The 288358-nt window shown below is 46.2% G+C and overlaps 1 protein-coding gene and 1 pseudogene across 6 annotated transcripts; both read left to right on the top strand.

Annotated features, from left to right (window-relative positions):
• The first annotated feature begins 70919 nt into the window (after window positions 1-70919).
• Window positions 70920-79819, top strand: LOC112880008 (long chain acyl-CoA synthetase 8). Of its 6 annotated transcripts, none has more exons than XM_025944454.1 (13): window positions 70921-71084; window positions 72333-72919; window positions 73009-73089; window positions 73589-73855; window positions 75799-75930; window positions 76098-76271; window positions 76665-76894; window positions 77484-77601; window positions 77955-78086; window positions 78211-78345; window positions 78420-78626; window positions 79446-79623; window positions 79679-79819. In XM_025944454.1, exons 2-13 carry the CDS (start codon window positions 72380-72382, stop codon window positions 79696-79698), a joined length of 2214 nt encoding a protein of 737 aa, XP_025800239.1. In that variant the 5' UTR covers window positions 70921-71084; window positions 72333-72379; the 3' UTR covers window positions 79699-79819. The 6 variants fall into 6 exon arrangements, 5 of the variants coding, with proteins under 5 accessions (XP_025800238.1, XP_025800239.1, XP_025800237.1 ...); XM_025944456.1 differs by lacking the exon at window positions 79679-79819 and adding an exon at window positions 79049-79253 and having other exon boundaries at window positions 70926-71084; window positions 79446-79587; XR_003226227.1 differs by lacking the exon at window positions 79679-79819 and adding an exon at window positions 79049-79303 and having other exon boundaries at window positions 70927-71084; window positions 79446-79577.
• Window positions 79820-88787: 8968 nt separating this feature from the next.
• Window positions 88788-89549, top strand: LOC112880913 (annotated as a pseudogene).
• Window positions 89550-288358: the final 198809 nt, after the last annotated feature.

Raw genomic sequence — 288358 nt, forward strand, 5'->3', positions numbered from 1 at the left:
TCAGCCAAAGAAAAGCAATCTATTAAAAGCCTTTTGCAGAAAACCCCCCTCAGAACTCTCTTTTTCTTGCACATCTCTCCCTCCTTCTCTGTTTTCTCTTACAGGTGGGACCCCCGGTTTTCTTCTTCCTTTCCCCCTCCCTTCCTCTACTCACGGCCACAGGCCAAGCGCCAGAACGGCGGCGCCGAGGTTCTTCGGCTCTCCACTTTGGAGCTCACTTGCTTGACATCACCAGGCAGTCCTCTACCCCCCTCTTTCCTCCTCGCAGAACGGCCCACTGGCACAGGACCAGGCCGCCCACAGCCGCCGCGGCTCGGCCACAATGGCGCTCCTGTTCCGGCGACCCTCGGGTCTCCCAGCCATCGGGAACAGCACTGGTAGCATCCACGTCGCCTCCACAACGTGCCAGAGCAAGCAGCAAGGCCTCGCAGCGGCCGGAACCACGATCCCCTCGATGGCGCTATGGCACGGCAGCGTGCGGCAGCGCAACCGCGTTTCTGCCTAAGCGCTAACACGCCAGCCTAATCTACCAGCCCCGAAGCATCACATGCTCACCAATCGCAGGGAACACCGCACACTTAGGGATAGAATCGCTCCTACAGCAGTGCTCACCGGAGGGGGGTCGGCAGCGGCGCACAGACTCAGGCCGCGAGATGAAATTCGGCAAAAGGAGTTACTGGTTTAGCTGGAGGAGCGGGTGAGAGGTTTGGGAAAGGAGTCCACACGGTCCCAAGCAGTGGAATTTGAAGGGGAGGGACGGATGGCGGTGAGAGCTCGCCGGATTTGTGTGGCGGCCATGCGGGGGGGGGGGGGGTCTGTCGACGTGGAGAAGCGAGGGACGGACAGCGGGGGCAAGGCAGCACCAGGAGGAAGGGCCAGGCGACGCGTGGAGAGGACGAGAAGGAGGTGGACGGCGGCGGCCAGGGGCAGTGCACTGCGCCGGCGGCAGGGGAACCAGGCGAGCAGAGGCGCAGGGCAGAGGAGTAGGGGCTCAGGGAGGAAGAAGGTGGAAGAATGGAGCCGAGGACCATTTTGCAAATCCAAAGAAATATAGGGACTTTACTGTAAGGAGCTTATAACTTTTAAACCAGTGCTCAAATGGAGATGGTCCAAAAAGAAAAAGTGCATAGTTTTTCAAACTCTACAACTTCTCTTTAAGGCTCATTGGCAATTGAGCAACAGATTTGAAGATACTATAAACTTAGTAATATTTTCAAACTTTATGTAAGTCCTATAGATAAAACTACTTTTACCCATATGTCCAAGGGTAATTTCTCATATTTTTGCAATTTAACCACAAGTTACCATGTTTTGCATAACAACCCTCATGCTTTTGAACTTTTCCCTCCATATCCACCCATTTAGCACAAAAGGACTTCTAGTTAAAAGTAATTTATATAAATAACACTTTTTCCTTAACATTGCACATATTAAACACACCTTTGCCATACTTTGCACATAAAAACATACCAAAACTCTAGGGTGTGACCATGCTATTTACCTGAGTGTCACAGCCTTCCCCCCTAAAAAGAATCTCGTCCCGAGATTCCGGAATAGAAAGGAATGGAATAATCAAGCTTGAAGGTTAGCTTGGAAGAAATCGGGGAAGTTATGCTGAAGATAGGATTCGGTTTCCCATGTTGCTTCTTCCTCCGTATGATGGTTCCACTAAATTTTGTACATTCTGACGGTTTCTCTTCTGGTGCTTCTCTCTTTAGTGTCTAGTATCCTGATCGGACGTTCTGTATAGGTCAGGTCTGGTTCGATTTCAATAGTTTGGGATTCGATGATTTCGGTAGGGATCTTCACACACTTCCTGAGTTGGGATACATGGAAGATATTATGAATGGCCGCCAGTTGAGGAGGAAGTTGGAGACGGTAAGCTACGGGTCCACAGATCTCAAGGATTTCAAAAGGTCCGATGTATCGAGGAGCAAGTTTCCCTTTTACACCGAATCTTTGAACACCTCGGGTAGGAGATACTCGAAGATATACGAAGTCTCCGACTTGAAATTGTAATGGTCTTCTTCGTATCTCAGCGTAGCTTTTCTGTCGAGATTGGGCTGCTTTGAGATTATTCTGGATAATCCTTACCTTATCCTCTGCTTCAATGACTAGATCGGGTCCAAAGATTTTACGTTCGCCGGTTTGCGACCAACTCAAAGGAGTTCGGCATCGGCGACCGTACAAGGCTTCAAATGGGGCCATCTTAATGCTGGTCTGATAGCTATTGTTATAAGAGAATTCTGCCAGTGACAAACATTTGTCCCAATTCTTGCCGTATTGAAGGACACAAGCTCTAAGCATGTCTTCCAGAATCTGATTGACTCGTTCAGTTTGTCCATCCGTTTGAGGATGATATGCAGAGCTTCGAATTAACTTAGTTCCAAGAGCATCTTGTAGCTGCTCCTAGAACCGAGCGACAAATTGTGCTCCACGATCAGAAATGATCGTCTTAGGTATCCCATGAAGACGAACAATTTGATCTAAATAAATCTCGGCATACCTCTTGGTATTATATGTAGTATGCACGGGAAGGAAATGTGCAGTCTTGGTTAATCGATCAACGATTACCCAAATAGAATTATGCCTCAGAGATGTGTTGGGCAGACCGACAATAAAATCCATACTGATATCCTCCCACTTCCATAAGGGAATGGGTAGAGGTTGAAGGATACCAGCAGTTTTCAGATGACTGGCTTTGACTCTTTGACAGATATCACATTCCGACACATATTTGGCAATCTCTCGTTTCATACGAGTCCACCAAAAGTTTTGTTTCAGATCCTGATACATCTTCGTACTGCCAGGATGCATAGAGAATTTGGACAGGTGAGCCTCGTCCATTATTTGCTTGCGGAGCTTATGGTCCTTGGGTACAACAATGCGTCCGTTGAACCATAAAACTCCTTCGGAATCTACTCGGAAGCATTTATACTTCCCTTCTCCTTGCGTTATCTTCTATTTAATGATCTTGATCCCTTTATTACACTGTTGCGCTAGAACAATACTATCTCTAAGTGTGGCTTCAACCGAAAGATGGTTCAAGTCACCTTGAGAAATGATTTCTAGGTTGAGCTTTCTCATCTCCCAGCAAAGAGTTTTGTTGAAAGGTTCAACAGATAGACAAGAACAATGTGCCTTGCGACTAAGTGCATCCGCAACGACTTTGGCCTTACCCGGATGATAATGCACTTCCAAGTCATAATCCTTGATAAGTTCTAGCCAGCGCCTTTGCCTCATATTCAAATCTGCTTGTGTAAAGATATATTTGAGGCTTTTATGATCAGTGTAGATATGACACTTCGTGCCCATTAAATGGTGTCTCCAAATCTTTAGGGTATGAATAACAGCTGCAAGTTCTAAATCATGGGTAGGGTAGTTTTGTTCATGAACCCTAAGTGCTCGTGATGCATACGCAATTACTCGGTTGTTTTGCATAAGCACACAACCAAGTCCAGTCCCCGATGCATCACAGTAGATGTCAAAAGGTTTTGATACATCTGGTTGAGCTAAGACTGGAGCAGTCGTAAGACGATCTCTAAGAGTGTGAAATGCAGTTTCACATTTTTTATCCCAAGAGAATTTGACCCTTTTCTTTAGTAGCTCGGTCATAGGTTTGGCTATTCTGGAAAAGTCAGGAATGAAACAACGATAATAGCCAGCTAGACCGAGAAAACTACGAATCTGATGGACTGACGTTGGAGGTTGCAATCCATCACTTCTTGTACCTTACTGGGATCAACGGATATTCCATCACCGGAAATGGTATGGCCCAGAAATTTTACTGTATCTAACCAAAATTCACACTTGGAGAATTTGGCGTACAGGTGGTGGTCTCTTAATCGTTGAAGGATGACATGAAGATGTTGAGCATGATCTTTTGGGTTTTTGGAGTAGATCAAGATGTCATCAATGAAGACCACAACAAACTTGTCGAGTTCTTGCATGAAGACAGAATTCATGAGGTACATGAAATAGGCTGGAGCATTAGTGAGACCAAACGACATGACAAGATACTCGTATAAGCCATATCGAGTAGAAAAGGCTGTTTTTGGAATATCACTGGGCAGAATCTTAATTTGGTGATAGCTAGAACAAAGATCTATTTTAGAGAATACCTTGGCTCCGGCTAACTGATCGAAGAGAATATCAATGCGGGGTAGGGGATACTTATTTTTGATAGTTACCGCATTGAGAGGACGGTAATCAACACATAACCTTAAACTGTTGTCCTTCTTTTTCACAAATAAGACTGGACAACCCCATGGTGATGCACTTGGACGGATGAAACCCTTATCTAGGAGGTCTTGGAGTTGGATTTTTAACTCAGCCAACTCATTAGGAGGCATACGATAAGATTTCTTAGAAATAGGGGCTGTACCGGGTTGGAGTTCTATGATAAACTCGATATCTCTATCTGGAGGCATTCCAGGCAAATCATCTGGAAAGACATCGGGATACTCACAAACGATAGGGATATCTTTTAACTCAACCCTAGTGGTAGCATAAGTACAAGGGTTAAAGTGTTGCTGTTGTGGGAGATAGAGAATGGTTGACTCATACTCAGATGAATCTATTCCCACAATTCTAGAAGGAATATCTAAGGACACATGATGCTGGGTCATCCAGTTCATACCCAAAAGGACATCCATTCCCTCTAGGTCTAATACTAGCAGATCTGTTTTGATTAGATGACTACCCAGCTGAATTGGTACCATTCTACAGATTTGATTAGACAAAATCTTACCACCAGGAGTTACGATCCTATAGGCTTCATTTATAGAATAGATATCCAAGGACACTTTAGCCCCACAATCCATACTAATAAAACTATGGGTGGCACTAGTATCAAAAAGAACAATAACGGGATGATAGTTGATAAAAAATGTACCCGTCATTATCGGTGCCCCTTCAGGGAGTTCGGAGAGTGTGGTGAGGTTCACCCTTCCTTGGCGGACCTGGACCACCTGTTTCTTACCCTTGCCCTTCTTGTTTGGATTAGATGTTTGCCCTTGGAAAGATTTCCTAGGTTGAGGGCAATCCTTAATGAAGTGGGACTGGCTTCCGCAGTTAAAACAACGATAATTGTTGTTTCCTTGCATAGCTGGCGGAAAGCTCGGCCACAGTCCTTGTTGCTGTTGTTGCTGAAATTGAGGTGTCGGTGGTCTGTTGAATTGTGCTTGCTGGGGAGGTCGGGCTACCCATCTGCCAGGTAAATTGCCTTGAGGCAGAGCTCGAGGGGCGTTACTCGGAACCAACTGATACCTTGGCGACTGTGAGGTTGCAGGCCCTGTAGGTGCTTTCCGTTTCTTTTCTGCTCTGTGGGCGGCGATACAATCTTCTTGAGTGATGGCCATATTGACCAACTCATGAAAATTGTCGGCCTTTACCAAATTCAGCCATTCCTTAAGTTTGGTGTTTAGGCCTCGGCGAAAGCGATCACATTTGCGGGCATCAGTGTCCGCATGAGATCCCGCATACTGGCACAAGTGATTAAAGACTTGGGCGTACTGTATAACAGTGCGGGTACCTTGGGTCAAATTCAAAAATTCATTGAGCTTTCGCTCAATGAGTCCTGCTGGGATATGATGCGCTCGAAACGCAGTCGGAAATTCATCCCAGGTGATGACATGATCGGCAGCTTGCATGGCATGAAACTGATCCCACCATAAACGGGCGGGTCCTCTGAGTTGCTGAGCTACGAAGAGCACCTTATTCTCATCTGAACAGGGGGCTGATAATAAGGCGAACTTGGACTCGATGGTGCGAAGCCAGGCGTCAGCGTCGAGAGGCTCATCCGCCTTATGAAACAGTGGAGGTTGCGTACTGAGGAAGTCTTGATAACTGGCCGATGGGGGTTCTTCTCGACCTCGGGGTTGCTGGTGAAAGTGGCCCATTTGAGCTTGCACAAGTTGATTAAGAAGCACAGTTTGCCGGGCCATAACCTCGGCCAGATTTGGAGGTGGCGGTGGCGGTTGTTGAGAACTACCAGGCTGACCTGCCCGGAATCCTTCCGGGGTTCCGCGAGTAGCTCCAACCATCTGAAATAAAGGAGATATCCATTACCAACTATAGTCTTACTCCAATTTCAGATGATATACAGTTACCGGATGGAAATGCAAATGGTGAGACCTTTTACCTTGCTTGAGAAAGTGCAAGATAAATAGAATGAGATAATCAATTCGGATAACAATAAGGACTGAAAATCAGATGGAAGCCTAAGGTACTTTAAGATACCCAACTTAAGAATACCATCGGAACTCTATCAACCCATTCTAGAACCCAAACTACATACCATTCATCCTTAACAGCATTTAACATAAGTTACATTCTTTTGTTTCACAACAGATTATGCAAGCACGTACTACTCGTCCTCACAACCAAAACAACAGCCGAATAGCTTCGGACTTACGTAGTTAGTTTCGGTGGCATAACACATACGGCACTCCCTAATAACTAGTTGATAAATCCTATCTGTCTTAACCTAGAAATCGTGGTTAGCGTACCTGCAGAAAAACACACACACACACATACATACATATATATATATATATACCAAACAGTACTGTTCACTATAGAAACAGCATCTGTACAATTACCACCGTACAGACAACGTTAGCATACGTTATCGAAACAACGTATTCACGGGGGTACCGCAAAATGCGGGGGTATGAACAGCGATCGCCATACCCTGCGCCGAACCATCTACTCCCAATATATTCAACCTAAGTTGATATATTGGCAGCATCTCAAGTAGGCCACTACTTGAGATTCAGCGTTCGGTTCGCATCACCGACAGGAAGGCCAAGCTCCCTCAGTTGGCTGAGGATCCTTACCTTCTTACCTCCGTTCGTAGATGTCATTACAGGAAGTAAAATTGGATTGTGCAGGAATTTAAGTTTTGACGGAAAGTAGTGCTGCAAGTCAGATTTATATATATACTCTAATTGCCACCTGATATTCCCCATATACATCCCTAGGGCTTTACGAACTAAACACAACCTTAACGAATCTAACGCACGTTTGTAAATTCATTTGTTGGCCAGATTCTATTCTGAAAACACTTTTTAAGAGTTACTGTAATTGTAATGGTAAACCTACAGCTCTGATACCAGCTGTGGCAGAACCGCCTGAATTACACCGGCTCAAATACGCAAGTCCTCTTTCAAGGGCTTCAACGTACTTCAAACGGTGTAACCCATTGGTCTGTCGGGTCCCCGCCCGATGCAACCACGGTTCAACAGGATCGAAGCAGGCTTTCCCTCGCACGAAGGCGAGTTTACAATTATAGCACAAGTCATCACATTTAATTTACACACATGTAAACATTATTACAAACCATGTTCAACTGCAGTAAAATTTATACAAACGATGTTTAAACTTGACAAGCTGGACGGCTTGTCCATGTTCACAGTGGAAAGGAAATAAACACGCGACTATTCTCGTCGCAGAGGTGGACACCATGCTCAGTCCAAGGCCTGGTGTCACTCCGGAGGGTCGCTACCAGCCGGGGACGGATCCCATTCCACGGACCAGCCAAAAGGAACCGAAGTTGGCCATGCAGGGTTGTCCGTGAGGTTCTCAAATGTTATACCTGCAAATGGTACTAGCAAGAATGAGTATTCTAATACTCAGCAAGGCTTACCCGGGGTGGGGTATACTTTAGCCCGTAACTAGACAATTGACGGCATTGTAAAGGCTCTGGGTTATTTTTAGCCGAAAAGCAACTAAGAGTATAACCTATTTTCAAGTTTTAGCTTTCAGATTCTAGCTTGATTAGCCACTCTAGGTAAGCACCTATACTAAACAAGCAAGATAGATATTGTCATCCATCAAAATTATTCCATCAGCAATTACACTTTTTACTCAATGTGGCAGAAGGGATAAGCAATCTCAATCTTCGTGAGAGGCGGATGATTCTGAATCGAATTTTTAACCTTGCAAGATAAACCTAACACACACGCTTGGAACATCCAACGATAGTTCCGAAGCAACCGTTTGCCTTTCATTCCTGGTCGTGGACAGGCCACCACAAGCGACTGCAGGACCGTACGCACACCCAATGTGTACAGGACATACGTCTGTAGCGCGACTACAAAACCCGTATTCCTGTCTGCCTTGCAGAACGTACTCCCACACGTCGGTGCGTGTGAACATAAACAAAGATCGAGTGGTTGGAGGTATGTCCACTTGCCGGGCCGATTGGTTACTAGGCTTACCGCTTACCATATTTCGCGGCATGTGGCTAGTACTTTCAAACGCTTAGCCACCACTACCACACATTTCAACCTTAAAGCTTTTATTAAAACAGACAGGGTAAACTTCCAGGTCATGATACAGCACATGACCCTGTCTGTCATCCTTATAGTGGTTGCAGAATTGTAAACAAGCAACTCCTGTATCGCGCGGGTGACAAGAAATCACCCGACTTCTACCGGCCCTATTAGCAGAACATCTATGCGATAAGGACTCGGTTCAATACATTGGATTCCTAGTATTCATGCATCTAGGGTTTCATTACAACTCCTAGACGTAATGCATAAGTACATATAAGTAGTCATAGATTACAGTGTATATAAAGTAGTGGGATATGTCCGGGGCTTGCCTTCTTAAGTAGGGTTGGGAACAGGAGTGTCAGAGGCTGCCGAACTTTGGTTCGGGGCTTCAGTTAGTTCCTCGATGGTTTGCGTTGGGTCTTCAGAAAATCCTTGGTCTTGTCTTAAGACCAACTCATAATCTCCGTCGTCAAGGGTTGTTGATTCTATATGATATGCAACAATATAAATGAGATGATGTTTATATTTAAGATCTTATGTTACAACAAAGTTGCAAGTCAATCAAGGCAACACACAAAAGTTCATGAAACCTAGGGGTTTAGACTTGAATTACTATTCATAGACAAGTCATGGGCATAACACTGAATTTATTGTCCACAGGAGCTCTAATATTTGCATTTGAATTTCAGTTTCAAGTTTAAATGCACACTTTAGGCAAAAAGTATCATAAAATTTTGGAACTCTAATTGTATACTAATCATCAACATATTAGAGTATGGTAAAAAGATCTTAACCAATTAGGTTTAAAGAGTATGCTTAACTAACCTTAAAACATTTTTTTAAATTTGAAATGTCCATAGTTGAAAGAACTTATATTATCAAACAAAGTTAAGTGTAAAACCTTAACATAAGATCACATGAGACTTCAAGCAATTACATCCTGAAAATCATGAGTAACAAGGTTAAGGTGTATGAGTTACACACAAAAATACCCTTTAACTTTAGACTTGAAAAAGACATAAAAACTTTTAGTTTCACACTAAACTTTACTAACCAAAGTTGTGCAGTTGGAAATCTAGTTTCTAACGAAACTAGTTTTGCAATTTTTGCATTTTTCTACAATTTATACGGAATTAAACATGTTTCAGCCAAAGAAAAGCAATCTATTAAAAGCCTTTTGCAGAAAACCCCCCCTCGGAACTCTCTTTTTCTTGCACATCTCTCCCTCCTTCTCTATTTTCTCTTACAGGTGGGACCCCCAGTTTTCTTCTTCCTTTCCCCCTCCCTTCCTCTGCTCACGGCCACAGGCCGAGCGCCAGAACAGCGGCGCCGTAGGCTTGGCCGGCGGCGAGGTTCTTCGGCTCTTCACTTTGGAGCTCACTTGCTTGACATCACCAGGCAGTCCTCTACCCCCCTCTTTCCTCCTCGCAGAACGGCCCACTGGCGCAGGACCAGGCCGCCCACAGCCGTCGCGGCTCGGCCACGATGGCGCTCCTGTTCCGGCGACCCTCGGGTCTCCCAGCCATCGCGAACAGCACTAGTAGCATCCACGTCGCCTCCACAACGTGCCAGAGCAAGCGGCAAGGCCTCGCAGCGGCCGGAACCACGATCCCCACGATGGCGCTACGGCACGGCGGCATGCAGCGGCGCAACCGCGTTTCTGCCTAAGCGCTAACACGCCAGCCTAATCTACCAGCCCCGAAGCATCACATGCTCACCAATCGCAGGGAACACCGCACACTTAGGGATAGAATCGCTCCTACAGCAGTGCTCACCGGAGGGGGGTCGGCAGCGGCGCACAGACTCAGGCCGCGAGATGAAATTCGGCAAAAGGAGTTACTGGTTTAGCTAGAGGAGCGGGTGAGAGGTTTGGGAAAGGAGTCCACACGGTCCCGAGCAGTGGAATTTGAAGGGGAGGGATGGATGGCGGTGAGAGCTCGCCAGATTTGCGTGGCGGCTGTGCTGGGGGGGGGGGGTCTGTCGATGTGGAGAAGCGAGGGACGGACAGCGGGGGCAAGGCAGCACCAGGAGGAAGGGCCAGGCGATGCGTGGAGAGGACGAGCAGGAGGTGGACGGCAGCGGCCAGGGGCAGTGCACTGCGCCGGCGGCAAGGGAACCAGGTGAGCAGAGGCGCAGGGCAGAGGAGTAGGGGCTCAGGGAGGAAGAAGGGGGAAGAATGGAGCCGAGGACCGTTTTGCAAATCCAAAGAAATATAGGGACTTTACTGTAAGGAGCTTATAACTTTTAAACCAGTGCTCAAATGGAGATGGTCCAAAAAGAAAAAGTGCATAGTTTTTCAAACTCTACAACTTCTCTTTAAGGCTCATCTGCAATTGAGCAACAGATTTGAAGATACTATAAACTTAGTAATATTTTCAAACTTTATGTAAGTCCTATAGATAAAACTACTTTTACCCATATGTCCAAGGGTAATTTCTCATATTTTTGCAATTTAACCACAAGTTACCATGTTTTGCATAACAACCCTCATGCTTTTGAACTTTTCCCTCCATATCCACCCATTTAGCACAAAAGGACTTCTAGTTAAAAGTAATTTATATAAATAACACTTTTTCCTTAACATTGCACATATTAAACACACCTTTGCCATACTTTGCACATAAAAACATACCAAAACTCTAGGGTGTGACCATGCTATTTACCTGAGTGTCACATATAAATCCTTGGGTTGCATTGTGGTTAGTTTTGCTAGGTGCTGCGCTCTCACCTATGTTGGTCCTTTTTAATTAAATTTGATTAATGGATCTATGCAACTTAATTCTGAGAGTGGCCCTCTGTGCTGTGTGCTTGAGCGGCTCACATCTCGTTAAAAGATGTTTTTGTTAGAAACATGGTTTAGGGGGCTAGCATGGTGCTTAGTGCTTGGTGGGCCACTCTCCATAAGGACCGGTTCATAGAGCGACAACCTGGGACAACTGCGCAACCACAAGACTGGAATGGGATGGTCTTGACTTACTAATTAGGTCGTGTTGGTTCGGGAGTAACTTACCTGCGTGGACCAGAGGGGTGGTAGGCTTCAATGGTCCCTGCTCCTCCGGCTTGGTCTGTGCTGTGTGCTTGTACCCCCGGAGGTGGGCCCCATCGTCGCTGATCCAGAATCCTTAGCAGTTACACCTTACCAACGTGATCCTTTGTAACGGTCTCGTAGTGTGCTTGCTAGCCATCACACCTAAGGAAGTGTGATGAACAACTAGTGTAGCTCACGACTTGTGGGTAAAGTTGTGTAACCTCTCAAGAGTGTAAAACTGATATATCAGCTGTGCTCACAGTCATGAGCAGCCCAGATCCTCCTTTTGATTAGTAGGGTTATCTACCTTTGATTAGAGAGATTCCCCGGGTGGTTTTGGTTTGGATGTTTTTTTTTAGTAGTTCTTAGTTAATACTGATTAATTTATTATGAAATGTGGGTTTATGGTAATTCATCCACTTGTAGTAATTAGCTTAAATAAAACTTTGCCAAGACTAAAAGCTACTGCAGTCGAGTCAGCCAACCTAGAGCCTCATAGTTTGTGTTATACTTGTTGAGTACGAGTTTGTACTCACACTTGCCTTTCTACTTTTCTGTTCTCTTGGATACCTTCGACTGCTGCTCAGTGCCCGGCAATGTGGAGGACTACGTCAGCGGCTTCGACGACTTCTAGGCGTTTGTCTCCCAGTCGACGTCCCTGTGGCGCCCTACCTTTCATGTACTTCATTTTACGCTTCCGCAACTCTTGAACCGATTCTTGATTCAGTTGTAATAAAATAAATCATTTACGGTTTATGTTATTGTCATTCGTGATATGTGTTGTGATATCTTGATGATTCTGTTGTATATATGCATGACTTGATTCTGGCGCATATATGATTGCTCGATTTATGTTCTTTATAAATCGGGTGTGACAGGATTGGTATCAGAGCCATATCGACTGTAGGACGAAGCCTAGATAGAATTGGACGAGTTTAGGACTTCTTTTCTCTTGCCTTGCTTCCGCAAACCTCCTAAAATCATTTTTCTGCTTCTATTCCTTGAGTCTTAAGCCCTTGATTTGCTATCTCTCGTATCTTTTCTGAGAAACAGCTTGAGTTTTCCGTAGACGTTGGCCTGAGTCGTCTAATCTTGTAATCTATAAGTTTAGGCTATCCCTATGAAACTACGCTAGAACGAGTGTGTTGGTCGAGTAGTGTGAAAAACTCGACTAAGTTGTGAATATTGAATGTTTGTTATTGTGCAAATGTTTGATTTGGATTTTTGGATTGATTGCCTAGTCTAGTAGTTAAACTTGTTCATGCAAATCGATCCTAACACCACTTGAACTAAATAATAAAATTGAGTTAGATCGTTGGGGGTAAAACCTATATTCCTTTTCTCTCTATCATATCCTTCCGAAGTTTCATTTCCGCAGCTGCACAATATCTCGTTCTCCTAAAAAATTTCATTTGTTGCAATCAGATGGTGAACACCAGGCGCACCGGTCCCGGTTCTGACCAGCAGGAGCAGAACAACCAGGGTACTGGTCAGCCGTTGCCGATGCCGCCACCACTGACCCTGGAGCAGTTCTTCCAGCTCTAGATGCAGATGATGGCGACCCTGAACAACACCGTTCAGGCTCTGCAGCAGATCCACGCTCAGCCACCGCCTCCTCTGCCGCCTCAGCCCCGTGACAGGCGTGCGGACTTTCTGCGAGGTCATCCTCCGACTTTCTCTCACGCCACGGACCCACTCCAGGCAGACGACTGGCTTCGTTCAGTGGAGCGCCAGTTGGTTGTTGCTCAGTGAGACGACCGTGAGCGAGTCCTTTACGCAGCAGGGCAGCTGCGAGGCTCTGCTCTTGACTGGTGGGAGTCCTACCTAGCTCAGGACCGCGACTCTCTCACCTGGGTCCAGTTCCGTGAGCGCTTCAGGAGCCACCATATTCCTGAGGGGATTATGAAGATGAAGCAGAAGATGTTCCGTGCCCTTAAGCAGGTAAATTAAATGGAATTCCCTGCAACTTCTTTTGAGCTTCGATCTATCCTTGATCTTTTTCGTAAGCCTGACACATTGAGCGATTTCTATCCTTGTTATCTGTGTTCGTTATTTCAGGGATCTATGACGGTGACGGAGTACCGTGACCGTTTCCTTCAGCTGGCCCGTTATGCCCCTGCTGACGTCGCCCATGATAGCGACAAGTAGGAGTATTTCAAGGAGGGACTGGATGATCACATCCAGTATGCGCTACTAAACCACCGCTTCGACAGTTTCAACCATCTGGGAGGGCATTCCTACTAGCACATTAAAGAGGTGCATGTTAGTGTCTTCACTGGGAGGGCAGTTGAGGTCTCATATCTTCTGTCCCAGAGTCAGTGTGGCCATAAGGGGGGTAGAGTTCAGTGCAAATCTAATGGTGCTAGACACCAAGGGTATTGATGTGATCTTAGGGATGGAGACTCTTGCTAAGTGGGGAGTCCGGATAGATTGTGCTCAGAGGACTGTTCTTCTATCAGCACCGGATGGTCAGGAGGTCACTGTCGGTGCTACAGAGCCTTCGGGATTTCTTCATCAGATGGAGGCCAGACCCACGGATGGTATTCGCGTGGTGTCTGAATTCCCGGATGTCTTTCCGGATGATTTGCCAGGTATGCCGCCTGATCGCGACATTGAGTTTTCTATTGATCTCTTACCTGGCACAGCTCCTATTGCTAAGAGACCCTATCGTATGGCACCCGTTGAACATGAGGAAGTTAAGAAGACTGTCGATGAGTTGCTAGCCAAGGGCTATATCCGTCGTAGTTTCTCTCCTTGGGCTTTTTCTGTATTGCTTGTAGAGAAGAAGGATGGCGTGAAGAGAATGTGCGTCGATTATCGGGATCTGAATGTAGTCACCATTAAGAACAAGCATCCATTGCCCCGTATTGAGGATCTCTTTGATCAGCTTCAGGGTGCTTGTGTATTCTCGAAGACTGATCTACGTTCGGGTTATCACCAGCTGAAGATTCGTTCCGAGGATATCCCGAAGACGGCATTCACCTGCAAGTATGGGCTATACGAGTATACGGTCATGTCTTTTGGCTTGACCAATGCTCCGGCTTTCTTCATGCATCTGATGAACAAGGTTTTCATGGATTATCTGGACACCTTTGTGGTGATATTCATTGATGATATCCTGATATATTCCAAGTCAGAAGCAGAGCATGAGAAGCATCTGAGGCTTGTGTTGCAGAGGCTCAGAGAGCACAAGCTGTATGCCAAGCTCAGCAAGTGCGAATTCTGGATTGACGAGGTTCCATTCCTCGGTCATGTGATCTCCAAGGGAGGTATTGCTGTGGATCCCAGGAAGGTGAAGGATGTGCTTAACTGGGTGGTACCGCAGACAGTGAAGGAAGTCCGCTCTTTTCTGGGCTTAGCAGGATATTATCGAAGGTTTATCGAGAATTTCTCCAAGATTGCGAAGCCTTTGACTTCCTTGCTAGAGAAGGGTGTGGATTTCTCTTGGACTGATGAGCGTCAGAAGGCCTTCGAGGAGCTGAAGAAGAGGTTAACTACGGCGCCAGTCCTTACTCTGCCAGACCAGAGCAAGAGGTTCACAGTGTATTGTGATGCTTCGAGGGATGGTCTTGGTTGCGTCTTGATGCAGGAGGGCAGAGTGATAGCTTATGCCTCGCGGCAGTTGCACCGGCACGAGCTGAATTATCCCACACATGATCTGGAGTTAGCCGCGGTTGTGCATGCTCTGAAGATATGGAGGCATTATTTGTTCGGGCAACTGTGTGATATTTATACCGATCACAAGAGCCTCAAGTATATTTTCACCCAGAGTGAGCTGAATATGCCGGCAGTGAAGATGGCTAGAGTTGGTCAAAGATTATGACCTGGAGATTCACTATCATCCGGGCAAGGCTAATGTTGTAGCAGATGCTCTGAGCAGGAAGAGCTATGTTAACATGGCCGCGGCTTTTCAGATGCCTCAGGAGTTATGCGAGGAGTTTGAGCAGTTGAGTCTGGGTTTCTTGCATCACACCTTGAGTGCATCATTCGAGGTAGAACCCACCCTAGAGGCGGAGATTAGGCAGCATCAGAAGGATGATAAGAAGCTGCAGGAGATTCGTGAGTTGCTCAAGATTGGCAAAGCCCCTCATTTCCGAGAAGATGATCGGGGTACCTTATGGTACAAAGGCCGGATATGTGTGCCGGATGTAGCAGATCTCAGGAAGCTGATCTTGAGTGAGGCTCATGATACAGCATATTCTATTCATCCGGGCAGTACGAAGATGTATTACGACCTGAAGGAACGATTCTGGTGGTATGGAATGAAGCGTTCCGTTGCGGAGTACGTGGCTATCTGTGACACTTGTCAGCGTGTCAAGGCAGAGCATCAAAGACCAGCAGGTCTATTGCAGCCGTTGAAGATTCCAGAGTGGAAATGGGAGGAGATCACTATGGACTTCATCGTTGGCCTGCCTCGTACTCAGAAAGGATACAACTCCATATGGGTAGTGGTGGATCGGTTGACAAAGGTTGCCCACTTCATTCCGGTGAACACTACTTACTCCGGCGCTAGACTCACAGAGTTGTACATTTCCAGGATTGTCTGTCTGCATGGTGTTCCGAAGAAGATCATATCTGACCGAGGATCTCAGTTCACTTCATGGTTCTGGGAGCAGTTGCATGACTCGTTGGATACGAAGCTGCGCTTCAGTACTGCTTATCATCCTCAGACAGATGGGCAGACAGAGAGGACCAACCAAGTGTTGGAGGATATGCTTCGAGCCTGCGCTATTCAGTATGGTACCAGCTGGGATAAATGCCTACCGTATGCAAAGTTTTCATACAACAATAGCTATCAGGCCAGTCTGAAGAAGTCTCCTTTCGAGGCCCTGTATGGTCGGAAGTGCAGGACTCCGCTGTATTGGGATCAGATTGGCGAGAGGCAGGTATTTGGTCCGGATATCGTTGAAGAGGCAGAGCAGCTGGTACAGCAGGTGCGCGAGAACCTGAGGGTCGCACAGACTCGTCAGAAGAGCTACGCGGATGTTCGTCGTCGAGATCTGACCTTTGCGGTAGGTGATCATGTGTACCTGAAGGTCTCGCCGATGAGAGGAATCCACAGGTTTAACGTGAGAGGGAAGCTAGCCCCTCGATACATTGGCCCGTTCAAGGTGTTGGAACGGAAAGGTGAGGTGCCATATCGTTTGGAGTTGCCTCTCAGTCTCTCAGGAGTGCACGATGTGTTCCACATGTCTCAGCTGAAGAAGTGCTTGAGGGTGCCAGAAGAGCAAGCACTGTTAGAAGGGTTGGATGTACAGGAAGATCTGACTTACACCGAGCATCCGGTGAAGAATCTGGAGACATCCAAGAGAGTTACAGGAACAAGAAAATCAAGATGTGCCGTGTTCAGTGGAGTCACCACACGGAGGACGAGGCTACCTGGGAGCGAGAAGATGAGCTACGGAAGACGTATCCTGAACTTTTTGCTAGCTAGCCTATCAGAATCTCGGGACGAGATTCCTGTAAGGGCGGTAGGTTTGTAACACCCTAATGTAATTTTCCCTAATTTTAATGAATTTATTTTGGCTCAAATGAAATTTCCAAGGTTTTCTTTCATTCTGTGGCATTTAAAGTAATTTAAAACGTAAGAAAGTAAAATTTATTATAGGATCAACTTGTTTGTGCATTCATGATGGAGCATTATTTTATTCGTGTTGAGTGTATAGGGTTTGAATTCGAATTTATTTGAATTCAAATAGAGTTGTTTGAATAGTTTGAAGGTAGAAAAGAAAAGGAAAAGAAGGAAAGGAAAGAAAATAGAAAGGGCCGCCCAAAACCCCTTGGCCCAGCCTCGCTCTCGCCTTCCCTTCCCTTTCTCCCGCATGGGCCACGCCGGCCCACTCACCTCTCCCCTCTCTCCCCTTTCCCCCGCGTGGGCCGCGCCCGGCCCAGCCTCCCCCTGCCCCCCCTCAGCCCGAGCGCCCGCTCTCTCCCTCTCTGACCCGATGGCCCCACCGGTCAGGCTCTTCTTCCCCCTCGCGCCCCTCCTCTGTTTTTCCCCCTCGCCGGTCCGGCTGCCCTGCCGCTGACCGTGGGCCGCTCCGCCGCACCCCTGGGCTCCTTTCCCCCACGCTCGGAAGGCCCCACTGGCCAGCACCCGAGCCCCTTCTCCTTCTAGAAGCTCGCCCGCGCTTGGATTAGGCCGAGCCGTAACAAATCGCGGGAGGCGCGGCATCCGTTGCCGGGCGATCCGCACGCCGAGGCTGCCAACCCCCCCTCTCTTCTTAGCCGCAGCTGTTCCTCGCGCTCTCTCTCAGCCGCCTCTGCAAACCAGCCGCCCGAGCCCCCCCTACACTGCGCCTTTCCGCCGCTCTGTTTTTGGTAAGCCGTAAGCCGCTCCGGGCAATTGGTCGCCGCCGGTAGGCCGCAGGCCAAGCTGACCCCCTTTGCACCTTCACAGGACCCGCACGTGTCGTCTTGGAGGACTAGCAGGCCGAGAGGAGCACTACAGCGGGCTGTCCGTGAGCACCCCGTGCGTGCCGCCGCCTGATCTTGACGCCGGCATCCCCCGCACGGCCGCACGGCCCAATTTGTACTCTGGTGAGCACTGCCCTAACCTCCTCTTGCTCTTAAGATAGAAACCGAGGCTTGCAAGCCAGCCCCGTGAGCGGAACACCGTCCCCGGTGAACTTCGCCCGCACGGATCCGCCTCCTCCGCCGGCCGCCTTCTACTGTGCCCTATACCCCGTGCAAAGACCCTCAGTAGGTTCCTGGGGTCGCGCTGGTGCGGAACCGTGCAGAGCTCGGCCCAAACTTGAGCCAGAACCGTATCCGCGCCGTTCGCCGGCGACCCTGTGCCGCACCCCGCTGTGGGGAGCCTCGACCCGACCCCGATCCGCCGCCCTGGATGTCCTGTAGGGTTCACAGTACCGCGAGCTTCCTCCAGAGCTTGACCTCATCCCGGATGGAGGCCGGATGGCCAAGATCGGCCAACGCCGGCGAAGCGCCGCCACGGGAGCTGAGCTCCAGCGACCTCCCTCGCCGCTCCAAGCGCAGTTGACCGAGCCGTGGAATCCAAGCCTCCCGATCGCGATCCAGCAGTTCTAAATAAAACGTACCGGTTCGGCCTTGCCTTTTTGCTAAAGAACCCCTGCGCTTTTCAAGAATCAACCCGCGGTCCTCTTTAGTTCAAAAGTATTTACGTTTTAATCCTGTTTCTTCTGTTCGGCCCCTGGAGTTATTCAAAATTGAACCCGCCGTCCAGCCCTAAGGTTTTAGCGTGTTAGACCTTATGTCTAGCCTTTAATTACGTTTAAGCCCTGGTTTTTTGCGTAGAACCCCCTGGAAGTTCTGTTTTCTCACAGAAAGGTCCCTGGACCCTGTTTTAGCCCTAGATTTCGCGTCTTAGCTCCGTTTTAGGTGTTCTTTATGTCCACGCGATCGTTGTAATGCGTAGAATGGTTCTAGCATAGTTTTGTGTGCTGTTTCCATGTAATGTTGTATTGTTTCTTATAGTTTGTCCTCGTTTGCATGTATGTGTATGTGCTGGACCATGTTGTGGCGTTGCGATCATGAGTAGACGCGGAGCCTTTGGACGAGTACCAGGAGCCGCCATCTTCTGAGCAGTTTGAGCAGCAGCAGGAGAGTTTCGAGGAAGGCAAGTATAACATGAACCTCCTATCACTTTTAAATACATTTTCATACTGCATTTTAATTATGTATGCCTATAAGGATTTCCTAGCCACCTTTATCCTTATATATAAATCCTTGGGTTGCATTGTGGTTAGTTTTGCTAGGTGCTGCACTCTCACCTATGTTGGTCCTTTTTAATTAAATTTGATTAATGGATCTATGCAACTTAATTCTGAGAGTGGCCCTCTGTGCTGTGTGCTTGAGCGGCTCACGTCTCGTTAAAAGATGTTTTTGTTAGAAACATGGTTTAGGGGGCTAGCATGGTGCTTAGTGCTTGGTTGGCCACTCTCCATAAGGACCGGTTCATAGAGCGACAACCTGGGACAACCGCGCAACCACAAGACTGGAATGAGACGGTCTTGACTTACTAATTAGGTCGTGTTGGTTCCGGAGTAACTTACCTGCGTGGGCCAGAGGGGTGGTAGGCTTCAATGGTCCCTGCTCCTCCGGCTTGGTCTGTGCTGTGTGCTTGTACCCCCGGAGGTGGGCCCCATCGTCGCTGATCCAGAATCCTTAGCGGTTACACCTTACCAACGTGATCCTTTGTAACGGTCTCGTAGTGTGCTTGCTAGCCATCACACCTAAGGAAGTGTGATGAACAACTAGCGTAGCTCACAACTTGTGGGTAAAGTTGTGCAACCTCTCGAGAGTGTAAAACTGATATATCAGCTGTGCTCACAGTCATGAGCGGCCCAGATCCTCCTTTTGATTAGTAGGGTTATCTACCTTTGATTAGGGAGATTCCCCGGGTGGTTTTGGTTTGGATGTTTTTTTTCAGTAGTTCTTAGTTAATACTGATTAATTTATTATGAAATTTGGGTTTATGGTAATTCATCCACTTGTAGTAATTAGCTTAAATAAAACTTTGCCAAGAATAAAAGCTACTGCAGTTGAGCCTTATAGTTTGTGTTATACTTGTTGAGTACGTGTTTGTACTCACACTTGCCTTTCTACTTTTCTGTTCTCTTGGATACCTTCGACTGCTGCTCAGTGCCTGGCAATGTGGAGGACTACGTCAGCGGCTTCGACGACTTCTAGGCGTTTGTCTCCCAATCGACGTCCCTGTGGCGCCCTACCTTTCATGTACTTCATTTTACGCTTCCGCAACTCTTGAACCGATTCTTGATTCGGTTGTAATAAAATAAATCATTTACGGTTTATGTTATTGTCATTCGTGGTATGTGTTGTGATATCTTGATGATTCTGTTGTATATATGCGTGACTTGATCCTGGTGCATATATGATTGCTCGATTTATGTTTTTTATAAATCGGGTGTGACATGCACGGCGGAGCAAGCGGACGATGGTGCTGGGGATTCGGGCGGCTGCAGTGCGGCGGTAGGGCACAAGGAGGGTTTAAGGGAAGGGTTACAGGGGCCAAATAAGGAAGAGGCTGGTGGTTTGGGCGTGCGTGCCCCGGTAGAGATTGCGGCCGTGATCCGCGCGGGAGAAGCGGATCGTGCAACCGCTCGGTGCGATCCTGGCTCGGGGAAGGAAACTTCTGGAAGGAGGGTGCGCACGGGAGACTGGCCGATGGGCTCGTGCTCGGTTGCGGGGTGGAGCGGGGCCACGTGCAGCGACGGCACGGCGGGGCGGAACAGAGGGAGCCGGCGTGGGAAAGAAGAAGGAAAAGAAGGAGATGGTCACCGACAGGTGGGGTCGAGCTGGGGGAATGACTGAGAAGGAAGGAATGATAGAGAAAAGAACGGGAATGATTGAGAAAAGAAGGAATGACTAAGAAAAGAAGGAATGACTGAGAAAAGAACGGGAATGACTGAGAAAAGAAGGAATGACTGACCTACTTTCCTGTTTCCTTCCTTTTCTTTTCCCGCACCAACTCAAATCTATTTGAATTCAACTCAAATTTGAATTCAACTCCTATGCACTCAACCAAATAAAACTTATGCACCAGCATGAATGCACAAACATGTTGAACCTAAAATAAATTTTAATTACTTGTGATATAAAATTAGTTTAAATGCAAGATAACTCAAGAAAAACCTTAGAAACTTTCTTTAAGCCAAAATAAATTCGTTAGAATTTTAGGAAATATACATTAGGGTGTTACAACCACCCCTCCTCTACCTCACGCTGCAGCTCGCCGCCGCCTCTCACCATTGCCGGCCACCACCCATCTCCGTGGACAGCCCTCCGTAGACCGTCTCCGCACGAGGTGAGGGCTAAAATCGGACCCCCTCGGCCTCCTCTCCGTTTTCCCCTCCTCCCCGGGCGTCGCCATGCACCAGGGGGGCCGGCGCCCATGGCCTGGCTGCCCCCCTCCTACCGTTCCCCTCCCTCCTCCTGTTCTGTCTCGAGGAAGAAGAAAGGCAGACTTGTGCATAACCCCCTCCACTTTTCCTTCTTATGCAGTCCGCAGCCCTCCACCTCCCTCTCTCAAATATTTAATCAGAGCTCCTTCTATCTCTTTATTTCATTACAAATAGCTCCTCATTCTTTTAAACTACTCCCTAAATGACCTTTAACTCATCAGTTCATGCGACATTTTGTTCCAAATCGATTTCAAACTCTACCACGCATCATCTCCAAATATTTTCTCCAAGTCTCAGGATCCACATCCGACAAATATAATAGTATTCTCTATTTTTTAATCGAAGCTCCCTATTTCCCTCTTTTTTTAAGCTCGTCGGCGTACTTTATTTTTATTGTGTGATTGTTTGTGTGTCATAGCCGATGGTGTGACCGAGGAGGAGCAGTACCGCGAGCCGGGGCCCGAAGACCCGTACCTCGAGGAGGAGCTTTCGGAAGGCTTTGAGGACGGCAAGTCCAATCCCATCCTTTGATGCATATTTATCCCTGTTTTATAAACACAACCTATTGGACTGTTTAATAAAATGCATTATTTTATTGCAAGACATGGTTGGACAGCCACCCCTTGATTGCTATGACTATTCCTTGATGACCTAGGTTAATGTCTATGTAGGATTTGCTCTGTTGGATGTTAACTACTGCTAGAGATGCTTAGAACCTTTTATTCCCTTTATTATATTTTAATCATGACCACAACGCGCTTTATCGAAAATAAAGGTGTGAGTGTTTTAAAAGACAAAACAGGATTTTGGGAAAATAAAAGAAAGATATAACCTGATGAGATGGACAGTGTTTCCTGTGTGAAATGCCACTGGTGAGCTTGTACCTTTGTGGTTGAGCATGGTTGGGAGATGTCCGTCTTGTCAATGTAAGGATGAACTGAGGTATCATCTTGCCTAACCCACTTATCGTACAACCACTCGACCGTTGTGTGGGCAACGGCTTAGTATAAACCCCACTAGTTGTTCTGCTAGCCAAAAGGAGAGCTGGTGAGCAACGGGAGATCATGGAGAAGGAATACGATCTGTGTGAGTTATGTCCCGGTTATGACTTTGTTGATAGGTCATTAACCCCATGGTTGCTTCCGTGTTGGCTTGTTAGATTCAGCTAAGGTGGGTAATGGCTTTGTTAGGATCCGCAGCAACACTAACGTGTTTGTAGTGCGGTACCCTACTTGTGGGTAAAGTGTACAACCTCTGCAGAGTGTAAAATCTATTCGAATAGCCGTGTCCACGGTATTGGACGAGTTACGGCATGGTCACTTCAATAGACATTTTGGGATGGTTGGTTTTGTGGCGTGAGTTTTTTTGAAAGTGTCCGGCAGTTGTGCCGTGAGCTACTGTGGATGTGGAGTCCGGTAGCATTAAAAAATCCTTTGTGTAGGATCAACCCCACTTATTATTCGATTACTACAGAAATATTTTGAGAAAACTCTTTTATTAAATGAACACTTACATGTGTACAACCTTGCTTTATCGCAACGAGCCCTAGCCTTATCCTTGATATATCCTGTGCATGATCTTTATTATCCCCCTTCGTGGGTGTGGTTTGACTTGTTGAGTACGTATGTACTCACTCTTGCCTAGTTTTTACAGAGGAGGATCCGAACGTCGTTCCTGAAGACGTCGAGTAGGTCACCGTTCTGCACCCAACCTTGCCTGCAGTTCAGGGTCTCTACAGGAAGCTTACCATGGTGCAAGGAGAGCCTGATTCCCCCCGCCTTTTGATCAACTCCCTGGAGTGCCTCGGTGTTACTGAGCGCCCAAGGTACTACAGCAGAGAGTACGAACACCTCTGCACTCTTCGCTGTAGGGTGGTTCTTTCCATTGCCAGAAGCACCCGCTACCCCGACATCGAGCCGTGGCGAGTGACTGCCACAGGATTTCAACGTCGGGATGCCTATCCCTTGGCCATCAGAAAGGCTCTTCGCTACCTGTGCCGGATCTTCGAGGAACACCTCATTCCCACACCGATGATGCTTTTTCCCCCGGCCATCAGGACACAAGTCTGGCAGGCCCGCATGAGGAACTTGGAACGGCCTTCTGAAGACCATTGGCTACTTTTGGTCCGATGCCTTGAACTATTTTCTCTTTGGTCATGGACCGATGACTTCAACCCTTCCGGACGTGATGATGATCACTGGTCTGGACATCTCATCAACCTGCTCCTCAGCCTACAGACTATCTGAAGTTCCCTTCAAGTTATCTTCCAAAGCAGAGTGCACAAACTGGGGTGCATATCTGAATCAACACCTAAAAACCAAAGGCCCTGTGACAGAGAAGGAACACATAGCTTTCCTGAATCTTTGGTTAGAGCACTTCCTATTCTATGGTCCTTCCCTCGCTCCAACAAAGAATTATCTACCTCTAGCGTATGAGCTGGCCAAAGTTCACACTGTTGGCCTTGGTAAATTATTCCTTGGAGAAATCTACAGATACCTTCATATGATGTCTTTGAGCCTTCTTTCTCAGAAGAAATTTAGGACTGGTGGTCCCTGGTGGTTCATCCAATTGTAGACTCACCTTTACTTTCAGGACTTCATCCCAAATTTTCCTTCTTTGGCCAATAACTCTTTCCCGGACCAAAGTGGGAGGCAGATCAGATGCACCAGCTTCGGCCAGGCTTTGTACAGCCTCCCTGGTGGCAAGTTGAATCCCTCAGATGCTTCACAATGGTTTAGGATTTTCTATAGGGGTCTGAACAACCCAATCTTCCTTCCCTACACTGAATCTGAAATTTTTGAGAACCCGACCACCTTCAGATTGGCTGATTTTGCCGATGATGTCGACACCCGGCGCCTGTATTCTGTCATGATTTGCCCTTGCCTCCTCCCAGTCGGCATGAGTACTTCCAACTGGATCATCAAACCAGGATATGAGTTCTATCAGCCTGTTGTAGCAGCCCGGCAGTTTGGCCTTGGGCAAGTTCCTCCTCACTTCCTCCTTCATCATTTAACAACCAACAGAATCGATCTGCCTGACGCTGTCACCACCCAAAGATGCTACAGCCTATTTTTAGACCTTCTCATCCCAATCCCTGTTGACCTAGCGTTCACCTCTTCGGCCATCGACTTCGAGAACTGGTGGTCGATGTGGAAGACCCATGTCTTCCGGAAAGCCTTGGGGCCGATGTTGCAGCAGATTCATGCTGAGTATGAAGTCCCTAAGAAAGAGGTATTACTGTCAGCCCATCATTTTCCTTCTGACTTCGCTCAATTCCTTTTCTGATTCCATTGCTATTTTTGCAGCAGGAGGATGGTCCGGAGCCCAAGAACGATGACGGATCTAACTTCTAGTTTTCGCCAGTTTCCCCTGTGGTTCTTTTTGGCAAAAAACGCACCTCCCCCTTCAAAAGGCATCATGCAGATCCAGCCTAGCACCACGAAGTTGACCCCCAAGCGGAAATGGTCTTCTGACACTGTTGCCCCCAGAGCCCACACTAAGGTGAGGAAGATGATCGCCAGAAAAATTCGGAAGGAAGTTGGGCCATCTTCCACCAATCAAGAAGCTCTGATCACCGGCCAGGTTTGGATCGCCCCTCTCATAGCTGATCCTCTGAATATGTACACTTTAACTTGATTGCTCTTCCCTTTCTTGCAGTCTGACATTGCAGACATTTCTAGTGGGGAGGAACCAGCATGCCAAAAGGATCCAGCTCCAGAAGCTCCAGAAGATTCTCTAGCACCAGTCAGCGCCTGGGTTACCCTTCAGGATCCCGTCCCAAAAGCTCTGGAAGGCCCTGCAACGCCGGTTGATGCTTCGGTCACCCTTCAAGGTCTGCAGGAGCCGGTCGACGCCATGTCGGACGTTGGTCCCACTCTGGAGGGGCCGACTGTCACCTCGTCGACTGTTAGTCTTCTTCCGAAGGGGGCGTGCCTGCAAGAGCAGACCGCTGCTTCATCGGCTGTCACTCCTCCTTCTAAAAGGGTAAGTCCCCAAGAGCCAATCATCGCTTCACCAGCTGTCATCGCTCCTCCTCCAGAAAGGGCACGTCTTCAGGAGCCGATCATTACTTCATCGGCTGTCGTTACTCCTCCTCCATAACAGGTATGTTTTATCACCAGATTGTTTACATATTTTCCCTGTGCCGCCCTACTCACATGCCTTCATTCAGGGGCCTAAACCTCTCGGAGTTGCTTGCATTTGATCCTGCATCTATCGGCTCAGCCATACTAGAAGTCGACGATCCTCAACCAGATTCGACCAGTGTCGCTAGTCAACTTCTCCGGGTGAAGGGCCTTCTATCAGCTCCGATCGACGCCTATGTCCAGGATTCCAGTGCAGTGAGGCAGATTCTTGAGGAGATCATATCTCAACTTCCTACAGTCCTTCAAATCAAGCTCTGGCCAACCGGGCACCTCCCTTTCTTTCGGGCAAGAGTAGAACAGGCTCGTCATAGAATTGAGACCCGTCGCTCTCAAGCCCCCTTGAAGGCCAACATTGCCGAGAGGTGCCGGTCACTTAACAAGAAGAAGGCGGCTCTGGATGCCAAGGCTGATACATCTGTGCATTCTCAACGGCTTCATCTTCTAGAGAAGGAATTAGAAGACCTCAAGGCTAGGGTCCGGGCAACCGAGCAGCGCATCCAAGAAGAGAAAGATCTTATTGCCAGCTCCAAACGGGAAGCAGAAGCCCTGGCCGCTCAACTGAAGGTAGATCTTGCAGAGCTGAGCGCTTTGAGTAGGCAGGTGGTGCCAGGAGTGGATAAGGACGACGAAGTAGTGATTGCTGAAGTTGATCGTGTCCGTCTTGAGGCCATTGCTGCCATTGACGAGTTCCTTCAGTAGGCTTACTTCTAATAGATAAACTTGCATGTATTTATTTTAAGACTCTAAAGTCGATGGTCACACATTAGCTATTCGATCGACTCAATGTGTTAGGTACAAAGTACTCCTCTTTCTCTGTTATATATGTGGGCTGACTGCACGCATCGGCCTTCTTTCCTTGTATCTGTCCTGGCACATATTGCCAGCTCTGTCTGTACGAGCCATCGGGTTCTATCGGCTCATATCCTTCCGCACAGTGTCGGCTTTCTCTTGTTCGGGCCCATTGATCATATCGGTTTACAGCCTGATGTGTAGCATCGGCTTTACTGCTCACCATCCCATATGCTCGGGAAGTACTTCTTGAGATGTTGACCGTTGACCGCCACTGGGAACTTGATGCCATCTAACTCTTCAAGCATATATGCATTCCTAGATAGGACTTGGTCAACCCTATAAGGCTCATGCTAGTTTGGAGACCACTTGCCATACGCTGCATCTTTAGTCCCCAATGGTAGCACCACTTCCCAAACTAGATCTCCAACTCGGAATTCCTTCGGCTTGACTTTCTTGTTGTACGTGCGGGCTACTTTGCCCTTATTTTCTTTGATCTTTTCAAGCAACCAAAGCCTGAGCTCCGTGAGGTCCTCAACATTATCATTCATCAGAGTAGCATACTCTTCAGCTGTTAAGTCATTCTGGAATTCTACGCGCCTCGAGCCGGCCGTAATTTCCCACGGTAAAACAGCCTCCTGTCCATACACTAGGTGATAAGGAGAAGTTTTAGTTGCTCCATGGCAAGAGATACGGTATGCCCACCACAATGCCTCTAATAAGACCTCGTGCCAATGCTTAGGATATTCATCAATCTTTCTCTTGATCAACTTGATAAGGCTCTGATTGGATGCTTCAGCTTGTTTGTTTGCTTGGGCATAATATGGAGATGACCTGATCCGCTTGATGCCCATGTCAGTGGCGAATTTCTTGAATTCCTCTGAAATAAAGACCGAACCTCCATCTGTTGTAATGGACTGAGGGATCCCGAACCTATGAATGACATGCTCCTTGACAAAATTAATAACATCTTTGGATGCTACCGACTTCATGGGAACCGCCTCCACCCACTTGGTAAAGTATTCTATGATGGCCAAAATAAACTGGTGGCCTTTGCTGGATGAATTAATTTTGCTGATCATGTCCATGCCCCAGCCTCTGAACGGCCACGGTTTGACAATAGGGTTCATTACTGACGCTGGTACCATCTGAATCATCCCGAACCTCTGACATGCTTGACATCCTTTATAATATTTGAAGAAATCTTCAAGCATGGTAGGCCAGTAATACCCTGATCGCCTAATTAGCCACTTCATCTTGTGAGCCGATTGGTGAGTCCCACAGGTGCCTTCATGGACTTCGTGTAAGAGCCGATTGGATTCAACCAGCCCTAGGCATTTGAGCAGCAGACCTTCCAAAGTCCTGTAGAACATGTCATCCCCTATCAGGACATATCTCATAGCCTTGTAGCGTATCCTCTTGGGTGCCCCCCGAGCCGAATCCTTCAAATAATTGAAGATATCGGCTCTCCAATCTCCTTGGTCCAGTAGGTGTACCTGAAGATCGGTTCTGTCCACTACAGCCTTGTATCCCGAAGCCATCTGTGCCAAATCATTGGCCTCCGAATTCCAAGTCCTAGGTATCCAATAGAAATTTATGTACCTAAATTGGGCCATCAGCTCTTGACATTGCACCCATAACAGGAAGAGTAACTCGCTCTCACACCTATATTCTTCTGTGAGCTCAGAAATCACCTATTTTGAATCCCCGAAAATTCCCACTACTTCAGCTCCGGCCTCAAGAAGCAGCTCCATACCTTTACGCACGCTTCATATTCTGCGAGGTTATTGGTGCAAGCGGTAGGCAATCTGATTGAAAAAGAATACGTTGCCCCCCGAGACGATACAAGCAAGATACCTATGCCACATCCATCTCCGCAAACCGACCTGTCAAAGTACATGGCCCATGCACGTATGGAAATTGCTGCTCTGTCAGTATTGACCCTTTCTGCAATAAGATCCGCCAACGCTTGCCCTTTGACCGCTTTTGCGGGTTGGTACCGGATATCGAATTCTGACAACGCAAACATCCATTTTCCAAGTCGGCCTTTCAATACAGGAGCCGATAGCATGTTTTTATGACATCCAATTTGCAGATGACAATTATCTCGGCTGATAGCTGGATATGACGAACCTTTGTGCATGCAAAGAATAAACAAAGGCATAACTTTTCAATATCAGGATACCTTGTCTCCGCATCTAGCATCCTTCTGCTGAGGTAGAACACAACCCTCTCTTGTATCACTACTGAAGCGATGGAGGTGTCACCTACTGATAGGTACACGTAGAATGGCCTATCTTGTTGGGGAGGAACAAGCACAGGTGGTTTTGACAGATACTCCTTGATCTCTTCAAATGCCCGTTGCTGCTCTGCCCCCCAGCGAAACTCTTCATTGGCTTTAATTTTTACCAACTCCATAAAAGGCTCAATCCGCCCGGAGAGATTGGAAATAAACCTTCTAACAAAGTTGATCTTACCAATTAGCTGCTGGAGCTCCCTTTTCGTAGTAGGTGGCACCATGGTACGCACAGCTTCTTGACTTTTTAGGCCGATCTCGATTCCTCTTTCATGAACCAAGAAACCTAGAAAATGACCAGCCGAAATGCCAAAAGCGCACTTCTTCGGATTCATTCTAACCCCGAACCTTCTAGTTCATTCCAGAACTTGTCATAAGTCCTCCAAGTGCCCTTCAACCGGCGCAGACTTCACCACGACATCATCAATATAAATCTCCACCAGCTTGCCGATCAAGTCGTGGAAAATGTAGTTCATGGCCCGCTGATACGTAGCGCAAGCATTTTTCAACCCAAAAGTCATAATCACATATTCGAACAGCCCACTGCCCCAGGTACTCTGAATGCAGTCTTGTTTACATCCTCGGGAGCCATAAAGATCTATTTATAACCAGCGTCGCCATCCATAAAGCTCAAGATCTTATGACCGGCGGCCGCATTAATCGACGTCTCTGCAAAAGGCATCGGATATTCATCCTTTGGAGTAGCCCTATTGAGGTACAACACTTGAAATCCACGCAGACTCGCCATCGGCCGTCCTTCTTCTGCACAGGTACAACACTTGAAATCCACTAGGCATACCTACAAGGCCTGATAAATCCTGCTTCTAGCATTTTCTCCACTTCCTTTTTAACTTCAACCAGGACCTCAGCCTTCATCTGTCGCGCTCGCTGCTGTAACGGCCGAAATCCATTCTTGAGAGGGAGCCGATGCTCGACTATACTCCTATCCAACCCAGGCATTTCCTTGTAATCACAGGCGAAGCAATCTACGTATTCTTTTAGCAAAGCTATCATCGGATCTCGTAAACATGGGCGTAACTTTTTGCTGACAAATGTTGGTCGTGGCTTATCCCCAGGACCAATATCTACTTCTTCAAGCTCATCAGCCAATGTAAACCCATATCCTAGTTTCCCATCATCTGCTAAATCAACACTGCAGATGGACAAGGAAGATAATAAAAAGAATTTTGGCCAATCATCGAGATCGGCCGCTTTACGTCCTTCATTGCTCTCTGAAATTTTACAACAAGAGTAAAGCCGGCTGTCAAAGAGGGCCTTCCTGTAACTACTATGATTATGTACAACACTTGACATCAAAGGTTTGCACTTTATTTTTTGGGGCTGATCGCGGGGATCAACCTCATCAAGTGCGTCAGAGCAGCTCATTCTTCGTCACTCATCTACTCTGTAATGCCAGTGGATAAGACCAGCCTCACCCCATTTTTTGTAGCTTCAATGCGGTCGCAGCCTTCCAAACTGATCCCTGAGATCGGCTCTCGATCCTCCGCGTCCCAGATGCTCATAGCAGCATGTGAGATCTCGATCGAGTCATCTGCATGAACCACCTCTACCTCATCTCCATCCCACTAGATTAGACATTGATGCATTGTGGAAGGGATGCAGCAGTTGGTATGGATTCAATCCCTGCCAAGTAGGATGTTGTATGTGCTCTTGCTGTTAACGATGAAGAAAGAGGTCAGGACAGTCTTGTTTCCGACGGTCAGATCCACACTAAGGACACCTTGAGCTTCTGATGTCTACCCGTTGAAATTACTTAGCATGACGTTAGTCTTGATCAGATCTCCAGCGGACCGCCCCAAGCGGTGCAGCACTGAGTACGGCATTATGTTAACTGCCGCTCCTGTGTCAACCAACATCTTATTGATGGGCTGGCTCTTTATGCAACCCTTGAGATATAAAGCCTTCAAATGCTTGTAGTTCTTTGCTTGTGGCTTCTCAAATATTACCGGTCGCGGCCCCAAGTCAAGCTGGGCTACCGATAACTCTTCATGGCCTTGAGCGTGGAATTCCGCAGGAAGCACAAACACCATATGCATATCAGCCGATGTCTTCACATCGGCTCTTGTTGATTTTGGCCGCCACTCCTTCCTAGGAGGGCAAAACTCCCTTTTCTGCGCGTAGTGGACTTTGTCCGCCAAATCCGGGCGTGCCTTTCTCAGTGACTCAAGATATCTAGCCTCAGCTGTGGCAGAACCAACCTGAATTACACCGACTCAAGTGTGCTGATCCTTTCTCAGAAGGCAGTAAGTACTCAACCACACTTCAAATGGTGTAACCCCGTGGTCTATCGGGTAAAGTCCCGATAAAACCACCTAACTCAGGATCAAAACAAGGTACCTCGCGCGAGAGCGAGTCCAGAGATACAAATGCCACCCATTTTACATCACAGACATAATATTACATGGTATACAACCATAGTATAACAACCTAACTAGTTCGAATTTATACAAGATTTTTCCCAAGCTATGGTATCTGCAGCAGAAAACAAACGCAACACTACGAGCGTCGTACAATGGATGTTTGAGCTAACCCAAGCTCAACATCACTCGGAGGGACCTGTGTTGGCCAGGGACGGATCCCACTCCACGGACCAACCATCGGAAAGAGCATAGGGCCATGGCATGGGCAGAGTAGAGTCCTCAGGGGGATTACCTGGAACAAAAGTCACAATGCAAGGCTGAGTATGCTAATACTCAGCAAGGCTTACCCGTTTCATGGTATACTCAGCCATGTAACTAGACTATGAAGGCTTTTAATGGTTCTGGGTATAGTTTTCAGCTGAAAAGCAACAAGGATCAACTTTTAGCTTTCAGATTTTAGTTGATTATCCATTCTAGGTAAGCAACTATAATTATTCAAGCATGATAGAATCCTTTAAACAAATATCATCTTTGACCATCATAAGGTTGCTCTTATTACTCTATGTGGCAAAAGGATCAAGCAGTCTCAATCTCCGCGAGAAACGGACGATTCCGAATCGAATTTTACAACCTTGCAAGAGTAAACCTAACTCACATGCTTGGAACATCTAATGATTGTTCCGAAGCAACTGTTTGCCTTTCATTCCGACTCGTGGATCAGGGCCACCACAAGCGACTGTAGGAAACGTATGTCTGTAGCACGACTACATGACCATACTCCTGTCCGCCTGTGCGAAACATACTCCTACAGTGTGCGTGACTGTAGGACGTACTCTCATCCGCTGCAGAACATATTCCCGCATGTCGGTGCGTGTGCGAAAAACCAAATTACGAGTGGTGGGAGGTATGTCCACTCCTCGGGCCGATTGGTTACTAGGCTTACCGCTTACCATATTTTACGGCATGTGGCTAGTACTTTCAAACGCTTAACCACCGCTACCACACACTGCGACCTTAGCAACTTTTATCAACACAGACGGGGTTTTTACCAAGGTCATGAATCATGGTCACAACCCCGTCCATCATCCTTATAGTGGTTGCAGGAATATAAATATTGCAACTCCTATAAAGCTCGCGAGTGACCGAAAATCACTCGACTTCTACCGGTCCTATTAGCTTAGCAACTAGTCGGACTCAGGTGCTAGTATTCAATACATAGGTTCGTAGGAATATGCAACAAAGGTTTCAATACAATTCCTAAAAACTTAAATGCACAAGTAGATATACATAGATATATAAATTGCAGTGTAGTAAAAATAGCGGCTTATGTCCGGGGCTTGCCTTCGTTGGTGGGGCTGGGGTCAGAGATGTCAGTACTAAAATTTTCCGAACCGGAGTTCGGGGCTTCAGTTATCTTTCCGATGGTATTCCCGGGGTCTTCAGAATTATCCCCTTCTGGTTCCGGGATCAGTTGGTAGTCTCCGTCAGCGAGAGTTGTCGAGTCTATATGATATGCAAATTTTACAGTTACGGAAACGCATATGTTTTCATTTCATTTCACGATAAAGTTGCAATCCAATAATTTAATAGTCAAAGCATCACAAAGCAAGGATTTCAATTCTAAGGTTTCTAATCTACTTCTTGTAAATTAAACTTATGGTAATAAGTTTGATTTTTTTTTATTTTGAAATCCACAAAGGCTATGGCCTTGAATTTTTGTGGGTAAGTTTACTTCTAACAGATGAGCTTATTATAAATTTTTCATAGATTTCTGAAAATAGAAACTAAAGCATTTGAATTAAGTTCAATTTTAAGTTTAAATTCAAACCTTAGGTACAACAGTGCCATAAATTCTTGAAAGATTTACTAGGAACTACTCAATTATAGAACATCCTATGGTAAAAAGATCTAAGCATGAAAACCTTAGTAATATGCTTGAATAAATTTAAACCATTCCAAGCTTGATTTGCATAAGTTTAAATTAGTTTAAGCTAGGGTTCAGTACTGTAAGTGAAATTTGCACACAAGCTCACTCATACCCTAAACAGGCTACACACCAAAAATCACAAGCAATAGAGCTAGCATGCAAAATTTACACATAAGATACCCTTTTTGCTAAACTTTAAAATGGTTCAAAAAGCATTTGGTTTCACCTTAAACTCTAGTAACAAAAGTTGTAGAATTTACTGCAAGGATTCAAACAAAACTAGTTTGACATTATTCTGCATTTCCTACAAATTTCTAAATATCACTGATTTTGAATTGAGGGGAGGGACTGGAATCTTGCAGCCAGGCCCTCAGAAAGAATTGAATCAAAGCAATTGGATCCTTGGCTTGTCGAGGAAGAGGAGCCGAGGTGCGCCGGCCAAATTCCAGCGACGGTGGTCGCCGGCGGCGAGGGGGAACCGGCCAGGAAGGTTCAGGGAACTAGGGCGAACCTTGCTGGAGTGATGTGCAAGTCGGAGTTGACCGAAGGGGGTAGAACGGCAGCGACCCGAAGCGGCGGCGGTAGAGCTTGATCATGGCGGCAGTGTTCCCGTGTGGTGGCTCACCGGCGGTGGATCGGAGGTAGGGGAAATGCTTCAGGGGGTCAAGGCGGTCCTCCCAAGTTACTTGTCGGGAGCTAAAATAGCCGGAAGAGCAAGTCCCCACGGTGACCTGTGACAACAGCGAGGGGAGGAGCTCGTCGGCGAGGTAGATGCGGTGCTTAAGGGCGGCGATGAAGGGGCTGGTGAGCTTCACGGGATCACAGCGAAGCTACAGGAGGTGACGGGGTGGCTTGAGAAGGGGCAGAGCAAGCTGACGACGGTGCGGTGGTCGGCGGCAGAAGGTGAGCGCGGCGGTGATCCAGTGGAGAAGAAGTCGAGAAAAGCAAACGACGGCCGTGCGAGTGGATATAAGTAGTCGAAGGGGAGCTCCTGGTCATGCTGTGGGATTAAGAAGAGGCACGGCAAGCGATAACTGCTGCTGGCGATCGACGGCGTGGCATGGCGGCCGGGCGGAGCTCGAGCAGAGACCGGGCAGTGTGGCGCGCGCGGAAGAAGACTAGAGGGGAGGAGCTAGAGCGACGGCCGGCCTGGAGGTGACGCATGGGAGCTACCAGAGCAGGAGGTGGCACCGGTAGGACTGCAGTGACGGTGAGCGGCGGCGGTCTGCGGCGACAGAGAGGGGGCTGCTCGGGCGGACGGCAGAGCGACGCGGAGTGTTCGGGGAAAGCCACCAGAGAGGGGCTAAGGCGGCGGCGAGCTCGGGGGTGACGCGTGGAGCGGCGCTGGAGGAGTAGTTGGCCTCGGGCGGCGTGGCAACGACAGCCAGCGGTGGCACTGTCGCGCGGCAGAGGAGGGGGACAGAGGAAGAAGAAGAAGGGGGGTGTCAGGGACTGTTGTGGGATTTCAAAAACTCTAGGGACCTCACTGTAAAGCTAGATTTTCTCACTGTTTTATACTTTAAATGAGAAAATGGTCAAAATAAAAGTTGTAGAACTTTTCAAACCCTACAACTTCTATTTAGGATTCAATTTCAAAAGCTCAAGGGATGGAGTTTTATTTTAAAACTTTAGACTCAATTCAAACTTTATAAAGTTTTTGTCCTTAGTTAGGTAAGTTCCATACACTTTTGGACTCAATTGTAAGTTTAGGTAATGTAATGATGACTAACATTGTTACACTTTGAACCCTAGTCAAAATTAGAAGTTACATGTGTAATTCAAATATTTTGCATAAAAGGACTCCTACTTTTGAAAAATTACACATAGGTCCTTATTCACTCACATTCACTCAATTTCACTCAATCCAATACACACATCACACATTCCTTCCTAGTGTTTTAGAATTTTGACACCTAGGGTGTCACATCAGCTTCCTCCAGGCTACGCAACCGCTGAACCCTGTGTTTCTGAGAATGGTTAAGTCCATCAGGGCACCAACGCAGACGGTGATACTTATCATCTTCTTCTTCGAAGTCCACCCTCCTTTGTGGTGGTTGAATCTGCTCTTGCTGAGATGGCACAGGTCCCAAACGCCAAAAAACCGAGACCCCCTCTGCATCTTGCTTCCGGGGTCCGCACTCCGGGCAGTCCTTGGTAGTAGGCAATCGACTCATGCCAGAATCCCAACAATACCTGAAGAACGGGCAATGCCAATGATCACGCGCGTCTTCCTGTTTCTTCAAACGCCTTCCAGTATGGCGCTCATACTCTTCTTCCTCTAACTCACGCCGGAGATGCTGCTGGTACTGGCACTCGTACTTCTTGAGGAGATCAGAAAAAGTTGGCCGTTGATTCCTGACATGCCTCACTTGTTCTTCTGTGATATATCCCTTTTCTCCTTTTTGGGGCCAATCGCAAGGATCAGCCTCTTCATTCTTGGTTTGACGGCGTGGTGCAAACCCTGCCATGTTAATGCCGAGTGCGAAATCTAATTGCCGCCTCGCAGACCGGTCATAACCTTCCACCATGTTCACACTTGGGAAGGGCTGGGTATCGACCTTCATGGCGGTTTGGCCCAAGATCAATCGGCCTTGCTTGATAGCTGATTGGATCTACCGACGGAGTTCCTTGGAGTTGCTTGTGTTGTGAGTGAAAGAGTGATGCCACTTGCAATATGATCTTCCCTACAGCTCCTGTGCTGTAGGAGGCTTGCAACCTTCAGGTAACTTCAACTATTTTTCTTTCAATAACAGATCGAATATTTGTTCAACTTTGCTCACGTCGAAGTCAAAACCTTTCGCAGGCCCTTTCTGTTTTACCCACTTACAGGACATGGGGTTTGCCCCCCGAGTCCATTCTGAAACTGCCACTTCCAGATCATCCCCAGAGTCTTCAGCTTCTTCTGTGTCGATCAATGTCACTTGACGCTTGAACTTATCTTGGTATAGCTCTGGGTGGCGCTGCTCATACATTGTTAACTTTTGCACCAAATGCACCAAAGAGTTAAACTCCAATTGGAAATCCAGATCCCTGATCGGCTTTAGTAATCCCAAGGATGCCAACTCGACCGCCTCCTTCTCCAAAATTCGGGTCGAGTAACATCGGTTCTTCACCTCTTGAAGCGTTGGATATATTCCGCCACGGTTTCCCCACACTTCTGTCGCACTTGCGCCAAGTCGGCAATTCCTGCTTCCGCAGCTTCCGAGTGATACTGAATATGAAATTGCTCCTCCAGCTGCTTCCAGGTGCGGATCGAATCAAGGCCCAATGATGTATACCATCCAAAGGCTGGCCCTGTGAGAGATTGCGAGAAAAACCACACACACAAGGGATCCGACACCGAGATCATCCCTAATTGCGCTAAGTATCGGCTCACGTGCTCAATAGAGCTAGATCCTTCTGCTCCACTGAATTCGGTGAACTCAGGAAGCCGATACTTAGGCGGTAGGGGAATTAAATCATAGTCACTAGGATATGGCTTACTATAGCCGATCGCCCTCCTTTTTGGTAGAATGCCAAATTGATCTCTTAGGATGGCACTAATCTGATCTACCATCTGTGCTCCTGGGGCCGAGTGCGCACTATCGTGACTCGGCCCGGTGGCATAGGCCATGCTTGTTTGTCTGCATCCGCTCCGGAAACTCCTCCAGCTGCCCTCTGTACTGAGTGTACAGGATTATTGCTATCCTGTATATAAGCAACATATATCCATCCGGAATCTCCTTGGGTGGCTTGCTGAAGAATTGGTGATCTACAGGATCACCTCCCACCTTGTAAACAACATAGACCGGAGAGCCGTGTGATTCTGAAGCCGCGAGCGCATAAGGCAGTGGTGGCCTAGCCTGGAATGGCAATTCTCCCTTATAACACCCCAAGGTAGGTCCCGTTGGAGAGTATTGATGCTTCATGATTTCCTGGACCACACGCAGTGCAACATGCTCGAAAGCACTAACCAAGCTCTCGGAGTGTCGGTGCAGCGAGCGAGCCACCACGTAGTTTACTTCCTGACGTAGAGCTCTGGTACGATCCTCTAACGGGGTGGACAGATCCACACCATCAAGGGCGCCTTCGGGTGAAAATCCCTTCCACCTAACGCCATGGTGGCGGGTCTTCTCGAAAGAGCCGATGAGATTGGCTTCAAAGAGAGCCTTAATCTTGTCGTATTTCTACTTGTGTTCAGCAGGCAACTCCTCGTAGGTGATCGGTTCATCCCTCATCATCCCGTCAACAGAAGTCGATTGAGTTGAAGAAGATGATTAAGTTGATGATGATGATGAAGATTGTCCCACCGGGCGAGCCAGAATGTGTTGTCGGTCAAACCCACCGGCGAGTAGCGACAGGCAACATGGGGAGCCGGGAGGCTCCCGGGACTGCTGGTGGGCCCCGGTCCCTCAATCAACGGCCCAAGATCTGGCACACGTCCTGGCTTCTGGGTTGCTAGGCATGCCACCTGACCTTGTACCTGATCAGAAAGGTGTTATATGTTAGTTTCCTGCATGCACAGACATGTATAAACATTAGTCCGAGCCGTGATCGGCTCATCGGATGATTCCCGGTATCGGCTGTAAAGAGCCGATTGTGTTCAGTACCGGATCGGATCTATAAATAAAGCAAATATGTCCAATGGTAACATAAATCTTGCTCTATAAACATTAAGCTAATCCAATCTGTGATGATTAAAGCTTTCACTGCATAATCGGAACATCGTACACGTAATTGAGCCTAACAGATACGGAAGGTAATGAAACAACAACCTAAACAGAGGCCTAAAAACCAACCAAAAGCTGATTCCCGGAACAATCCCTTTTAAAATTGTTATAAAGCACTAAACACACTACCGGAACATTCAACCTGTTTGAAGGGCCTAATCAAGCAGATATTAAACTAAATCTTCGATTAACAAAGATTAACCATAACAGATTGGATCTACTAAATAAGGATAGAGCAAAGCGCTGCTCCTATACCCGAGATCGGGTACAAGGACAACTGGATGTTTACGGGTAACAAGCAATGCACGATTAAAACACGGAAGAGCCGATGCTACTCTATAAATGTTAAGATAACTAGTATTACTCGCCAACAATAACACTTCAGAACGAGAAACACGAAAGGTAAATAAGCAAGGACAATGCCGCCCCGATCACGTGGGGCGTGATCGGGGCCGCACGGCACTTACCCGAGAAACCCTAGAATAGGGGTGGCGATGCGCCGAGAGTTGTTGGTGAATGATTGATTCGATTCCCTTATTCATAATCCAGAGTACATATTTATAGTCCGTAGACTTGCCTTCCCTAACCAATCCTTACTAAAGATGACACAAATCTTGGCTATCTCTATCTAAACTATTTAAACACACATGCCTATCTAGATACACGGCCAACCTTGGCCTCAAACACCTACATAAGGTTCGATTCGTAAGCCCACTATGACTATCCTTCAAGCCCATCTTGCTCCTCGGCCCACCTTTCTGGCCTGCCTGAATTATGGCGATAACAAGTAGTAAATGAATACCTAGATATTTTTCCTGAAGAACTCCCGGGAATGCCGCCAGATAGGGATATAGAGTTTGTCATTGACCTTGTCCCTGGAACCGAGACCCTATAGGATGGCAGCCTCTAAATTGGCAGAACTAAAGAAACAGCTGGAAGAGTTACAACAAAGTGGTTTCATTAGACCGAGCTCATCACCATGGGGAGCTCCAGTCTTGTTCGTCAAGAAGAAGGACGGAAGCATGAGGATGTGCGTGGATTACCGTGCACTAAATGAAGTCACCATCAAAAACAAATACCCTCTTCCTAGAATTGATGACCTCTTTGATCAGCTGAAGGGAGCCAAGTACTTCTCCAAGATAGACTTAAGGTCAGGATATAATCAGCTCAAGATTAAGGAAAGTGACATTCCAAAGACGGCCTTCGTCACCCGCTATGGGCAATATGAGTTTACGGTGATGTCCTTTGGACTCACCAATGCACCTGCTTATTTCATGAACCTCATGAATAAGGTGTTGATGAAAGAGTTAGATAAGTTTGTCGTAGTTTTTATTGACGACATACTTATTTACTCTAAGAGTGTTGAAGAACATGAGCAGCACCTATGAGTGGTTTTGGAAAAGTTGAGAACGCACAAGCTCTACGCCAAGTTCAGCAAGTGTGAATTTTGGCTTGAGAAAGTAGCATTCCTTGGTCATATCTTGACCGCAGAAGGAGTAGCAGTGGACCCCAAAAAAGTCGAAGCAGTTTCCAATTGGCAGCAACCAACCAATGTCAATGAAATTAGGAGCTTTCTCGGTTTAGCCGGATATTACCGGAGATTTATTGAAGGATTCTCCAAGATAGCCCGACCCATGACAGAACTACTCAAGAAAGAGAAGAAGTTCACCTGGACTGAGTCATGTGAGAGAAGCTTCCAGGAGTTAAAGAGAAGACTGACAACCGCCCCGGTATTAACCTTGCCAGATATTCAACGAGACTTTGTCATTTATTGTGATGCATCCCGTTAAGGATTAGGATGTGTCCTTATCCAAGATGGGAAAGTAGTGGCATATGCTTCCCGACAACTCAAGCCTCATGAGCAGAATTACCCAACCCATGATTTGGAGTTTGCAGCCATAGTGCATGCCCTCAAGATTTGGAGATACTATCTGATTGGGAATAAGTGTGAGATCTACACAGACCATAAGAGCTTGAAGTACATCTTCACCCAGCCAGATTTGAACTTAAGGCAAAGAAGGTGGTTAGAACTCGTTAAGGATTTTAATGTGGAAATTCATTACCACCCTGGTAAAGCAAACGTGGTAGCAGATGCCTTAAGCTGAAAATCTTATGGACCTAAGGATGCCCACCTACAAGAAGAAATGGCACGATTAAATGTGCACATCGCCCCCCATGGTTCAAGTCGCAAGTTGAGTGTTCAACCCACTCTGGAGGATAAGATCAGAAAGGCCCAAGGTTCAGACAAGGACATGATGAAAATCCACATGCATACTGGAGAAAATAAGGCACCGGATTTTAGAATGGATGACAAAGGAACCTTATGGTACAAAGATAGAATTTGCGTACCCAGGAAGGAGACTTCCGGCAGACTATTATGGATGAGGCCCACAACTCGGCATATTCCATCCACCCAGGATCCACCAAGATGTATGTGGATATAAGACAAAAGTATTGGTAGAGTGGTATGAAAGCAGACATTGCATGGTTCGTCGCCCATTCTGATACTTGTCAAAGAATCAAGGCCGAACATCAGAAGCTAGCAGGATTACTGCAACCTTTACCCATCCCGGTTTGGAAATGGGATGAGGTAGGAATGGATTTTGTAGTGGGTTTACCCAAGACACCGAAAGGATATGACTCCATATGGGTGATAGTGGACCGGCTCACAAAAGTTGCTCACTTCCTACCCCTACGGACCAATTATGGTGGAGATAAGCTAGCCCGGCTCTATGTGGACAACATATGAAGCTGCATGGTGTGCCTAGCAGAATTGTTTCGGATAGAGGAACCCAATTCACCTCTAGGTTTTGGAAAAGCTTGCATAAGGCCATGGGCACAAAGTTGGATTTCAATTCGGCTTATCACCCGCAGACCGATGGTCAAATAGAAAGGGTGAATCAAATTGTAGAAGATATGCTAAGAGCGTGTGTCCTTACTTATGGCAAGGATTGGGAACAAAGTTTACCCTATGCTAAGTTTTCGTACAACAATGGTTATCAAGCAAGCTTGGGCATGTCACCATTTGAAGCTCTCTATGGGAGAAAGTGCAGAACCCCCCCCTGATGTGATCAGAAGTTGGAGAGCGTGCCCTAGTTGGACCCGCACTCATAAAGGAAGCGGAAGAAAGAGTGGTCAAAATTAGAGAAAAACTGAAGGCCGCCCAATCTCGACAGAAGAGTTACTCAGACAAGAAGAGACGAGAAATAAGCTTCAATCCAAGAGACTTTGTCTATCTCAAGGTTTCACCTATTTGAGGGACTCGAAGATTTCAGGTGCATGGAAACTAGCCCCTCAGTACATTGGACCGTACCGAGTACAGACGAAATTTGGAGCCGTAGCATACTGTCTGGAGCTACCAGAAGAAATGGCTAACATACACCTAGTATTCCATGTATCCCAACTGAGAAGATGTCTGAGGGTACCTGAGAACGAGCGTGTGCTGGAAGAAGAAATAGATTTACAGATAGATCTTCGGTACCAGAAAGTACCTGTCAAGATTTTGGACACTGTCACAAAAAGGACAAGAAACTCCGAAGTACGGATTTGCAGAGTTCAGTGGAGCAGACACGAAGTGGTAGAAGCTACATGGGAACATGAAGATGCCCTGAAGAAAGAGTTTCCCCATCTATTTAGGAGCCAGCCGAATCTCGAGGAAGAGATTCATTTTAAGTGGGGTAGGTTTGTAATGCCCGTGTTTTTATCTTATTTAAATTGCATTACCAATCACTCGCTTAAAAATCTTTTAAACCTTTTCCACCGCTCCAGCTCCCGAAGCCCACACCCCGATTTTCCGCCGTCCCAACATCGCGCAGTCCTCTTTTTTCGTGGAGCCGCCCATCCCTTTTCCTTTCCCACCGCCCCCCCCCGTCCCGTCGCATCACCATCGTGTCACGGTCGGCCGCGTGCGCCTGCCCGGCCGCGATCGTCGGTGCCGCGCGCGTGTCCCCTCTTTTCTTTTCTCATATTTTGTTCAAATCCATTTTATTTCTCTCTTCTAACTCTTTTTTTCCAAACTCTTTTTTTTCATTTCGTTTTCCTTTTTTTCCCTTCCTTCCTTTTCTTTCCCTTCTCCTTTCTCTTTTTCTCCCGGTGCTGGCTTCCTCTTTCTTTTTCTCCCCTGTGCTGCCTCGCCTTGCTACTTGCGCTAGCGTTGCTGCTCCCTGCTCCAGCGCTTAGCACTGCATCTCTCCTTCACGCAGGCACGCACGTGCTGCCTGCTGCCTGCTCGAGCTGTAGCCCGCTCCTAGTGCGCACGCGCGGGCCAGTGCACGACTCGCCGCTGCCCCCGTTGCTGGCTGTGCACGCGCGCTCGCATCACGCCGCCCACGTCCCGCCACGGCCGCTGCTGCTCGCTGTGCCGCTGCGTGCTTGCTGCCCGTGCATGCCAAGCCAGCGTGCGACCCACTGATGCGCCGGCCCGTCTCCATCCCGTCCCCTCGCCCTCGCAGCTTGCACCTTGTCCCCGAGCATCCCGGCCGCCATTAATGGCGAGATTCCTGTACTGCCCGTGACCCTCCCTTGCTGGCCATCTCCCCTCTTCCTCTCGGCCTATAAATCAACCCCCGAGCCGCCCCTCACTCCGCCCACGCCGCCCCAGCACCTCCGCTCCTCTACCTCGCGCTGCAGCTCGCCGCCGCCGCTCACCATTGCCGGCCACCACCCATCTCCGTGGATAGCCCTCCGTAGACCGTCTCCGCACGAGGTGAGGGCTGGAATCGGACCCCCTTGGCCTCCTCTCCATTTTCCCCTCCTCCCTGGGTGTCGCCATGCACCAGGGGGCCGGCGCCCATGGCCTGGCCGCCGCCCCCCCCCCCATCCTACCATTCCCCTCCCCACTCCTGTTCTGTCTCGAGGAAGAAGAAAGGCAGACTTGTGCATAACCCCCTCCACTTTTCCTTCTTATGCAGTCCGCAGCCCTCCACCTCCCTCTCTCAAATATTTAATCAGAGCTCCTTCTATCTCTTTATTTCATTACAAATAGGTCCTCATCCTTTTAAACTACTCCCTAAATGACCTTTAACTCATCAGTTCATGCGACATTTTGTTCCGAATCGATTCCAAACTCCACCACCCATTATCTCCAAATATTTTCTCCAAGTCTCAGGATCCACATCCGACAAATATAATAGTCTTCTCTATTTTTTAATTGAAGCTCCCTATTTCCCTCTTTTTTTAAGCTTGTCAGCGTACTTTATTTTTATTGTGTGATTGTTTGTATGTCGTAGCCGACGGTGTGTCCGAGGAGGAGCAGTACCGCGAGCCGGGGCCCGAAGACCCGTACCTCAAGGAGGAGCTTCCGGAAGGCTTTGAGGATGGCAAGTCCAATCCCATCCTTTGATGCATATTTATCCCTGTTTTATAAACACAACCTATTGGACTGTTTAATAAAATGCATTATTTTATTGCAAGACATGGTTGGACAGCCACCCCTTGATTGCTATGACTATTCCTTGATGACCTAGGTTAATGTCTATGTAGGATTTGCTCTGTTGGATGTTAACTACTGCTAGAGATGCTTAGAACCTTTTATTCCCTTTATTATATTTTAATCATGACCACAACGCGCTTTATCGAAAATAAAGGTGTGAGTGTTTTAAAAGACAAAACAGGATTTTGGGAAAATAAAAGAAAGATATAACCTGATGAGATGGACAGTGTTTCCTGTGTGAAATGCCACTGGTGAGCTTGTACCTTTGTGGTTGAGCATGGTTGGGAGATGTCCGTCTTGTCAATGTAAGGATGAACTGAGGTATCATCTTGCCTAACCCACTTATCGTACAACCACTCGACCGTTGTGTGGGCAACGGCTTAGTATAAACCCCACTAGTTGTTCTGCTAGCCAAAAGGAGAGCTGGTGAGCAACGGGAGATCATGGAGAAGGAATACGATCTGTGTGAGTTATGTCCCGGTAATGACTTTGTTGATAGGTCATTAACCCCATGGTTGCTTCCGTGTTGGCTAGTTAGATTCAGCTAAGGTGGGTAATGGCTTTGTTAGGATCCGCAGCGACACTAAGTTGTTCGTAGTGCGGTACCCTACTTTGGGTAAAGTGTACAACCTCTGCAGAGTGTAAAATCTATTCGAATAGCCGTGTACATGGTATTGGACGAGTTACAGCATGGTCACTTTAATAGACATTTTGGGATGGTTGGTTTTGTGGCCTAAGTTGTTTTGAAAGTGTCCGGCAGTTGTGCGTGTGTCAGACCCAGGGCCACGGGGCTATGTACATAACATAGTTTAAAGAGCTTTAAGGGATTAAGTTCGTCTTATCTCTTATTTATCTCGTTTATTTCTTATTTATCCCGTTTAAGTAGGAGATAGAGCTAACCGATATAGAAGGAATCTACTCGAGATATGTTCTGGTACGATTCCTTAGCTGGTGTTGGTTAGTATCCTTGTAACCCTGGCCTCTCGGATATATAAGGGAGGACAGGGACCCCTCTCAAAACACGATCTCCAGATCATTCTACACCTAAGGCAATACAAACCACCATACAGGACGTAGGGTATTACGCACCTAATGGCCCGAACCTGTCTAAGCTTTGTGTTCCTTGCACCTTCGAGTTCCTGATCTCGGCGTCTCCTCACCCAAAACTTACCACCTTGGGCATATCCCTCGGTGGGCAGCCGGTTAAACACCGACATCTGGCGCGCTAGGTAGGGGAGCGCATCGAAGATCCACCAGCGAGCTCGATGGCATCTTTCCGATTCCCCAGGGCAGTTCCCTCTCAGGGCACGACATTTGTTTTTGCCTCGTGGGTCTGCATCGCAGATGGTGTGGGCGATTTTCGGCGATTCCTCGTCGATATGAAGCAAAAGACTCCCACAATGGATCCTCGCAACGACCTCGACAAGTTCGTTGATGATCTCGATGACCTGTCGATCCATGCATCCGCTGCAAAGATCAAGATGGGGTCACCCCCCGGCTCGACTTCATCAAGCGCTGCGGCAACTTCCCTTGGGTTGGAATCATCCCAATCCAAGGACCCGCGTAACCGATCCCAACTCGATTTATGTAACCTGGCCACTAATCTTCAGGAGGCCAGCGTCTCTGGGTCCCTTTTCGCGCTAGAGAAGGACCTGGACTCTCTGCTCCAGGTCGGATGGCCTGAAGCCACCGCATGCCGGGGGGCTTCGGGTTGTTTTGGCGCCAGTGATCTGATGATCACCTCCATGCCGGAGGGGCGCATTGTACATTGGAGGGACATGGAGCTCTCCAATCTACTCGAGGCTGAGGGTCGACTTGTGGCTCACCTCAAGGCTTCCCCATCATCGACTTCGAAGCGATCTCTGAAGATGAGGCCACAGCCAACGCCGGTGACAAGAATGACGCCGATCGTGAGGCACGGAGGGCCAGGAATAGAGCTCGCACAATTCGGCGGAGGAGGGTCAACGAGCGCAGGTGATCTATGCATCGCGAGCTTGATCCTGAATTCCTCGCCGTAAGTGAACGAGGTTTTAGGACCCCGGTGGTCAACATTGCCAGGGTTACGGCAATTCTCAAGCGCAGCGATGATCCGAACGTGCGTCAAGCACTTCTTTACGTGCAGAGGGCCTGGATCCAGTTGGATCAACAAAACCCAGTGTCCACCATCAGGGAGGAGCGCGTGGGTGAGAGTTGGAGCCAAGCTCACAGCCGAACGGCTGGCGGGCGCCTTCGACCTCAGCCCAGCCACAATAACGACAACGCTCGCGGGAGCTAGGCCCCTGGCGGGAGGTAGCAGCCACCTCTAGGGGGCAACCCGCGACAGGCCAATCATCGGCCTCCCCCAGAAGACCTACGCCAGCACATCAACGAAGGCCGCGATGCGCGGTCTGTAATCGACTCCAGGCGTAAGGTACGTGAAGAAGTCGAGACTGAAGGAACTGATTGCAATGATCGCTTCCCAGCTTTCTCTGCATGATTCAGCAGCTATAAGTACCCTGAGGGCTTTAAGCCGATCGGCATCACCAAGTACGACGGCAAGTAGGCTCCTCAGCAGTGGCTACGTTGCTACTCCACGGCCATCGAGGTCGCAGGGGGTTCTAACATCACCAAGGTCATCTATTTTCCAATGGCCTTGGACCCTGCGCCGCTCACATGGCTGGAGAGCCTCAGCAGCAACTCCATCGACTCCTGGGAGCGCCTCAAGAAGGTCTTCATCGACAACTTCCAGGGAGCGATCGCTCACGCAGGTACTCATCACGATCTTGCTACCAGCGGGAATCAAAGGCTACCAGCGGGAATTGATGCCAGGAGCGCAGAGGCGGCACGCGTCATGCGCAGAAGCAAGGGTTTTGTTCTAGTCGACAGCAAGCTCTATCGACGCGGCGCTCGGTCAGGCGTCCTCATGAAGTGCGTCACAAAGGAAGATGGATACGACATACTGCGGGAGATCCACGAGGGTGTCTGTGGTAACCACGCAGCTTCAAGAACGCTGGTGGGGAGAGCATAAAGGGCCGGTTTTTGGTAGCCCACCGCGGTATCCGATGCGGAGGATCTCGTGCGCAGGTGCCAAAATTGTCAATTCTTCGGCAAGCAGTCTCATGTTCCAGCCCACAGCCTCATCACCATACCGCCATCCTGGCCCTTTGCTTGCTGGAGCCTTGATATGATTGGGCCCTTCACAACGGCGCCAGGCAGTTTCACCCATGTGTTGGTGGCTATCGACAAGTTTACCAAGTGGATCGAGTACAAGCCGATAGCCAAGCTCACACCAGATCGGGTTATTGATTTCATCTCTGATATCTTGCACAGTTTCGGCTTCCCGAATACCATCATCACGGACTTGGGATCAAATTTCACGGCCAACCAGTTCTGCATCGAGGTTAAATATGTTTCTGTTGCACAGCCAAGGGCCAATGGATAAGTCGAAAGGGCGAACAGTATGATAATCGATGGCCTCAAGAAGAGACTCTATGATAAAAATAGCAAGAAGGGAGGCAAATGGATACACGAGCTGCCACATGTTGTCTAGGGGCTTCGGACTCAGTCGTCCAAAGCCACAGGACAAACACCTTTCTTTCTCGTGTACGGATCTGAAGCTATATTGCCGGCCGACATCATGTGGAGATCCCTAAGGGTTGAAATGTACAACGAAGGCGAGGCGGACGAGGTGAGGCACTTAGAGCTTGATTCTGTCGAAGAGGCCCATTGCACCGCTCTTATTCAATCAGCCCGGTACCTGCAGGGGATTCGGCGATATCACAATCGCAACATGAAGGAACGGTCATTCAGCATTGGCGACTTGGTCCTACGTCGCATCCAAGACGAGTCCGGCCTACACAAGCTCAACTCAAGGTGGGAAGGTCCGTTCGTCGTCAAGCAGGTTACAAGACCAGGGTCATATCGACTACAATATCCCGAGGGTCAAGATGTTCTGAACTCTTGGAACATCCAGAACCTGCGCAAGTTTTAACCATGAGAAGATGTCCGAAGATGTTCTGAACTCTTAGGTGGTCACTTTTTGTCGAATCAATTCGGAGGCCGTGCGCCACAAAATTCGGGTTGAAAATTTCTTTATGAACCTACGGAGGCCACGGCCACGGGCAGTATTTATATGAATCGACTTCTTGTCATGGATTTTATGGAGGCTACGGCCACGTTTAAATCTTATCGACTTCATATTTCGACGGAGGCCTCGGCTCCGTTCCTACCTTCCACGAATCGACTTCCGCTGCGACCTTGGATGGTCGCTCGCTACTGCATTTATTCCAACAAAGTCGATCCATTCGATTGGTTTATACCCAGTTTGTTGGATGGGCTCGCGTGAAGAGCTACCTCGACTACATCCCAAGTCGTTGCACTCAGGATAGTTTCATTTTTTGCCTTAAACATGGCAGACCCGCGGTGATGCCCGCGTTTGCTCCCAACGGGTTCGATTCGCTTATCGGGTTCCTACGTAACTCGTTGAGCGCGCCCATATGAGGAGCGACCTTGACTACATCCAAAGTCGATGCACTCGGGGTAGTTTCATTTTTCTGCCTTAAGCACGGCAATCTCACAACGACGCTCGCGTTCTTTTCTAGCAGTCTACACCCGCTCCTTCGGGTTGTGGTTAACTTGTTATATGAGTTCCTACTTGGAGCTATGGCTGCCTTCAGGGTCGCTGCACCCAAGGTAGTGTCTACTACTTAGCCTTTTAAGCCTGGATACCAATTCAGCCAAGGCACACAAAAAGTAGAGACGTCAAATACAATATATATACAGGGGAATGAGTATTTGTTTCTTACACCCTAATCCTGCAGTACACTTTGCACTATTTGTTCTGTTACAGGTTGGGCTTCTCGGAGGTACTCGTCGAATTGTTCCTCGGTACAGTCCGCTGCCATTCCCTGAGCAAATATCTCTAGCTGTGCGTCTGGCAAGAAGGACTTCACAAACGCGAGGGTGTTGCTGACGCAAGCGACCGGAGCTTCTGAGAGGAATTTGAGCACCTTTTTCGGGGCTTCGCAAAGTCGCTCTAGCAAGGGCCGCTGGCTTGCGTCGCCATCTTCTGGTGGACCCACCATGTCCATCAGCTCCCGGGCGGCCCTCCCGAGGTCCTCCAGCTCCTTCTGTCGCTGCTCATCCTTTTCGCCCAGCATCTTGACTTGCTGAAGGCAGTCGGCGAACTGTCATTCAGTATCGCCAATCACCTTCTGCAGCCTCTCGACGTCATCTGTACGGCGATAGAGCAGGTTCTTCACATCAGTAAGCAGCTCTTCTTTACACATTAAGATTTTCCTAAGTTCTGTGGTGAAAAGTTTTTCAGAATCCAGGATAACTTGATGAATGCAAGTACTCGAGGGAAGCAATGGCTTACCCTGGTGCGCTTTCTTTTGCTCTTTGAGCTGCTCCTGGTGTGTGTTCCTCTGCTCCTTGAGCGCCCTCTTCTGTTCCTCGAGTTGCTGTTGGAGCTCAGAGTTGGCTCTCTCGAGGTTCTGCATGTCGTTCTTCAGGAGCCATGTCTCTCGAGTCCTTTCTTGCTTCAGCTTGTCGAGCTCCCTCTACAGATACAAGTTCTTCGTCTTCTCATCGTCGACGCGCTTTTCCAGAGCAGCGAGTTCTTGGTGACCACTCACAACTGCCCGCAGTTTTTCTTATTTCTTCTGCGAGTGAGTGATCACATCCTGCACAAACGAGAAGATCGAGTCAAAACCATTCGACAAAGCATACAAGCAGACAAGTTCTCGGGACTTACCATGGCAAAGTCATACAGTTCCTTGTAAGCTTTCCTGAAGCCCCTTATGTTCTCGGCTGTCAGCATTGGGTCATCCACCAGGTCGGTGTTGATGACGTTCTTGTATCCGGGCCCGGCCTTCAGTATTTCACCAGGACCCTTTGATGTCCCAGCGGTCCCTTCTGGTGGTGTTCGCTGGGCTTCTTCAGGTGGTGTCTGCTGGGCACCTGCAAGTACAAATGTTTTTCAATATATTGCGCTTGGGTCTCGGCAGCTAGCCGTGGGCGGTCAGATGCTTACCTGTGCCATCTGTACGAGCGGCGTCAGGGGCCTTGACTTGTTCCTCGCCACCAGCTCCGGCTTCGCCTTGTTGGAGCTCGGGAGGCGGCAAGTCGGGCAGCGTCGTGTCTGCCTCGGGGGCTGGCTCCGCGGACGTCGACCCTTCGGGGGCTGATGGCTCGAGGGCTGGAGCAGCTGTGACTGGCCCCGCGCTTGTTGACTCTTCTCGGGTTGATGACCCGGGGGCTGGGGTAGTCATGGCTGGCTTCAGTTGGAGCTTCACGGCGCTTGCAGCCCTGGTGAAGTCAAGTCTGTTATCACACAAGTCGAAAAAGAGCAGAATCTTTGTCGTACAACCAGATGCAAACTTACAGTGTGGATTTCTTTTTGACGGCTCTCTTCACCCGCAAGGCCTGGCGTGGGGTTTCTGTCGCTGGTGGTGAGGTTTCACCAGCCGGTGACGTGGTCCCCGCCACGGCGGTGGGGACGACAGTGGCGGCGGATGGAGCCGCTCCCACTTCTTTGGGCTCGGTCCTGGGTGAGGAGGTGGAAGGACTACAAATGGATACTGTCAGCATGCAACCATGTTGATGTTCATCAATACAACAAAGCAGCAAACCAGTACCCGAAAGATTCGATTTCCTATGCCTTTCGCTTGTGCACCACCCGATGACCCTACGGCACCAAGGGCAGAGCTTCGGTCAACTCTACGGCTAGCCCGGAGGAGTTGTCCCTTCTCGCCTCCCCTTCGGTTTCCATCTCCACCAGGGGGCTCTCGTCCTCCGTGGACTCGCTGCTGCGATGAGCTGCAACTACTCGAGCCCTTTTTGCTTCGACAGCGGCGCTGGGGAGAAGGTGGTCTGGCCGAGGGATGTCGGGCTGTGGCGGGTAGCTGCGATACAACTCTGTGTGTCCCTGCAGAAGATCCTCGGTTAGTAACAGCACAACAGAGGCTGTTCCCAACAAAAAGTAGTTGAATACTCACCGGTTTGGGCGGATTTCGCGCGGAAAACAACTCAGGCACGTAAGGCACGGCGTCCACGTCCAGTAACACCCGCTTGACTCGGAGGAGCGCGGCGCCGTCTGATAATTCCTCTGCACACATGCGAGATGAATCTTCAGCGCCTGTGTACTCGTATCCAAGTTTGTGGCGTTGTTGAATCGGCTGGATGCGGCGTTTGAAAAAATGAGAACATGATGGATGTGTCGGTCACCCCCGTCATCTTATGTGCCTCTATGATGTCTAACAGTTCCTCGACTTGATCCATGTCTCCCCTGGAAAGTTCAAGATTCCACTCTGGTCTTACTACAGGAGGATTGTTTGATTTCGCTGGGAGTTGGGGAGCATGGTTTTCGATATAGAACCAGTGATTTTTCCACCCGGAAAGATTGGAGGGGAATTTGTATGTCAGATACTTGTCGCCGGCCTGCTGACGCAGTTGGATGCCGGCGCCCCCTGCGACGGAAAGATGTTTCAAGGTGGGTTGCGGTTTGACGCGGAAGAGGAAGCGGAAAAGATCCCAGTGGGGTTGGATTCCGAGGAAAGCTTCGCAGAAATAGATAAAAATCATAATGTGGCAGATGCAGTTCGGATTGAGGTGATGGAGTTCAAGCCCATAATAATACAGAAGGCCGCGGAAGAAAGAACAAGAGGGGAGGGCCAATCCCCGTTCGGCAAAATGGTAAAATGTGACGATTTCGTCAACATTTTCCATAGGGAAAGGTTCACGGAAAGAGGGGCGCCAATTGACAAGATTCTTGTCTTGCAGCAACCCCTCGGAAACTAGCCTATTCAGATCATTGAGGGAACACTTACTGTATATCCAATCCCCGGTTGACGGCTCCACCTCCTTCTTTTTCCCTTCGATTTCTGATCTCTTGGGCGCCATCTCCGGATTCACTTGCCACGAGTTGCTCGGGGGCTGTGGGGAGAGGGGCGGGGAGATTTGGGTAGGAGGATTTCGCTGGGAGGATGGCGGCGAGCGTACGGCTCTGATTGGGGATTTTTCTGGATTTGGGCAGATTGCAGATTGGAAGCATAGTCCTTTTTCATTGTTGCAGCGGGGTTAAATAACCAGCGATTGGGGAAAAATTTACTGTTCCGAAGTTGAAGAGTCATTTTTGTGAATATTCCGAAGATGAGGGGTCATTTGGTGGATTTTCTGGATTAAATATTTGATTAATCATTTTTTTCAGGGTTAATTGGCCTGAAAAAAGGGGTTTTTCGAATTTATGATCTAGCCTCCATCATTTGTATCATCATATTGCTAATTTACCATGTAGACATCTTTAACCTGCATGCCACGGTTTTTGGATCCTTATCTCCAAATATGGAGGATTTGGATTCAAGGCTCGGGGGCTGCGGGATATGTGGCATCGACTACTTATTTTTCAAATTTATTTGAAAAGTAAGGAGGATTAACAGACTAATGCGACCCTCAGCCTGATTCTCCGATTCAACCTAAGTCTCAGGGGCTACTCCATATGGAGTGCGATTTTTCAATCGCACACCATATCAGAAATAAAATTCGGGGCATGAGCACCTCATAGCTTCGATGCAGCCAAGTAAGTATTCGGAGAAGGGCTTCAAGATGGAGCTTAAGAAGAAGCCGAAGGCTACTTCGAAAGTACTCGATAAGCTTGCAGTACTCAGCTACAAAGAGCTCGGGGGCTTGTCAGACCCGGGGCCACGGGGCTATGTACATAACGTAGTTTAAAGAGGTTTAAGGGATTAAGTTCATCTTATCTCTTTTATCTCTTATTTATCCCGTTTAAGTAGGAGATAGAGCTAACCGATATAGAAGGAATCTACTCGAGATATGTTCTGGTATGATTCCTTAGCTGGTGTTAGTTAGTATCCTTGTAACCCTGACCTCTCGGATATATAAGGGAGGACAGAGACCCCTCTCAAAACACGATCTCCAGATCATTCTACGCCTAAGGCAATACAAACCACCATACAGGACGTAGGGTATTACGCACCTAGCGGCCCGAACCTATCTAAGCTTTGTGTTCCTGGCACCTTCGAGTTCCTGATCTCGGCGTCTCCTCACCCAAAACTTACCACCTTGGGCATATCCCTCGGTGGGCAGCCGGTTAAACACCGACACCGTGAGCTACTGTGGATGTGGAGTCCGGTAGCATTAAAACTTGGATCCTTTGTGTAGGATCAACCCCACTTATTATTCGATTACTACAGAAATATTTTGAGAAAACTCTTTTATTAAATGAACCCTTGCATGTGTAAAAAACCTTGCTTTATCGCAAACGAACCCTAGCCTTATCCTTGATATATCCTGTGCATGATCTTTCTAATCCCCCTCCGTGGGTGTGGTTGGACTTGTTAAGTATGTATGTACTCACTCGTACCTACTTTTTATAGAGGAGGACCCGAACTTCGTTCCTGAAGACGTCGAGTAGGTCGCCGCCCTGCACCCAACCTTGCCTGTGGTTTAGGGTCTCCACAGGAAGCTTACTATGGCGCAAGACTCTGATGTTATCTTAGATTTCGTTGGCACTTTAGTTTAGCTTTTAGTCCTTATGTTGTCCCTCTTGATAGTTGCACTTCAGTGCCCGCTACCTCGACGGTTTGTACAGTAATGAACCATCTGATGTAATAAATGTGTTATTAGCCTCCTGGGACTGATATTTGTATCACATTTAGTCACCTCTGATGAGGGGACGCTTCACAGGTTTACCGTCAGGTTTATCTTACCCTTGTTAGATTTTTCATCCTAGAATCCATAGAAAAGCCAAAAAATTTTATCTTCTTCTGAGACCATGTTTAGCCGTTTGCATAATTCTGTTTCAGATTCCATAGTGTTGAGTTTGTGTCCTAGTTCGTGTGTTTGTTGCTGGATTAGTTCGTGTTTTAGTTCGGTTGTGTTTCATCCTAGTTTGTATCTTTGTTGCTGGTTTAGTTCGTGTTCTAGTTCGGTTGTGTTTCCCATGTCCGCTGCCATCATTTCCACATTTGTTTTCCCCACCCGATTCGCATCCCATTCCGATTCAACCTCCAGCAAAACCTAATTTAGAGTGTCCTCCCAAAAACAGGCATAACTTTTCGCTCAGAACTCCAATTGAGGTGAATTTTTTTCTGAAAAGCTCTCGACAAATTGAACATACAATTTCCCAGCTATGCTAGGTGCGGCGATCTCAAAAAAATAAAAAAAATTAGGAAGGCGCTTGATTCTAGCTCCGAAGTTCCAACACCAGTTTTTCCAAACGCTCAAGAATTTCTACCGATCACATCTTTCATCAGTTTGAGCTGATCCTTGGTGCTGTTCCTATTCTCGTGCCCCTAGTTGAGAAAAAAAATATCAAAAAACAAAAGAAAAAAAACAAAAATTTGATTCCTACTAGTGCTACACGACAAAACAGGAGGCTTTTACCTGTTGTTTCTCATACTGCTACTGGATACTTGTTGATCTTGTTATTGTTGTTCATCATATTTATCCTTGTGCCTTTCTTGTTGACACTACTGTTCTAAGGACATCAGTAGACCAGCAATTAAGAACTAGTAGCTTTGGACATTTATTCAACATTACTATCTATTATTGAATTGTGTTCCACTCACATATTTGGCCTTCCTATAGCTCCACATACAACTTCTGGACAGCAGGTTTTTGACCCTTGCAATCGCAGAGCACGCCTCCCAGGTATCCTTTGCCTTGCTGGTAAGACTCTTGGAAGAGCTTGGTAAGGTGTTTTCCTATTGCGGTGTTGATTGAGAGGCACCACTGTCCCTGCGTAGTAGATTATTAGGGATAACCTTCACTATTTGTTTCTGTTCTTGTGTCTACAATGCTAGGTGGCGATGGAAGTGGCACCCCCAAAGTCTTCCATGAGTGTGTGAGCCAAGATCAACTACGTGAGGCCATCGAGCAGGGGCAGCAGGTGATGACATACACTATCACCCAGACAATCACCGCTGCCATCAAGGACCTCAGGCTCCATGAATCCATTGAGCGCTTGAATAAACGGATATCCACTCTAACCGACAGGGTGGTTGCGTTGGAAACTCATCCCCCACCCAATGAAGATGAGGATGTGGTCTATGATGTCCATGGTAACACAGATGAAGCAGCCACCAGAGACACGCGACTTCGACGTCGTCTGCGCACCAACACCATAGGTATGGGTGGTAATCGTAACCGTGCTCCCGATGACCCTTATGCTAAGATTAAATTCAGTATACCTTCATTTTCTGGACATTATGATGCTGAGGGATATCTTGATTGGGAGATTACTGTCGAGAAGAAATTTAGTGCCCATCTTGTACCTGAACAACATAGAGTTCGACAAGCCACTAGTGAATTTAAGGATTTTGCTATCATTTGGTGGACTGGTTTAACTTCAGCGGGGCTTGCACCAACTACATGGGCAGAACTTAAGGTTGCTATGTGCGATAGATTTATTCCCCCTTCTTATCATAAATATCTGCGTAAGAGCTTGATGCGCTTACAACAGGGAGATAAGTCTGTACAGGACTATTATGGTGAGCTTCAAAAGGTTTTGATGCGTTGCGGCATAGTAGAGGGAACTGAGGATTCTATTTGTGGTTTTTACTCGGGTTTGCGGCGCAATATTCAGGACATAGTGGATTATAAGGAGTTTAACACCATCAACCAGTTGTTTCAGTTGGCTATATTTGTAGAAAAGGAGTTGCAAGGATGTGCTTTGCAGGGCACGAGCAAGGTTGGCACCACATACGCTCTGCGTTCGACGCCATCATCCGGGCTGACCAGACCCTCCTCCTTTCGAGCGCCTCCTCCAACGAGCAAGCGACCAGCAGATGCCGAAGTTGCTGCACCGCCTAAACCTTGGGATTCAGGTAAAAAGTCTTTCCAGGTTCCAGCAGGTGCATCCTCTGTGGCTTCTACAGGACACACGATCGGAATTTAGTGCTATTGTTGCCTTGGTTTTGGCCATGTGCTGAAGGATTGCCCAAATTAGCGGGCATACATGGCTGCAATAAATTGGTGAGATCAGATTTGGTCAAGAAGCTAGGCTTGACCACACGCCCCCACCCCCATCCATACCATCTTATGTGGTTTAATGATGTTGGAAAAGCTAAGGTAATACATACTTGCATAGTTTCATTTTCCATTGGTTCCTATGCTAGTTCTGTTGATTGTGATGTGGTACCTATGGAAGCTTGTTCAATTTTATTGGGTCATCTACACACCATGGTCGAAGTAATACATACACTTTTATGCATAAAGGAAAGAAAATTACTTTGTTACTTTTGACCCCTGCTGAAATTGTACAAGCTGATAAAGAACAAGCTGCTAGTTTGAATGATAGTAATTCTGAAAATCAGCAAGTTGCTAAGTCTCTGATCAACAAGCTGATAAATTGAAGGGTGGTGTCATGCTTGCCAGAAAATATGACCTTGCTGAAATTTCTGATGATGATGTATGCTATGCTTTGGTGTGCACGCAGACCATGTTTTCACTTGATAATATTGCGAGCTCGATACCTCCTGTTGCCACTAACCTTTTGCAGGAGTATGAGGACATTTTTCCATCTGAGATACCACCGGGACTACAACCTATTAGAGGGATTGAGCATCAAATTGATTTGATTTCGGGTGCAACTTTGCCAAACCGCGCTGCTTATAGAACCAACCCCGAGGAGACTAAGGAAATTCGGCGACAAGTCCAAGACCTTTTGGACCATGGGTATGTACGTGAAAGCCTTAGTCCTTGTGTTGTTCCAGTTCTTTTGGTTCCTAAGAAAGATGGTACTTGGCGTATGTGTGTTGATTGTAGAGCTATCAATAATATTACTATTCGGTATCGTCATCCTATTCCTAGGCTAGACGACATGTTTGATGAGTTGTGTGGCTCTATCATTTTCATAAAAATTGACTTGCGTAGTGGCTACCACCAAAATTAGAGTGAAACTTGGAGATGAATGGAAAACAGCTTTTAAAACCAAATTCAGGTTGTATGAGTGGTTAGTAATGCCTTTCAATTTAACTAATGCACCTAGTACTTTCATGCGATTAATGAACGAGGTTTTGAGAGCTTTTATTGGTCGATTTGTGGTGGTTTACTTTGATGGTATCTTGATTTATAGCAAGTCTTTGGATGAACATATGGATCACTTACGTGTTGTTTTTAATGCTTTACGAGATGCACGCTTATTTGCTAACCTTGAGAAGTGCATCTTTTGCACGAATCGAGTCTATTTTCTTGGATATGTTGTAACTCCACAGGGAATTGAGGTGGATGAGACAAAAATTGAAGCCATAAAGAGCTGGACGACTCCCCAATCCATCACACAGGTGAGGAGTTTTCTTGGTCTTGCAGGTTTCTATCGCCGCTTTGTCAAAGATTTCAGCACCATCACTGCGCCGCTGCATGAGTTGACGAAGAAGGGTGTGGTGTTTCGTTGGAGACAAACACAAGAGGAGTCCTTTGCCACTTTGAAAGACAAGCTTACGCACGCGCCACTGCTGCAACTTCCAAATTTTGGTAAGACTTTTGAGCTTGAATGTGATGCTAGTGGAACTGGCATTGGTGGTGTTTTGATGTAAGGTGGTAAGCCTGTTGCATACTTTAGCGAAAAAATGCATGGTCCTGTTCTAAATTACTGTACGTATGATAAGGAATTGTATGCTCTTGTACGTTCTTTAGAGACATGGCGTCATTATTTGTGGCCTAAGGAATTTGTTATACATTCTGATCATGAATTACTTAACTACCTTCGTTCTCAAAACAATCTAAACCGTAGATATGCTAAATGGGTTGAATTTATTGAGTTTGTCTAGACGATATATTTTGTTGTCCCAACTTGATTGTCAGACTTTTAGACTTGAATCAATTAAAGAACAATATGCGCTTGACCCTGAGTTTAAAGATGTCTTGCTGAATTGTAATGAGGGACGTACATGGAGCAAGTTCGTGGTCAATGATGGATTTGTGTTAAGAGCTAACCGCTTGTGCATTTCAGTTGGTTCCGTTCGTCTTTTGTTGGTGCAGGAAGCGCAAGGAGGAAGATTGATGCGGCATTTTGGTGCTAAGAAGACGGAAGATGTTTTGGACTCACATTTCTTTTGGCCAAAGATGAGGAGAGACGTTGAGCAGTTCGTTAGTCGCTGCACTACATGTCAAAAAGCTAAGTCTCGGTTGAATCCATATAGTTTGTACATACCTCTTCCTATACCTTCAATTCTATGGGCGGATATTTCTATGGATTTTGTGTTGGGTTTGCCTCGGACTAAGAGGGGGAGGGATAGCATTTTCGTTGTGGTAGATCGATTTTCTAAGATGGCACAATTTATACCATGTCATAAAAATGATGATGTTGTCCATATTGCTGACCTCTTTTTCAAAGAGATTGTACGTTTCATTGGTATGCCTTCTACTATTATTTCAGATCGTGATTCAAAATTCTTGAGTTATTTTTGGCGAACTTTATGGAACAAGTTGGGTACCAAATTATTATTTTCAACCACTTATCACCCACAAACGCATGGACAAACGGAGGTGGTGAATTGCACCTTAGGCACCATGTTGAGGGCTGTTTTGAAGAAGAATTTGAAAATGTGGGAAGAATGTTTGCCTCGTGTGGAGTTTGCATACAATCAGACAATACATTCTACAACCAAGGTAAGTCCTTTTCAGGTAGTGTATGGTTTCAACCCCCGTGCTCTTATTGATATTTTGCCTTTGCCTACTAGTGAAAGGATTTATAGTGATGCAAAAGAACATGCTGATTTTATTTTGCAAATCCATGAAACAACTAAGCACAACATTGAAAAGATGAATGAAAAGTATAGAATTGCTAGTAGTAAAGGTAGGAACGAAGTTAAGCTTGAATCGGGTGATTTAGTTTGGTTGCATCTGAGAAAGGATAGATTTCCAGATTTGAGAAAGTCTAAGTTGATGTCTAGAGCTGATGCTTCTTTTAAAATAATTGAGAAGATTAATGATAATGCATATAAACTTGAGTTGCCTCCTGAGTTTGGGGTTAGTCCTAGCTTTAATATTTTAGATCTGAAGCCTCATTTGGGAGAAGAAGATACGCTTGAGTTGAGGACGACTTCGATTCAAGAGGAGGAGGATGATGAGGACATCACTCATTTGGATGCACACAACACTCCTCCGCTGAACATTCAAGGTCCAATCACTAGAGCTCGTGCACGACAATTGAATTTAGACGTGAGGTCGTTCCTAAGCACTTCAACTTATGATTTTAAGAATATATTGCTACCTAATAATTATATTGTGATTAGGAACCAAGGAGAGAACTAGGAGATGCATGTAGAAGGGCTTGGAGGCATGGAGGTACAGCAAGGGAGTGCAAGCCAAGTTGGAGACCCAATCCAAGTCGACTTCGAATCCACCTCGGAGCTTAGAAACAGTCTGCCTTAAATTGGACGCCCAAGCCACGTACAGAGTCGGATTTGGACGTTCTATATATGGTTGGAACCAGAATTTCATAAGGCTTCCAATAGCACTGGATCCACCTCAAAATTTCTTCTGAGTTGATGGGAATCATCGAAACAAGTAGACGTCCAGAATCTATCAAGGTGCAGCGTCACCATCTTTTGGGCTGCTAGACCGTGTATCGTGTTGGAGCCCGTTAGGGTTGCGTCCAGGGGACTTGCACGCCCCTAACTCTATTTTATTCAGTATCCATCACCACTTTAGGGTTTGGATTTTTCTTAGATTCAATCTGTCATCAAACAGTGTCGCCGTTCATCGGTTTGTGAGACCCCAACTTGTGAGTTTAATCATTCATCAGCAAATTGGTTGCATTCTTCCTTGTTCTTGCTTGTGTTCTTCGATTCACAGGCAAGGATTAGCCTTCTTGGCGAGATCAACCAAGCACCGCCGGTCGATAACCAGAGGAGACATTGTGTTGCGATTGCGGGATTTGGAACATGTTGTTCGGAAGCCGGATCGAATTGTGTAGCGACTCCACTAAATCGAGAGCTATCAGAACCTTTCGTAAAGATTGGAAACCCTAGTCTACATCACAAATACACTCATCTATCCTTATTTTGCCTAATAGACTAAATCAGCCCAGAGAAGTGGGGGTCACAGGATTAGTCGGTCGTCCCATGCTCTACTCCTTATTTTGCCTGACAGACTAAATCGGTCAAGAAAAGTGGGGGTGACCAAATTAGTCGGTGAGAGTATCAAGTCTTGCAAACCTCTCTGGATTGACAGTAAAGTTCAGTCATGCCATGAAGAGGGCATCGATTATATTTAGTCGGCGCCGAAGAACAAAGAAGAATGGTGTCTCTGCAATGATAGATCAATTCAGTAGTCCAAAAGAAGCTTGCACCGATTTACTCGGTGGATCAAGTAGGGCCCAGAGACAGCAACGCATCGCCTACCAACGGCTAGCTGAGGTGGAGGCCACCGATTATTCGGTGGTACCCCTACTGTGTGCGCCAATTTAGTCAGTAGTACGCAGAATATTGCAACGGCTATCCAACGGCTAGTTTCTTTGGTTGGGGCTATATATACACCATGTCCCGGCCATTTGAAGTGTGCTAGAGCTTGAAAAGTTGTAGACTTGTGTTCCACACATATTCAAGTGCTCTATCCACCAAAGTGCTTATGGGAAGATTAAGACAATTAGCAAAAGTCTTAGGGCTTGATTAGTTCTAGTTTAGTCCTCTTAGCGTATTGCTTTGGGTGTTAGCCTAGAGTTAGATGAAGTTTGCATATCTCATTGCTATCGATGCTTGCACGCACCAAGAGTTGTAATTCCGGGGCTTGTAAGTCTTGTGAGACCCTCCAACCAAGTTTGTGGAGAGGTCGCCGCTGCTTGTGAGAGGGAGGAGAGGTCCTCAGCGATTTGTCAAAGCTCCACCCCTAGTGAAGACGGCGGGGAGCATCCGGGAGCGGCAAGGGGGAGACCCACTTGCGTGTGGGGAAGGCCCGTCGGCTATCCACGGAGTTACTCGACCGGGATTTTGGCCCTTGCGCGGTCATTCCCTCGGGAGATTAGTGGAAAGTGAGAGTTTTCCGATACCTCGGTAAAAAGTCGTCGTGCCGGGAGTTTGTATTCTCTACCACATTTACATTCCGCACTACTTCTTGCACTTACAATGATCTTTCTTAAAATTAGCTTGTATAGTTTATAGGATTGAAACCTAGGGTGCAAAACTTTTATACGGTAGATAGCAACACATAGAAAAATCTAGTGTATATCTAGATAGATCTTGAAATAGATTTTTATATATGCTTGGAGCCTTAGTTTTTAAAACACCTAATTCAACCCCAGATGTCACGGTCCTTTCAGACAGAGAACAGAGCCCATCATTTGAACCAGCCACGGAGCATCCACACACTCGCACCTGTTAGCACTGACTGCATCATCAAGACCTCATACAGCTTGTTCATCACCGGCTACCGGCTCGTGGGGCGTCCAGTAGCAGCTGTTGTCACGGTGAAAATCCTGGAGACATAAGCATGTTCTTCGACAAGTCAGTTTTGTTGGGCACATTGTGTGGTAATAACCATTACTAGCAACTAGCTTTTCCCCATTGATCATATAACTAACGATCATTCTTTTTGCTCCTCCATTTTTTTATGCTAGCTGCTCGGATTTTCGGAACGAGGCAGCTCCAATCCATTGCTGTAAAGTTATATGAGTAGATGAGAAGGACGTTGATGAGCAAAAAGCATTTTGCTATTCAAGGTCAAAACTCGGATCCAAAATAATCAACAAAAATGCATGTTAATCGAAGGAATAACCGCACGAGCCTCAAGCTGCTTCAGTTAATTATTAGCGGCAGGCTAAGAATGAAGATCTAGCTAGACACATCGTAGAAGTCAAATAACCATCACATGATCAAACTTGCTAGTTTCAAATGCTCCTTTTGCCAAGCCAAAATTCAACCAAAAGAAGTAATTGCATTCTCGGTTGATTCAATGACGGAGCCAGCAATTCAATGGAGCCTGGGCAAAGCTCAGGATATTTATTTTACCACTCCGGCAGAAAAGAATTGTGATCAAAAATTGAATTGCCAGCCTCACGAAGCGACGGCACCGAAGCCTGGGCATGTGCCCAGGGTCGCCGGGCCCTGGGTTGATTCATGATCCCAGCGATACAAGGGGAAGCCTAAGAGCATTGACCAACACTCCCTGTTAAATTCAGAATATACATGCACACAATTCACTCGGCTCTATGAATACACACTCGTAAACCCTATCCTTATAAGTACCTTCGAGAGACTAATTCGATCCATCCATAGATTAACAAAGTCATCATAGATGTTTTACTATCGATGGTCACGTAATCTACCACTGAAATAATACCACCAGTTAAATCTTGTAATAAATTCTGAAAAATACGAGCACTCATGTCGAGTTAAGTACTCGAACCTGGGTGAGCAGGTTCCACCATATGGAATCTTACCAGTTGTACGCTATCTAATGACAATATCTAATCTTTACATTATGAAATCCCTATTTATAAAAAAGACTTTGAAATTAGGCACCCGCACTATAAAAAATCTACATCGGCACCGGCAGATATAGAAGGGATTTTAGGGACGGGCAAAAACGCATTTTTAGGGGCGGGTGTGATACCCGCTCCTGGTTTTCGCAACTAAAAATGATGTTTCCAGGTGGGTGAGGGGGTGACCCGCCCCTAGAAATGTGTTCCCAACCCACCAAAAAATTCACCAATTTGAATTTCAAATTTTTAATTATGTTTCTCGCTATTTTTTAAAATTTGAATTCCTACCAATTTTGATCTATCAAGCTAGTTCGCGATCGAGACATGGAATATATTTGATAAATATAAATACTTACGCATACAAAATTAAATTATATGAAAATAAAATATCATTATAAAGCATCATTAGAGTACATCATTATAATGCACATTGAATATATATTTTCCTCTATTCCCTACGAACGCTACTGGAGGCGGCATGGTGCTCTTGATTCTCTCACTCATGAAAGCCAATGTATTTAGGGTCCGTTGCTAATTCTTGTGCATTCTAAAATATTTTCCCCTTGCGTTGACCACTTCATGCATAATGAAATTGTACAAATCGGCGGCTACATTTAGAAGTTGTTTCTCATGGAGTCGGTCCTTGTGCATTTGTGGCAGAACCAATCTGAATTACACCGGCTCAAGTACGCAAGTCCTCTCTCAAGGGCTCCAATTGTACTTCAAACGGTGTAACCCCTTGGCCTGTCGGGTTACGTCCCGATAAACCACCGAAAGCAGGATCAAACAAGGTACCTCGCACGAAGGCGAGTCCAGAGATACAATCGACAACATATTTTACATCATAGATATTTATATTACAAGAGTTTTCAAAAGTAGCATAAGTTCTAAACTGATAGAAATTATTACAAACCAGTTTTAAAGTTTCAAGTTCACGCCAGCGGAATTAAAATTACGATAACTATACACGTCGCCAATACGGACATCACGCTAAGCCCTGACATGACATCACTCGGTATGATCAGTGTTGGCCGGGGACGGGTCCCATTCGACGGGCCAACCATCAGGAAGAGCATAGGGCCATGGCATGGCAAGAGTAGGGTCTTCAAAGATATTACCTGAAATAAAGTCATATTGCAAGGCTGAGTATTCTAATACTCAGCAAGGCTTACCCGAAATTAGGTATACTTAGCCCATAACTAGACCATGAAGGCTTATAATGGTTCTGGGTTTGATTTCAGCTGAAAATTAATAAAGAGTAGATCCTTAATTCCAAATTTTAGCTTTCAGGTTCTAGTTGATTATTCATTCTAAGTAAGCAACTATAGCTACTCAAACATGGTAGATCTTTCTCATCAAACATCATCTTTCATCATCATTAAGTTGTTCTTATTACTCTATGTGGCAGAAGTATCAAGCAGTCTCAGTCTCCGCGAGAAACGGGCGATTCTGAATCGAATTTCAACCCTTGCAAGGTAAACCTAACTCACACGCTTGGAATACCGACAAGTCATTCCAAAGCAATCGTTTGCCTTTCATTCCGGGTCGTGGAACAATGCCACCACAAGCGACTGCAGGACCATACGCACATCCAATGTGCAGGACATATGTCTACAGCGTGACTGTATGATCGTACTCCCGTCTGCTCTGCAGAACGTACTTCCACACGTCGGTGCATGTAAACATAAAATAAAAGTCGAGTGGTGGGGGACGAGTCCACTTCCCGGGCCGATTGGTTACTAGGCTTACCGCTTACCATATTTTACGGCATGTGGCTAGTACTTTCAAACGCTTAACTGCCACTACCACACACTGCGACCTTAACCAAATTCATCAATATAGACGGGGTAATCTTCCAATTCATGATACCGCACATGACCCCGTCCATCATCCTTATAGTGATTGCAGAATAGTAAACATTCAACTCCTATATCGCGCGAGTGACAGAAAATCACCCGACTTCTACCGGTCCTACTAGCAGAGCATCTATGCGATAATGACTCAGGCACAATACATAGGTTCTTAGGATTCATGCATTTAGAGTTTCATTTCAACTCCTACACTTAATGCAAGATATAATATATAAGTATAAGATTGCATAATGTAGTAATTTGAAATACTGGGTTATGCACCGGGGCTTGCCTTCACTGGAGAGGCTGGGGTCAGGGACGTTAATAAATTCTTCCGAACTCGGGTTTGGAGCTTCAGTTAAATCTCCGACGACGTTCCCGGTGTCTTCCGAGATTTCTACTTCGGGTTCCGGGAGAATCTGATAATCTCCGTCGGCGAGAAGCGTTGAGTCTACATATGATGTAAACGATGCAGTTTAGAAGATGCATAGACTTTTATTCTATTTCACAATAAAGTTGCAATCCAACAAAAACATAGTTCACTCATCAAAAATATCATTTACTTTTCTACTGGGCAGTCATTTATCGAGTATAAACTAAATTACCTAGTTACATTAAGTAACATAGTTGTTTACCCTAAATATTTAAACTAACTGCATTAGATAGCATGTTTGGTTATCTTAAACAATTACACTAATTACATTTAACAACTTTATTTATTTGACTAGCTAATTATCTCTAATAACCCTAGGTTAGTATTTAATTATGGACTTACTGAACCCTAAGTTAAGAATATAGCATTATCATACCAAGTTTTATTTATTCTGGTTGTTCTACACCTGATCATTGGTTGAAAATTTGTGGACATGTTACACTACTCAAGAGCAACACCTCAAAATATTTTCATAATTTTTCATGAACTAGAGCTATAGTTCATGAATTTCCTTTGAATCTAAGCTTAAATTCATTACTGAAGTTACACTAGGATTCTGACTCTCAAACTTTTATCTTGGATTATTCATGCTGAAACAAAGATAAAGTAAACTTTTCGGCTATAAAAATGAAGAGATGCATCTGGAATTAAATTATGAAACTTGTATCAACATCAAGCAAAGTTATTTAAACAGCATAGCTAGAGGGCTATTCAGAGCTTCCAAATTTTACACAGTTCTACTTATGGCACATGCATCTTATGTTTCAAATTTGAGCTTCAGCACTGCTATGGATTCAAACCCAACTGGTTTGATATTTTTCTGAATTTTCTACAATTTTCTACACATTTTTGAAGTTCACAGCTTTTGAAATGGATTGAGTGCGGTCTGTTGGTGCTACTGGGCAGAAGAGGGAAGGAAGAAGAGCAGACGTGGGCACGGGACACGGCGGCGGCGAGGTGGCAGCCGAGCGGCGCCCGGGTTGGCGTGGGGTGCGCGGGAAAGGCCAGCAGGGGAGGGAAGCAGGACCGAGGAAGGGGGAGACCGACGCATGGAGTTTGCCTGAGCAGGAGGTGGCGCCGGGGAGGAGCTGGAGCGGCGGTGAGCGGCGCTGACAACCGGCGGCAGGGAAGCAGAGCAGGGGAGCAGAGGGGCGCCAGAGGAAGAAGAAGAGGGGAGGGGGTTCGAGGGACTCGTTTGCGAAAATAGAAAAATCCAGAGACCTCACTGTAAACTAAAATTTCCCACTGATCCAAAAGCCTAATGAGAAAATGACCAAAATAGAAGTTGTAGAATTTTTCAAACCCTACAACATTGCTTTAAGGTTCAAGTTCAAAAACCTAAATTACAATGCTTTATTTTACAACTTTACACTCAAATCAAACTTAATAAAGTTTTATCCTTATTAAGGTAAATTTCTTATAATTTTGGACCTAATTGCAAGTTTTCCTGTAATGTCATGATTACTTGCATTCTTACACTTTAGCCCTTAGTAACTTTGAGAGTTACTTTTGTAATTCAACTACTTGCATAAAAGGACTTGTACTTTTGTAAAATTACATAAATACCCTTATTTTCATAACTTTACTCAAATTTCACACCATTCAAAACATACAAAACATTCTTCCTATTGGTTTGCTATATTTAACACCTAGGGTGTCACAACATTTTTGGGTGAATCTGCAATTATTGAATCCACGGAAAAACTAAGCAAGTGTTAGTTAGAGTCAAAAATAATATACACAAACGCATCTATCCCTAATAAAGAGTAGCCCCTTACACGTTCAGGATCAATAGTATATCTCCCTTGCACCCTTATATGCTTGCACATGTAGTACAGACAATCCATGGAAGTTTGAGTGCATAGTCATTTCATCTGTTCTGTCGGCGGGATGAGCTCCTCCTTTGGCAACGTAGAACTAATAAGCCCTGTTTTAATAATAAAGAAATGGGAAGTTAGTTTATATATATATATGTGTGTGTGTGTGTATACTTCTGTGGAGAAATTAGCATGATGTATATATAGAAGATAAGAAATTAACTCACAATTTTAGGATGGTTGTGAATTCTTTATATCTACTCTTTGGCCAGTCCAAGGAGTCCAGTACGAGTACTCTTCCACGTTTTGGTTGTAGTTGGAAAGCAATGCAGTGATTCCTGCAAAAATATTATATACGATTTTTAGGCACGGATCAGAACAAGTGTTTATTATATTAAATGATTGAAATTAGACTTACTGGATGTGGTATGGCGCAAATATGCAATCCATATCTTGCCATCATCGCATCATAAGCGATATGTAGGCCGCGGTCCTCTTCATTGTCTCTTTGTGAAATTCATTTCGTTGCTTTTGTTTTTCCTTGTGCGTTTTAAATGGCTTTAGGAAGTCATCATCGTTCTTGATCCATCTTGGCCGGACGTGCAAGGACTCGCAAATCACTACTGGAGCAAGATATCATATCTTTTTCTTTAAAATAATGGTATCTCTTGTTTGCAACCTGTAAAATATAATATATGACAATTAAATATTTATGCATATATAAGTACTTAGGCCATAATATACTAGATATTAGCATCAATGAGGTACTTACATGCACTAGAGTCTAACCATTTCAATGCCTAGTTCTTTGAGGCACAACATTTAAATTACAATTATTTTGAATAAGAAATGCTGGAAATACGCTCTTTCATATACTCACATTCACATGCATATCTTCAGCTCTTGTATCAATAAGTAGCAACTCACTTTCACATTCACTAATAAAAATAACTTGAGTAATTTGAAACTAAAATTGAATACACATACATATTAACTAATGAAATTAATCCACAAATTAACTAATTCAATAATTTCAGATATAGATATTAACTAAACCACAAATTAACTAATTTGAAACTAAATCCATAAATTAACTAATTTGAAACTAATTAAACTAATGTAATTCATCAGAGAAATAATAGCAAAAATATAAAAATTGAAAAAAATGAAATCCACTACCTTCGAGAGGAGGCGCTGGCGGGGAGCCTCGGGCGTGGGGAGGGGGAGGGCCGGGGTGGGCCGCGCGCGGAGGAGGAGGCCGGCGGCGAGGCGGGTTGGTGGTGTTGAAGGTCAGGGTCCGCCAGCAGGGAGAGAGGGAGGCATCGCATGGACGAGGTGGAGGTGCGGCTGTGGGGAGGGCCGCCGGGGTGGGCGGAACTCGGCAGGAGGAGGAGGCGACGCGGGAAGGTCGGGGCGGGCGGATCCGGCGAGGGCACGCCAGATCCGGGGAGGAGGCCGGCCCGAGCGGAGGAGATGGCGCGCGGGGTCGAGGCCGCCGCGGGGAGCTCCGCGTGGCCGGAATTCCACGCGGGGAGTGGCGCAGGGAGGAGGCTGGCGCAGGAAGGGGTGGCGCGCGTGAGCTTGCCGCAGGTGGAGGAGCGGTGGCGGAGAGGAGCCCACGGAAAAATCCGGCAGGCTAACGGCGTCCAAATCCAAATGCCGAAATTTTGCCAAGTTCCGCCTCCTCCCTCTATTATATAGGCGGCCATTTGTAGCGGCAGGTGACGCCTCCACCCACCCCTACAAATGATTTTTCTTTTTATTTCCAAAAGGCATTCAATTAAAAAAATAGCAAAATACATAATTTTTTTTGAAAGTTGTACCATAGGTCTATTCTGACCTGTAGAACTTAAAAAAGTATCAAAATCATATTTCAGTGTATATAATGGTTAAGAGTGTGGAACCATAATGTATAGCTCACCTACACTACTATCTCGTACAACTCAAGACTCACTTTGTGTTTTCCACACTCTTAATCACTATATTCGCTGAAAAATACCATTTGTAGGGGCAGGCACCCCTCACCCGCGCAGTGGCGGGTGAGGGGTGACCCACCCCTACAAATGGCATTTTCAGGGGCGGGTCGGTTGCTACGATAGCTCCGTTTCATTTGTAGCCACGGGTTACATTTTTTACCCGTCCTTGAAAAAGAAAATGAAGCTATAATCATTTTTTAGTAGTGATAGTCAATGATGCTCAAGCACAATTAGAGGAAACCAAACAAGATGTCCAAGCAGACGAGGCACCTATTGGATTTGCTAAGCAAACTATGAACACGGACGAATTTAGGGCTCAGACATTGGGGACAGCTGGTGCCTACTTTAATAAAACCATTATAGATTGATAAGGTCGTGAGTGGCTCTTTTAAGAAAACCTTCGTCCCTACCTTCAATGATCTCAATCCATCGCCCTGCCTATGACGTGTTTGATCCGTGTTCATACATTTGCCACAATATATTTTGCCAACCTTCTAAGAGATGATGACTAATAATTCTTTTATCACATCTCATGTGAAGTTTGATAATAGTATAAAGTTTATGACACGTGGTACCTGAAGTTCGAAAAGCATAGCAAGTAGTTGTGATAGACACTGTAGCACCCTAGCTTGTGACGTTGCGTAAGGAGCGTGGACTGTGGGCAGAAGCAAATTAAGAATGCTCAGCCAAGCTTAGGAGCACGAAGATCTCCGTGCCCACGCCGGCGTGTCGCTGCACACGGCCCAGAGCTCCTGTTTCACCGGTCATGGCGTCGCCGCCGCCGAGGTAGGTCGGGGTCGGAAGGGCCGCCATTGCCTACTACCGTGTGGGCTGTGGTCGTACGTGTCTGGTGGAAGTAGGGATGGCAACGGGCAGCACCGATGATATTCTTTATACATTGGTTATTAGATCAAAACAGCTCAATTTCGTCGGTCACATTTATTTTCATCGGTCCACGGCAAGCCGACGAAAACAACTAAATTAGTTCATCGGCTTACCAAAACCGATGAAATTACACTTATTTTCGTCGGTCTAGTTAGGACCGGCGAAACTATAGTAATATTTTCGTCGGCGTAGTTAGGGCCAATGAAACTAAAGTAATATTTTCATCGGCTTAACCTAAGCCGACGAAAATAAGTCTAATTTCGTCGGCCTCACTCGAGCCGACGAAAATACAGTTGCCCTAAATGTTCACCCAGCTCACGTTCTCTTTCTTTCGCTGCCGCCCGAGTGTTCCCCGCCCCGCGCACCGCCGTCGCCCCGCTACCGGCTCCGCGCGCCGCCGGACCCGGGCCCCTACGCCGCCGCCCCCGCGCGCTGCAGCCGGTGCCCCGCGTGCCCCGCTTTGTGGAAAAATCCAAGATGGACACCTTGTTTGGCTCGACTGGCTCGTCAAATGGTAGGTGTTTATTATTTCAATTTGATGTATTTGCTTGCAATATCACAATTTCTTCTTTGGCAGGAGGCACAAAGTGGGGTGGCCCCAAGCTATATTGATACATACATTCGAGGTCACCACGGCGCAGATCCTACACAGCTAGAGTTGCTTTGCAGTGAGAATGCCACACAGACTCTGGTTAGTAAAACTGTTTGATTTCAATTAAGCGATGATTCGAATATTGTCTTAATATTGCTTGCTTGAATGGTAGGTGAGATATGGTGATGAAATGGTGGCACGTCATGGGGAGGAGTACGATTGGAGGAGGAGTGATGTGGATGTTGGTGCCTTATACTCAAACGGGGAGGGAAGAAGCATGGCAAGTTCAGCATGTTGAATGGCGTTATTGATACAAGTGGTGCTTTGAGTGAGGCAAGGTCTTCTTAGTCCTCTCGGAGTTCTCGGGGTTATGAAAGGGAAAGTCGACTGCAAGAGGAGATAAGGCAGTATAGAAAGGCGATGCAGAGGCAAGAGGAGCGGGCAAGGCAACAACACGAGTACATGCAAGGTTTTTTCGCTCAGCAACGACAGCTTCAAGTACTATGCAAGTTTGATATTTTTCAAGTCGTTGTGCACTTTTCATTGCTATAAGATACTTGATCTATTATCGGTTTTTAGGAAATGTTAGCGGCTACCCTTGGATCACAATTTAATTTGCCACCTCTTCCTTCGCCTCCTCCACCACCGTCGACTTTTATACCATACATACATCTACCATCTCCACAAGTGGTAATTCTTGCGTGTAACTAGCAATGCTCAAATCTTCTTAAATATATGTGCTATATACATTTAACTTTGTCTATAATCAGGGTCCGACGAGTAGTCATCCTCGAAGAGTTTTTGGCAGCCCGTCCACGTCACCATCGACAACGTATAACATTTGTGGAGGTGATGGTGGCAGCGGACATAATATTACCCCTTATTGATTTGCGCTTTTGCGTTTGGTTAACATATATATATATATCATTTAGACTATGGATTTCATGATTGCACTTATTGGATGTATTTCATGATTGTGTGATGATGTATTTCATGATTGTGCTTATGGATGGCTATTTTTATGTTAATTAACTGCTATTTGTAATTCTGGAAAACTATTATGCAGCAGCTGTTTTTTTAGCAGGCGCCCAGTATTTTCGTCGGCTAGGGGGCCGACGAAACTAACTACTATTTTCGTCGGTCTTTGAGACCGACGAAACAAACTGTATCTTTTTCGTCGGCTACGCTGGCCAACAAAAATATGGTGTGTATTTTCGTTGGCTTCGTTGGCCGATGAAAAGAGATGTATTTTTGTCAGTTGCCGATAAAAATGCGTTCATTTTCGTCGATTTTATTCCGTCAGCCTATTTTCGTGGGCCGACTGACGAATATATATATTTTCGACGGCTTTCTGGCTATTTTTGACGGTTTCTGGCCGATGAAATTAAGCTATTTTCTTGTAGTGGTTTCACCCTTGCTACGATAGAAACTCGTCAATACTCAATACGTGCATATTTTTCTCATTATCAGCTCTGCTTCAATTTAAACAACTAAGAGATAATATATTTATCTAAGTAACGAGTTATGGTTTGCATAAATATAGAATGAACAATAAGTTTATAATTTATTGTATAAAGATGCTAAGGGGAATAAAATTACATTTAACAAATTTAGTACTTCAAATGTTAATAGTATTAACAAGTTTGTTGTTATAAGTTCACGATAAAATCGTGGTATTGAAATCAAATTTGTTACAGGTTTATAATAATAAAATGATGATATTAATATTAAATTGACGTTCACAATAAAATAAAATGGTAGCATATACTAGATTGTATTGGATTTACAGGTTTAGATAATATAGGAACACGTACCTATAAAGTCAACAGGTAGAACTTTTTACTCTTAGCGATGCTACGGATCTAAAAGTTGAACCAAACCTATGGAGTAAAAATCCTTAGGTTTCGGGCACTGTTGCCATCCCTATGCGGAAGTTAACGGGCATTCGCCTAGATGCCGACGCGTCCGCCGCGTGGGGTGGTGGCCTCGGGCCCACGCACGCGCTCCTAGGCGTTTCGTACAGTTTCCTTCGAGAAGCCGGCACGGCAACCACCCGACGTGGCCCCATCCCGCGACGGGAAAAGGGTAGGAATCGCACTCGCGCTCGCACCACCACCACCACCATCACCATTCGACGCAAAGCCCAGGTTCTCCCTCTCCCCCACCCTCACGGCGTCGCCGGGCGTAGATCCGGCCACCGGCGCGATCCCCGCTGCAGCGCAGGTGCGGCTCCTTCCTTCCCCTAACTCGCCTCTGGTAGTCAGTCCCTGCGCTCGCTAGTCGCCTCGGCAACTGTTCTCAGATCCGAGCAGGACGTCCGCGCGGCGGGCGGAGCAGTGGGAGATCCTTCCGCCGTCCCTGCCCAGGCTGGCGTGTTCCGCTCCCGGTAAGGAAGCCCTACTTTTTGCTTAGTCCGAGGATTGCTCGTCCCGTTCCTTGGAACCAATCTAATTCTTCACCGTGTGTCGGAGGACCGCAAATCCAAATCTCCTTTTAGTTTTTGTCCCCAGCATGCTCAAATCCAAATCTCTCTACTGTTACGGGATGAGATGCTCCAATCTATCCGGTTTGATTTGTTTTTGTTTCTGTTTTGTTCTTTTTTTTTGTCGCGGTGTCCATGCGCGTAATGGACCATCTAGTGCCGCCCACCCTCACACGCTCCTCTGAAGTGTCCATGTTCTGACGTCCTGTATGGTTGAAATGATTCTAGTTAGATTCTTTTCCATTTAGACGGCCATGTGGCTGGAGTTCTCTTGCCATCCTCCAATTAATGTTAGGCAAACAGATGTTGGAAACTACATCCATTGATTCAAAGAGTCGCTAGTTTACTACTAACCTACTAACTACTACTACTTTTCAGAACTGTGCCGTGTTCTGACTCCCTGCTCGTCATATCCTGGTCAACTTTGTTGCTTCTACTTAAAGCAAGCTGCCATTTTTCGAAAATTATTCCCCCCTGCCCTGTCCTTCATGTACATCTGCTACTCATTGAACTGGTCACCTTGCACGTTTCAACCACCCACTCTGCAAATGCACGCAATCAGAAAACAAAACCTACAAGCAAGCATAGGAGAAGGACCTAAAAGGAACCATCAGACTTTCCAGAAGATAATGTTATCTAAATATTCAGGAAAAACTATTCTCATCAAGAAATGCTATTGAACCAGACAAGAGTCATATCACTTTCGAAGATTCTTTGCTTGGACAGAGTGCTATTTTTGAATCTGTGATGTGCTTACACGGAACAGATTGATCCCGCCCAAACATTTGTTAATCTTGGTAGCTAGAAGAACTCCTTTTTCCTTTCCAATATGAAGCCTAGTGGTACGCACAAGGTTACAATAATGGCCCCCCATCACGGGTCATCACCCATGTTGCGCTCATGTTCTTCTGTATTTTCTAGTGCATCAAAGCTGTTACTTGTTTATAACATGTTACTAACCTCATCATCCTGTGGTTACTTTTATGCAGTGAAATTAGTCAAGTTACTGTCAATGCTCCAGATATAGCAGAAAACCATGGGGGAAGTTACTGAAAATAATTCAGACATGTCTGTTCTACAAAGAATTGCTACAAGTGGTGTGCCCCTGTTGAAAGATTATGGTCTGAATGGAGTTATTTGTGCTGTGCTTCTGGCTATAGTTATTCCTTTATTGCTTACCTCAATGTTTGGCAAAAAGACAAAGAAAAGGGCGGTGCAAGCTGATGTGGGTGGAGAGGCGGGACTTGCCATGCGAAACAGTAGATTTTCATCCTTAGTTCAAGTTCCATGGGAGGGTGCCACCACAATGGCAGCTCTATTTGAGATGGCCAGCAAAAAGTACTACCGACGGAGGTGTCTTGGCACAAGAAAGCTAATTAATAGGGAATTCGTGGAGTCTGCTGATGGTAGGAAGTTTGAGAAATTGCATCTTGGTGAATATCAATGGGATACCTATGCAGAAGCTTTTAATCGTGCATGTAATTTTGCTTCTGGACTTATCAAGATGGGCCACAAACTAGATAGTCATGCCGCAATCTTTTCTGATACAAGAGCTGAGTGGATCATTGCTGCTCAGGTAATCACATCACACATGCTATTATATAAGGACATTTATAAAAAGTTGTAAAAGTTCTCTGACTATAGTGTTATCTTTTTTCTTTTCAGGGATGCTTCCGACAAAATTTGACGGTTGTAACAATATATGCTTCCCTTGGTGAGGATGCATTGGTGCATTCACTAAATGAGGTACAGTGTTTATGGAGCACTGTTATAGTTCTTTTCTCATCTTCCTTTCACTTTCTCCAGTCGAGAACTATCCAATTACTTATATTTATGCTATTTATTTAACCTGACAGCTTTAGAAAAACCTGTATGCCCATAGCTTCCTTTGCATTCACTAAATGAGGTACAGTGTATATGGAGCACTGTTATAGCTTTTTTGTCATCTTCCCTTGCACTTTCTCCAGTAGAGAACTATCAAATTACTTATATTTATGCTATTTATTTAACCTGACAGCTTTAGAAAAACCTGTATGCCCATAGCTACCTTTGCTCCTAGCATAGTGGTCCATTTGCTAAATTATCTTTGTTAGCTGTCGATAAGTTCTTGATGTATATGGAAGTGTTTACCAATACCTGCATAAATGGAAGAACTACATTATTTTGTGTCGAAGTGTTGAAGTCCAGGAATTTTATGAGCAGCTATTGTTTTGGTCCCACATCTTACTCTTTTGTTGAATTTCAGACGCAGGTTTCAACTCTGATATGTGATTCGAAGCAACTTAAGAAGCTACCTGCAATCAGCTCTAAATTGCAAAGTCTTAGACATATTATCTATATTGAGGATGAACCTGTCGAGGCCGAGACACTGAATCAAATGAATCTTTGGACAACATTGTCTTTCACTGAAGTAGAGGAGCTGGGCAAAACATCACACATTGATGCTAGGTTACCTTCAAGCTCTGATACTGCAGTTATCATGTATACAAGTGGAAGTACTGGTCTTCCCAAGGTAGGCTGCTGACCAAAGATACTGCAATTTCTTGCGCATTCATAATCTTGTAATTTGCATGAATATAAAGAACAGAAAAGGCGACTGGTGCTGAATCAAGAATTAGATCCAAACTAAAGTATGAGCCATTCATTGAGAATTGCCCTGTTTGATCAACATCTGAAACCAACATTTAGAGTAATGATTAGTGATATCCTCCAAATTCACCTGGCCACCTATTTCGTTCACCGAGGAGAAAATAGAAGAAATTCTGTTCTTCATACATTCTTATTTCATATGCTTTATCTTACCTTGCAGAAATAGCATTTTCATATATCACATATCGTTGTAGATCATTAAGGATGATTAGTTTTGTTACTGCCATCTAATATGCAGTTAATCAGTTGAAACTTCTACTTGTTGATTGTACTATCCACATCATTTGATTGCTTGAAGGATGAAATTTGTTCTCTTTTGTGCATCTTAACAGATGATAACAGTTATAATCCTGGTCTTAATATTTGCATGGCTATACACTAGTGTCCTTGATACTGAATCCACAGCAGGAGGACCAATTTGGCCCCCCCATTTTTGGGTGTGTAGCATTGATGATAATGACTGAGCACTATAAAACTTGTATAATGTACAAAGCTTTCACTTTGACTAAGGATGGATATCGAGCAAGCTCGGCTTGGCTTCGCTCGAGCTGGCTCGTTAAGATAACGAGCTAGCTCAGCTCGGCTCATTATCTTCGTGAGCTACAAACCAGGCTCGGCTCGGCTCGTTTGCGGGCTCGAGCTGACTCGTTTAGCTCTTGAAAACGTAACAACAGCCATGGCCGCCGGGAGCAGGGGCTTAGGGCTGTAGATGGCGTCGGCGGAGCGGAGCGTAGGGGCCAGGGCTAATAGAAGAAGGTTGGTGTGCATGTTAAAGCACCACTTTTCTATTTAAGTCTTTGTGTCATGTTATAGCATATTCACTAGAATATGCTTGTATCGGTGTCTTAAGGTGTCTTTAAGAGTCTAGTAAGGGGTATTAAGGGTCTAGTAGCGTATTCCCTAGAATATGCTGTTTAGAGTCTATATATGTATCAAGACTGCCCTTTGGGCCTCTTTGAGAGAGTTAATGAAAATTCATTTGGGCCAACAAGGGCGGTGCGTGGTGGGGAGCGCAGCACTGGTCAGTCGGCTGGCCGGGGAGAGCTCAGGTGTGGGAAGGGAGGGCGGGAAGATCAGCAGGCGAGGCGACCATGTGGTGCCGACGAGGGGCAGGCAGCCATGCAGCCCATGCGGCGCCAGCGGGAGGCAAGCACCGGCGGTCGGGCGGCCTGTGCGACGCCGGTGGGGGGCAGGTACCCGGGCTCCTTGGCGGCGCCAGCGAGGGGTGGGGGACCGGGCACAGCACGGCCAGCGGCTGGGTGAGCTGGCATCCGCACAGGCTGTGCGGCATGGGTGGCCTGGTGGCCTGGCAGCCGGGTGGCTCATGCAGCCGGCGAGTGCTAGGGGAGTCTGGGAGGGAGGGGAGAGTGGGAGACCAGGAGGGAGCAAGGGTTTTTGGCACATTTTATATGTCGGTCGAATTGGGCTGAGACATAATGGGCCTAATCTTATTTGGGCTAAGATATGGAGCTGTGGCCTCAGCTCGTTTTGGCTCCGCTCGGTAACATTTTCTAACGAGCCGAGCCGAGCCACCAATGAGCCGAGTTGAGCGAGCTAATGAGCTACAAGTTTTTCGTCCAGCGTTAACTTTGACATAGTTCTTTAGATATATGTACTATGTAGCTATCAGACTCGATGCAAGTGGATTAGTAAAATCTAAAAGATTACTTTTCTTGAGTTTGCTGTGCCACATCAACTAGCTAGTTAATAAGGGGCTTAGTTTCTTCCTATGAGTTCATTGCAGATATCTTGATTGATGCAGTGCATTTTTCTTCCATAATTTAATTTGTACCTATGTGGACATAGGGTGTAATGATTACGCATGGCAACATGGTGGCCACAACTGCAGCAGTCATGACAATCGTCCCAAACCTTGGCATGGATGATGTTTATTTGGCTTACCTTCCATTGGCTCATGTCTTTGAGCTAGCAGCAGAGGTGATATATTTTGTAATTCATATACTTCCTCTTTCCCGAAAAGAATGCAACTCTGGCTATGTACCTGGACAGAGGTGCATAGCCAGAATTGCATTCTTTTTGGGATGGAGGGATTACATGCATTTTACAGGAGCTATCGCAATATTTGATGATATGATGTTGTCCAGACTGTCATGTTGGCTTCTGGTACTGCTATTGGATATGGTTCAGCTCTGACTATGACTGATACATCGAACAAGATTAAGAAGGGGACAAAAGGAGATGTTTCTGTACTGAAACCTACTCTTATGATCTCAGTTCCTGCAATTTTGGATCGTATCAGAGATGCAGTGTTTAAGAAGGTGATTTATTTTCTGAATTTTATACTTCCAGCAATTTTCGTTGATTAGCCTTCTGATTGTTTGGATATTTTATGTTTAGCAAGGTTTTGTTTTTTAGTACCTTCTTTTTGAGGCATGTCCTGTGAAATTTCTAATTTGTGGCTAGGACATGAGGTTACTATAAGGAGAGCGCCTTTGTTTTGTGGGTAGGGTTTCGAGGCCAGTTCTACAAGGTCACAAACCAAGCAGACCAACCATGCTTGTTTGAGTTGGATTTGCACAATGAGATCTAGTAGAATTTATATTAAAACCGCATAATTTGGTAGCCTTGAAATGGCATGAATCACTTGTGATCATGAGTAAGCCATCAGCTATAATCACTGTGAAAATTAACATTTAAATTTCTCTTTCCAGGTTGGTGAGAAGGGTGGCCTGACAAAAAAACTTTTTGATTTTGCATATAATCGAAATCTAGCAGCAATTGAGGGGAGTTGGTTTGGATCTTGGGCACCAGAGAGGATGATATGGGATAACCTTATTTTTAAACCAATTCGGGCAATGCTTGGAGGACGTGTAAGATTTGTTCTTTGTGGTGGTGCACCTCTATCAAGTGACACACAAAGATTTATGAATATATGTCTAGGGTAATTTCCTCTGCCCAGCTTGTCTCAAATTACAATTTTATTGTTCTCAGGGGATTGGCTGGACTGAATATTGTGGTTGTTACTCATGGGGCATTATACTATTGAGATTCTGTATTCCCATTAACCCTTGCAGCTTCTATTAGTCGACACTTGGGCAAATCTTAACCTTGGTTTTTGAGTGAGCTTGGTTTGTAGCAGCTTTAAATTAATTTCCATGCATCCAAGCTAGGGATTGTTGGATTGTGAATTTGCAATATAGTTTGCTATAAAAGCTTTTAATCAATGTTCTCACTGTGGGTACACAAATGACAATTTTTGTATTATATGCTCATATTTTGGTCCATATACTCGCAAGTCCTGACTATTCTTCTGTCATTGTCAGTTGGAATAGTTAATTAAAGTTCATTGTTAATTGTGCGAGTAATTCTGAATTACTTTGCCGATTCAAAGCTGACAAGATGAAAGATACTAGTTAACCAGTGGATTTTTCTAGATTAAATTAGCATATGTAGACCATGAACTTTCCTGATAAGACAAGGTTATTACTTTGTTTTTTTGTGCTTATGTGCTTTTTTTATTGTTGCTGCAGTGTCCCAGTAGGTCAAGGATATGGATTGACGGAAACTTGTGCTGGAGCAGCTTTCTCTGAATGGGATGACACAAGTGTGGGTCGTGTTGGTCCACCACTTCCTTGCTGCTATGTCAAGGTTAGTGTATACGGATTTGATGATTGTTGGATACTAGTTAACAAATTTAGTTGATATTCTTGTGTTGGATGATAATAAACGAAACCTGCACTAAAAAGAGTTGACTGAGAGATTCAAGCTTGTCGGGGAGGTGTCTAGGTAGGTACCTTTTTCTGGATCCACCTTATGAGCTGCAGAGCTTATAATTTTAATTTTTTTTACCAGTGGCATGTGCAAACTTTTCCCACTGAATAATTGCCCCAACCATTCATTTGGTGTTGATTACCTGAGTACACTGAACACTTTCATTTTTCCTGAAAGATTTTCTGTTCTTTTACCATCTGTAATTTGTTTTCTTGGTCAAACAAATGTAGCTTGTGTCATGGGAAGAAGGTGGTTATACGATTTCTGATTCTCCAATGCCAAGAGGAGAGGTCGTGGTTGGTGGGTACAGTATAACGAAAGGTTATTACAACAATGATGCAAAGACGAATGAAGTATACAAGGTAAGATTCTACCAAAGTCCAGAACATAGTGGTCATCGAGTGTTGAGGTCTTGTCCGGAAGATTGTAGTCATCGAGTGTTGATGACTTGAGGTCTTACCTGATTTCCTTTTGTGCGATCTACAGGTTGATGAGAAGGGCATGTGCTGGTTCTACACTGGTGATATTGGTCAGTTCCATCCTGATGGGTGCCTTGAGATTATTGACAGGAAAAAAGATATAGTAAAACTTCAGCATGGAGAATATGTGTCTCTTGGCAAGGTTTGTTTTGAAAAAAACTGCCTCCTAATGCGAATATTTTGTTGAAATGAGATTAACTGTGTTGCCCTCTGCAGGTTGAATCAGCTCTAACAACTAGCAATTATGTGGATAGCATCATGGTTTATGCCGATCCATTTCATAATTATTGTGTTGCCCTGGTTGTTCCGGCACACCAGGCTTTGGAGAAGTGGGCACAAGATTCAGGGATAAACTACAGAGATTTTGAAGAGCTTTGCCAAAATGATCAAGCAATTAAGGAGGTTCAGCAATCCTTATCAAAGGTTAGACATAACTGAGTGCATCTTATCTGACTAAAAATTCAACTGACAGAGCAGCATGATTGGAAAACCTCTGGTTTACTAAAACACAACCTTTCATTTCAAATGGTGCCGTAGGTTTTGGTTACTTCTTCCTAGTACTAGGAGCAACAATCTTGGAGTTTTGTTTTGTGCAGTAGGAGCATAACGTAACCACATATTAGTTGCAGGCAGCATGGGTATGCATTCAGTTTTATAGTTGATGGCTAGCCTTGAGCTGGCTCTCATGTTAGGTTTATGTTCCTGCTGCAACGTTGCATTAGAGCCTATTTGGTCCACTGCTAGTCATATTGTATTGTTGTATAACATATTAAAGAATAAACAGTCATCCACCTCGATAATTTTAGAAAAAGTCTCATGTAAGGTAATTTGCTCCAACTGTGCAGGCCGCAAAAGCAGCTAGGCTTGAGAAATTCGAGATACCAGCAAAGATCTTGTTGCTGCCCGAACCATGGACTCCAGAGTCTGGGCTCGTGACAGCAGCACTTAAACTGAAGAGGGAACAGATAAAGAGCAAATTCAAAGATGATTTGAACAAGCTCTATCACTGAAGCAGCGACAGAAGGCTGTTTGGACCTATGTTTTCTGAAGGTACTCGAAGCAGCCTGGAACAGTGGGACCTACTGACCTGAAATGAATAAGCGAGCTGTGTGTACCTCAGTTGCTAATACGTAGCTTGTTCTTGTGTGAGCACAGAATGCTCAATTTCATGTCTGTTCACGACCGTAGATCTAGTGTTTGTTTTTCCTTGTAATGCTAACTACATTGCAAATGCCTCTCCAGAGATTTAAACGATGTATAGTGTGTTTCGGGCTCTGTGCGACCAGCTGCCGCTGGATGGGCCTCTACTCTTCTCTCATGGGCCGGAGCCAGGAGGCTTGCTTGAAGAGGCTGTCACTCTCGGTCATCCTTGTCACCTTGTGCGAGGTCGACTTTGGTGGCCTGTTTGGGTTTGCAAGTAGAAAATCCTGGGCGCGACGTTGTCGCGCCATCTTGGAGGTGGCCAGCAAGGGAACAACCTCAAGGCAATTATTAGAAATCAACTTGTAAAAGTATGTATTTTCGCTAAAATTTGATATTGGGCGTTACTTCCCACTATTGTTACCTCATTCACTTATCTGAAAATGATCATATGAGGGGCAGAAATTGTAGCGAGAGCTAGTGGAGTAATTCAATATATCAGAAAGTTAAAAACACCTTTTCTGCAGAAATTCCTTATTTTTCCTTGCATAGGTAAACCTCTAACAGATCAGAATAATTAAATCGTATCTCTCTCTTCCTCTGTGAGATTTCATCGAAACAATGGCTCACCTTGTTAGGACAGTAAAAAGGCAATTGCCAGGGATGGATCTGTTTCCGTTGGAACCTAATCTGGAACGATAATATAGTGATTTAGACACATGAATGAGATTTCATCATTTGATTCAGACACATGAATGCGATTTCATCATTTGGGTACGTAAGGATGAAAATATTATGCAGTTTCATGCATTAGATTTGAGCGTCAACAGTTTATATACCTGTAGTGGTAAGAGTGTCTACCAGCAAGTTATCCTAATACAAAGGGAGCATTTCAATGTTTCAGAAGTAACTATTTGGTGGTGATAAAAATGGCGGTTGAGGCAAATAAGAGTGTGGAGATGAAAACATTGCTATCATCTAAAATGATGCATAGGCTTAGCATGGCACCTGCTAAGTAAGACTAATGAAAATTTTCATATAAAAATTTTGTTTTATATTCCAAGCACAGTAAAATACTATGCCAAGTTTAGGGACCCACTTGGCACGACCTTAGAAATTTCGCTCAACATTGTGTTGCAGATGAATTCTATTATATTCCTGTGGAGTTATACATGCATTTTTTTCTGAACTACATATTCGAAAGTTTCATGATTGCACTAATTATTATCATTAAGGGCACTCTTCATAGTTAATAGAAAAGTTACAACAATACAGTTTTCAGGCCAGGACATAACTTGAGATTGCTTGATTTAGTGATTCTCTTAAACATAAAAGCAGTTCTGTCCGACAAGCTCACGAGCTATGTTTTTTTTCTAAACATATGAACAGAAACTGAATTCTACTGATTTCTCTTCTTTTTGGTGCAGCTACAACATGGAAAGAGAAGGGAAACAAATATGATCAAATAAAGGGAAAATCACATTTGTTGTTTCTACCTTTATAGAATGAGCGCAGCAGCCAATGAAGTAGGCACCAAATTGTGTAATTAGACCAAAATGCATTGGCAATCTTGCAGTTTGTCGTCGCTTACCAGAGCCTCATAGAGCTTGCCCAGCTTTATTGCTTCCAATATCATCTCGTTGCTCCAGAGCAAATCCAGTTGAGGGCGAGCAGGGCCTGCTCGATTGTACGGGCCTTGCTGCTGCTGCCAAACGGCAGACTGCACGGGCCTTGCAGCTCTTGGCGAGGAGGCCGAGCGCCTCGACTATGCGGGCCATGGCTGTGAAGTTTATGAGCGAGGGCAACACGCCTGTGCGCACCTCAAGGCGGCAGCGCACATGGCTACGGCTGCGACCTGCGAAGATGTGGGTGGCGACGGTCGAGCCTGCGAGCCTGCGAGGCAGAGGGGACAAGTTCCTAGCGCACAGCACGGCTGCGCCCGCCTCATTCCGCATGGCGGAGGGGACAAGTTCCTAGCGCACAGGACGGCTGCGCCCCCCTCGTTCCGCATAAGCCCTCAGCCGCATAGCGTCCCGGTCCAATGATGCGCTGGTGAATGTTGGAAATTCCTTAATTCCAGCAAAGCGCCGGTGGATGGGCAAGCTGACGCTGGGAATGCAGCAAGTAAGGCGAGCGCCGCCGCGATGGGGGCCATTGCTTCTCCTAATTGAGCGAGGCGTGGTGAGAGGAATGATAGGAAAAACGCATAATAACAGGACAAACGGCGAGAACTCACGAAGGCTCGGGCAAATGCTAGCACCAAGGCGCTAAGTCAAGGAAGGCAGGGCGCATGAGGTGGGCGACGAGGCGGCTGCCACGGTATGGCGGGCGGTGAATGGCGCTGTAGGCGGAGGGAGGCGTGGGCAGCCCAGGGAGCGGAGGCCGGAGGCCGGTTTCCATGGTTCCAGCCGTTCGCTCAGGATTGGACGGATGAGATTTGGAGGCGACGTGGCGTAATAAAATGGCCGGTTCGAGCCCAGAATTCGTGTTTAGAAGATTGGCTTTGGGGCATATACAGTCGCTTCTGCGCGCAATTTTCTTATATGGGTTTGCAACGGTGGAGTTAAAACTTAGATGTGTTTTGGTTAAAGAAAGAAAGAAAAACTTAAGTGTGCATGAGAAACTTAAGTGTGCATGAGTTAGCGAGGCTGCTCGGTTAGGTTTTTGGTAGAGGCCATTACCAAACAGCGTCCCAATGCTTCAACTTCAACCCTGACGTCTACGGCCATCTCAAGTGCAAGCCACATATCCTGACGCAGTAGTACTTAAAAAGGGCGATGCACTTACTGGTAGCCTGAAATCACCACTTTTCTCCGTCGATAAACATCATACAATTTCAATCCAACCATCTACATTAAACGGTTAATATTTTCTCTCTCTTAGCCATGTTCATTTGATGGGAATATTATATCCAGCTTAATATGTGCTTGATCATACAACCCAGATTATAATATAAAATAAGTATACCTTGAGCAATTTATGAGATTATGATAATATGAGAATTAGATTATATAACATGAATTATAATTTGTAGTGTTTGTTGTACTGTGAGATTATAAAGTTAGATTATATAATTTAGAGTCTAAATAATACGAAACAAATAGGCCCTTAGATGCTGCGCTCCGTTCCTCCCTCCCCACACTAGCCTGGCTTCACTGCAATTTTCTTCCCAAATTAAGTGGCATCCCGTTGTCCCTCTGTCGTCGTCAGACAATCTAGCTTAATATAGCTAGTAGATAACCCATCCCTCTCTTCAATATCAAAACCCTACTCTTTTAATAACTAGATGTGCTCCAACATATTACCAAATATCAAATTATCCGTTCTTCAATTTGTCTCCCTAATATCAAATTGTTTGATCTGGGCTTTATCATACCACTATCAAATTGTCTGTGCTGAGACTTATCTTCTTTTTAATGTAATCAGCAGCTTTCTTACCCTATTCATTAAAGAAAAAGGTTTCAAAACAGTTTCTCGATCCTTTCCTCTGCGTCCTGCGCGTATCCATAGAAAATGAGAGGACAGAACGAAAACTGGTGGAAGGAACAAACCACGAGAAGTTGCCGACCACCTTCATATCAGGGATGTTTGGCTGCATCGGATCTTCGAATTTTAAATGTATCGAGCCTTGCTATTCCTCTATGGCAGATTCCGACAGCGAACTCAGGATCCGTGTCGGGTCGACTAACGCAAAGTCTAACAAGGAAACAAAAGTTATTATATCCTGATTACGCTGGAACTTGAAAGATGCATAGAGTCCACTGGACACCAATCGCAGGTACTAAAGGACAACACTAGCACACACCACGTGCCAAATTGAACATAAAAATCGCAGAAAGTTAGCAAGCTGGCCGTAGAAAAGTATCCGGGGAAAAAAGTGCCATTTGATTAAAGTCAAGTCGATGACCTAATCCGATCCATGAGGGGATGAAGCAGCCGTAGTCAGTGAGCCGTAATCTCTCTTTTGGCATGTCTTAACTAGTAACTACGGATTAGCATCTGTCAAGGTCTGACAGCGACGCCATCGTCGCCTGGAAGATCTGCGAGCCCAATGTAGTTACGTGGCAACCGCCACAACAGAGATGGTGTATAGACTTTTGGCTGCAGCAGCATGACTGTTGTTTTCGAAAGCCATTCGCTTTTTCAGGAACATTCAGCAATTTGCTTTTATTAGCCGCTAAGTCAATTTTTGTTACCTTTGAAAGGGCTATTTGGTTCCTGCAGCTTGACTATTACTGTTGACGTGGCAGAAGACTTCCAACAATTTTCTTTCGTTAGAGTATTTCCAAGAGTACCTTAAATCTATTCCCAAAACTCGTTTTTGGAACTAACAAACAAATTTCGGACTCCAACGGCTCTCAAAAATCAGCTCCCAATCTTTTGGCTCGCCCAAACCACCCGCACTCAGGAGCTAGAGTTCCGCACACCCTCTAGGCTCCCAATCGCCGATTTCGCTTCGCTGCCGCGCCTTCCATCTTCCTGCGCACCATTTCGTCTCACCACTTGCAGTTCTATTGGCTCCGGCTGCCTGCGTCGTGCCGGTGTCCCGACGTGTATGTGCACTACTCAGCGCCCCATCACCACCGGTTCAAAATGGCCATTACCGCCAGTTTTGGGGGACGTTGGATTTAACTCGACGGTGATGGAGGAGGCCATCATCGCCGGTTCTGACAAAAAAAAGAAAAAAATAGGCTCCACACGCCGTCGCTGCTGCTCCGTGATGCTCCACGGCGTCGTCACCATGCTCCGTGCCGTCGGCGCTCCACGCGCTGCTCCATGCATCGCTGCTGCGTGGGGCCACGCCATCGTGGCCCCACGCGCTCGCCCGCACGCTGCTCCACGCGTCGCCGTGGAGGGGAGGAGGTGAGAAGGTGAGAGGACAGCGGATTGGGGGGAGGGGAAGGCATGGGAACGAGCCTCGTAGGGGCGGCGGTGCTGCAGGGAAGGAAGAAGGGGTGGGGAGGGGGCGGCGCTGCAGGGAGAGCAGGGGAGGGGAGGGGGCGGTGCTGCAGGGAGGGAAGAATGGGACGGGAGGCTGCGCTACAGGGAGAGGAGGGGAAGGGAGGTGGCGGCGATGAGAGAGCGGAGAGGAGTCAGGGGAGTGGAGGAGCAAATGGGGGAGAGAAAAAGGAGATGTGAGAAATGAGAGGAAGAGGGAGAGAATAAAAAAATAAGAATATAATGATGTTAACATCACCGCCCCGGTAGTGATAGTGGGCATCATCGCTGGTTCATAATACGACCGGGTGGTGATGCTCTTCAAACCTATCACCGCCGGTTTATAATATGATCCGGCGGTGATGTCCAGTATCACGGCCGCTGTGGCAGAACCGCCTGAATTATTCCGGTTCAAGTGCGCAGACCATAGCTATACAGGCGATAGGATCTCAACGTACTTCAAACGGAACAACTCATTGGTCTGTCGGATCACCGCCCGATTCAACCACGGTTACACAGGATCGACATAGATTTAACTCGCACGAAGGCGAGTCCAGCCTTACAACAGCTCGCAAGTTTTACACCATAGGATAATTAAACATTATTACACAGAGGTTTTATTTCATCCTAGCTAATACAAATTTATACCAGCATTATTCGAAACTTCAAGTTTTAACTGACATTATTCAGAGGGGTAGCGGAAAAGATACAATAATGCGACTACTCGTCGCAAAGCAGGCACCATACTTAGCCCAAAGCATGGCGTTATTTCGATGGGTTATTGCCGGCTGGGGACGAATCCCATTCCACGCACCAGCCAGGCGGTAAAGCGCAGGGCCAAGGAGAACTAGCCACTGAGTCCTCGAATGGCATACCTGAAAACCACATTACTAGCAAGGCTGAGTATACTAATACTCAGCAAGGCTTACCCGACCTTTGGGTATACTTAGCCCATAACTAGACCATGATAGGTTGAATGGCTCTAGTTTTGTTTTGCTGAAAAGCAACAAAGAGTATGTCCTTACTTTCATATTTTAGCTTTTTGATTCTAGATTCTTTTAATCAATCTAGGTAAGCATCTATACTAGTCAAGCAAGGTAGATATTACGCATACATAAAATTATTCCATTAACTGTTATTGTTATTACTCTATGTGGCAGAAGTATCAAGTAGTGTCAATCTCCGCGAGAAACGGATGATTCTGAATCGAGTTTCATAACCTTGCAAGGAATCCTAACTCACACGCTCGGAAACTTTCCTTTTCAGGCAACCGTTCCCATCTTATTTCGGGACGTGGATCAGGGCCACCACAAGCGACTGTAGGACCATACGCACATTCACTGTGCGGGACGTACGCCTACAGCGCGATTGTATGGCCGTACTCCCGTTTGCTATGCAGAACGTACTCCCACACGTCGGTGCGTGTGTGACAAAACCAAAATTTGAGTGGTGGGATAAGTCCACTAGCCGGGCCAATCAGGTAATAGGCTTACCGCTACAATATTTACGGTATGTGGCTAGTACTTTTGAAATACTTGACCACCACTATCACACACTGTGACCTTATCAAACTTAAACCAACACAGACGGGTACCATTCCAAATCATGATACTGCACATAATCCCATCCGTGATCCTTATAGTGATTGCAAAATAGTAAACAATCAACTCCTATATCGCGCGAGTGACAGGAAATCACTCGACTTCTGCCGGTCCTATTAGCTGAGCATCTACTCGATAAGGACTCAAAAATATTACATAGGTTTCTAAGTTTCATGCATCTAGGGTTTCATTACAACTCCTAAAACTTAATGCACAATATAGTTATATAACATAATAAGTGCATAATTTGAAAAACTGGGTTATGCATCGGGGCTTGCCTTCTTGGGTGGGGCTGGGGTTAGGAATGTCAATCACTTCCGAACTTTGGTTCGGGGCTTCAGTAAGATCTTTGGAGACGTGCACTTGGTCTTCAGATATACTCCGCTCGGGTTCCGGGACCAACTCGTAGGTTCCGTCTTCAAGCGTCGTCGATTCTACATGACATGCAATGATTTAAATTAAGTGATTATTAAGTTAATAACTTTCCTTCACGATAAAGTTGCAATCCAATAACTCACATTCAAAGCATCACAAAGCAAAGATTTGAATTCCAAGAATTTCAACTTACTTATGGTACATTAAACCAATTAACTCTACTAGCATCATAATTAATCTCTATAGCTTCAAGCATAGGAGCACTGAGGTTAGGAATTTAACTACATATACCTAAAGTTAATACAAGACTGTTGTTAATTTTTCATATTTTTAAGTCTAACAGGATAATAGTATAAAAATGGACAAATTCAAACTTAAGATAAGAAGTTTTATTTTTATTTTGAAATCTACAGAGGTTCTGGCCTTGAATTTTGATAAATATGTTCATCTCTATCAGATGAGCTTGCCACAAATTTTTCATAAATTTTTGAAAGTAGAAGCTAATTTATTTGAATTTAAATTCAAATTTCAAGTTTAAATCAAATCCTAAGGCAAAACAGTGCTATAAAATCATTCAAAATTCCCTATAAATTACCTTAAATCAGAATAACACATGATAACAAGATTTAAGTGTGGAAGCATCAGTAGCATGCTTGAATAAATTTACTTGATTTCAAACTTACTTTGCACAAGTTTAAATTGGTTCAAGTTAGAGTACAGTACTGGTGGTGAAATTTGCACACAAGTTCACTCATATCACATACAAGTTGCATACCAAAAGTCTCATGAAATAAAGCTAGCATGCAAGAGATACATACAAGATCCCCTTTTGTTAAACTTTAAAATAACACTTAAAGCATTAAGTTTCAAATTAAACTTTAGTAAAAAAGTTGTAGAACTGGACTTCTAGAGTATAACCGAACTGGTTTTTACAACTTTTGGATTTTTTCATGAATTTCTACAAATTTTCAAAGATGGCTGGTTTGAATTGAGGGGGTACTGATACTTTGCAGAGAAGACCCTAGAAAGAAAAGAAAGTATGCAATTGGGTCCCTGGTCGGATTTGAACAGAGGGGCAGCACGACGGCGATCAAATTCCGGCGAGGAGGCTCACCGGCAGTGAGGGGAAAGTGGGGGAAAAGGTTCAGGAGCTCACGGCGGGCTCGGGGGTGGCCGGAACCGAGGAAGGATGGTGCGGAGATGGCGGTTCGATGGAGGACTGAGCCGGCGCGGCGAGGTCCCGAGGCGGCGGCGGCGTTCTGGCGGCCGGAGTGCAGGAAGGCGGCGAAGAAGTGGCTAGGAAGCTTTCTCGTGTAGATGTAGTGCTAGTGGTGAGCTCGGTGAGGGCCGAGAGGGGGTGAAATGTCGGGACGACGGTGAGGCCGAGCGGTTGCGGTGAACAGGACGGCCGGCGCGGCGTTCTAGTGGTGTGAGCGTGAGGGGATCGAAAAGAACTGGTCAGGGAGCTTTAATGGGGTGTAGTGGTGCCGGTGGAGCACGAAATCGTGGGTGTGGGGCGACGGAGGTGGCTGATGACGGCAAGCAGGACTGCAGCGGAGCGGTGGCGACGGTGATCGAGTGAAGAAGAACACGAGGAAGTGCAATGTGGCCGCGCGAGGAAGTAAAAGAAGTCAAGGGGAATTCCTGGACGCTCTGCGGAACCAAGAAGGGGCACAGGCGAGCTGGAGCAGCTGTGGGCGACCGGCGGCGCGATGTGGCGGCTGCGGGGGACGGCGGTGCGACGTGGCGGGGCGGGGAAAAGCCAGCAGGGTCGGGCGAGCGGCGGCCGGGTACGCTGGAGGGCCAGGTGGTGGGGTTAAAGCGCAAGGGGTAGTTGGCAGCGCGGGAGCTCGCCGGTGAAGGGCAGCGGGCGGTGGAGCAGGAGGCAGAGAGAAACAGAGAGGGAGGGGGGAGAGAGGAAGACGACGAGGACTTCTTCATAATTTTCCAAAAGGGCAAGGGGTGCACTGTAAAGTAAAGTTTTCTTTCAAACCATAGCCCAAATGAAAATATGCCCAAAAGCAAAAGTGTAGAGTTTAAAAAGAACTACAACTTTGCTTTAAGGGTTAGCTTCAAAAGAGTTAGGGTTTTGAAACTAATTTAAAATCCGACAAACTATCAAATTTCACATAAAACCTATTTAAAATTCACATTCCAATTGAAACCTTATGGTGATTCTACTTCTTACAGTGGTTTAAAAGTAGATTCTTGCCTTTACAAAACTAACCTTCATACAATTTGAAATTACCCAACCTTCAAACACATTTAGCAAAAGAACCCTAATTTTTCCATAATTACAAAATTACTCTTTAACTTGCATTTAGGTTTCTAAAAGTATTGATCAAAGCAACACACACTTCATTCTAACAAGCACAACATATACTAGAATTTAGCATGCCTATCTTCTAAGTACCTGAATGTCACAGCTGCATCCAAAGAGAACAAGCGGTGATGGGATCTTTGCAATAGGGGGTTCCGTAGTAGTGTTGTATCCCGCCGCGCTCCAATCGCAGCAAGTCAGCCATGGGGGATGGTGTCTAGGTGCTTCTTTCTCAGGGACGCGGTCGCGGACGCCCGGCACTAGTCCAAGGTGGCAGCAGCGGTGGCGCTCGAGCAGTTGCACCACGGCGGCCACCTCCTGCCTTGGGAGGATGCCAACGGCATGGTGCGCGTCTAGACCGTCGTTAGCAAGCATGAGCTCAAGGAGATGGTTGCGGCGGTCAGTGACAGGGCCGCCACGGTGACCGTGGTCGCGGCTGCGGCGGCGGTCACTGGCAGCACGCAGCTAGGGGCTCTTGCGCGGGCGCGGAGCAGAGACAGCAGTTGCTACTGTAGCACAGCATATGGCGGGCGGCTGAGGCGGCACGCCGGATGCAGGCGAGCGGGGAGTGGGAGTTCGGCCTGCAGAGCATCCCCGAGGAGGTCTACGGAGCGCTGGAATTTAATTTTTTCGAGCTCATTATTGGGAATTGTTGGAGAGGTGGTGTTTCATTATTGGGAATTGTTGGAGAGGTGGTGTTTTTTCGGCTCCTAATAGTTTTTGGCAAGTCCAAGTATTTTAGGACTATATTTTTTAGGCACTCTTGCATATGCTCTTACGGGGTCAGACAATGTCGGAGGCTCAAGAACAGAAGGGACGCTGGCGCATGGCCGTGACATGAGGGAGATCTACCATTGGCTTGTCCCAAGTACATGTGTTTGGCTTGGTGCAATTTGGAGTGGCAAGGTGGGGTTAAAGTGGAAATGGAAAAATATATTCATCATTTATTTGCTACAATGGACTTCAATTTGATTCTAAAGTATTCAACTCTTCGCTTCTAAATTGGCCATCTCTTTGCTTCAATGCACTCCTATATATTTGATTCTAAAGTATTCAACTATGTCATTATCAAAATATAATAAACAAAGTATACATGGTACTATCATACATATATACCACACATACATGCATGTTGGTAGCGAGGAACATATTGATTTCAATGTTTAGCAATCAGTAAACAAGTTTGATTTCTTAATAAATCACATAAGAATCATAATATATAACAAGTCATGCTAAACTTTATGGATACTCATGACAAAAAATTATGTAACTTGCTACTTTAAATAATTATTTGAGAAAAAATTATAACATATCTTCATTACTTCTAATTTAGCCGTAGTTGTTTGAGAAAAACATACGGCTATATTTAATTCTTTGGTACGGGAAATTGAGGTGTAGGCTTACACATGTTTATGCCATTGTAGCACTTGAGGTGTAGTTTAGGACCTAGGATCTATATTCCTAAGAAAATCCATAGAGATGGTATGAAATAAGAGATACAAGTGTACGACGTGAAAGAGCCTTTAGCCTAATGGTTAGAGAACCTAAGCATCCAGTAGGGTTAGGTTCAACTGCTCATGGGAGTGAATTAGAATGGATCTGGTTTAAATAAAACTTATATAAAAAATAGGTAGGGTTCTCCCCTACTGACTTTGGTAAAAAAAAAGGTACAACCAGCACTAGGTTTTCAACTTAATATGCCGGAAAAAACATTTCCTACCAACTGCAGCAGGTAAGTTGAAATTAAGAAGTCAAAATTCGGATTAATGATGTCAGGGAGAATGGGCTGTAAATTAAAGGAGATGACAAAGCTCAACAAGCTAAGATTTCAACTCCACAGGTACGGTCGAACACACGGAGGTGGAGATGCAAAGGGGAAAACTATAAATAGGGATGAAATGGCATATTGCATAAAGAATAGTTGGTAAACAGAAAAGCTTAGAATGTCTATGGGTATTTGTGTTAAGAAATGAACAAATGATAGACCATGGGAGAGAAATTTCTAATGCGTAGATGCACCTTTTAAGATGGCTAGCTCGTGCAGTACATATGACTAGTGAGTACTAAACTGTTATCAAATTTTATGGGGAGTAAAATGCACTGGGGTCCTTAGACTTGTTAGGGTGTGCCGAGTAGGTCCATCAACTCCAAAAATGCAGATTAAGCCCCATAATCTATTTAAGTGTGTCACTGGAGGTGCAAAACATCTCTGACCGGTGTTGACCACCTACGTGGACCACCACATCCGATCCAGCGTGGTTTTGGTGGTTGCGAGAGTAGGGCATATACGCAAATCACCCCTCCCCCAAACTAGAGACCCCTCCCTACTCTTTGCCCCCGCCCGTTCATCTTCGTCGCCGCCGAGGCGGAAGGGGGGCGATTAGGGCTCAGGTGATCGGCGAGGTATGGAGAGCGGCGACTACTGGAGTTCACGTTGGAGATCCTAAGGGAGCAGAGCTGGCCCAGTCGCGGCAATGGAAGGCCCTGGATGGCTCCTTGACTGCGTGGAAAAACCGAGCCTGCGCCCCAGTATGGTGAGTCGATTCAAGCCCCAATATTTGAGATTGGTTAGTTTCGCACCTTGATAGGAGTAAAGTAGAGTATGTTTTTGGTGGAAAGATGGGGTATTTGGAGGATTTCGTATGGATTGATAGGTTAAAGTAGCATTTTGGATTTGAAATGGATTTTGGGGGTCATGAATTTTGATTCATGGTTCTGTATTATAGGTTCTAGTTTGGAAGAGTTCATGGTTGAGGTTCACCATGGAAGGTTTTTTGTTGGAAGTGTGATGAGGACATCACTCATTTGGATGCACACAACACTTCTCCGCTGGACATTCAAGGTCCAATCACTAGAGCTCGTGCACGACAATTGAATTTAGAGGTGAGCTCGTTCCTAAGCACTTCAACTTATGATTTTGAGAATAGATTGCTACCTAATAATTATATTATAATTAGAAACCAAGGAGAGGACCAGGAGATGCATGGAGAAGGGCTTGGAGGCGTGGAGGTACAGCAAGGGATTGCAAGCAAAGTTGGAGATCCAATCCAAGTACACTTCGAGTCCACCTCGGAGTCCAGGAGCAGTCTGCCTTAAATTGGACGCCAAGGCCACATATGGAGTCGGATTTGGATGTTCTATATATGGTTGGAACCATAATTTCATAAGGCTTCCAATGGCACTGGTCCCACCTTAAAATTCCTTCTGAGTCGACAGAAATCATCGAAACAATTAGACATCTAGAATCTGTGGTGCTGCATCACCATCTTTTGGGCCACTGGCCCGTGTATCGTGTTGGAGCCCGTTAGGGTTGCATCCAGGGGACTTGCACACTCCTAACTCCTTTTTATTCAGTAGCTGTCACCACTTTAGGATTTAGATTTTGCTTAGATTCAATATGTCATCGAACAGTGTCGCTGTTCATCGGTTTGTGAGACCCGAACTTGTGAGTTTAATCATTCATCTGCAAATTGGTTGCATTCTTTCTTGTTCTTGCTTGTGTTCTTCGATTGACAGGCAAGGATTAGCCTTCTTGGCGAGGTTGACTGAGCACCGCCGGTCGATAAGTAGAGGAGATGTTGTGCGGCGATTGCGGGATTCGGAGCGTGTTGTTCAGAAGCCGGATCCAATTGTGTAGCGACTCCACCAAATCAAGAGCTATCGGAACCTTTCGGAAGATTGGGAACCCTAGTCTACATCAAGTGGTATCCAGAGATAGGTTTACCGTCAGGTTCATCTTACCCTTGTTAGATTTATTTTGCCTTCATCCTAGAGTCCACAGAAAAGCTAAAAAATTTTATCTCCTTCCTGGACCATGTTTAGCCGTTTGCATAATTCTGTTTCAGAGTCCGTATTGTTAAGTTTGTGTCCTAGTTCATGTCTTTGTTGCTGGTTTAGTTCGTGTTTTAGTTCATTTGTGTTTTCCTTTTCCGCTGCCATCGTTTCCACATTTATTTCCCCCACCTGATTCGCATCCGATTCCGATTCAACCACCAGCAAAACTTAATTCGGAGGGTCCTCCTTAAAATTGGTATAACTTTTCGCTCGGAACTCCGATTGAGGTGATTTTTTTTTCCCGGAAAGAATTTGAAAAATTGCACATACGATTCCTAGGCTATGCGGGGTGCGGTGATCTCAAAAAAAATTAAAAAAAATTAGGAAGGCACTTGATTCGAGCTCCGAAGTTCCAACACCAGTTTTTCCAAACACTCGCGAATTTCTACCGATCATATCTTTCATTGGTTTGAGCTAATCCTTGGTGCTGGTCCTATTATTGTACCCCTGGTTGAGAAAAAAATATCAAAAAAACAAAAGCAAAAAAACAAAAATTTGATTCCTACTAGTGCTAATAGACAAAACAGGAGGCTTTCACATGTTGTTTCTCATAGTGCTGCCGGATACTTGTTGATCTTGTCATTACTATTCATCATATTCATCCTTGTGCCTTTCTTGTTGACACTACTGTTTTAAAGGCACGAGTAGACTAGCAATTAAGGACTAGTAGCTTTGGACATTTATTCAGTATTACTATCTGTTATTGAATTGTGTTTCACTCACATATTTGGCCTTCCTATAGCTCCACATACAACTTCTGGACAGCAGGTTTTTGACCCTTGCAATCGCAGAGCACGCCTCCCAGGTAATCTTTGCCTTGCTGGTAAGACCCTTGTAAGAGCTTGGTAAGTTGTTTCCCTATTGCGGTGTTGATTGAGAGGCACCACTGTCCCTGTGTAGTAGATTATTAGGGATAACCTTCACTATTTGTTCCTATTCTTGTGTCTACAATGGCAGGTGATGATGGATGTGGCACCCCCAAAGACTTCCACGAGTGTGTGAGCCAAGATCAACTACGTGAGGCCATCGAGCAGGGGAAGCAGGAGATGACAAACACTATCACCCAGGCAATCACCGCCGCCATCAAGGACTTCAGGCTCCATGAATCCATTGAGCGCTTGGATAAACGGATATCCACTCTAACCGACAGGGTGGTTGCGTTGGAAACTCGTCCCCCACCCAATGAAGATGAGGACGTGGTCTATGATGTCCATGGTAACATAGATGAAGAAGCCACCAGAGACGCGCGACTTCGATGTCATCTACGCACCAACACCATAGGTATGGGAAGTAATCGTAACCGTGCTCCTGATGACCCTTATGCTAAGATTAAATTCAGTATACCTTCATTTTCTGGACATTATGATGCTGAGGGATATCTTGATTGGGAGATAACTGTCGAGCAAAAATTTAGTGCCCATCTTGTACCTGAACAACATAGAGTTCGACAAGCCACTAGTGAATTTAAGGATTTTGCTATCATTTGGTAGATTGGTTTAACTTCAGCGGGGCTTGCACCTACTACATGGGCAGAACTTATGGTTGCTATGCGCGATAGATTTGTTCCCCCTTCTTATCATAGAGATCTGTGTAAGAGTTTGATGCGCTTAGAACAGGGAGATAAGTCTGTACAGGACTATTATGGTGAGCTTCAAAAGGATTTGATGCGTTGCGGCATAGTAGAGGGAACTGAGGATTCTATTTGTCATTTTTACTCAGGTTTGCGGCGTGATATTCAGGACATAGTGGATTATAAGGAGTTTAACACCATCAACCAGTTGTTTCAGTTGGTTATGTTTGCAGAAAAGGAGTAGCAGGGACGTGCTTTGCAGGGCATGAGAAAGGTTGGCACCACATACACTCCGCGTTCGACGCCATCGTTCGGGCTGACCAGACCCTCCTCCTTTTGGGCGCCTCCTACAACGAGAAAGTGACCAGTAGATGCCGGAGTTGCTGCACCGCCTAAACCTTCGAATTCAGGTAAAAAGTCTTTCCTGGTTCCAGCAGGTGCATCCTCTGTAGCTTCTACAGTACGCGTGACCGGACTTCAGTGCCACCGTTGCCTTGGTTTTGGCCATGTGCGGAAGGATTGCCCAAGTCAGCGGGCATACATGGCTACAGACGATGGGTACATCAGCACCTTCGACATGGAAGATGACGCAACAGAAGATGCTACTGCGGAGGATGGCGATGTCCTTGGTAGCAAGGACACGGCAGCTTTTAGGAGCATCATCATGCACCGAGTACTCAGCACGCAGTTACAACAACCAGAGAAGCTTCAACACCATAATTTATTCCAGACTTTCTTCGTCATCAACAATCAACGAGCATGTGTCATCATTGATGGAGGTAGTTGCAATAATTTGGTGAGTTCAGATTTGGTCAAGAAGTTAGGCTTGACCACACGCCCCCACTCCCATCCATACCATCTTATGTGGTTTAATGATGTTGGAAAAGCTAAGGTAATACATACTTGCAGAGTTTCATTTTCCATTGGTTCCTATGCTAGTTCTGTTGATTGTGATGTGGTACCTATAGAACCTTGTTCAATTTTACTGGGTCATCCTTGTGGATTTGATAATGATGCTACACACCATGGTCAAATTAATACATACACTTTTATGCATAAAGGAAAGAAAATCACTTTGTTACCTTTGACCCTTGCTGAAATTGTACAAGCTAGTAAAGAACGAGCTGCTAGTTTGAATGATACTAATTCTAAAAATCAGCAAGTTGCTAAGTCTCTTTACCCACCTAAAAATAATAAAAAAATTAAATTGAAGGGTGGTGTCATGCTTGCCAGAAAATGTGACTTTGCTAAAATTTCTGATGATGATATTTGCTATGCTTTGGTGTGCACGCAGACCTTGTTTTCACTTGATAATATTGCTAGCTCGATACCTCCTGTTGCCACTAACCTTTTGCAGGAGTATGAGGACATTTTTCTATCTGAGATACCACCGGGACTACCACCTATGAGAGGGATTAAGCATCAAATTGATTTGATCCCGGGTGCAACTTTGCCAAACCGTGCTGCTTATAGAACCAACCCCGAGGAGACTAAGGAAATTCAGTGACAAGTCCAAGACCTTTTGGACCGCAGGTACGTACGTGAAAGCCTTAATGCTTGTGCCATTCCTGTTCTTTTGGTTCCTAAGAAAGATGGTACTTGGCGTATGTGTGTTGATTGTAGAGCTATCAATAACATTACTATTCGGTATCATCATCCTACTCCTAGGCTAGACGACATGCTTGATGAGTTGTGTGGTTCTATCATTTTCACAAAAGTTGACTTGCATAGTGGCTACCACCATATTCGAGTGAAGCTTGGAGATAAATGGAAAACAACTTTTAGAAACAAAATTCGGGTTGCATGAGTGGTTAGTAATGCCTTTTGGGTTAACTAATGCACCTAGTACTTTCATGCGATTAATGAATGAGGTTTTAAAGGCTTTTATTGGTCGATTTGTGGTGGTTTACTTTGATGATATCTTGATTTATAGCAAGTCTTTGGATGAACATATGGATCACTTACGTGCTGTTTTTAATGCTTTACGAGATGCACATTTATTTGCTAACCTTGAGAAGTGCATCTTTTGCACGGATCGAGTCTCTTTCCTTGGATATGTTGTAACTCCACAGGGAATTGAGGTGGATGAGACAAAAATGGAAGCCATAAAGAGCTAGCCGACTCCCCAATCCATCACACAGGTGAGGAGTTTTCTTGGTCTTGCAGGTTTCTATCGCTGCTTTGTCAAAGATTTCAGCACCATCGCTGCGCCGCTGCATGAGTTGATGAAGAAGGGTAGGGTGTTTTGTTGGGGACAAACACAAGAGGAGTCCTTTGCCACTTTGAAGGACAAGCTTACGCACGCGCCATTGCTGCAACTTCCAAATTTTGGTAAGACTTCTGAGCTTGAATGTGATGCTAGTGGAATTGGCATTGGTGGTTTTTTGATGCAAGATGGTAAGCCTGTTGCATACTTTAGCAAAAAATTGCATGGTCCTATTCTAAATTACTCTACGTATGATAAGGAATTGAGTCTTGGCGTCATTAATTGTGGCCTAAGGAATTTGTTATACATTCTGATCATGAATCGCTTAAGTACCTTCATTCTCAAAACAATCTGAACCATAGACATGCTAAATGGGTTGAATTTATTGAGTCTTTTCCTTACATCATCAGACATAAGAAAGGGAAGGATAATATAATTGCTGATGCTTTGTCTAGATGATATATTTTGTTGTCCCAACTTGATTGTCGGATTTTTAGACTTGAATCAATTAAAGAACAATATGCGCTTGATCCTGATTTTAAAGATGTCTTGCTGAATTGTAATGAGGGACGTACATGGAACAAGTTCATGATCAATGATGGGTTTGTGTTTAGAGCTAACCGCTTGTGCATTTCAGTTGGTTCCGTTTGTCTTTTGTTGGTGCAGGAAGCGCATGGAGGAAGATTGATGGGGCATTTTGGTGCTAAGAAGACGGAAGATGTTTTGGCCTCACATTTCTTTTGGCCAAAGATGAGGAGAGACGTTGAGCAGTTCGTTAGTCACTGCACTACATGTCAAAAAGCTAAGTCTCAGTTGAATCCACATAGTTTGTACATACCTCTTCCTGTTCCTTCTATTCCATAGGCGGATATTTCCATGGATTTTGTGTTGGGTTTTCCTCGGACTAAGAGGGGGAGGGATAGCATTTTTGTTGTGGTAGATCGATTTTCTAAGATGGCATATTTTATACCATATCATAAAAGTGATGACGCTGTCCATATTGCTGACCTCTTTTTCAAAAAGATTGTACGTTTGCATGGTATGCCTTCTACTATTGTTTCCGATCATGATGCAAAATTCTTGAGTCATTTTTGGCGAACTTTGTGGAACAAGTTGGGTACCAAATTATTATTTTCTACCACTTGTCACCCATAAACTGATGGACAAACGGAGGTGGTAAATCGCACCTTAGGCACCATATTGAGGGCTGTTTTGAAGAAGAATTTGAAACTGTGGGAAGAATGTTTGCCTCATGTGGAGTTTGCATACAATCGGGCAATACATTCTACAACCAAGGTAAGTCCTTTTTAGGTAGTGTATGGTTTCAACTCCTGTGCTCCTATTGATATTTTGCCTTTGCCTACTAATGAAAGGATTCATAGTGATGCAAAAGAACATGCTGATTTTATTTTGCAAATGCATGAAACAACTAAGCACAACATTGAAAAGATGAATGAAAAGTATAGAATTGCTGGTAGTAAAGGTAGAAAGGAAGTTAAGCTTGAACTGGGTGGTTTAGTTTGGTTGCATCTGAGAAAGGACAAATTTCCATATTTGAGAAAGTCTAAGTTGTGCCTAGAGCTGATGGTCCTTTTAAAATAATTGAGAAGATTAATGATAATGCATATAAACTTGAGTTGCCTCCCGAGTTCGGGGTTACTCCTACCTTTAATATTTTAGATCTGAAGCCTTACTTGGGAGAAGAAGATACGCTCGAGTCGAGGACGACTCCGATTCAAGTGGGGGAGGATGATGAGGACATCACTTATTTGGATGCACATAACACTTCTCCATTGGACATTTAAGATCCAATCACTAGAGCTCGTGCATGACAATTGAATTTAGAGGTGAGCTCATTCCTAAGCACTTCAACTTATGATTTTGAAAATAGATTGCTACCTAATGATTATATTATGATTAGAAACCAAGGAGAGGACCAGTAGATTCGTGGAGAAGGGCTTGGAGGAGTGAGGTACAGCAATGGAGTGCAAGCCAAGTTGGAGACCCAATCCAAGTCGACTTCGAGTCCACCTCGGAGTCCAGGAGCAGTCTGCCTTAAATCGGAAGCCCAGGCCACATACAGAGTAGGATTTGAATGTTCTATATATGGTTGGAACCAGAATTTCATAAGGCTTCCAATGGCCCCAGTCCTAGCTCAAAATTCATTCTGAGTCGATGGAAATCGTCAAAACAAGTGGACATCCAGAATCTGTCAGGGTGCTGCGTCACCATCTTTTGGGCTGCTGGCCCGTGTATCATGTTAGAGCCCATTAGGGTTGCGTCCACGGGACTTGCATGCCTCTAACTCCTTTTTATTCAGTAGCCATCACCACTTTAGGATTTGGTTTTGCTTAGATTCAATTTGTCATTGAATAGTGTCAGTTTAATCATTCATCTGCAAATTGGTTGCATTCTTCCTTGTTCTTGCTTGTGTTCTTCGATTCGCAGGCAAGAATTAGCCTTCTTGGTGAGGTCGACCGAGCACCACCGATCGATAACCAGAGGAGACGTTTTGCTGCGATTGTGGGATTCAGAACGTTTTGTTCAGAAGCCGGATCGAATTGTGTAGCGACTCCACCAAATTGAGAGCTATTAGAACCTTTCGGAAGATTGGGAACCCTAGTCTACATCAAAGTGCTCAGCTAAGGAGTTATGTAAATGGGAGGGTTTCTTGGTATGATTTCTATGATGCTGTCTCCGTTGTGGTTTGATGATTTCATTGAGAAGCTTGGGTATGACAACACTGAAAGGCTGAAGATATATTGGTTGATACCTGTTGTGGCTATTTCGGACTGCCGACTAGTAAATTTGTGCTTGCGCGTCTGGCTCGGATGGTGTGCAAGGAAGACATAAGGGTTTATATTGGTTCGGACAGAATGTCCCTACGTCCAGTTCGAGCTGCTCGTGTTCTTGCACTGGTTTGCAGTAGGGGTTACAAATGGTCGAGAGAGGGAACGGGCTCCTAAGTCTCTGGTGGCAAAGTGCTATGCGAGTGCGTCCGTGTTTGAGAGTTCAGTCCCCCCTACGGGGGTCCTCCCCTTCCCTTTTATAAGCCAAGGGGCAGGGGAGGGATACATGAGAGAGAGAGAGACATAAAGAGTGGAAAGAGGAAGGTCACCAGGATCCCGTTGCTCTCCTTCCCTTTACGTGGGCCCCATTGACCCAGTTGGTGACGATAGGGGTGTCGCTGTACCACTCCCTGGCATGACGTGCGATGTGCACCTTGGCAGACGAGTGGCACATGCCCCGGCATGTCTGGTGGGCGATGTGCGCCTTGACAAGATGGGCGGCGTGAGCCCACGACCTATTTTGCGGCTTGACCCCCGTCGCGGCAGGTGATGGGGGCTCGCCGTGATGGCCTGTCACCTCCGGAGGTCACGTCGAGGCATTCCCTCACCTATTCTTGTGTCAGAGGCTTGACCTTTGATGTGAGCTTTCCCTCCTGCGGGACCCTTATGGTCCTACATTCCTGAGATGGGTACGGCTGCGTCCGTACGCTCGGGATCGGGCGAGGTTGAGCTCATGCCCTCAAGGTGAGGTGAGGCGGATCCCTTTTCATAGGGGTCGGATGAGGCTGAGCCCACGCCCTCAGGGTCGTGCAAGGCGGCTCACGCCCTGCGTCTATGCCTGATGCTGGGCAGTTGATGCTCCTTTGGCCAGCGGGCCATCCGCGGCCTCGTGGCTACCCGGCCAGGCCGAGCTGCACAGTTTTGGAGGGCTAATCCATGACTAGCTCCCTAAAGACCGTGCGGGGGCTCCATTTTACCCGGGCACCATCTCCATGCCGCGCCAAATGCGTTCCCAGCCTTGCATCTGGGCTAACGTGGTTCAGGTGTGTTGTCTTTCTGCTAGGCTCATGTGGGTGAGTGCGAGCTCACCCACTGGGTGTAGCCCCCAAGCCTCTGGGTGAATCAGAGATTCGTGCAGAGGGTTCTGCTGGCATGCTCACCCCTACGTCCTGGTTGACGCGATCGATGAGAGATCTCCCTCCGCTTGACTCACGTGTGTGCATGTGAGCGCATCCAATGGGTGTAGCCCCTAAGCCTCTGGGCGAATCAGAGATTCGCGCAGAGGGTTAGCTAGCATGTCAAGAGAGTACTCTATGGTGATGCCTTGGTGCAAGCGCCCCTTTGGCGGATCTCGTTTCTGCTGACAGTTGCTGGCAGTAGCCTTTGCAGGCGTCGGATCGTCCGGTGCAGTTTCTCTCGCTGCACCCATCCTTGCTTGGTTCGGGGCACGTGCGATGCCCACTGCTTGCTCCTATCTTAGCCAGTGCCTGCCCGCCCCATCTTATCCCGTGCTGTCCCATCGGGCCTGCAGTCGTTGATGGGAATTGGGGCTGGTAAGCTTTTTTAATGCTGGTCGCTTGGTTTTGGCCCGTCCAGCCTCATGGTGACGCCTTGCCCCGGCGCGGCTATAAATAGCGGTGCTGGGCTTTTGGTTGTTTGACCAAGTCCAACCGGCAAAACCTCCAACAATGCATGGTAGAACTAGGCCTCCTAGAGCTCGGGTTCGGCTCGTTCGAGCTGGATTCCGGTCCTTCATCAGTTGCTGTTAGTGGATTGACTGCGAGGGGAGGAGCATGAAGAAGGAGAACTCGGGCATCCAGATCCTCGGCTTCGCCTTTGTGGGGGCGGTTGCCTTGGTTCAATTGCTGGTTCCTCGTGAGGGCGGAGGCGGATTCATTGCTCTTCGTGAAATCATTGGGAAGGTGGTGGCTCACCCGTGTCTCCCAACTTCCTTCCCGTAGGGAGGTGGATGCAAGCCTTGCCACACCTGCCTTGATTTCGCGTGAGCGCACTAGTTCCTCTTGGTGCCATACAGCCTCACCCAGCTTCCCTCTTTCTTATCCTCCCCACTACTGTTGTTGGGGTCGCCTCACGGTGGTAGAGGCGTACGTCGAGGTGGCACGAGACATACACATCGATGGCCACGTACCGCTCCTACTTCCGAGACAGCCTCGCTATTAGGGGATGGACTGCGACGCAGTCGTCCATTCCATCCCCAGCCCCTTCTGAAGCAGACCTCGGGCAACTCTCGGTTCTACCCTGCGTGGTAGCGCTTAAGTTGTTTGTACTTCTACATGACCCACGGCTAGCGACCCCTTCCATCCAAAATGTAGGTTATTTTGGCAAATCTAGGTTATGTCTTTTGTTATGTGCCTAGAGCGCACCATGTAATCATATCCCCTTGGTAATTGGGAATAAATGGAGGGTCTATATGGCACTTGATCCCAACGCCCCATGGCACCCCCGAGCCCGTAGAAGGGCTGGGCGCTATCCTAGCGGTCTCTCTGTACCGGAGGGACCCGAAAGGCGGAGAGGACTCTCTCTCTTTCGGCTCTCACCTTCACTTCGTATGCGACCACGTATTTGGTCTTCTTGCGAGTTTGACCCCCGAGCTCCCGCGTGTTAGTAGGAGTCCGGCTGGGAGGTCGGCTCGTCTTGCAGTCGCTTCCCTTCAAGCATCTCTTTCGATGAGGTGGAAGGGCTGAGATGTGCCACGTTTTTCCTCGTTAGTCGAAATGTGGCGTTCGTGAGCTGATAATGGGTTGATCCGAGTGGAGCCCCAGTTCCCGTTGGCGGGGATCCGACATGGGTCAGCTGGTGACCGACTCCAGATTCTCGATGACCGATCCGTATAGTTATGAAATCCGTTCGACCGGTCCCGATCGTTGCCTTTTTTCAAAGAAAAACCACGGATCATGCTCTAGTTAAGACTCAAATGCGGGTCAGGATGCCCAAGGCATGAACGGATACGGTTGTAGCTTTCACCCGAGAGTATTCAAGGGTATCAAATCCAAGGGAACATGTGTGCACTAACTTCTAACTTAGTCGGTCCAAGGACACACCAAGATAAGTGGTGAGGATGGAGAGGATTCCTGAGATAGCACTAGATATGAGTTGAAGGTTGATCTCTCGGGAAGAAATACTTGCTTCGAGCACCGGCTTACCCCTGAAATGGTCAGGAGACTCCGGCCAATGGCTCTACACTATATCCAAACTTGGAGGATTACAAAGGACCAACAGGGCTGTCACCACCTGCGGCCTACCTCTAACAAACCATGGGATATAAGGCAAACCAAGGTAACCTTTAGCCTAGACACCACGTCTACGCTACTGATTACTACCATAGTCTGACTACGTCTGAATTCCCGTAGCAAACTACGACACTCTGTACAAATATGAAGCGACGAACCCGCGAGTAAGAGAACTGATCTCACTCAAATATAAGTACTATGCAATATAGGAATCACAAATACTAACTTACTCATACCAGAGGAAGCCAGCATTTGTAGAGGTACATGGCCGGAGTATAATGCTAACAGACTCAGCACTCCTCTGAGCTACTTCCTCTCTCTCTCCCTCCCTCTCTCTCTCTCCCTATTGTAAGCACTAGCCTAGGCAGGGCTTCGCCATGGAGTGGAGCGCTACATCTTCAAGTGAAGGTGTTGAAGGTCTTGGTAGTGTGTGTGAATGAGGGGAGGGGAGGCCTCCTTTTATAGCCTCCAAGGGCGGTTCCCTCCATCTTTATATATGGAAACCTTAGCCATGGTCTTGAGGAAGCGTAGGGGTTACTCCACGTCAAACTACACATGGATGGGAGTCCATCTGGGTTCGGCTGACCCTGGGGTTCGGTCGACCCCAGGTGGAGCCTACTGTGGCAGAACTGCCCGAATTAATCTGGCTTAAGTGCACTAACCATCACCATAGTGACAATCCAGGCTAACACACACTTAAAATGGAGTAAAATGATAGCCTGTCGGGTAACATCCCGATGCAACCACGGGAATTTCGATCAAAACAATGCATACATACAACCCACATGAAGGTGAGCCCAGAGATTACAACAATCCACAAAGTTTACATCATAGAGTTCAACATGAATTATTATCACAAACCAAATTTGAATTCATGCATAAACAAGTACTTTCAGAGTTTAATAGTGCAGTGGAAAATAGATGATAGTTCTAACGACAATACAAGATATCATGATGAAGCCCGTACATGACATCATTCAATGTTATCATTGTTGGCCGGCGACGTATCCCATTCCACCGACCAATCAGCAGGAAGAGTACACGGCCAAGTCAAACTAGCAACTATGTCCTCAAAGGTCTCACCTGAAAACAAAGCCACAAGCAAGGCTGAGTATACTAATACTTAGCAACTTTCCCCTTTATTCCCATTTCATGGATCAGAGCCACCATCCTCGAGTATAGAGGTCCGCGAACCATGGAACGAAGCTGGGCCGTGGCTGCTCTTGCACCCACCATGTGCCCATGGGAACGATGTCAAGATGGTAGGAGGTATGCCCACGCACTGGTTCAATCAGGTATTTAAGCTTACCGATTACCATATTCTCAGCATGTGATTAGTATGTTCAAAAACATAACCACCGCTACCACAAATCGTGATCTTAGCATTTTCATTAAACAGATGGAGTCTCAATCATTAACAGGAATATCGTAACATAGCCCCATCCGTTGATCTTATGATTCCAACATAGGTAAAACAAGCAACTCCTATATCTCACGAGTGACAGGAAATCACTCGATTTTTACCGGAGTCCTATTAGCATGGCAATCTAGCGACCGACATAGACTAGTATTCATAGCACAGGTACTACGATCATGTAACTAGGGTTTCAATCAACTCCTACAAACTTAATGCACAATACCACATATAAATAAAAGTTGCATAAGTTTAAAAACATAGGGGTTAAGCTCCGGGGCTTGCTTTCCTGAGCAAAACTAGCCATGGGCGCTTCCAAACTTTGGTTCAGATCTTCAGCAACTTCAGTTAGATTAACTTGAGCTTCGCGCTGCTCACTCTCAGACTCTGGCACCAGCTCGTAGGTTCCATCGGTGAGAGTCGTCGATTCTATATGAATGCAGATGTATGAGTGGTTTTAATGGTACAAGATAAATAACTATTTCACTATAAAGTTGTCAATCAACAAAACTCAAGTTAAGTTGTAAAGCACTTAATTTTCTTTTCCTTAGTCAGTCATTTATCGAGTACTTATCTGGATTAACTAACTTTATTAAGTAAGTGAGTGGTTTGTCATTTCATCAACGACCATTTTTAAAAGCAAGCATGGATTAACAAAACTACTTGTAGAGACAGTTTCTGGGGTTGGGATTTTTATGCAGAGCATATTGCTTAAGTACAAACTCACTGTAAAATTTCCGGCCATTTTCATTGAGCAGATTAATCATGAAAAATACATTAAACAGCTAGTGCTAGGATCAAGATCGATTTATACAGAATAAACCATGCAAGAACTAGTGCTCAACATTTTAATGAGTACTCCTAAACTTATGGTGAGTCTACAGTAAATTTTTTATGTTTTATTATGCAAGATACATGGCATAGAAAATAAGTCAAGATACATTACATCAATCAAGATATGTTTCTACAGGTGTCAAATTTTTCCAACATAATAATCTACTCAAAAGTAGTCTCTGGTTAAAATTTCTTATTTTTCTAAGCACCAGAACTAGTTATTTTGATTTAATATAGTTTTTCTTAACTAAAAACATATGAGCAAGTTAGATAGAAGTAAAAGATTCCAAACTTTATCCATAGCTTTTATGCATCAAAGTTACTCTACTGTAAAAGTTTCAACCCTAAAATATCTGTAGAACAGTATGAACAATACTCTAGCAAAATAGCACATCAAACAAAATTCCACAAAAACTACTCGTTGAGACATGTTCTGGCTTTAAAATTTTTACACAAGTCTCAACAAGCAGAGACTAGCTTACAGTCCAAATTCATTCATAGTACTGTCCTATATCAAGAGATGCATTTATGGGGTATTTAAAACAAGATTAATCTTAGCCCAAGTTATATTTTGTAACTAGTCATCCATCTATCTAAAAGTAGTCGAATTCATCAAGAGGGTCACAACAAATTTTAGTTTGTATTTTTCTGATTCTTCTATGATTTTAAATTGATTTTACATGTGACAGCCTCTTGAAAGCAAAAAGTACTCGGGTTCTCGCATATAGGTCCCTAGATCTAGCAGAAAGGACCCTAAGAAGAACTTGGCGATTGCAATGTAGTCCCTGGGTGGGGCTGGGCTGTTCTCAGCCAAAATCCGGCGAGGGAACTTGTGGCAGAACCAACCTGAATTATACCGGCTCAAGTACGCGAGTCCACTCCAAAGGGCTCCGACGTACTTCAAACGGTATAATCCCTTGGCCTGTCGGGTAACGTCCCGATAAACCACCGATACACAGGATCAAATAAGGTTACCTCACACGAAGGTGAGTCCAGAGATACAATCACCATCACATTTTACATAACAGGGAATTACATTACAAGAGTTTATAGAAGTAGTATAAAGTTTCAAACTTAGAGAAAACAATACAACTGTTTAAGCTATGATTTTTAGCAGCGGAAAAACATACGCGATGATCTACAGCACGTCGATAAGATGGATGTCATGCTAAGCCTAAGCATGACGTCACTTAGCATCATCCATGTTGGCCGAGGACGGATCCCATTCCTCGGACCAACCTTCTGGGAGAGCACAGGGCCGAGGCAAGAGAAGAGTAGGGTCTTCCAGACATTATCTGCAAAACACATAACTAGCAAGACTGAGTATACTAATACTCAGCAAGACTTACCCGGAATTGGGTATACCTTAGCCCATAACTAGACTTATGAAAGCTTTTCAAGGCTGCTGGGTTTATTTTCAGCTGAAAAGCAATAACGAGTAGGTCCTTAATTTCAACTTTTAGCTTTCAGGTTCTAGGTGATTATCCATTCTAGGTAAGCACCTATAACTATTCAAACAGGGTAGAATCTTTAATCAAACATCATCTTGAATAATCACATAGTTGCTCTTGTTACTCTATGTGGTAAAGGGGATAAGCAGTCTCATTTCATCGTGAGAGGCGGACGATTCTGAATCGAGATTCAACCCTTGCAAGGTAAACCTAACACACACGCTTGGAACACCATAGGGCCGTTCCGAAGCAACCGTTTGCCTTTCATTCCGACTCGTGGATCAGGGCCACCACAAGCGACTGCAGGTCATATGCACTACAAAAGTGCAGGACGTACGTCTGTAGCGCGACTACAAAACCCGTACTCCTGGTTGCCCAGCAACACATATGCCTACACGTCGAACTAAGTAACCAAAAGAAGCAAATACATGTGGTGGGTGGTATGTCCACTCCTCGGGCCGATCGGTTACTAGGCTTACCGCTTACCATATTTCACGGCATGTGGCTAGTACTTTCAAACGCTTAACCACCGCTACCACACACTGCGACCTTAACAAATTCATCAACACAGACGGGGTATCATCTTGACCATGATACCTCATAAAACTCCCGTCCGGCATCCTTATAGTGATAACAGGAATGTAAACATTACAATTCCTAAATCGCGCGAGTGACAGGAAATCACTCGACTTCTACCGGTCCTATAAGCAGAGCAGCTAGTCGGACTCCAGTTCTAGTGTTCAATATATTGGTTCTTGGAATAATGCAACTAAGTTTTCAAACAACTCCTAAGAACGTAATGCATAAAGAGATATATATAAATAATATAGGTTGCAGTGTAGTAAAGTAGGGGTTATGTCCGGGGCTTGCCTTTACTGGTGGGGCTGAAGTCAGTAAAGTTAAGATCTTCTGAACTTTAGTTCAGGGCTTCAGATAATTCCGCGACGAAGTTCCCAGGGTCTTCAGAATAACTTCCTTCTGGTTCCGGGATTAGCTGGTAATCTCCGTCGGCGAGAGTGGTTGAGTCTATATGATATGCAAGATGGAGTTCAATGAATGCATACACTTTCATTTCAATTCACAATAAAGTTGCAATCCAAATAAAAGAACATTACATTTCGACAAATAACCTAACTACCCTGTACTGGGCAGTCATTTATCGGGTATCAACCAAACTAACTAGTTACGTTAAGCAACGGGGTGGGTTACCCTAAACATTTATACTAACTTCATTAGGTAGTATGTTTGGTTATCTAATTGGTTGGTGTATAGGTCTTGGCCTTACCCGATGAGGATGAATCAGGTTTAGCTGACTGATGTGCTTTGGTCGTGTCTAATAGAGGCGTGTCTACTGTACAATCTTATTGATCTAGGGTTGTGTACTTTGGTCTGGGTAGCCGATTGACAGGTGCACTGGTTTTCTAATTGATCGATGAAAACATCGATCACTTTAGTAGAGGGATGTTTCCTAAAGCGGCTGTGTCCTAGCTAATCTGTGTGAGCATCGGCGTACTTAACTGATCGCGTGTGTATCAGTATAGCGGATCCATGCTTTAGCAAAACTAGTCGATCAGTGATTTGACCTTCTAGCCGATTTAGTGTATCGGCACATTCGCCGATTTATACATCGGGTAGAATTAGTCGAGTGATGTATCGGCATAGCTAGTTGACTAAAGCAAGTAACTAGCCGATGGTGTATTGATAGACTAGTCGAACTATGTAACCGTACGGTCTGTGTCTCAGCGTATTCAGCCGATTGGTGAATTAGCTGTGTAGCCGGTTTTCATCCTTAACGTTCTCTTATATCTACTGGGGCATATCAGCCATGTAGCTGATTGCCCTATTATGCACTAACTGTGCCTTATTGAGATGCGCTTAAGTGTTAATCTAGATAAATAGGTGTGGTTGCATCGACTTGATCACGTCTGTACAACAATCAATTGTCATACAGCCGATGGGATTATCTAAGTTAGACCTATTTCAAGAATTAGGTGTAACAGAACACTAATATTAAACTAGGTTGGTGAGACCACAAGTGTAGACTTAGACTAAAAAGGATGTGGTTGAGGGTATGTAACCGGTAAGCATATGGCCGATCTCTCAGCCGATAAATCGGCTGATAACAGTGTGTGGATAAGGATAGGAAAACTAAGGATTGACCGGTCATATTTGACCGCTATGGGAAACAACTGGAATTAGCTTAGATCAGTGGATAACAGAACTCTAAGATTGTGTGTGTATCTCTGATACGTCGACTATGTGCAGCCGATACGTTATCAAAATCGGATGGCTAGTCGATCTGTGAACATCAGCATGTTAGCCGATCAGGGTATGTAACTATTTGATGGTGCATTGGTAAACTAGTCGATAGTGTGAACATCGACCGAGCTAATATATGCGCATGCGTTAGATTTGTGAATCGGTACAAGTAGCCGATTCCCTATGCTGTACTGGCTGTGCTTAGCTGACAACTACATTCTCTATTGGATATACCTATCCAACTATTGATGGGAGTGTTAATCAGAGTAATCAGTGTTTGAGTGGTTCAATGTTATCAGCAAATAACCGATTAACGCATAACCGGCATGGTTGTCTAGATCGGACCAGGTCGGTCAGGGCACTAGCATCGGATTGGACCGACAGGATGGTTAACATCAGCCGACGGGCTTTTGCCGGTAGAGAAGAAATCAAAAGGCTTATGGCCGATGGTCCTACAGACCTGTAGCCAAAAAGGTCTATGGCCGATAGGGTCGTGCCTATCAAAAATTAGCTGAACTAATAGCCGATTGCTAAGCCTGGTTACAAAGGTATATCAATTAAGTAGTCGATACACAAGGTATGACCAGGATCTTTATATAGAAAGGGCTCTATCAAGATTGCAATCAAAACCAGGGTAAAGGCATAAGCATCTATATAAATGAAGGTTAACCAAACATCACAAATATTAAGAACTACACAGCACATGAGCAAAAGTCTAAAGTGAGATTTTTCTATTAACACATACAAAATTATACACATACTGCATAAATCTACTCACAAGGATTCCATAACATCTTCATTTGACATTTTACGATTTTTATATCATTTCTTACGAATTTTATAAGTTAGTTGCTTTGCACACATGAAATAATAAAAGAGCATCGTAGAAGGGCCCTCAGTTTCTCACCGGCGGTAATGGCGAGTTCCATCTGCTGTAGCTCGTTACAGTTGCGTTTGGTTGCATAGAGGCTCCTTCGAGCTCGTCACGTCTGACCGCCGCCTTCGCTCCACAACGATCTCCGACGTCCTTCACGCGCGGTTCCATTGTTCTCCCCGTGCGGGTCCGCGCCGAGTCGTCGCGCCGCGACATCGCGAACCCTAAGCTCCGCTCCTGCGTCGCGCCTGTGCGCACCCAAACCGAGCCACCCAGTGCCTAACCGTGGCCGCGTCGCGCACTCCGCACGCTCGTCCGCGTGCTCTGCCCAGCCTCTGCTCAACCCGCCGTCCGCGCCACGCGCGCGTCGCCCGAACATCCGCGTATCACCTGTCCTCCAATTTCCCCCTCGGGTTGCAGCTCCCCGACGTGGAATACGGCCACCTGCACTACACCGCTCAGCCTAGCTTCTGTGCTCGTCTGGCGTCTGTACCCGTAGCGCCACCAGCCGCTCGGAACCGCTCACCCGAGCCCGCTCCCATGCGCGCGGCCACCCTGCGCACTCCACGTCAAGCCGAGATACCCGGCCCAACCGCTTGCGCACGCCTGCTCCCTTCTTGCCGTCCGCCCTCCTACGCTCTGCCTGCCCGTTGCTGGCCCGCACGCGTGCTGCCTAGGCCGTCCTGCTCCGTTGCCCTTGCGCCTGGGGACCGTCCAAGCCGAGCCCCGCCTGCGCGCGCCTGCACACGCACCGCTCGCGTCCGCCAGCACCTGCCGCGTCCCACGCTCGCCGAGCCGCCGCGCAGCCGCGCCGCGCTCGCTCCGCGTGGGGCCGCCTGCGCTGGCGCCCGCAGCTGCCTGGGCCGGCCTCCGCCTGAGCCGCGCCCGCCTGGGCCCCGCGCACTGCCGCACGCGCGCCGCCCTGGCTCGGCCGCTGCCGCCCGCGCTTGGGCCGCGCGCTCCCGCGCGCCCGCCTGCCCCGCGCGCGTTTCTGCGGCCGCCGCCAGCTCGCGCGCCTCCAGCTCCCGCCGCTAGCCGCGCGTCCCAGCGCCGGCCCGCGCGCTGAGCCGCCACCTGCCCGCGGCCCGCCTGCGCCGGCCGCCGCTTGCTGCCTGGCGCCTGCCGTAGCGCCTCCTGGTCTGCTGCTGGAATGGAGCAGAAGGGGAGAGGGAAAGGAGCAGGGAGGGAGAGGATAAGGCCAGGAGGGGCGGCAGGGAATTAAATCAGTGCTAGAGTTGGGTGACGCGTGGTAAATTGGCAGCAGGAGGTGGCAAGGACGGGAAAACAGCGGTGAACCGCAGTTCAGAAGAGCAGAGCAGCGCCAGAGGAGGAAGGCAAAGGGAATTTCCCGAGGACTTGTTTGTAATTTAAGAAAATTGTAGGGACCTCTTGGTAAAAACAAATTTAACCACTGTTCTAGGGCTCAAACATAAATGTGATCAAAATGAAAGTTGTACAACTTTTTAAGATCTACAACTTTATTTTAGGGTTTAATCTCCAAAACTCAAAATATGAGGTTTTATTTTAAGACTTGGACTAAATTTGAATTTTCTAACATCTTTGTCATTGTTAGTATAAATTATATATAACCTTGGGTCTATTCGCAAATTGTTAAGTAAGTCATGATTACTTACATTATTACCTTTTTACTTCTAGTAATTTTGGAAAGTTACTTTTGCAAAATTACCTATTTTGCATAAAAGGGCTTGTTCTTTTATAAAGTTTCATAAATACCCTTATTTCCGCAAATTTTTACACAATTTAACTCCTACATTTCTAATGCAACTGTTGGGTAAATATATTTTTTTTTACAAGACATAGAGTAAAATATATTTACCAAACTACCCTTTACTTAATTTGAGGTTACCTCTTATCAAATTACATTTTGCAAAAACAACCCTAGTTTTTCCATAATTACGAAAATACCCTTTTTACTTAAGATTTTCAAGAACTTCACACAAACACACAAAAGTTTTACACCAACAAGCATACACTTCATACTATCAAATATAAGTCTAGCATTACAAATACACGAACTATCACAGCCTTCCCCCCTAAAAAGAATCTCGTCCCGAGATTCGGACGAAAGACTCTTAAGGGAAGAGAAGCAAATCACCCATTAAATGCGACAAGAAAACAAACACACCAGAGAAGTAAAAGTCGTTGGAGTATGATGAGATAAGTGTAATGAGAGCATGGATAGATCGTATACGGATGAGTTTGACAAGAGAAGAGAGAAAAAGGCGATCAAGTTCTCATAGAGCTAAGATCACAACATAAGGACGATAAATGTCAGCGACATTCATCACAAAACTTTGTGGATAGCAAGTAAAGATAGCACAAGAGACTGATAAGTGATGTTTGAAACATTTCTGCTCAGAGTTTATTATCTGAATGATTTAGATGATGTTGATTGCAAAACATGCCTATTTATACTAATGCAATCAAGGGATAGATGATGTTTGAAACAATTCAAAGTGCAATGCTCGGTATATAACCATGAACGGGATGCATTGTTGTGATGCATGTTTGCAATGATGATGCAATACGAGGATGGAGGATTCCATGCACGATCAAGATGGTGCGTAAGACACAATGCAATTACCATGATGCTGACCGAATGATGCATACGCCATGATGCAAGGATGATGATACTTGCAATGTATGCATGTATGAAATGCATGAAATATGATGCATACCCTCATGAGTTGATGATGCATATGACTCACATCCTACAACCGTTCGCTCGTAACTAACACTTGGTTAGTCCTATATCCTTAGACAAAGATTAGAAGTTAGGACACTAGTAAGGTTGCATAAGAAGAGATTGCAGTGAGGTTACGTCACATAGACCTAGTCACCAGTGCGCTCCTAATGACTCAATCATGTGGCTGCAGCGCACATGAGGCCTTAGGTTCCGACACGGCATCATGGTTATGTGATTAAACACCACCACAAAAGAAGAATAGCAACCTTGTAGTGCCAACAACAACAAGGTAGACTTAGGAAATCGGAGACAACCCAAAGTTGCACCGGAGGCACACCCGTTAGTTAGTCTACGGATCTTTCGATGATGATGCAACACCATGCACTGTCTAGAGATGGCATTTATTATGATGCATGACTTTTGCCATGAATCTTCTTATTTTACCTAAAATTATCTGAGCAAAAATTGAAGGTACAACTTTCAGATGTTGTAACCAAAATAGCCAACAAGATACGGTACAACATCAGAAGAGGACAGATAAATCACTAGATAATGGATTGAAGGGTTCGATGATAGTTATCAAGATTTAACTATCAAAGGAGAAGTTCAATGGTTCTGCCGAAACAGATTTAAAGCAAAATCAAGGATTTGATTTAGCTGTCAAGCTAAGATTAATGATAGGGTTCAAACATAACCCAGTTCGCTTAATTCACAAAAGGCGTTTTCAACTCTAAGTTAGCCTATCAGATTACGTTGGCTTCTATCACACAGAGTCAAAAGAGACATTCAGTACAAGCACATATTTCAGTACATCAACGTAACAATCAAGGCAATCAGGTCAATCCAAAATATCATGATGCATGCACGTTCTACACGTCCTCACAAATAAAAATAACTGCCAAGTAATCTTGGTCTTACGTGGTTAGTTACGGTGGCACAATATATACGTCTCTCACTATTAACTAGTCGATAAACCCTATCCGTCCTAGTTTCGGAATCGTGGTTAGTGTACCTGCAGAAAACCACAATGCACATATATATATCCAATGAACCTTTCATGCCAGCATGTCATGAAAGCGTCCCCATTCATCACTGTTCACTATAGAAACAGCATCTGTACAATTACCGCCGTACAGACAACGTTAACATACGTTATCGAGATAACGTATTCACGGGGAATACCGCAAAATGCGGGGGTATGAACTGCGATCGCCATACCCTGCGCCGAACCATATACTCCCAATGTAGTCAACCGAGGTTGGTACATTGGCAGCATCTCAAGTAGGCCACTGCTTGAGAAACAGCGTTAGGTTCGCATCACCGACGGGAAGGCCAAGCTCCCTCAGTTGGCTGAGGATCCTTACCTTCTTACCTCCGTTCGTAGGTGTCGTTACAGAATGTAAGGTTGGGTTGTGCATAAATTTAAGTTTTGACAGAAAAGTAATGCTGGTAGTTAGGGTTATATATACATATACTATAGCCACCTCTATTTCCCTTATAAGCATTACCCTAGGGCTTTACGTACTAAGCATAATCCTTAACGGATTCAACGTAGTTTTATCAAATACTTTGTTGGTCACTCTTTTATACTGAAAGCATTTTTAAGGTAAAATGTATCTCCAGAGTAACCTTATAGCTCTGATACCAGCTGTGGCAGAACCAACCTGAATTATACTGGCTCAAGTACGCGAGTCCACTCCAAAGGGCTCCGACGTACTTCAAACGGTATAATCCCTTGGCCTGTCGGGTAACGTCCCGATAAACCACCGATACACAGGATCAAATAAGGTTACCTCACACGAAGGTGAGTCCAGAGATACAATCACCATCACATTTTACATAACAGGGAATTACATTACAAGAGTTTATAGAAGTAGTATAAAGTTTCAAACTTAGAGAAAACAATACAACTGTTTAAGCTATGATTTTTAGCAGCGGAAAAACATACGCGATGATCTACAGCACGTCGATAAGATGGATGTCATGCTAAGCCTAAGCATGAAGTCACTTAGCATCATCCATGTTGGCCGAGGACGGATCCCATTCCTCGGACCAACCTTCTGGGAGAGCACAGGGCCGAGGCAAGAGAAGAGTAGGGTCTTCCAGACATTATCTGCAAAACACATAACTAGCAAGACTGAGTATACTAATACTCAGCAAGACTTACCCGGAATTGGGTATACCTTAGCCCATAACTAGACTTATGAAAGCTTTTCAAGGCTGCTGGGTTTATTTTCAGCTGAAAAGCAATAACGAGTAGGTCCTTAATTTCAACTTTTAGCTTTCAGGTTCTAGGTGATTATCCATTCTAGGTAAGCACCTATAACTATTCAAACAGGGTAGAATCTTTAATCAAACATCATCTTGAATAATCACATAGTTGCTCTTGTTACTCTATGTGGTAAAGGGGATAAGCAGTCTCATTTCATCGTGAGAGGCGGACGATTCTGAATCGAGATTCAACCCTTGCAAGGTAAACCTAACACACACGCTTGGAACACCATAGGGCCGTTCCGAAGCAACCGTTTGCCTTTCATTCCGACTCGTGGATCAGGGCCACCACAAGCGACTGCAGGTCATATGCACTACAAAAGTGCAGGACGTACGTCTGTAGCGCGACTACAGAACCCGTACTCCTGGTTGCCCAGCAACACATATGCCTACACGTCGAACTAAGTAACCAAAAGAAGCAAATACATGTGGTGGGTGGTATGTCCACTCCTCGGGCCGATCGGTTACTAGGCTTACCGCTTACCATATTTCACGGCATGTGGCTAGTACTTTCAAACGCTTAACCACCGCTACCACACACTGCGACCTTAACAAATTCATCAACACAGACGGGGTATCATCTTGACCATGATACCTCATAAAACTCCCGTCCGGCATCCTTATAGTGATAACAGGAATGTAAACATTACAATTCCTAAATCGCGCGAGTGATAGGAAATCACTCGACTTCTACCGGTCCTATAAGCAGAGCAGCTAGTCGGACTCCAGTTCTAGTGTTCAATATATTGGTTCTTGGAATAATGCAACTAAGTTTTCAAACAACTCCTAAGAACGTAATGCATAAAGAGATATATATAAATAATATAGGTTGCAGTGTAGTAAAGTAGGGGTTATGTCCGGGGCTTGCCTTTACTGGTGGGGCTGAAGTCAGTAAAGTTAAGATCTTCTGAACTTTAGTTCAGGGCTTCAGATAATTCCGTGACGAAGTTCCCAGGGTCTTCAGAATAACTTCCTTCTGGTTCCGGGATTAGCTGGTAATCTCCGTCGGCGAGAGTGGTTGAGTCTATATGATATGCAAGATGGAGTTCAATGAATGCATACACTTTCATTTCAATTCACAATAAAGTTGCAATCCAAATAAAAGAACATTACATTTCGACAAATAACCTAACTACCCTGTACTGGGCAGTCATTTATCGGGTATCAACCAAACTAACTAGTTACGTTAAGCAACGGGGTGGGTTACCCTAAACATTTATACTAACTTCATTAGGTAGTATGTTTGGTTATCTAATTGGTTGGTGTATAGGTCTTGGCCTTACCCGATGAGGATGAATCAGGTTTAGCTGACTGATGTGCTTTGGTCGTGTCTAATAGAGGCGTGTCTACTGTACAATCTTATTGATCTAGGGTTGTGTACTTTGGTCTGGGTAGCCGATTGACAGGTGCACTGGTTTTCTAATTGATCGATGAAAACATCGATCACTTTAGTAGAGGGATGTTTCCTAAAGCGGCTGTGTCCTAGCTAATCTGTGTGAGCATCGGCGTACTTAACTGATCGCGTGTGTATCAGTATAGCGGATCCATGCTTTAGCAAAACTAGTCGATCAGTGATTTGACCTTCTAGCCGATTTAGTGTATCGGCACATTCGCCGATTTATACATCGGGTAGAATTAGTCGAGTGATGTATCGGCATAGCTAGTTGACTAAAGCAAGTAACTAGCCGATGGTGTATTGATAGACTAGTCGAACTATGAAACCGTACGGTCTGTGTCTCAGCGTATTCAGCCGATTGGTGAATTAGCTGTGTAGCCGGTTTTCATCCTTAACGTTCTCTTATATCTACTGGGGCATATCAGCCATGTAGCTGATTGCCCTATTATGCACTAACTGTGCCTTATTGAGATGCGCTTAAGTGTTAATCTAGATAAATAGGTGTGGTTGCATCGACTTGATCACGTCTGTACAACAATCAATTGTCATACAGCCGATGGGATTATCTAAGTTAGACCTATTTCAAGAATTAGGTGTAACAGAACACTAATATTAAACTAGGTTGGTGAGACCACAAGTGTAGACTTAGACTAAAAAGGATGTGGTTGAGGGTATGTAACCGGTAAGCATATGGCCGATCTCTCAGCCGATAAATCGGCTGATAACAGTGTGTGGATAAGGATAGGAAAACTAAGGATTGACCGGTCATATTTGACCGCTATGGGAAACAACTGGAATTAGCTTAGATCAGTGGATAACAGAACTCTAAGATTGTGTGTGTATCTCTGATACGTCGACTATGTGCAGCCGATACGTTATCAAAATCGGATGGCTAGTCGATCTGTGAACATCAGCATGTTAGCCGATCAGGGTATGTAACTATTTGATGGTGCATTGGTAAACTAGTCGATAGTGTGAACATCGACCGAGCTAATATATGCGCATGCGTTAGATTTGTGAATCGGTACAAGTAGCCGATTCCCTATGCTGTACTGGCTGTGCTTAGCTGACAACTACATTCTCTATTGGATATACCTATCCAACTATTGACGGGAGTGTTAATCAGAGTAATCAGTGTTTGAGTGGTTCAATGTTATCAGCAAATAACCGATTAACGCATAACCGGCATGGTTGTCTAGATCGGACCAGGTCGGTCAGGGCACTAGCATCGGATTGGACCGACAGGATGGTTAACATCAGCCGACGGGCTTTTGCCGGTAGAGAAGAAATCAAAAGGCTTATGGCCGATGGTCCTACAGACCTGTAGCCAAAAAGGTCTATGGCCGATAGGGTCGTGCCTATCAAAAATTAGCTGAACTAATAGCCGATTGCTAAGCCTGGTTACAAAGGTATATCAATTAAGTAGTCGATACACAAGGTATGACCAGGATCTTTATATAGAAAGGGCTCTATCAAGATTGCAATCAAAACCAGGGTAAAGGCATAAGCATCTATATAAATGAAGGTTAACCAAACATCACAAATATTAAGAACTACACAGCACATGAGCAAAAGTCTAAAGTGAGATTTTTCTATTAACACATACAAAATTATACACATACTGCATAAATCTACTCACAAGGATTCCATAACATCTTCATTTGACATTTTACGATTTTTATATCATTTCTTACGAATTTTATAAGTTAGTTGCTTTGCACACATGAAATAATAAAAGAGCTTCGTAGAAGGGCCCTCAGTTTCTCACCGGCGGTAATGGCGAGTTCCATCTGCTGTAGCTCGTTACAGTTGCGTTTGGTTGCATAGAGGCTCCTTCGAGCTCGTCACGTCTGACCGCCGCCTTCGCTCCACAACGATCTCCGACGTCCTTCACGCGCGGTTCCATTGTTCTCCCCTTGCGGGTCCGCGCCGAGTCGTCGCGCCGCGACATCGCGAACCCTAAGCTCCGCTCCTGCGTCGCGCCTGTGCGCACCCAAACCGAGCCACCCAGTGCCTAACCGTGGCCGCGTCGCGCACTCCGCACGCTCGTCCGCGTGCTCTGCCCAGCCTCTGCTCAACCCGCCGTCCGCGCCACGCGCGCGTCGCCCGAACATCCGCGTATCACCTGTCCTCCAATTTCCCCCTCGGGTTGCAGCTCCCCGACGTGGAATACGGCCACCTGCACTACACCGCTCAGCCTAGCTTCTGTGCTCGTCTGGCGTCTGTACCCGTAGCGCCACCAGCCGCTCGGAACCGCTCACCCGAGCCCGCTCCCATGCGCGCGGCCACCCTGCGCACTCCACGTCAAGCCGAGATACCCGGCCCAACCGCTTGCGCACGCCTGCTCCCTTCTTGCCGTCCGCCCTCCTACGCTCTGCCTGCCCGTTGCTGGCCCGCACGCGTGCTGCCTAGGCCGTCCTGCTCCGTTGCCCTTGCGCCTGGGGACCGTCCAAGCCGAGCCCCGCCTGCGCGCGCCTGCACACGCACCGCTCGCGTCCGCCAGCACCTGCCGCGTCCCACGCTCGCCGAGCCGCCGCGCAGCCACGCCGCGCTCGCTCCGCGTGGGGCCGCCTGCGCTGGCGCCCGCAGCTGCCTGGGCCGGCCTCCGCCTGAGCCGCGCCCGCCTGGGCCCCGCGCACTGCCGCACGCGCGCCGCCCTGGCTCGGCCGCTGCCGCCCGCGCTTGGGCCGCGCGCTCCCGCGCGTCCGCCTGCCCCGCGCGCGTTTCTGCGGCCGCCGCCAGCTCGCGCGCCTCCAGCTCCCGCCGCTAGCCGCGCGTCCCAGCGCCGGCCCGCGCGCTGAGCCGCCACCTGCCCGCGGCCCGCCTGCGCCGGCCGCCGCTTGCTGCCTGGCGCCTGCCGTAGCGCCTCCTGGTCTGCTGCTGGAATGGAGCAGAAGGGGAGAGGGAAAGGAGCAGGGAGGGAGAGGATAAGGCCAGGAGGGGCGGCAGGGAATTAAATCAGTGCTAGAGTTGGGCGACGCGTGGTAAATTGGCAGCAGGAGGTGGCAAGGACGGGAAAACAGCGGTGAACCGCAGTTCAGAAGAGCAGAGCAGCGCCAGAGGAGGAAGGCAAAGGGAATTTTCCGAGGACTTGTTTGTAATTTAAGAAAATTGTAGGGACCTCTTGGTAAAAACAAATTTAACCACTGTTCTAGGGCTCAAACATAAATGTGATCAAAATGAAAGTTGTACAACTTTTTAAGATCTACAACTTTATTTTAGGGTTTAATCTCCAAAACTCAAAATATGAGGTTTTATTTTAAGACTTGGACTAAATTTGAATTTTCTAACATCTTTGTCATTGTTAGTATAAATTATATATAACCTTGGGTCTATTCGCAAATTGCTAAGTAAGTCATGATTACTTACATTATTACCTTTTTACTTCTAGTAATTTTGGAAAGTTACTTTTGTAAATTACCTATTTTGCATAAAAGGGCTTGTTCTTTTATAAAGTTTCATAAATACCCTTATTTCCGCAAATTTTTACACAATTTAACTCCTACATTTCTAATGCAACTGTTGGGTAAATATATTTTTTTTTACAAGACATAGAGTAAAATATATTTACCAAACTACCCTTTACTTAATTTGAGGTTACCTCTTATCAAATTACATTTTGCAAAAACAACCCTAGTTTTTCCATAATTACGAAAATACCCTTTTTACTTAAGATTTTCAAGAACTTCACACAAACACACAAAAGTTTTACACCAACAAGCATACACTTCATACTATCAAATATAAGTCTAGCATTACAAATACACAAACTATCACAGAACTAGTCGGCGGCGAGGGCAAAGGTGTGGGGGAGCATGAGGAGGTCGAGGGAAACTTGTAGGTGAGCTCGGTTGGGGCTGGGGTGGTCGGAGTTGGACTGCCGGCGGTGAGCAGGAGCTCCACCGAGGTGCGGGCGATGGGCGGCGGTGGTTCAGCGTGGGAGGACGGCGTGGGGAAGCCGGGCAGAACTAGCAGGTCGAGGGCGACCTGTTTAGAGCCTCGGTTTGGGCGGAGGAGGAGCAGAAAGTGGGGCTCGACGGCGAGGTCGAGTGGTGGTGCTAGTGGCGGGGTGGTGGTGGTACTCGGGAGCGTGTGAGCAGGGGCTCGGTGCAGCCCTTTTATAGGCGCGCAGGGAAGGGGAGGTGGAGCTGGGTGTGACACAACGAAGGGAGGTGCAGCCAGGATAAGGTTGCGGCAAGGGCGTGGCGTCGTCGGTGTATCGTGGCTTAGCTGTCGGGAATCGGCGGCCACGTGGCGCGTGCGAGTTGGTAGGGGCGGGATATGGGGCACGGCAAATCACCGGCAGTAGGCCCAGTCAATGGCTGGTTGGGGGTCACGCCTTGGCGCGGCTTGCCGGTGCAGGGATGCCCTGCTGCGTGGCGGTGCTTCTCTGCCGGCCGGAGCAGAGTAGGGGAGGGGAGACAAGAGAGAGGGAGGAAGAGAAGTGCTGGGATTCAAATTAAATTTTCCTAAAATTTCAAATAGAAATTTGAAAAACTTTGAACATGAAAGTTGTAGGGAATTTAAAAACCTACAACTTTTGTTTTAGCCAAAAGTTCATTTGAGCTACAGTTTAAAAGTTATTTTAATTTCAAGACTACTAGGATTTGAATTACTAGTCATTTCTTGTGTTAAATTTTGAATTTGCAAATGGTGTTTGAAGTACACTTTGTAAGGTATTAAAATATGAGTGTGTTTTTATGCTACATTTTTCTTGAAAAGTGGAGCATGAAAGGTTATAAATTCAAAAGGAACAAATCTTACATACACACATACATACACATTCATACACATGCATATGCACAGACATAATTAGATGCATTGTTTCAATGATTCTGGGTTATTATGCATGATGCTATGTTTCAATTTTCTTGCTTAGGGCTTTAAACACCTAGGGTGTTACAGCCTTCCCCCCTTAAAAAGAATCTCGTCCTGAGATTCGGATAAGTACGCCTAGTGTGGAAGTGTGTGTACCTTTGGGTGAGTTTAGAAAACCGCGGAAATTTTTATTTAGATAGCTTTTCGTTTCCCATGTGGCTTCCTCTTCGGTGTGATGGCTCCATTGGATATTATACATTTTAACCACTTCGCTTCTATTGACGCTTTCCTTTTGATCAAGAACTTTGATAGGATAATCAACATAAGAGAGGTCTGGTTCTACCAATATTTCCTTTTGTTCAACAATTTTTGTTGGAACTTGAGTACACTTCTTGAGTTGTGAGACATGAAAGATATCATAGATGGCTGCAAGCTGTGGGGGTAGTCATACTCTATAGGCCATGGGTCCGCAAATTTTGGTGATTTCATAAGGACCAACATATCGGGGGGCTAACTTTCCTCTCACTCCAAACCTTTGCACACCCTTGGTTGGTGAAACCCAAAGGTAGACATGATCACCAACTTCAAATTGTAAAGGCTTTCTCCTTTTATAAAAATAGCTCTTTTGCCTGGACTGTGCAACTCTTAGATTCTCCTGTATTACTCTTACTTTTTTCTTTGCCTCGATTACCAAGTCTGGTCCAAGTATTTTACATTCTCCGGTTTGGGACCAACTCAAAGCAGTTCGACACCTTCGACCATACAAGGCCTCAAACGGTGCCATTTTCAAACTGGTTTGATAGCTATTGTTGTATGAAAACTCTGCTAGAGGTAAGCATGTGTTCCAACTTTTGTCATAATAGATGACACAGGCTCTAAGCATGCCTTCGAGTATCTGATTTACTCTCTTGGTTTGCCCATCCGTTTGGGGATGGTAAGCTGAACTTCAAATCAGTTTGGTGCCAAGAGAAGCTTGTAAGTGTTCCCAAAAACGTGCTACGAATTGAGCACCACAATCTGAAATAATCGTCTTGGGTACTCCATGTAAGTAAATGATGCGATCGAGGTAGATCTCGGCATATTTCTTGGCGGTGAAGGTAGTGTGTACCGGAATAAAAGGTGCCATTTTCGTGAGTCTATCCATGATAACCCATATGGAATCATGCTTTTGGGAGGTGTTGGGCAATCCAACAATGAAATCCATACTTATGTCTTCCCATTTCCATGATGGTATAGGCAAGGGTTGAAGTGTACTGGCTACTTTCAAGTGGCAAGCTTTAACCCTCTAACATGTGTCACATTCCGAGACATACTTGGTGATTTCCCTTTCATCTAGTCCACCAAAAGTTTTGCTTAAGATCTTGATACATTTTGCTACTACCCGGGTGAATAGAGAACTTGGAAAGATGGGCGTTGTCAAGAATTTGTTTTCGGTGCTCATGATTCTTTGGAACCACTATGCGAGATTCAAACCATAGAACTCCATTCTTGTGTTGGCGGAAACATTTATATTTCTCCTCTCCTTGAGAGAGTTTTTGCTTGATGATTTTAACACCTTCATCATGTAATTTTGCCATGATGATTTGATCATGAAGGGTTGGTTCAACAGAGATATGATTTAAAGTGCCTTGGGGAATCATTTCCAATTGAGTTTCCTCATCTCAAGACATAACATTCTGTTATAGAATTCTGCTAACAAGCAATTGCAATGAGCCTTGTGGCTTAGTGCATCTGCGACTACATTGGCCTTTCCTGGGTGATAGTGCACCTCAAGATCATAATCTTTGATCAATTCAACCATCTTCTTTGTCTCATATTCAGATCAGCTTGGGTGAAGATATATTTGAGACTTTTATTGTTGGTGTAGATATTGCAATGAGTGCCCATAAGATAGTGTCTCCATATCTTTAGAGCATGAATGACAGCTGCTAGCTCGAGAACATGTGTTGGATAATTATGTTCATGAGGTCGAAGAGCACGTGAAGCGTAGGCAATGACTTGATTGTCTTGCATAAGCACACAGCTAAGACCAGTGCCGGATGCGTCACAATAAACATCGAATGGCTTGGTGTTATCGGGTTGAGCTAAGACTGGGGCTGTAGTCAAGTGTTCACGAAGAGTGTGGAAAGCTTTTTCATATTTCTCGCTCCACACAAACTTCACTCCTTTCTTAAATAGTTCAGTCATAGGCTTAGCAATTCTGGAAAAGTCCGGAATAAAGTGGCGATAATAACCAGCTAAACCAAGAAAATAGCGAATCTGATGGAAGGAGGTGGGAGGTTTCCAATCCATCACCTCTTGTGCTTTGCTCGGATCAACAGCTATGCCTTCGCTGGAAATAGTGTGGCCCAAATATTTTACACTATCCAGCCAGAATTCACACTTGGAAAACTTAGCATAGAGCTAATGGTCTCTAAGATGTTGGAGAACAATGTGCAGGTGCTTAGCATGATCTTCCTCATTCTTGGAATAAATAAGGATGTCATCAATAAAAACCACAATGAACTTGTCAAGTTCAGGCAAGAATACCGAATTCATGAGATATATGAAGTAGGCGGGAGAATTCGTGAGCCCGAAAGACATGACTAGGAACTCGAAGAGTCCGTATCGTGTGGAAAAGGCAGTCTTAGAGATATCACATGGACAAATCTTGACTTGATGATAGCCAGAGCGAAGATCAATTTTTGAGAAGACTCTAGCTCCCACTAATTGATCAAAGAGAACATCAATGCGGGGAAGTGGATATTTATTTTTGATTGTCACCGCATTGAGAGGTCGGTAGTCCACACACAACCGCAAACTATCATGCTTCTTCTTCCCAAATAGAGTTGGGCAACCCCAAGGTGATGCACTAGGATGAATGAAACCTTTATCTAAAAGTTCCTGCAGTTGTAGTTTCAATTCGGCCAACTCTTTGGGTGGTGTTCTATAGGATCTTTTTGAGATAGGTGCACTACCTGGCTGCAGTTCAATAATGAACTCAATGTCCCTATCTGGTGGCATTCCTGGCAAGTCATCTCGAAAAACATTGGCATACTCGCACACCACTGGAATATCTTCTGGTTTGACTCCTTCCATCGTGAAAGCATAGGAATTTATGCATTCCTGGGAAGGTAGGTAAAGAGTAGTGGCTCCGTGACTAGGTGAGTTTATTTCCACGGCTCAGGAAGAAATATCTAATGTAACTCCATGCAGAGCCATCCAGTTCATCCTCAAAATAATGTCCATGCCTTCAAGTGCCAAAAGGATAAGGTCGGTTTGGATAGTTTTACTACCCAACTTGATCGGTATGTGCCTTATGAATTGGTTGGTAGCAATTTTACCACCCGGTGTTGATATCATGTATGACCCTTTTGTGTGATAAAAATCCAAGCCCACTATTGCACAAAATTTTTCACTAATAATAACTATGGGATGCACCAAAATCAAATAATATAATTGCGGGCTTGTTGTGGATAGAGAATGTACCCGACATCACTGGTGCCACCTTTTGGAAGATCAGCAAGTGTAGTTAAATTGATCCTTCCCTGCTGAACTTGAACAGTCTGTCTTTTTCCCTTGTTCTTATTGTTCTGATTAGAACCTTGCCTCTGATTTGGCTGCCTAGGCTGGAGGCATTCTCTTGCAAAGCGGCTCGAACTCCCATAATTAAAGCAACAGTTTGTGTTGCTCGGACAACCAGGCTGTTTCTTACCTAAGGATGTCCTTACTGGCATACCTACTAAGCTTTTCTTGGGTGTGGTGAATCTGGCATGGTCCATCTTTTCCTAGACAGGCAAGCGAGTTCTTGCTCTTATGACTGTGTTGGCATTAGTAGTACTGCTGGTTTGCCTTCTACCACGTGAAATGAATTCCGTGCATATAATTTCCCATCCACTTAAGTCTACGTCGCAGGTGTCAGGCTTGAGAGGCTGACACTTTACTTGGGGATCCTTAAGTTCCATTGGAAATCATGCTAGTGGCATTAGGGAGTCCGAGTAAACATCCCTTGTCTCCTTTATTTCCTCATTGAGGTCTTGATAGCCCGCAACTTGAGGTTGGTGGATATTGCGGCCACCCCGTTGATGGTGTTGCTGCTATAGGAATTGATGAAACACTTGCTGCCCTTGAACAAGCTGTCGGAGCAACTCGGTCTGGATAGCCATTAATTCAGCCATGTTGGGCGGTGGTGATGGCTGCTGTAGTTGCCTGCTACTAGTAGCACCAAAACCGCTCGGGGTGTTGTGGGTCCCTTGAACCATCTGCAATGTGCAAACTTTTCATGAATTCAGAAATCCACAATACCACCAAGGCTGAGTGTCCTAAGTGCAGAAGATTTAGAACTCAAGGATTCATAGATAAACTGTGGACAGAATACTGTTGGTTGCAAGAAAATTCATAACTCCCGGTTTGTTCATCCAAGTCCTTTCAAATTTTGGCAGTGACTAGGAAATTTAGTGGCCTACAACTTTGGTATTCAACTACACCTCCGACAACTACATCTCCGACTATTTCGACTACACCTCCGACTACCACGATTCATCTTGACTACTTCTACTCTATCCTCGAGAGCTTCAATTACATTTCTGACCCCCAGGACTACATTTCCGACTGCTACAGCTACATCATCGACTACACTGCATCTTTGGCTACTTCGGCTGCATTCTCCGACTGCTTCAGTTACACTTCCTTTTACTACGACTACATCATGGCCTGCTTTTACTGCATTTCCTGTAACATTCAGGTATTAGAATTATAAACCCACTAAATTCTAGTATTAAGTGTGCACGTTGATCATGTGTATGTGTGTTTAAATTGGAATGCAAAACGGAAAAGGACATTAATGTAATTCTGAAAAATTTGGGTCCTTCAGTGTTAAATGGGACAGAATGGGAGGTAAAATCAAAACATATGAAGGTTGTATGGTAAAAGTCAAGAACTTTCTTTTAAGTCACAAATATAAGTGAAACTACCCCTAGGATGTAAGTGTAGTGTAGTTTTTAAATAGGATTTAATTAAAGTTTAAAACTTTACCAAGTTTTATGTTAGTTTCAAATCCTTAGCTCTTTTGCAACTGAACCTTAAAGCAAAGTTGTAGATCTTGTTAAACCCTACACTTTTGCTTTTGGGAACTTTTTCATTTGAGCTATGGTTTGAAAGTTATCTAGTCTTTACAGTAGAGTCCCTGCACTTTTAGAGAATCACAGATCAGTCCTCATTGTCTTCCTCCAGCCCCGGCTCCTCTGTTTCTTCTCAGCGCCGCCCCCTCCACCCTCGCCGGCCATGTGCCGTGCACCCACCGCCCCCGCGCCGCTCTGAGCTGTGCCACGTGCCATCCCAGCACCCGCGCCGCCGCTCCCGCCCTCGCGCTGGCTTGTTCCCGCCTCTCCACGTCGCTCCCCCGCCACCCGAGCCGCCACGCATGCCGCCGATGTTGCCAGCTCCTGCTCACGCACGCAATGCCTCTCTTGGCGTCAAGACATGCTCAGCTGTTACTCTGCGATCTTCCTTACTCACCCGAGCACCTCTAGTCCACAGCATTTTACCTTCCCGAGCGTAGCCCCTCGCCGGACCTCCGCCGCAACCCCTGGCCGCCGTCGTCAGCCGCCCACGCTGCCTCCGAGCCCCGATCCAGTGCTGTTAGAGCACCACTGCGACCCACTGGTGCTCCCCAGCCCATCCAATTTCATTCTCCCGCACCCAAACATCGTCTCCCGTAGTGCCGGTGAGCTCAATGCTCCGCCGCCGCTCAGCCTCGCCGTCGACCCGCCGATACAGAGCCTCTTAGCCCCGGCCAAGCACAGTGTCAGCACCACATCATCACGTTGGAGCTCCTCGACTACTTCCCCGCCACCCTCCAGCACCCTAGCCACTGGAACACCGTCGAACCCCCTCGGAGCTCCACCGCCCGCTCGGCTTCGCCGTTGTTACGCCGCCTTAACCCCTCCCTTCCCCAGCACCGGCCACCCACGTGACCGCCGTGAGTCCCTGGTCATTTTCCCCCACTTGCCCCTCGCCGCCGGTGCGCCCCCTCACCGGATTTGGTCGCCGTCGATCTGTTCCCCTATTGAATCCCGACCATGGGCTTGGTTGTAAGGATTCAAATGATTCAAGGGGCCTTTCTGTAGAAAATCAATACCCCTCTCTATATTCAAATCAGCCAACTTGTAAAATCCATAGGAATTTGTAGAAAAATCCAAAAATTGCCAAACCAGTTTTGTTAAATCTAGAAGTTTAAATCTACAACTTTTGTTAACAAAGTCTGGTTTCAAACTGGATACTTTTTGAAGTATTTTGAACTTAAGCAAAAGGGTATCTTATGCATAACTTTTACATACAAGCTTATTTTCTTGTGATTTTTGGTGTGTAGCCTGTTTAGATCATAAGTAATCTTATGTGAAAATTTCATACTTAGTACTGCTCTGTAGTTTATGTTCTTTTAAACTATTGCAAATTAGGTTTGAAAAGGGTTTGAATTTAATTAAGCATGCTACTAAAGACTTTATACCTAGAACTTTTTACCATGTAATGATCTACAGTAGAATAGTCCATAGTAAATACTTTAGGATTTTACAACACTGTTTTTTACTTAAAGTTTGCCTTTAAACTTGAAGTGTGAACTAAAATTTAAATACCCTAGTTTTTATTTTTAGAAAATTATGAAAAATTCATAGTAAGCCTACCCACTAGAAATAAGCTTATCCACAAAAGTTCAAGGTTAGAACCTTTATGGTTTTTAAAATAAAAATAAAACTTGTCAAATTACTTCAAAGTTATTCCATTAATATACCCATAAATTAAGTAAAAATAGTAGCTTTGAATCCAAACCCCACTTGTTTCATGAGTTTATATTTTTTAATTTATTGGATTGCAACTTTATTGTGAAGTAAAATCCTTAACTCAAGAACCATCCCACTTAAATCATTGCATATCATGTAGAGCCAGCAACACTCGACGACGGAATCTACGAGCTGGTTTAGGAACCTGAGCATGGACTTTCTGAAGATCCTACGAGCGTCGCCGAGATATTAACTGAAGCCCCAAACCAAAGTTCAGAAGTCTCTGATACCACTGACCCTAGCCCCGCTCAAGAAGGCAAGTCCTGATGCATAACCCAGTATTTCCAATTACTACATTTATGCAATTCTATACTTATATATTATATCTCGCATTAAGTCTAGGAGTTGAAATGGAACCCTAGATGCATAAATCTTAGGAACCAATATATTGCGCCTGAGTCCTTATCGCATAGATGCACTGCTAATAGGACCGGTAGAAGTCGGGTGATTTCCTGTCACTCGCGCGATATAGGGGTTGAATGTTTACTATTCTGCAATCACATAAGGATGATGGACGGGGTCATGTGCAGTATCATGACTCGGAAAGTTACCCCGTCTGTGTTGATAAAAGTTGTTAAGGTCGCAGTGTGTGGTAGTGGTGGCTAAGCGTTTGAAAGTACTAGCCACATACCGCGAAATATGGTAAAGCGGTAAGCCTAGTACCTGATTGGCCCGGCAAATGGACATGTCTCCACCACCCGATTATTTGGTTTCTATTGTACACACGCACCGACGTGTGGGAGTACGTTCTGCATAGCAGACAGGAGTACGATCATGTAGTCGTGCTACAGACGTATGTCCTGCACAATTGGTGTGCGTACGGTCCTGCAGTCGCTTGTGGTGGCCCTGATCCATAACCCGGAATATGAGGGAAACGGTTGCTTTGGAATGATCATTGGATGTTCCAAGCGTGTGAGTTAGGTTTACCCTTGCAAGGTTTGGAAATTCGATTCAGAATCGTCCGTTTCTCGCAAAGATTGAGACTGCTTATTCCTTCTGCCACATAGAGTAAGAACAGTAACCACTATGGAATAATCTGGATGGATGTTAATCTCTACCTTGATTGTCTAGAATAGACGCTTACGAAGAATAATTAATGAGACTAGAATCTGAAAGCTAAAACATGAAAGTAGATCATACTCTTTGTTGCTTTTCAGCTGAAATTAAACCCAGAACCATTTCAAGTCTTCATGAGTCTAGTTACATGGCTAAGTATACCATGAAACGGTTAAGTCTTGCTGAGTATTTGTATATTTGGTCTTGCTTGTTTGTTTTTCAGGTATGACCCTTGAGAACCTCACGGATAACCCTGCATGGCCCACTTCGATTCCGTTTGGCTGGTCCATGGAGTGGGATCCATCCCCGGCTGGCAGTGACCCTCCTGAATGATGCCATACTTCGGGCTGAGTGTGGTGTCAACTTTCGCGACATGTATAGTCGTGTGTTAATTTTCTTCTGCTGTGAACTTGACAGGCATGTTTAGCTTGTCGCTTTAAACAATGTTGTATAAGTTTACCTTAAGTTTGAAACGGTTTGTAATAATGTTTAATATGTTGTGAATTAAAAGTTGATGAGCTGTTGTGCGACTGTAAACTCGCCTTCGTGCGAGGTAAACCTGCTTTGATCCTGTTGAACCGTGGTTGCATCAGGCGGAGACCCGACAGACTAATGGGTTGTTCCGTTTGAAGTGCGTTGAGTCAGTATCGGCTGTATAGCGATGACTAGCTCACTTGAACCAGAATAATTCAGGCGGTTCTGCCTCAGCTGGTATCAGAGCTGTAGGTTTATGCTTATATGTTGTAGCAGCTCTTAAAAATGTTTTCAGGATAAAACTTTCTTAACAAAAGAGTTTACAAATCGTGTTGGATTCGTTAAGGTTGGTGCTTAGAACGCAGAGCCCTAGGGATTTATATATGGGAATAATTAGGTGGCTACTAATATGTAAAGAGTATAGCTCTAACTTGCAGCACTACTTTTGGTTAAAACTTAAATTCATGCATGACCCAACTTTACTACGTGTAACGACACCATCGATGGTGAGGTAAGAAGGTAAAGATCCTCAGCTAACTGGGGAGTTAGCCTTCCTGTCGGTGATGCAAACTGAACGCTGTTTCTCAAGCAGTGGCCTACTTGAGATGCTACCAATATATCAACTTAGGTTGGTTATATTGGGAGTATATGGTTCGGCACAGGGTATGGTGATCGCTGTTCATACCCCCGCATTTTGCGGTACCCCTTTGAATACGTTGTTTCAATAACGTATGTTAACGTCATCTGTATGGTGGTAATGGTACAGATGCTGTTTCTATAGTGAACAGTACTGTTTGGGGACGCTTTCATGTCGTGCTGCCATGAAAGGTTCAGGTTATATAATTGTGGTCTTCTGTAGGTACACTAACCACGATTAGAAGGTTAAGATGGATAGGACTTATCGACTAGATATTAGTGAGAGACATATGTATTATGCCACCGAAATTAACCCCGTAAGTCCGAAGATATTCGGCAATTGTTTTGGTTGTGAGGTCGAATAGTACGTGCATGCATAATCCATTAATAAACAAAAATGCTTGAATATGTTGTTCTTTTAAGGAAGTATAGCGTGTTGTTTATCTCTGGTATGGGTCAATAGGATTCTTGTGGAAGCTTTAGTTGAGTACCTTAAGTATCCGTTTGATTTCCAATCTTTGCTGTTATCAGAATCGATCGTCTCGTTCCATTTACCTTGTGAGTTCTTAGCAGGGTAAATATATCTCACCATTTGCATTCTTGTTGCAGATGGCAACCCCTTCCAATGTCTTTTGGGATCATGCAGGGCATCTTCATACCAGTGCCTCGCACTGGGAGGGTTTTCCCCGTCTCCTATGGGAATGCCTTAGTCTATTCTTCTACACCGAGCCTGTGGCAGAACCAACCTGAATTATACCGGCTCAAGTACGCGAGTCCACTTCCGAGGGCTCCAGCGTGCTTCAAACGGTATAATCCCTTGGCCTGTCGGGTAACGTCCCGATAAACCACCGATACACAGGATCAAATAAGGTTACCTCACACGAAGGTGAGTCCAGAGATACAATCACCATCACATTTTACATCATAGAGAATTACATTACAAGAGTTTCCAAAAAGAAGTATGAAGTTTCAAATTTAGAGAAAAGATTACAAACCATTAAAGCTATGGTTTTTGGCAGCGGAAAACATACGCGATGATTACAACTCGTCGATAAGACGGATGTCATGCTAAGCCCGAGCACGACATTGCTCGATATCACCAGTGCTGGCCGGGGGCGGATCCCATTCTACGGACCAACCTTCTGAAAGAACACAGGGCCAGGGCAAGGGAAGAGTAGGGTCTTCCAGACATTACCTGCAAGACATATAACTAGCAAGGCTGAGTATACTAATACTCAGCAAGGCTTACCCGGAATTGGGTATACTTAGCCCATAACTAGACTTATGAAAGCTTATAATGGTTCTGGGTTTAGTTTCAGCTGAAAAGTAACAAAGAGTATGAACTATTTTCAAGTTTTAGCTTTCATTTTCTAGTTGAGTATTTATTCTAGATTAGCACCTACACTAAGCAAGCAAGGTAGTGTTTCTCATCCATCAAGATTATCCATCATTAGTTCCACTTCTTACTCAATGTGGTAAAAGGGATAAGCAGTCTCAAGCATCGTGAGAGGCGGACGATTCGAATCGAATTTAACCTTGCAAGGTAAACCTAACACACACGCTTGGGATTACCGGCAGGGCTTTCCGAAGCAACCGTTTACCTTTCATTCCGACTCGTGGGCAGGCCACCACAAGCGACTTGCAGGACCGTACGCACATCACTCGTGCAGGACATACGTCTGTAGCGCGACTACAAAACCCGTATTCCTGTCTGCCATGCAGAACGTACTCCCACAGGTCGGTGCGTGTGAACATAACATAAAGATCGAGTGGTGGAAATATACCCACTTGCCGGGCCGATCGGTTACTAGGCTTACCGCTTTACCATATTTCGCGGCATGTGGCTAGTACTGTTCAAACGCTTAGCCACCACTACCATACATTTCGGCCTTAAAACTTTTATCAAAACAGACAGGGTAAACTTCCAGGTCATGATACAGCACATGACCCTGTCCGTCATCCTTATAGTGGTTGCAGGTAAATAAACATGCAATTCCTATATCGCGCGAGTGACAGGAAATCACCCGACTTCTACCGGTCCTATTAGCGGAGCATCTATCCGATAAGGACTCGGAAGCATTACATTGGATTTCTAGGATTCATGCATCTAGGGTTTCACTTCAACTCCTAGACTTAATGCAAGATATAATATAAATAAGCATAGATTGCAGTGTAGATAAAGTAATGGGATATGTCCGGGGCTTGCCTTTACTGGTGGGTCTGAAGTCAGTAATGTCAATATCTTCCGAACTTTGGTTCGGAGCTTCAGTTAATCCTTGGTGACGTTCATTTGGTCTTCAGAAATATCCTCCATAGACTCCGGGGAGATCTCGTAGGTACCGTTGCCGAAGTAATCGTATCTACATGCAATGTAACATTTCATTCAAGCGTGCACACAAAACTATTTTATTTCACAGCAAAGTTGCAGTCCAGCACTCATATAACACACTATTTACGTAACAACCAAAAAGATCTGAAACTAAACTTAGATAGAGCTTCGGAAGGATAACTAATTAGAATCGGCTACTTGTTGAGGGTTACAACAGAGCCGATTGGAAACAATAGAGGTTTAGCCGATGGAAAGGTGCATCGATTTCCTAGGTGATCGATAAAAGCATCGATTACCCTGGCAGAAGGATGATTCCTAAAACAGTTGTCTTAACTGAGATGTGCTTAAGTGTCATTCTAGGTAACTAAGTGTGGTTGTATCGACTCGATTACGTCAGCACAACAATTGAGTGACGTATAGCCGAAAGGAGTGTGATTGAGGGTACATGACCGATAGATATAGATAGCCGATCTCTCTGTCGATAAATCGACTGATAGAAGTGCGTGGATAAAGATGGGAAAACTAAGGATTGATCGGCCATAACTGATATGGAGAGCAACTAAAATCGGCCTGGGTCGGTCGATGGCAGGAACCCTAAGATTGCGGGTGTATCTTAGATATATCGACTATGTGCAGCCGATGTAGAACAGAACGAAAGAATTGTATCGGCAATAGCCGATACTAGAAAGGTAACAATCGTATCAGCTAACCAGCCGATGGTAGAAGTATCGACTGACAGCTGTTACACAGAAACACCATAGACTCAAGAAAACTGATATTTAGCGGCTGAACCAAAAGCTGATGCTGAGGCATAACCGTAGAGATGTCTTGGCTAAGCAGCAGACATACCCAAACTAACAGGGATCCTTTTACGAAAAGGATCCTAAGGAGATGGCAATCGAGACCAGGTTAAAGTTTGGATGGCAGGGATAAAAGCACTCATATGAAAGGTTTAACGAAACATCACAGATTCCTATTTCTATGGCTTACTTTTCAGTTATAACACAAGCATATAGTATAAAGCACAATAAAACATTCATTCCCTAACATTTGACCTAGACCACACATCAAAGACTTTCACTTAAGATCACAACATGAAACTCGTAGATTTTGACCTAAGGGTTCAAACAGAACTGATTTTACATTTTTATGAACTTCCTACGGAAATCTATGAAATGTAGAAGTTCATAGATTTGAAGTGCTGAAAGTTTTGGAAATTTTACAAAGAACACCCTAGAACTTTCTAAAACATAGCAATCAAGTCCCTGGTTCGGGAAAACAGATAATAGGAAGATAATGACGATATTCCGGCAAAGGAATCGCCGGCATTAAGAAGATTTAGTGAATCAGGGCAAACCTTGGGGTAGCCTTGGTTATGAAGAAGAACATGCGGAAGGTAAATTCCCGCGGTGAATAGGATTGGCGACGATAAGATGAGTTCGGCGATGACGAGATTCCGTGAGTGACGAAGAAGTTCGTCGGGGAGGGTTGTCGTGGGTGGAAGATGGTCGAAGGGGTAATCCCCGCGGTGACTTGTAGTTTTGCTCGGCGATCGACGAAGATTAGAAGCTGCTGGATGTCATGAATCCCTGGGACGAAATGACAGAGCCGGATTGGTTCGTTATACCATCTCTTCCGCGAACCTCAGGGTTTCCTTGTCCCCGGACTGAACTTCCCCTGTTCACATACTCTTAGCTCTTGTTCTGCTCGCGCGTGGCCTGTCATCTTGCACGCGCTCACGCTTACGGAATCGAGCCGAGCCGGTCACCGGTAGAACACTCTCGCTCGCATCCGTGGATGGGCTAGTCCAAATCCGTTCGGACCTTCGTCTTCGCTTTGCCACCTTTCCTCCGGCTCGCCGTGCCATAACTGTTCCTCCGCTTTCACAAGACCGAGGTCTGTCCGCATCAGGGCCGCGCCTTTCGTTGTCTTCTCCTCAACGGCTTCCAACATCCTCCAAACGCGGCCCTGCTGTTCCCGTGCGAATCCGCCCTGCACGCTGTGCAGCTGCTCCTCCGCTTCCAGCTGCCTAACCTGTGTTCGCCCAGCCTTGCCGCATCACTCCCGTGCTCACACACGCGTGTTCGCGCCACCTGGGCCTACTCCTGCCTCGGCCAAGCCACTCACACGCCCACGCCGCCTGCATCTATGCCGTGCTTGCTCCGGCCGCCTAATACCTGCACACACACTGCTAGCTTCTGCGCGTCACTACGCGCACGCTCGCGCCACTCGCTCGGTGCCGCTCACATTCCTGCCGCTCCAGCACCTGCACCGGCTCTCCAGCACACGAGCTCCTGCATTGCCTAAACCATGTCGCTCTCACTCTCGTGCTCGCTTGACGCCAGTGCCCGCACATGCCTGTTCCCACGTCGTGCGCGCTCACTCCGAGCCGCAATCGCACGCTTACACTGGCCCAGTGCTACTGCTCCACCTCTGCGCTCCGCGCTGTACGCCGCCAGCGCGCCTTCGTTCGCGAGCTGCAGCCGGCCACCATGGTGCCGTCGCTCACCCGCCCGAACCGCAGCCGCTCCGCGGCTCCACCTGCACCGCCGACTTCCGCACGCGCTCCGCATTCGCGCTGGCGCTCCGCCGCTCCGGCCGAGCCAGCGCCGTCTGTGACGCTCTGCTCCTGGGCCCTCCGCGCACACACCTGCTCCCGCTCGCACCTCGTCTGCTCCCGAGCCGCGCACCAACGCCGGCCTGCCGCCATCCTGCGCACACTCGCCTCGACCCTGGGCCGAGTCGCCACGCCACCACCGCAGCCGCGCGCGCTCTCACGGCCAGTGCCCGCCAGCACTTCACCACCTGGCATGCCTGTGCGCCTGGTCCTGCGCCAGTTCGCGGCCCGCGCTTCTTCCTCCCGCTCGCACTACCTTCTGGGCGCCGCCCGGCCTGCCTGCTCTCGCGCGCCGCTCGGCCTGTCAGCTCGCACAGCGCCGCCCCGCCTGGGCCCGCCAGCCGCGCGCCTGCGCGCGCTTGCGCTCGCGTGGGCCGCTCGCCGCCAGCGCCCCCGCGCTCTGGCGCCGCGCCGCTCGGGCCCGGTCCGCGCCCGCGCGAGCCGCAGCTCCCGCGCCGCTTATGCGCGCGCAGAGCCGCGCGCAGCCGCGCCCGCCGCCTGGGGTTCGCCTGCGTGGGGCCGCCGCCGCTCCTGTGCGCCTGCTGCTCGCGCCGCAGCCGCCGCTGCCAGCCGCCGAGCGCCGGCCGGCCTCATGCTGCTGCTGCCTGCCTGTACTGGTTGGAGGGAAGGGTAGACGGGAGAGAGAGGAAGAGAAGCAGAGAGAGAAAAGGGGAAACGGCCAGTGATAAAAGAAGGGCGCCGGATAAGGGAGAGCAGAGAGGGAAGACAAGTGGGATTCTCCAAGGGCGTATACGCAATTTCTGGAAACTGCAGGGACTTATTTGTAAAGCAAGATTTCCCATTGATTTAAAACCCGAATGAAGAGATGCCCAAAACGAAAGTTGGAGAGTTTTTCAAGCTCTACAACATTGCTTTAGGGCTCAACTTCAAAAACTCAAAATTTATATTTTTACACGTGAAGTTTTGAATAAAAGTTGGATTTGTATTGTATTTGTCCTAAAGAATGAAATTTTATAAAATTCAGGACCTAAATGCAAGCATTTATGACACGTCATAATGACGGGATAGACTCGTCATAATGAGTGGATAGACATGCCATGATGACTTGCACTTTTACACTTTAGCCCTAAGTAAATTTTAAAGTTACTTTTGTAAATCAAACATTTGCATAAAAGGACTTGTACTTTTATAAAATCACATAAATACCCTTATTTTTACCACTTTATCCAAAATTTTTACACAATTCAACACTTGCATTTCCAATGCAACTTTGGATAAATATATATTTTTTTACAAGGAATAAAATAAGAAAAACATGTTTACAAAACCACTTTTCACTTATTTTGAAATTACTCTTATCCAATTACATTTTGCAAAAACAACCCTAGGTTTTTCTGTAATTACAAAAATACCCTTTTTACTGGCACTTTAAATTTTCAAAAGCTTCGCACAAACACACATAAGCTTTATACAAACAAACACATATTTCACACTAACAAAATATATCTAGTATTGCAAATACACGAACCGTCACAGAGCCTCCCCAGTACGACGGGGTGGAGTATCGGGAAGAGGGTGTTCCCCGGTGCAGAGTCAAGATGACTATTCCTCAACATCCTTTCCGCTCCCAGTGGCAGCCCATCGAGGTCGATGTGGTTGGTTATCGTCTTGTCGACACCATCGAGACTGCAGCTCCTGAGGCCATCCACATCTTTTGCAACCAGCATCCCATGGAAGTTGCAGGGTATCCTATTGGCCTATTCCCTGCAATAGATTCTGGTGATCCTAAGTGAAATTTCAGGATGGGTCATTATGGCCACCTGTTGGGAGATTCAGTCGAAGAGACGCTCCGTGGTCTTATCCGGTTCATGAATGTTCAGCACCACTATCAGATTTTGCTATGCCGTGGTGTGGGTCAGTTGATTGGCATGGCTCAAGGCCACTATCGCAATGCTGATCGCCAAGTCACTCAGAAAGTAGAACTTCAAGCCTTGGTCACGGAGAAGGAGGAGATTATCACAGCACGTGAGGAGGCTATTCTTCACCGGGAGGATCAGATCAATGAGAGTGATGCAATCATCACTCAGCGCAACACGATCATTGAGTTCCTCCAAGAGCAAATTCACGACCTTATCCTTGAGGTCGATGATGCTCATGCTCACATCGACGAACTCCAGGAGCAGCTAGTACCTCCTGCTGTACCTGTAGCCCCTGAAGGTGGAGAAGAAGACCCGGAGGAAATCGAGGGAGTTTCTGATCTCGATTCCGAGCATGGAGACCCAGAGCTCAATCCTCATCCAGATCATTCCTCTTCCAGCAACCAGTCCTCCGTAGGCAACTTCGACGATTTTTAGTCCATCTAAATCGTCGATCTTTCAGATGTACTTAGTGTAGAATACTGTGATATAGGTCATGAGTAGATTACCTAGACTTAGAGCCACTTGTTGTAGTATATGTGGCGTGTGTATATATAGCTTAACTCATAGCAGTTGAACCACCCTGATGTACGATGTTAAGGACCACCAGTATCTGCGATGTAATATAAGTCTCGTATTCTGCCATCTTGTTCAATATCTTTGTATCTGAAATGAGTCGGTTGAATGAATCATGTGAACTACATGTCTGCTAGTAGTATATCATCTAAAAATAGGAGTAAGAATATGGTTGATAATGGATATCTCCTTTATTTCAGATGGTTGGAGTTACTCGTGGAACCCCGGAGGGTTTCCGACCAGACCAAGCTAGCGGTTCCCAACAACCGCCACCGGCCCCGCCAAATCTAGCAGAGGTCATGGCCCAACAGACAGAACTCCTTAACCAGCTAGTGCAGGCTCAGATGGGCCAATTTCATCACCAGTCCCGAGGTCGTGATCACGCATCGGCTAATTATCATGACTTTCTCAGCACACAGCCCCCACTGTTCCATAAAGCAGACGAGCCCCTTGATGCTGACGCCTGGCTCCGTATCTAGAGTCTAAGTTCGCATTGCTGTCTGCACCATGCTCAGACGAGAACAAGGCCCTCTTCGCAGCCCAACAACTTCGCGGCACTGCCCGCATATGGTGGGACCATTACCATGCCATGCAGCCGGCTGGTCATGTTGTCACCTGGGATGAATTCCGGACCACTTTAAGAGCACACCACATTCCAGAAGGACTCATCGAGCGAAAGCTCAATCAATTCTTGACCTTGACCCAGGGAACCCGCACAGTCATGCAATATGCCCAAGTCTTCAATCACCTGTGCCAGTATGTGGGTTATCATGCAGACACTAATGCCCGTAAGCGAGATCGCTTCCGTCGAGGCCTAAATACAAAGCTTAAGGAACAGCTGAATCTGGTAAGGGCCGACAACTTCAACGAATTGGTCAATATGGCTGAGTCTTGAATCTTCATTTTTGATGGACACTTTAAATTTGATTAAAATTGACACCACTTGTAACAACAACATGTGAAGGCATGAAGACCACATTGAAATGCCACATGTAGGATCATAGTAGGATTCTTGACCTTGATACCTTGTAGTGGGGCTCCTCCCCCTATGTCAAAGTGTTTGTCAATCTACTTGAATGTTGAGCTTTCCTTGATGAGGGTTGTTTTCTTGATTTGAAATGATCACTTAAAGTAGAGGATCACTTGTGGAACCACCATTGTTGCACTAGATCTACTTGAATGAATACCATTTGTGTGGCAGAACCAATCTGAATCATACCGGCTCAAGTACGCGAGTCCACTCCCGAGGGCTCCAACGTGCTTCAAATGGTATAATCCCTTGGCCTGTCGGGTAACGTCCCGATAAACCACCGATACACAGGATCAAATAAGGTTACCTCACACGAAGGTGAGTCTAGAGATACAATCACCATCACAATTTACATAACAAGGAATTACATTACAAGAGTTTATAAAAGTAGTACAAAGTTTCAAACTTAGAGAAAACAATACAAACTGTTTAAGCTATGATTTTTAGCAGCGGAAAACATACGCGATGATCTACAGCACGTCGACAAGATGGATGTCATGCTAAGCCCGGGCATGACATCACTCGGTATCACCAATGTTGGTCGGGAACGGATCCCATTCCACGGACCAACCTTCTGGAAGAGCACAGGGCCAAGGCAAGGGAAGAGTAGGGTCTTCAAGATATTACCTGCAAAACATATAACTAGCAAGGCTGAGTATACTAATACTCAGCAAGGCTTACCCGGGATTGGGTATACTTTAGCCCGTAACTAGACTCATGAAGGCATTGTAAAGGCTCTGGGTTTATTTTCAGCTAAAAAGCAACAAAGAGTATAACCTACTTTCAAGTTTTAGCTTTCAGATTCTAGCTTGATTAGCCATTCTAGGTAAGCACCTATACTAAATAAGCAAGATAGAGATTATCATCCATCAAGATTATTCCATCAACAATTACACTTTTTACTCGATGTGGCAGAAGGAATAAGCAGTCTCAATCCTCGTGAGAGGCGGACGATCCGAACCGAATTTAACCTTGCAAGGTAAACCTAACACACACGCTTGGAATACCAACAGGGTGTTCCGAAGCAACCGTTTCCCTCATATTCCAGGTTATGGATCAGGGCCACCACAAGCGACTGCAGGACCGTACGCACACCAATTGTGCAGGACATACGTCTGTAGCGCGACTACAAAACCCGTATTCCTGTCTGCCATGCAGAACGTACTCCCACACGTCGATGCGTGTAAACATAAAATAAAAAGTCGAGTGGTGGAGACAAGTCCATTTGCCGGGCCATTCGGGTACTAGGCTTACCGCTTACTATATTTCGCGGTATGTGGCTAGTACTTTCAAACGCTTAGCCACCACTACCACACATTTCGACCTTAAGACTTTTATCAAAACAGACAGGGTAATCCTCAGGTCATGATACAGCACATGACCCTGTCCATCATCCTTATAATGGTTGCAGAATTGTAAATATGCAATTCCTATATCGCGCGAGTGACAGGAAATCACCCGACTTTTACCGGTCCTATTCAGCAGAGCATCTAAGCGATGAGGACTCGGGTTCAATACATTGGTTTCTAAGATTCATGCATCTAGGGTTTCATTACAACTCCTAGACTTAATGCAAGATATAATATAAATAGACATAGATTGCAGGGTAAATAAAGTAGTGGGATATGTCCGGGGCTTGCCTTTATTGGTGGGACTGGAGTCAGGGATGTTAGTATTGTTATCTTCCGAACTTTGGTTCGGGGCTTCAGATAATCCCTTGAGGACATTGACTTGGTCTTCAGAAACATCCTCTGCAGACTCCGAGGAGATCTTGTAGGTACCGTTTGCAGAATAGTCGTATCTACATGCAATGCAACATTACATTCAAAGTGTGCACATAAAACTATCTTACTTCACAATAAAGTTTCAATCCAACACTCATTTAACATACTACTCACCTAACAACCAAAAAGATCTAAAACTAAACTTAGACAGAGCTTTAGGGGAACAACTAATTAGAATCGGCTGCTCGTTGAAGATTACAACAGAGCCGATTGGAAACAACAGAGGTTTATTCGATTGAAAGGTGCATTGGGTTCCTAGATGATCGATGAAAGCATCGATTACTTTAGCAGAGGGATGATTCCTAGAGCAGTTGTGTCTTCACTGAGATGTGCTTAAGTGCTATCCTAGGTAACTAGGTGTGGTTGTATTGATTCGATTACGTCAGCACAACTATTGAGTGACTTACAGTCGATTGGAGTGTGGTTGAGGGTGTGTGACCGATAGATATATAGCCGATCTCTCAGTCGATAAATCGGCTGATAGAAGTGTGTGGATAAAGATGGGAAAACTAAGAATTGATCGGCCATATTTGACCGATACGGAAAACAACTAGAATCGGCTTGGATCGGCCGATAGCAAGAATCTTAAGAGTGTGTGCATCTCCAATACATCGGCTATGTGCAGCCGATGTAGGACAGAACAGAAGAATTATATCAGCAGTAGCCGATATTAGAAAGATGACAACCGTATTAGCTAATCAGCTGATGGGAGAAGCATAACAAAAGAAATGCATCGGCTGATAGCCGTTATACAGAAACATCTTAGATTCAAAGGAAACGGATGCTTAGCGACTGAACTGATAGCCGACGCTGAAGAGACAACCTAATTTCCGGAGAAAACCGAAAAACCTTTCTTGCTTCCCAAAGTTGATCAACATCAACTCCAACTCTTTCTCCTTTGCAAATGTGCCAACACCACCACGTGAACAACACCATGTGCATGTGTGTTAGCATTTCACAATCATTTTCAAAGGATTTTCACTTGATCTCACCACGCCACTCGATCCTAGCAACATCGCAATGTTAGATCGCTCAAGTGGCACTAGATGACCGATATGCAAACAAGTTTGCCCCTCTTGATAGTACGGCTATCTATCCTAAATCCGGTCATGCACTTCTCTACACAACCTTTGACCGGTGAAATGAAATGCCCTACAAGTCATACCTTTGCCTTGCGCATTTCATTTTATTTTCCCAAATGTTGATGCCACACAAGCACCAAATTCCATCAAGCCTTTTGATCATCTTCATGAGTCAACACTTGGCTTGATCTTCCTTGAATGATATGATTCACTCCATATCATCACATGACCTCTTTGGTCCATCGATCTTGACCTTGCTCGCTCTTCACCGTTGCCTCGGTCCATCGGCGCCAAATCTTGCCCAAGCTTCACCGCCTCGCGGTCCCTCGCTTCAAAGCCTTGACTTGCCCTTCTCCATTGCAACCGGTCCATCAAGCCAAGCCTTGTCTTGATCTTCTCCATTTTGGTCACATAACTCCATGTTATGTCTCATATGCAATGAGCTCCTCGATCACACTATATGAGCATAGCATCGACCCTTAGCCATTTCTCCTCCATGGCACATGTTGCTCATACTAGTGTCTTTGTGTGGACTAATCTCCTATGTATCTCAACATAAACACTTATTAGTCCACCTAAGTTGTCACTCAATTACCAAAACCAAACAAGGGCCTTTCAGATGGGTAGCCAGACCGCCCCAACAAGCTCGATTCAATCGACCACCGACACCACAACCCCAGCAACAACAGCAGCAAGGCCCGTGGCCGAGCTTTCCGTCATCCAACCAAGGAAACAACAATTATCATTGTTTCAATTGTGGTAGCCCATCCCACTTCATCAAGGATTGCCCTCAACCTAGAAGATCCTTCCAAGGACAAACCTCCAACCCTAACAGCAAGGGCAAGAAGCAAGTGGTCCAAGTCCGCCAGGGAAGGGTGAACTTCACCGCTCTCTCCGAACCCCCCGAGGGTGCGCCAATAATGCCGGGTACTTTCGCTATTAATCATCAACCCGTGATTATACTTTTTGATTCCGGTGCTACCTATAGTTTTATCAGTTCAAAATGTGGGATAAAAATAGGCTTGAATCTTTATCCTACGAGTGAGGCCTATATGATAGCAACTCCTGGCGGTAAAATTTCTTCAAACCAAGTTTGTAGAAGTGTACCAATTTAGATGGGTAGAAATCTGGTGAGAACATATTTACTGTTATTGGACCTAGAAGGAATGGATATCCTCCTAGGCGTGGATTGGATGACTAGGCACCGAGTATCCTTAGATATCTCTTCCCGAGCCGTGAAGATAGATTCACCTGACCATGAGCCTACTATTCTCTATCTTCCACAACGGGAATGCAGTAACTCTTATGCCTATGCCATAGAAGGAATTAAGTTAAAGGACATCTCTATTGTCTGCGAATATCCAGATGTCTTTCCAGATGATTTGCCTGGGATGCCCCCGGACCAAGATATTGAATTTGTCATAGAACTACAACCCGGCACAGCCCCCATATCTAAAAGGCCCTAGTTAAAAATCCAACTCCAGGACCTCCTTGATAAGGGTATCGTCCATCTGAGTGCTTCACCATGGGGTTGTCCAGCCCTATTCGTGAAAAAGAAAGATAATAGCTTAAAGCTATGTGTAGATTATCATCCCCTCAATGCGGTAACCATCAAAAACAAGTATCCTCTGCCCCGCATTGACATTCTATTCGATCAGTTAGCCGGAGCCAAGGTATTCTCTAAGATTGATCTTCGTTCCGGCTATCATCAAATCAAAATCAGGTCGAGCGACATCCCAAAAACAGCCTTTTCTACCAGATATGGACTATACAAATATCTGGTTATGACATTTGGTCTTACCAATGCTCCAGCATATTTCATGTATCTTATGAACTCTGTCTTCATGCAAGAACTCAATAAATTTGTTGTGGTCTTCATTGATGATATTCTGATCTATTCCAAAAATTTGGAAGATCATACGAAACACCTCCATGTTGTTCTTCAAAAATTGAGAGACCACCACTTGTACGCCAAGTTCTCTAAATGTGAGTTTCGGTTAGATACCATGAAATTTCTAGGACATACCATCTCCAGTAACGGTATATCCATTGATCCTAGTAAAGTACAAGAAGCGATGGATTGGAAACCTCCAACATCAGTCCACCAGATCCGCAGTTTTCTTGGTCTCGCTGGCTATTATCGTCGTTTCATTCCTGACTTCTCAAAAATAGCCAAGCCAATGACTGAACGATTAAAGAAAGGAATTAAATTCTCCTGGGATCAGAAATGAGAAGATGCATTCCATACTCTCAGAGCACATCTCACCACTGCCCCAATTTTAGCTCAACCCGATGTCTCAAAACCTTTTGACATCTATTGTGATGCATCGGGAATCGGACTTGGTTGTGTGCTTATGCAGGACAACCGAGTGATTGCTTATGCATCGCGAGCACTCAGGACTCATGAACAGAACTACCCTACCCATGATCTTGAACTCGCAGCTGTCATCCATGCACTTAAAATCTGGAGACATCATCTGATGGGTACAAAGTGCCATATCTATACTGACCACAAAAGCCTCAAGTACATCTTTACAGAATCAGATCTAAATATGAGGCAAAGACGCTGGCTAGAGCTTATCAAAGACTATGATCTGGAAGTACACTACCATCTAGGTAAGGCCAACGTCGTTGCGGATGCACTTAGTAGTAAGGCACATTGCTCTTGCTTATCAGTAGAGGCTTTCAATGAGACACTCTGTTGGGAGATGAGGAAGCTCAATCTTGAGATCATTCCTCAAGGCAGCTTGAATCATCTCTCAATTGAAGCTACACTTTGGGATAACATTGTTCTGGCGCAACAGCGTAACAAAGGGGTCAGAATTATTAAGCAGAAGTTGGCTCAAGGAGAAGGAAAGTACAAATGCTTTCGAGTAGATCATGAAGGGATTCTATGGTTCAATGAACGTATCGTTGTACCTAAGGACCATAAGCTTCGTAAACAAATATTGGATGAAGCTCATCTATCCAAATTCTCTATGCACCCTGGCAGTACCAAGATGTACCAGGATAAAACAGAACTTTTGTGGACTCGTATGAAGCGAGAAATTGCAAAGTATGTCTCGGAGTGTGACATATGCCAAAGAGTTAAAGCCAGTCATCTCAAAACTGCTGGTATTCTTCAACCTTTACCCATTCCTTCTTGGAAGTGGGAGGATATCAGTATGGACTTTATCGTCGGCTTACCCAACACCTGTCAAAGACATGACTCCATCTGGGTAATCGTTGATCGATTGACCAAAACTGCCCATTTCTTTCCCGTGCATACTACATATAATGTCAAAAAGTATGCTGAGATCTATCTGGATCAAATCGTTCGTCTTCATAGAGTGCCCAAGACGATCATTTCAGATCGTGGAGCACAATTCATCGCTCGGTTCTGGGAGCAACTTCAATATGCTCTTGGAACTAAGTTAATCTGAAGCTCCGCATATCACCCTCAGACAGACGGACAAACTGAGAGAGTAAACCAAATTCTGGAAGATATGCTTAGAACCTGTGTACTTCAGTATGACAAGAACTGGGATAAATGCTTGTCGCTGGCAGAATTTTCCTACAATAAGAGTTATCAGGCAAGCATTAAGATGGCTCCGTTCGAAGCATTATACGGTCACCGATGCCGAACTCCTTTAAGTTGGTCACAAACTGACGAACGTAAGATCTTTGGACCCGACCTGGTCATTGAAGCAGAGGATAAGGTGAAGACTATACAGACTAATCTAAAGGCAGCCCAATCTCGACAAAAGAGCTACGCTGACATCCGAAGAAGACCAATACAGTTCCAAATCGAAGACCTCATCTATCTTCGAGTATCTCCTACCCGAGGTATTCAAAGGTTCGGCGTAAAAGGGAAACTTGCTCCTCGTTATGTCGGACCCTTTGAAATTACCGAAATCTGCGGACCCGTAGCTTATCATCTCCAACTTCCTCCTCAACTAGCGGCCATCCATGATATCTTCCATGTATCTCAGCTTAGGAAGTGCATTAAAACTCCTACTGAGATCATAGAATCTCAAACCATTGACATCCAGCCCGATCTATCCTATGTCGAACATCCAATCAAAGTCCTAGACGCCAAAGAAAGAAGCACTAGGAGGGAAACCATCAAAATGTACAAGATTTAGTGGAACCATCACACGGAAGAAGAAGCAACATGGAAAACCGAATCTTATCTTCAGCATAATTTCCCAGACTTCCTTCAAGCCAACCTCCACACTTGATCATCCAATTCCATCTTGTTCCGGAATCTCGGGACGAGATTCTTTTTAGGGGGGAAGGCTGTAACATTCAGGTATTAGAATTATAAACCCACTAAATTCTAGTATTAAGTGTGCATGTTGATCATGTGTATGTGTGTTTAAATTGGAATGCAAAAGGGAAAAGGACATTAATGTAATTCTGAAAAATTTGGGTCCTTTAGTGTTAAATGGGAGAGAATGGGAGGTAAAATCAAAACATATGAAGGTTGTATGGTAAAAGTCAAGAACTTGCTTTTAAGTGACAAATATAAGTGAAACTGCCCCTAGGATGTAAGTGTAGTGTAGTTTTTAAATAGGATTTAATTAAAGTTTAAAACTTTGCCAAGTTTTATGTTAGTTTCAAATCCTTAGCTCTTCTACAACTAAACCTTAAAGCAAAGTTGTAGATCTTGTTAAACCCTACACTTTTGCTTTTGGGCACTTTTTCATTTGAGCTGTGGTTTGAAAGTTATCTAGTCTTTACAGTAGAGTCCCTGCACTTTTGGAGAATCACAGATCAGTCCTCATCGTCTTCCTCCAGCCCCGGCTCCTTTGTTTCTTCTCTGCGCCGCCCCCACCGACCTCGCCGGCCATGTGCCGTGCACCCACCACCCCCGCGCCGCTCTAAGCTGTGCCACGTGCCATCCCAGGACCCGCGCCGCCGCTCCCCGGCCTCGCGCTGGCTTGTTCCCACCTCTCCACGTCGCGCCCCCGCCGCCCGAGCCGCCACGCATGCCGCCGACATCGCCAGCTCCTGCTCGCGCGTGCAATGCCTCTCTTGGCCTTAAGACATGCTTAGCTGTTATTCTGCAATCTTCCTTACTCACCCGAGCACCTCTAGTCCACAGCATTTTCCCTTCTTGAGCGTAGCCCCTCGCCGGACCTCCGCCGCAACCCCTGGCCGCCGTCGTCAGCCACCCACGCTGCCTCCAAGCCCCGATGTAGTGCTGTTAGAGCACCGCCGCGACCCACTGGTGCTCCCCAGCCCATCCAATTTTGTTCTCCCACACCCAAACATCGTCTCCCACAGCGCTGGTGAGCTCAAAGCTCTGCCCCTGCTCGGCCTCGTCGTCGACCCACCGATACAGAGCCTCTTAGCCCCAACCAAGCACACTGTCAGCACCACATCATCACGTGGGAGCTCCTCGACTACTTCCCCGCCACCCTCTGGTACCCTAGTCACCGGAACACCGTCGACCCCCTCGGAGCTCCGCCGCCCGCTCAGCTTCGCCGTCGTTACGCCACCTCAGCCCCTCCCTTCCCCGGCATCGGCCACCCACGTGACCGCCGTGAGTCCCTGGTCATTTTGCCCCACTTGCCCCTCGCCACCGGTGAACCCCTCGCTGGATTTGGTCGCCGTCGATCTGTTCCCCTCTCTATATTCAAATCAGCCAAATTGTGAAATCCATAGGAATTTGTAGTAAAATCCAAAAATTTCCAAACCAGTTTTGTTAGAATCTAGAAGTTTAAATCTACAACTTTTGTTGACAAAGTCTGGTTTGAAACTGGATACTTTTTGAAGTTTTTTAAACTTAAGCAAAAGGGTATCTTATGCATAAATTTTACATACAAGCTTATTTTCTTGTGATTTTTGGTGTGTAGCCTATTTAGATCATAAGTAAGCTTGTGTGAAAATTTCATACTCAGTACTGCTCTGTAGTTTATGTTCTTTTAAACTATTTCAAATTAGGTTTGGAAAGGTTTTGAATTTAATTAAGCATGCTACTAAAGACTTTATACCTAGAACTTTTTACCATGTAATGATCTATAGTAGAATAGTCCATAGTAAATATTTCAGGATTTTACAACACTATTTTACTTAAAGTTTGCATTTAAACTTGATGTGTGAACTAAAATTTAAATACCCTAGTTTGTATTTTCAGAAAATTATGAAAAATTCATAGTAAGCCTACCCACTAGAAATAAGCTTATCCACAAAAATTCAAGGTCAGAACCTTTATGGTTTTTAAAATAAAAATCAAACTTGTCAAATTACTTCAAAGTTATTCCATTAATATACCCATAAATTAAGTATAAATAGTAGCTTTGAATCCAAACCCCACTTGTTTCATGAGTTTATATTTGTTAATTTATTGGATTGCAACTTTATTGTGAAGTAAAATCCTTAACTCAAGGACCATCCCACTTAAATCATTGCATATCATGTAGAGCTAGCAACACTCGACGACGGAATCTACGAGCTGGTTCAGGAACCCGAGCCTGGACTTTCTGAAGATCCTACGAGCATCGCCGAGATATTAACTAAAGTCCCAAACCAAAGTTCGAAAGTCTCTGACACCACTGACCCTAGCCCCGCTCAAGAAGGCAAGTCCCGATGCATAACCCAGTATTTCCAATTACTACATTTATGCAATTCTATACTTATATATTATATCTCGCATTAAGTCTAGGAGTTGAAATGGAACCCTAGATGCATAAATCTTAGGAACCAATATATTGCGCCTGAGTCCTTATCGCATAGATGCACTGCTAATAGGACCGGTAGAAGTCGGGTGATTTCCTGTCACTCGCGCGATATAGGGGTTGAATGTTTACTATTCTGCAATCACTATAAGGATGATGGACGGGGTCATGTGCAATATCATGACTCAGAAAGTTACCCTGTCTGTGTTGATAAAAGTTGTTAAGGTCGCAGTGTGTGGTAGTGGTGGCTAAGCGTTTGAAAGTACTAGCCACATACCGCGAAATATGGTAAAGCGGTAAGCCTAGTACCTGATTGGCCCGGCAAATGGACATGTCTCCACCACCCGATTATTTGGTTTCTATTGTACACACGCACCGACGTGTGGGAGTACGTTCTGCATAGCAGACAGGAGTACGATCATGTAGTCGCGCTATAGACGTATGTCCTGCACAATTGGTGTGTGTACGGTCCTGCAGTCGCTTGTGGTGGCCCTGATCCATAACCCGGAATATGAGGGAAACGATTGCTTTAGAATGATCATTGGATGTTCCAAGCGTGTGAGTTAGGTTTACCCTTGCAAGGTTTAGAAATTCGATTCAGAATCATCCATTTCTCGTGGAGATTGAGACTGCTTATTCCTTCTGCCACATAGAGTAAGAACAGTAACCACTATGGAATAATCTGGATGGATGTTAATCTCTACCTTGATTGTCTAGAATAGACGCTTACCTAGAATAATTAATGAGACTAGAATCTGAAAGCTAAAATATGAAAGTAGATCATACTCTCTAATGCTTTTCAGCTGAAATTAAACCTAGAACCATTACTAGCCAGCATAAGTCTAGCTACATGGCTATGTATACTATGACCCAGTTAAGTCTTGCTGAATATTAGTATACTCAGTCTTGCTAGTCTGTTTTTCAGGTATGACCCTTGAGAACCCCACGGATAACCCTGCATGGCCCACTTCGGTTCTGTTTGGCTGGTCCGTGGAGTGGGATCCGTCCCCGGCTGGCAGTGACCCTCCTGAATGATGCCATACTTTGGGCTGAGTGTGGTGTCAACTTTCGTGACATGTATAGTCACGTGTTAATTTTCTTCCGCTGTGAACTTGACAAGCATGTTTAGCTCGTCGCTTTAAACAATGTTGTATAAGTTTACCTTAAGTTTGAAACGGTTTGTAATAATGTTTAATATGCTGTGAATTAAAAGTTGATGAGCTGTTGTGACTGTAAACTCGCCTTCATGCGAGGTAAACCTGCTTCGATCCTGTTGAACCGTGGTTGCATCGGGCGGAGACCCGACAGACCAATGGGTTGTTTCATTTGAAGTGCATTGAGTTAGTATGGGCTGTATAGCGATGACTAGCGCACTTGAACCGGAATAATTCAGACGGTTCTGCCACATTTTCAACTAGTACGACTATTTTTTCTAACACTATGGCTACATTTCCGACTGCTTGAGCGACACCTCCGACTACTATGACTACATTTTCTACCCCTTCGACTACATCTCTGAGTGCTTCTCTATTTTAGCAGTTTTTTTTCAGTGGGCAGAGTGCTAGTGTTTTGATCACAAGGGAAAATCTACTCAGCTAATTTTTTTTCCAAATTTGAACAGTAGCTGATTGGTTAAGTTTGCAACAAGTTTGATGTTGAACACATTTGCAGAAAACTTCACGAAGAAGGTCTAAGAATTCCTTTGTAACAGGAGTGCTCAAAATTGGCAGAAAACTGAGGTGTGGAAGTTTCTAGTGGTGCCCACTGAGTACTAATAAAAAACTTCTCAAAATTTAGCAGCAGAAAAGGGGCAAAATTTGAAGCAACTTCCCTATTGAGCTTCTCTTCAGATAAGGTCATTTCCTAAGCCTAATTAATTCCTCTATCTAGATATGGTAGAAAAAGACAGATTTCTAGATAGCCCTTAAGTGAGTGCTCAAACGTGCTCTAGTGCAACTTACTCCCTTATAAAACCTAGGATAGTGTTTCTTTCAATTTTCATGTATGATCATGATGCATGCACGTCCTATTCGTCCTCACAAAGCAAAACAATTACCAAATAGCTTTGGTCTTACATGGTTAATTTTGGTGGCATACATAATACGTCTCTCCTTATATTAACTAGACAAATTTTTCTAACCGTTCTTAGCTTACATAATCACGATTAGTGTACCTACAGAAAATTAATAGAATATAAATTGAACCTTTCGTGCCAGCACTCAGGAAAGCATCCTCATACATTAGCACTCACTATAGTAGTGGCATCCATGCGTTCGACACTGCATGGACGGTGCTTTATACGTTACCGTGATAACGTATTCACTTCCCGTATAAATCGCCTTACGGGATGTTTGTATGTCGAAGCCACCATATGCACAGCATATTTTACTCCTAGAATAACCAACGGGTGGTTGATATATTGGCAGCACCTCAAGTAAGCTACTGCTTGGGGACAGCGTTCGGTTCGCGTCACCGACATGAGGGTCAAGCTCTCTCAGTTGACTGAGATCCTTACCTTCTTACCTTAGCGATGAGTGCATCGTTACATAAATAAAAGGTCGGTTGTACATAAAAGTAAGTTTTGAAAGAAAGTAATTTGGTGCAAGTCAGTTATATATAATATAGTTAAGATAGCCATCTAGTTACTTCCCCTAGGGCTTTACGAACTAGGCGTCATCCTTAACGAACCAACACATTTTTGCAAACGCAATTTTATTATCAAGTTTTAAGAAAACAAGTTTTTAAGGCTCGTTATACTCTCTGGTGTATGCATTTTGGCTCTAATGCTAGCTGTGGCAGAACCGCCCGAATTAATCTGGCTTAAGTGCACTAACCATCACCATAGAGGCAATCCAGGCTAACACGCACTTAAAATGGAGTAAAACGATAGTTTGTTGGGTAACATCCCGATGCAACCACTGGAATTTCGATCGAAACAATGCATACATTCAACCCACATGAAGGTGAGCCCAAAGATTACAACAATCCACAAAGTTTACATCATAGAGTTCAACATGAATTATTATTACAAACCAAGTTCGAATTCATGCATAAACAAGTACTTTTAGAGTTAAATAGTGCAGCGAAGAATAGACGATAGTTCTAACGACGATACAAGATATCATCCTAAAGCCCGTACATGATATCATTCAATGTTATCATTTTTGGCCGGGGACGTATCGCATTCCACTGACCAACCAGCAGGAAGAGTACACGGCCAAGTCAAACTAGCAACCATGTCCTCAAAGGTCTCACCTGAAAACAAAGCCACAAGCAAGGCTGAGTATACTAATACTCAGCAAGGCTTACTTAACTAGTGGTACATACTAAGCCAACTTCTAGACATGCAAGGCTTTTGGCTGAGGGTAGTTTTTACCAAAAAGCATCTAAGAGTGAATCCTTGCTTTCAAGTTTTAGCATCAAGTTCTATTTGATTAACCATTCTAGGTAAGCAACTATCCAAATCACACATGGTGGAAAATAATTAACTGAGCATCCAACTAGATTAATCATCATCACTGTTCCTCTTCTTACTCTATGTGGTAAAAGGGTTAAGCAGTCTTAATGGTCGAGAAAAATAGACGATTCGAATCAAATTTCTTAACCTTGCAAGGGAAACCTAAACACACGTCACGTGGTTACTCACCGAGTCACACATGCAACTTTTCCCCTTTATTCCCATTTCATGGATCAGGGCCACCGTCCTCGAGTACAGAGGTCCATGGACCACAGAATGAAGCTGGGCCATGGCTGCTCTTGCACTCACCATGTGCCCATGGGAACAATGTCAAGACGGTGGGAGGTATGTCCACGCACCAGTTCAATCAGGTACTTAAGCTTACTAATTACCATATTCTCGGCATGTGTTTAGTACGTTCAAAAACTTAACCACCACTACCACACGCCGCGACCTTAGCATTTTCTGACGGGGCCTCAATCATCAACAGGAATATCGTAACATAGCCCCGTCCGTCGACCTTATGATTCCAATGTAGGTAAAATAAGCAACTCCTATATCACGCGAGTGACAGGAAATCAACTTCTACAAACTTAATGCACAATACAATATATAAATAAAAGTTGCATAAGTTTAAAAACATAGGGGTTATGCTCCGGGGCTTGCCTTCCTGAGCAAAACTAGCCGTGGGCGCTTCCGAACTTTGGTTCGGATCTTTAGCAACTTTAGTTAGATTAACTTGAGCTTTGCACTGCTCACTCTCGGACTCTTGCACCAGCTCGTAGGTTCCATCGGCGAGAGTCGTCAATTCTATATGAATGCAGATGTATGAGTGGTTTTAATGATCAAGATAAATAACTATTTCACTATAAAGTAATCATTCAACAAAAATCAAGTTAAGTTGTAAAGCACTTCATTTTCTTTTCCTTGGCAGTCATTTATCGAGTACTTATCTGGATTAACTATCTTCATTAAGTAAGTGAGTGTTTTTATCATTTCATCAGTGGCCATTTTTAAAAGCAAGCATGGATTAACAAAACTACTTGTAGAGATAGTTTCTGGGGTTAAGATTTTTATGCAGAGCATATTACTTAAGTACAAACTCACTATAAAATTTTCAGCCATTTTTATTCTGCAGATTAATCAAGAAAAATACATTAAACAGCTACTGCTAGGATCAAGATGTATTTATACAGAACAAATCATGCAAGAACTAATGCTTAATATTTTACTAAGTACTCCTAAACTTATGGTGAGTCTATTGTAAATTTTTTAGGTTTTATTGTGCAAGATACAGGGCATAGAAAATAAGTTAAGATACATCTACATCAATCAAGATTTGTTTCTACAGGCAGTTCCACAAGGTTTCTATATGTTAAACTTTTCCAACATAATAATCTACTCAAAATTAGTCTCTGGTTAAAATTTCTTATTTTTCTAAGCACCAGTACTAGTTATTTTGATTTAATGTAGTTTTTCTTAACTAAAAACATATGAGCAAGTTAGACAGAAGTAAAAGGTTCCAAACTTTGTCCATAGCTTTTATGCATCAAGGTTACTCTATTGTAAAAGTTTTAACCCTAAAATATCTGTAGAATAGCATGAACAATACTCTAGCAAAATAGCACATCAAACAAGATTCCACAAAAACTACTCGTAGAGATATGTTCTGGCTTTGAAATTTTTACACAAGTCTCAACAAGCAGAGGCTAGCTTACAGTACAAAAATCATCCACAATATTGTCCTAGATCAAGAGATACATTTATGGGGTATTTAAAACAAGATTAATCTTAGCCCAAGTTATAGTTTGTAACTAGTAATCCATCTGTGCAAAAGTAGTCAGATTCATCAAGAGGGTCACAACAAATTTTAGTTTGCATTTTTCTAATTTTTCTATGATTTTAAATTGATTTTACATGTGACAGCCTCTTGAAAGCAAAATGTACTCGGGTTCTCGCAGATAGGTCCCTAGATCTAGCAGAAAGGTCCCTAAGAAGAACTTGGTGATTGCAATGTAGTCCTTGGGTGGGGCTGGAATGTTCCCGGCCAAAATCCGGCGAGGGAAAAGTGTCGGTGTTTTACCGGCTGCCCACCGAGGAGTATACCTGAGGTGGTAAATTTAGGTGAGGAGACGCCGAGATCAGGAACTCGAAGGTGCAAGGAACACAAAATGTAGACAGGTTCGGGCCGCGAGGTACGTAATACCCTACGTCCTGTATGGTGGTTTGTATTGCCTTGGATGTTGATATTGTTGTGATTTGAATGGGTCCCTGCCCCCCCTTATATATCCGGGAGGTTAGGGTTACATGAATCCTAGCCCAATACTAGCCAAGGAATCATATCCGAATATAACTCGAGTAGTTTTCTTCTGTACCGACTAGCTTTATCTCCTACTCATACGAGTAGAAAACAACATAAATAAGAGATAAAGCAAGCCTTATCTCCTAATCCTGTTTAAACTACGTTATGTACACAGTCCCGTAGCCCCGTGTCTGGCAAGCCCCCGAGCTCTTCGTAGCTGAGTACTGCAGGCTTCTCGAGTACTTTCGAAGTAGTCTTCGGCTTCTTTTAAAGCTCTGTCCTGAAGTTCTTCTTCGAGTACTTTCTCGGCTACATCGAAGCTATGAGGTGCTCATGCCCCTAATTACTTCTTTGGTATGGTGTGCGATTGAAAAATTGCACTCTATATGGAGTAGTCCCCGAGCCTTAGGTTGAATCGGAGAATCAAGCTGAGGGTCACATTAGTCTTGAATCTTTCTTACTTACTTTTTAAATAAATTTGAAAAAATAAGTAGTCGATGCCACGTATCCCGCAGCCCCTGAGTCTTGAATCCAAATCTCTCAGATTTGGAAATAGGATCCAAGAATCGTGGTATTGGTGTTTCTCTGAAATTCTGAGAAAAACTCTTCGCCTTCTGCATAGTGAAACTGAGCCTCCTGCTGGTTTATTTAACCGCGCGGCGACTTAAAGTTTCTTCTGCACTCTCAGTCTTCATATGAGTCATCTTCGAGTAGTTTTGCGGTGTCCAGCCCTCGAGCTTATGAGCCAGGAGAGCCAATGGAGCCATATCGAGTAGTGTGCATCGCCCAGCCCCCGAGCCTGGGAACTAGCAAAACTGTAATGGCACGTCGTGCTGCCTGAAGTATTGTTGCCGAAGCTTGATCTGAAAAAAGACAATGCATACATTATGTAGCATAATGTGAAGATACCGAGTAGTACTCAGTAATAATGTGAAGACATAAAAATTTATTCGGTGTAAAAATTGCTGTGTCGAGCTTTTTTTTAGGCCATTTAAATCTCCCGAGTAATATGCCTGTTATGTTTAAGCACCTGGTCCCATTTTAGCCATTGCTCATAGCGTGTATGAGATCTTTGTCTCGTGTACGCGTAAAGGCATTAGGCATGACAGAAGAGCCGAGGTTTTATGGATTAAGGCATGTGCTACCCATGTAGATTAGCAACCGTTAAGAGGAGACAACGAGCAGAAAGTAGTCGTCATGCGACAAAGAGGATGCGCAGTGCGCAAAAGTAGTCGACACAGTGTAGCTCTGGAGGGTTTCAATGCCCATCGAGAGTTGTACACGGATAAGTAGTCGACAAAGTGTAGCTCTGGAGGGTTTCAATGCCCGTCGAGAGACGTACACAGATAGGTACCCGATCATGGAGTACCCCCTGAGGGTTTCATGCTCGTCGAGAGGCGTACCCAAAAAGGTAGCCGATCATGGTGTAGCCCCCGAGGGTTTCATGCCCATCGAGAGGCGTACCCAAAAAGGTAGCCGATCTTGTGAAGAACAAGTCGGAAAAGGTATAAGTCACTTAGCTTGATTCGTGGACGAATGTCGACGAAGCCATGGAGCTCGTTGATGGAGCTGCGACGGTTTGTTGATGAAGCTCGACTAGTCGGAGTCGATTCCGATGAGTTTTCAAGTCGAGACGAGTAGTTGATGTAGTCGTTGCTGTGAGGCTCACCCTCGACTAGTTTCTAGTCAAGATAAGTAGTTGAAGTTGTCGTCGGCAGGCCGCCGATCGTCCTTACGAAGTCGAAGTAGTCGAACTCATCGCTGCTGCGTGCGGACATTGCGGCACAAGCCGAAGTTGAACCGGGTCGTCGAGGTCGGTGGCCGCGGTGCATCGACGTTGCAGCGCGAGGTGAAGTCAAGCCGAGTTGTCGAGGTCGATGTAGCCGTTCGCTGAAGGATCCGATCTCGAACTCGATGAATCGATCCGCCGATGCATATGTATGAAATAGCAATCCACCACCTTGAGTGGATTGATGTTGATGAAGAGGTCCTTCAAATTCGCCCAATGATCACGATGATCAGCCCCACGGTGGGCGCCAGCTGCGACGCAGACCCATGAGCCGAAAATGAGCGTCGTGCCCTCGAGGAGCGCGGCACTGGTGAACGTAAACGATGCCATCAAGTTCGTCGGTGGATCTTCGACGCGCCCCCCTACCTGGCGCGCCAGCTGTCGGTGTTTTACCGGCTGCCCACCGAGGGTATACCCGAGGTGGTAAGTTTAGGTGAGGAGACGCCGAGATCAGGAACTCGAAGGTGCATGGAACACAAAATTTAGACAGGTTCAGGCCGCGAGGTGCTAATACCCTACGTCCTATATGGTGGTTTGTATTGCCTTGGATGTTGATGTTGTTGTGTTTTGAATGGGTCCCTGCCCCCCTTATATATCCGGGAGGTTAGGGTTACATGAATCCTAGCCCAATACTAGTGAAGGAATCGTACCCGAATATAACTCAAGTAGTTTCCTTCTGTACCGACTAGATTTAGCTCCTACTCATATGAGTAGAAAACAACATAAATAAGAGATAAAGCAAGCCTTATCTCCTAATCCTATTTAAACTACGTTATGTACACAATCCCGTAGCCCCGGGTCTGACAGAAAGGGGTGGGAGAGCACAAGGAGATCGAGGGAAACCTGTAGGTGTGCTCAGTTGGGGCTGGGGTGGCCAGAGTTGGACTGCCGGCGGTGAGTAGGAGCTCCGCCAAGGTGTGGGCGATGGGCAGTGGTGGTCCGGCGAGGGAGGACGGCATAGGGAAGCTGGGGAGAACCAGCAGGTCGAGGGCGACCCATTTAGAGCCTCGATTTGGGCGGAGGAGGAGCAGAAAGTGGGGCTCGACGGCGAGGTCGAGTGGTGGCGCTAATAGCGTGGTGGTGGTGGTACTCGGGCACGTGTGAGCAGGGGCTCGGTGCAGCCCTTTTATAGGCGTGTAGGGAAGGGGAGGTGGAGTTGGGTGCAACACAACGGAGGGAGGTGCAGCCAGGACAAGGTCACGGCAAGGGCGCGGCATTGCCGGCGCGTCGTGGCTTGTCCGTCGGGAATCGTTGGCTGCGTGGCACGTGCGAGTTGTTAGGGGTGGGATACGGGGCGTGGCAAATTGCCGGCAGCAGGCCCGGTCGGTGGCCGATCATGGCCCGTTGGGGATCACGCCTTGGCGCGGCTCACCGGCGTAGGGATGCACTGCCGCGTGGCGGTGCTTCTCTGCCAGTCGGAGCAGAGTAGGGGAGGGGAGAAAAGAGACATGGAGGAAGAGAAGGGCCGGGATTCAAATTAAATTTTCTCAAAATTTCAAAAAGAAACATGAAAAACTTTGAACATGAATGTTGTAGGGAATTTGAAAATCTACAACTTTAGTTTTAGCCAAAAGTTCATTTGAACCACAATTTAAAAGTTATTTTAAATTCAAGACTACTAGGATTTGAATTACTAGTCATTTCTTATGTTAAATTTTGAAATTGCAAATGGTGTTTGAAGTACACTGAGTAAGGTACTAAAATATGATGTGTTTTTATGCTACATTTTTCATGAAAAATGAAGCATGAAAGGTTATAAACTCAAAAGGAACAAATCTCACATACACACATACATACACATGCACATACACATTCATACACATGCATATGCATAGACATAATTAGATGCATTGTTTCAATGATTCTGGGTTAATATGCATGATGCTATGTTTCAATTTTCTTGCTTAGGGTTTTAAACACCTAGGGTGTTACACCTACACGTCTCTGCCTTCCTCTGGCTAGCTGACATGTGGGCCCTGGCAAGGATCCTTGGTGATTTGATTCTTGGCGCGCTTGTTGGTCTGATTTGTGGGCCCTTGAATCCGTGTGCTAGCTTCTGATTGGTCGGAGGTGTGTTTCTTTACTCCTTGAGTGTTTTTTGATTATATTTTCCTCCAATTGCAGATATGGCTTCCTGAAATCAATGGTTCACCAACACTTGCGGAATTCGTTAGAATAAGTCCAACCACTAGTGTTGATGTTCATTATTTATGTGTTCATGCAGGAGTTGATGACATATATTTTGCATTTAAGAGCTGTCAATAACACCCCAACACTTAGCCTTCGTTCGTCCTCCAGTGAAGGACAAAGGACTAAGGTTAAATGATACTTCCGTAGGTATGAAGCAAGCATAAGAGATATTCCATACCTTATCTTGCACTTGTGAACTTTGAGGTGTCTATCATGCCATCTTGGGTCGTTGGGGAATGGAACAATTTTGAATCAAGTCTGCTCAACTCTTTATGTCAAGTAGCTTGGGATTTTTCAATGATTTTTCAAACAAACCTTGCTTAGCTCCTTATTTGATTCTCTCAGATCGCTCAATGTGTATATATCCTCACCAAGGCATTTGACTTGCCTTTTCTTCATCCTACTTCTAACGGTGGTTATATGTGGAGCTCAAGGTAGGTATGATGGATAAGGCATACTTGCATCACATATATTGCAAAGTCAAAAACCGAATCCAAGGAGGAAAAACTAGTCATACAATCATATCAAGATGTGCATGTGTATAGATATAGCGGATGGTAAATGGTGGATGGAAACTTCTTTTGTATGATCTCTCTCCCTTCGTAAATCCTTTTGAGAACATGGCTATCTTTTCTATTTTTTTCTTCCCTTTTTTCTTTTCTTTTTTTCCTTCATGTGTCCAACCCTTTTTTTTAATGCTTGGACCCTCATGTGTTCATATATGTTTTTTCGATAGCCCCATATCCCTTTTATAAGGATACTTTTGGAGAGAGGAGTCGCGGCACAAGTGGAGCTTTATTTGTGGAGTGGATGATGGTACAATGCTAACTCTCATTTCAGCATAGGAAGGGGTATATGGTGTGCACGTGAATCTTGATCATGAAAGCATGAAAAGAATTCTCTCAAGGGTCACAATAATTTGACAAAGCTCAATGCAGAGACAAGCAGTATATGCATAAGGTTTTCTAGGTAACTCATCATATGGCTTTGGTAGGACTTTGGAAAATCAAAGAGGAGCTTGTAAAGGCTTTTTAAGTTTTTTCAAATAAATTTTCCCAAGCACTTAAGCATTAAGAGCGAAGATCGGATCCTCAAACCATATCACACACATCAACTACTTAGATGAGCATGCTGTCCTAAAGATATTTATTCACAAGCATCAAGATGATAAGCGTGGAATAGAACTTATGCAAGCCAACCATAGAAAATACGTAGAGCAGGTGGACCATGTTGATTCATTTTATTTGAGCTTGATTTAAAGGATCAGATTTAAAATTTATTCAAACTCATGAATAAGGGAGATCAGGGAGATTAGAGACACAAACCAACGCGGTGGATGAAGATGGGCCTGAGTGGGCCACACCCTAGGTCGGCCGAACCTTTGGGTTAGGCCAAACCCCTTATGGGCCCGGCTATGCCTCCCCTTTTGCATACGTGCTGGTGCAGCGTGGTGTGCTCTGTTCGTGGGTATTGGTGCATTGTGTTAGCGCTGGAGAGTCTATGGCTCTCCCCCACACTTATTCTTGTACCTGTTTTTATTTTACAAAGGAAACAAAGGGTGGAAAACAAAACTCTATCGGTTTGAATACTGGGGAGTTTAATCTTTTATTAAATCAAGGCGCACGATGAGAGTGTGGCGCCTCCAATTCCTTCTCTTTTTTTGTTATTATTATTTTATTTATTTTTGAGTTTTTCTATCATGGCAAATTGGGCATGCAGAGCCGGGGTCTCAAAAATTGTTTGTCATGTTTTTTTATTTTCTCAAAAAATTTCCGAGAGAATTTTTTATTATTCACCAATTTTATCTTTGCAGAAAAGTTCAAGCAAGGCTGGTATATAACAAGGGGCATTTTATCAAAGTACTCACAGTACACCTTGAAAAGTGACTTATGCCTCCTTTGCATGTTGTGCAAATTTTGTTGAAGTGTGCCCTGGGCCTTTGTTTATCTCTAGTATGAGTTCAGCTTGTGGACTTACCTGTCAATTTTAAAAAAAATTCCGTAGGGATTAGTCCACAAAGGATATGCATCCAAAGTCTATAAAAATATTAACTCTGACATTCATCAACCAAAATTCGACACCATGTCTAATTTTGATTAAAGAAGGCTATTTAACCTAAGCACCATGCTTAATTTAAACATCCTATGGATGTACTAATTAAATACAACCAAACTAGAGCATATGTCAAAGACAAAGGAACCATGAATTTGCATGATCAAGCTATGCTCAAATGGAGATAAAAAAATGAGTAAGGGATTGGTGAATTTTACCTTTGATGTACCTGAGTGTACTTTATTGCCAGCATATAGGATAGATGTCTCGAAATTGCTGCAGCGGTGGCGTGATCGCAAATGGTTGTTGATCGATCCTCCATTTCGCTGTGGACTATAGTGGAGGAAAGCACTTTGATCACGCCAATTCAGGCAAGTGGTACTCATGCCTCATGTTTGGGAATCATGTTCCTTGGAGGCATGATTCATTGGCACAATCCTGTAGGATTGGAGACATAGAGTATGTCTCCTTTTATGCATATGAGCAGGTGCCAAGCAGAGTCAAGTAGGAGAGGCCTGGAAAAGAAGAGGAGAATTCCTCTTGCTTAGATGTGTGCAGGTGCTGCTAGAGCGGGGCTATGCAAAGCTGGGATCAGAACTAGACTAAGCCAAGGCTTGCATGCAAACGTGAGACCAAGAAAAGGTGGAGCGGAGCAACAAAATGATCTCTACCAAGGTGTAATGCCACAGCTTGCATGCACGCATAAATGGCGTCCTTTGATCTATGTAGGGCTTGCTGGCTCTCTCTCCCCCCTTCTCTTCTTATCCCTTTTTTTGCATCATTCATTTTTTCTCCCTCTTTTTTTGGCTTCTCTCTTCGCTTTTTTTTTCAGCTTGTCTTTTTCTCTCTCTTTTTTTTCACTCCTTTTTGTTTAGCAAGGCAGAACTGACATCACCTTTTGAACTATGATAGCCTTTGGCAAGGTTGGAACTTGCAATGAGACGCTCACCGATTCCCCCCCCCCCCCACACACACTTGAACTTTTGTGTAAAAGTCAAGTGTGCAATGTCAGTGTCTCCTTTCTAGTGTGTTCCATCACCAAAGAGCTTCAAGGTATACAATTGATGCAGCTCCCATGTTTCTCCGGCATTGTATGCCCCCTGCTCTTCTTAATCTTAACCTAAAATGGTTAGGAACAAGAATACCCGAAGGTGCATACTATCCTAAAAACATGTTCTTGCTTTTATTGTTTGGGAGAAAATTTTTTTCTTATATTTATTTATCTTTTAAGATAATCCGGGCTATCTCCTGGCAGTGCTTTGTTTATGGTCACAAGCTCGACCATGTGGGATTCATCCTGCAGCTATCAAATGGTGATGTAGTTCCCAGCTTCAACACCATTTGTTGATTTATCATTGTTCATGCTGCAAGGTTAGTGCACAAAAAAAACTACAAGCCCTGCATAGATATTATGATAAATAGAACCAAACACAACCATCCTAAAGGGCGTCTATGATGGGAAACCCTGATATGATCTTAAGACTCGCAATGCCTTGGCACAAAGGATGATAGATTTTAGAGATATCTCGGATGAGCATGATCCTTATGATGAATCCGAATGGAACTTCATGCTCGTAGAGTGGGTGGTTTGGTCTCCGGACAGAGCAAGTCAAGAATGTTCATGGCCCCGTGGTGAAAGAGGATGTGTAACTCTATGGGCCATAGGAATGATTCCGAGTTCAGGTCACGAAGGAAATGAGTTTCTTTCAACTCATCCCCTTCTTAGGTGGAAAGCCTCGTGTTTCATCAAAGATGAATGTGGCGGCAAAGCAATCCACCCTAAGCTTCTAATAGAAGTCCAAATGATATGAAGTGTGATTGTGGCTTCTATTGGGCATGAAACAAAATCAAGGAATAAGATGTGAGTTTTGAATCACTTGATTTGATTGGCATCGATCGATGATGAGGATATGAGTTTGCTTCACTCGATTTGATCGGCATGGCCCCTATGATCCCTTGACCAAAAAGATGAGCCCGATGGCTATGATACGGTGGTCAATGTGTAGATATATTCATTGGTGTATACGGAACACCTCGGATGTTACCTTGACACGGGAACAAGATGGGGTTTCTTATAGTACCTCATCCAGGAAATTGTGGTTGAAATAAATGAGTCATAAAGAATGATCCTTTTCTTTCAACCACTCCTTCCACAACCTTCCTCAAGCCATGGTCTCGAGGAAATTTATGAAGAAAGCACCATAAGTAAATCTAGGGGTAGGATTCGCATGAAGTGCTCTTTCCCAAGATCTCTGTTGTTCAGGAGAGGTACCTTCAGCAGAATTGTAGATATAATGAAAGCTTGAATTTTGCTGATGATAGTCCTTGGTTGCTCAATGCGCTCTCCTCCTAATGGGACATCATTATGCAGATCGATCAGGGGAGTAGTTTCTTGGATATGATCCAAGATTTCCTTCCCTTCAGTCGGATCTTTAAGCAAAAATGAGCCTTCGGAGAGGGCATCAAGCTGTAGGCCAGCATCCTTGGAAAGTCCGAACTGAAAGTGTTGAAGCAACACGTGCTCGGGTACAGACAGGACTGGGAGAATTAAGAGCAGAGTAACAAACCCATGTTGTGCCTAGCGATTCCTCCTCTCGTAGGTGATGGTAGGGGTTCTCACAGCTTATCCCTGAGAAGGATTTTTCCTGAACTTGCTCTATGAGTGAGGGATGAATCTTGTAGCCGGATGAGGAACTGGGTCCAGAAAAGATGGCTCTAAAGACTCACCCCAAAGGATCGTTAGGTGTGTATGAGGATAACCTTCCAAGGGTAGCGGGGGTGAAGGTAGAGGTAAGAAAAAACAAAAGATACGAGGATAAACTAGGTAGTGGGGGTGAGGATAGAGGTAAGGAAGAACAAAGGATATAATTTTTTTGAAAAAGAAAAGATAAAGATACAAGGATGAACTAGGTTCGAAGAAAGATACAACAACCATTCCCCGGGTAGGGTGCTAGAAAGCTTGTTGGGTATTTTAACGACTGTGAATAAATCCTCAAGCGCATGGATATCATTGTAGCTTTCATCTGAGAGTATTCAAGGGTATCGAATCCAAGGGAATGTGTGTGCACAAACTTCTAACTTAGTTGGTCCAAGGACACACCAAGATAAGTGGCGAGGATGGAGAGGATTTGTGAGGGAGCACTAGCTATGAGTTAAAGGTCAATCTCTCGAGCAGAAATACTCACTTCGGGCACCAGCTTACCCCTGAAATGGTTAGGAGGATTACGAAGGACTGAACATGGAGGATTACGAAGGACCAACAGGGCTGTCACCACCTATGGCCTACCTCTAACAAACCTTGGGATATAAGGCAAACGAAGGTAACCCTTAGCCTAGACACCACATCTACGCTACTGATTACTACCATATTCTAACTATGTCTAAATTCCCGTAGCAAAATACGGCACTCTGTATAAATACAGAGCGACGAACCCACAAGTAAGAGAACTGATCTCACTCAAATATAAGTACTATGCAAGATAGGAATCACAAATACTAACTTACTCATACCAGAGGAAGCTAGCATCTATTGAGGTATATGGCCGGAGTAGAGTGCTGAGAGACTCAGCACTCCTCCGAGCTACTGCTCTCTCTCCCTCTCTCTCTCTCTCCCTATTCTAAGCACTAGACTAGGCAGAGCTTCACCATGGAGTCGAGCGCTACATCTTCAAGTGAAGGTGTTGGAGGTCTTAGTGGTGTGTGTGAATGAGGGGAGGGGAGGCCTCCTTTTATAGCCTCCAAGGGTGGTTCCTGCCATCTGTGTATGGAAACCTTAGCCACGACCTTGAGGAAGAATAGGGGGTACTCCATGTCAAAATGCACCTAGATGGAGAGTCCATCTAGGTTCGGCCGACCCTTGGTGGAGCCTCCCTGGTTCAGCCTTCCTCTGGCTAGCTGACTTGTGGGCCCTAGCAAGGATCCTTGGTGATTTGAGCCTTGGCGTGCCCATTTGGTCCGGTTTGTGTGCCCTTGAATCCGTGTGCCAGCCTCTGATTGGTCCGAGGTGTGTTTGTTTACTCCTTGATTGTGTTTTGAGCACATCTTCCTCCAATTGCAGACATGGCTTCCTGAAATCAATGGTTCACCAACACTTTTGGAATTCGTTAGTAACAACTCCTACCACTACTGTTGATGTTCGTTATTTATGTGTTCATGCAGGAGTTGGTGGCATATATTTTGCATTTAACAGTCGTCAATAGTGGTGCCCTTGGGCAATTGTGAACCTGTCGGCGGGCCAACCTTCGAACCCTCGGACCTTAATGGGCCGTCAGGGTGTTTTCAGCCCGTATCCCATCTTACCTTCGGGGGCTTTTGGCCCCTTTTCCATTGGGCGCGTCCCCCAAGGGGTCGGCCCCGGGCGTGGCATGCTCGCACCTCCCGATGGGATGGGGCGTCATGATGTGGCGAACGCGGTCATTACAGTGGTCGTGGGAGTTGAGGTGGCGGTTCACCTTCCGTCCCTCAGCCTATAACTGGGGCTCTCAGCCCCTCAGCCATCGCTGCACCAATCCCATCCTTCTACCTTCTCCACCTCCTCGCCGCTGGAGCTCGAACTGTTCCCCATCTGCGGCCTTGCCCTTGTGAGAGCTCTTGAGCCCTTACCACCACCCAACAATGGCATCGTGGTACCACTCAGATGTGGGTGAGGCTCATCTGGGGGGTCTTGGCAGGCGCGGGCTTCTCTGCCCGTGGTCTCCTGCAGGGGAGTGGCTCTTACCTAGCCGTGAGGAGGTGCTAGTACCATGCGACGACTACATCGTCTGCTTCACGCACTTCCATGAGCACGGGCTTGCGATGCCCCCTCATCCCTTCTTCCGGGGGCTCCTTCACCACTACCAGATTGAGCTACAACACTGTGACACCCTAGGTGTTTAATGTAGCAAACAGAGGGAGAAGTTGTAATGTATGTGTTGAATTATGTGAAATTGAGTGAAGTATGTGAAAATAAGTGTTTATGTGTAATTTCTCAAAAATACAAGTCCTTTTGTGCAAAGGTTTTGAATTACAAATGTAACTCTCACTTCTACTAGGGGTCATAGTGTAAGAATGTTAGTCATCATTACCTTGCATAAAAACTTGCATTTAGGTCCAAAACCTAATGAAATTTGCCTTCAGTAGGACAAAAACTTGATAATTTTGAATTTAGCCCAAGAGTTCAAAAATAAAACCTTATTCTTTTGAGTTTTTGGACTTGAACCCTAAAGCAAAGTTGTAGTTTTTAAAAAGTTTTACAACTTTTATTCTGACCATTTTCTCATTTGAGCTTCAGAATAGTGGGAAGTTTTGTTTTACAGTGAAGTTCCTATAATTCCTGTAATTGCAGATAGGACCCTAGGATCCCCCCTTCTCCTTCCTTAGTTTTCTCTCTGCCGCCGCAGCAGCGCCGCCGCTGGCTGCCGTTGCCGCATCACCCGAGGCCAGCTCCTACTCCAGCGCCGCTCCACGCGTCTCCAGGAGGCTCTGCCACCGCCTTAGCGCCTCCCTGCTGCCCTCTCCCGCGCATGCCACACCGCTCCGCCGCTGCCCGAGCCGCCAGCAGCTGCTTGCCGTCGACCGCCGTGCCGTGCCATGCCCCTGCCATTGATCGTCGTCTATTTAACACCTAAATCAAGTTGTTGCGGCCCCTCTCTCGCCCGCTCACTCGCTCCCTTCTTCTTTTTTTGGACCAAGCAGTGCCACCGCCGTGAACTCCATTGCCGTCGCTCCGAGCCGCCGTGGACAGCTCGCCCCGCCTCTTCTTGATCCACACCAACCCCTCCAACAGCTTCGCCTTATTCCCGTGAAGCTTGCCAGCCCCTCCATCACCACCTTTGAGCATCGAAACCACCTCGCCGCAATCTCCCTCTGGCCGCTGTCCTAGGTCGCCGTGGGGACCAACCCTTCCGGCCATCCTAGCCCCCGCCAAGCAGCTCTTGTGAACCGCCTCGGCCCCCTGGAGCTCCTCCCCCACCTCCGATCCACCGCCGGTGAGCCACCTTGCCGGAACGCCGCCGTTCCCCTCCCTGTCCCCTGTTTCAATCTGGCCAAGGACCTGATTGCTGTGATTTCAATCTTATTAGGGTCTTTTCTAAGAAAAACCAGTGGTAAATTGAGAATGAACAATTATGCTAGATACTGTACATTAAAAATTATGAAAATATTTTTGAATGATGTTTCTGAGTTGGTTAACATGTACATAAAGTTTCATCACCTGAATCTATCTGGAACTCTAGATATAAATATATCTTGAAATAATAGTGCTGATATTGTTTATTTTTGTAGCACTGTTTCTGTGGAGATAAAATTTTGATAAATTTACAGAAGCTTTATTCATGCATCACCCGTTCTCAATTAAATTTATAGCTCCAGTACTACAGTGGTTTGCTCTGTGGAAATAAAACAGTTCTAGGTTCTAATTAATTGAAATATTTCTTCTAATTGATGTACTGCATAAAAAATTCTAAAAATTTTAGGATAGGATTATTTCAATTAGGTCTATTTATACAAATTTTTGTAGTGTTATTAATTACTCCTGACTTAGAGTTTGATTATTAATCAAAAACAAAAGTTTTTAATAATAATGACCCCATTTCTTTAAAGAATAATTACTCTAGTTCCTAAAATCCACTAATGATGTTTAAAGGAATTAGTTTGGTAAATTAGGATCATCCCCATGCTATCTAGTGTAATTAGTTTGGTTGCTTAGAGTAACTAAACATGTCACTTAATGCAATTAGGTAGTTTAGTTTATACTCGATAAATGATTGCCCAGTAGGAGAGTAGATGATAAGTTTGCTAAATAAAATATTTTTTAATTGGATTGCTACTTTATCATGAAATGAAATGGAAGTGTATGCATTCCTTAAATTATAATATTTGCATATCATGTAGACTCGACGACTCTCGCTGACGGAGATTATCAGCTAAATCCGGAACCAGAAGAAGGAATTCCTCAAGACCCTAGGAACGTCACCGGAGATTTAACTGAAGCCCCGAACCCTGGTTCGAAAAGTTTTAGTGTTGACATTTCTAACCCCAGTCCTACCAGCGAAGGCAAGCCCTGGACATAAACCCTATTTTCATACACTGCAATTTAAATATTAATTTAATTGTACTGGTGCATCTAAGTTCTTAAGAGTTTTATGGAAACCCAAGTTGCACATTCATAGGATCCTATGTACTGTATATTAGAACTTAAGTCCGAGTAGCTGCTATGCTAATAAGATCGGTAGAAGTCGAGTGATTGCCTGTCACTCGCGAGCTTTATAGGAGTTGCAATGTTTACATTCCTGCAATCACTATAAGGATAATGGACGGGGTTGTGATTATGATTCATGACCTTGGCAAAGACCCTGTCTGTGTTAATAAAAGTTTGATAAGGTCGCAGTGTGTGGTAGCGGTGGTTAAGCATTTGAAAGTACTAGCCACATGCCGTGAATTATGGGTAAGCTGTAAACCTAGTAACCGATCGGCCCGACGAGTAGACATACCCCCACCACTCGTAATTTGATTTTTCGCACACGCACCGACGTGCGGGAGTACGTTCCGCAAAGCGGATGGGAGTACGGTCATGTAGTCGCACTACAGGCGTACGTCCTGCACATTGGATCTGCGTATGGTCCTACAGTCGCTTGTGGTGGCACTGATCCATGAGTAGGAATGAAAGGCAAACGGTTGCTTTGGAACAATCATTGGATGTTCCAAGCGTGTGAGTTAGGTTTACCCTTGCAAGGTTTAAAAATTTGATTATGAATCATCCATTTCTCACGGAGATCGAGACTGCTTGATCCCTTTGCCACATAGAGTAATAAGAGCAACCTTATGATTATCAAAGATGATGTTTGTTTAAAAGGTTCTACCATGCTTGAGTAATTATAATTGCTTACCTCGAATGGATAATCAAGTAGAATCTGAAGGCTAAAATTTGAAAATTTAGGACCTACTCTTTAGTGAAACGGGTAAGCCTTGCTGAGTATTAGAATACTCAGTCTTGCAAATTAACTGTATTTCACGTAATCCTCCTGAGAACTCTACTCTTCCTGTACCCTGGCCCTAAGCTCTTTCCTATGGTTGGTCCGTGGAAGGGATCCGTCCCCGGCCAACACAGGTTGCTCTGAGTGATGTTGGGCTTGGGCTTAGCTCGATATCCATTCCGCAACATCTAATAGAATCGTATTTTACTTTCCGCTGCAAATACTCACCCTTTAAATGGTTTTGTATAAATTCTTACTAGTTAGGTCTTACTACTATATATATCCGAAACTAATGTAATATTATGCCTGTGATGTAAAATTGTCGGTGCTTGTATCTCGGGACTCGCCTTCGTGCGAGGTACCTTGTTTTGATCCTGAGTTAGGTGGTTTTATCGGGACTTTACCCAACAGACCATGGGGTTACACTGTTTGAAGTGCGGTTGAGTCCTTGCTGCCTTTCGAGGAAGGTTCAGCGCACTTGAGCCAGTGTAATTTAGGTTGGTTCTGCCATAGCTGGTATCAGAGCTAACAAGTGTACACCAGAGATATAAATTGCCTTAAAAAATGCTTTTAGTATAAAATTGAACCAACAAAGTATTTTACAAAACTACGTTGGTTTCGTTAAGGATTGTGCTTAGTACGTAAAGCCCTAGGGTGATGTTTAATTAGGGAGTTAGAGGTGGCTATAGTATAAATATATATATATATAACTCTAACTTCCAACATTATCTTTTCGTTAAAACTTAAATTTTTGCACAATCAACCTCATATTCTGTAACGACATTCTCATCACGAAGGTAAGAAGGTAAGGATCCTTAGCTAACTGGGGAGTTAGCCTTCCCGTCGGTGATGCGAACCGAACGCTGTTTCTCAAGCAGTGGCCTACTTGAGATGCTTCCAATATATCAACTTCGGTTGGTTATATTGGGAGTATATGGTTAGGCATAGGGTATGGTGATCGCTGTTCATACCCCCGCATTTTGCGGTACCCCCGTGAATACATTGTTTCGATAACGTATGTTAACGTTGTCTGTATGGCGGTAATTGTACAGATGTTGTTTATATAGTGAACAGTAATGGTTAGGAACGCTTTCATGACGTGCTGGCATGAAAGGTTCATTGGATATATATATTTATTATGGTTTTCTGCAGGTACACTAACCACGATTCGATAGGTTCTGAACGGTTAGGATTTGTCGACTAGATATTATAGGGAGAGACGTACCTATATTATGCCACCGTAACTAACCATATAAGACCGAGATTACTGGGCAGTTATTTTTGCTTGTGAGGATGTAGTACGTGCATGCATGTTCGAACTATTGTTTGTAATTCGTGCTTATGTTGTCATAAGGATACCTAGAGTGTTGTTATTCACAAGTGTAGTCTTGAAATGGTCATACAGATAGTTATAGGGTTAGTATTTTGGCATCTTTTGTTTCATCCTCAAGATCTATAATATCCATCTGATGCCCAATCTTTGCTGTTACCAGAATTAGATGTCTCGTTCCCTTTATCTTGTGAGCTCTTAGTCGGATGGATACTATGATGCATTCCAGCATTTTCATGAGCTTGACTCACATTTTTCCACAGCCTTCTTCAAACTTTAGGAAAATTTCTATCCTATCTAACATTTGAATCCTTTTGATTCAGATGGCAGATGTTCAGAGGATCTATTGGGATGCTGAGGGATATGCCCACACTGATTGCCTGTATATGGAAGGGTTTCCGAGAATTCTGTGGGATACACTTCGTCTTTATCACTACCCGGATACACCCCAGTATAAGGGTCGTGAGTTTACTGAGGTCGTGGTCCCTCGATGCCATGCCACTATCACTATTCCCCAGCATCCTACCCTTAAGTGGCAATCTATTGAGATAGAGGTTGTTGGATATCATCATGTGGATGCTTTTGAAACAGCATCCCTCAAGGCTATCACCACTTTTTGTGAACAGCATCCGAATACGGTAGCAGCTTACCCCATTGGAATATTTCTAGTAGTTTTTGCACACGATGCTGAGTGGATCTTTAGAACAACTTATCTCGGACATTTAGTTGGAGATATAGTTGAGGAGACCCTCTGTGGCAGAACCAACCTGAATTACACCGGCTCAAGTACGCGAGTCCTCTCTGGAGGGCTACTTCGTGCTTCAAACGGTATAATCCTTTGGCCTGTCGGGTAACGTCCCGATAAACCACCGAACGCAAGATCCAACAAGGTACCTCACACGAAGGTGAGTCCAGAGATATAATGCCAATACATTTTACACCACAGGCAGTTATAGTACAATAATATACAAAACATCATTTGTTCTCACAAAGGAAATTATTACAAAACAAGTTTAAGTCTTAAGATAAGGCAGCGGAGTTTGAAAAGCGTAAACATTGTACACGTCGTTAATACAGATATCATGCTAGCCCTGGCATGATATCACTCGGCGGAATCGGTGTTGGCCGGGGACGGATCCCACTCCACGGACCAACCATCAGGTAAGGGGTAGGGTCATGGTGTAATGAAAGTTGGCTCATCAGGGAGATTACCTGGATTACATCAACAAAAGCAAGGCTGAGTATACTAATACTCAGCAAGACTTACCCGGAATTGGGTATACCTTAGCCCATAACTAGACTCATGAAGGATTTTAGCTTTAGGTAGAGTTTTCAGCTGAAAAGCAACAAAGAGTAGATCCTTATTTTCAACTTTTAACTTTCAGGTTCTAGTGAATTAACCATTCTAGGTAAGCATCTATAACTATTCAAACATGGTAGAATCTTTAATCAAACACCATCTTTGATAATCACAAAGTTACTCTTGTTACTCTATGTGGCAAAGGGGGTAAGCAGTCTCAATCATCGTGAGAGGCGGACGATTCCTGAATCGAGATTCAAAACCTTGCAAGGATAAACCTAACACACACGCTTGGAACACCACAGGGTCATTCCGAAGCAACCGTTTACCTTTCATTCCGACTCGTGGATCAGATCCACCACAAGCGACTGCAGGTCATACGCACTTCCAAAGTGCAGGACGTACGTCTGTAGCGCGACTACAAAACCCGTACTCCTGGTTGCCCAGCAACACGTATGCCTACACGTCGAACTAAGTAACCAAAAGAAGCAAATACATGTGGTGGGGGGTATGTCCACTCCTCGGGCCGATTGGTTACTAGGCTTACCGCTTACCATATTTCACGGCATGTGGCTAGTACTTTCAAACGCTTAACCACCGCTACCACACACTGTGACCTTAACAAATTTATCAACATAGACGGGTATCATCTTGACCATGATACCTCATAAAATTTCCGTCTGGCATCCTTATAATGATAACAAGAATGTAAACATCACAATTCCTATATCGCGCGAGTGACAGGAAATCACTCGACTTCTACCGGTCCTATAAGCAGAGCAGCTATTCGGACTCAATTTCTAGTGTTCAATACATCGGTTCCTGGAATTATGCAACTAAGGTTTCCAAAGAGCTCCTAAGAACCTAATGCATAAAGATATACATAAATAGTATAGGTTGCAGTGTAATAAAGTAGGGTTATGTCCGGGGCTTGCCTTCGCTGGTGGGGTTGGGGTTAGTCAAATTATTTTCTTCCGAACCTTGGTTCGGGGTTTCAGAGAAATCCGCAACGAGATTCCCGCGATCTTCAGAATAACCTCCTTCTTGTTCCGGAATCAGTTGATAATCCCCGTCAGCGAGAGTGGTCGATTCTACATGATATGCAAGATAAAGTTTAATGGATGCATACACTTTCACTTCAATTCACGATAAAGTTGCAATCCAATTAACAGAATATTACATTACAACAAATAACCTGATTATCCTGCACTGGGCAGTCATTTATCGAGTATTAATTATTTTATCTAAACCCATTAGACAACGGGGTTGATTACACTAATTATCTAACTAGTGGCATAGGACAACAGGTTGGGTGGTTCCTAAACATACCATTAACTACAACAAGTAGCGTATCTAATTACTATAAACAACACTAATACACTTAGCAATCTCCATTTATTTTGTTAACTAAACATTGTGATTAACCTTAAGTTGTTACTTAGTTATGGCTAACTTTGAATTAATTAAACAATCTTATATTAGGAAAAATAAATTAATATTTATGAAACTTATCCTAAGTGGGTTTAATTGAAATAAGATTACTCTAAATATTTTATACAATAGATAATTAGAACAATTCACATAATTAAATAACATGTTTAACTTAGATCAATTTTACAGAACAAGATATTTCAAAACAGAAGCTACAAACTTTATTGAACATAGATTGGTATTAGATCTAATTACTGTAGTTTTATTGGAATTTTATTCCAAAAGGAACTAAGTCACAAAATTAAACAAGATTAAGATTGAAATTTCAAGATGAAATTATATCTGGAGTTTTATACTAAAACTAAGGTTCAAAACTTAAGGACACCATAAACTACTCAAGACTAACATTCCAGAAAAGTTTCATAAGTTTTTATGCATAATAATTATTATTTAGGAATTACCTTTTGAATTTAAGCTTGAAATTTATAACTCAAGTTATATTAGGTTTCTGATCCTCAAATTTTTTTTATGATGGATTATACTTATAAAGATTAAGTTATGGTAAAAAATTTCATCCTTAAATATGCACAGGTGCTATTGAGATTAATTTTGTGAAGCTATCATGATCATATAACAAAAGTAATAAAATACTCTAGCTAGAGGGCTGATCTAAACCTCAAAAATCTACACAAGCCTACTCAAATCATGTGCAACATATGCTCCAAAGATCAACAGCAGCAAAGTTGTAGATCATAAGATTCAATTAAAACATCCTTTTAATTGTATTTAAAATACAGAACAAACTATGCATTATCATAACTTGACTGTGAAATAAAATTTGTAGAACTCATCATAAGGATTCTAACCCAACAAGTTTGGTATTTTTCTGATTTTTCTATGAATTTCTACACCTTTTTAAACTTCACTGACTTGAGAGAGAGAGAGAGGGACTGAACTTTTGCGTTTAAACCCCTAGACAAACTTAAACCTTTGCAATCCAGTCCTAGCTGCCATGGCCGGCCGGGGAAGCTCGGTTTCGGCCAAAATCCGGCGATCCTCGGGGTCGGCGGCGAGGGGCAAGGGGAGAGGAAGCATCAGTGAGTCAAAGGCTACCTATAGAGGGTCTCGGGGAGATTGGAGATGACCGGTGGCGAGCTGCCCACGGAAGCAGTAGCTCCGGCGAGCGGCGGCTCGAATTCCGGCGAGCTCGGGTGGGGAATGGGGATGGCGCGTGGTCTAGGAGCTCTAGGGCGAGGAGGGGATCCGATTCCGAGACTCAGCTCAAGGAGAGGAAGGTCGGAAGGGGGAGCTCGACGTGAGGCAGAGGGCGGCGGCAATGGAGATGGGCGGCGGCCGGCGGTGTACACGCGATTGAGGCTCGGGCTACTTGAATTGGATCACCAGGAATGGGAGGAGTGAGTAGGGAGGTAGCATTGTGACTTGGGGCGGCTACTAAAGCCCGGCGGTGGTCGAGCAGGAGGTGGCCGGTGACCAATGATGCTGGCGGCCCGAAACAGGAAAGGAAGCGAGGTGTCACGCGGGGAAGAAGACAGCGGAGAGGAAGTAGAGCGGTGGAAGGTCCTCAGGCGACGCGTGGGCTTGCACAGTGGCTGGAGGTGGAGTTTGGGGCGCGGCGCCGGCGATGGGCGGTTGTAACACCCTAAGGTAATTTTTTCTTAATTTTAATAAATTTATGTTGGGCTTAAATAAATTTTCCTGCATTTTTCTTAATTTACCTCGCATCTAAAGTAATTTTATAACGCAAGTAAATAAAATTTATTATAGGTTTAAATCGTTTGTGCATACATGCTGCTGCATTATTTCATTTGTGTTGAGTGTATAGGTTTGAATTCAAATTTTGTTTGAATTCAATTAGATTTGTTTGATTTTAGTGGGAGTTTAGAAAAGGAAAAGAAGGAAGTAGGCAGCCCAACCCAGCAGCCTTGGCCAGCCCAGCCTCTCTTCCCCTCCTCTCTCCCGCATGGGCCATCCGAGGCCCAGCTCCTCCGATCTCTCTTCCTCCCCCGCGTGGGCTGCACGCCGGCCCATTCCCTTGCCCCAGCCCGAGCGCGCCGCGCCCCCTCTTCTCTCTCTCTGCCAGGCCGGCCCCGCGCGTCAGCGCCTTCTTCTCCCCCTCCTTCTTCTTCCCTGTGCGCAACGGCCCCCGCGAGATCGCCGGCGACCCTCTCTCCCGGGCCCGCGCGCCAGTGTGGCTCCGCCGCCCTACAAGTAGCGGCCCCACGCCCCTCGGAACCCTAACCCTAACTCCTGCGTCGCCCGAGGATCTCCAGCGCCGCCGCCCCTTCTCCTCCGCCGCGCAGACTCCCTCGGCCTCACCGTCGCGCCGCCACTCCACCGTGCCACAGACCTCAATAGGCCCCGCATCCGCTCCGCCGCCTCGCCTGGAAGCTTCCCAAGTCCAGTAATCGTGCCCCGAGCCTCTGCATCACCGGGATTCCGCGAAGAGACCGCCGCCGGTGAGCCGCTCCGCCCCTGCAATTCTTCATCGCCGGCGACCCCTGAACCTCCCTAACCCCTCTGGCACCTTCACAGGACCTCCACGCAACGATCCCCGGTGACCAGTACCCCGGAGAACCTCGGCAACACCTCTCCCCGCGGGAGCCCGAGCCCTTCCGCCGCCGGTCGTCGTCGTCGTCCTTCCTCCGTCGTATTCCCGGCCTCCACAGCCCCTCGGTGAGCTTCGCTCCCTCTCCCTGGACCTCTTGCACCGGTTGCCGTAGCTCTTAGCCACCCGTAGCGCCCGGAACCCGCGCGCCGTCGTTACGCCGGAGATCCGAGCCGCCAGTCACCGCGGGCCGTCCTCTCCGGCCGATGCCGCCCCTTCCTGAGCCCACCAGTGGATTACTCGCCCCGCGCTCGTGCTCTACGGCCAAACCGCGGGCCAAAAGACCCATTGTCGCGCCCAGACCCCTGCTCCGGCGAGACCCCGGGCCGCGCCGCCGCGGCAGCTGCCGCCGGCGTCACCACACCGCCGCCCGGACCCCCTTCTTTTCTCCTGAGCCGTTCGATGCAGATCCGGTGGCACAGATCCATCCCGCGCGCGAGTCAAAGGAACCGCGTACCGGTCAGCGCCGGTAGTTTTGCTAAAGAGTCCCTGCGTTTTCCTGGAATTGACCCGCAGTCCTAGTTAGTTGAGAAATAATTCCAGAATGACCCAGAATCTTGCCCGGACCCCCCTGAGCTTCCTGGATTTTGAACCCGCAGTCCATATCTTGGGTTTTCTCGCGCTAGCCCCTGAGTCTAGGGTTTATTTACGTTTAAGTCCTCGGTTTTTTGTGCAGAACCCCCTGGAAGTTAGGTTTCCTTACAAATAGGTCCCTGGGTCATGTCTTGAGCGTAGTTTTCGCGTTTTAGCTCCGTTTTAGGTGTTCTTTATATCCACGCGATCGTTGTAACGCGTAGAATAGTTTTAGGCCAGTTTTATGTGCTGTTCCATTGTATTGGTGTACTGTTTCTTATATTTTGCTATTGTTTGCATGTGTGTGCATGTGGGGCCCATGTATTGCTGTTACGATTGTGAATAGACGTCGCGCCACCGGAGCAGTACCAGGAGCAGCCATCTTTCGAGCAGTTCGAGCAGCAGCCGGGAGAGTACGAGGAAGGCAAATATAACATGAACATCCTATCACTTTTAAAGACAATTTCATACTGCATTTTAATACTGTATGCCTATAAGGACTTTCCTAGCCACTTTATATCCTTTATATATCCTTTGGGTTGCATTTTTGGTTAGTTGTGCTAGGTTGCTGCGCTATAACACACTTGGTCCTTTTTAATTAATTTGTTAATGATCTTATGCAACTTAATTCTGGAGCCGACCCTCTGTGCTGTGTGCTTGAGTGGTTTGTGCGTCCTTAAAAATATGTTTTTGTAGAAACATGGTTTAGGGGGCCAGCACGGTGCTTAGTGCTTGGTTGGCCACTCTCCATAAGGACCGATTCATAGAGTGACAACCTGGGACAACCGCGCAACCACAAGACTGGAATGGGACGGTCTTGACTTACTAATTAGGTCGTGTTGGTTCGGGAGTAACTTACCTGCGTGGGCAAGAGGGGTAGTAAGCTTCAATGGTCCCTGCTCCTCCGGCTTGGTCTGTGCTGTGTGTCTTGTACCCCCGGAGGTGGGCCCCATCGTTGCTGATCCAGAATCCTTAACGGTTACACCTTACCAACGTGATCCTTTGTAACGGTCTCGTAGTGTGCTTGCTAGCCATCTCACCTAAGGAAGTGTGATGAATAACTAGCGTAGCTCACGACTTGTGGGTAAAGTTGTGCAACCTCTCGAGAGTGTAAAACTGATATATCAGCTGTGCTCACAGTCATGAGCGGCCCAGATCCTCCTTTTGATTAGTGGGGTTATCAACCTTTGACTAGGGAGATTCCCCGGGTGGTTGTGGTTTGGATGGTTCTCAGTAGTTCTTAATTAATATTGATTAAATCTTATGCAATTTGGGTTATGGTAATTCATCCACTTGTAGTAACTAGCTTTAATAAAATTTGCCAAGACTAAAAGCTAATGCAGTTGAGTCAGCCAGCCTAGAGCCTCATAGTTTGTGTTATACTTGTTGAGTACTAGTTTGTACTCACACTTGCCTCTCTACTCTTCTGTTCTCTTGGATATCTTCGACTGCTGCTCAGTGCCCGGCAACGTGGAGGACTACGTCAGTGGCTTCGACGACTTCTAGGCGTTTGTCACCCAGTCGACGTCCCTGTGGCGCCCAGCTCTTCATGTATTCATTTTACGCTTCCGCATTCCTTGAACTGATTCTTGATTCAGTTGTAATAAAGATATTCATTTTATAATTTATACGCTTTTATTCGTGACATGTGTTGTGATATCTTGATAATATGTTGTATATATGCGTGACTTGATCCTGGCGCATATATGATTGCTCGATTTATGTTCTTATAAATCGGGTGTGACAGATTGGTATCAGAGCTGTGTCGACTGTAGGACGAAGCCTAGATAGAAATGGGTCGAGTTTAGGGATTTCTTTTCGCTTGCTCTGCTTCCGCAAAACCCAAACATTCATTTTTGCTTCTATTCCTTGAGTCTTAAGCTCTTGAATTGCTATCTCTTCTATCTTTTCTGAGATATAGTTTGAGCTTTCAGTAGACGTTGGCCTGAGTCGCTTAGTCCTGTAATTTATAAGTTTAGGCTGTCCCGATGAAAACACGCTAGAACGAGTGTGTTAGTCGAGTGGTGTGATAAACTCGACTAAGTTGTGAATATTGAATGCTTGTTATTGTGCAAATGTTTGATTTGGATTTTTGGTTGATTGCATAGGCTAGTAGTTAAATTGTTCATGCAAATCGACCTAATCTAACTTGAACTAAGTAATGAAAATTGAGTTAGAACGTGGGGGGTAAAACCTATATTTTTCCTTTCTTTCTGTCATATCTTTCCGAAGTTTCATTTCCGCAGCCGCACGATATCTTATTCTCATAAAATTTCGTTGTTGCAATCAGATGGTGAACACCAGGCGCACCGGTTCCGGTTCTGACCAGCAGGAGCAGAACAACCAGGGTACTGGTCAGCCGTTGCCGATGCCTCCACCATTGACCCCGGAGCAGTTCTTCCAACTCCAGATGCAGATGATGGCGACCCTGAACAATACCATTCAGGCTCTGCAGCAGATCCATGCCCAGCCACCGCCTCCTCCGCCACCTCAGCCTCGTGATCGGCGTGCGGATTTCCTGAGAGGTCACCCTCCGACCTTCTCACACGCCACGGACCCACTCCAGGCGGACGACTGGCTTCGCTCGGTGGAGCGCCAGTTGGTTGTTGCGCAGTGCGACGACCAGGAGCGAGTCCTGTATGCAGCAGGGCAGCTGCGAGGCTCCGCTCTCGACTGGTGGGAGTCCTACCCAGCTCGGGATCGTGATGCTCTCACGTGGGACCAGTTCCGTGAGCGTTTCAGGAACCATCACATTCCTGAGGGCATTATGAAGATGAAGCAGAAGGAGTTCCGTGCCCTTAAGCAGGTAAATTTGAATGGAATTTTCTGCAGTTTCTTTTGAGCTTCGATCTATCCTTGATCTCTTTCGTGAGCCTGAGCTATTGAGCGATTTCTATCCTTGTTATCTGTGTTCGTTATTTCAGGGATCGATGACGGTGACGGAGTATTGTGACCGTTTCCTTCAGCTTGCCCGCTATGCCCCTGCTGACGTCGCTCGTGATAGCGATAAGCAGGAGTACTTCAAGGAGGGACTGGATGATCATATCCAGTATGCGCTGCTGAACCATCGCTTCGACAACTTCAACCATCTGGTTGACGCGGCCCTCAACACCGAGCGCAAGCGCCGGGAGATTGAGGATAAGAAGAGGAAGATGGCTCCATCCTCTTCGGGCAGTAATACTCGTCCCCGATATCAGCATCCACCACAGCAGCAGCAGAGACCGCCCCAGCAGTACCAGCAGCGGCAGCAGTTTCCGCCTCGTCCTCAGCAGCAGCAGCAGGCGGGACCGAGTCAGAGGCTTTCGGCGCCTCCGGCTCCACCAGCTCAGAGGCAGGGAGTGCCCACTCCTCCTCCTGGGCAGCAGGCCGCTGCATTTCCGCGAGTGTGCTTCCACTGCGGCGAGCCGGGGCACTACGCCAATGTCTGTCCTCAGAAGGCGCAGGCAGGACAGCAGGGCCGAGCAGCACCGCCCAAGGCCCCAGCTCAGGGCAGGGTGAACCACGTGACGGCCGAGTCAGCGGCCGAGGCTCCTAACGTGGTTATTGGTACGTTCATGGTCAACACCCATCCTGCTACAGTTCTTTTTGATACTGGTGCCACGCATTCTTTCATCACCCGGTCTTTTGTTGAGCATCATGGCATTCCTACTAGCACGTTAAAGAGGTGCATGTTAGTATCTTCACTGGGAGGGCAGTTGAGGTCTCATGTCTTCTGTCCCAGAGTCAGTGTGGCCATAAGGGGGTAGATTTCAGTGCGAATCTGATGGTGCTAGACTCCAAGGGCATTGATGTGATCCTCGGGATGGAGACTCTTGCTAAGTGGGGAGTCCGGATAGATTGTGCTCAGAGGACGGTTCTTCTGTCAGCACCGGATGGTCAGGAGGTTACTGTTGGAGCTACAGAGCCTTCTGGATTTCTTCATCAGATGGAGGCTAGACCCCGCGGATGATATTCGCGTGGTGTCTGAATTCCCGGATGTCTTTCCGGATGATTTGCCAGGTATGCCGCCTGATCGCGACATTGAGTTTTCTAATGATCTCTTGCCTGGCACAGCTCCTATTGCTAAGCGGCCCTATCGTATGGCTCCTGTCGAGCATGAGGAGGTTAAGAAGACTGTCGACGAGTTGCTAGCTAAGGGTTATATCCGTCGCAGTTTCTCTCCTTGGGCTTTTCCTGTATTGCTTGTAGAGAAGAAGGATGGCGCGAAGAGAATGTGCGTCGATTATCGAGATCTGAATGCAGTCACCATCAAGAACAAGCATCCATTGCCCCGTATTGAGGATCTCTTTGATCAGCTTCAGGGTGCTTGTGTATTCTCGAAGATTGATCTGCGTTCGGGTTATCATCAGCTGAGGATTCGTTCCGAGGATATCCCGAAGACGGCATTCACCTGCAACTATGGGCTATATGAGTATACGGTCATGTCTTTTGGTTTGACCAATGCTCCGGCTTTCTTCATGCATCTGATGAACAAGGTTTTCATGGATTATCTGGACACCTTTGTGGTGATCTTCATTGATGATATCCTGATATATTCCAAGTCAGAAGCAGAGCATGAGAAACATCTGAGGCTTGTGTTGCAGAGGCTCAGAGAGCACAAGCTGTATGCCAAGCTCAGCAAGTGCGAGTTCTGGATTGACGAGGTTCCATTCCTCGGTCATGTTATCTCCAAGGGAGGTATTGCTGTGGACCCCGGAAAGGTGAAGGATGTGCTTGACTGGGTTGTACCGCAGACAGTGAAGGAAGTCCGCTCTTTCTTGGGCTTAGCAGGTTATTATCGTAGGTTCATTGAGAATTTCTCCAAGATTGCGAAGCCTTTGACTTCCTTACTGGAGAAGGACGTGGGTTTCTCTTGGACTGATGAGCGTCAGAAGGCATTCGAGGAGCTGAAGAAGAGGTTGACTACGGCGCCAGTCCTTACTCTGCCAGACCAGAGCAAGAGGTTCACAGTGTATTGTGATGCTTCGAGGGATGGTCTTGGTTGCGTTCTGATGCAGGAAGGCAGAGTGATAGCTTATGCCTCGCGGCAGTTGCGCCGGCACGAGCTGAACTATCCCACTCATGATCTGGAGTTAGCCGCAGTTGTGCATGCTCTGAAGATATGGAGGCATTACTTGTTTGGGCAGAGGTGTGATATTTACACCGATCACAAGAGCCTCAAGTACATTTTCACTCAGAGCGAGCTGAATATGCGACAGAGAAGATGGCTAGAGTTGGTCAAGGATTATGACCTGGAGATTCACTATCATCCGGGCAAGGCCAATGTTGTAGCAGATGCTCTGAGCAGGAAGAGCTATGTTAACATGGCCGTGGCTTTTCAGATGCCTCAGGAGTTATGCGAGGAGTTTGAGCAGTTGAGCCTGGGTTTCTTGCATCACACCTCGGGTACGTCATTCGAGGTAGAACCCACTCTAGAGGCATAGATCAGGCAGCATCAGAAGGAAGATCAGAAGCTGCAGGAGATTCGTGAATTGCTTAAGATTGGTAAAGCTCCTCATTTCAGAGAGGATGATCAGGGTACCTTGTGGTACAAGGGTCGGATATGTGTGCCGGATGTTGCGGATCTTAGGAAGCTGATCTTGAGTGAGGCTCATGATACGGCATATTCCATTCATCCAGGCAGCACGAAGATGTATTATGATCTCAAGGAACGATTCTGGTGGTATGGAATGAAGCGTTCCGTTGCGGAGTACGTGGCTATCTGCGACACTTGTCAGCGTGTCAAGGCAGAGCATCAGAGGCCAGCAAGGTTATTGCAGCCGTTGAAGATTCCAGAGTGGAAATGGGAGGAGATCACTATGGATTTCATCGTTGGCTTGCCTCGTACTCAGAAGGGGTACAACTCCATATGGGTAGTAGTGGATCGGTTGACGAAGGTTGCTCACTTTATTCCGGTGAACACTACTTACTCCGGTGCTAGACTCGCAGAGTTGTACATCTCCAGGATTGTCTGTCTGCATGGTGTTCCAAAGAAGATTATATCTGATCGAGGATCTCAGTTCACTTCGCGGTTCTGGGAGCAGTTGCATGATTCATTGGATACGAAGCTGCGCTTCAGTACTGCTTATCATCCTCAGACAGATGGGCAGACAGAGAGAACCAACCAAGTGTTGGAGGATATGCTTCGAGCCTGTGCTATTCAGTATGGTACCAGCTGGGATAAATGCCTGCCGTATGCAGAGTTTTCGTATAACAACAGCTATTAGGCCAGTCTGAAGAAATCTCCTTTCGAGGCCCTATATGGTCGGAAGTGCAGGACCCCGCTGTATTGGGATCAGATTGGTGAGAGGCAGGTGTTTGGTCCGGATATTGTTGAGGAGGCCGAACAGCTGGTACAGCAGGTGCGAGAGAATCTGAGGGTCGCTCAGACTCGTCAGAAGAGCTATGCGGATGTGCGTCGTCGAGATTTGACCTTTGCAGTGGGTGACCATGTATACCTGAAGGTCTCGCCGATGAGAGGAATCCGCAGGTTTAATGTAAGAGGGAAGCTAGCCCCTCGATATATTGGTCCGTTCAAGGTGTTGGAACGGAAAGGTGAGGTGGCATATCGTTTGGAGTTGCCTCTCAATCTCTCAGGAGTGCACGATGTGTTCCACGTGTCTCAGCTGAAGAAGTGCTTGAGGGTGCCAGAAGAGCAAGCACCGATAGAAGGGTTAGATGTGCAGGAGGATCTGACCTACATCGAGCATCCGGTGAAGATTTTGGAGACATCTGAGAGAGTTACCAGAAACAAGAAGATCAAGATGTGCCGGGTTCAGTGGAGCCATCACACGGAAGACGAGGCTACTTGGGAGTGAGAAGATGAGCTAAGGAATACGTACCCCGATCTCTTTGCTAGCTAGCCTATCCGAATCTCGGGACGAGATTCCTGTAAGGGGGGTAGGTTTGTAACACCCTAAGGTAATTTTTTCTTAATTTTAATAAATTTATGTTGGGCTTAAATAAGTTTTCCTGCATTTTTCTTAATTTACCTCGCATCTAAAGTAATTTTATAATGCAAGTAAATAAAATTTATTATAGGTTTAAATCGTTTGTGCATACATGCTGCTGCATTATTTCATTTGTGTTGAGTGTATAGGTTTGAATTCAAATTTTGTTTGAATTCAATTAGATTTGTTTGATTTTAGTGGGAGTTTAGAAAAGGAAAAGAAGGAAGTAGGCAGCCCAACCCAGCAGCCTTGGCCAGCCCAGCCTCTCTTCCCCTCCTCTCTCCCGCATGGGCCATCCGAGGCCCAGCTCCTCCGATCTCTCTTCCTCCCCCGCGTGGGCTGCACGCCGGCCCATTCCCTTGCCTGTAACACCCTAATGTAATTGCCCTTAATTTTAAAGAATTTATTTGGGCTTGAATAAAATTTTCCAGGGTTTTCCCTAATTTACCTCGTATTTAAAGTAATTTTATAATGCAAGTAATTAAAATTTACTATAAGTCAACTTGCTTGTGCATTCATGCTGGTGCATGGTTTTATTTGTGTGGGTTGAATTCAAAATTATTTGAATTCAAATGGAGTGGTTTGAATGTTTGAGTGTAGAAAAGGAGGAGAAAGGATAAAAGAAGCCAACCCCAAAACTCCTCTCTCAGCCCAGCCCATTTTCTTTTTCCCTCCTCACTCCCGCATGGGCCGACCAAAGCCCAGCATCCTCCCCTCTTCCCTTTCCCCTGCGTGGGCCGAGCCCGGGCCCGTTCTTCCCAGCGCCGCGCGCCCCCTCCCTCTTCTCTGTCTGCCACACCGGGCCCATCTGCCGGCGCCCGTTTCCCCACCTAGCTCGCTCACCCGGTTTCCCTCTCTCCCTCTGGCCCTTTGGCCCCACCTGCCAGCTTCCCCGTTGCTCCCCCTTTCTCTTCTTCCTCCCGGGCGCAACGGCCTCCGGTAACTCCGGCGAGCCCCTTCTCCTGGGCCCGCACGCCGAGGCCCGACCCCCCACCTTAAATTGGCCCCGCAGCCCCACCTACCCGGTGCCCTAACCCTAGCCCCGCCGCCACCCACGCCAGTACCGCAGCCGCCTTGCTCCGCCGCGTCTCCGCCTCTCTGCCTCACCGTCGGGCCGCTGCTCCGGAGCGCCACCGACCCCGACAGCCCCCGCGCTCGCCTCACCTCGCCACTGGGAGTCTTCCTGAGCCCGGCACTCGAGCTCCGGACCTCTGCATCACCTGAATTTTACGAAGAAGCCGTCACCGGTGAGCCGTGCCGCCACCCCAATTCCCTCGGTGCCGGCCGATCTTGGGCTGCTCTGACCCCCTGGTGACCTCCGCAGGTGCTTCCTCGACCAACCCGTGCGGCCAAGGGACCCCGAGCCGCCCTGCTGCCGCCTGTCCACGAGCGCCGCCCCGTTTCCTCCGCCGGTCGTCGTCGGTTTCCTCCCTCCGCTGCAACTCCGGCCATCGCGAGCCCTTGGTGAGCTCCCCCTTCCCTACCTGGTCGTGATGCACCGAAGGCCGTAGCGTTTAGGTCTCAGTTGCGCCCAGAACGCACGCACACCAGCGTGTTCGCCGCCCCGAGCCGCCCTCGCCGCGGGGATCACCCACCCGAGCCCCGATCCGCCACGTTGATAGCCCAGGTGGATTACCCGTACCGCCAGCATTCTCCACGGCTTGATCCCGACCCAAACGAAGCCCGGACGGCCAAGTTTGGTCATCACCGGCGAAGCGCCGCCGCGGAGCCGAGCTCCGGCGACCTAGCGCCGCCACCCCGCGTTTTTTTTCCCCTGACCGTCCGATCGGTGTTGTACGCGTAAGATTAGATCGAGCTGAGGGTGGTTCAAAACCATAGGATCGCGATCTGACGGCCGAGCGTTGCCCGTACCGGTTCGCCCCTCGTTTTAAATCCGAGCCGCTCATCTTAGATCCGGCGCGCTGCATTAGATCTGAGAGAAAAGAGAGACGGGAGCGTCGGATTTGGATCCGACGGTTGAGAGTTGCGCGTACCCCTTCGCGTAACGGATCTAATCCGAGCCACCCGATTTAGATCCGAGGATCCAGATTAAAGGATACCGGTTCAGCCATGCCTTTTTGCTAAAGAACCCTCGGCTTTTCCTGCAATCAACCCGCGGTCCACTGCAGTTCAATAGTAATTGCAGTTTAGCCCTAATTCTTGCACCGAAGCCCCTGATCTTTATGGAATTAGTACCCGTAGTCCATATCCAGTGTTTTCACGCGCTAGCCCCTGTGTCTATCCTTTAATTACGTTTAAGCCCTCGGTTTTTGCGCAGAAATCCCGGTAAGTCTTGTTTTTCTCGCAAATAGGTCCCTGGGTCTTGTTTTAAGCGTAGTTTTCGCGTTTTAGCTCCGTTTTAAGCGTTCTTTATATCCACGCGATCGTTGTAACACGTAGATTAGTTCTAGGCTAGCTCCATGCGCTGTTCTACTGTGTTGGTGTACTGTTTTCTTATAGTTTGCTATTGTTTGTGCATGTGTGTATGTGTGGACTATGCTTGATAATCGTGAGTAGACGCGGAGCCTTTGGATCAGTACCAGGAGCAGCCGTCTTCCGAGCAGTTCGAGCAGCAGCCGGGAGAGTACGAGGAAGGCAAGTATAACATGAACCTCCTATCACTTTTTTAATACAATTTCATACTGCATTTTAATACGGTATGCCTTTAAGGATTTTCTAGCCACTTTATATCCTTTATATATATATCCTTTGGGTTGCATTTTGGTTAGTTGTGCTAGGTTGCTGCGCTATAACAAACTTGGTCCTTTTTAATTAAATTTGATTAATGGTCTTATGCAACTTAATTCTGGGAGTGGCCCTCTGTGCTGTGTGCTTGAGTGGCTCACGTCTCCTTAAAAGATGCTTTTGATAGAAACATGGTTTAGGGGGCCAGCACGGTGCTTAGTGCTTGGTTGGCCACTCTCCATAAGGACCGGTTCATAGAGCGACAACCTGGGACAACCGCGCAACCACAAGACTGGAATGGGACGGTCTTGACTTACTAATTAGGTCATTTTGGTTCGGGAGTAACTTACCTGCGTGGGCAAGAGGGGTGGTAAGCTTCAATGGTCCCTGCTCCTCCGGCTTGGTCTGTGCTGTGTGTCTTGTACCCCCGGAGGTGGGCCCCATCGTCGCTGATCTAGAATCCTTAGCGGTTACACCTTACCAACGTGATTCTTTGTAACGGTCTCGTAGTGTGCTTGCTAGCCATCTCACCTAAGGAAGTGTGATGAACAACTAGCGTAGCTCACGACTTGTGGGTAAAGTTGTGCAACCTCTCGAGAGTGTAAAACTGATATATCAGCTGTGCTCACAGTCATGAGCGGCCCAGATCCTCCGTCTGATTAGTGGGGTTATCAACCTTTGACGAGGGCGATTCCCCGGGTGGTTTTGGTTTGGATGGTTCTCAGTAGTTCTTAATTAATATTGATTAATTCTTATGCAATTTGGGTTATGGTAACTCATCCACTTGTAGTAATTAGCTCTAATAAAATTTGCCAAGATTAAAAGCTAATGCAGTTGAGTCAGCTAACCTTAGAGCCTCATGCTCGTGTTATACTTGTTGAGTACTAGTTTGTACTCACACTTGCCTCTCTACTCTTCTGTTCTATTTCGGATGTCTTCGACTGCTGCTCAGTGCCCGGCAACGTGGAGGACTACGTCAGCGGCTTCGACGACTTCTAGGCGTTTGTCTCCCAGTCGACGTCCCTGTGGCGCCCAGCTCTTCATGTATCTCTTTTACGCTTCCGCAACTCTTGAACCGATTCTTGATTCGGTTGTAATAAAATAATTCATTTATGATTCGTTTACGATTTATATTAATGTTATTCCTAACATGTGTTGTGATATCTTGATAATCTATTGTATATATGCGTGACTTGATCCTGGCGCATATATGATTGCTCGATTTATGTTCTTATAAATCGGGTGTGATAGATTGGTATCAGAGCCGTGTTGACTGTAGGACGAAGCCTAGGTAGAATTGGTCGAGTTTAGGACTTCTTTTCTCTTGCTTGCCTCCGCAAATCCTCAATCATCATGGTTTCTGCTTCTATTCCTTGAGTTTTAAGCCTTGGATTTGCTACCTCTCCTGTCTTTTCTGAGAAATAGCTTGAACTTTCCGTAGACGTTGGCCTGAGTCGCCCAATCTTATAAGTTATAAGTTTAGGTTGTCCCTATGAAAATACGCTAGAACGAGTGTGTTAGTCGAGTAGTGTGGAAAACTCGACTAAGTTGTGAATATTGAATGTTTGTTATTGTGCAAATGTTTGATTTGGATTTTTGGCTGATTGCATAGGCTAGTGGTGTTAAACTTGTTCATGCAAATCGACCTAACCCAACTCGAACTAAATAATAAAATTGAGTTAGAATGTTGGGGGTAAAACCTATATTCCTTTTCTTTCTGTCATATCCTTCCGAGGTTTCATTTCCGCAGTGGCACGATATCTTTTTCTCATAAATTTCGGTTGTTGCAATCAGATGGTGAACACCAGGCGCACCGGTTCCGGTTCTAACCCACAGGAGCAGAACAACCAGGGTACTGGTCAGCCGCTGCCGATGCCGCCACCACTGACCCCGGAGCAGTTCTTCCAGCTCCAGATGCAGATGATGGCGACCCTGAACAATACCGTTCAGGCTCTGCAGCAGATCCATGCTCAGCCACCGCCTCCACCGCCGCCTCAGCCCCGTGACAGGCGTGCGGATTTTCTGAGAGGTCACCCTCCGACCTTCTCTCACGCCACGGACCCACTCCAGGCAGACGACTGGCTTCGTTCGGTGGAGCGCCAGTTGGTTGTTGCGCAGTGCGACGACCGGGAGCGAGTCCTTTACGCAGCCGGGCAGCTGCGAGGCTCCGCTCTTGACTGGTGGGAGTCCTACCCAGCTCGGGATCATGAGGCTCTCACGTGGGACCAGTTTCGCGAGCGTTTCAGGAACCATCACATTCCTGAGGGCATTATGAAGATGAAGCAGAAGGAGTTCCGTGCCCTTAAGCAGGTAAAATTTAACGGAAATTCCCTACCATTTCTTTTGAGCTCGATCTATCCTTGATTTCTTTCGTAACACCTGACCAATTGAGCGATTTTTATCCTTGTTATCTGTGTCCGTTATTTCAGGGATCGATGACGGTGACGGAGTACCGTGACCGTTTCCTTCAGCTTGCCCGCTATGCCCCTGCCGACGTCGCTCGTGATAGCGATAAGCAGGAGTACTTCAAGGAGGGGCTGGATGATCACATCCAGTATGCGCTGCTGAACCACCGCTTCGACAACTTCAACCAGCTGGTTGATGCGGCCCTCAACACCGAGCGCAAACGCCGGGAGATTGAGGATAAGAAGAGGAAGATGGCTCCATCCTCTTCGGGCAGCAACACTCGTCCCCGATATCAGCATCCACCACAGCAGCAGCAGAGGCCGCCCCAGCAGTACCAGCAGCGGCAGCAGTTTCCGCCCCGTCCTCAGCAGCAGCAGCAGCCGGGACAGGGTCAGAGGCTTCCGGCGCCTCCGGCTCCACCAGCTCAGAGGCAGGGAGCGCCCACTCCTCCTCCTGGGCAGCAGGCCGCTGCATTTCCTCGAGTATGCTTCCACTGCGGCGAGCCAGGGCACTACGCCAACGTCTGCCCTCGGAAGGCGCAGGCAGGACAGCAGGGACGTGCAGCTCAGCCCAAGGCCCCAGCTCAGGGCAGGGTGAACCACGTGACGGCCGAGTCAGCGGCCGAGGCTCCTAACGTGGTGATTGGTACGTTCATGGTTAATGCCCATCCTGCTACAGTGCTTTTTGATACCGGTGCTACGCATTCTTTCATCACCCAGTCTTTTGTTGAGCATTATGGTATTCCTACTAGCACATTAAAGAGGTGCATGTTAGTATCTTCACCGGGAGGGCAGTTGAGGTCTCATGTCTTCTGTCCCAGAGTCAGTGTGGCTATAAGGGGGGTAGATTTCAGTGCAAATCTGATGGTGCTAGACGCCAAGGGCATTGATGTGATCCTCGGAATGGAGACCCTTGCTAAGTGGGGAGTCCGGATAGATTGTGCTCAGAGGACGGTTCTTCTGTCAGCACCGGATGGTCAGGAGGTTACTGTTGGAGCTACGGAGCCCTCTGGATTCCTTCATCAGATGGAGGCTAGACCCACGGATGGTATTCGCGTGGTGTCTGAATTTCCGGATGTCTTTCCGGATGATTTGCCAGCTATGCCGCCTGATCGCGACATTGAGTTTTCTATTGATCTCTTGCCTGGCACAGCTCCTATTGCTAAGAGGCCCTATCGTATGGCTCCTGTCGAGCATGAGGAGGTTAAGAAGACTGTCGACAAGTTGCTAGCTAAGGGTTATATCCATCGCAGTTTCTCTCCTTGGGCTTTTCCTATATTGCTTGTAGAGAAGAAGGATGGCGCGAAGAGAATGTGCGTCGATTATCGGGATCTGAATGTGGTCACCATCAAGAACAAGCATCCATTGCCCCGTATTGAGGATCTTTTCGATCAGCTTCAGGGTGCTTGTGTATTCTCGAAGATCGATCTTCGTTCGGGTTATCATCAGCTGAGGATTCGTTCTGAGGATATTCCGAAGACGGCATTCACCTGCAAGTATGGGTTATACGAGTATACGGTCATGTCCTTTGGCTTGACCAATGCTCCGGCTTTCTTCATGCATCTGATGAACAAGGTTTTCATGGATTATCTGGACACCTTTGTGGTGATTTTCATTGACGATATCCTGATATATTCCAAGTCAGAAGCAGAGCATGAGAAACATCTGAGGCTTGTGTTGCAGAGGCTCAGAGAGCACAAGCTGTATGCCAAGCTCAGCAAGTGCGAGTTCTGGATTGACGAGGTTCCGTTCCTCGGTCATGTTATCTCCAAGGGAGGTATTGCTGTGGACCCCGGGAAGGTGAAGGATGTGCTTGACTGGGTTGTACCGCAGACGGTGAAGGAAGTCCGCTCTTTTCTGGGCTTAGCAGGTTATTATCGGAGGTTCATTGAGAATTTCTCCAAGATTGCGAAGCCTTTGACTTCCTTGCTAGAGAAGGGTGTGGATTTCTCTTGGACTGATGAGCGTCAGCGTGCCTTCGAGGAGCTGAAGAGGAGGTTGACTACGGCGCCAGTCCTTACTCTGCCGGACCAGAGCAAGAGGTTCACCGTGTATTGTGATGCTTCGAGGGATGGTCTTGGTTGCGTCCTGATGCAGGAAGGCAGAGTGATAGCTTATGCCTCGCGGCAGTTGCGCCGGCACGAGCTGAATTATCCCACTCATGATCTGGAGTTAGCCGCAGTTGTGCATGCTCTGAAGATATGGAGGCATTACTTGTTTGGGCAGAGGTGTGATATTTACACTGATCACAAGAGCCTCAAGTATATTTTCACTCAGAGTGAGCTGAATATGCGGCAGAGAAGATGGCTAGAGTTGGTCAAGGATTACGACCTGGAGATTCACTATCATCCGGGCAAGGCCAATGTTGTAGCAGATGCTCTGAGCAGGAAGAGCTATGTTAACATGGCCGTGGCTTTTCAGATGCCTCAAGAGTTATGCGAGGAGTTTGAGCAGTTGAGTCTGGGTTTCTTGCATCATACCTCGGGTACATCGTTCGAGGCGGAACCCACTCTAGAGGCTGAGATCAGGCAGCATCAGAAGGAAGATCAAAAGCTGCAGGAGATTCGTGAGTTGCTCAAGATTGGCAAGGCCCCTCATTTCAGAGAGGATGATCAGGGTACCTTGTGGTACAAGGGTCGTATATGTGTGCCGGATGTAGCAGATCTCAGGAAGTTGATTCTGAGTGAGGCCCACGATACCGCATATTCTATCCATCCGGGCAGCACGAAGATGTATTACGACCTGAAGGAACGATTCTGGTGGTCCGGAATGAAGCGTTCCGTTGCGGAGTACGTGGCTATCTGTGACACTTGTCAGCGTGTCAAGGCAGAGCATCAGAGGCCAGCAGGGTTATTGCAGCCGTTGAAGATTCCAGAGTGGAAATGGGAGGAGATCACGATGGACTTCATCGTTGGCTTGCCTCGTACTCAGAAAGGGTACAACTCCATATGGGTAGTAGTGGACCGGTTGACGAAGGTTGCTCATTTTATTCCGGTGAACACTACTTACTCCGGCGCTAGACTTGCAGAGTTGTACATCTCTCGGATAGTTTGTCTGCATGGTGTTCCAAAGAAGATTATATCTGATCGAGGATCTCAGTTCACTTCACGGTTCTGGGAGCAGTTGCATGATTCGTTGGATACGAAGCTGCGTTTCAGTATTGCTTATCAACCTCAGACAGATGGGCAGACAGAAAGAACCAACCAAGTGTTGGAGGATATGCTTCGAGCCTGCGCTATTCAGTATGGTACCAGCTGGGATAAATGCCTGCCATATGCCGAGTTTTCGTATAACAACAGTTATCAGACCAGTCTGAAGAAGTCTCCTTTTGAGGCCTTGTATGGTCGGAAGTGCAGGACTCCGTTGTATTGGGATCAGATTGGCGAGAAGCAGGTATTTGGCCCGGATATTGTGGAGGAGGCAGAACAGCTGGTACAGCAGGTGCGAGAAAATCTGAGGGTCGCTCAGACTCGTCAGAAGAGTTATGCGGATGTTCGTCGCCGAGATTTGACCTTCGCAGTAGGTGATCATGTATACCTGAAGGTCTCGCCGATGAGAGGAATCCGCAGGTTTAATGTACGAGGGAAGCTAGCTCCTCGATACATTGGTCCGTTCAAGGTGTTGGAACGGAAAGGTGAGGTGGCATATCGTTTGGAGTTACCTCTCAATCTCTCAGGGGTGCACGATGTGTTTCATGTGTCTCAGCTGAAGAAGTGCTTGAGGGTGCCGGAAGAGCAAGCACCGATAGAAGGGTTGGATGTGCAGGAAGATCTGACCTACACTGAGCATCCGGTGAAGATTCTGGAGACGTCTGAGAGAGTTACTAGAAACAAGAAGATCAAGATGTGCCGTGTTCAGTGGAGTCATCACACGGAGGATGAGGCTACTTGGGAGCGAGAAGACGAGCTGAGGAAGACATATCCCGATCTCTTTGCTAGCTAGCCTATCCGAATCTCGGGACGAGATTCCTGTAAGGGGGGTAGGTTTGTAACACCCTAATGTAATTGCCCTTAATTTTAAAGAATTTATTTGGGCTTGAATAAAATTTTCCAGGGTTTTCCCTAATTTACCTCGTATTTAAAGTAATTTTATAATGCAAGTAATTAAAATTTACTATAAGTCAACTTGCTTGTGCATTCATGCTGGTGCATGGTTTTATTTGTGTGGGTTGAATTCAAAATTATTTGAATTCAAATGGAGTGGTTTGAATGTTTGAGTGTAGAAAAGGAGGAGAAAGGATAAAAGAAGCCAACCCCAAAACTCCTCTCTCAGCCCAGCCCATTTTCTTTTTCCCTCCTCACTCCCGCATGGGCCGACCAAAGCCCAGCATCCTCCCCTCTTCCCTTTCCCCTGCGTGGGCCGAGCCCGGGCCCGTTCTTCCCAGCGCCGCGCGCCCCCTCCCTCTTCTCTGTCTGCCACACCGGGCCCATCTGCCGGCGCCCGTTTCCCCGCCCAGCTCGCTCACCCGGTTTCCCTCTCTCCCTCTGGCCCTTTGGCCCTACCTGCCAGCTTCCCCGTTGCTCCCCCTTTCTCTTCTTCCTCCCGGGCGCAACGGCCTCCGGTAACTCCGGCGAGCCCCTTCTCCTGGGCCCGCACGCTGAAGCGTCCCCCCATCAGGGAAGACTTAAAAGTGTTGATTTATCAGTCCCAGGAGGCTGATAACACTTTTATTACATCAGATGGTACATCACCGTACAACTCTACGCGGTAATGGGCAGTGAAGCGCCACTATCGCGAGGATTACAACCAGAACCCACACAACTACACTAGCTACGAACAAAGGGTCATCAGAGTCTTGCGCCATGCGGAATCCAACGGTGGCCTCAACCACAGGCAAGACTGGGTGCAGGACGAAACCCTACTCGTTGTCTTCGGGGATGTAGTCTGGGTCTTCCACTGTAAAAGTAAGAGAGGGGTGAGTACAAACGTACTCAGCAAGTCCAATCACACCCACGGAGGGGGTATAACAGTAATCATATGCACAGGATAATCCAAGGGTAGGTTATGGTTCATTTGTGAAAAACTCAACTGTATGCAAAGGTCCGTTTAAAAAAAACGATTTCCAAAATGAGTTTTCTAATACCAAGGAGCACACGATTTTGATCCATACAGGATCCAAGTTTTAAACTGCTACCGGACTCCCCGTCCGCCGTAGCACACGGCACAACTGCCGGACACTTTCCAAACAACTCACGCCAGCCCATCCATTCCCAGAGATAAACACTAGTTATGTGACCACACCGTAACCTGCCCAATACCGTGGGCACGGCTATTCGAATAGATTTTAACTCTGCAGAGGTGTGCAACTTTACCCACAGGTGGGGTACCACAGCACGAACACCTTAGTGCCGGTGCAGATCCCATCAAAGCCATTACCCACCTTAGCTAGACCTGACTAGCCATCACGGGATCCATCAAGGGGTCATTCGGCCTATCTCCGAGGTTTAACCGGGGCATAAGTCACACAGAGCTTATCCCGTCTCCTTGATCACCCGTTGCTCTCAGCTCTCCTGATGGCTATCAGGCTAACTAGTGGGATTTATGCTAAGCCGTTGCCCATACAACGGTCAAGTGGTTCGCACTACAAGAAGCTAGGTGAGATGTCACATCAACTCGGTCCTTAGGGGTGACAGGATGGATATCTCCCTTCCTCGCTCAACCACACAGGTACGAGCACACCAACGGCAATTCACACAGAAATGCCATCCATCCCGTCTAACTCGTCTTTCAAAACCACATTGTATCCCTTCCCACACACACACATTTTCTTTATAAAATCAGGTGGTCAAGGTAGGGTTATCTCAAACAAGGGTGGCTATCCTACCATGTTTTCAGCACGCAAAACCATGCAATTTTATAAAACAGGCCACTGGGTTGTGTTTATAAAAACTAGGACAGAAACATGCATCAAAGGGCGGAATTGAACTTGCCATCGTCAAACCCTTGCGGGAAGTCCTGATCGAAGCACTGTCCTTCGGGTTCGGGGTCGCAGTACTGGTCCTCAGTTGCTTGGTCGTGGTCGGGAACCTCGTCGTTCACTCCGTGTCCTACGACGCAAACAAACAGACACACAATCAACCGAAGAACTAAAAGCTTTTACCGATAGGCTTGAATCGGAATTAATTTGGTTACGGAGTTAGGGGCAATATCTCTGGGTGGTTTCTTAATGGCATAGCTAAAACTATACTAGAAGCGGAGTGGTAAAGTTTCGGGTCAATCGGAGGTCGTTTCGCACATAAAATGACGCGCTGAAGGTGGTTTCAGGGCTTAAACGGGGGTCAGGGGGCTTGCTCGTAAACTTTCTAGAAACAGAAGGGCCTTTTCGTAAATCTTGGAAATATAAAAGGCATAACAAAAAGTGCGAGGGATCTACTTGAAATTAAATTTATATCATGGGGGGGGTCTAGTTTTGGAAATAGCAAAAGGAATAGGTTCTTTTCGCAAAGGTGTCAAAGGGTGGAGGGGCTTCTAACTAAATAGAGGAGAAGGGGGGGGGTTTTGGGCAAAACTGCCCTTCTTCTTCCTCCCCTCACCACGTGAAACAGAGGAGGGATGGGGGGGCTCGGCCGGCCCCAAATTCGGCGGCCCTAGTGCCTAATCGGCTCGGGCGTGTGGGGGAAAAGGGGGAGGAGGAAGAGGGGGTCCCTTTTTGGGGTTCACCTCGGGCGGGGGCTGCGCGAGGCGGCGGGCCGGCGTGGGGCAGGCGGCGGCGGCCGTGCGGCTCGGCGGGGGCGGCGGTGGAAGCTTGGGGAAGGGAGCTGGTGGTGATGGCGCGATGGTGGGGGTGCCGAGGTGCGGGGAAGGCTATTTATAGGCCGGGGGAAGGGCGGTGGAGGGGGTCTCGGCCGGCGGCCCCGCGGGCGCCATTAATGGCGGCTTGTCCGTTCGTCCGTGTCGCGACGCGGTGTGCAGTGCGTGTCCAGGACGGCGGCGGTGTGCGGCAGCAGCGGGCGGCGCGGCACGCGGAGGAACAGGGCGTGCTCGTGCGCGCGGGGCGCGGTGGAGAGCAGCGGCGGGCGGCACGGCTTGACGACGGGCGGCGCGGCGGCGTTCCGGGGGCGGGCACGCGCGTGCGCGAGCGGCGCGGTACGGCGCGGCCAGGGCGAGGGCGGGGCTGGCGCACGGGCACGCGCGCAGGGGGGAAAGGGGCTGGCGTGGCTGGTGCTGCGAGCAGCCCAGGCCGGCGGTGTTCAGGAGCAGGAGGAAAACAGGGAGGAAGGGAGGAGGAAGAAAGGGAGGGGAGGGAGAAAAGAAAGGAAAAAGGAGAGAAGAAAAAAAAAAGAAAAGGGAAAAAGAAATAAAGGGAAAGAAAAAGAGAGGGGGAAAAGGGCCGGCGCCGGTCGCGGCGGTGACCGCGGCCGGTCGGCCACGCGTGCGCGGAATTCGCGCGCTGCGCGAGAAATGTCTTGCGCCGGCGCTATTCGCGGCGATGACCGCGCGCGGACGGCAGGCTTCCGAGCGGCGCGGGATGGGATGGCGATGCGGTCAGGGGTTAGGGCTATGGTCTGGCGACGAGTGATCTTTAATCGAACCGTTCTAACGCGTGATTTGATTTTGGTAAATTTTTAGGGCGTCACATACCTACCCCACTTAAATGAATCTCGTCCTCGAGATTCGGCTGGCCCCTAAATAGATGGGGAAACTCCTTCTTTAGCGCCTCTTCGCGTTCCCAAGTCGCTTCCTCCACCCCATGTCTGCTCCATTGAACTCTGCATATTCGTACTTCGGAGTTTCTCGTTCTCCTAGTGACGGTGTCCAGGATTCTGACCGGCACTTCTTGATATCGCAGATCCGGTTGCAGATCTATTGTTTCTACCGGCACGTGTTCTCCTTCGGGTACTCTCAAACATCTCCTTAATTGCGAGACGTGAAACACTGGATGTATATCTGACATTTCTTCCGGTAACTCCAGTCGGTATGCCACTGCTCCTACCTTCTTCAGAACCCGATACGGCCCAACGTATCGAGGGGCTAATTTTCCTTGTACCTGAAACCTTCGTGTCCCTCGAATGGGTGAGACTTTGAGATAGACAAAATCTCCCGGATTGAAGCTTATCTCCCGCCTCTTCTTGTCCGCATAGCTCTTTTGTCAGGACTGAGCCGCTTTTAATTTCTCGCGGATTTCCGCTACTTTTTCTTCTGCTTCTTTTATGAGCGCGGGTCCTACTAGTGCACGCTCTCCAACTTCCGACCACATCAAGGGAGTTTTGCACTTTCTTCCGTAGAGGGCTTCGAATGGCGACATACCCAGGCTGGCTTGGTAACTATTGTTGTACGAGAATTCTGCATAGGGCAGACTCTGTTCCCAATCGTTTCCATAGGTCAGGACACATGCTCTCAGCATATCTTCCATGATCTGATTCACCCTCTCGGTTTGACCATCCGTCTGCGGGTGGTATGCGGAGCTAAAATCTAACTGAGTGCCCATGGCTTTATGTAGGCTTTTCCAAAACCTAGAGGTAAATTGGGTCCCTCTATCCGAGACGATTCTGCTGGGCACTCCATGTAGCTTCACTATATTTTCCACGTAGAGTTTTGCCAGCTTTTCTCCGCCATAAGTGGTCCTTACGGGTATGAAATGTGCCGATTTAGTGAGTCGATCCACAATTACCCATATGGAATCGTGTCCCTTCTGAGTTCGGGGTAGTCCCACTACAAAGTCCATTCCTATTTCATCCCACTTCCACACCGGAATAGGCAAGGGTTGCAATAATCCTGCCGGCTTTTGATGCTCGGCTTTTATCCTTTGACAAGTGTCACAATGAGCCACGAATCTTGCAATATCCGCCTTCATTCCGTTCCACCAATATTTTTGCTTTATGTCCATATACATTTTGGTGGATCCCGGGTGGATGGAGTAGGCCGAGCTATGGGCTTCGTCCATGATCAATTGCCGGAAGTCTCCTTCCTGGGGCACACAAATCCTATTCTCGTACCACAACGTTCCCTTATCATCTACTCTGAAGCCCGGCGCTTTGTTTTCTCCAGTTTGTTTGCAGATCTTCATTAACTCTTGATCCGAGCTTTGAGCCTCTCTAATTCTATCCTCTAGGGTTGATTGAATGCTCAGCACATGGCTCGAACCTCGAGGAACAATGTGCACATTTAATCGTGCCATTTCCTCGCGCAGGTTATCATCCTTGGGTCCATAAGTCTTCCGGCTCAGGGCATCGGCCACCACATTCGCTTTTCCGGGGTGATACTGAATTTCCAAATTATAGTCCTTGACCAACTCCAACCATCTTCTCTGCCTTAAATTTAAATCCGGCTGGGTAAAGATATACTTCAAACTCTTGTGGTCGGTGTAAACCTCGCACTTATTCCCGATCAGGTAATGTCTCCAAATCTTAAGGGCATGCACTACGGCTGCTAATTCCAAATCATGGGTCGGATAGTTCTGCTCATGAGTCTTGAGTTGGCGGGAGGCATATGCAACGACTTTCCCGTCTTGCATCAGTACGCACCCTAATCCTTGTCGGGATGCGTCACAATAAATGACAAAGTCCCGATGAATGTCCGGTAGGGTCAGCACTGGTGCGGTTGTCAACCTTTGCTTCAATTCTTGAAAACTTCTTTCACAAGATTCTGTCCAGGCGAACTTTTTCTCCTTCTTAAGAAGTTCCGTCATGGGTCGGGCTATCTTAGAGAATCCTTCAATAAATCTCCGATAGTATCCGGCTAATCCAAGAAAACTTCTGATCTCACTAACGTTAGTCGGTTGCTGCCAATTGGATACGGCTTCAACCTTCTCTGGGTCCACTGCTACTCCTTCCGCGGTCAGAATGTGACCAAGGAAAGCTACTCTCTCCAGCCAGAATTCGCATTTGCTAAATTTTGCATATAGTTTGTGTATCCTTAATTTTTCCAACACTACCCGCAGATGTTGTTCATGTTCCTGAACACTCTTGGAGTAAATAAGTATGTTGTCGATAAAAACTACGACAAACTTATCCAGTTCTTCCATAAATACCTTGTTCATGAGGTTCATAAAATAGGCAGGGGCATTGGTTAGTCCGAAGGACATTACGGTGAACTCAAATTGCCCGTAGCGAGTGACAAAAGCTGTCTTAGGGATGTCACTTTCCCTAATCTTGAGTTGAAAATATCCTGACCTTAAATCGATCTTGGAAAAGTACTTGGCTCCTTTTAGCTGATCGAACAGGTCATCAATCCTGGGGAGGGGGTACTTATTCTTAATGGTAACCTCGTTCAGTGCCCGGTAATCTACGCACAACCTCATACTCCCATCCTTCTTCTTGACAAACAGAACTGGGGCTCCCCATGGCGATGAGCTTGGTCTAATGAATCCAATTCGCTGCAGTTCTTCTAGTTGTTTCTTTAATTCCGTTAACTCAGAAGCTGCCATCCTATAGGGTCTCTTGGCTATAGGAGAGGTTCCGGGGATAAGGTCGATGATGAATTCTATATCCCTGTCTGGTGGCATACCGGGGAGTTCCTCGGGAAAAATATCTGGGTATTCGTTCACTACCGGGACTCCTTCTAAGGGCTTGGCTTCCATGCTAAACACCATTGGGTCAAACTTACTATCTCGAGTATGGCAGATCACTTGTATTCCTTCAGGGTTTGTTAGGTGTACCACTTTGTCGGTACAGCCTATGAGTCCATTGTGTCGGCTTAACCAGTCCATCCCAAGGATCACGTCTATCCCCCCAGACTTAAGTACTACCAAATCTGCTAGGAAGTCTACCCCACTTAAATTGATCCTTACCCATGGACAACCTAATTGACATTTGATGTCGCCTCCAGGCGTCCGGGTTAATAGGGGTGTTTTTAGTAGTACTGTAGGTATTTTGTGTTTCTCCACATAGCTCGAGGATATAAACGAGTGCGATGCTCCAGAATCAAATAATACTGTTGCCAGAGCTGAGTTGACTAGGTACTCACCGAGCACTACGCCTTGAGCCTCTTGAGCCTCCTGCGCGTCGATGTGGTTGACGCGGGCTCGTCCAAATGATTGTTGGGGCTGCTTTGTCTGCTGGCTGTTGTCGTTGTTGCGGGCAGGCACTCGGTTGGCACCGGTCAGAGCTGGTCTGGGTCCATTCACTGTGTTGGAGAAGGCTGATGTGGCCGGCTTACTCTTGGCATAAGGGCAATTGGCGATGTAATGCCCTATTTCACGGCAGTTGAAACAGGCCCTAACATTGTTGTTGTCAGGGGCGGCCTGGCTTGCATTGCTCTGCGGGGTCCTCGTGGTATTCTGACTCCTGGGCGGGGCCTGTGATCCTGTCACCTGAGACTGAGTCCTGTACTGCATCGGAGCCTGAGATCTTGGTGCAGTATAATTGGAGTTTCTCGGCTTTTGAAAACGGTCCTGCTGGCGGGCCTTGCTTTCCAGGAATTTGCGTTTGTTGTCCTTTCTTTCTTCAGCCTTGGCCCTTTCCGTAAGGATGGCCTTGTTCATCAGAGTGTTGAAGTCAGGGTAGATCTGAGGGGTGAGCAAGGTCCGGAGTTCTGGGCTCAATCCTTTCTTAAACATATCTTGCTTTTTGTCATCATCGTTCACCTCTTCCGGCGCGTACCGGGCTAATTCTATGAATCGGTGGGTGTATTCTTCCACCGACATGCTTCCCTGTTGTAGTGCGCGGAATTCATCCGCCTTGCGCTTCATGGTAGCCGAAGGAATGTGATAGCGGCGGAACTCCCTTACGAATTCTGCCCAGGTGATGGTAGAGGCATCTTCGGCCGCGGCACAATAGTTTTCCCACCAGGATAACGCTGTTCCGGTGAGCTGGTGGGCTGCCAGAAGGACTTTATCCCGGTCCTGGCATTCGAATGGTTCGAGCTTCCTCTGAATTACTCGCAACCAGTCGTCAGCATCCAACGGGTTGCAGGATCCGGCGAAGGTTGGTGGCTTGGTCCTTAGAAAGGCCGTCAGCTTGTCGTTCATATTCTACCCTCGCGGCTGCCGGTTAATGAGGGCGTTCGCCAGAGTCTCCAGTATGAGGGTCTGGTTATGGATGATTTGTGCCAGGTCTCCGAGGGGTGGGGGTGGTGGTAGTTGTTCTCCTTCTTGACTTCCCCCTCGGTTCTGGCTTACTTCTTGCTCTCCTTGGGGAAGATCTTGTTCAATGGGGTGTGCTCCGACACTAGCGGCTACGGGGTTCCGGCCACGGGAGGCCCTCGCGACGTTCCGGGGGGTCACCTGTTGATTGGGTAAATCGGGGTTACGATTTTGGTGATGTTTAAGTTGTTTAATTCGTATATATAAGGCAGAATCTACCTTCTGCCGGTATTTATATAAATAAGCAGCACACAACACACCAGCACACGACATCACAAGCAACAAGCATCAACTAATTTATTAAGCAGGGAGGGTACAACTTAGGGGTACGACTAAGCCTCGTGCTATTCGGCCAGGGTCTTGCAAAAGGGGCACGTCTGAAACGGAAAGGCTGGGATGGGCATCACTGGGATGGCGTCGATCACTCTACTTGTGCGGTGTGTCTTCTCCCGGGGCGGAAAGGGTGAGAGGTTCTCGCTCGCCGTCTTCATCGGCCGGGGGTTGCATTGCCGCATCCCCTTCGTCGGCGGCCGCAGAGCTTTCAGGGTTCTCGGGTGGGGTTCGTGCGCTCCCAAAGAGTGATCCCCACCCTATGACGGGTGTCCCGAGTAGAACATGGTCTTCCCCTATCGCCGGGACTGGTGTTCCACTTTGGGTCCAATCTTGCATACGCCGGTCTCGGGCCTGCCTAAGACTCTCTTGGGCGACCGCTTCGCTACTGACTGCGGCTGCGGCCCTTGCCTCGGCATGGGCGGCTCGGATCTGCTGTATCCTCACCGCGAGTTCTGCTTGCTCGGCTCGGTGAGTCTGCTCCCTCAGAAGGTTGGCTTGCTCGTCAAAGAGTTGGTCCAGGGCGGCTAGGTACGTAGCCACTTGGTACAGGGGGCCTTCTTCGTGGCGACGTCGCTCCAGGTTTCTCATGCGTGCTTCCCAGACTGGGGTTCTGATGGCCGGCGGGAAGAACTTCGCTGGTGTAGGGGCGAGGTGTTCTTCAAAAATCCGGCACAAGTAACGGAGTGCTTTTCTGATGGCCAAGGGGTAGGTGTCTTGGTGTCTAAACCCTGTGGCGGTCGCCCGCCAGGGCTGGATGTCGGGGTAGCGGTTGCTCCTGGCGACGACCAGGATCACCCTGCAGCGGAGGGTACCATGGTGCTCGTACTCTCGGCTGTAGTACCTTGGGCGCTCCGTAACGCCAAGGTCCTCCAGGGTGTTGATCAAGAGGCTGGGGAATCCAGGTGCAGCTTGGCAATCGCCCTGGGTCCATCCTTCCTCAGCCATCTGAAACAGAAGTAGGGTAAACAACCTGGTACAGGTGCAAAAGCGAGTAGATGATAATTATTATTACAACAAGGGGGGGGGGTACAGTGTTCATGGGTACGTGGTCATTAGGGTAGGGCTTTTGCTAGGGGTGCTAATCCTATCATGGGGATTCTTCCTCGGTCCTGATGGAGCGCTTCTTTATTGGAAGGAACCGATCCATCTCGTTTTCGGTCTGTGTACCCTTATCCCAATGGGTCTCCATGGGTTCTTCTTCTTCTTCTTCGATCCATCCACCTATTCCGTTGCGGTTCTCGTATTCTTGCATCTGGGCTTGGAGGGCGGCCAAGGAATACTCGGCGGTTGCAGCTCTTGTCCGTTGTTCCTCCAGCTCCTGGGTTATCTTTTCAATCCCCTGGATTAGCTTCTTCAGTTGTGCCGACTGTTCGCGGCAGAGTGCATCCAAGCCAGTAAGGTAGATGGATAGGTGGGAGACCGCATCTTCTAAGTCTTCTTCTTCTCGTCCAAGTCTCCTCATCCGGGCAATCCAAGTGCGTCCACTTCTTTCAGCGGGTGGGAAAAATCCCATAGGAGTCCGCTGAAGGTGGTGCCTGTAGAGCACACGCAGTCGGCGTAGGGCTTTACGGGCGGCCTTTCGGTAGGTGTCGGGGAAGCGGAAACCAGTGGTGGAGATGAACCAAGGGTCCACATCAGGGTAGCGGGTGCTTTTCTCCACAAAAACCATTGTGTCGCACCGAAGGGTGCCTCCGGCGATGTACTCACGGTAGGCATACTCCGGTGGTTCCATAACCCCGACGCGTTCCAGGCTGAGCAATAGCAACTTGGGGAGGCCGGGCTCTGCGTGGCAGATTCCGCTAACCCATCCATTGCCAGCCATCTGGAACAAGGCAAAAGACCAGTGGTGAGTGTTTGTGCGGAAGTTTCTAAACCGGGACAAGTTCTAGGGTCTGAAAAGGGGTCTCGTTCCTAGGGTCACGTCCTACGGCCAGCCTACGGCTCTGATACCACCTGAAGCGTCCCCCCATCAGGGAAGACTTAAAAGTGTTGATTTATCAGTCCCAGAAGGCTGATAACACTTTTATTACATCAGATGGTACATCACCGTACAACTCTACGCGGTAATGGGCAGTGAAGCGCCACTATCGCGAGGATTACAACCAGAACCCACACAACTACACTAGCTACGAACAAAGGGTCATCAGAGTCTTGCGCCATGCGGAATCCAACGGTGGCCTCAACCACAGGCAAGACTGGGTGCAGGACGAAACCCTACTCGTTGTCTTCGGGGATGTAGTCTGGGTCTTCCACTGTAAAAGTAAGAGAGGGGTGAGTACAAACGTACTCAGCAAGTCCAATCACACCCACGGAGGGGGTATAACAGTAATCATATGCACAGGATAATCCAAGGGTAGGTTATGGTTCATTTGTGAAAAACTCAACTGTATGCAAAGGTCCGTTTAAAAAAAACGATTTCCAAAACGAGTTTTCTAATACCAAGGAGCACACGATTTTGATCCATACAGGATCCAAGTTTTAAACTGCTACCGGACTCCCCGTCCGCCGTAGCACACGGCACAACTGCCGGACACTTTCCAAACAACTCACGCCAGCCCATCCATTCCCAGAGATAAACACTAGTTATGTGACCACACCGTAACCTGCCCAATACCGTGGGCACGGCTATTCGAATAGATTTTAACTCTGCAGAGGTGTGCAACTTTACCCACAGGTGGGGTACCACAGCACGAACACCTTAGTGCCGGTGCAGATCCCATCAAAGCCATTACCCACCTTAGCTAGACCTGACTAGCCATCACGGGATCCATCAAGGGGTCATTCGGCCTATCTTCGAGGTTTAACCGGGGCATAAGTCACACAGAGCTTATCCCGTCTCCTTGATCACCCGTTGCTCTCAGCTCTCCTGATGGCTATCAGGCTAACTAGTGGGATTTATGCTAAGCCGTTGCCCATACAACGGTCAAGTGGTTCGCACTACAAGAAGCTAGGTGAGATGTCACATCAACTCGGTCCTTAGGGGTGACAGGATGGATATCTCCCTTCCTCGCTCAACCACACAGGTACGAGCACACCAACGGCAATTCACACAGAAATGCCATCCATCCCGTCTAACTCGTCTTTCAAAACCACATTGTATCCCTTCCCACACACACACATTTTCTTTATAAAATCAGGTGGTCAAGGTAGGGTTATCTCAAACAAGGGTGGCTATCCTACCATGTTTTCAGCACGCAAAACCATGCAATTTTATAAAACAGGCCACTGGGTTGTGTTTATAAAAACTAGGACAGAAACATGCATCAAAGGGCGGAATTGAACTTGCCATCGTCAAACCCTTGCGGGAAGTCCTGATCGAAGCACTGTCCTTCGGGTTCGGGGTCGCAGTACTGGTCCTCAGTTGCTTGGTCGCGGTCGGGAACCTCGTCGTTCACTCCGTGTCCTACGACGCAAACAAACAGACACACAATCAACCGAAGAACTAAAAGCTTTTACCGATAGGCTTGAATCGGAATTAATTTGGTTACGGAGTTAGGGGCAATATCTCTGGGTGGTTTCTTAATGGCATAGCTAAAACTATACTAGAAGCGGAGTGGTAAAGTTTCGGGTCAATCGGAGGTCGTTTCGCACATAAAATGACGCGCTGAAGGTGGTTTCAGGGCTTAAACGGGGGTCAGGGGGCTTGCTCGTAAACTTTCTAGAAACAGAAGGGCCTTTTCGTAAATCTTGGAAATATAAAAGGCATAACAAAAAGTGCGAGGGATCTACTTGAAATTAAATTTATATCATGGGGGGGTCTAGTTTTGGAAATAGCAAAAGGAATAGGTTCTTTTCGCAAAGGTGTCAAAGGGTGGAGGGGCTTCTAACTAAATAGAGGAGAAGGGGGGGGGGTTTTGGGCAAAACTGCCCTTCTTCTTCCTCCCCTCACCACGTGAAACAGAGGAGGGATGGGGGGGCTCGGCCGGCCCCAAATCCGGCGGCCCTAGGGCCTAATCGGCTCGGGCGTGTGGGGGAAAAGGGGGAGGAGGAAGAGGGGGTCCCTTTTTGGGGTTCACCTCGGGCGGGGGCTGCGCGAGGCGGCGGGCCGGCGTGGGGCAGGCGGCGGCGGCCGTGCGGCTCGGCGGGGGCGGCAGTGGAAGCTTGGGGAAGGGAGCTGGTGGTGATGGCGCGATGGTGGGGGTGCCGAGGTGCGGGGAAGGCTATTTATAGGCCGGGGGAAGGGCGGTGGAGGGGGTCTCGGCCGGCGGCCCCGCGGGCGCCATTAATGGCGGCTTGTCCGTTCGTCCGTGTCGCGACGCGGTGTGCAGTGCGTGTCCAGCACGGCGGCGGTGTGCGGCAGCAGCGGGCGGCGCGGCACGCGGAGGAACAGGGCGTGCTCGTGCGCGCGGGGCGCGGTGGAGAGCAGCGGCGGGCGGCACGGCTTGACGACGGGCGGCGCGGCGGCGTTCCGGGGGCGGGCACGCGCGTGCGCGAGCGGCACGGTACGGCGCGGCCAGGGCGAGGGCGGGGCTGGCGCACGGGCACGCGCGCAGGGAGGGAAAGGGGCTGGCGTGGCTGGTGCTGCGAGCAGCCCAGGCCGGCGGTGTTCAGGAGCAGGAGGAAAACAGGGAGGAAGGGAGGAGGAAGAAAGGGAGGGGAGGGAGAAAAGAAAGGAAAAAGGAGAGAAGAAAAAAAAAAAGAAAAGGGAAAAAGAAATAAAGGGAAAGAAAAAGAGAGGGGGAAAAGGGCCGGCGCCGGTCGCGGCGGTGACCGCGGCCGGTCGGCCACGCGTGCGCGGAATTCGCGCGCTGCGCGAGAAATGTCTTGCGCCGGCGCTATTCGCGGCGATGACCGCGCGCGGACGGCAGGCTTCCGAGCGGCGCGGGATGGGATGGCGATGCGGTCAGGGGTTAGGGCTATGGTCTGGCGACGAGTGATCTTTAATCGAACCGTTCTAACGCGTGATTTGATTTTGGTAAATTTTTAGGGCGTCACACACGCCGAGGCCCGACCCCCCACCTTAAATTGGCCCCGCAGCCCCACCTACCCGGTGCCCTAACCCTAGCCCCGCCGCCACCCACGCCAGTACCGCAGCCGCCTTGCTCCGCCGCGTCTCCGCCTCTCTGCCTCACCGTCGGGCCGCTGCTCCGGAGCGCCACCGACCCCGACAGCCCCCGCGCTCGCCTCACCTCGCCACTGGGAGTCTTCCTGAGCCCGGCACTCGAGCTCCGGACCTCTGCATCACCTGAATTTTACGAAGAAGCCGTCGCCGGTGAGCCGTGCCGCCACCCCAATTCCCTCGGTGCCGGCCGATCTTGGGCTGCTCTGACCCCCTGGTGACCTCCGCAGGTGCTTCCTCGACCAACCCGTGCGGCCAAGGGACCCCGAGCCGCCCTGCTGCCGCCTGTCCACGAGCGCCGCCCTGTTTCCTCCGCCGGTCGTCGTCGGTTTCCTCCCTCCGCTGCAACTCCGGCCATCGCGAGCCCTTGGTGAGCTCCCCCTTCCCTACCTGGTCGTGATGCACCGAAGGCCGTAGCGTTTAGGTCTCAGTTGCACCCAGAACGCACGCACACCGGCGTGTTCGCCGCCCCGAGCCGCCCTCGCCGCGGGGATCACCCACCCGAGCCCCGATCCGCCACGTTGATAGCCCAGGTGGATTACCCGTACCGCCAGCATTCTCCACGGCTTGATCCCGACCCAAACGAAGCCCGGACGGCCAAGTTTGGTCATCACCGGCGAAGCGCCGCCGCGGAGCCGAGCTCCGGCGACCTAGCGCCGCCACCCCGCGTTTTTTTTTCCCCTGACCGTCCGATCGGTGTTGTACGCGTAAGATTAGATCGAGCTGAGGGTGGTTCAAAACCATAGGATCGCGATCTGACGGCCGAGCGTTGCCCGTACCGGTTCGCCCCTCGTTTTAAATCCGAGCCGCTCATCTTAGATCCGGCGCGCTGCATTAGATCTGAGAGAAAAGAAAGACGGGAGCGTCGGATTTGGATCCGACGGTTGAGAGTTGCGCGTACCCCTTCGCGTAACGGATCTAATCCGAGCCGCCCGATTTAGATCCGAGGATCCAGATTAAAGGATACCGGTTCAGCCATGCCTTTTTGCTAAAGAACCCTCGGCTTTTCCTGCAATCAACCCGCGGTCCACTGCAGTTCAATAGTAATTGCAGTTTAGCCCTAATTCATGCACCGAAGCCCCTGATCTTTATGGAATTAGTACCCGCAGTCCATATCCAGTGTTTTCACGCGCTAGCCCCTGTGTCTATCCTTTAATTACGTTTAAGCCCTCGGTTTTTGCGCAGAAATCCCGGTAAGTCTTGTTTTTCTCGCAAATAGGTCCCTGGGTCTTGTTTTAAGCGTAGTTTTCGCGTTTTAGCTCCGTTTTAAGCGTTCTTTATATCCGCGCGATCGTTGTAACGCGTAGATTAGTTCTAGGCTAGCTCCATGCGCTGTTCTATTGTGTTGGTGTACTGTTTTCTTATAGTTTGCTATTGTTTGTGCATGTGTGTATGTGTGGACTATGCTTGATAATCGTGAGTAGACGCGGAGCCTTTGGATCAGTACCAGGAGCAGCCGTCTTCCGAGCAGTTCGAGCAGCAGCCGGGAGAGTACGAGGAAGGCAAGTATAACATGAACCTCCTATCACTTTTTTAATACAATTTCATACTGCATTTTAATACGGTATGCCTATAAGGATTTCCTAGCCACTTTATATCCTTTATATATATATCCTTTGGGTTGCATTTTGGTTAGTTGTGCTAGGTTGCTGCGCTATAACAAACTTGATCCTTTTTAATTAAATTTGATTAATGGTCTTATGCAACTTAATTCTGGGAGTAGCCCTCTGTGCTGTGTGCTTGAGTGGCTCACGTCTCCTTAAAAGATGCTTTTGATAGAAACATGGTTTAGGGGGCTAGCACGGTGCTTAGTGCTTGGTTGGCCACTCTCCATAAGGACCGGTTCATAGAGCGACAACCTGGGACAACCGCGCAACCACAAGACTGGAATGGGACGGTCTTGACTTACTAATTAGGTCATTTTGGTTCGGGAGTAACTTACCTGCGTGGGCAAGAGGGGTGGTAAGCTTCAATGGTCCCTGCTCCTCCGGCTTGGTCTGTGCTGTGTGTCTTGTACCCCCGGAGGTGGGCCCCATCGTCGCTGATCCAGAATCCTTAGCGGTTACACCTTACCAACGTGATTCTTTGTAACGGTCTCGTAGTGTGCTTGCTAGCCATCTCACCTAAGGAAGTGTGATGAACAATTAGCGTAGCTCACGACTTGTGGGTAAAGTTGTGCAACCTCTCGAGAGTGTAAAACTGATATATCAGCTGTGCTCACAGTCATGAGCGGCCCAGATCCTCCGTCTGATTAGTGGGGTTATCAACCTTTGACGAGGGCGATTCCCCGGGTGGTTTTGGTTTGGATGGTTCTCAGTAGTTCTTAATTAATATTGATTAATTCTTATGCAATTTGGGTTATGGTAACTCATCCACTTGTAGTAATTAGCTCTAATAAAATTTGCCAAGATTAAAAGCTAATGCAGTTGAGTCAGCTAACCTTAGAGCCTCATGCTCGTGTTATACTTGTTGAGTACTAGTTTGTACTCACACTTGCCTCTCTACTCTTCTGTTCTATTTCGGATGTCTTCGACTGCTGCTCAGTGCCCGGCAATGTGGAGGACTACGTCAGCGGCTTCGACGACTTCTAGGCGTTTGTCTCCCAGTCGACGTCCCTGTGGCGCCCAGCTCTTCATGTATCTCTTTTACGCTTCCGCAACTCTTGAACCGATTCTTGATTCGGTTGTAATAAAATAATTCATTTATGATTCGTTTACGATTTATATTAATGTTATTCCTGACATGTGTTGTGATATCTTGATAATCTGTTGTATATATGCGTGACTTGATCCTGGCGCATATATGATTGCTTGATTTATGTTCTTATAAATCGGGTGTGACATTGCCCCAGCCCGAGCGCGCCGCGCCCCCTCTTCTCTCTCTCTGCCAGGCCGGCCCCACGCGTCAGCGCCTTCTTCTCCCCCTCCTTCTTCTTCCCTGTGCGCAACAGCCCCCGCGAGATCGCCGGCGACCCTCTCTCCCCGGGCCCGCGCGCCAGTGTGGCTCCGCCGCCCTACAAGTAGCGGCCCCACGCCCCTCGGAACCCTAACCCTAACTCCTGCGTCGCCCGAGGATCTCCAGCGCCGCCGCCCCTTCTCCTCCGCCGCGCAGACTCCCTCGGCCTCACAGTCGCGCCGCCACTCCGCCGTGCCACAGACCTCAATAGGCCCCGCATCCGCTCCGCCGCCTCGCCTGGAAGCTTCCCAAGTCCAGTAATCGTGCCCCGAGCCTCTGCATCACCGGGATTCCGCGAAGAGACCGCCGCCGGTGAGCCGCTCCGCCCCTGCAATTCTTCGTCGCTGGCGACCCCTGAACCTCCCTAACCCCTCTGGCACCTTCACAGGACCTCCACGCAACGATCCCCGGTGACCAGTACCCCGGAGAACCTCGGCAACACCTCTCCCCGCGGGAGCCCGAGCCCTTCCGCCGCCGGTCGTCGTCGTCGTCCTTCCTCCGTCGTATTCCCGGCCTCCACAGCCCCTCGGTGAGCTTCGCTCCCTCTCCCTGGACCTCTTGCACCGGTTGCCGTAGCTCTTAGCCACCCGTAGCGCCCGGAACCCGCGCGCCGTCGTTACGCCGGCGAACCGAGCCGCCAGTCACCGCGGGCCGTCCTCTCCGGCCGATGCCGCCCCTTCCTGAGCCCACCAGTGGATTACTCGCCCCGCGCTCGTGCTCTACGGCCAAACCGCGGGCCAAAAGACCCATTGTCGCGCCCAGACCCCTGCTCCGGCGAGACCCCGGGCCGCGCCGCCGCGGCAGCTGCCGCCGGCGTCACCACACCGCCGCCCGGACCCCCTTCTTTTCTCCTGAGCCGTTCGATGCAGATCCGGTGGCACAGATCCATCCCGCGCGCGAGTCAAAGGAACCGCGTACCGGTCAGCGCCGGTAGTTTTGCTAAAGAGTCCCTGCGTTTTCCTGGAATTGACCCGCAGTCCTAGTTAGTTGAGAAATAATTCCAGAATGACCCAGAATCTTGCCCGGACCCCCCTGAGCTTCCTGGATTTTGAACCCGCAGTCCATATCTTGGGTTTTCTCACGCTAGCCCCTGAGTCTAGGGTTTATTTACGTTTAAGTCCTCGGTTTTTTGTGCAGAACCCCCTGGAAGTTAGGTTTCCTTACAAATAGGTCCCTGGGTCATGTCTTGAGCATAGTTTTCGCGTTTTAGCTCCGTTTTAGGTGTTCTTTATATCCACGCGATCATTGTAATGTGTAGAATAGTTTTAGGCCAGTTTTATGTGCTGTTCCATTGTATTGGTGTACTGTTTCTTATATTTTGCTATTGTTTGCATGTGTGTGCATGTGGGGCCCATGTATTGCTGTTACGATTGTGAATAGACGTCGCGCCACCGGAGCAGTACCAGGAGCAGCCATCTTCCAAGCAGTTCGAGCAGCAGCCGGGACAGTACGAGGAAGGCAAGTATAACATGAACATCCTATCACTTTTAAATACAATTTCATACTGCATTTTAATACTGTATGCCTATAAGGACTTTCCTAGCCACTTTATATCCTTTATATATCCTTTGGGTTGCATTTTTGGTTAGTTGTGCTAGGTTGCTATGCTATAACACACTTGGTCCTTTTTAATTAATTTGTTAATGATCTTATGCAACTTAATTCTGGAGCCGACCCTCTGTGCTGTGTGCTTGAGTGGTTTGTGCGTCCTTAAAAATATGTTTTTGTAGAAACATGGTTTAGGGGGCCAGCACGGTGCTTAGTGCTTGGTTGGCCACTCTCCATAAGGACCGGTTCATAGAGCGACAACCTGGGACAACCGCGCAACCACAAGACTGGAATGGGATGGTCTTGACTTACTAATTAGGTCGTGTTGGTTCGGGAGTAACTTACCTGCGTGGGCAAGAGGGGTGGTAAGCTTCAATGGTCCCTGCTCCTCCGGCTTGGTCTGTGCTGTGTGTCTTATACCCCCGGAGGTGGGCCCCATCGTTGCTGATCCAGAATCCTTAGCGGTTACACCTTACCAACGTGATCCTTTGTAACGGTCTCGTAGTGTGCTTGCTAGCCATCTCACCTAAGGAAGTGTGATGAACAACTAGCGTAGCTCACGACTTGTGGGTAAAGTTGTGCAACCTCTCGAGAGTGTAAAACTGATATATCAGCTGTGCTCACAGTCATGAGCGGCCCAGATCCTCCTTTTGATTAGTGGGGTTATCAACCTTTGACTAGGGAGATTCCCCGGGTGGTTGTGGTTTGGATGGTTCTCAGTAGTTCTTAATTAATATTGATTAAATCTTATGCAATTTGGGTTATGGTAATTTATCCACTTGTAGTAACTAGCTTTAATAAAATTTGACAAGACTAAAAGCTAATGCAGTTGAGTCAGCCAGCCTAGAGCCTCATAGTTTGTGTTATACTTGTTGAGTACTAGTTTGTACTCACACTTGCCTCTCTACTCTTCTGTTCTCTTGGATATCTTCGACTGCTGCTCAGTGCCCGGCAACGTGGAGGACTACGTCAGCGGCTTCGACGACTTCTAGGCGTTTGTCACCCAGTCGACGTCCCTGTGGCGCCCAGCTCTTCATGTATTCATTTTACGCTTCCGTATTCCTTGAACTGATTCTTGATTCAGTTGTAATAAAGATATCCATTTTATAATTTATACGCTTTTATTCGTGACATGTGTTGTGATATCTTGATAATCTGTTGTATATATGCGTGACTTGATCCTGGCGCATATATGATTGCTCGATTTATGTTCTTATAAATCGGGTGTGACAGCGGTGGTGGTAGAGCAGGAACAGAGAGGAAGCACGCGTGACAGAGGAGGACAGGGGTCAGAAGGACCCGTTTGTAATTTCCAAAGAGTTCAGGGACCCCTCTACAAACTAAAATTTCCTACTGCTACAAAATCCTAATGAGGAAAATGTCTAAAGCAAAGTTGTAGAGAATTTCAAATACTACAAGAATGCTTTAGAGCTCAAATTCAGAATCTCAAAGGGTACAGTTTTATTTTGATCTTTTGAATACAACTCAAATTGTAAACTTTGTTTTACAATTTGCACTAAATGCTTTAATGTTTGGGGTCTCTTTGTAAGATTTTCTGCAGTAATCATGACTAGCTCTTTTACACTTTAGCCCTTAGGTAAAACTAAGTTTTACTTTTATCTTTCAACCATTCTATATGTAAGTCCTTATATTTGTGTTAATTACACTTAGGCCCTTGGTTTCATACAAAGTTTATTCCTTTTAGATTTTAACTTAATATTTGTACTTTTCTTCTCTATAGTCATTTGAATTTGACATTTAAAAGTATTTTCACACAATTGCACATAGTAATTTATAAAACTCATAATTTACAAATATACCCCTATTGCTTTGTACAACTTATATATACCATATCATGCATATATATAATACATCCAATTTAATATCTAGTTGTCTAACTACCTGGATATTACAGCCTTCCCCCCTTAAAAAGAATCTCGTCCCGAGATTCCGGAGCTGAGCAGAAACGGATGATTAGATGTGGGGATTGGCTTGAAGGAAGTCAGGAAAATTCCGTTGAAGATAAGACTCTGTTTCCCAAGTCGCTTCTTCCTCGGTGTGATGATCCCATAAGACTTTGTACATCTTAACGGCTCTTCTTCTGGTGAGTCTTTCCTTGGTATCCAGGATTCGAAGAGGTTGTTCAATGTACGATAGATCCGGTTCAATCTCAATGGCACATGTCTCAACGATTTCCGTGGGTACTTTGACACACTTCTTAAGTTGAGAAACATGGAAGACATCGTGAATAGCCGCCCATTGAGATGGAAGATGAAGTTTGTAAGCCACTGGGCCACAAACATTAAGAATTTCAAAGGGTCCAACATACCGAGGTGCTAACTTCCCTTTTATGCCAAAACGTTGGACGCCTTTGGTGGGAGACACTCGGAGATAGACAAAATCTCTTACTTGGAATTGCAGAGGTTTCCTCCTCTTATCCGCATAGCTCTTCTATCTAGACTGAGCGGTTTTAAGATTAGATTGAATAACCTTAACCTTATCTTCGGCTTCAATGACTAGGTCTGGTCCGAAAATTTTGCGTTCACCGGTCTCTGACCAACTCAAAGGAGTTCGGCATCTGCGACCATACAACGCTTCAAAAGGAGCCATTTGAAGACTACCTTGATAACTGTTGTTATAAGAGAATTCAGCTAAAGCAAGGCACTTGTCCCAGCTTGTACCATAGTGAATAATACAAGCTCGGAGCATGTCTTCAAGGATTTGGTTAACTCGCTCAGTCTGCCCATCCGTCTGGGGATGATACGCAGAACTTCGAATCAATTTGGTTCCTAGAGCTGATTGCAATTGCTCCCAAAACCGTGCAATAAATTGGGGCCCTCGATCAGAAATGATGGTTTTTGGAACCCCATGCAATCGAACGATTTGTTCCAGATAGACTTCGGCATACTTTTTAGCAGAGTAAGTGGTATGCACAGGAAGAAAGTGAGCTGTTTTTGTAAGTCTATCAATGATTACCCATATGGAATCATGTTTCTGAGATGTGTTGGGAAGACCAACAATGAAATCCATGCTAATGTCTTCCCATTTCCATGATGGAATGGGTAATAGTTGAAGTGTACCAGAAGCCTTGAGATGACTGGCTTTGACTCTCTGGCACGTATCGCACTCAGACACATATTTAGCAATTTCTCTTTTCATTCTGGTCCACCAAAAATGTTGCCGTAGATCTTGATACATCTTGGTGCTACCAGGATGAATAGAGAACTTGGATAAATGTGCTTCATCAAGGATTTGCTTGCGAAGCTGATGATCTTTAGGTACAACAATACGATTGTTGAACCACAGAATTCCTTGATGGTCAGTGCGAAAACATTTATATTTATCTTCTCCCTGGGATAGCTTTGATTTGACAATTTTGATACCCTCATCATGGAGTTGAGACATGATGATTTTATCCCGAAGGGTAGACTCAATAAATAGCTGATTTAGACTATCTTGAGGAATGATCTCTAAATTGAGTTCCTGCATCTGATTGCAAAGAGTGTCACTGAAAGTTGCTACGGATAAACAGTGACAGTGTGCTTTACGGCTAAGGGCATCCGCAACCACATTAGCTTTGCCTGGATGGTAGTGCACCTCAAGGTCGTAGTCTTTAATCAATTCTAACCAACGCCTTTGCCTCATATTTAGATCAGCTTGAGTGAAAATATACTTGAGGCTCTTATGGTCAGTGTAAATATTACACTTAGCACCCATAAGATGATGTCTCCAGATCTTGAGAGCATGTATAACTGCTGCTAATTCAAGATCATGTGTTGGATAATTTTGCTCATGAGTTCGAAGTGCTCGGGATGCATAAGCAATAACCCGGTTGTTTTGCATAAGAACACAACCAAGGCCGATTCCAGAAGCATCGCAATAGACATCAAAAGACTGAGTACTATCTGGCTGAGCTAGTACTGGAGCAGTCGTCAGAAGTTTTCTCAAGGTGTGAAATGCTTCCTCACACCTATCATCCCAACGGAACTTAACTTCTTTCTTAAGTAGCTCAATCATGGGTTTAGCTATCTTGGAGAAGTCTGGAATGAATCGGCGATAATATCCCGCCAATCCAAGGAAACTTCGGATTTGATGAACTGAAGTGGGAGGGTTCCAGTCCATCACTTCTTGAACTTTGGTTGGATCAACCGATATGCCTTCACTGGAAATAGTATATCCTAGAAATTTCACACTATCCAGCCAAAATTCACACTTCGAGAATTTGGCATAAAGGCGATGATCACGTAGTCGTTGAAGAACGACACGTAAATGATTAGCATGGTCTTCTTTGGTTTTGGAGTATATTAGAATGTCATCAATGAAGACCACGACGAATTTGTCAAGTTCCGGCATGAATACTGAATTCATGAGATACATGAAATATGCCGGTGCATTAGTAAGTCCAAATGACATAACCAGATATTCGTAAAGTCCATATCTGGTTGAGAAGGCCGTTTTTGAAATATCACCAGGCCTAATCTTGATCTGATGATAAGCAGAGCGTAAGTCAATCTTAGAAAAGACTTTAGCTCCGGCTAGCTGATCGAACAAAATGTCAATGCGGGGAAGAGGGTACTTATTTTTAATAGTAACCGCATTGAGTGGGCGGTAATCGACACATAGCCTTAGGCTATCGTCTTTCTTCTTGACAAAGAGAGCAGAACAACCCCAAGGTGAAGCACTTGGGCGTATATAACCCTTATCAAGAAGATCTTGGAGCTGAATTTTCAATTCTGCTAATTCATTTGGAGGCATGCGATACGGCCTTTTTGAAATAGGAGCAGTGCCGGGTTGAAGTTCAATGATGAACTCGATGTCTCTATCTGGTGGCATTCCAGGCAAATCGTCTGGAAAGACATCGGGATATTCACATACTATAGGAATATCCTTGACTTTGATATCTGTGATAGCATAAGTACAAGGACGCAGACATTCTGGCTGAGGCAAATAAAGGGTGGTGATCCCATAGTATGGTGAATCAATTTCAACAACTCGGGAAGATATGTCTAACCGTACTCGATGTTTAGTCATCCAATCAGTCCCAAGTATAATATCAATACCCTCCAAACTTAGTAAAACCAAATCAGTTTTAATCTCTATACTACCCAGTTGAATTGGCACACTTTTAACTAATTGGTTGGAAGTAATATTTCCTCCAGGGGTAGAGATCATATATGACCCCTGGATAGGACAAGAATCAAGTCCTAGTCGGGTACCACAGTTGTTACTAATGAAACTATGTGTTGCTCCTGAATCAAATAACGTAACAACTGGTTTGTGGTGAATAGAAAATGTACCCGACATGACGGGAGCTCCATCTGGAAGTTCTGCCAGAGTGGTGAAGTTAATCCGTCCTTGCCGGACTTGCATCACTGGCTTCTTGCCCTTGTTCTGATTACCCTGAGTAGAGCTTTGCCCTGGATTAGGTTTCTTGGGCCGCGGACAATCCCGGATGAAATGATCCGCGCTTCCACAATTGAAACAGCGATAGTTGCTGCCTTTCTGTGGCACTTGTTGAACATTTGGCCGTGGGCCAGATGATTGTGCTTGTTGCGGAGGAATGGGAGGTTTATACCTTCCCTGCTGTTGGGGCGGCCTGAAAACCAATCTACCCGTTGGGGCATTCCGCTGCGGTGCTCTGAATGGTGTATTGGAAACAACCCGATACCTCGGTGATTGAGCACTCGAGGGTCCAGTAGGAGTCTTCCTTTTCTTCTCAGCATGATGTGCCACTATGCAATCTTCTTGAGTTAAAGCCATATTAACCAGCTCGCTAAAAGTATTCGCCTTCACAAGATTCAGGCGTTCCCTGAGCTTGGTATTAAGGCCTTGACGGAAACGATCTTGTTTCTTGGTATCGTTATCCGCATGATATCCTGCATATTGACACAGATGATTGAAATTCTGTGCATACCGTAGACTGTACTGGTGCCTTGAGTAAGAGCCAGGAATTCATTTAACTTTCGCTCTAATAATCCTGCTGGAATATAATGTGCTCGGAAGGCGATCCGGAACTCATCCCAAGTGATAACATGCCCTGCAGGTTGCATGGCATAGAAATTGTCCCACCAGATCCGAGCAGCACCACGAAGTTGTTGGGCAGCAAAGGAAGCTTTGCTAGAGTCCGCACACGATATTGTCAGTAAAGCGAACTTTGATTCGACGATATGGAGCCAAGCATCGGCATCCAAAGGTTCTTCGGCCTTACTGAAAAAGGGCGGCTGGGTACTGAGAAAATCTTGGTAACTAGCCACAGGAGGATTGTGATCATCCCGTCCTCCTCAGAACTGTTGATGTTGCTGGTTTTGCTGCGCTTGAACCAGCAAGTTAAGCAACTCAGTTTGCCGAACAATAACTTCGGCAAGGTTAGGAGGTGGCGGTGGCGGTTGTTGAGAACCGCTAGCCTGATCTGCCCGGAAACCTTCCGGGGTTCCGCGCGTGGCTCCAACCATCTGAAACAAAGGAGATGTCCATCATTAACCATATAGCCTTACTCCCAATTTCAGAAGATATGAACAATGCACATACTCCATTCAATCATCTTTTTTCATAATCATAAGGATAATGAACAGGATGATAAAATAGGAAACTTATATTACAACACTTATTCTGATGATTGTTCACATCACACATCTGAAAGTTCACTACATAGGCCATCTAAATTACAACAAATGGCACGAGGTCTAGATAAGTCACACACTTCCTAAGTTATTACACTCCTCACAAGTTACATCTAGATAGTCGATGATTTGCTAAGCTAAAAATCGTCGAAATTACCTACAGAAGACTGACTGCCAGAGGGAGAGTGATAGGGACTAAGAACAGGATCTCCATGCTCAGAGTCAATCTCTGAAACACCCTCAATCTCTTCTGGATCTTCTTCTTCTTCTTCAGGCATTATGGGTATAGTGTGAAGTATCGGTTGCTGCTGCAATTCCTCAAGGTGAGCCTGAGCATCATCAGCTGCAAGTATCAGATCATGAATTTGTGCCTGTAAAAACTCAATAACAGTTTCACGCTGAGTGATAATATGATCACTCTCATTGATCTGATCTTCACGATGGAGGATTGTCTCATCTCTTGCTGCAATGATTTCATCCTTTTGAGTCACCAAGGCTTGTAATTCTTCTATTTGGGTTACTTGATGGTCAGCCTTCCGATAGTGGCTTTGAGCCACTCCAGTTAACTGACTCACACCATGACGCAATAGCATCTGGTAATGATGTTGCACATCCATAAACCTGGTAATGATACGGACGGTTTCTTCAGCCAGATCTCCTAGCATATGACCAAGATGCTCTGTCCGAAAATTCCATTCCGAATTATCAGGGTCTATGGTAGGAAATAACCCAATAGGATATGCAGCAACTTCCATCGGATGCTGAGTGCAGAAAAGTTTGATAGCTTCCAAGGCAGCAGTTTCAAGGGTATCAACCAGACGATATCCAACCACTTCCACTTCTATGGAATGCCATGAGGAGCGGAAAGGGTGTTGAGGAATTATCATCTTAACCCGGCATCGAGGAATTCCTTCTTCACGATATTCTATACCATTGTATTGAGGAGGCTCTGTATAATGAAACAGACTCAAGGATTCCCACAAGAGACGAGGAAACCCTTCCCAATATAAAACATTGGTGTGAAAATGCCCCTCCTGATCCCAAAAGGCATTGGAAGGAGCAGCCATCTGCGACAACAATGCAAATGGTAAGATATATTTACCCTGCGGAAAGTTCTCAAGGTAAATGGATTAAGATAGTTGATTCTGATAACAGCAAAGGCTGGAAATCAGATGGATACTTAAGAGCTAAAGATTGCTATCTACCCCAATTAAGAAATACCAACATGTTACTTATTTCTTAGAAAGCATCGAATCTAAGCATTCGTTTTGTTGATTAGTGTGTTATGCATGCACGCACTACGCAATCTCACAACAAAAAATAACTGCCAAGTAATCTTGGTCTTACGTGGTTAGTTTCGGTGGCATAATACATACGTCTCTCCTTAATAACTAGTCGATAAGCCCTATCCGTTCTAGTTTCGTAATCGTGGTTAGTGTACCTGCAGAAAACCACAATGCATATATATATCCAATGAACCTTTCATGCCAGCATGTCATGAAAGCGTTTCCATTCATTACTGTTCACTATAGAAATAGCATCTGTACAATTACCGTCGTACAGACAACGTTAACATACGTCGTCGAAACAACGTATTCACGGGGGGTACCGCAAAATGCGGGGGTATGAACAGCGATCGCCATACCCTGCGCCGAACCATCTACTCCCAATGTAGTCAACCGAAGTTGGTACATTGGCAGCGTCTCAAGTAAGCCACTGCTTGAGAAACAGCGTTCGGTTCGCATCACCGACAGGAAGGCCAAGCTCCCTCAGTTGGCTGAGGATCCTCACCTTCTTACCTCACCATCGAAGATGTCGTTACAAAATGTAAGGTTGAGTTGTACATGAATTTAAGTTTTGACAGAAAGTAATGCTGGAGGTTAGATTTATATATATAGTACAGCCACCTCTATTTTCCCTTTAATATCACCCTAGGGCTTTACATACTAAGCACAACCTTAACGAAACCAACGTACCTTTTGCAAAATACTTTGTTAGTCAAATTTTATACCGAAAGTATTTTTAAGGCACTACACATCTCCAGTGTACACTTGTTAGCTCTGATACCAGCTGTGGCAGAACCAACCTGAATTACACCGGCTCAAGTACGCGAGTCCTCTCTGGAGGGCTACTTCGTGCTTCAAACGGTATAATCCTTTGGCCTGTCGGGTAACGTCCCGATAAACCACCGAACGCAGGATCCAACAAGGTACCTCACACGAAGGTGAGTCCAGAGATATAATGCCAATACATTTTACACCACAGGCAGTTATAGTACAATAATATACAAAACATCATTTGTTCTCACAAAGGAAATTATTACAAAACAAGTTTAAGTCTTAAGATAAGGCAGCGGAGTTTGAAAAGCGTAAACATTGTACACGTCGTTAATACAGATATCATGCTAGCCCTGGCATGATATCACTCGGCGGAATCGGTGTTGGCCGGGGACGGATCCCACTCCACGGACCAACCATCAGGCAAGGGGTAGGGCCATGGTGTAATGAAAGTTGGCTCATCAGGGAGATTACCTGGATTACATCAACAAAAGTAAGGCTGAGTATACTAATACTCAGCAAGACTTACCCGGAATTGGGTATACCTTAGCCCATAACTAGACTCATGAAGGATTTTAGCTTTAGGTAGAGTTTTCAGCTGAAAAGCAACAAAGAGTAGATCCTTATTTTCAACTTTTAACTTTCAGGTTCTAGTGAATTAACCATTCTAGGTAAGCATCTATAACTATTCAAACATGGTAGAATCTTTAATCAAACACCATCTTTGATAATCACAAAGTTACTCTTGTTACTCTATGTGGCAAAGGGGGTAAGCAGTCTCAATCATCGTGAGAGGCGGACGATTCCTGAATCGAGATTCAAAACCTTGCAAGGATAAACCTAACACACACGCTTGGAACACCACAGGGTCATTCCGAAGCAACCGTTTACCTTTCATTCCGACTCGTGGATCAGATCCACCACAAGCGACTGCAGGTCATACGCACTTCCAAAGTGCAGGACGTACGTCTGTAGCGCGACTACAAAACCCGTACTCCTGGTTGCCCAGCAACACGTATGCCTACACGTCGAACTAAGTAACCAAAAGAAGCAAATACATGTGGTGGGGGGTATGTCCACTCCTCGGGCCGATTGGTTACTAGGCTTACCGCTTACCATATTTCACGGCATGTGGCTAGTACTTTCAAACGCTTAACCACCGCTACCACACACTGCGACCTTAACAAATTTATCAACACAGACGGGTATCATCTTGACCATGATACCTCATAAAATTTCCGTCTGGCATCCTTATAATGATAACAAGAATGTAAACATCACAATTCCTATATCGCGCGAGTGACAGGAAATCACTCGACTTCTACCGGTCCTATAAGCAGAGCAGCTATTCGGACTCAATTTCTAGTGTTCAATACATCGGTTCCTGGAATTATGCAACTAAGGTTTCCAAAGAACTCCTAAGAACCTAATGCATAAAGATATACATAAATAGTATAGGTTGCAGTGTAATAAAGTAGGGTTATGTCCAGGGCTTGCCTTCGCTGGTGGGGTTGGGGTTAGTCAAATTATTTTCTTCCGAACCTTGGTTCGGGGCTTTAGAGAAATCCGCAACGAGATTCCCGCGATCTTCAGAATAACCTCCTTCTTGTTCCGGAATCAGTTGATAATCCCCGTCAGCGAGAGTGGTCGATTCTACATGATATGCAAGATGAAGTTTAATGGATGCATACACTTTCACTTCAATTCACGATAAAGTTGCAATCCAATTAACAGAATATTACATTACAACAAATAACCTGATTATCCTGCACTGGGCAGTCATTTATCGAGTATTAATTATTTTATCTAAACCCATTAGACAACGGGGTTGATTACACTAATTATCTAACTAGTGGCATAGGACAACAGGTTTGGTGGTTCCAAAACATACCATTAACTACAACAAGTAGCGTATCTAATTACTATAAACAACACTAATACACTTAGCAATCTCCATTTATTTTGTTAACTAAACATTGTGATTAACCTTAAGTTGTTACTTAGTTATGGCTAACTTTGAATTAATTAAACAATCTTATATTAGGAAAAATAAATTAATATTTATGAAACTTATCCTAAGTGGGTTTAATTGAAATAAGATTACTCTAAATATTTTATACAATAGATAATTAGAACAATTCACATAATTAAATAACATGTTTAACTTAGATCAATTTTACAGAACAAGATATTTCAAAACAGAAGCTACAAACTTTATTGAACATAGATTGGTATTGGATCTAATTACTGTAGTTTTATTGGAATTTTATTCCAAAAGGAACTAAGCCACAAAATTAAACAAGATTAAGATTGAAATTTCAAGATGAAATTATATCTGGAGTTTTATACTAAAACTAAGGTTCAAAACTTAAGGACACCATAAACTACTCAAGACTAACATTCCAGAAAAGTTTCATAAGTTTTTATGCATAATAATTATTATTTAGGAATTACCTTTTGAATTTAAGCTTGAAATTTATAACTCAAGTTATATTAGGTTTCTGATCCTCAAATTTTTTTTATGATGGATTATACTTATAAAGATTAAGTTATGGTAAAAAATTTCATCCTTAAATATGCACAGGTGCTATTGAGATTAATTTTGTGAAGCTCTCATGATCATATAACAAAAGTAATAAAATACTCTAGCTAGAGGGCTGATCTAAACCTCAAAAATCTACACAAGCCTACTCAAATCATGTGCAACATATGCTCCAAAGATCAACAGCAGCAAAGTTGTAGATCATAAGATTCAATTAAAACATCCTTTTACTTGTATTTAAAATACAGAACAAACTATGCATTATCATAACTTGACTGTGAAATAAAATTTGTAGAACTCATCATAAGGATTCTAACCCAACAAGTTTGGTATTTTTCTGATTTTTCTATGAATTTCTACACCTTTTTAAACTTCACTGACTTGAGAGAGAGAGAGGGACTGAACTTTTACGTTTAAACCCCTAGACAAACTTAAACCTTTGCAATCCAGTCCTAGCTGCCATGGCCGGCGGGGGAAGCTTGGTTTCGGCCAAAATCCGGCGATCCTCGGGGTCGGCGGCGAGGGGCAAGGGGAGAGGAAGCATCAGTGAGTCAAAGGCTACCTGTAGAGGGTCTCGGGGAGATTGGAGATGACCGGTGGCGAGCTGCCCACGGAAGCAGTAGCTCCGGCGAGCGGCGGCTCGAATTCCGGCGAGCTCGGGTGGGGAATGGGGATGGCGCGTGGTCTAGGAGCACTAGGGCGAGGAGGGGATCCGATTCCGAGACTCAGCTCAAGGAGAGGAAGGTCGGAAGGGGGAGCTCGACGTGAGGCAGAGGGCGGTGGCAATGGAGATGGGCGGCGGCCGGCGGTGTACACGCGATTGAGGCTCGAGCTACTTGAATTGGATCACCAGGAATGGGAGGAGTGAGTAGGGAGGTAGCATTGTGACTTGGGGCGGCTACTAAAGCCCGACGGTGGTCGAGCAGGAGGTGGCCGGTGACCAATGATGCTGGCAGCCCGAAACAGGAAAGGAAGCGAGGTGTCACGCGGGGAAGAAGACAGCGGAGAGGAAGTAGAGCGGTGGAAGGTCCTCAGGCGACGCGTGGGCTTGCACAGTGGCTGGAGGTGGAGTTTGGGGCGCGGCGCCGGCGATGGGCGGTGGTGGCAGAGCAGGAACAGAGAGGAAGCACACGTGACAGAGGAGGAAGAAGGCAGACAGGAGTCAGAAGGACCCGTTTGTAATTTCCAAAGAGTTCAGGGACCCCTCTGCAAACTAAAATTTCCTACTGCTACAAAATCCTTATGAGGAAAATGTCTAAAGCAAAGTTGTAGAGAATTTCAAATACTACAAGAATGCTTTAGAGCTCAAATTCAGAATCTCAAAGGGTACAGTTTTATTTTGAACTTTTGAATACAACTCAAATTGTAAACTTTGTTTTACAATTTGCACTAAATGCTTTAATGTTTGGGGTCTCTTTGTAAGATTTTCTGCAGTAATCATGACTAGCTCTTTTACACTTTAGCCCTTAGGTAAAACTAAGTTTTACTTTTATCTTTCAACCATTCTATATGTAAGTCCTTATATTTGTGTTAATTACACTTAGGCCCTTGGTTTCATACAAAGTCTATTCCTTTTAGATTTTAACTTAATATTTGTACTTTTCTTCTCTATAGTCATTTGAATTTGACATTTAAAAGTTTTTTCACACAATTGCACATAGTAATTTATAAAACTCATAATTTAGAAATATACCCCTATTGGTTTGTACAACTTATATATACCATATCATGCATATATATAATACATCCATTTGGAGGTGCAGATCTTGGAGAGTGATGCTCAAATTTTCCGGCGCAACACCGTAATTGACCTTTTGCAGGAACAAGTCCATGACTTGAATCAAGAATTAGGTGACGCCCTTGGACATATTGAGATGCTCCAAGAACAGCAAATGCCTCCTCTTGTGCTGAACGAGCTGGGAGAAGAAGAGGAAGATTCAGAAGAAGAACCTAAGGAAATTGAAGGCGTGTCCGAGATCGATTCGGAACATGGAGATCTAGAGCCCAACCCTCAGGATGATGACTCTTCCTAGGGGAGTGCGTCGTCTGTGAGCAATTTAGATGACTTTTAGGCAAGATGGTGCAGCTGGGTTATGATCCTAAGATGTAGCATATGTAAATAGGAGGGATGTAATATGACCATTAGGATAAGGCCACTTGTTGTAACATTGTGGCTTATAGTAGTTGAACTCTAGTTGTTTATGTACTTTAAAGACTACCAGAATTATGTACTATATGGTGACCACTAGTTGGGTTTTACAATCATCGTCCTTATCCATTCTCCTTCCTATCTATGACTGTTGAGTTAATTTGATGAGATGGACGCGAATTGTATACATTTCTCAAACTCATTGTGCATGCTCATCATCATTCTTATGCTGTTTTAATATGTTGTGCCATGCATCATACCTTTGATAATGGAAGCAAGAATAACCTGTTGTAATGGACATCTTCCATGTTTTTCAGATGGTTGGCGCTACGCGTGGAACCCCTGAAGGTTTCAGGCCAGACCAGGCTAGCGGTTCTCAACAACCGCCACCGCCACCACAAAATCTAGCACAGGTTATGGCACGACAACTGAGCTTCTCAATCTTCTAGTGCAGGCACAACAAAACCAGCATCGCCAACAATCACGAGGAGGTTGTGATGACCTCAACCCTCAAGTGGCAAGCTATCAAGATTTCTTCAGTACCCAGCCCCCATTGTTCAGTAAAGTGGAAGAACCTCTTGATGCCGACGCCTAGCTTCGTACTATGGAATCAAAGTTCACCATTCTTACTATACCTTGTGCGGACTCGAGTAAAGCTCACTTCGCCGCCCAGGACCTTCGTGGTGCTGCCCGCATTTGGTGGGATAATTATTGCGCCATGCAGCCCGCTGGACATGTTATCTCCTAGGAGGAATTTCGGACCGCCTTCAGGGCACATCATATTCCTGAAGATTTGATGGAGAGGAAGCTGAATGAATTCCTGGCACTCACCCAAGGCACCCGCATGGTACTGCAGTATGCACAGGCTTTCAATCATCTGTGCCAGTATGCGAGTTATCACGCTGATAATGATGCCAAGAAGCAGGATCGTTTCCATCATGGCCTCAATACCAAGCTCAAGGAACGCCTGAACCTTGTTAAGGCTAATACTTTTAGTGAGTTGGTTAATATGGCCCTAACCCAGGAGGACTGCATCACGGCACATCGTGCCAAGAAGAAACGGAAGGCCCCCACAGGACCCTCGAGTGCTCTGTCACCGAGGTATCATTTTGTTCCCAATGCATAGTTCAGAGCGCCACAGCGGAATTCCCCACCTAGCAGATTGGTTTTCCGCCCACCTCAACAGCAAGGAGGATATAGACCTTCAGTGCCTCCGCAACAGCCGCAACAATTTGGCCCAAGGCCAAATGTTCAACAGTTTCAGCAGGGGAGCAACACTAGTTGCTGTTTCACCTGTGGGAGTGCGGATCACTTTATCAAGGATTGTCCTCGACCCAGGAAGCCTTTTCAAGGACAGGGTTTTAATCAAAACAACCAGGGCAAGGGCAAGAAGCGAGTAATACAAGTCCGGCAAGGGCGAGTCAACTTTTCCACCCTTGCAGAACTTCCAGAAGGAGCCCCCATAATGACGGGTACATTTTCTATCGACTATAAACCTGTTATTATCCTATTTGATTCCGGTGCAACCCATAGCTTCATTAGCGATAAGTGTGGTGCCCGAGTGGGACTTGCTTCTTGTCAAACCAAGGGGTCGTATATGATCTCTACCCCTAGGGGAAAGATTAGTTCCAATCAACTGATTAGATATGTGCCAATACAGTTGGGTAGTAAGGTAATAAAAACTGATTTGATTTTGCTCCATTTAGAGGGTATGGATATCATACTTGGGATGGATTGGATGACAAAACATAAAGTGCTGTTAGATATCTCTTTCCGAGTTATTGAGATTGACTCACCATATGACGGAGCTACTACCCTCTATCTACCCCCAACAAGAGTACTTCTACTCTTATGTTTATGCAACCACAGACATCAAATTAGAAGACATTCTTATAGTCTGTGAGTATCCCGATGTCTTTCCGGACGATTTGCTGGGATGCCACCAGATCGGGACATCGAGTTCGTTATTGAGCTCCAACCTGGCACAGCTCCTATTTCCAAGAGGCCGTATCGTATGCCGCCTAATGAATTGGCCGAGCTAAAAATACAACTTCAAGATCTTCTTGATAAGGGTTTCATATGCCCAGTGCTTCACCTTAGGGATGCCCCGCCCTATTTGTAAAGAAAAAGGATAATAGCTTAAGGCTATGTATCGATTATCATCCACTCAATGCGGTCACTATCAAAAATAAGTACCCTCTTCCCCGTATTGACATCTTGTTTGATCAACTAGCTAGAGCCAAGGTCTTCTCTAAGATTGATCTACGCTCTGGTTATCATCAGATCAAAATCAAGCCTAGTGATGTTCCAAAAATGACTTTCTCGACCAGATATGGACTTTATGAATATCTGGTTGTCTTTTGGACTCACTAATGCACCAGCATACTTCATGTATCTTATGAATTCAATCTTCATGCCGGAGCTTGATAAATTCGTCGTGGTTTTCATCGACAATATTCTGATATACTCTAAGACTAAAGAAGATCATGCCGATCATTTACGTGTCGTTCTTCGACGACTACGTGATCACCGCCTTTATGCTAAATTCTCTAAATGCGAGTTCTGGCTTGATAGTGTGAGATTTTTGGGGCATACTGTCTCCAGTGAAGGCATATCAGTTGATCCAACTAAAGTTCAGGAGGTTATGGACTGGAAACCTCCAACTTCAGTCCATCAAATCTGTAGCTTGCTTGGATTGGCAGGATATTATCATCGATTCATTCCAGACTTCTCTAAGATAGCCAAGCCTATGACTGAGCTACTCAAGAAGGAGATTAAATTCCATTGGGATGATAAGTGTAAAGAAGCATTTCGTACACTGAGAAAACTTCTAACTACTGCTCCAGTATTAGCTCAGCCAGATAATACCAAGCCTTTTAATGTCTATTGTGATGCTTCCGGAACCGGACTTGGTTGTGTAGTTATGCAAGACAACCGGGTTATTGCTTATGCTTCTAGAGCACTCCGGAATCATGAACAAAATTACCCAACTCATGATCTTGAGTTAGCAGCTGTTATTCACGCTTTCAAGATTTTGAGACATCATCTTATGGGCACCAAGTGTAATATTTATACTGACCATAAGAGCCTCAAATATATCTTCACTCAAGCCGACTTAAATATGAGGCAAAGGCACTGGTTAGAATTGATCAAGGACTATGATCTTGAAGTACACTACCATCCCGGCAAGGCTAATGTGGTTGCGGATGCACTTAGCCGCAAGGCACATTGTCATTGCTTATCCATAGAAGTCTTCAGTGAAACCCTCTTCTATCAAATGAGAAAACTTAATCTGGAGATTATTCCTCAAGGTAGTCTGAATCTTATATTAATTGAACCTACGCTTCAAGATAGAATCATCATGTTGCAATTGCATGATGAAGGTATTAAAATTATCAAACAGAAACTATCTCAGGGAGAAGCAAAATATAGATGTTTCCACACTGATCATCAAGGAGTTCTACTGTTCAACAATCGTATTGTTGTACCTAAGAACCGTCAACTACGTAAACAAATCCTTGATGAAGCACATCTGTCCAAGTTTTCTATTCATCCTGGTAGTACTAAAATATATCAAGACCTTAGGCGAAACCTTTGGTGGACCAGGATGAAAAGGGAAATTGCTAAGTATGTATCTGAATGTGATACCTGCCAGAGAGTCAAAGCCAGTCATCTGAAGGTATCAGGTACACTCCAACCACTACCTATTCCATCTTGGAAGTGGGAAGACATCAGTATGGATTTCATCGTTGGCCTTCCCAACACATCTCAGAAGCATGACTCCATCTAGGTAATCATTGATAGACTCACCAAAATAGCACACTTCCTCCATGTGCATACAACTTATACAGCTAAGAAGTATGTCGAAGTCTATCTCGATCAAATTATTCATCTGCATGGTGTCCCTAAGACAATAATTTCTGATCGAGGGGCACAATTCATTGCACGCTTCTGGAAGTAGTTGCAATCATTTCTCGGAACCAAGCTAATTCGAAGCTCTGCATACCATCCACAAACTGATGGACAAACCAAGCGAGTTAATCAGATTCTTGAAGACATGCTCCGAGCTTGTACCATTCATTATGGTACAAACTGGGACAAATACCTAGCCTTGGCCGAGTTTTCTTATAACAACAGCTATCAGTCCAGTCTTTGAATGGCTCCATTTGAGGCGTTGTACAGTCGAAGATGTCAAACTCCTTTGAGTTGGTCTGATAACGGGTGAACGCAAAATTTTTGGACCAGACTTAGTTACCGAAGCTGGAAATAAGGTTAAGATTATCCAAGCAAATCTTAAGGTGGTCCAGTCTAGACAGAAAAGTTATGCAGACAAAAGGAGAAAACGATTGCAATTCCAAGTAGGAGACTATGTCTATCTTCGAGTATCACCTACCAAAGGTGTTCAATATTTCGTCATAAAAGGAAAGTTAGCACCCCGATATGTCGGACCTTTTGAAATCAAACGAAGCCTATGGCCCAGTGGCTTATAGAATTCATCTTCCTTCTCAGTTAGCAGCCATTTATGATGTCTTCCATATATCTCAACTTAAGAAGTGCATCAAAGTGCCTACTGAGATCCTTGAACCACAAGCCATCAAGATCGAGCCTGATCTATCTTATGCCGAACAACCCATTCAGATTCTTGATACCAAGGAGAGAACCACTAGAAGAAAGAAGATTAAGATGTATAAAATCTTGTGGGATCATCATACTGAAGAAGAAGCCACCTGGGAAACTGAAGACTATCTTCAGAAGAACTTCCCCGAATTCCTTAAGACTCTTTAGGTATCTATCTTATAAGCTGTATCATTCCTGTAATCATAGGACGAGATTCTTTTTAGGGGGGAAGGTTGTGACACCCTAGGTGTTTGAATGTATCAAACAGAGAGAGAAGTTGTAATGTATGTGTTGAATTATGTGAAATTGAGTGAAGTATGTGAAAATAAGTGTTTATGTGTAATTTCTCAAAAATACAAGTCCTTTTGTGCAAAGGTTTTGAATTACAAATGTAACTCTCACTTCTACTAGGGGTCATAGTGTAAGAATGTTAGTCATCATTACCTTGCATAAAAACTTGCATTTAGGTCCAAAACCTATTGAAATTTGCCTTCAATAGGACAAAATCTTGATAATTTTGAATTTAGCCCAAGAGTTCAAAAATAAAACCTTATTCTTTTGAGTTTTTGTACTTGAACCTTAAAGCAAAGTTGTAGTTTTTAAAAGGTTTTACAACTTTTATTTTGACCATTTTCTCATTTGAGCTTTAGAATAGTGGGAAGTTTTGTTTTACAGTGAAGTTCCTGTAATTCCTGTAATTGCAGATAGGACCCTAGGATCCCACCCCTTCTCCTTCCTCTGTTTTCTCTCTGCCGCCGCAGCAGCACCGCTGCTGGCTGCCGTTGCCGCATCGCCCGAGGCTAGCTCCTACTCCAGCGCCGCTCCACGCGTCGCCAGGAGGCTCTGCCACCGCCTTAGTGCCTCCCTGCTGCCCTCTCCCGCGCATGCCATGGCGCTCCGCCGCTGCCCGAGCCGCCAGCAGCTGCTTGCCGTCGACCGCCATGCCGTGCCATGCCCCTGCCATCGATCGTCGTCTATTTAACACCTAAATCAAGTTGTTACGGCCCCTCTCTCACCCGCTCACTCGCTCCCTTCTTCTTTTTCTGGACCAAGCACTGCCGCCGCCGTGAACTCCATTGCGGTCGCTCTGCGCCACCGTGGATAGCTCGCCCCGCCTCTTCTCGATCCACACCAACCCCTCCAACAGCTTCGCCTTATTCCCGTGAAGCTTGCCAGCCCCTCCATCGCCACCCTTGAGCATCGAAACCACCTCGCCGTCAATCTCCCTCTCGCCGCCGTCCCGGGTCGCCGTGGGGACCAACCCTTCCGGCCATCCTAGCCCCCGCCAAGCGGCTCTTGTGAACCGCCTCGGCCCCCTGGAGCTCCTCCCCCAACTCCGATCCACCGCCGGTGAGCCACCTTGCCGGAACGCCGACGTTCCCCTCCCTATCCCCTGTTTCAATCCGGCCAAGGACCTAATTGCTGTGATTTCAATCTTATTAGGGTCTTTTCTAAGAAAAACCAGGCGTATATTGAGAATGAACAATTATGCTATATACTGTTCATGAAAAATTATGAAAATATTTTTGAATGATGTTTCTGAGTTGCTTAACATGTACATAAAGTTTCAGCACCTGAATCTATCTGGAACTCTAGATATAAATATATCTTGAAATAATAGTGCTGATATTGTTTATTTTTGTAGCACTGTTTCTGTGGAGATAAAATTTTGATAAATTTACAGAAGCTTTATTCATGCATCACCCGTACTCAATTAAATTTATAGCTCCAGTACTACAATGGTTTGCTCTGTGGAAATAAAACATGTTCTAGGTTATAATTAATTGAAATATTTCTTCTAATTGATGTACTGCATAAAAAATTCTAAAAATTTTAGGATAGGATTATTTCAATTAGGTCTATTTATACAAATTTTTGTAGTGTTAGTAATTACTCCTGACTTAGAGTTTGATTATTAATCAAAAACAAAAGTTTTTAATAATAATGACCCCATTTCTTTAAAGAATAATTACTCTAGTTCCTAAAATCCACTAATGATGTTTAATGGAATTAGTTTGGTAAATTAGGATCATCCCCATGCTATGTAGTGTAATTAGTTTGGTTGCTTAGAGTAACTAAACATGTCACTTAATGCAATTAGGTAGTTTAGTTTATATTCGATAAATGATTGCCCAGTAGGAGAGTAGATGATAAGTTTGCTAAATAAAATATTTTTTAATTGGATTGCTACTTTATCGTAAAATGAAATGGAAGTGTATGCATTCCTTAAATTATAATATTTGCATATCATGTAGACTCGACGACTCTCGCTGACGGAGATTATCAGCTAATTCCGGAACCAAAAGAAGGAATTCCTGAAGACCCCGGGAACGTCACCGGAGATTTAACTGAAGCCCCGAACCCTGGTTCGAAAAGTTTTAGTGTTGATATTTCTAACCCCAGTCCTACCAGCGAAGGCAAGCCCTGGACATAAATCCTATTTTCATACACTGCAATTTAAATATTAATTTAATTGTACTGGTGCATATAAGTTCTTAAGAGTTATATGGAAACCCTAGTTGCACATTCCTAGGATCCTATGTACTGTATATTAGAACTTAAGTCCGAGTAGCTGCTATGCTAATAAGACCGGTAGAAGTCGAGTGATTGCTTGTCACTCGCGGGCTTTATAGGAGTTGCAATGTTTACATTCCTGCAATCACTATAAGGATAATGGACGGGGTTGTGATTATGATTCATGACCTTGGCAAAGACCCCGTCTGTGTTAATAAAAGTTTGATAAGTTCGTAGTGTGTGGTAGCGGTGGTTAAGCATTTGAAAGTACTAGCCACATGCCGTGAATTATGGGTAAGCTGTAAACCTAGTAACCGATCGGCCCGACGAGTAGACATACCCCCACCACTCGTAATTTGATTTTTCGCACACGCACCGATGTGCGGGAGTACGTTCCGCAAAGCGGATGGGAGTACGGTCATGTAGTCGCACTACAGTCGTACGTCCTGCACATTGGATGTGCGTATGATCCTACAGTCGCTTGTGGTGGCACTGATCCATGAGTAGGAATGAAAGGCAAATGGTTGCTTTGGAACAATCGTTGGATGTTCCAAGCGTGTGAGTTAGGTTTACCCTTGCAAGGTTTGAAAATTCGATTTTGAATCATCCATTTCTCACGGAGATCGAGACTTCTTGATCCCTTTGCCACATAGAGTAATAAGAGCAACCTTATGATTATCAAAGATGATGTTTCTTTAAAAGGTTCTACCATGCTTGAGTAATTATAATTGCTTACCTCGAATGGATAATCAATTAGAATCTGAAGGCTAAAATTTGAAAATTTAGGACCTACTCTTTAGTGCTTTTCAGCAAAAGACAAACCCAGAACTTTTCACAAAGCCTTCATAGTCTAGCTACATGGCTACGTATACCATGAAACGGGTAAGCCTTGCTGAGTATTAGAATACTCAGTCTTGCAAATTAACCGTATTTCACGTAATCCTCCTGAGAACTCTACTCTGCCTGTACCCTGGCCCTATGCTCTTTCCTATGGTTGGTCCGTGGAAGGGATCCGTCCCCGGCCAACACAGGTTGCTCCGAGTGATGTTGGGTTTGGGCTTAGCTCGATATCCATTCCGCAACGTCTGATAGTATCGTATTTTACTTTCCCCTGCAAATACTCACCCTTTAAACGGTTTTGTATAAGTTCTTACTAGTTAGGTCTTACTACTATATATATCCGAAACTAATGTAATATTATGCCTGTGATGTAAAATTGTCAGTTCTTGTATCTCGGGACTCACCTTCGTGCGAGGTACCTTGTTTTGATCCTGAGTTAGGTGGTTTTATCGGGACTTTACCCGACAGACCATGGGGTTACACTGTTTGAAGTGCGGTTGAGTCCTTGCTGCCTTTCGAGGAAGGTTCAGCGCACTTGAGCCAGTGTAATTTTGGTTGGTTCTGCCACAGCTGGTATCAGAGCTAATAAGTGTACACCGGAGATATAAATTGCCTTAAAAATGCTTTTAGTATAAAATTGAACCAACAAAGTATTTTACAAAACTACGTTGGTTTCGTTAAGGATTGTGCTTAGTACGTAAAGCCATAGGGTGATGTTTAATAAGGGAGTTAGAGGTGGCTATAGTATAATTATATATATAACTCTAACTTCCAACATTACCTTTTCGTTAAAATTTAAATTTTTGCACAATCAACCTCATATTCTGTAACGACGTTCTCATCGTGAAGGTAAGAAGGTAAGGATCCTTAGCTAACTGGGGAGTTAGCCTTCCCGTCGGTGATGCGAACCGAACGCTATTTCTCAAGCAGTGGCCTACTTGAGATGCTGCCAATATATCAACTTCGGTTGGTTATATTGGGAGTATATGGTTAGGCATAGGGTATGGTGATCGCTGTTCATACCCCCGCATTTTGCGGTACCCCCGTGAATACATTATTTCGATAATGTATGTTAACGTTGTCTGTATGGCGGTAATTGTACAGATGCTGTTTATATAGTGAACAGTAATGGTTAGGAACGCTTTCATGATGTGCTGGCATGAAAGGTTCATTGGATATATATATTTATTGTGGTTTTCTGCAGGTACACTAACCACGATTCGATAGGTTCTGAACGGTTAGGATTTGTCGACTAGATATTATAGGGAGAGACGTACCTATATTATGCCACCGTAACTAACCATGTAAGACCGAGATTACTGGACAGTTATTTTTGCTTGTGAGGATGTAGTACGTGCATGCATGTTCGAACTATTGTTTGTAATTCATGCTTATGTTGTCATAAGGATACCTAGAGTGTTGTTATTCACAAGTGCAGTCTTGAAATGGTCATACGGATAGTTATAGGGTTAGTATCTTGGCATCTTTTGTTTCATCCTCAAGATCTATAATATCCATCTGATGCCCAATCTTTGCTGTTACCAGAATTAGATGTCTCGTTCCCTTTATCTTGTGAGCTCTTAGTCGGATGGATACTATGATGCATTCCAGCATTTTCATGAGCTTGACTCACATTTTTCCACAGCCTTCTTCAAACTTTAGGAAAATTTCTATCCTATCTAACATTTGAATCCTTTTGATTTAGATGACAGATGTTCAGAGGATCTATTGGGATGCTGAGGGATATGCCCACACTGATTGCCTGTATATGGAAGGGTTTCCGAGAATTCTGTGGGATACACTTCGTCTTTATCACTACCCGGATAGACCCCGGTATAAGGGTCGTGAGTTTACTGAGGTCGTAGTCCCTCGATGCCGTGCCACTGTCACTATTCCCCAGCATCCTACCCTTAAGTGGCAATCTATTGAGATAGAGGTTGTTGGATATCATCATGTGGATGCTTTTGAAACAGCAGCCCTCAAGGCTATCACCACTTTTTGTGAACAGCATCCGAATACGGTAGCAGCTTACCCCATTGGAATATTTCTAGTAGTTTTTGCACACGATGCTGAGTGGATCTTTAGAACAACTTATCTCGGACATTTAGTTGGAGATATAGCCGAGGAGACCCTCAGGGCAGTGATCAGGTACATGAACGCTCAGTACCGCCTCCAGTCACTTAAGCAAAGGTGTATGGACGATATGGTGAATCTGGCTCAGGATTTTCATAGGGACCTTACCCTGAAAGATGACCAAATCCATTCGCTTGGTCAAGGAATTGTCGGGAGAGATACTACTATTGGGCATTTGGAGGTGCAGATCTTGGAGAGTGATGCTCAAATTCTCCGGCGCAACACCGTAATTGACCTTTTGCAGGAACAAGTCCATGACTTGAATCAAGAATTAGGTGACACCCTTGGACATATTGAGATGCTCCAAGAATAGCAAATGCCTCCTCTTGTGCTGAACGAGCTGGGAGAAGAAGAGGAAGATTCAGAAGAAGAACTGAGGAAATTGAAGGCGTGTCCGAGATCGATTCGGAACATGGAGATCTAGAGCCCAACCCTCAGGATGATGACTCTTCCTCGGGGAGTGCGTCGTCTGTGGGCAATTTAGATGACTTTTAGGCAAGATGGTGCAGCTGGGTTATGATCCTAAGATGTAGCATTTGTAAATAGGAGGGATGTAATATGACCATTAGGATAAGGCCACTTGTTGTAACATTGTGGCTTATAGTAGTTGAACTCTAGTTGTTTATGTACTTTAAAGACTACCAGAATTATGTACTATATGGTGACCACCAGTTGGGTTTTACAATCATCGTCCTTATCCATTCTCCTTCCTATCTATGACTGTTGAGTTAATTTGATGAGATGGACGCGAATTGTATACATTTCTCAAACTCATTGTGCATGCTCATCATCGTTCTTATGCTGTTTCGATATGTTGTGCCATGCATCATACCTTTGATAATGGAAGCAAGAATAACCTGTTGTAATGGACATCTTCCATGTTTTTTAGATGGTTGGCGCTACGCGTGGAACCCCTGAAGGTTTCAGGCCAGACCAGGCTAGCGGTTCTCAACAACCGCCACCGCCACCATAAAATCTAGCACAGGTTATGGCACGACAGACTGAGCTTCTCAATCTTCTAGTGCAGGCACAACAAAACCAGCATCGCCAACAATCACGAGGAGGTTGTGATGACCTCAACTCTCAAGTGGCAAGCTATCAAGATTTCTTCAGTACCCAGCCCCCATTGTTTAGTAAAGTGGAAGAACCTCTTGATGCCGACGCCTAGCTTCGTACTATGGAATCAAAGTTCACCATTCTTACTATACCTTGTGCGGACTCGAGTAAAGCTCACTTCGCCGCCCAGGACCTTCGTGGTGCTGCCCGCATTTGGTGGGATAATTATTGCGCCATGCAGCCCACTGGACATGTTATCTCCTAGGAGGAATTTCGGACCGCCTTCAGGGCACATCATATTCCTGAAGGACTGATGGAGAGGAAGCTGAATGAATTCCTGGCACTCACCCAAGGCACCCGCACGGTACTGCAGTATGCACAGGCTTTCAATCATCTGTGCCAGTATGCGAGTTATCACGCTGATAATGATGCCAAGAAGCAGGATCGTTTCCGTCATGGCCTCAATACCAAGCTCAAGGAACGCCTAAACCTTGTTAAGGCTAATACTTTTAGTAAGTTGGTTAATATGGCCCTAACCTAGGAGGACTGCATCATGGCACATCATGCCGAGAAGAAACGGAAGGCCCCCACAGGACCCTCGAGTGCTCTGTCACCGAGGTGTCATTTTGTTCCCAATGCGTAGTTCAGAGCGCCGCAGCGGAATGCCCCACCTGGCAGATTGGTTTTCCGCCCGCCTCAACAGCAAGGAGGATATAGACCTTCAGTGCCTCCGCAACAGCCGCAACAATTTGGCCCAAGGCCAAATGTTCAACAGTTTCAGCAGGGGAGCAATACTAGTCGCTGTTTCACCTGTGGGAGTGCGGATCACTTTATCAAGGATTGTCCTCGACCCAGGAAGCCTTTTCAAGGGCAGGGTTTTAATCAGAACAACCAGGGCAAGGGCAAGAAGCGAGTAATGCAAGTCCGGCAAGGGCGAGTCAACTTTGCCACCCTTGCAGAACTTCCAGAAGGAGCCCCCATAATGACGGGTACATTTTCTATCGACTATAAACCTGTTATTATCCTATTTGATTCCGGTGCAACCCATAGCTTCATTAGCGATAAGTGTGGTGCCCGAGTGGGACTTGATTCTTGTCAAACCAAGGGGTCGTATATGATCTCTACCCCTGGGGGAAAGATTAGTTCCAATCAACTAATTAGATATGTGCCAATACAGTTGGGTAGTAAGGTAATAAAAACTAATTTGATTTTGCTCCATTTAGAGGGTATGGATATCATACTTGGGATGGATTGGATGACAAAACATAAAGTGCTGTTAGATATCTCTTCCCGAGTTATTGAGATTGACTCACCATATGACGGAACTACTACCCTCTATCTACCCCAACAAGAGTACTTCTACTCTTGTGTTTATGCAACCATAGACATCAAATTAGAAGGCATTCTTATAGTCTGTGAGTATCCCGATGTCTTTCCGGATGATTTGCTGGGATGCCACCAGATCGGGACATCGAGTTCGTTATTGAGCTCCGACCTGGCACAGCTCCTATTTGTGGCAGAACCGCCAGAATTATTCCAGCTCAAGTGTGCTAATGATCACCGTACAACTGCAATCAGCTTAACACACTTCAAACGAACAATTCCTTGGTCTGTCGGGTCTCCGCCCGATACAACCACGGTTCAACAGGATCGAAGCAGGTTTACCTCGCACGAAGGCGAGTTCACATCACAGAATAGCTCATCAACTTTTAATTTACAGACATTTGTACATTATTACAAACCAGTTTCAAACATAAGTAAATTTATACATACAGTTTTCAAACGGACAAGCGCAACAGCTTATCCAAACTCACAGCGGAAGAAAAGTTTTCGCGACTACACACGTCACAAAGGCGGACACCAAGCTTAGCCCAGGGCCTGGTGTCACTCCGGAGGGTCACTGCCGGCCGGGGATGGGTCCCACTCCACGGACCAGCCAAAAGGAACGGACGTTGGCCACACAAGGTTGTCCGTGGGATTCTCAAAGGTTATACCTGAAACAGATATTGGCAAGGCTGAGTATCCTAATACTCAGCAAGGCTTACCCGAGTTTGGGTATACTTTAGCCCGTATCTAGACTCATGAAGGCATTGCAAGAGTTCTAGTTTATTTTTAGCTGAAAAGCAACTAAGAGTATAACCTATTTGCAAGTTTTAGCTTTCAGATTCTAGCTTGATTAGTCATCTAGGTAAGCACCTATACTAAACAAGCATAGTAGATATTATCATTCATCAAGATTACTTTATCAACAATTTCACTTCTTACTCTCTGTGGTAAAAGGGATAAGCAGTCTCAATCCTCGTGAGAGGCGGACGATTCGAATCGAATTTAAACCTTGCAAGGTAAACCTAACACACATGCTTGGAAGATCCAACGATCGTTCCAAAGCAACCGTTTGCCTTTCATTCCGGGTCGTGGATCAGGTCCACCACAAGCGACTGTAGGACCGTACGCACACCAAATGTGTGCAGGACATACATCTGTAGCGCGACTACAAAACCCGTATTCCTGTCTGCCATGCAGAACGTACTCCCGCACGTCGGTGCGTGGGAGAACCAAAATACGAGTGGTGGGAGGTATGTCCACTTGCCGGGCCGATTGGTTACTAGGCTTACCGCTTACCATATTTCGCGGTGTGTGGCTAGTACTTTCAAACGCTTAGCCACCACTACCACATGCTGCGACCTTATCCATTTTTAACAAAACAGACAGGGTAAACCTTCAGGTCACGATACAACACATGACCCTGTCCATCATCCTTATAGTGATTGCAGAATTGTAAACAAGCAACTCCTATATCGCGCGAGTGACAGGAAATCACCCGACTTTTACCGGTCCTTTTTAGCAGAGCATCTAAACGATAAGGACTCGCTACAATACATTGGGTTCCTAAGATTTTATGCAACTAGGGTTTCATTTTAACTCCTAGACGTAATGCAAAATATATAAAGTATAAGATTGCGTATTGTAGTAATTTGAAATACTGGGTTATGCACTGGGGCTTGCCTTCTTGAGTGGGGTTGCGGGCAGGAGTGTCAGAGGCTTCCGAACTTGGGTTCGGGGCTTCAGTTAGTCCCTCGACGAATTGCGCTGGGTCTTCTGAAAAGCCTTGGTCTTGTCCTAAGACCAACTCGTAGTCCCCGTCGTCGAGCGTCGTTGATTCTATATGAGATGCAATAAATTAAGTAAGGTAAGGTTTAAATTTAAAATCTTATATTTCAAATGCTATAATTCACCAAGTTATCACACAAAAGCTCATAAAATAAAGAGGGTTTAGGTTTGACACACTAGTTATAAAGGAATCATAAAGGTATTGCTGAATTTGTTACAAACAAGAACTGAAATATTTAAATTTGAATTTGAATTTAAACCCAAACTTAATTTTAAACTTTAAGCAAAAGATCATAAAGTTTTGGAAATTTAATTATACACTAAACATTAACACATTAGAGAACAACAAAAGAGCTCAATTAGAAAAGGTTACACAACATGTTTAGCTAATACTTCAAATTCGAAATGCCCAAATTAAAAGAGGTTAAGTTTAAAACAAATTTGAGTTTGGAAATTTAACACAAGGTTACTTATATCTTATAGAACATACATGCCAAAAATTCATAAGCAATAAAGCAGGAAATGTAAAGGTTAAGTATAAACTACCCCTTAATCTTAGGTTTAAAATAGAGGTAAAAGCATTTTGTTTCAAACTAAACTTCTTTAACAAAAGTTATAGGGTTTGAAATCTAGTTTCTAACAAAACTAATTTTGCCATTTTTGAATTTTTCTGTGAATTGCTATGAATTTTGCAAGACAGAGAATACACCCACATGAAATAACAGCCACTCCTTTACAAAGCAGTCCCTAAATTTAACAGATAACCCCCTGGAAAGACTTCAATCACTGCAAATAGGTCCAAGGCCATGGCCGGCGGGGGAGGAGCTCGGGTCCGGCCAAATTCCGGCCATGGGGGTCGCCGGCGGTGAGGGGCAAGGGGAGGGAGAGCACGAGGGGACCTCAGGCTACCCACCGGTGGTCTTGGAGGGACTTGAGGTGGCCGGAGATGGGCTGCCCACGGGAGACCGAGCCGGCGGCCGGGGGCGAGCGGCGGCGGCGGCGCTCCGGCGTCTGGGGGAGGGAAAGGCCGGGCTGGGGAGGTGCAGTGGGGATGAGGAAGTTGATGGTGCTACCGGTTTGGGGAGGGAGAGGGCGGAGGGGGAAGTTCCACGGTGGACCGAGCTTGGCGGCGCTAATGGAGGGGCGGCGAGGTTCTGGGCGCGCGCGAGCTGGTCTGGGCGGCCTTTTATAGGCAATTGGGTGGAGGAGGGGAGCCAGGACGAGCTGAACTTCGGCTTTGAGCCGCTACAGGGGGGGTGAACCACAGAAGTTCGGCGGCGGCAGAGATGCCGGCGGGCGGCGCTGGCAACGCGCGGGCGTCGTGGCGCGCAGGCAAGGCGCTAGCGAAGGGAGCTAGGGCGGTGAAGAGGCAGTGGGATGACGCGTGGGCGAGGGCGAAGCTGGAGGTGGCCGGCGGCGGCCGGAAGCAACGCACGGCGCCGGTGGCAGAAGTGCCAGGGGAGCAGAGCAGAGGGCAGAGGCGCCAGGAGGAAGAAGGGGGAAAGAATGAAGCCGGGGACTGTTTTGCAAAATTAGAGAAAAATAGGGGCCTCACTGTAAAGAGCTTGTAACTTTTAAACCAGTGCTCAAATGGAGATGGTCCAAAAAGCAAAAGTGCATAGTTTTTCAAACTCTACAACTTCTCTTTAAGGTTCATCTGCAGTTGAGCAACAGTTTTAAAGATACTATAAACTTAGTAATATTTTCAAATTTTATATAAGTCCTACGGATAAAATTACTTTTACATATATACGCAAGGGTAATTTCTCATATTTTTGCAATTTAAACACAAGTTACCATCTTTTGCAAAACAACCCTTATACTTTGAAACTTTTCCCTCCATTTCCACCCATTTTGCATAAAAGGACCTCTAGTTAAATTTAATTACATAAATATCATTTTTTTTCCTTAACATTGCACATATGAAGCACATCTTTGCCATACTTTACACATAAAAGCATATCAAAACTTTAGGGTGTGACCATGCTATTTACCTGAGTGTCACACTATTTCCAAGAGGCCGTATCGTATGCCGCCTAATGAACTGGCCGAGCTAAAAATACAACTTCAAGATCTTCTTGATAAGGGTTTCATATGCCCAAGTGCTTCACCTCAGGGATGCCCCGCCCTATTTGTAAAGAAAAAGGATAATAGCTTAAGGCTATGTGTCGATTATCATCCACTCAATGCGGTCACTATCAAAAATAAGTACACTCTTCCCCGCATTGACATCTTGTTTGATCAACTAGCTGGAGCCAAGGTCTTCTCTAAGATTGATCTACGCTCTGGTTATCATCAGATCAAAATCAAGCTTAGTGATGTTCCAAAAAGGATAATAGCTTAGTGATGTTCCAAAAATGACTTTCTCGACCAGATATGGACTTTATGAATATCTGGTTGTCTTTTGGACTCACTAATGCACCAGCATACTTCATGTATCTTATGAATTCAGTCTTCATGCCGGAGCTTGATAAATTCGTCGTGGTTTTCATTGACAATATTCTGATATACTCTAAGACTAAAGAAGATCATGCCGATCATTTACGTGTCGTTCTTCGACGACTACGTGATCACCGCCTTTATGCTAAATTCTCTAAATGCGAGTTCTGGCTTGATAGTGTGAGATTTTTGGGGCATACTGTCTCCAGTGAAGGCATATCGATTGATCCAACTAAAGTTCAGGAGGTTATGGACTGGAAACCTCCAACTTCAGTTGGATTGGCAAGATATTATCATCGATTCATTCCAGACTTCTCTAAGATAGCCAAGCCTATGACTGAGCTACTCAAGAAGGAGATTAAATTCCATTGGGATGATAAGTGTAAAGAAGCATTTCGTACACTGAGAAAACTTCTAACCACTGCTCCAGTATTAGCTCAGCCAGATAATACCAAGCCTTTTAATGTCTATTGTGATGCTTCCGGAACCGGACTTGGTTGTGTACTTATGCAAGACAACCGGGTTATTGCTTATGCTTCTAGAGCACTCTGGAATCATGAACAAAATTACCCAACTCATGATCTTGAGTTAGCAGCTGTTATTCACGCTCTCAAGATTTTGAGACATCATCTTATGGGCACCAAGTGTAATATTTACACTGACCATAAGAGCCTCAAACATATCTTCACTCAAGCCGACTTAAATATAAGGCAAAGGCACTGGTTAGAATTGATCAAGGACTATGATCTTGAAGTACACTACCATCCCGGCAAGGCTAATGTGGTTGCGGATGCACTTAGCCGCAAGGCACATTGTCATTGCTTATCCATAGAAGTCTTCAGTGAAACCCTCTTCTATCAAATGAGAAAACTTAATCTGGAGATTATTCCTCAAGGTAGTCTGAATCTTATATTAATTGAACCTACCCTTCAAGATAGAATCATCATGTTGCAATTGCATGATGAAGGTATTAAAATTATCAAACAGAAACTATCTCAGGGAGAAGCTAAATATAGGTGTTTCCACACTGATCATCAAGGAGTTCTACTGTTCAACAATCGTATTGTTATACCTTAGAACCGTCAACTACGTAAACAAATCCTTGATGAAGCACATCTGTCCAAGTTTTCTATTCATCCTGGTAGTACTAAAATGTATCAAGACCTTAGGCGAAACCTTTGGTGGACCAGGATGAAAAGGGAAATTGCTAAGTATGTATCTGAATGTGATACCTGCCAGAGAGTCAAAGCCAGTCATCTGAAGGTATCAGGTACACTCCAACCACTACCTATTCCATCTTGGAAGTTGGAAGACATCAGTATGGATTTCATCGTTGGCCTTCCCAACACATCTCAGAAGCATGACTCCATCTAGGTAATCATTGATAGACTCACCAAAATAGCACACTTCCTCCATGTGCATACAATTTATACAGCTAAGAAGTATGCCGAAGTCTATCTCGATCAAATTATTCATCTGCATGGTGTCCCTAAGATAATCATTTCTGATCGAGGGGCACAATTCAATGCACGCTTGTGGAAGCAGTTGCAATCATTTCTCAGAACCAAGCTAATTCGAAGCTCTGCATACCATCCACAAACTGATGGACAAATCGAGCGAGTTAATCAGATTCTTGAAGACATGCTCCGAGTTTGTACCATTCATTATGGTACAAAGTGGGACAAATACCAAGCCTTGGCCGAGTTTTCTTATAACAATAGCTATTAGTCCAGTCTTCGAATGGCTCCATTTGAGGCGTTGTACAGTCGAAGATGTGAAACTCCTTTGAGTTGGTCTGATAACGGGTGAACGCAAAATTTTCGGACCAGACTTAGTTACCGAAGCTGATGATAAGGTTAAGATTATCGAAGCAAATCTTAAGGTGGCCTAGTCTAGACAGAAAAGTTATGCAGACAAAAGTAGAAAACCATTGCAATTCCAAGTAGGAGACTATGTCTATCTTTGAGTATCACCTACCAAAGGTGTTCAATGTTTCGTCATAAAAGGAAAGTTAGCACCCCGATATGTCAAACCTTTTGAAATCACCGAAGCCTATGGCCCAGTGGCTTATAGAATTCGTCTTCCTTCTCAGTTAGCAGCCATTCATGATGTCTTCCATATATCTCAACTTAAGAAGTGCATCAAAGTGCCTATTGAGATCCTTGAACCACAAGCCATCAAGATCGAGCCTGATCTATCTTATGCCGAACAACCGATTCAGATTCTTGATACCAAGGAGAGAACCACTAGAAGAAAGAAGATTAAGATGTATAAAATCTTGTGGGATCATCATACTGAAGAAGAAGCCACCTGGGAAACTGAAGACTATCTTCAGAAGAACTTCCCCGAATTCCTTAAGACTCTTTAGGTATCTATCTTATAAGCTGTATCATTCCTGTAATCATAGGACGAGATTCTTTTTAGGGGGGAAGGTTGTGACACCCTAGGTGTTTGAATGTAGCAAACAGAGGGTGAAGTTGTAATGTATGTGTTGAATTATGTGAAATTGAGTGAAGTATGTGAAAATAAGTGTTTATGTGTAATTTCTCAAAAATACAAGTCCTTTTGTGCAAAGGTTTTGAATTACAAATGTAACTCTCACTTCTACTAGGGGTCATAGTGTAAGAATGTTAGTCATCATTATCTTGCATAAAAACTTGCATTTAGGTCCAAAACCTAATGAAATTTGCCTTCAATAAGGCAAAAACTTGATAATTTTGAATTTAGCCCAAGAGTTCAAAAATAAAACCTTATTCTTTGAGTTTTTCACTTGAACCTTAAATAAAAGTTGTAGTTTTGAAAAAGTTCTACAACTTTTATTTTGACCATTTTCTCATTTGAGCTTTAGAATAGTGGGAAGTTTTGTTTTACAGTGAAGTCCCTGTAATTCCTATAATTGCAAATAGGACCCTAGGATCCCCCCTTCTCCTTCCTCTGTTTTCTCTCTGCTGCCGCAGCAGCGCCGCCGTTGGCTGCCGTTGCCACACCACTCGAGGCCAGCTCCTGCTCTAGCGCCGCTCCACGCGTCGCCACGAGGCTCTGCCACTGCCTTAGCGCCTCCCTGCTGCCCTCTCCCGCGCATGCCATGCCGCTCCGCCGCTGCCCGAGCCGCCAGCAGCTGGTTGCCGTCGACCGCCGTGCCGTGCCATGCCCCTGCCATCGATCGTCGTCTATTTAACACCTAAATCAAGTTGCTGCAGCCCCTCTCTCGCCCGCTCACTCACTCCCTTCTTCTTTTTCTGGACCGAGCACTGCCGCCACCGTGAACTCTATTGCCGTCGCTCCGCGCCGCCGTGGATAGCTCGCCGCGCCTCTGCTCGATCCACTCCAACCCCTCCAACAGCTATGCCTTGTTCCCGTGAAGCCCGCCAGCCCCTCCATCGCTGCCCTTGAGCACCGAAACCACGTCGCCGTCAAGCTCCCTCTCGCCGCCGTCCCGGGTCGCCGTGGGGACCAACCCTTCCGGCCATCCTAGCCCCTGCCAAGTGGCTCTTGTGAACCGCCTCGGCCCCCTGGAGCTCCTCCCCCACCTCCGATCCACCACCGGTGAGCCACCTTGCCGAAACGCCGTTCCCCTCCCCGTCCCCTGTTTCAATCCGTCCAAGGACCTGATTGCTGTGATTTCAATCTTATTAGGGTCTTTTCTGAGAAAAACTAGGGGTATATTGAGAATGAACAATTATGCTAGACCCTGTTCATAAAAATTATGAAAATATATTTGAACGATGTTTCTAAGTTGCTTAACATGTCAATAAAGTTTCAGCACCTGAATCTTTCTGGAACTCTAGATATAAATATATCTTGAAATAATAGTGCTGATTTTGTTTATTTTTGTAGCACTGTTCCTTTGGACATAAAATTATGATAAATTTGCAGAAGCTTTATTCATGCTTCACCCGTACTCAACTAAATTTATAGCTCCATTACTACAGTGGTTTGCTCTGTGGAAATAAAACATGTTCTAGGTGCTAATTAATTGAAATATTTCTTCTAATTGATGTGCTGCATAAAATATTTTGAAAATTTTAGGATAGGATTATTTCAATTAGGTCTGTTTATACAAATTGTTGTAGTGTTAGTAATCACTCCTGACTTAGAGTTTGATTATTAATCAAAAACAAAAGTTTTTAATAATAATGACCCCATTTCTGTAAAGAATAATTACTCTAGTTCCTAAAATCCACTAATGATGTTTAATGGAATTAGTTTGGTAAATTAGGATCACCCCCATGCTATCTAGTGTAATTAGTTTGGTTGCTTAGAGTAACTAAACATGTCACTTAATGCAATTAGGTAGTTTAGTTTATACTCGATAAATGATTGCTAGTAGGAGAGTAGATGATAAGTTTGCTAAATAAAATGTTTGTTTATTGGATTGCTACTTTATCGTGAAATGAAATGGAAGTGTATGCATTCCCTAAATTATAATATTTGCATATCATGTAGACTCGACGACTCTCGCTGACGGAGATTATCAGCTAATTCCGGAACTAGAAGAAGGAATTTCTGAAGACCCCGGGAACATCACCGGAGATATAACTGAAGCTCCGAACCCCGGTTCGAAAAGTTTTAGTGTTGACATTTCTAACCCCAGCCCTACCAGCGAAGGCAAGCCCTGGACATAAACCCTATTTTCATACACTGCAATTTAAATATTAATTTAATTGTATTGGTGCATCTAAGTTCTTAAGAGTTATATGGAAACCCTATTTTCATACACTGCAATTTAAATATTAATTTAATTGTGCTGGTGCATCTAAGTTCTTAAGAGTTATATGGAAACCCTAGTTGCACATTCCTAGGATCCTATGTACTGTATATAAGAACTTGAGTCCGAGTAGCTGCTATGCTAATAAGACCGGTAGAAGTCGAGTGATTGCGTGTCACTCGAGAGCTTTATAGGAGTTGCAATGTTTACATTCCTACAATCACTATAAGGATAATGGATGCAGTTATGATTATGATTCATGACCTTGGCAGAGACCCTGTCTGTGTTAATAAAAGTTTGATAAGGTCACAGTATGTGGTAGCGGTGGTTAAGCATTTGAAAGTACTAGCCACATGCCATGAATTATGGGTAAGCGGTAAACCTAGTAACCGATCGGCCCGAGGAGTGGACATACCTCTACCACTCGTAATTTGGTTTTTCGCACACGCACCGACGTGCAGGAGTACGTTCCGCACAGCGGATGGGAGTACGGTCATGTAGTAGCACTATAGGCATACGTCCTGCACATTAGATGTGCATATGGTCCTACAGTCGCTTGTGGTGGCACTGATCCACGAGTCGGAATGAAAGGAAAACAGTTGCTTTGGAACAATCGTTGGATGTTCCAAGCGTGTGAGTTAGGTTTACCCTTGCAAGGTTTGAAAATTCGATTCTGAATCGTCCGTTTCTCGCGGAGATCGAGACTGCTTCATCCCTTTGCCACATAGAGTAATAAGAGCAACCTTATGATTATCAAAGATGATGTTTGTTTAAAAGGTTCTACCATGCTTGAGTAATTATAATTGCTTACCTCGAATGGATAATCAAGTTGAATCTGAAGGCTAAAATTTGAAAATTTAGGACCTACTCTTTAGTGCTTTTCAGCAAAAGACAAACCTAGAACTTTTCACAAAGCCTTCATAGTCTAGCTACATGGCTACATATACCATGAAACGGATAAGCCTTGCTGAGTATTAGAATACTCAGTCTTGCAAATTTAACTGTATTTCAGGTAATTGTCCTGAGAACTTTGCTCTGCCTGTACCCTGGCCCTATGCTCTTTCTGATGGTTGGTCCGTGGAATGGGATCTGTCCCCGGCCAACATAGGTTCCTCCGAGTGATGTTGGGCTTGGGCTTAGCTCGATATCCGTTCCACAACGTCTGATAGTATCGTATTTTACTTTCCCTTGCAAATACTCACCCTTTAAACGGTTTTGTATAAATTCTTACTAGTTAGGTCTTACTACTATATATATCCGAAACTAATGTAATATTATGCCTGTGATGTAAAATTGTCGGTGCTTGTATCTCGGGACTCGTCTTCGTGCGAAGTACCTTGTCTTGATCCTGAGTTAGGTGGTTTTATCCGGACTTTACCTGACAGACCATGGGGTTACACTGTTTGAAGTGCGGTTGAGTCCTTGCTGCCTTCCGAGGAAGGTTCAGCGCACTTGAGCCAGTGTAATTCAGGTTGGTTTTGCCACAAACACCTCAACCCGAACGGGTTCTAGCACATCGTGGCTTTCATCATGCTATGCGAGGGATACCTGGGGATCAAACCCCACTTCAAGCTCTTCAGGTATTTCTTTGCCGTCTCCTTGATTAAGAAGAAGGATGGGTCGATGGCCCTGATAGGCTGCATTGAAATCCACCTTCGCGGACCCTGAGCCCACAAGTACATGGCCATCACCACCACAAAATCCAACAAAGGGTGGCATTCGCGGTGGTTCTACATCAAGAATCATTGCACCACCCCTTTCCGCTCTTCATCGGCTGCAGGATCATGGTGGCTCCACCGGTGTGGGCGTGGGGGCCCATGGACAAGGAGAAGAAGATGCTCCCCCCTCTCCTGGGTGCCATAGCGTACCTGAAGGGCCATAGCCTCTACGGCGCCAGCGTCAGCAAAGCTTTCCACCCGAGGAGGGTGGCGCCGTTGATGGCGTGTGCCCTTTTGCTGTGTGGGATGGTGCCGGGCGTACAGCTTGAGGGCACGACGCTTGCTCAGGGTCCCCTTTATGATTTGGAGATTGAGCAGTGCATCCGAGAGGCGCTGGACAAGCCAGAAGTAGTGTTCCCGGTCAAGGGGCATCTGGCGATGCGGCCTGACGCCAGCTTTGTTGATCTGGTGAGTACTTCCCAACCTCCTTTCCATGTCTTGCTCCTTTCTCGATCTTACTTTTGGCTTCATGGGTCGGTGTCTGTAGGGACAGTTCAGCCTCTTCTGCGACTCTCGTGCGCCGTTGCCAGAGGATGAGATCATGCGAGCGGCAAACCATGCTGTCGATGAGGCGCGCTAGAAGAAGGAAGACATGGAGAAGGTGAAGAAGGAAGTGTGAGAGCGTGCAAAGCTGCAACGCGGGAAGCGCAGGTAGGGATCGGATGAGGAAGTGGAGAAGGACGATGATGATGACAACGATGTCGACAAGGAGGAGGAGGAGGATGACATCCCCTAGGACAAGATGGCATGCGATGACGAGGGGTCATTCTCTCAACCGTCGGCATCAGCACAAGTTCCCCCTAGCCCTACGCCTGCCCTGATGCTGCAGGTGGAGGATGCGCACACGGAGGCGATAGATGCGGATCGCGACACCCCGTTGGGAGCTCCCGTGCAGGTGGGGTGTCCCAAACGGCAGCGTGCCGGAGAGGCGGAGCTGGGCTCAAGGGGTCCGACACGGAAGCACCCTTGCATGGTGGCGTCTCAGTGAGTCGAGGATCTCTTTGTCCTTTCATGCTATGTGATTCTTTGCTAATTGTGCGCCAACTATCCTCGGGCCTTTGCTGTAGTCTTGGAGGCCGAGCGGGTCACTTGGCGGTGGCACCGAGGAATGTCCTTGCGCTTTGGCGGGCGCCTTCGGGGGCGGCCGACGGTACACCGAGAGAGAGTGTGGGGGGGCGCCGAGGTGGTCACAGTGCAAATGGGGCCGGCATCACAGATGGCGGTCATGGAGCTGGCGTAGGGGAACACGCCTGTGCAGGAGAAATTGCCAACAGTGATGCTCGTCGAGGAGGGATCAAAAAAAGGCGTGCCCAATTTGGTCCTAGAGGTCAAGGCGCAAAAGGTGCTGCTACCCCAGCAGGCCGATGTGTCCACGGCAGGGCAGACGGGTGTGGAAATGGTGCAGGAGGAGCCACTATTGATGATGGACACGGTGACCCTGGATGAAGAGCCGGCGCGGGAGGAAACTCCACTGTGCCAGGCTGTGACGATCGTCCAGGGGGAGGCCTTAGCTGCCGATGGTGCCGCAAGAGGTGCCCACCACCTTGGCATTGGTGGGAGCGGCTGACACTGGCCGCAGTGGGAGGTCTTCACCATCCTTGGCTCAAGCAGGTGGCGATCTGCCCGCGTGGGGAGGCGCCCGCTGTGAAGCGGACTTGCAAGATCCCATTGCAGCAATCGTCACCTTGGCGATGAGATGGAGGATACGGAGTGGCGGAACATCGCTGACGCATTGTCTGTTGTGATGGGCATGCTGCGCGACATCACCGCTCCGATGTGTCAGGTAAAACGTATCGGCATCCTTGATTCTCGCCTCCTTCTCAGGTATTCCTGACTTGTTCCCTTTTCATAGTCCCTCATGAGTCGTGGTCGGGACCGTCATGCCGAAGAGGCGCCACAGTGCGAAGAGCTCACCGAGCAGCTTGCCACCGCCCGCTGGGAGGTGGTTGATGCTTGAGCCAAGGCGGTTACGGATGCCATGGAGTTCGAGCGGCTGCAAAAGGAGTGGGACTGTTGGTTCGTACCATGAAAGGGCTCCACGGTGAACTTGATGCTGGTGTGCATTTGTCCGAGGAGAGGAAGGAGCAGGCGCGATCCGCTTAGGGGAGTCTTGTGAGTAAGATCTTTCTCCTCCTCCCTTCAGTTTGTTGGATTTTCTGGGCGCGACGCGTTTGATTCTCCTCCCTTGCATATGTCCAGCAGTAGGTGGCTTCCCTCAAGCAAGATCGTATCATTAAGGTTGATCTAAAGCTCCAAGCCTAGGCGATGGCGGTTGACCTCACTGTGGAGGTTGCTTCTGGACGAGCGGAGATCGTCCTCCTGAATACCGAGGTGCGCAGGCTTCAAGGCAAGGTGGATGGTAAGATTTTGCTTGCTTTCGCCATCCTTTTTGAGTTTTCCGGCAGGCTCTTTGACGTGGTTGATGCGTGTCTGGATAGCCCTCAATGAGAAGCTTGGGAAGGAAGTGGTGGCGCGCTGACACCTAGAGAGCAAGCTCGGCGAGGCGAAAAACACCCTCCTCAAGGACTCCGACGACCATGACACCCTGCGCCTTGCCATTAGGTTGGTTTTGTATGATCTTAGGATGACTTGAGAGGAGGGGACAAGCTCGATCATGACCCAGGTCATCAACATCATGGACTGAGCGTGCGGAATGATGAGGCAGGTGTTGCACCTCAGCGTGCAGTGGTCGTTCGTTATCACGCGCTCTCATTATGAGAACATCGATCTGCAGGTGATGAGCCAAGGCTTTGTGCTCGGCTATGATGATGCCAAGCTGGAGCAAATTGAGTAAGAGGTGGCCCCCCTTGCATAGGTCTTTGCTGCAAGTATGGAGGAGGAAGTCATTTCCAAGTAGTAGCTACTCGAGCTTAGATGATGAACTAGGCCTCGGCGCCCAAAGACGTGTGTATAAGCAAACTTTTAAGCTTTGATTTCGGCCACGAAGGCCTTTGGCGAGGAGGTTAAGGATGCCCGACCGCTTCTAGCATTGAGGCGATACAAACGAGACGTGAACGAGAGGACTCTGATCACGCTGGTGAGCGAGGGCACCATGGCCGCTGGGGCGTGGGTTTCCTGCAGTCTGACCAACTTTACTCAGAGTATGCTCTTTTATAGCTTTTATCATCTCACATCAATCGTAGGAAAGGATTGGGGCAAAGAGTTTCAAGTAGGTATGGCCTTAGCAGCCCTTGAGTGAGGCTCGACCCCTGTTGTGGCTTGGTTTGGGCTTCACTAAAGAGCGGATAGAAAAGAGGGTTTTCGCACCAGAGCTTGTTAACCATCGTGAATATACACATAGCTTAGAAAGACTAAGGGTAAAAGCGATGTAGCTGTTTGATGCTCCAGGCATTGGTGAGGACTTCACCGTCAGTGGTATGCAGCTTGTAGGTGCCTGGCCGGAGCACTTCGGCGATGATGAAAGGCCCCTCCCAAGGTGGGGAGAGCTTGTGGCTATCCTTATTGCTCTAGATGAGGCGTAACACCAGGTCGCTGATGTTGAATGCCCGACCCCGCACTCGGCGGCCATGATATTATCACAGTGCTTGCTGGTACTAGGCTGATCGGAGAAGGGTGATGTCGCATACTTTGTCGAGCTGGTAAATCACATCTTCGAGGGATGCCTCGGCCCCTTGTTCGTTGTACGCCCTAACTCTCAGCGCTCCGTAGTCTAGGTCGGTCGGAAGGACTGCCTCCGAACCGTAGACCATGAAAAAAGGGGTGAAGCCAGTCACTCGGCTAGGAGTCATCCTCAAGCTCCAGAGAACTGCAGGGAGTTCGGCAACCCATCGCCCGGCGAACTTCTTCAATCGATTGAAGATTCTTGGCTTGAATCCCTGCAAGATCATGCCATTCACACGTTCGACCTGCCCATTCGTACGGGGGTGCGCCACGGCGGCCCAGTCGACGCGGATGTGGTAATCGTCACATAATTTGAGGAATTTCTTCCCTATAAACTTCGCAACGTTATCCATGATGATGGAGTTCGGGACTCCAAAGCGGTGGATGATGTTGAGGAAAAATTCCACGGCCTGTTCGGATCCGATTGTCTCAATTGTCTGAGCCTCAATCCACTTCGTGAATGTGTCAATGGCAACAAGCAGATGCGTGTAGCACCTAGGGGCTCTCTTGAGGGGCCCAACCAGATTGACCACCTAGACCGCTAATGGCCACATGATGGGGATCGTCTGGAGTGCTTCTGCCGGTAGGTGGGTTTGCCGACCGTAATATTGACACCCTTTGTAGGTGCGCACGATCCGCTCGGTGTCCGTCACTGCGGTCGGCCAAGAAGCCTTGTCGGAACGCGTTTCTGACCATGGTTCTAGGTGTGGCGTGGTGCTCGCAGACCCACCATGGATATCCTTCAGCAGTTGTTTCCCTTGTTCGATCGAGATACAACGCTGCAGGATCTTGATGTGACTCTGTTTGTAGAGCTAACCCTCGACGATGACAAATGACTTTGCATGGCGTACGAGCCGTCAGGCCTCTGCCTTGTCAGCCAGGAGCACCTCGCGAAGGAGGTAGTCGAGATAAGGCGCCCACTAGACGGCCGGAGGGTCAGGCCCCGTCGCCGGTTACCTGTCGAGCTCCATGACCTTGAGGTCAGAAAGGGTCGGCGATTGACAAGCCCCGAGTCCGAGGGAGGCGGTTCATCCCCGGCCTGCTCCGACTCTTCGCAGCGGATCGAGGGCCTGTACTGATCGCTAGCAAAGATGCCGGATGGGATGGGCTGGCGGCTCGACGCCATTTTCGCCATCTTGGGATGTGGTTAAGTTCGAGACCATTGAACTAGTCCTCCAGCCGGCGGATCTCTTGGCAATATGTGGCCATCTTAGGGCTGAGGCAGCTCGACTCTTTTGTGACTTGATCAACGACAAGTCGCGAGTTGCCCCGGACCTCAAGTCATCAGATGCCTACTCGATGGCGATGCATAGGCTGTTGATGAGCACTTCATACTCAGCCACATTATTTGAATCAAGAAAATAAATACGAACCACATACTTCATGCGCACGCCAAGGGGAGAGATGAAGACAAACCCCAAGCCAGCTCCTTCCTTCACCAGCGACCCATCAAAGTACATCATCCAGTACTCCTCGTCGACGGCTGCAGGGGGCATCTGAGTGTCGGTCCACTCTGCAATGAAATCAGCGAGCACTTGGGACTTGATGGCTGTCCTTGGAGCGTATGAGATCCCCTAACCCATCAACTCAAGGGCCCACTTCGCGAGCCTTCCGGTGGCGTTCGGGTTGGGAACAACCTTACCAAGAGGAAAGGACGTGAGCACCGTCACCGGGTGTGACTCGAAGTAGTGGTGCAGCTTGCTTTTGGTGATCAAGATGGCACACAGGAGCTTCTGGATCTAGGGGTAGCGAGTCTTGGCATTGGCCAAGATTTTGCTTACGAAATATACCAGGCATCGCACCTTGAGGGCATGCCCCCTTCTCCTCCCGCTCCACAACCAGAGCGACCCTGACCACCTACATCGTCACCGCACTGTAGAGTAGGAGTGGTTCTATGTCAGTTGGCGGGACCAAGATCCGGACCTTAATCAGGAGAGCCTTAAGCTTGTCAAGCACCACCTGAGCCTCGGTGGTCCATGCAAAACAGTTGGTCTTCATCAAAAGCCAGTAAAGGAGAAGAACTCGTTCGCTGAGGTGTGAGATATAGTGACTGAGTGCTGCGAGGCACCCTGTGACCCGCTGAACCTCCTTGAGGTTTTGAATCGGGCCCATCTTGATGATGGCCGCAATCTCCTCTGGATTGGCTTCGATGACGCGCTCGGAAATGATGAAACCGAGCAGCATTCCCCTGGGAACCTTGAAAACGCATTTCTTAGGGTTGAGTCTGATGCTAATCACTCGGAGTCTGGTGAAGGTTTGCTCTAGCTCGGCCACCAATTGGTCGACCCGCTTGCACTTGACCACGATGTCATCTACGTACGCCTTAACGGTTCACCCGATGAGGTTGCTGAAACACCTGAGCATGCAGCGCTGATACATAGCCCTTGCGTTCTTTAGACCGAACAGCATGGTGACATAGCAGTACGGCCTGAAGGGGGTGATGAAAGAAATCACGAGCTAGTCAGACTCCTTCGTCGCGATTTGATGGTACCCGGAGTACGCATCGAGGAAGCAGAGGGTTTTGCACCCTGAGGTCAAGTCTACTACCTGGTCTATGTGGGGCAAAGGAAACAGATCCTTTGGGCATGCTTTATTGAGGCTCGTGTAGTCAACACACATCCTCCATTTCCTGCTCTTCTTTCGTACAAGACCAGGATTGGCTAACCACTTGGGGTGATACACTTCCTTAATGAATCTAGCCACCAAAAGCCTTGTAATCTCCTCACCAATGGCCCTGCACTTCTCCTCATCAAAGTGGTGCAGACGTTGCTTGACCGGCTTGGAGCCTAGCCTAATCTTCAAGGCATGCTCGGCGACTTCTAATGGTATGCTCATCATATTCGAGGGTTTCCATGCAAAGATGTCTTTATTGGCACGGAGGAAGTCGACAAGTGCACTTTCCTATTTGGAGGAGAACACTGTGCCGATCCGCACCTTTTTGTCCCCCGAGTTGTCGGGGTCAATGACGATCTCTTGACGCCCTCCGTGGGCTCAAAGGATCCGGTGTTCCGCTTGGAGTCGGGTGCCTCCTCAGCGGTTTCCTCCAGGATGACTACGATTTCCTCAGAGGCGATGACCGCCGAGAAGAGCTCACAGCTCTCCACCTCGCACTGGTAGGCACGCTGGAAAGAGGAGCCCATGGTGATAACCCCATGCGGGCCCAGCATCTTGAGCTTGAGGTATGTGTAGTTGGAGATGTGTCGGTGTTTTACTGCCACGCCCACCAAGGGGTACCCCTGAGGTGGTGAGTTTGTAGGTACAGTGTCACCGATATCAGGAACTCAAAGGTGCAAAGAACACAAAGTTTATTCAGGATCGGACTGCCGAGAGCGTAATACCCTACGTCCTATGTAGTTTGTATTGCCTTAGGTGGTCATCGGGTGATCTCCTGTTTGGAGGGGGTCCCTGTCCGCCCTTATATAGTCTGGGAGGATAGGATTACATGGAAATCCTAGTCGGGTACGAGCCCAAGAGTCCTACCCGAGTACTTTTTGGGTAGTTTCCTATTGTCTCCAACTAGTTTTGCTACTGTATGACTAGTCCTACTACGCTACGAGCAGTTACAATAGATGTAGGGCGTGGACCATGTCCCATCCCTTATCCTAGGAAATGTACGCTATGTGCACAGTGTGACAGTTCATGTACTAGTAAGTTAGGCACATTATTTACTGTGAAGTATGTGCTTGTTAGTGTAAAGCTTGTATGTGTTTATGTGAAGCTTTTGAAAATTTAAACTGCAAGTAAAAGGGGTATTTTTATAATTACAGAAAAACTAGGGTTGTTTTTGCAAAATGTTTTTGGATGGGAGGTAATTTCATAATAAGGATGTTTATATAATTTATGAAAATACAAGTCCTTTTATGTAAATTAGTTGAAGTATAAAAGTAATATCTAAAAATTACCAACAGTCAAAGTGAAAAAGGTGAAAGTAATCATTTCCAGCCTTAAATGCTTGCAAATAAGCCCAAAAGTTCATAAGATTTATACCATTAGGACAAAACTTATGTAATTTTTAAGTTGAGAGCAAAATGGTAAAAGAACACTATGTGCTTTAGGTTTCTAAACTTAAGCCCTAAAGCAAAGTTGTAGGATTTGAAAAGCTCTACAACTTTCATTTTAACCATCTTTTCATTAGAGCTTTGGAATAGTGGAAAAAAATTAGTTTACAGTGAGATCCCTGAGGTTTTGCAAATTCCAGAAAGGTCCTTCGGACCCCCTCTCTCCTTCTTCTTCCTCTGGCTTCTGCTCTGCTCCTCTGCTCTGCTTCACGTCTGACGCCGCCGCTTCTCCAGCCATGTGCTGAGCCTCGGCCGCTCCCCGGCGCCACCTCCAGCTTCTAGCCACTCCACGCGTCGCTCCTTAGCCCAGCTACAGCCCTAGCTCTTCTTGCTGGCCCCCTCGCCGAGTACCACGTTACCTGTGATGCTGCCAGTGCCGCCTGATCTCGCCGGCACTTCTGTTCGCCGCCCACCGCATCAACACAGCCACCTAGGGCCGCGGCATTGCGCCCTTTCCACTCTCCTCTATCTCTACAACCTATAAAAGGCCGGTTCTAGCTCACGGTCGCACTACCAGAAACCACCGTTGTCCTCCATTGTTGCTGCTCAACCATCCCACGCCGAGCTCGCCCCTCCAGCCTCTCTTCCCTTGAGCTGACCCCCAAAATCGCTTGCCCCTAGCCCCTTGAAGCTCCTCCACCTGTTCCCCATCAACCCCGCCCGCCGGAGCTCGCTGGAGCACCACTGCCACCATTAGCAAGTTACTGTCACCGTCGTCGGCCCTCCTCCAGCCACCCCGGCGTCAACCGAGCCCATCCAAAGGTAGCCCTCGTGTCCCTCATGCTCCCCCACCTATCCCTCACCTCCGGAAAGCACCCCATCGCCGGAATCGAGCTCCCTGAACTTTCTCTATTCCAAAAATAGCGACCAGGGACCCCATACAACAATAGAAAGAATTCCAGGGGCCTATCTGCACAGACCATGACTCAGATGAATAGTATCGCGCTGGATCTTTTTGAAATCTTTGGCTGAAATTTTGAAAAATCGTAGTAAATCATAGAAAAATCATAAAAATGCCAAACCAGTTTTGCCTTCAGTAAAATTCGACTACTTTTATTTAGGAAGTTTGAGCTGTAAGTATATATTTTCTGATGTAGATTAAATATTAGGAAATGAGTGTTTTATTTGTATCTCATGTTATATGCATGTGTTGTGGCTGAATTTTGGAACCTAGGTTGTATGTTCCATAAGTAACTTTGTGTAAAAAATTCGAGTACTTTACTGTTCATTTACTTAGAATTCGAGTACTTTTTGTTGTATGTTGATAGAAAGTTCATAATTTAATTCTAGCTGCATTCCTTCATGTTTAATGCTGAAAATTTTACCTTAGCTTTGCTTCAACAGGTTTAGTTCACTGTAAAAATTTCGAGCCCAGAAACTATGCGCATGTTTGTAAATCTATTTTTGTGCAGTTTGTCTTGTTGAGGCTAAAATAAATACCTTAGGTTGGCAATAAATGCTGGTAAATTGTTTTTACACTCCTTATCAGTGTGTTATCATGCAAGTTAATCTGTGCTACCAGATCCTTGCTGCATGTCAAGTTGTTGCATTTATTTGGTTCCTAGATATAGTTTTCTTTTTGAGTGTTACTAAGAGGTGCTTTCCTACCTGTTAATTTCAGTAGCTAATTCTTGTTCCTGAGTAAGTCATGTTACCCTTGTTGGATAATTATAACATGAGTTATGGTTACAACAAGTGTCTCTGTGCGGCTGCTTAGATTCTGAGCATGTGCTTTAAAGTTGATTGCTTATACGTGATATTGTTTGCATGCTTGCTAAAACTAGCTCGTAACCCCAGTACAACTTAGCTAACATACCTGAGACCTTGTGACACTTGAGTCATTATGTACAATTTGGAATAAATTATGAACCACTTAAAGCTATATTTAGTCATGTGTGCTTGTTGTTACAATATGATTCTTGTGCCACTTGTTCGAATCTTAATTAGACTTGTTGTGCAACTGTAAAACAGATGAGAAGTCTAATCTGCAAGTGAAACATTTGATTTATATTTAACCTGCTGGTGGTGTGACGCTAGACTTAATTAGCTCTTGGTAGCCAAAGTCCTTGTGATAGATTGACTGAAGTTAAATTGTGCACCATGCCTGATGTGCTTGCTGCCCCTATGGCAGACTGTTGTGATATTTGGTTAACGTTCTCTGTCGGCACACTTATGTCAGCCGATTTATCGACTGAGATGTTGGCCACACACCCCTTTAGCTATATACCCATAGGACACACACCTATCGGCCACATACCCTCAACCACACTACAATCGGCTGCACATCTGTAAAACATATCCTCCTCGGCACAAGCCCCTCGGCCACATTCTCGTTAGACTAGTTCCGCGCTTGTGATCTCATTAGCCTAGTCCAATATTAGTGTTCTGTTCCACCTGGTTCTTGTAACGGATCCAATTTAGATGGCCCCATCGGCTAGATGTCACTCAATTGTTGTACTGACGTAATCAAATCGATGCAACCACACCTAGTTACCTAGGATAACACTTAAGCACATCTCAGTTAAGCACCGTTAGTGCAGAGTAGGACAATCAGCTACACGGCTGATGTACCCCAATAGATGTAGGAGAACATTAAGGATGAAAACCAGCTACACAGCCGACCCACCAATCGGCTGAGCACGCCGAGGCCCAAACCGTACGGATACATAGTTCGACTAGTCTACCAGTACACCATCGGCTAGTTACTCGCACTAATCAACTAGTTTGCAAATGCACTGATCGACTACTTATATCGATTCACAAATCTAGTACATATGCACATATCAGCTCGGCTGATGTTCACACTCTCGACTACTTTACCAATGCGCAATCGGATAGTTACATGCTACACGAGTCGAGTAGTTGTTGCACAATCGGCTACTTCCAATATTGAATAGTTGCATACACTGATCGACTAGCGTACCGATGTTCACAGATCTACTAGTTTGCTAAAAACACAAATTGGCTAAGCCGATGCACGTAGTGATCAGCTAGACATCCGGTTAGATGACATATCGGCTGCACCCGCCGAAGCACACCACCACAGATTGGCAAGTTAGCACAGTAAGAATCTCTGTTAGGCACAACCGATACAGCTTTGGCCAATCAGCTAGCACCCGTAGACATCCAATCGGCTAGACCTGATGCACATGAATCAGCTAAGGCCAAGGCCAATGCACCAACCAATTGGACAGACCAGAAACATGCTGATAATCCAATCAGCAAGATCCTTCCTTGATCTATCCTTGAAGCACCGTACCTTTAACATTCCTATCCATATCAGCCAATTTGACTCCCAGGTGAATTCAAATCGGCTAATCTCTTCTACTCATATACAGAGACCGCTCCTGTCGATTTCTCTTCCAAATAGAAATCAGCATATTTCCTAAAACTATATAGATAACCCCCTTCTTTACGAATTCTATCAGCTGAACCCCTGTTGTTTCCAATTGGCTCTGTTGTAACCTTTAACAAATAGCCAATTTTAATCAGTTGTCCAACTAAAGCTCTACCCAAGTTAGTTTCTGATCTTTTTGATTGTTATGTGAGTAGTATGTTAAATGAGTATTGGATTGCAACTTTATCATGAAGTAAAATAGGTTTATGTACACACTTTGAATGTAATGTTGCATTGCATGTAGATATGACTACTTCCGTAGAAGGTACCTACAAGATCTCCCAGGAATCTGCAGAGGATGTTTCTGAAGACCATGAGAACGTTGTTGCAAGATTCTCTGAAGGCCCGAACCCAAGTTCGGAAGATAATAATACTAACATCCCTGACTCCAGCCCCACCAGTAAAGGCAAGCCCCGGACATAAACCTACTACTTTATTTACACTGCAATCTACCTTTATATATATATATACTTGTGCATTACGTTCTTAGGAGTTGTCTGGAAACCGTAGATGCATCTCCCTAGGAACCAATGTACTGAATATTAGAAACTGAGTCCGACTAGTGCTATGCTAATAGGACCGGTAGAAGTCGAGTGATTTCCTGTCACTCGCGCGATATAGGAATTGATTGATTACAATTCTGCAATCACTATAAGGATGACGGACGGGGTTATGTGTAGTATCTTGGAAAGAAAGGAAACCCCGTCTGTGTTGATGAATTTGGTTAAGATCGCAGTGTGTGATAGTGGCAGTTAAGCGTTTGAAAGTACTAGCCACATGCCGCGAAATATGGTAAGCGGTAAGCCTAGTAACCAATCGGCCCGGCAAGTGGACTCGTCTCCCACCACTTAACTTTTATTTTATGTTTACACGCACCGACTGTGGGAGTACGTTCTGCGGAGCAGACGAGAATATGGTCATGTAGTCGCGCTACAGACGTATGTCCTGCACATTGGATGTGCGTATGGTCCAATAGTCGCTTGTGGTGGCATTGTTCCACAACCCGGAATGAAAGGCAAACAGTTGCTTCAGAACAACCTGTTGGTGTTCCAAGCGTGTGAGTTAGGTTTACCTTGCAAGGGTTGAAATTCGATTCAGAATCGTCCGTTTCTCACGAAGATTGAGACTGCTTAACTCTTTTGCCACAAAGAGTAACAAGTGTAATGTTGTTGATGAGTAATACTGGTGTATGTTTAAAAAGACTCTACCTTGCTTGAGTAGTTACAGGTGCTCACTTAGAATGGTTAAAGGAACTAGAATCTGAAAGCTAAAATATGAAAGTAAGGACCTACTCTTTGTCGCTTTTCAGCTGAAACAAAACCCAAAACCCCATTAAAGCCGTCATGGTCTCATTATGGGCTAAGTATACCCAATACCGGGTAAGCCTTGCTGAGTATTAGAATACTCAGCCTTGCTAGTTATTTGTTTTTCAGGTAATGTCTTTGAAGACCTACTCTTACCATGCCATGGCCTTATGCTTTGCCTGATGGTTGGTCTGTGGAGTGGGACCCGTCCCCGGCCAACCCTGATCATAACGGGTGATGTTATGCCATGGCTTAGCATGACGTCCTTACTGGCGACGTGTATAGTTATCGTACTTTGAATTTCCGCTGTGTGATCTCGAACTTAAAAACTGGTTTGTAATAATGACTCTTAGTTTGGAACCTTTACTATTTCTGTAAGCTTTGTAATAACTTTGCGTAGTGTGGAACTTTGTTCTACTTTTTGAAACTCTTGTAAAGTAATTTCCCTGTGTTGTAAAATATGATGGTGACTGTATCTCTGGACTCACCTTCGTGTGAGGTAACCTTATTTCATCCTGTATCGGTGGTTTATCGAGACGCTACCCGACAGACCAAGGGATTATACCGTTTGAAGTACGTTGGAGCCCTCTAGAGTGGACTCGCGTGCTTGAGCCGGTATAATTCAGATTGGTTCTGCCACACACAGTCCCGTGGGCCCGGGTCTGACAAGCCCCTGAGCTCTTCGTAGTAGTACTGCAGGTATCCGAGTACTTCTGAAGGCATCTTCGAGTTCTTCTGAACTCCATCTTGAAGGTGTCCTCCGAGTACTTCCTTAGGTGAATCGAGGCTGCGAGGTGCTCAGTCCCCGAGTTGTTGTCAAGTCTTTTTTATATAGGGTGCAATTAAACTCGCACTCCATATGGAGTAGCCCCCAAGTCTTAGGTTGACTTGTAGAATCAGGCTGAGGGTCAATTTAATTTTGAGCCTTCTGTCCTTATCTTCCAACAAATTTGAAAATAAGTTGCTAATGACACATGTCCCGCAGCCCCCGAGCCTTGAATCCAAATCCTAAAGGTTTGGAATAAAGGATCCAAAAGAATTGTGACATGCAGTATACGACAATAATAATTTGATGGTTAAGATGGGCAAATTGGTTCAGAAATTCAAAAAACGCATATTTTGGGATGAATTCCCTAAAAAATGGTTAAACAAATAACTTCTCCAAAAAATGCCCTAAATTACCGCTCAAAGCAGATCTTGTTGCCTGAGTCAATGACTAGATAAGACCTCTGGGTAATAATTTGAAAAACCCCTTATTTCGGTATAGAATTCCAAAAATAATGGTTAATAATTATCTTCCCAAGATAAATCTTGAAAAGCCTTTTGAATTGGGATCTTCCGAGTAGTTTTACAACGTCCAGCCTTAAAGCATGGGAGTTGTCACTGAAAACATGTTGAGTGCCTTGTCACACCCAGCCCCGAGCCAGGGAGCTAGATAAGTAGCATAGTATATTACTAGCAATCGGTAGAGCTAGCCCCCGAGCGCAGGCATCGTCCAAGTTGCCGCTGGATCTTGAACTGTCGATAAAGCTGACTTGATGTGAACCCGCTAGTGTTTGTTCCCGATCTTTCGATGAGAAGCATGGGATAACTCGATTTGGGGATGGAGACGATGTTCACGGCCTGACTACAACCATCCAGGGATGCATCTTAGCAACCGATACACCACCTCCAATGGCTGCCGCGATCTTGTGGAGCGCAACACCCAACCACTAGGGCACTCATCCTGCAAGCAATCAAAGAACAAGCAAGAACAAATAGAACAAGAAACTCAATTGCAAATACGGAGATAACAAGCAATCTGCACAAAGGTAGGGTTCTGAATCGAGTAGAACAGATGGACTAGCTAACACACGCGTCTACAAGTAAGTAGCAATGGCTAAACTATCAACAAAACAAAACCCTAAATCTATTTTTGGCAGCCACAGAGGTATATGAGAGGGTAGAGGATGACCAAAACATGGTGGAGATCATCCCTAAACCCTAGGACGCGCCCCTATTGGCCCCACTTGATACACAGCCCATCAGGCCAAAATCAGGTGACGCAGCACCGTGGACAGAAAAGGTCTCTGTAGTAAATCAACGATTGCGGCCGCCTCGGATAAGATATGGACATGATTTTGAATCCATATGAAAGTACACTTTATAGGCTTTCCGTGAAGTCCAAGAACACTCCAATTGGAGTCCGTATGAAGTCGTGGCAGCTGGTACAACATGGTTCTATGCTGCAGTCCAAATCCAACTTCCAAAACGTGTTGGATTTGGACTCTTTCTTTTCTTGCAACAAAAGTGATGTGGTGGCCTGGTGGAGAACATTGGAAAGACTTAGGCTTGATCCCCAATCAGTTTCTTTGGTCCTCCATATTTTTCATGTAATTTCCACACATGGCTTTATCCAGTCGAGTAATTCTGAAAACGACAATGCACAGAAATCATAGTGCAACATTAATTGTTCAAATGTATCGAATTAAATCTGGATATAGAGGTTATTCACCTTTGGGAAAGAAGGCAATAATATGGTCATATTCATGTTAGTGATATCCTCATCACGACTAGTCAGAGTTGAAGCCAACCAGATTTATAGGTCCGACGAGAAGTCAAAGTAGTCAAACATGCGTAAAACTAGTCATAAACTAGTAAACGCCTTGTCATGGGAGCAAGGCCCCTTCAGTAACATGGATGCTAGTCGAAAACTAGTAATCTGTTACTGGAAGTATGGGAGTGAGGCTCCTTCAGCAAACTTGCGCGTAATACCAGTCGTAAACCAGTAAAATGGAGTTATACTGAAAGTATGAGCGCGAGGCCCCTTCAGTAACATAAGATACTAGTCAGAAACTAGTAATCTATTACTGGAAGTACGGGAGCGAGGCCTCCTCAGGAAACTTGCGTGGAATACCAGCCGTAAACCAATAAAATAAATTTATACTGGAAGTATAAGCGCGAGGCCCCTTCAGTAACATAAGATACTAGTCGGAAACTAGTAATCCGTTACTGGAAGTACAGGAGCGAAGCCCCTTAAGCAAACTTGCATGTAATACCAGTAGTAAACCAGTAAAATGGAGTTATACTGGAAGTATGAGCATGAGACCCCTTCAGTAACATAAGATACGAGTCAGAAACTAGTAATATGTTACTAGAAGTACGGGAACGAGACCTCTTCAGCAAACTTGCATGCAATACCAGTCGTAAACAAGTAAAATAGAGTTATACTGGAAGTATTGATCTCCAGGCACCGACATAAGGTCTCTTGGTTGACTAAGGATGAAAACAGCGTAGATGCTCGATATTTCAAGAATTAGGAACCTCCTGGCCATTAGGGTACTGTAAGCGATACGACCCAGGGCCTGTAACCTTGTGCGTGATGAAAGGCCCTTCCCATTGCGAGTTAAGCTTGTGTAACCCGGTGTCATCCTTGATTCGTCGAAGAACCATATCTCCAACATTGAAAGAGCGTTGTCGAACATTCCGGTCGTGATAACGACGGACTCCATGTAAGTAGCGGGTCGACTGGTGCAATACGTTGCATCTGATTTTCTCAGCTGAGTCGAGCTTGAGATGTCTTGCGGTGTCAATCTTGCCTTCTTCAAACATCTCTAGTCGAGGAGACTTCCACATCACGTCAGCTGGTAATATAGCTTCAGAACCATATATGAGGAAGAAAGGTGTTTGTCCTGTGGCCTTTCTTGGTTGTGTGCGAAGCCCCCAGATTACTGACAAAATCTCGCTGATCCACTTGCCACCCTTTTTGCTGTTTGCATCATAGAGTCTTTTCTTCAAGCCATCAAAAGTCAAGCCGTTGGCGCGCTCAACCTAGCCGTTGGCCCGTGGGTGAGCCACTGAAACATACTTGACTTTGATGGAATTGCGTTCATAGAAATCCCAGAGCTGATACGAGTGGAAATTGGACCCCAGGTCCGTAATGATAGTGTTGGAGAAACCAAAATGGTGCAAGATGTCATGGATGAAGGTAACCACTCGATCTGCAGAGAGCGTTGTGATTGGCTTGTACTTGATCCACTTGGTAAACTTGTCGATGGCCACCAACACGTGATTAAAACCACCCGACGTGGTGGTCAGAGGCCCTATCATGTCCAGACCCAAGAATGCAAATGGCCATGTAGGTGGTATGGTAATGAGGTTCTGAGCCAGGAGATGGGGCTATTTGTTGAAGAACTGGCAGTTTGTGCACCGATGAACGTGTGCTTCGGCATCTGCCAAAGCAGTCGGCTAGTAGAAACCAGATCTAAAAGTCTTGCTGACTAGTGTGCGAGAAGCAGCGTGGTTCCCGCACACACCTTCGTGAATCTCTTGGAGTATTTCTCTGCCCTCCTCCGTGCAGACACACTTCATGAGTATGCTAGACGCTGATCCACGCTTGTACAGGTTACCCCCGACTAGAACGTACCCTTTACGGCACCTTAGGATGCGTGTAGCCTCAGCGCCTTTTGGGTTGATGCCAGGGGGTAGTTTGTGCACCTGGATGTAGTCAATGAAGGTCACCCTCCAGTCGACCTGGATCGTCAAGACCTCTCGGTTGAGTTCCTTTGGACCTTGAGCGATGGAACTTGAGTCTGGTGCCTTGATGGAAGGGTGATGCAACTCGTGAATGAAAACTCCCGGTGGGACTCTAGCTCGATCAGAACCCAGTTTGGAGAGCACATCCGCTGCCACGTTCTTGTCGCGAATCACATGGTGGATTTCCAACCCCCAGAACTTATTCTCAAGCTTGCGTATCTCTGCAACGTACGCATCCATGGTGTCCTTGTTGACGTCCCACTCCTTGTTGACTTGTTGGATCACCAGTAAGGAGTCACCGTAGATGAGTAGTCGCTTGATGCCCAGCGAGATTGCCAGGCGTAGCCCGTGCAGTAGTGCCTCATACTCGGCTTCGTTGTTAGAGACCTCAAATAGTATTTCTAACACGTACTTGAATTGTTCTCCTTCAGACTGATGAAAAGTACTCCCGCGCCACCGCCACCGAGCTGGAGTGAGCCATCGAAGTACATGATCCAATGTCCTGGCTGGTTGGTTGGGGTTTCCACTTGGTTTTCTCGCCACTCCACCATGAAATCGACTAGTGCCTGTGACTTGATGGCTGCCCAAGGCTTGAAGTCGAGGGTGAGGGCCCCTAGTTCCACTGACCACATGGAGATGCGCCTGGTGGCATCCCAATTGTGGAGGATATCCGCCACTGGGAAGTCGGTGACCACTAAGATGTTGTATGCATCGAAATAATGGCGAAGCTTCCTATAGGTGATGAGTATACCGTAGAGTAGTTTTTGAATTGTTAGGTAACAAACCTTGGATTCAGAAAGGACTTCGCTGATGAAGTAGACTGGTCACTGCACACCGAAGGTGTGGCCTTCCTCCTAGCGTTCCACCATGATTGCTGTACTAACGACGTGAGTAGTCGTGGTGATGTAGAGTAGCAGGTTCTCGCCTAGTTGGGGAGCCGTTAGGATGGAGGGTGACTGCAAATGATGCTTGAGGTCTTGCAGCGCCTGCTTTGCCTCCTCGGTCCATTGAAACTTGTGTCGATTGAGCAGTTTGAAGAAGGATAATCCCCGTTCTCCAAGTCGGGACATGAATCTGTTCAAGGCTGCCATGCAGCCTATGAGCTTCTAGGCATCCTTGATCATTCGTGGAGCATCCATGGTTGTGATGGCGGTGATCTTCTTCGGGTTTGCTTCAATTCCTCGGTGACTAATGATGAAACCGAGTAGTTTCCCTTGTGGCACGCAGAAGACGCACTTGGTTGGGCTAAGCTTCCATCAAAACTTGCGTAAGCTGTTGAATGTTTCCTTGAGATTAGGGATGAACTCATCATGGGATCTGGTCTTGATGACCACATCATCCACATAAGCTTCAACGTTGCGATGTAGCTGATCCACAAGGCACAGTTGGATGGCCTGCTGATAGGTGGCTCCTGAATTCTTAACCTCGAAGGACATTGTTGTTTATGCATATGCTTTAAAGGGGGTGATGAATGCTGTTCTGATCTGATCTTCTTCCTTGAGAGTGATCTGGTGGTAACCCGAATAGCAGTCGAGGATGGAGAGCAGGACGCAGCCAGCTGTAGTGTCGATGACCTGGTCGATGCGTGGGAGCGCGAAGGGATCCTTCGGGCAGTGTTTGTTGAGATCAGTATAATCCACACACATCCTCTATTCATTATTATTCTTTTTCAAGACTAGTATAGGGTTAGCTAACCACTCGGGGTGGTAGACTTCTTTAATAAAACTAGCCGCGAGTAGTTTTGCTAGCTCCTTCTTGATGGCCTCCCTCTTGTCGGCAGCGAAGCGTTATAGTCGTTGCTTCTTCGGAGTGGCTTTAGGGTCAACTTTTAGGCAATGCTCATCAACTTCTTGGGCACCCATGGCATATCCGCTGGTTTCCACGCGAATATTTCTCTATTAGCCCTAAGGAAGCTGACTAGCGTGCTTTCCCATTTATCACTCAAGCCGCTTCCGATCAAAGTAGTCTTGGGCGGGTCTCCTTCTTGCAGCTGGATGGCCTTGATGCCAATGTCACTGGGGTTGGGTTTAACCCTCGACTGGCTAGGCCACTGGCTAGAGATCTCCATCTTTGAATCACTGAGCTTTTGCGTGGCCGCGAATAGTTCTGCAGAAGGCTCTGGCACACGTGATGTCGTGGAGTACTCGATCGCCTCCTGGTCGCAGTCGTATGACTTCTTCAGGTTGCCACGGAGCGTGAGTATGCCTATCTTGCCTATCATTTTGAGTAGCAGGTAGACGTAGTGGGGCACGGCTGTGAACTTGTCCAGTGCCGGTTTGCCAAGGATGGCGTGGTATGACGACTCGAAGTCAGCCACCTCGATCTTGATGTACTCGGTGCGGTATTTGTCCTTCATCCCAAAGGTAACTGGCAGGACCACTGAGCCTAATGGTGTAGCCGCATTTCCCAGGATGATGTCATAGAATGGAGCTCTGCTAGGGGTGAGCATCTTGGATATGTTCAAACCCATCTTCTTCAGAGTACTCGCGAAGAGCAGGTTGACGCCGCTCCCTCCATCGATGAGTACTAGGGTTAGCTATGAGCCCGCCACGATAGGATGTAGGATGAGCGGGAATTTTTTCAGCTTGGAGAAGCTGGTCCATTGATCATCCCTAGAGAAGGAGATTGGGACCTTGCTATATCTCAGTGGGTTTTGCGTGGCCGGCTCTATAGAGAGGATTTCGCGCAGGGTCAACTTTTGCGTGCGCTTAGAGGGGAATCCGCCATCTCTGCCAAAGATGATGTTAATGATGTTCTTCAGGTCCCAGAAATCTTGGGCCCCGGACTTTTCACCCTCATCATCATCCTCCTGGTCTTTTTGCTTTCCTGCTTGGGGAAGGGGTGGAGCGTTGAGTGACTTGTGGAGGCTGACGCACTCAAAGAGCGTGTGTCGTAACTTCGGGTGCATCGGGCATTGTTTGTGCAAGACTTTCTCAAATTATGTGTCATTGTTCCCCGACTTCTTGCCACGCCGATTACGCTCAACAGCCGTGACTTCTTAGTATGGCTTGCACTTTCGGGGGTTCCCCAAGTGGTTCCGCTGGCCCTTGTCGAAGTGGCCGTTGCTGTTGCCCTGCTTGTCACTATTGCACTTGGGGAAGCAGTCGTTCTCCTTGTCCTCCTAGTCAGCCCACCGTGCCATTATGTCATGTAGCTCCACGGCAGTAGTCGGGCGATTGCGTCCGAAGTCGGGTACCTGTGCTTCGAGAAGAGCCTGTTCTGGAAGCAACGGATGACATCCTCGTTGGTGATGCTGGTGATGGTGTCGTGCATCTCGAAGAAACGCTGGGTGTAAGACCTCAGGGTCTTGTTCATCTCTTGCTTGACCTCGGATAGATCATGGCGAGTGCCTACTCTGATCATGGATCCCTAGAAGTTGTCGATGAAGGCCCACTTGAGGTCCTCCCAGGAGTCGATGAAATTTGGCTTGAGGCTTTCAAGCCAAGTGAGGAACGTGGATTCCAAACCTACGGGGAAGTAGAGAGCTTTGGTGGAGTTGGATTCCCCAGAAACCTCAATGGCAACGGAATAGCATCGGATCCACTAGCGCGGGTTGTCCTTGCAATCATACTTGGGGATTCCGACTGGTTTAAACTCCTTGGGATAGGATTTTTCAGTGATGTTGGAGGTGAAGGCTGGGAAGCTATCGTTGTCGTCATCATCATCGTACCTGTCAAGATGGTCCCTTCTCCTTGCTTCAATAATACGCCGCGCATTGCGGCCGTCATTGATCTTCTGCCTGAGATTGATCGTGGGAGCGTCGTGAAGGCTAGCCTCAAGTGGAGCGTGGCCTTGAGGCCTTGCGCCATGCTGGTTGCGAGGTTGGTGAGTAGATTGTTGTACTTCTTGTTCAGCGTTGCCATGCGTGGACTAGTGGCCCTCGTTGGCTGGTGATTGTCGTTCCTCCTGTTCCTGGGGCCTCCTCCAGGGTTGCCACTGATCAATGCAGTGTCACCATGGCGCTCAGATCTCGAGGGCAAGTTCCGAGTGGAAGACATTGGATGCTGCCCATTGAGTTGGACGAGCGCATGATGGGTTAAATACTATAGCCTTTGAATCTGGGGGTTGGGTGGTAATTGTTGGGCTAGGAGCACTGCTTCTGCGATGGTGCCAATAGGTGTATGTCAAACCCGGGCACACAGGACTATGCACGTGGCGTACTTTTCCTAGGATACGGGATGGGATATGGCCCACGCCCTACATCTGTTGTAACTACTTATAGTGTAGTAGAACTAGTCATACAGGAGTGAAACTAGTCGGACGCGGTAGGAAACTACCCGAGAAGTACTCGGGTAGGACTCCTGGGCTAGTACCCGACTAGGACTTCTATGTAAACCTATCCCCCTAGACTATATAAGGATGGATAGGGACCCCCTCCAAATAGAGGAGATCACCCGATCACAATCAAAGGCAATACAAACCACACAGGACGTACGGTATTACGCTCTCGGCGGTCTGAACCTGTCTAAACCTTGTGTTACTTGCACTCTCGAGTTTCTAATCTCGGCGACACCCAACCTACAATCTCACCACCTCGGGGGTATCCCTCAGTGGGCGTGGCAGTAAAACTCCGACAACTGGCGTGCCAGGTAGGGGTGTTCCTCAAGCATCCACTGGAGAACTCGATGGCATCTCTCAGCTTCACCAGCACCGTGCTTGATGAGGGCACAATCTTCATATTTGGCTCCTGGATCTACGTCGCCAATGGCTTGGGTGGCTTCAACAGCCACCTAGTCGACTCCAGGAAGCCGGAGGCCTCTACATCAACTCGAAGCACCAACCTTGACGAGTTGCTACTCCCTAATCTGCCCAGGAAGATCGAAAGGACGTCCGTTTTTGACGCAACTTAAATTCATGCTGCACCAGGACTACTCAGATCAGATTCAAACCAATCTAAGGAGGCTACGCAATCCAAGTCCCTCTCTGACTTGGAGGATGACTTGGATCATCTTTTCAAGATTCGAGATGAGGGAGCCACCGCGCGTTGGGGGCCCCCGTACTCGACTACGACTGCGAAAATGAAGAGTACCCATTAACTACAAGTTGGAGCCGAGGAGGACTCGAGGATGGGGGAGCCACCGCTTGTCGGGAGGCCCCAGTTGTCGACAACCACTTGCAACCCGATGATTACTCCAAGTTGTTTTCGGGTAATCATCCGGGTTTAACCATAACATCTACACCGCAAAGCTGTTTCGTGTAAAGCAAGGGTCTAGATCCCTCCGAGTTACTCGAATTCGACTCCCACCTTGTGGGACAATCCACCCTTCGGTGTATCGACCCTAGAGAGCCGGAAGATTTTGACTACTCCACTCAACATCGATGTGCTGCAGCGATGACCTCAACTTCTCAACTTGTGATGCAGTCACAACTACTTCAACAAATCAGCAGCACCAACGACAACTTCAACAACTCATCTCGACTAGAAACTAGTCGGGAACGAGCCGCAAACTACTTGGCGACTAGCTCTGCATGGCCAACAACTAGTCGGAATCAGCTTCAACTAGTTGGCTCCATCGACAAATCGCTCATGGATCCAAATCTGTTCAAGGTGGTTCAACCCAGGACCCTCTCTACATTGGAAGAGGATTTGGATTGTCTACCACCACTTGGAGAAGGAGAAGCCACCGCTTGTTGGGGGCCTAAGGTTTCCGACAACTACTCGGATCCAGCTACTCATGTGACCTAGGGTCTGTTAAGGGGATCAGATTGGTCAGGCAGGTTTGGGTATCGGAAGGGCATGAAACCCTCTAGGTCCCTCAAATCAAGTCGACCACGATTCATTGCCACACCAGGGGAACTCCCATTTCAAGAAGGCAGACCCCACCCCCCATCCGACAATGAAGACGAGGGCCAGGTGGTGTGGAGTGCCAAATGCTTTGCCCCCAATCAAGAAGTACTCGTGATTCACGCTGACGAGGACTGTGAAGGCCTAGAGCGGGTCCAGCTAGACGACTATGACGAGTACCTCCTTGATCCACTTGATGAAGATGTGGACGTAACAATGGATAGTGAATCCTCATCCCACATCAAGGTGGAAGACGCAGATGACATCCAAAAGGAACACTGCAGGCTCATCAATACGAAGCGCGCTCAACGCTGGCACTGCGCCGTCAAGACAAACTAGCAGGGGAGCGGTAACCTCCACGACTCCTCCACGGGCGACCTTCGTGCCATCATCAACGCTGGCCGAGATGCCCGCAATGTCATCATTGCCACGCAGTAGGAGCATGAAGAAGTGGAAGCCTACAGCCCCACCCGCTATCAACTCCCTCCCAACTACTTGGAGACTACTCGGAAGCACAAGCCAGAAGCTGGGGAACAATCCACCCGTAGAACGAAGACTCCCAGTTCAAAGAAACGATTCGAGGAAGCCCTCCACGGGCAATGCCCGTGGCACCCGAAGAGCAAGCATACTGCATTCGAATGTCAAACCCTTCGGAGGGCCCTTGGAGCTCTGCCAAGTCTACGAAGAAAGGCGACGGGACCACCCGACTAATGATTTACTCATAAATTAAGTACCCGGCTCAAGAAGGTTTTCTGAGGGTCTTTTGGGTGTTACATTTGTTGAAACCATTGTTTTGGGATTATATCTCGAAACAAGGGGTTCCGTATGCCTAAAAGCACCCCTTTTTACCACTTAGTCATGGTCGCTATTTATGTTCATTATTCAGGTTAATCATGACTCCCTCGCTAAACTCAGGGAACCCTGTCATAGCCGAACCATGCGACTGTCAAAAGTGGTCGTCTTGTTTGGCAATGACTAGTGGAACCCGTTAATTAGTCAAATAAAGCACCTACGCGATTGTCTATCAAATACTTCCAGTAACGCTCAAATTACTAATTCCCGACTAGTTTCCTATGTTACTGAAGGGACCTCGCCCCCAAACTACCAGTAACCCCCAGATTACTAGTTCCCGACTAGTTTTCTATGTTACTGAAGGGGCCTTGCTCCCAAAATTCTAGTAACACTTCATTTACTAGTTTTCACATAGTATTACTCGTAGTTTACTAAAGGGGCCTTGCTCCCGCACAACCTTGCCAATGGTCTCGCTGGAAATCAATTTTTTCCGACTAGAAGATGACTGAAGCACCCGTACCACCCGCATGGACATCAACGGTGCAATCGACGACTTGATCGACAACCGAGAACCCCTCGAACCAAATCCCCCTCGGTTGGAGGTCCTGTACTACAATTCGAAGGAGGATTTGGATCGTTTATGACAAGTCGGAGGAGGCTTTGGATCGTCTACGACAAGTCGGAGGAGGATTTGGATCGTGTACTACAAGTCCGAGGAGGATTTGGATCGTCTACAACAAGTCGGAGGAGGATTTGGATCGACTACTACAAGTCGGAGGAGGATTTGGATCATCTACTACAAGTCGGACGAGGATTTGGATCATCTACTACAAGTCGGAGAAGGACTAGCCAGCATCTATCGAAGGGCTCCCGTCCCCGCCGACTACTCGGACTTCATCAATGACGCCATACCTGTGACATTCAGGTACTTAGGATTAAAATACACTAGATTCTAGTATAAAGTGTGTATGTTTGATGTTATGTATGTGTGCTAAAACTTTAATGCAAAGGCAAAAGGATCTTTTAGTAATTTTGGAAAATTTAGGTCCCTAGGTGCAAAATGAGTGAGAATGGGAGGTAAAACAAAACATATGAAGGTTGTTTTGAAAAAAGGTAAGAACTTACTTTTAAACCACAAATAGAGGTGAAACTACCCCAAAGGATTCAAGTGGAGTGTAGATTTTAAATAGGTTTTCTGTGAAGTTTAAAATTTTGACAAGTTTTAAGTGAAATTCAAATGCTTAACTCTTTTGAAACTGAACCCTAAAGCAAAGTTGCAGGTCTTGCTAAGCTCTACACTTTTGCTTTTGGGCACATTTTCATTTGAGCTATGGTTTGAAAGTTAACTAGGCTTTACAGTGGAGTCCCTGCACTTTTGGGAAATTGCAGCTAGGTCCCCCTTCGTCTACCTCCAGTCCCCCTCTCTCTGTTTTTCTCTCTGCCCGATCCCGCCGCCCTCGCCGGCCATGTGCCGAGCTCCTGCTGCCCCGCGCCGCCTTCCTTCGCGCCACGTGCCACCTCAGCACCCCGCCCGCCGCTTCCCGGCCTGCGCTGGCCCTCTCCGCGCTCCTCCACGTCGCGCCGAGCTGCCACGCCCGCCGCCGGCTTTATGAAATTGTATGTATCAATTTGTTAGATTGCAACTTTATCGTGAAGTAAAATTCTTAACTTAAGAGCCATCTATTTCGAATCATTGCATATCATATAGAGTCAGCGACACTTGACGACAGAGACTATGAACTAGTCCCGGGAAACGAGCAAGGGTTTTCTGAAGACCCGGTGAACGTCGTCGAGAATTTAACTGAAGCCCCAAACCAAAGTTCGGAAGTCTTTGACATCACTGACCCTAGCCCCGCTCAAGAAGGCAAGCCCCGATGCATAACCCAGTACTTTAAGTTACTACACTTATACAGTTTTATACTTATATATCTATATTATGCATTAAGTCTAGGAGTTGAAATGGAACCCTAGATGCATGAATCCTAGTAACCTATGTATTGAGCCTGAGTCCATATCGAATAGATGCTCTGCTAATAGGACTAGCAGAAGTCAAGTGATTTCCTGTCACTCGCGCGATACAGGAGTTGAATGTTTACGATTCTATAATCACTATAAGGATGATGGACGGGGTCTTATGCTATATCATGACTTGAGAGGTTACCCCGTCTGTGTTGATAAAAGTTGATAAGGTCGCAGTGTGTGGTAGCTGTGGTTAAGCATTTGAAATTACTAGCCACATGCCATGAAATATGGAAAGCGGTAAGCCTAGTAACCAATCGGCCCGAGGAGTGGACATACCTCCCACCACTCGTATTTTGGTTTTTCACACGCACCGACGTGCGGGAGTATGTTCCACGCAGCGGACAGGAGTACGGTCATGTAGTCGCGCTACAGATGTATGTCCTGCATATTTTATGTGCGTATGGTCCTACAGTCGCTTGTGGTGGCCCTGATCCATGAGTCGGAATGAAAGGCAAATGGTTGCTTCGGAATGATCTTTGGATGTTCCAAGCGTGTGAGTTAGGTTTACCCTTGCAAGGTTATGAAACTCGATTTGGAATCGTCCGTTTCTCGCGGAGATTGAGACTGCTTCTTCCTTCTGCCACATAGAGTAAGAACAGTAACTCTTGTTGGAATAATCTTGATGGATGCTAATCTCTACCTTGCTTGTCTAGAATAGGTGCTTACATAGAATGGTTAATGCAACTAGAAGCTAAAAACTAAAACATGAAAGTTAGATCATACTCTTTGTTGCTTTTCAGCTGAAATTAAACCCAGAACCATTACAAGCCATCATAAGTCTAGTTACATGGCTAAGTATACCATGACACGGGTAAGTCTTGCTGAGTATTAGCATACTCAGCCTTGCTAGTCTATTTTTTAGGTATGACCGGTATGAACCCAACGGATAGTCCAGCCTGGCCATTTTCTATTTCGTTTGGCTGGTCCATGGAGTGGGATCCGTCCCCGATCGGCAATAACACTTCGGAATGACACCAGGTTACGGGCTGAACATGGTGTCAACTCTCGCGACGTGTGTAGTCGCGCGTAAATTTTCTTCCGCTGTTACTCTGGCACAAGCTTGTATAGCTTGTTGTTTTAAAATAATATCTGTATAAGTTACTTTAAGTTTTGAAATAGTTTGTAATAATGTTTAATTATCCTGTGGACTAAAAGTTTATGATCTATTGTATGATTGTAAACTCGCCTTCGAGCGAGGTAAACCTACTTCGATCCTGTTGAACCGTGGTTGTATCGGGCGGTGACCCGACAGATCAATGAGTTGTTCCGTTTGAAGTGCGTTGAGTTAGTATCGACTGTATAGCGATGACCAGTGCATTTGAGCCGGAATAATTCAGGCGGTTCTGCCACAGCTGGTATTAGAGCTGTAGGTTTACTCTTACAACTGCAGCAGCTCCTAAAAATATTTTCAGGATAAAATTTGGCTTAACAAAAGAGTTTACAAATCGCGTTGGAATCGTTAAGGATGGTGCTTAGATCGTAAAGCCCTAGGGAATTATATGGGAATTATCAGGTGGCTACTAGCATGTATGTGTATAGTTCAGCTCTAACTTACAGCACTATTTTCTATCAAAACTTATTTTCAAGCACAACCAACCCTAGATATCTAGTTGTATTGTTTTGTTCCTCAACGTTGAGACAAGAAGGTAAGAAGGTAAGGATCCTCAGCCAACTGAGCGAGATTGGCCTTCCCGTCGGTGATGCGAACCGAACGCTGTTTCTCAAGCAGTGGCCTACTTGAGATGCTGCCAATATATCAACGATTAGTTGATCGTATTGGGAGTATATGGTTCGGCACAGGGTACGGTGATCGCTGTTCATACCCCCATTTTATACGGTACCCCCGTGAATACGTTGCAGATGTAACATATGCTAACGTCGTCCGTACGGCGGAAATTGTACAGATACTGTTTCTATAGTGAACAGTACTGTTTGGGAACACTTTCATGTTGTGCTACCATGAAAGGTTCATTTTATATACCTATGGTTTTCTGTAGGTACATTAACCACGATTAAGAGGTTAAGACAGATAGGACTTATTGACTAGTTATTAGAGAGAGACGTATGTATTATGCCACCGAAATTAACCACGTAAGTCCAAAGATATTTGGCAATTGTTTTGGTTGTGAGGTCGAATAGTACGTGCATGCATAATCCATTATTAAACAAAATGAATGCTTTGAATGTGTTGTTCTTTTAAGGACGTATAGAGTGTTGCCTATTTTTAGTGTGGTTTCACTAGGATTCTTGTGGTAGTCTTAGTTGGGTTTTTTAGCATCCTTCAAAATCTTACCATCTGAATTCTTGTTTCAGATGGTGGCTCCTTCAAACATCTTTTGGGATCATGCAGGGCATCTCCATACCAATGCCTTCCACTGGGAGGGTTTTCCCCGTCTCTTATGGGAATCACTTAGGCTATTCTTCTACACCGAGCCCCCACAGTATGATGGAGTGGAATATAGGGAGGAAGGTGTTCCTCGATGCAGAGTCAAGATGACCATTCCTCATCATCCTTTTCGTTCTCACTGGCAGCCCATTGAAGACGATGTGGTTGGCTATCGTCTCGTCGACACCATCGAGACCGCAGCTCTTGATGCCATCCACATTTTCTGCAACCAGCATCCCATGGAAGTTGCCGAGCATCCTATCGGCCTATTCCCTGCAATAGATTCCAGTGATCCCAAGTGGAATTTCCGGATAGCTCATTATGGCCACATGCTGGGAGATTTAGCCGAAGAGACACTTCGTGGTACTATCAGGTTCATGAATGTTCAGCACCACTATCAGATCTTGCTGCGCCGCGGTATGAGTCAGTTGACCAGTATAGCTCAAGGTCACTACAGAAATGCTGATCGACAGGTCACTCAGATAGAAGAACTTCAAGCCTTGGTCACGGAGAAGGAAGAAATTATCGCAGAGTGAGATGAGACCATTATCCACCAGGAGGATCAGATCAATGAGAGTGATGCCATAATCACTCAACATGACACAATTATCGAGTTCCTCCAGGAGCAAGTCCACGACCTTATCCTTGAGATTGACGATGCCCATGCTCACATCGATGAACTTCAGCAGCAGCCAATACCTCCTGTTGTACCTGTAGCACCTAAAGGCGAAGAAGAAGAACCTGAGGAGATTGAGGGAGTTTCTGATCTCGACTCCAAACATGGAAACCCAGAGCCTAACCCTCAGCCAGATCACTCCTCTTCCAGCAGCCAGTCCTCCGTAGGCGACCTCGATGATTTCTAGGCTATTCAAATCATCGATCTTTCAGATGTAATTACTGTAGAATGTTGTGACATAGGTAGTGAGTAGTCTACCTAGACCCAGGGCCATTTGCTGTAACATAGATGGCCTGTGTACGTATGGCTTGACCCGTAGCAATCGAACCACCCTGATGTAATATATAAAGGACAACCAGTGTCTGCTCTATAATCTAAGCCTTGTGTTCCGTTGTCTAGTTTCAACACCTTGGCACCTTGAATGAGTTGGTTGAATAGAATATGTAAATTACATATCTGTTTAGTAGTGGTATACCTTCTAAAAATAGGAGTAAGAATATGTTGTTGATAATGGAAAACTCCTTTGTTTCAGATGGTTGGAGCTACACGTGGAACCCCGGAAGGTTTCCGGGCAGACCAAACTAGCGGTTCCCAACAACCGCCACCAGCCCCGCCAAATCTAGCGGAAGTCATGGCACGACAGACGGAACTTCTTAACCAGCTGGTACAGGCCCAGATGAACTAGTCTCATCACACGTCCCGAGGCCATGATGAACATCCATTGGCTGGTTACCAAGACTTTCTCAGCACTCAGCCCCCACTGTTCCATAAAGCAGATGAGCCCCTTGATGCTGACGTATGGCTCCGCACGATAGAGTCCAAGTTCGCATTATTGTCCGCACCATGTTCAGACGCGAACAAGGCACTCTTCGCGGCTCAACAACTTCGCGGCACCGCCCGCATATGGTGGGACCATTATTACGCCATGCAACCGGCTGGTCATGTTGTCACATGGGATAAATTCCGGACCGCTTTAAGAGCACACCACATTCCAGAAGGACTCATCGAGCGAAAGCTCAATCAATTCTTGACCTTGACCCAGGGAACCCGCACAGTCATGCAATATGCCCAAGTCTTCAATCACCTGTGCCAGTATGTGGGTTATCATGCAGACACTAATGCCCGTAAGCGAGATCGCTTCCGTCGAGGCCTAAATACAAAGCTTAAGGAACGGCTGAATCTGGTAAGGGCCGACAACTTCAACGAATTGGTCAATATGGCCATTACCCAAGAGGATTGCATCGCAGCCCACCGGGCAGAAAAGAAACGGAAGACACCCACTGGACCCTCGAACGTGCAGTAACCAAGGTATCGGTTGGTCCAACACACTGCTACCAGAGTCCCATTCCGAAACAATCTACCAGGCAGATGGGTAGCCAGGCCTCCTCAGCAGGCTCGATTCAATCGACCACCGATGCCACAACCCCAGCAGCAACAGCAACAAGGCCCCAGGCCAAGCTTTCCGCCATCCAATCAAGGAAACAACAATAATCGTTGTTTCAACGGGGGCAGCCCATCCGATTTCATTAAGGATTGCCCCCAACCTAGAAGATCTTTCCAAGGGCAAACATCCAACCTGAACAACAAGGGCAAGGGCAAGAAGCAGATGGTACAAGTCTGCCAGGGGAGGGTGAACTTCACAACTCTCTCCAAACTCCCCGAGGGTGCGCCAATAATGACGGGTACTTTCTCTATAAACCATCAACCCGTGATTATACTTTTCAATTCTGGTGCAACCCATAGTTTTATCAGCTCAAAGTGTGGAACAAAAGTAGGTCTGGATTTCTATCCTACTAATGGAGCCTATATGATAACAACTCCTGGCGGTAAAATTTCATCAAATCAAATCTATAGAAAGGTGCCAATTCAGTTGGGTAGCAATCTGATAAAAACAGACTTACTGTTATTGGACCTAGAAGGAATGGATGTCCTCCTAGGCATGGATTGGATGACTAGGCACCGAGTATCATTAGATATCTCTTCCTGAGCCGTGGAGATAGATTTACTCGATCATGAACCTACTATTCTCTATCTTCCATGACGGGAGTGCAACAACTCTTGTGCCTATGCTATAGAAGGGATTAAGTTAAAGGACATTCCTATTGTTTGCGAATACCCAGATGTTTTTCCAGATGATTTACCTGGAATGCTCCCGGATCGAGATATTGAATTTGTCATAGAACTACAACCCGGCACAGCCCCCATATCTAAAAGGCCCTATTGTATGCCACCCAATGAGCTGGTAGAGTTAAAAATTGTGGCAGAACTGCCTGAATTATTCCGGCTCAAGTGCACTGGTCATCGCTATACAGTCGATACTAACTCAACGCACTTCAAACACAACAACTCATTGGTCTGTTGGGTCACCGCCCGATACAACCACGGTTCAACAGGATCAAAGTAGGTTTACCTCGCACGAAGGCGAGTTTATAATCATACAACAGATCATAAACTTTTAGTCCACAGGATAATTAAATATTATTACAAACTATTTCGAAACTTAAATTAACTTATACAGACATTATTTTAAAACAACAAGCTATACAAGCTTGTGCCAGAGTAACAGCAGAAGAAAATTTACGTGCGACTACACAAGTCGCGAGAGTTGACACCACGTTCGGCCCGAAACCTGGTGTCATTCCAGAAGGTCATTGCCGGTCGGGGACGGATCCCACTCCACGGACCATCCAAACGGAACAGAAAATGGCCAGGCTGGACTATCTGTTGGGTTCACACCGGTCATACCTAAAAAATAGACTAGCAAGACTGAGTATGCTAATACTCAGCAAGACTTACCCGTGTCATGGTATACTTAGCCATGTAACTAGACTTATGTTGCCTTGTAATGGTTCTGGGTTTAATTTCAGCTGAAAAGCAACAAAGAGTATGATCTAACTTTCATATTTTAGTTTTCAGCTTCTAGTTACATTAACCATTCTAGGTAAGCACCTATTCTAGACAAGCAAGGTAGAGATTAGCATCCATCAAGATTATTCCAATAAGAGTTACTGTTCTTACTCTATGTGGCAGAAGGAATAAGCAATCTCAATCTCCGTGAGAAATGGATGATTCCGAATCAAGTTTCATAACCTTGCAAGGGTAAACCTAACTCACACGCTTGGAACATACAAAGATCATTCCGAAGCAACCGTTTGCCTTTCATTCCGACTCGTGGATCAAGGCCACCACAAGCGACTGTAGGACCATACGCACATCCAATGTGCAGGACATACGTCTGTAGCACGACTACATGACCGTACTCCTGTCCGCTGCGCGGAACGTACTCCCGCACGTCGGTGCGTGTGAAAAACCAAAATACGAGTGGTGGGAGGTATGTCCACTCCTCGGGCTGATTGGTTACTAGGCTTACCGCTTTCCATATTTCATGGCATGTGGCTAGTACTTTCAAATGCTTAACCACAGCTACCACACACTGCGACCTTATCAACTTTTATCAGCACAGACGGGGTAACCTTCCAAGTCATGATATAGCACAAGACCCCGTCCATCATCCTTATAGTGATTGCAGAATCGTAAACATTAACCTCCTATATCGCGCGAGTGACAAGAAATCACTCGACTTCTGCCGGTCCTATTAGCAGAGCATCTATTCGATATGGACTCAGGCTCAATACATAGGTTACTAGGATTCATGCATCTAGGGTTCCATTTCAACTCCTAGACTTAATGCATAATATAGATATATAAGTATAAAACTGTATAAGTGTAGTAATTTAAAGTACTGGGTTATGCATCGGGGCTTGCCTTCTTGAGCGGGGCTGGGGTTAGTGATGTCAAAGACTTTCGAACTTTGGTTCGGGGCTTCAGTTAAATTCTCGACGACGTTCACCGGGTCTTCAGAAAACCCTTGCTCGTTTTCCGGGACTAGTTCGTATTCTCCGTCGTCAAGTGTCGCTGACTCTATATGATATGCAATGATTCGAAATAGATGGTTCTTGAGTTAAGAATTTTACTTCACGATAATGTTGCAATCTAACAAATTGATACATACGATTTCATAAAGCAAGAGATTTAAATATAAATCTACTATTGATATCTTAATTCAATTGATTGAATTAATTGAATTAGGTTAACAAGTTTGATTTTTGTTTTTAAATCCACAAAGGATATGGCCTTGAATTTTTGTGGATAAGTTTTCTTCTAGCAGAGGTGCTTACTACGAATTTTCATAATTTTCTGACAACAAAAACTAAAGCATTTGAATTTAATTCAAATGTTGAGTTTAAATTCAAATCTTAAGCAAAATAGTGTTATAAATTTTTGAAATATTTACTATGAACTATTTTATTGTAGACCATCACATGGTAAAAAGATCTATGTATGAAAACCTTAGTAACATGCTTGAATAAATTTAAACTCTTTCAAGCTTGATTTGCATAAGTTTAAATTAATTCAAGCTAGGGTTCATTACTGCAGGTGAAATTTTTAAACAAGCTCACTCATACCCTAAACAGGCTACTCACCAAAATTCACAAACAATAGAGCTAATATGCATAAGTTATACTCAAGATACCCTTTTGCTAATCTTTAAAATAACTCTAAAAATATTTTGTTTCATACTGCACTTTAGTAACAAAAGTTGTAGAGCTAAACTTCTGAAACACAACAAAACTAGTTTGGTAATTTTTGGATTTTCTACAAATTCCTATGAATTTTACAAGTTGGCTGATTTGAATTAGAGGGGGGTACTGATTTCTTACAGAAAGGCCCCTGGAAAGATTCAAATCCTTGCAATTGGGTCCTTGGCCGGGCTACACAGGGATGCCGATCGGTGGCGTCCAAATTCTGGCGAGGGGGCTCACCGGCGGCGAGGGGAAAGTGAGGGTAAAGGTTCAGGAGCTCACGGCGGTCACGGGGGTGGCTCGTGTTGGGGAAGAGAGGGGCTGTGGCGGCGTATTGACGGCGAACAGGGGCGGGCGGCGGTGCTCCGAGGAACGCCGGCGGAGTTCCGGTGGCCGGAGGGCAGGAGAGCGGCGGGAAAATGGCTAGACAGCTTCCACGTGATGATGTGGTGCTGATGGTGTGCTTGTCCGGGGCTGAGAGGCGACGGAGCGGCGGGACGACGGCGAGGCCGAGCGGCGGCGGAAGCTCGAGCTCACTGGCATAGTGGTCCGGTCGTTCTGGTGCAAGAGAGCGAAATTGGGCAGGCTGGGAAGCATTAGTGGGTGGCGGGGGTGCTTGTAGAGCACTGGATCGAGGGTGGGAAGCAGTGGAGGCAGCTGTCGACGATGACCAGGAGCTACGGCGGAGCTCCATCGGGGTGGCGCGCTCGGGAAGAAGAAGGACAGTGCAAATGTGGGTGCGTGAACGCAAGAGAGAGTGCATTGGGAGCTCAAGGATGTACTTCAAGTCGAGGAGAGGGCATAGCGAGCGAGAGCTGCTGCTGTCAAGCCGGCGGCGGGCGTGGCAGCTCGGGACGACGGCGGCGCGACGTGGAGGAGTGCGGAGAGGGCTAGCGCAGGCCGGGAAGTGGCGGGCGGGGTGCTGAGGTGGCACGTGGCGCGAAGGAAGGCGGCGCGGGGGAGCAGGAGCTTAGCACATGGCCGGCGAGGGCGGCGGGATCGGGCAGAGAGAAAAAGAGAGAGAGGGGGACTGGAGGTAGACGAAGGGGGACCCAGCTGCAATTTCGCAAAAGTGCAGGGACTCCACTGTAAAGCCTAGTTAACTTTCAAACCATAGCTCAAATGAAAATGTGCCCAAAAGCAAAAGTGTAGAGCTCAGCAAGACCTTCAATTTTCTTTAGGGTTCAGTTTCAAAAGAGTTAAGGAATTGAATTTCACTTAAAACTTGGCAAAATTTTAAACTTCAGAGAAAACCTACTTAAAATCTACACTCCACTTGAATCCTTTGGGGTAGTTTCACCTCTATTTGTGGTTTAAAAGTAAGTTCTTACCTTTTTGCAAAACAACCTTCATATATTTTGATTTTACCTCCCATTCTCACTCATTTTGCACCTAGGGACCTAAATTTTCCAAAATTACTAAAAGATCCTTTTGCCTTTGCATTAAAGTTTTAGCACACATACATAACATCAAACATACACACTTTATACTAGAATCTAGTGTATTTTAATCCTAAGTACCTTAATGTCACAGCCTTTCCCCCTAAAAAGAATCTCATCCCGAGATTTCGGAATAGAATTGAATTGGACGATCAGATTTGGGAGTTCGCTTGAAGGAAGTCTGGAAAGTTTCACTGAAGATATGACTCGGTTTCCCAAGTCACTTCTTCTTCTTCAGTATGATGACCCCACTGAATTTTGAACATCTTGATGGTCTCTCTTCTAGTATTTCTCTCTTTGGTGTCCAACACTCTGATCGGATGTTCGGTATAGGTTAGATTCGATTCGATTTCAATGGCTTGGGGATCGATGATCTCGGTAGGAATTTTGACGCACTTCCGAAGTTGAGATACATGGAAGATATCATGAATGGCCACTAGTTGAGGAGGAAGTTGAAGACGATAAGCTACGGGTCCACAATTTTCGATGACTTTAAAGGGTCCAATGTATCGAGGAGCTAGTTTTCCTTTTACGCCGAACCGTTTGTCAGACCCGGGGCCACGGGGCTGTGTACATCAAGGAGTTCGTATTGGGCTAGAGGATAGGACACGTCCTGTACCTTATTTATGTTGTATTCTACCCGTATGCGGAGTAGAACTAGTCGATACAGAAGGAAACTACTCGAGTTGTACTCGAGTACGATTCCTAAGTTAGTATCAGACTAGGATTCATGTAACCCTGTCCCCCCGGATATATAAGGGCGGCCAGGGACCCCCTCAAAACATAAGATCACCAGATCAACATCAAGGCAATACAAACCAACATACAGGACGTAGGGCATTACGCATATTGCGGGCTGAACTTGTCTAAATCTTGTGTTGCTTGCACCTTCGAGTTCCTGATCTCGGTGCATCCCAACCCAAAACCTACCACCTTGGGTATATCCCTCGGTGGGCAGCCGGATAAAACCCGACAGCTGGCGCGCCAGGTAGGGGAGCGCATCAGAGATCCGCTGGAGAACTCGATGGCAATTTTCAAGTTCCCCAGTCCCGTGCTCCCTGAGGGCACAACCTTTGTTTTTGGCTCGTGGGTTTGCGTTGCTAACGGCGCAGGCGGTTTCCGTCGGCACATCGTCGACGACACCTTCAAGCTAAAAACACTTGCCGCAAGGCTCGACGACTTTGTCGATAATCTCGACGAGTTGCCGTTTTCTGACTCTGCCAGGGAAACCGAGGCAGCGTCTGTCTCTACTGTTCCTTTTTCCATGTTGGAAAAGGACTTGGACTCTTTGCTCCAGGCTGGAGGTTCCGAGGCCACCGCATGTCGGGAGGCTGAGGATCACCTGGCCACTTGCGGGCTGATGATCACTACCACCTCCGAAGGATGAATTGTTAATTGGAGGGGGATGAACCTGTCCGATTTACTCGGACATGAAGACCGATTGGTAGCCCATCTTGAGCCTTTGCCTTTTCAGGAGGGCAGGGCGTTGGCTGCCATATCAGAGGGCTCGACTGAGCTAGTCGAAGCCCCCTCTGAAGAACTCGCAACTCGCCAAGTCCTGATGGCGGAAGAAGGGGACGATGATGCCCTCATCCCCATTGGCGCACTTGACGGCATCTTAGAAGATGAAGACACCGCTGCAGCCGAGAACGAGAACGACGCCGAGCGCGACGCGCGACGTGCCAGGAACAGAGCTCGTGCGGTTCGCAGAAGGCAAGCCAACGAGCGCATACGTTCCGCACAGCGCGAACTCAACGCCGAATTCGCCGCGGCAGATGAACGTGGCTTCAGGACTCCTGTGGCCAACATTGCTCGGGTAACAGCACTACTCGAGCGAAGCAACGACCCCAACGTCCGACAAGCACTCATCTACGCCCAACGGGCGTGGGTCCAGTTGGACCAGCAGGCTCCGGCATCGCTTGTCAGGTATGAGCACGTCGGAGACAGCCGAAGCCAGGCCCCAAGTGGAACAACAGGTAATCGCCCGCGACCCCAACGAAGCAACAACAATGATGGTGTGGGTGGAAGCCAGCTCACCGGTGGGAGGCGGCAGCCACCTCCGGCAAACAACCCGAGGCAGCCAAACCCTCCACGTCAACAACCTGATCTTCGCTAGAAGATCAATGAGGGGCGCGATGCCTGGTCAGTCCTTGACTCGAGGCGACAGGAACGCGAGGTAGCCGAGCGAGACGATGCTGACTGCAACGATCGTTTCCCTGTGTTCACTGCGAGATTCAACAACTACAAGTACCCGGAGGGTTTCAAGCCAATTGGCATTACCAAGTATGATGGCAAGCAGGCCCCTCAACAATGGCTCCGCTGTTACTCCACTGCCATTGAGGTGGCTGGCGGCTCCAACACTACCAAAGTCGTCTACTTTCCGATGGCTTTGGAGCCTGCACCGTTGACTTGGCTGGAAAGTCTCCCCAACGACTCCATCGACTCCTGGGAAGGCCTCAAGAAGGTCTTCATCGACAACTTCCAGGGGGCGATATCTCGAGCAGGAACCCGGCACGACCTCGCCCAGTGCAAGCAAGAGCGCAATGAACTCCTCCGATCCTACACCCGCCGTTTCTTCGATGTGCGGGCCACCATCGCCAACATCTCGGAAGAGGACATTATCGACTGCTTCTACAATGGCCTCACTGACCCAGGTATATATCGTGATTTTGGGCGTAACAGGCCGAAGACGGTTGCAGGTCTACACGACATGATGCACGACTGGTCTGAACAAGAAGAAAAGATGCGCGAGAGGTTTCCAAGACGTACCGACCTCAAGCGCAACAACGATAACCGGGCCGACAAAGGCCAGCGGGACTTTTCGGGTTCTTCCCGAAAACGCAAGCCAGACGATCTCGTCGCGGCTGTGGAACGCCCTTCACGGGCCAAGAAGTCGACCACGCAGGAGCAGTTTGAAAAACTCCTGCAGAAGAAGTGCCCGTGGTGTGTCAACTCCAAACACGCAGCGATTGACTGCTTTCAGCTCAAGCGCACCTTTGGCTCTCCTGGGAACGGCAAGAAGAACAAGTCGACGGGCAAAGAGCCCGAAAACGAGGAACAGGAAGACAAATCTGAGACGCCTAAGTTCCAGGATGCCTCCAAGACCGTCAATATCATCTTTGGCGGTGATGAAGATTTTTGCTCCAAGCGGGAACAGAAGTTGCTGCTACGGGAGATCCTATCAGTTGAACCGGCGGTACCACGACCACTCCGATGGTCGGAGGTCCCCATATCGTTCTCCCGTGATGATCAATGGACCAGCTTTTCCGAGCCTGGGAAGTTCCCACTGGTGCTGGATCCCGTGGTCGCAGAAGTCAAGCTTACTCGGGTTCTTATCGATGGTGGGAGCGGACTCAATCTTATCTTCGCCAGTACACTAAAGAAGATGGGTCTGGACCTCACCAACAAGCTTACTCCGAGCAAAGCTCCTTTTTACGATATTGTTCCTGGCAATGCCGCGCATCCGCTTGGAACAGTCGTTCTTCCAGTCACTTTTGGGACGAGGGAGAACTACCGTACCGAGTTCATCAAGTTCGAGGTCGCCAACTTTGAATCTTCCTACCACGCCATACTGGGGAGGCCGGCGCTCGCCAAGTTCATGGCGGTGCCACATTATGTCTACTTGCTTCTCAAGATGCCAGGACGTAACGGTGTTCTCACACTCCGAGGCGACTTGAAGAAGTCCTATGATTGCAACCAAGAGGCCATCCAGTACGCATCGACTTCCCGCGTGCCAGATGCTTCCGCTGAAGTACTCGCGGCCGCACAGCAACTCTCTCAAGCTGAGCTGGACATCCCGACGAAGAAGGCGAGTTAATCGGGCGTCAAGTCGACGGGCGAGATGGCTCTCAAGACGATCCAGCTCCAAGAAGGCGATTCATCCAAGACAGCCATCATCGGCGCGGGCTTGGGTGACAAATAGGAACTCGCGCTCGTCAGTTTCCTGTGGGCTAACCGAGACATATTCGCATGGAAGCCATCGGATATGCCAGGGGTGCCCAAGGAGCTGATCGAGCATAGTCTTAATGTGTACCCACAGGCTGTACCAAAGAAGCAACGACTTCGTCGTTTTGCCCCTGATAAACGGGAGGCTATCAAACGGGAAATAGCCAAACTCCTCGCGGCTGGATTCATTAAAGAAGTAATCCACCCAGAGTGGGTAGCTAACCCCGTCCTTGTATTAAAAAAGAACAAAGAATGGAGAATGTGTGTCGACTATACCGATCTCAACAAGCATTGCCCAAAGGATCACTTTGGGCTCCCTCGCATCAATTAGGTAGTTGACTCAACTGCAGGTTGCGTACTATTATGTTTCCTTGATTGTTATTCAGGTTACCACCAGATCGCTCTCAAGGAAGAAGACCAGATCAAGACCGCGTTCATCACCCCATTTGGGACTTATGCCTACAAGACGATGTCCTTCGGGTTGAAGAACGCTGGCACTACCTATCAGCGGGCAATTCAGATGTGCTTCGCTGATCAGTTACACCGGAACGTGGAGGCCTACATGGACGACGTGGTCGTGAAAACCCGAAGTCCCGAGGGCCTCATCACGGATCTGGAGGAAACTTTTGCCAGCCTACGGAAGTACCGATGGAAGCTTAATCCGACCAAGTGCGTTTTCGGTGTTCCGTCAGGCAAATTGCTCGGGTTCATAGTCAGTAATAGGGGCATCGAGGCCAACCCTGAAAAGATTACTGCCATCACTGATTTGGAGGCACCAGCCACAATCAAAGATGTACAAAAACTTACAGGGTGCATGGCAGCTCTCAACAGATTTATCTCCTGGCTCGGGGAGAGAGGATTACCTTTTTTCACGCTCTTAAAGCGCCAAGACAAGTTCCACTGGACAGAGGAAGCTGAGCGGGCTCTGCAGGATCTCAAGCAACACCTACAGTCGCCCCCGATCCTCACAGCACCATTGCCGGGTGAGACCCTTTTACTTTACATTGCGGCAACTACTGTAACATTTATGTAATTAGAAATATAGACACTAGGTATTAGCAAGTCATATGTATGTTATGAGTTGTACAAAGCACTAGGGGTGTAATTGTAAATTATGAATGTTATAAGTTCTTATATGCAATTGTGGAAAAATGCTCTTAAATGTCAAGATCAAATATTTATAGTGAAGAAAAGTACAAATAGTAAGTCAAAACCTAAGAGAAATAAACTTTGTAAGAAACCAAGGACCTAGGTGAAATTAACACAAAGATATAAGGATTTACATGAGAAATAGTTAAAAGAGAAAAGTAAAACTTAGATTTACTTAAGGGTTAAAGTGTAAAAAGGGCTAGTCATGATTACTGCAGAAAATCTTACAAAGAGACCCCAAACATTGAAGCATTTTGGTTAAATTATAACACAAAGTTTATAATTTGAGTTGTGTTCAAAAGTTCAAAATAACACTGTATACTTTGAGATTTTGAATTTGAACTCTAAAGCATTCTTGTAGTATTTGAAATTCTCTACAACTTTTCTTTAGACATTTTTTTCATTAGGACTTTGTAGCAATGGGAAATTTTAGTTTACAGAGAGGTCCCTGAAGTTTTTAGGATTTGCAAACTAGTCCCCCTGACACCTCCCTGCTTCGTCTTCCTCTGGCACGCCGCTTCCCGCTCTGCTCGCTGCGCCTGCCACCGCCGCTCACCGCCGGCGTAGGCCCCCGAGCTCCACCTCCAGCTGCAGCACATGTCCACGCGTCATCTTCCCTTGATCCCGACCTCTTTTCTCTCCCCTGGTGGCCTTGCGCGCGCGCGCCACGACGCCCCGAGCCATCTCCGGCCGCCACCTCCTCGTCGCCGTGGATAGCCCCTGTCGCGCCCTAACCTCCTCTCCCTCACACGCAGTAGCATCACTTCAACGCCTACACTCTATTCGTCCAGCTCCAGAGCCAAATCCCGAGCGTTGACCCACATTTCCTCGCCGCCGTCCTCTTCCACTCCGGCCGCGCACGGCATCACCGTGGACAGCCCGCACCAGCTCACCCCCGCCCCAACCAACCCTTGCGCAAGCTTCCCCGTAGCTTGCTAGTGCTCCTCGACCACTCATTGCCATCCAATTCCTACTGGAACTTCGTCACCGACGAAGCGCCGCCGCCGCCACCTTCGGCCTCACCGTGGGCAGCTCGCTCTGAGCCTCTCCACGCCACCACGATACCTTAGCCAGCACCACATCATCCCTGTGAAGCTCCCCGACCCATCCAGTGACTCTCTAATCCACCACTACACCTCCCCGACGCTCGCCGGCGTTCTTTCTCATCGCCGCCGCCTCTGTCTCCGTCGGACACCTCTAATCCAGTACGTTTTCATTCAATTGGTTGCACGTACACGTTCCTCATGTCTCACTGAAGCTCGTGCGCAGGCTTGCTGCCGACGTTCACCACCGGAGCACTGCCGTCGACGGTGACCCCTCCGCCGCTGCTTCGGGTCCTCGTCGAGCTCTATTATTCCGGCCCTTCCAGTCCTCGACTAGTAGTGCAACAAGACCACAGTAAGCCCCTGAGTCCTCTCCTGCCCTTGGACCTCGCCGCCGGTGACCGCCGTCGCCGGAACACGGCCGCCCCCGCCTTGCTCTGCTTCGGTCCCCAGCCAAGGACCTCGGGTTAGAAGGAATAGAAACCCAGGGGGTTATGTGCATAGCCTAAGACTCAGAGAAATAGTAACCAGGGACCCCCATGTGTAAATATTGCTGTCAACTTAGAAATGCTATATCTATTCGAGGAAAAATCATAAAATTGTAAACTAAATTTTGTTGGAATCCTTAGATAAAGATCTACAACTTTACTTAAAAGGTCAACTTCAGTTTCTGAATGTTTGATAATCAAATTTAATTGTTAAGTTTAGTTACTCGTAGGCTTAGGAAATGCATAGTAATTCATAGAAAAATGATAAATTAGTGAAACCAATTGGGTTAATTTTCTTTTTACATGTAGGATTGAAGAAAAATAATTATCCTAGTATTCTAGTATTATTTCCTTAATGTACAAGTTTAATTAGAAATATGTATAATTCCTCTTGCATAATTAATTTTTATAGATGATAAATATTCAAAAATCATGGAAATATTTTAGGGTACTACTACTTAATAGTATAACATGTGATTAAATTTTCAACCAAGAGTTAGGTGTCAAACAATTGGACATAATTTAATTAGTCAATAATGTAATAGTAATATAAAGATCATATAAATGATTAATGTAGCCCATGCATAAAGCTTGTTAAATAATTGTTAGGAACCAACCCACCTGTTGCTCCATGCCACTAGTTAGATAATTAGTGTAGCTAATCCTGTTGTTTAACGAGTTTAGATAAAACATATAATACTCGATAAATGACTGCCCAGTACAGGGTAGTTAAGTTGTTTGTCGAAATATAATATTCCTTTAATTGGATTGCAACTTTATCGTGAATTGAAATAAAAGTGTATGCACCCATTAAACTTCATCTTGCATAACATGTAGACTCGACCACTCTCACTGACGGGGATTATCAGCTCATTCCGGATCAAGAAGGAGATTATTCTGAAGACCCCGGGAATCTCGTCGCGGATTTCTCTGAAGCCCCGAACCAAGGTTCGGAGGATATTAATTTGACTAACCCCAGCCCCACCAGCGAAGGCAAGCCCCGGACATAACCCCTACTTTATTACACTGCAACCTATATTATTTATGTATATCTTTATGCATTAGGTTCTTAGGAGTTGTTTGAAAACCTTAGTTGCATAATTCCAGGAACCGATGTATTGAACACTAGAAATCGAGTCCGAATAGCCGCTATGCTTATAGGACCGGTAGAAGTCGAGTGATTTCCTGTCACTCGCGCGATATAGGAATTGTGATGTTTACATTCCTGTTATCATTATAAGGATGACGGACGGGAGTTTTATGAGGTATCAAGGTCAAGATGATACCCCGTCTGTTTTGATGAATTTGATAAGGTCGCAGTGTGTGGTAGCGGTGGTTAAGTGTTTGAAAGTATTAGCCACATGCCGTGAAATATGGTAAGCGGTAAGCCTAGTAACCGATCAGCCCGAGGAGTGGACATACCTCCCACCACATGTATTTGCTTCTTTTGGTTACTTTGTTCGACGTGTAGGCATACGTGTTGCTGGGCAACCAGGAGTACGGGTTTTGTAGTCGTGCCTACAGACGTACGTCCTGCACTTTGGAAGTGTGTATGACCTGCAGTCGCTTGTGGTGGATCTGATCCACGAGTCGGAATGAAAGGTAAACGGTTGCTTCGGAATGACCCTGTGGTGTTCCAAGCGTGTGTGTTAGGTTTACCCTTGCAAGGTTGAATCTCGATTCAGGAATCGTCCGCCTCTCACGATGAATGAGACTGCTTACCCCCTTTACCACATAGAGTAACAAGAGCAACTTTGTGATTATCAAAGATGGTGTTTGATTAAAGATTCTACCATGTTTGAATAGTTATCGATGCTTACCTAGAATGGTTAATTCACTAGAACCTGAAAGTTAAAAATTGAAAATAAGGACCTACTCTTTGTTGCTTTTCAGTTGAAAACTCTACCTAAAGCTAAAAGCCTTCATGAGTCTAGTTATGGGCTAAGGTATACCCAATTCCGGGTAAGTCTTGCTGAGTATTAGTATACTCAACCTTACTTTTGTTGATTTATCTCACGTAATCTCACTGATGAGCCCGCTTTTATTACACCGTGGCCCTACCCCTTGCCTGATGGTTGGTCCGTGGAGTGGGATCCGTCCCCGGCCAACACCGATTCCGCCGAGTGATATCATGCCAGGGCTAGCATGATATCTGTAATAACGATGTGTACAATGTTTACGCTTTTCAAACTTCGCTGCTTTATCTTAAGACTTAAACCTGTTTTGTAATAATCTACTTAATGGGAACAAATGATGCTTTGTATACTTTTATAATATTTCTGCCTGTGATGTAAAATGTATGGGCTTTTATATCTCTGGACTCACCTTCGTGTGAGGTACCTTGTTGGATCCTGCGTTCGGTGGTTTATCGGGACGTTACCCGACAGGCCAAAGGATTATACCGTTTGAAGCACAAGGTAGCCCTCAAGAGAGGACTCGCGTACTTGAGCCGGTGTAATTCAGATTGGTTCTGCCACAGCTGGTATCAGAGCTAACAAGTGTACACTAGAGATATGAAATG

Source organism: Panicum hallii, chromosome 2 (assembly GCF_002211085.1).
Source record: "Panicum hallii strain FIL2 chromosome 2, PHallii_v3.1, whole genome shotgun sequence".
NCBI classification, from domain to species: Eukaryota; Viridiplantae; Streptophyta; class Magnoliopsida; order Poales; family Poaceae; genus Panicum; species Panicum hallii.

What these genes read in the sequence shown, in the direction of transcription:
- LOC112880008 (XM_025944453.1), top strand. Translation starts at nt 72,380, where the DNA reads ATGGGGGAAGTTACTGAAAATAATTCAGACATGTCTGTTCTACAAAGA. An exon ending in GAAGTACTGGTCTTCCCAAG is followed by an intron (nt 73,856 to 75,798) that starts GTAGGCTGCTGA and finishes ATGTGGACATAG; the next exon opens with GGTGTAATGATTACGCATGG. An exon ending in TTCCTTGCTGCTATGTCAAG is followed by an intron (nt 77,602 to 77,954) that starts GTTAGTGTATAC and finishes AAACAAATGTAG; the next exon opens with CTTGTGTCATGGGAAGAAGG.